The 288,358-nt window shown below is 41.8% G+C and overlaps 2 protein-coding genes across 5 annotated transcripts; both read left to right on the top strand.

The window, feature by feature from the left end:
• The first annotated feature begins 127,699 nt into the window (after positions 1 to 127,699).
• On the top strand, positions 127,700 to 205,692 carry hs6st1a (heparan sulfate 6-O-sulfotransferase 1a). The gene is made up of 4 exons (XM_033642617.2): positions 127,700 to 128,572; positions 195,296 to 195,518; positions 199,962 to 200,210; positions 204,686 to 205,692. The coding sequence occupies exons 1-4, from the start codon at positions 128,073 to 128,075 to the stop codon at positions 205,010 to 205,012; spliced, it is 1,299 nt and encodes a 432-aa protein (XP_033498508.1). The 5' UTR covers positions 127,700 to 128,072; the 3' UTR covers positions 205,013 to 205,692.
• Positions 205,693 to 219,346: 13,654 nt separating this feature from the next.
• Positions 219,347 to 283,347, top strand: uggt1 (UDP-glucose glycoprotein glucosyltransferase 1). 4 transcript variants are annotated; one of them, XM_078175164.1, is made up of 41 exons: positions 219,347 to 219,435; positions 227,323 to 227,455; positions 227,802 to 227,881; positions 228,210 to 228,340; positions 228,445 to 228,557; positions 228,641 to 228,815; positions 235,540 to 235,636; positions 235,738 to 235,816; positions 236,030 to 236,130; positions 245,702 to 245,801; positions 245,910 to 245,970; positions 249,164 to 249,255; positions 250,929 to 251,079; positions 252,287 to 252,406; positions 252,533 to 252,618; positions 253,083 to 253,218; positions 253,397 to 253,528; positions 255,485 to 255,649; positions 256,683 to 256,803; positions 258,807 to 258,905; positions 259,134 to 259,157; positions 259,689 to 259,783; positions 262,620 to 262,826; positions 263,006 to 263,137; positions 263,267 to 263,397; positions 263,499 to 263,594; positions 265,982 to 266,084; positions 266,226 to 266,305; positions 267,988 to 268,177; positions 269,588 to 269,746; positions 269,835 to 269,920; positions 270,023 to 270,107; positions 270,895 to 270,983; positions 272,612 to 272,716; positions 272,884 to 272,968; positions 274,826 to 275,008; positions 276,387 to 276,547; positions 276,693 to 276,807; positions 277,509 to 277,625; positions 280,846 to 280,996; positions 281,098 to 283,347. In XM_078175164.1, the coding sequence occupies exons 1-41, from the start codon at positions 219,405 to 219,407 to the stop codon at positions 281,115 to 281,117; spliced, it is 4,617 nt and encodes a 1,538-aa protein (XP_078031290.1). In that variant the 5' UTR covers positions 219,347 to 219,404; the 3' UTR covers positions 281,118 to 283,347. The 4 variants fall into 4 exon arrangements, with proteins under 4 accessions (XP_078031290.1, XP_078031289.1, XP_033498684.2 ...); XM_078175163.1 differs by having other exon boundaries at positions 280,846 to 281,002; XM_033642793.2 differs by having other exon boundaries at positions 280,846 to 281,008.
• Positions 283,348 to 288,358: the final 5,011 nt, after the last annotated feature.

Here is a 288,358-nt window from a genome sequence, read left to right as displayed (position 1 = left end):
TTCCAGCGGATGTCTGAGTTACAACATGATTGAGCTAACTGGAGTAGTTTCATGTCGTATCCGACAATGGGAGGCTTTTAACAGATGACGTCCTGATGTTAGCTTTGCTAACTGTCCCTGTCAGCTGCAGCCACTGATGCTTTCTAGACATCGTGATTTCCCATAACTGAATAAATACCACGCATAGCACCACAAAACTGCTTTGCTAGCTCAATCATGTTGTAACTAAGATATCCGCTGGAAAGAATATTTTATTCACAGACCGTTTATTGAGTTATTACCTTATTTTTATAAAGTCTGTGGTTATTACAGGCACGGCTAACGTTAACAGCTAATGATTAGCCCAGCTAATCTACGACAACCATGTTATTAATTACAAAACGTGCACACAGAAATAGTAACGTTTGTTCAATCATTGTGTTTATAGACTTTACAAACATCAGATTATCTACACGGTGATACAGTGACGTGAAAAATGTGATGTATAGCTAAACTCTGCTGGTTTTCTACCCAAAGTATTTGTAAACAACACAACAATAGTTAGTTGAAAAACTCTGGGCTGTGCCTCCAGAGGTAAAGGAAGAAAAAAAAAGTTGGTTGTTTTTTTTTTTTTACCGATGGATTTCCAGATTGTGTTGCTGCCTGTCTCGGCTGGGTCACTCTCAATTAAGAGATACTCAAGGTTTTTCTGGCTAAATCAAGGTCAGATAAATAAATAATAGTAAGTATTTGTTATCAGCATCATAGGTTAGGGGGCTATTATTTTGTCCCTACAGGGCAATTAGTTGCACAGCAAGTAACAACACAAGTAAAAGGACATGAGAGAACACAGAAGAGTAAATACTCAACAATCGGGGAGAGGTGGGGGAAAAAAATCCAGTGATCTGTAACAACAGTGACCATAAACAACATCCGACGATATCAACATTAACACCACCATCATCCATCACATGATCATAACAGAGTAACTACCAGCCAAAAGAGTAGCCTCAGTACTAAAGTATGACTCTTCCACCGTCTTGTGTTGGAAATGGCAGTAGGACTGAAGGAGCATTTGTATTTGTTACTCTTAACAGGGGTGAGCCGAAAGCCAGAAAACAAAAAGTGGAGCTCAGAGAATAAAGGGTGGGAGTTGTTGGAAAGGATGGCTTTAGCCCTCCTTACTATCAGCATTGTGTTGCTAAAAACAATCATGTTTGGGCAGGCTCTCACTGTTTGTACATATACCTATGCAAAGTAATGCACCTCAATTTGTAATTTGTATAACCCAAGTAATCTGGAAGGCTGCGATCCAGTGATGGGAGTAAAGAAGGAAGTAATCCATGTAAGAAAGCAGGGTGGAGTGGTTACAAAACACAGGACTTTTCCCAGGAGACTGGTGCTCTGAACCGTGTTAACCCAAGTTAAGTTCAGTTATTTCAAGGTACGTCCTCGCCCTGTTTCTAGTACCTTTACTTGCCTAAACCCAACCTAATTAACCTTAATATATGTACATAACTTAATTTGTTAGATATCATACGAACTGTTGCATGAGGATATGTTAGTTTAGGGGCATTAAACGCTGCCAGAAACTCCACAATGTGCCACTAATGAACAGCTGGTGTTGTTTGTTGGTCTTGAACACAGATCTGCAGCTGTCTCATCGAGACGTCACACCTTCCACCATCCCCTCCACCTCGTGATGACAAAATTAGCTCATGTACATATCACTGCATAACAACAAACAAGGCCATTTAATATATGATAATGTTATTCTAAACATGCTACTCAGAGTAGATGGAGCCTTCAAACCTACATCTTTAATGCTGATGATCACTACTAATGCCTGTTTAATAGTGATAACAATCGAACTGTGTGTTCTGTAACACAGTCCACCTACGACCATCTCCAAAACTCACTGATTAACATGCTACATCCTGTTTGTTTAATCTGTACAAAGACTAATTTGCCAGACTACTTCTTGGCTGGGAGCAGTTCCCAGGCTGTGTTTGTCGTTGTGAATTAAAAATCTTGGGATTTTAGACTGTCGGTGAGACAAACAAGCTATTTGAAGACATAACCTTGGGCTCTAAGAAACTGTAATGGCCATTTATTTTCACAGTTTTCTCATATTTTTTAAACCAGATGATAACAACAACAAGAGTTGTTAGCTGAAGCTTTATTATATTTCAAAGATGAGGTCATGAGTCTTTATTTCCTTTTGTTATAAACTTGCTGAATTGTGCTATATGAGACCCAAGATGGTCCAACTTCAACAAAAGGAATTTACTGGCTGATAAATCTACTCACCGGCTTTCCATTTGAAACTCAAACATCCATGTGTATTACGTCAGTGCCATATAATGGCTGTTGAAACCACTGGTGAGGACCAAATGCGTCTGAACAATCCGAGTGGATTCCCAGCTGAGCCTCTAAGTGCTACTTTTCAATTCTAACTCCACTTTCTTTCCACTTTTCCGCCACTTCCCTCTAAAATTACATTGACATGACATTGTGATAACCCGATACTACAATAGAAAAGGCTAATTATGAGTGTTTAAGCTCCTTTTGTAATTAGCTAACTTGGAGTTTCTTACATTTCATCCTCAGAAGTTTCTTTCTTACTCCCCTGACACGAGTGGCAGCAGCTGAACCCAGATGAACTTAAGATGATCATCACATGTTCCTTTCAGGCTTGGATCCCACAGTCTGTCTTTTGCACGGAGGCTGATTTAACTACTGAAAATGAGTGTTGAAATGGTTCTGATGGAGGAATCAAAGGATTTATTACAACCTGGCTCTTATTTACTTGTATAGCTTTGGATTTCTTTCCTATTGGTAATAAAAAAAAAAAGTTTGCATTTAGCTGGAAATTCAACAACAATACAAGATTTCCAATCAACAAAGGTTTATTTTATCATCAATAAGTCAGAAGTCTCATTGGGCAAAAATTATTTATTTTAAAAAAGAAAACAAAGCCAGACTGTCAAACTGTCCATTGCAAACATCCACAGACTGACTTACTGGTTAAAATTTGACCTGCCTAGTTATGCACAGGTTTCCAGTCCAGCATCCCTTGGAATTATTGAGTGCCTTTGGGTACAAAGCTGAAAAGTAAGGGTAGGGTGGTAAAAGGGTGTGTAGCATATCTGACTTTATGTCTCATCACAGACCAGAAATATAACATGGCCAAAAGGGCTCTTGGGATCGCAGTGCTGGCCTGTTGGTCATTCCACCACTTTGTTCCTTCAAGGGCTGCCCCCCTAATAGTCGATCACTCATTAGTCGACCAGAAAGGTCATTCGTTGATTTCATTGGTCACTTAGTCACAGAAAAAACCCCAAACAAACATGAAACTTTATTAGGAACTGTACCTTGTCAAGATAAATCAAAACCTATATGACTGGACCATGTGGGAATTTAATTTGAAAGGACAGACACAGGAAGTGGCCATGCTCAGCAGTCAGACAGGAGTCAGGTTAATTTGCAGGGCTGGTACCTGTGGTTATTCCACAGGCTAGTTAATAACATGTCGGGCAGGAAATCCAAAGTGTGGGATCATTTTGAGAAGGTGAAGGACGAACCCAAGCTGATATGTAAACTCATCTTCATTGGTCGACTACAAACATGACGTATCATCTGAAACATGGAAGTAGCTACATGCCCATTAGCCCACAGCGTCATTAACAGGCGGCTCGCTCAGTGTGTGACGTGCACTTGTAGATAAAATATAGGCCTATATTAATGAAGGTTCATTAGTACGGTTTTGTGTTTCTCTGTAATGTAGCACAGTGTTAACAATGTTACTGATACTATTCTTTCTCACACCTTCAACTCAAACCATTGTGTTGAAAATAAATCATTTAATAATCAAATTAATATCATAAACGTGCCGGCAACTAGTAGACTAATGGTCCTAAATGACGACTATTGGTCGACTAGGAAAATTCTTAGTCAGGGGCAGCCCTAGTTCAACGACAATCATTGAATAGATCGACATGACATTTTGCATGGACATTGATGGTTCCCAGAAGATGAATCCTACTGACCATGAGGTTAACATTTGTGGTTTTGAGTGAAATGTCATGAGAACGTCTGTATCATAAAAATTAGTACAGACATTTATGTTTCCCTCAAGAATAACTGTAATAACTTTGAAGGAATTTTGTGTTGCAGCCTTGGTCACTAAAGGAAATGGATGATAGTTATGCTAAAGGTAGCAGTCAGGTCAGCAAAAGCCCTAAAACAGGCCTCAAGATTGGACTACTTAACCTTTGTCATGAACGCTTTCCATGTATTGTCTCCCAATAGTGGCGGAGGGAGTACAGCTGCCTAGATAAGGGTACCTAGCCGGCTCAGCTGCCATAGCTCCCAAGATTAAGGGGAAGGGAGACTGCCCTGTTCTCCAGGCTCAACAGACGAGAGTCTCTTTTTAGATATGCTTATTTTGTAAGAAACAGTTGAGGTTAAAGTTAGTAACCAATAGAAACTTCACATAGCCATAGGTTGGGACAGAATAACCTTGTTTTGGAACATGAAGTAACTCGCAAGGGAGTAGTGTTCATCTGCACACACTGTGATGCCACACAGCTGGTTCAATATCAGCAAAATTTCCCTTTATATTCATTGTCTTGTGTGGTGATCAGCAGTGATGTGGTGGTTCACTTTTACACTGTGATCTGTAGCCTATAGTTCGGCTTTAGCTTCTAACTATCTTTGTCTTTTTAACCTGTTGTTGCTGCTGAGTCAGTTTGACATCCTGGATATATCCTTCAAACACAGACTGTAGACCCCTCTATCTGCTTCTCTCTGGAATCACTGTTTCTTTTTTCCAAAAATATCATAATATTTCTTCAGGGAGTGCAGTTAGTTACAGTGTGGGCTCCACGCTTACTCCAACAGCTTGTCGGACCGTCACAAAGGGGCGGGGCTTAGCAAGTGTATTACTTGGTTAAGCATAACCATATCTTGACTGTAGTTTATTTGCTACAGCCGAGTTTTGTTCTGCAAATGTTCCTTGCCCTGTCATACTTTGTTGTAGTGATGTCACCATTTTACCAGTCACTTTGGTGAGCAGAGCGTTTTCACAACAAACAGAAAAGACGGTCAAAACTATATAAACAAGTCGCAAGAAATCACAATTATCCTTGAAGGTATGCATCTGGTGCTGGTGGCATATAGTCACTTTATATGAACACCTTGCCTTTATTGTGGAGGTACACAGGTGCATATGTTTTATTATAATGACTCCATGCTTATATATATTCAACCTCCACAAGCTTCATGTGTAAACTGGGTCATTGCCTGCATTTCTCTGTGGTATTACATATCATTATAACACTGGGATTCATATAGCAAAGTTACCCTAATTAAACTTCAGTCGTATCCTTCAGCCACCCTGAGAAACTCTCTTTGACTCTGCTGGACTTTGATTATCATCATTTCCCATCCATCGACTCCTTTATCTACACCTCACTCACCCACTCCCTTTCTTTCATTTTCAGTCTTTCGCCAAGACTTTTTCTCTGTGAGCGCTGGCTTAATTGAACGCGGCAGTTGTCTCCTTTTAATTTCAGAGTTTGCGAACGTCATTAATAATGTATGGATATTCTAATTAGAATCTGCCCCAGTCGCTTTACAGTGTAAACACTATTGATCATCTGTTAATTAAGTTTTAAATATCATTGACGGGACCTGGAATTGGAGGCAAATATGAACATTCTCATCAAGCCTTTCCCATGCAAGCGTTCAATGCTCAAAATCTCACACTAATTAAAAAATACTGCTGATCCATTTTCTCTGTTCATTTCAGTCTTGCAGCGGTGTGCTCACACACAAGATCCAAGCACACACAACACTGTACACTTCACACACAGTGCATAACAACATAGTCCTGATCGGTTATTCAACTGTAAACACATATCGCCATACTGTATAATTTCCATGATAAAAAACATCCAGGCAAGTGTGCGCACTTAGCTGGGAGACATATGAAGCTTTTAAGATGAGCTCGCTTTCGTGCATAACAGCTGGTCTCCCAACACTGAAAGATTGGTCCCTGATGCTACAAGAAAGTCAGCGCCATACTTTAAGATCCATCTTAACAAAATACACACCCTGCAAAATACACGCCCACGCAGGAAAACATCAAGACACACGCAAACAAAAGCAAACAAGTGCACAGACAAAAGCGAAAATTATCCAACATACAGTATGTACAATTAAAGACAAACACATACGCTAACTGGAGGTAGGTAGAGTCACAAACAGCTAGGAGGGAATAGGCTTCACTGGGATTGGGGGGGCAGAGCCCACTGCATACCAAACAGGCAGGTACAGATGGCAACCTCAGGGCTAAACACACCCCAAGGGCCTGTCTGCATGTGTGTGTTTGTGTGTGTGCGCTGCTAAAGTGAGGTGGAGCAGCATATGGTGGAGAAAAAAACAAAACAAGGAAAAGGTCAAGTGCTTGTCCAATTGCTAACAGCCACTCCCTCCTCTCTGTCTCCCTGTCTTTATCTACATTCCTCTAACCGTTCTTGCCCTGCAGCTCACACTTTCTCTCTACGGAAGGAGTCCATGTGACAGACAGAGACGTCTATGTGTCCTGATGTGGCTGGAGCTCAGATTAGTACACAATGAACAGAAGTGGATCTTCAAGAAGTATATATTCTAAGTTGAGCTGCGAGGTCATTTGAGGTAGATAGGCACATGTTTTATCTTTAACAGCTCAAAGGGCAGTTTTGTGTAGTAAAATTAGATAAAGCGTATTCTCTGAAAGACGGAGCACGATGCCAAAATTCTAATGTAAGAGTTCAAATGTACTGCAAAGCATCACCTGAGTAGTTGGGCTCAAAAGTTCATTATCTACCTTTTGATATAGGAGCTTTGATGCTTATTTACTGTTTATAGACCTGTTTCCACTGAGCAGTTCGGTAGAAACTCTCTGTAATAGCTGACCAAACGTTAGTCGACCAAAAAGGTCATTAGTGGGCAAGATTTCATTGGTTGCTTAGTTGCAGAAAAAAAAACGAAAAAAAAGTGCGAAACTCTATTAGGAGCTGCACCTTGTCAAAATAAATCAAAACCTATATGACTGGACCATGTGGGAATTTAATTTGAAAGGACAGACACAGGAAGTGGCCACGCTCAGCAGTCAGACAGGAGTCAGGTTAATTTGCAGGGCTGGTACCTGCGGTTATTCCACAGGCTAGTTAATAACATGTCGGGCAGGAAATCCAAAGTGTGGGATCATTTTGAGAAGGTGAAGGACGAACCCAAGCTGATATGTAAACTCATCTTCATTGGTCGACTACAAACATGAGGTATCATCTGAAACATGGAAGTAGCTACATGCCCATTAGCCCACAGCGTCATTAACAGGCGGCTCGCTCAGTGTGTGACGTGCACTTGTAGATAAAATATAGGCCTATATTAATGAAGGTTCATTAGTACGGTTTTGTATTTCTCTGTAATGTAGCACAGTGTTAACAATGTTACTGATACTATTCTTTCTCACACCTTCAACTCAAATCACTGTGTTGCCCCGCTCAAAATAAATCATTTAATAATTAAATTAATATCGTAAACATGCGGGCGACTAGTCGACTAATGGTCCTAAATGACGACTATTGGTCGACTAGCAAAATTCTTAGTTGGGGGCAGCCCTAGTGAAAGCAGTGCTGATAATCCCCAGATCATCGAGGTCATTTTATATGCGGCAGTTGAACCTTTTCTGGCTTCATGCACCACTGAGCTACTTTCATAGAAATGAAAGGGGTCCTGCCTTCAATCTGTATCCAAGTCTCTTTACACATCTATGGTCTGCACAGGCTCCTGTTATACTTTATCATGCTGTTTAGTATCACAAGAATCCTAGCGTTACTGAAAGATGACTTTGGGTGATACTCACGTCAAAGAACACCTTCCCACAATAAGCACTTTTGTGAATGAACGACTTTGAGTAAGTAATGTTGGCATGAGGCTGCAGTTGAGACCAGTGTGTGTATTCCTTGTGATGATATGTGTTATACAGAGATAAAAGCTTACATATGCTGTTATTTTCTGGGTAGCAGGGAGGACCGTGGGTTTTCCTCAATCGTAAATAGACTTTGAGAGTATGCAGACATGATATGCAACTATCATCACTAAGGCACTAAAACACTACTATTACAGAGTCAGTTGACACCCGTAGCACCCAACAGAGTTCATGTGGGTAGAAGCTATTTAAACACTTCTGGCTACCGTACCTTCTTCTCTCTGTAAGACGAATCCAGTGTGTACTATGGGCATCAATAGATGTGCCTCAAATGACTTGATGGATCTGAGTGTTCCAGTTCTTCAGTAGTGGAACATCTGTTAGATAGATGCTGCTGCTGTGGTGACAGCTTGCAGATGTGGAACAGCACTTCCAGAGGAATGCTCTCATAACCTGCCATTGTGTTGCCAAATGCTGCCACTTCCTTTGTCTGATTAGCAGTGGAAGTCAGCGAGTATCACTCTTAACCCTACATAAGATGAAAATTCACTTCCACACAGACATCTCTTAATTTCTGTGTCATGACGATATGTCTCCTCTCAAGTTTGCATCTGAGGGAAGTGAGTTCAAAAACCTGTTTTCAGTTGCCAGGGAGACGGTACTTTGGCCAAGGGAACGGAAACAAATCGGTGCTACTTACTGTACAGTGACTGTTTGATTCAGAGTTCCTGCAGTTACTGTGCTCCTCGTGAGGCCTTGTTCCATTATTTCCATCAGGGTGGCATCTTTGATGGAGACGGGTTTATTGTCGTCTCTTGTCTGCTGGAGGCCTGTTCAGCACAATTGATCCTCTTCTGTTCAGCAGATAACGCTCACTTGAGATCAGTGCAAGAAGATGTGGTGAATAGATATGACTATGTCTTTCTCTTTAATGAAAGACATTTCAGCAGGGCTGAGCCATGGTAGAGTCTCCTTTTTCCAAGGTGAAAGTGTTCACAGTAAACACTTCTTTCTATAGAGGAGGTTGGTCCAGACTGCTCGTTTAGAAAGCACTGATGTCACAGCGGAGCAGCCAGCATTGTTCGGCACCCCCGTCAATGTATTATGTTCATTTTGTACAACAAGGCAGTTAAACGTCACTGATTATTCCTTTAAGAGAGCTGTGGCCTTGGGCGCTGAAGACATCAAAGGAGTGAGAAACAAGCCGCTGATCTGTTGAATGCTTTTTTCAGGACCACACAGACACTTAAGCTTCAGTTCCAGCATTTTGACCACAAAACTCTGCCAAAGGACAAATTTAATTTGTGCTGGATGTTGAAATGAAAACTTTCAACTCAATAGTCAGAACAAATACTGGCATTGTACTTTTCTGCAAACCACTGATATGTAACATTTTCACATTATGTAGCAGACATGTTAAAACTTGACATTTCTTTACATTTCAACAGTGCTGAGGTTCATGTGTGGTTATGTTCAGGCACAAAAACACTTGGTTATGGTAAAGAAAAGATCATGTTTTAGCTTAAAATACCTGGTTTTGGTGACATAAGCATGAATGGATATGCCATCCATCCATCCATGACTGGCTTAGCATAGTACTCCAGACGTCCCTCTCCCCAGCAATGTTTTTCAGCTCCTGAGGCGTCCCCAGACCAGATGAGATATATAATCCCTCTAGTGTGTTCTTGATCTTCCCCTGGGCCTCCTCCCAGTTGGAGGTGCCTGGAAAACCTCTCACCGGAGGCGCCCAGGAGGCATCCTGATCAGTTGCCCAAACCACCTCAGCTGACCCCTTTCGACGCGAAGCAGCAGCGGCACTACTCCGAGCTCCCTCCGGGTGTCCGAGCTCCTCACCCTATCTTTAAGACTGAGCCCAGCCACCCCACAGAGGAAACTCATTTCGGCTGCTTGTATCCGCAGTCTCATTCTTTCGGTCACTACCCAGAGCTCATGACCAAAGGTTAGCATCGGAACGTAGATGGACCAGTAAATCGAGAGAGTTGACTTCTGGCTCAGCTCCCTCTTCACCACAATGGTCCGGCACAGCATCTACATCACTGCTGATGCCAGGCTGACAGGAAGTGGGCCAGGCTTTGAGAGACATGTATGGCTGCAGACACATTTCATTTGTAGCGTACACCACAAACCGTGTTCAAGAAAAACCCATCATTGAAACAGTTGTCTGACTCTGAACCCTGCTACAACACAACACTATGGTAAATAAATATAAAGCCAAACACTTTATAATCCATTATACATAAAGATGTGATTCACTTTGTAAGTAACTAGATGTAACCCTTGCCATTACCCTTATTCTATGAATTTTAGTGTGTATTTTAAATTACTATGATCATTTTTTTATATAGCACTTATTGATTTATGTTGGATGAAGCTGCATTTTTATTTACAATGTATTGTTTATTTATTATATTTAATTATTTATTTTCTTAATTATTCTATTTACTTATTTATTTTTATTATTAACTCATTCATTTTATCTGTAGCATTACACCAGCTTTTTGCCCGCAGCCGGAGTCCCCACTACCTTTATTGTTTTAAAATAAACTTTCTTGAAAAATCTGGGGTGAGTTATGTTTTATTTATAAACCAGAGCAAGTTTTAGATTGGGGGTTGGAATTGTACATCATAATTCATTCGACATTAAAGAATTGCATGTTTTAAAATTACTTATTTATATTTTATGATTTTTATGAACTTTTGTGATTTCCCTTTAATTGTTTTTATTGTTCTATGTACTTTTATTGAGTTGTCATTCAGCACTTTTGCATGCCTTTATCTATTTATATATTTTAAAAGCACTTATTAATTTTTCTTCTTTTATGTCGGTTTTCTTAATCCAACCCTAGCACTTATTTTCATTTATTTTATACAAATTTTATCTTGCTCCCTTTTATCTACAGCTACCCTAAGATGTAAATTTGGAGACCCTGGGAAGCTGGAGGACTTTGTTTAAGACCTACTTCCCACTACCAAACTGCCCTGGGCCCAATCTACTTTGCATTTTTTTAAATAAAATTTAATAGGGCTTTTAAGGATCTATTTGGTTTTAAACACTAAAATTATTTTAAGTATCTTATGGATATATATAGCCTCCGAGGGCCTGTGCCCCCTGGAGTGCTCTCTTTAGAACACTGCGCTTTTACCCTAACCTAACCTTAACCTGCTCTTCTGAAAAACTAACACCTCATAGCTAGCTAATTTTCGTCGGGGCTTCCGCTCCTGGGCCAAGGGAAAAAGGGTATGGTAGGTAGGTAGGGTGGGTGGATCATGTTGCTGCTCCAGCTGCAGATGTTCCTACTCAGGCTTTAAAGCCAGTTTTCATAGTGGCCAAACAGTGGAATTACAACTTCCGAGTTTGTCAGGTGTTGCCATTGGGCCCAAAAAGACTTTTTCCCATTGACTTATATTGTAAAAGAGACGTCTGTAAATTAGTGGATACATTTTTTTGAGCGTCACAGCCACCACAAAATGACTCATTCATTATCAGGATTTAATCCATGTAGCTCAAAACATTTGAAAACTCCAGGAGATCTTAAGAGATTAAATCACTTTATCCCGATTCAAGTCAACAGCGTGAGTAAACCTAAAGCAGCCAGCTCAGCCAACAGAAGTCTCTAGTGTGCCTGCTTTGTGAGCCCCGTGATGCACAAGCAGCGTCAATCATCTGGGTAATTTTGCACACAACAGTTGAATCTTAGTCTTGATGGGCCACAGGAATGACTGGGGTCCTGCCTCCAACGCTGTATCCAGGTCTCTTTATACATCCAACCGCCTGTCCATACTATGCTCCATTTTACCCATACACGTGAACAAGCCCCTGAGATACTTGAGCTTCTTCTCGTCATCAACTTTTTTTATCCATCCAGCAGGAAGACCCCTGCAGACAGTTTGACCGCTTGCAGAGCCACAGAGCATCTGGGCCGTAATCGACTAGTTTATAATTGCCAGCCTGAGGAGAAGTCGAGTTAAGGAGAGAACGTCATGACCATTTAGAAACGGCTTATTCACTTTCTAAGATGCCATCAGGTCTGCAGTTATAAATAAGTCATTAATTAGAGGTTGTTTGGGGTTTCTCACGTCGTGATGATTAGTCAAAGTGAAATAAAGAGCGAGAAACTTGAGAGCTATAAGGGGATTTTTTTCACAACCTGGCAACTTAAATTTTGCTCTTAAGAATGTCTCAGGATCATAAATTAGTTTGTATTAATAGGCATTTTTCACAGAAGCCATTATATATGTCACAATATGAAAAGCACAGGTGGTAAATGGTGAAATTAATGATGACTGAATTTCTGGTTTGAATCGTGCGTACTGGCTCACCGTCATGCTGTTATGGCTTAGCGAGACACTTGAATACAATGGATCGTTAATGTAACACCTGTGCTTTTCCCACTGTGACAAGTCAACATGTCTGCCGTGAAAAAGCCCTGCTAGCTACAACTTATAAACCCTCTGCAGAGTCTCATAGCTGGTTCACAGACATGTTATATTTAATGCAAACTCCACTTGTTGTGAGAACACTTATGGATTGCAAGTGCCCATAAGAGGCTACTTTCCCCGTCTTGACTTACTTCCTGTTTTGACTCCAAGCAGATTGAAACTTTGCTCGTTCCTGAGTTCTGCTGGACGACAAAAATCAATACAGTGAAGGCAGGGGAATGAAACATATTGCCAGTTGTAGCGTGAGTGAAGAGATAACACCTCTTCCTCCCTCACAGTTTTCCATGATGGCTCATTGGACTCAGGTGTGAGTGTCTTATTGATTGGTGATGTCATTTAACCGCTGCTGCTTTTTCCCAGCGGGCTTGTTTTTATTTGTTATATATTTCCCACTGATGCTGAGGTCACGCTGACATTGGTGGCGTCTCGTCAGACTGGTGTGTGTCTTTACTTTTAATTCATTTTGAGCACTGTGTTCTTCCTCCAGTGGCTTTTTTTGTTTTATTTGTTCAACCTGAGATGAACTGAGATGTCTGGTTGGATTTTATGTCCTATGTTGATCATTTATTGAGGCTTCCCCTTCCAGAACTGTCTGTTATTAATCAAGTGAAGGTTGATTCTCCTGTAGTTAAATTGAAGTGGATAAAAATAACAGAAACACCTTTGAATTTAGTGCATTGCATCCAGGTTTTTGACACCACTAACAAGCTTGATGATTAAGTTATTAATAGTCTAATTATCATGTAAGTTATAATTAAATGGTTAATAATATAAAATGTTTCTGTCAACATTTTTGTAAAGTAAATAGCTCAATTTATTTATACTTTTTATCTAATATTCCTCAATATGAGACAAATATTTTAGATCTTAGTTTAGGAAAAATTTGGGGATTTCAGTTAACCTCTGCAGTATTTTCATGTGAAAAATAATTATATTTTAAGGGATTTGTATTTGGATCCATGTGCCTTAAATGTAATGTATAGCTTGTCCTGAAATGTACATTTTTATTTTTATTTTTTTACTTAAATATTTTTATTGTTTTCACTACATAAGTTATTATTGAATTTTTATCCTTTTATACATATTTTTTTAATAATAATTTTTCACTATGGTCGTTCAGCAAACTAAAGAGCACCACATTGCAATTATCCACACATACTGTTTGTATATGTGACAAATAAACCTTTAAATTCTTGAATCTTTTAAATTAACAGAGTGTAAAATATCAGTGTTTTTGTGGATTATATGCACAGTTTACGGCTAGTTTTAACCCCTATTACAAAATAACTTGTACCTTTTTCAATTCAGGTGTTAATTCAGATGCTCACCTCAGACATAACAGACTGTTTTATCACAGTTTAGGTATTTTAATGGATTATGTACATGGTTTAAGGTTAATTTGAACCCCTATTACAAAATAGATTGTACCCTTTTTCAATTCAGGTGCTAATTCAGGGGCTCATCTCAAACACAACAAATTGTTTTATCAAAATTAAGGTAATTTTAATCGATTATCTGCATGGTTTAAAGGATTTTCAAGGGATAAATTCCATCTTAATCTTTAGAAGGGGCTTAATTTCTTAATTAAATCGGATTCAGGGATGGTTTTCATCATTTGTATTTTTGTTGTTGCTGTTTGCTTTTAATCAGTTGTAAGGTTTTTCTTTATCCCTTAAACCATGCATATAATCCATAAAAATGTGTTTGTATATGTGATGTATAATGCAGGGTTGTCAGACTAATTTTAGTTCATGGGCCTTTTTTGAGCTGGACCAGTAAGACCCCCACATTTTTCATTTTCCTTTAGTCTAAAGATGTACAAGCACATTGTAAAAACTATCTATTTAAAAACAGATGATGTACAGCCAGAGAAATCTCAAGGAAAACGTGCAATTTCAACAATAGCTCTCAGTTTTTCCATATTCAGTCTCTGACTTGCTGTCATTATATTTTTCCATAGATTTCCACTCTTTTGCAGTAATGCTGGCATCACCAAACACCAAAAGTGGAAGCTATTGAGGAACCAGGTTAAGTTATCCCCTGCCTCATAAACCATTTACTTATCTTAAGTTTTGGCTGTACAAATTCTTTTGTACTGAAGCTGCTGGTTGACAATATTTTGCACAATGTTCAGTTTCTTTAAATATGACCACAGTGAGTATTCATTGTTTTTTTAAAGGAGCTGTATTCTGGCCAGGGTGGAAAAGCCTCTATAGCAGCAGTTTACATGAAGTAGGATGCTCATTTAACTTGCTCCTGAAAGCTGCACCTCTTAGCCCTCACAGCTGCTTCAGTATGAGGTGTGCAAAGTCATCTAGTGGGCTGAATTGGACACTTTGGCGGGCCGGTTTTGGCCCTTGGGTCGTATATTTGACACCCCTACTATAATATAATTCATTACCCATTAATCGTCCCCTGAAAAAAACCCTTTAGGAATACTTTAATTACCAGATAAAACAGTTCAAGTAACTATTTCTGATCCAGTCCTCTGCCTCATCACGACACAGCATCACACTCCTACACCTGCGGATTCACTTGAAGTCTTAACACAGCCACTTCATGTCCTGTCACGCCCAGTTAATCCAACCATTCACTCACCTGCTGTTTTGTTGCCCACCAGTAGGCGGGGCTGTTGTTGTGGTAATAATGAAATGCACCTGAGCTATCTGAGTATCCTTTTGCCCTGCTGCTGGATGTAATACAGGATAGTGAATGCTGATAAGGCCTTTCTCTGGAATCCACATACTCACATTCCCTCATGTTATCTGTCTGGTAAATCTTAATTTATTTGTTGTTCTCTCTCCTCTCCTCCCGGATCACAAACACTCGGCGTAAGCAATCACAACTTTTGGCTCTATCAGGTTTTTGTAGCTGCATGAGAAGTGTGTTGATTTGGGGGGAAAGTTGCTGGTGTTGCAGGTTTTGTCAGTTTGTGTGGGCACATGCGTGTGTTTGTCTGTCAGTGTGTGTCAAGCCTCTCAGTGAGTATTATCCTTTGTGTGAACAGGGTTGTTGATGGGGGCCAGGACGGCGCAGGTTGACATAGTGCTGAGTTGCATGGGAAAAAGAGAGTGGCATGCTGTGTTTGTGGACTCAGACAAGCGTGGGGCAAACTGGGTTGGACAGGAGACATCATAGACAGAAAAACAAGAAGATTAGGAATCACCCCCCTCCCGCTCTTTGCCCGCGCTCCCCCTCACACTTCATCAGCCAGCTGTCCATGAACTCATCTCTTTGCTTCAGCCTGTGCTTTCTTTTCAGTTCCCTTCACCTCCCTTCCTCTCCACCTTTGTTCTCTTATTCAACACCACCTCCCCTTTTTCTACCTCACAGACCAATTATCCGGCTAACTCGCCGTCCGCTCTGCTCTCAAAGACCTTTACTGAATTCAGTTCATTTTTCATCGTCACGTCCACTGTTTACCTAGCATTTATCTGGCGCTTTCTCAAACAGATGGTTTACTGGTTACGCAACCCATTTATCCATGTAAGCGTGAATATGTCAGAAGTGCTCTGCACATGTTGGGGCTGAATTCGGCATTCTCTCTCTCAAGGGAATCACACTGATCCTCTTTGTGGAGGAGGCGATGTAAAAGTTTTATCTGCAAGCAGAATCTGCCGCAGTTGACGTTCCAACGAGCCACGGGCATTTCATTCCATTTTCAACAAGGGTTTTTATTTGAGCGATGATACAGAACAAATATGTGATATCAGCCGCACCTAACTGTCTCTATAAATACCGAGGAGAAGGTGAATACAAATTAACCAAAAGTGTCACTTACACACATTTTCCCACCATAAACAATGATTGAAAGTGTCCTTGCGCCTCTCCCAGACAATATAAGCGTTTCCAGACACCTGTTTTTAATGCACATGTTCATTTTCGGCAAAACAAAACCTGAGTGGAAACTCCAAGAACATAAAAAGTTAAAATATCCAAAAAGATTTGAGTTGGAAAAGGTAGTGAAAACAAAATATATCTGAGTAAGTCTTCCACTGCAGTGGTTTAATGGCACTCTACTGAGGAATACAAGCCAACTACTGTTTATCTTGATGCACTTAAAAGACCTGTATGATTCATAGCTATGTTTTCAGTAGTGTATAATCACCAACTTAACAGTGTTGTGTTTTTATTGTTTTAGAATGAGCTGTTTATACATAACCGGTGGACTCTAGTGTTGTCTGCATTGTGATATGAAGAGGCCTAGACGGTGGATATCTTTGGAGGCGATTTCCGTTTATTCCGGACGACTCTGACAGCAAGAGGTAAAAAACAAAATCCTCTGTCAGTTACAACAATATAACTTGAGTCCCTCTCCCATGGAGCACAACAGCAAAAGGGCGGCCATGTTACATTCAATTTAGTACACAGAAAACATGCCTGACAGCAAGAGGCAAAAACAAAATCCTCCGTCAATTACGACCATATAACTCAAGCCCCGACACAAATGAAGTGACACATGAATAGTTAGCATATTATAAAATAAGTTTAGGCTGAAAAATGAACTTAAAAACACAGGTTAATAGTGCTAAAACATAAATTACCATGAGAGCAATGCCACTTACCTCTCCCATGGAGTACAACAGCAACAGCCTTTGTTATATCACTGCTGTATAACTGACCCTGTTACTTATCTACATAGGGAGCCGGTCCTCTTCCCTGGTGTCCGCCATGTTTCACTGCTATGTTTCTGTGGTAGCTCAGAAGGGACAAACTAAACACTGGCTCTTTGTTTTCACTTTACCTGTAGGCCACTGTAGGTTCTCCTGTATGCTTGGAAAGGGAGGGGAATTCATTTGATTGCAATCTGCAACCTCACCGTTGGATGCTGCTAAATCCTACACACTGCACCTTTAACTAATATTCAAATACTTAATAAATAATTTTCTGGAAATCCAGTGAAAACATGAGCTATAATTAGATGGAAACCTGACAAGTGTTGTGGCTCAGGCAACCTTACAGAATCACATCATCTCTTTTGTCTGCTTATATGTCCCTGCACTTGTCTTCGCTTGTTATCGTCGTATTACACACACACACACATACACACACACACACACACACACACACACACACAAAAGACAAACTTACAGAAACAGTTCATTTCAAATTAGCTCTTTTCCTCATATTATGTTGGTGTCAGACATCTTCTACACGGACAGCCTTTGGCCACCCATACATTTCTCAGAGATCAATTTAAAGGAAGACTTCAACCCACAGATGACCATTTGGGCTTTAATTATCCACCCCATATTTCATTGAAATTGAAAAGACAACTTAATTTTTCTTTACCACGTGCCACTGGTGAAAAAAGAATCCAAAAACTGAGAAAATTTGATATAAATTGGAGTAATAGGGGTCCACGTTTAAAAACAGCAAAACTATATAAAAATATTTGTTTACAAACTCTCACACAACTCATGCAGTATAATCCAAATCTCATTTATCCAGTCATATGCTCAGTACTTCTGGGACACATGCACTTTGGCATACAAGTGGCGTACCTGGGTAAGCAGTGCATTTGAACTGTGCCTGTGCATTTCATTGACCACAGTCCAAACACAGACATCCCAGACGTGCTACTCATCCATGCATGAGAGTCTTTAAATAATATGGTTTTAGGGAAAATGCATGTGTTCTGAAAGTACTGAGCAGAAGACTGAATAAATGAGACTTAGATTATACTGCATGAGTTGTGTGAGCATTTGTAAACGAATGCTTTGATATAGTTTTGCCATTTTTAAACGTGGACCCCTATTACTCCAATTAATAATGAATTTTCTCAATGTTTGGAGGCTTTGTTCACTGAATGCATGCGAGAAAATAAAAGGTTTTCTTCCCAAAATCGACGTAACACAGGGGGCTCTAGTTTCCTGGTGCGGCGCAGGGTGGCGCAGGGTGGCGAACCCCGCGCAGAGCTAGTTTCGAGCGGCGCAACCCGAGGCGCGCTCACTTTGGTAGTTTGGCAGACCGAGGTGCGCTGAGATGGGTGCGGCGGTGCAGCAGGGGGAGGTGTCGACAGATCCAGCTTGGCGCAGTGACAGTTTCATGCCAAAAGGCTTCGCCGAAGGTGCGCTAAAAGCTCGCCAACTGAAACCAGGTCTACTGTCAGCGCAGGCGGAGCGCAGCCGGTGTAAGTGGAAGTTTGGCTGACCGGCGGACAGTGCGCACACGTCACCAAAACCTCACAGGCAGGTTTCCAGAATATCAGGCACATTAACAATGCAATAAATAGCCAAAAACCACTATTCAATGCAACTATCTGCAATCAGCACATAAATGTATCTCTATATCAACTGTCCCGTCACATCTGATGTCAGATCAAAGGGGATTGGCATCGTTTGGCACGTTTGGCAGCGTAATGGAAACCCAACCTGATTTGATTAACACAGCTGCAAACTAATGAGTTCACATCCCTCTCAGCCAACCACAAACAGCCACAGCATCAGATAGGGAGTATATATTCAGCATCTGTCATCTTAGAAAAGTCAAAAGAAAAGAAACAGAGTGAGACTGCGAGAGAGAAAGAGAGAGCGCGCGCACGAGAGAAACCCAACATTGATTTACAATTGTGGTGACCTCCTCACAGGCTATACCTTTGCATCATCAGCCCGTGGAGGTCTGCTCACAGTTCTGTATATTTGGACACTGCGAGCTTGGACCTCCCGGACCAAAACATCAGTTTCCTCCTGGGAGAAGTTTGGCCGTCTGACGCTGCCGCTCTCTTCTGCCATGGCAAATTGAGTAAACTCTCATTACGCCTTCGCGCGGCGCATTTAAGGGCGAGGAGAGGGGCTCATTTGATTGGTGTGATGTGTGTAAAACCCACTCCACGCCTTCTCTCCTCCCTCTTTCCGACTTGCGCAGGTAGGAGGGACGGAGGTGGGAAGGAGGAGTAGCTGCGCCAGGCGCACGGTATGCCAAACTTGCAAAATCTGCCTGGCCACACCCAGTTGGCGAAGCGCAGGTGTGCTGCACCTCTGCCGCGCCTGGTCTGCGAAACTAGAGGCCAGGGTGAGCAATTAAAGCACAAATTGTCATTTGGGGGTTGAAGTCTTCCTTTAAAGTGATCAGAGGCTATCAGTGAGGAAGATGCCTGACACCAACATAATATGAGGAAGAGAGCTTTCTTAAAATGAACTGTTTCTGTAAGGTTGTCTGAGCCACAACACTTGCCAGGGTTCCATCTAATTCTGGATTTCTATAACATATCACCACTGGATTTGCAGAAAACCAGCAAAAGAAAATGCAAATGTATGTGGGTTTTCATCCACCAGTTATACAAATATAACTTTAACAGCGTGTAGGATTTAGCAGCATCCAGCAGTGAGGTTGCAGATTACAACCAACTGAATCCCCCTGCCTTCGGCCCTAACTTTCCAAGCGTGCAGGAGAACCTACAGCGGCCTTTAGGTTAAGTGAAAACAAGAAGCTAGTGTGTGGTACGGAAGAGGACCTGCTCCCTGTGTAGATATAAACAGCTCATTCTAAGCTAATGAAGACAGAATGATTCTAAGTTATGCTCAGTTATGCTCAGTACTTCCCAAGCACATGCATTTCCTCTGAAACCATAATATTTAAAGCAAGTAGTAGTAGTAGAGTAGTGAGTCTGGGCAAGCGCCTGCATTTGAACTCTGCTCAGTGGGATACACGTGCGGATTTCAAACGCACCTGCTTGACCAGAGATGCCACTTGTATGCCAAAGTGCATGTGTTCTGGAAGCACTGACCATATGGCTGGATAAATGAGACTTGGATGATACTGCATGGGTTGTGTGACAGTTGGGAAGCAGATCTTTTGATATAGTTTTGCTTCTGTTTGACGTGGTCCCAGTTTACTTTAATTCATCAAGCAACAAAGTTTTGGGATGCCCACTAGCTCATCTGGTGGAGCAGGCGGGAAAAAAAAAGACGTTTTCTTTGCAAATTCAGTGTAACATGGTGATTAATTAATATATAAATTATTATTTTGTGGGTGAAGTATTCCCTTAAGTACTTCCTGTCCATTGTGGCTTAAAGACAGAGGTTCACAGTTCATTCTTTTCCTTAGAAATTAGAGTTGAAAAATATCTCACCACATGGTCCATTTACCAAGCGCTCTGGAGCTCCCAGTGAGTATAATGATGCCACTGACAGAATTTATATTTAAAATTTTATATCTTGAGCCTCAAATTCAATTAACTTTACAACTTTTTCTTCATGATCTCAAATATAAAGTAATTTCTGAGAGACTGAGTGTATTATAGGAGTTGTATTATATTGATAAAAGCAATAAAGTACCTTTTAAAAGCTTATGTGTCTGGTCATTTTATAATTACCTTGAGGTGTCCTTCCTCCTGTCCTGCCCTCTCCCCCTCGCCGGCTAATGACCTTTCACTCTGACAGACAGACAGATGACTCCATTTTACCCCCTCTGTGCGAGTGTCAAAGGGATGATAAAAGAGAAGAAAGAAGGATGCGATGAAGAGATGAGGAGCTTAGCAGGATTTGACAGAACACTGTTGGAGAGGAGCGGAAGCCGAGAGGACGGATGGATCAGCAGAAAGTCGACAGGAAGGATAGCAGTGTTTGTTTGTCACTCTGAACCGGTCTCAATAGCCCCTTTCACACACAGGAAAAACAACCTTTGCCAGATTAACTTATTGCTTGCTCTCACCTCTGACACCTGCAGCTCAACTGGAGTGGTGGAGCTAAAAACAGGCATGCTGGACATCATTTTAAAAGAACTTTAAAGCGAGTTTTTTCAGTTTAATAAACTAAGATGTTTTTTCAGTTCATGCATGCACCAATGAGGCCAACTGAAAATGAACCGATCCTGCTAACAAGTGTTGCCTAAAGGCTGTAAACAGTTAATTCCTCTGTGCCATATTGTAGAGCTCTGCTGTTGTCTAAAGCCACATCACTGAGCCACACGGTTGTTATATAGTTCATCCCATGTACACATTAGCTGTTTTGAGAGATTGTTAATCAGTCTTAAAAATTAAAGTATATATATATATATATTTGTGATATTACACAATATGTAATTTCTGCACCAGGGTTCTCTCAATTGAGACCACGTATGTTTGAAGAGAACTGGATACAGTGTTGGAGGCGGGACCCGTTGCTCAGTGGTGCACGAGGCCAAAACAAGCTCAACCTCTCAGATATAAAATTACCTTGATCTTCCGCCCTGTGGGGCCCTTCACAGACCAAGCTGCCAACTTCCTGTTTAGCCCTCTGCTAACTTGAATGGGGAGAGTTACTGCCTCAAGCGAGGGCGTTCAAGTATCTCGGGGTCTTGTTCACGAGTGGAGGTAGAATGGAGCAGCACCGAATTGTTGTGGTGAAGAGGCGAAGCTTTTGATTTACTGGTCCATCTATGTCCCAATCCTCACCTATGGTCATGAGCTCTGGTAATGTAGCCCACAAGAACGACTCTCTAGAATGCTTTTTTCTTTTTGACTAAGTGAGGATTAGAATATATGCACTTCACATAATCCGGTTGAAATTAATTTCCAGATCCACTCATTACTAAACCTCTCTGTCATTCAAGGGAGAGAATAAAAACTAAAGTAATGGTCAAAGTTGTCACAGTGAAATTTAAGGTGCGCTGATGGATTCACGTTGTCAACTCATGCATTGAGTAACATTACAAGTAAAAGTTCCACCTTAAAAGTTGCCAACAGTCAGCCTAGTGAATTAAGTTATTTTTCTCAGACTCCAGCTGCTGCAAGAGGCAGCAAAACATCCTTTCATTTTATAGTTACAGTTTATACTAATGTATGTAAAACTCTCCACGGCCTTACACAGCTCAGCCCTGAGCAGAGTGACCGTCCTCTATCGACCAATCAACAGACTGCAGTGTTCACAGCTCCACCTTTTAGTACCAGATCTGTGTGCTAGGTACCCCAACAGAGGGGGGACCAAAAATGGGGATGGTACAGAACGGTTCCATTGGTACCATCCACAACTTTTCACAGTGGAAATGGAAAAAAAGCAAACTGAACTGAAGTGCACGGTACTGCTCGGTGGAAATGGGGCTAAATATGACACCACTGACAGGCAACCAAATGAAACATTACCATTAACTTGAATAAAATTACAGATTTCTCTGTTTGAACATTGCTGGAAACACTGGGGATGATGAAAGGACACAACTCAACAAAATATGTAACATAGTTTTAACCATTTTTGCAAGATTTATGTGTAAATATTACATTTTAGGCATCACCTTTTAAAGATCGCGGTAGGAACAAATTATCCAGACAGGCAGGGGAGGCTCCAAAGTGTTGATTGATTGACTCAACAATAATTCCAACTACTAAATAAATTCATTCATTTATTCATTTTCCATAACTGCTTATCCTGTTGGGTCTCGTGGGGGGGCTGGAGCCTATCCCAGCTGACATTGGGCGAGAGGCAGGGTACACCCTGGACAGGTCACCAGACTATCACAGGGCTGACACATAGAGACAAACAACCATTCACACCTACGGACAATTTGGAGTCACCAATTAACCTGCATGTCTTTGGACTGTGGGAGGAAGCTGGAGTACCTGGAGAAAACCCACACTGACACGGGGAGAACATGCAAACTCCGCACAGAAGAGCTCCCCCACCCTGGGTTTGAACCAGGAACCCTCTTGCTGTGAGACGCAATGCTAACCACTGCACCAATGTTTCGCCCGAATAAATGAAACTAAAATACAGAATATTTCCCTTTTTGGAAATATTTTTGATAGATAATAAACATTTCTAGATGCTGCTTTCTTCTCACATTTTTAAGTGCAAGGACATTTTCTTCACATTATGATCAATATTTTAACTTACTTTTTCCTTCCAGTTTTGTGGGGGCGCAGGAAAATAACACAGGAGGCAGAATGCACTTACTAGAAGTGCATACAAGACAGGATGTGCAGACATCTTTACGATATAGAAATTCTTAAAAGAAGTCGCCCACCTTATACTCTACGGCTGCAGAGAAGAACCCTACTCTAAGAAATACAGTTTAAAAAAGGATCAAATTGGGAGTATTATTGAATTATGTAAAGAAAAGAAGTATAAAGAAAAGGTACATCAATGCTAACAAGTGTTTTCTGGCACCAGTTTTTGGCTCTGTTTCACATTCAGACATGATGCTTTTACAGAGAATTTCCATAATATTTACAACAAAGGTTATAGGAGTAAAAGAGGTTATTGTTTGGCTGTCACTTAATCCAATATAAACTGAAAGGTGCCCTCTGTTTTAGATTGTAGAATCAATATCAACATCTCATTTTCTGGTTTTCCATTTCCCAAGATCCCCAGACCCTGATAAGGGCTGGAGCAACTTAATCAGCAGTTTAAGGAAAACACTTTTGCTCCTCTGGCTGACAATGAAGGACAATGAAGACAGCTGCTGTACCTTTCGCTGTGTGACTGGAGCCCAGTATGAGCCCGTATTTACATTTCAGTCAATAGAGTATTCACTCATCTGTTTGAATGACCTTGTAACGTCAGTAATCCCTGCTTCACAATGAATAAATACATAAACAATGAAATTTCATCTCCTTGCAGTCGCTCGTTTTGAAAGGAAGTGAGACAAGGGAAAAAAGAGAGAGGTGTGTGACTCGGATTTCGCAGTAATTCCCTGACTGATAAGTAATTGCACCCTCATATAGAGTGCAGATATTGTTGTTTGTTACTACAGGGTAGTGACTGTGGTGGTAATGGCCCGATCTATATTGTACTTGTGCAGCAAACAGCGAGGCAATCAATGCGTCTGACCAATTACTGTGTAGCTCCTTATTGCATGTAGTGTATGTTACATGTTCTTGACAGCGAGTTAACAGAAAGACTCGAAAGCACGAGCTGTGACTGCAATCTGTGCGAGCACTGTTTTTTCCTCTCCAGTATTAGTTCCAGCTCTCAGGAGTACAGAGGCAAAGGGTACAGCAAATTTCAAAGAACCCCTAAGAGAGAGAACTGCTTCCAGTGTGCTCTGTCTGCAACCTGATGTTTTATTCAGAGATGAGTTCAGTTCACTTCACTCTGCTATAGTGATTTATATAGGGCCTGCTTGAACAAATGAGGGTTTTTTTCCCTCCTCAACGCAAAGACAAAGACAGAAGGAGGAGAAAGCTATTTGCAATTTGGAGCATCAATAAAAATGCAAATAGTGGGAAACCATTTCTCAGCTGTGACAATGGAGGCGTTGTCATTGCGGCGCCCAAAGACAGCGAGACGGATGGACCCGCCCGAATCCACAACCCAGAATTCTTTATCTTGAAACTGAAACACTCACAGAGGAAGGGAGGGGGGGGATTTCTTTTTTTTCTTTCTGCAAGTACTGCTGGTTTGTAAAGATGATATGTTTCTGTACTCTGTCGGGGCAATGACTCTTGATGCACAGGAGCAGATGTTGGACTGACATTCGTGACGAAAGTGTCACTGTTGACGTGTGGAGCAAGCTAAGGTCTGTCAATCAATCAGTGCATACAAGATGTCCTTGAGGGAACGATCTCGAGGGACAGGTGTGTTGAAAAAGTTATCATCTGAAGCTCACAGCTTGGACATTTTATCACAGCTGGCAACATTTTAAAGAAAATATGACTTCATTGTTAATCTTGTCTGTGCGTGTTCTGGGTAGTGGTGAAAGTACATTTACTCAAGTACTGTACATAAGTACAATTCTGGGGTACTTGTACTTGAGTTTTATGCTCCTGTGTATTTCTAATTTGACAGAGCCAAATACTGTAATTTTTACGCCACTTTACTTGTAATACAGCCCGGTCACATAGAAATATGTGAAACCTCTCAACACTTTATTATGTGGTCGTGGTTAAAATTAAGTAACAACACCACAAAAGCTATGCTGATGGACAGTCAATGTGATCCATTGTCATGGTGGACACACAAGAAAGCCTGCATAGCTGCAGTCAGGGTGGTGGATGAGTCAATAAAACCAGCCTGGTCTCACTCCCAGGCATTGAAATACTCCACTCAGGTAGTAGGCGTTCAGACCAAAGTTTCACAGCGAGAAAAAAACATCTTAGAACGTTGCAGAGAAGAGTTGCAGCAGTGTGAACTGGTCGGTCTGAGCTCGACTCAACCCGGCTGATGGCGTTACCTTTAACTCAGCTGGTCATTTTGCCGGCGGCTGGTGTGAGAACGTAAAGCACATCACCTGTTTCTACAGCCAATCAGCTTGTAGTGAAGTCCGCTGGTCAAGTCAAAATGACTGCAGACGGCATGTTTGCTTGCTGCAGCAGGTGCTCCATCCCTGCTGAGCCCTCTGTTTCTGTCCTCATGCTGTGCCAGTGTTGGGTGGTATGTTGCTGCTACTCGCTGTATGTGCTATCTACCTATCTACCCATCCATCCATCTATCTATCTATGTCAGTCACCCAAGTTAGTCAACAATGACCTTTTCCTAACTCTCACCAAGTGGTTAGGTTGTCTGCACCTAACCATCGATCACATGATCACACTAGTCGACTGAGTAAGGCCGCAGAAGCCCCTGGCTTCACTGCAATGACACCAGGGTCTTCTACGCAAGCATTAAAATAAGACAAGTAGGGATGAGATCAAGTTGAGCAAACACAGGACTTTCCCCCAGGAGACTGCTGCTCAGGTCATGTGTGAAACCAAAAGTCAACATTGACTTATTTTAACTTTGCAAACTTAATTACATACTCTATGTTATTATGTCACATCACCATAATGTTGGTCTGGGGCGTAATTACGCGATGGTAGTAGTTGTAGTGATGAGTAATTGTTCTGATGGCTCATAATTCCGAAGCCCCGAAAGTAGTGTTGCACGGTATACCGGTACTAAAATAGTACCGCGGTACTAGAGTATTCCAGACAGTGCTATACTGCATTTGGAAAATACCGGTACTTTGAAATTGATTCAATTCATTAATTTAGTTAATTTATTTTACTCATTTATGCACACAAACGCCTTTCTTGTTCCTATTGGAGCACAGATTGCGCAAGTGGTGTGTATGACAACACCTGTATCAACATTCGCAGCTGGCACATGTGAAAAAAGACAAGAGAAAGTCTGCCTCGCAAAGGGAGACAACACGAGACAACACAAACTTGGTGGAACATTTGAGTTACCAAACCATGACATCCGTACCGAGGTACTTACCGAACCATGATTTTTTTGGTACCGTTACACCCCTACTATTTATTGTTCTAAAGGTTTGTATCCAAAAGGACTTTTCCTTAGGAAAAGTACCGAAGAGTATCGAAAAGTATCGAAATTCATATTGGTATTGGTACCGAAACAAAGATTTTGGTATCGTGACAACACTACCCGAAAGTGCACTATTGGACTGAGAGTCCATTTGTCCAACAGACGAGTACTCAAAAACAAACATGGATTGCTCCAGAAGGATGTTTCTCCGGAGAATTTGGTCAAATATTATGCAGAATGATGTCATTGCACTGTGACTGGCTAGTACTCGTTGCCTTTGTTGGGTTGGTTTAGGCATAAGGAGCGTGATCGGTTAGGGTTAGGCTAAGAATATCCGAGGTAGAGTGGGGTGGATCATGTCTTCTAGTAGGAGGGTCCACTGACGCCTTCATGCATAATAATTAGCCATGCACTTTCGTTTGGCAGACTGTATAGCCTATTTTTTGGAGAAAGGGCCCTTCAGATCAATGCGCTACTGGGGCTTCAAAATAACGAGCCGTGGGAAAAATGGCATGGCACCAACATACTAACGTCCTGTCCTTAACAAATGTACTTATTGTAACAGAAACAACAATTTTTCATTAACATAATCAAACTGTGACCATTCCACAACACTAAACATTTGTTGGGGCGGCTATGGCTCCGAAGGTGGAGTGGGTCGTCCACCAATCAGAAGATAGGTGATTCGATCCCTGGCTCCTCCAGTCCACATGTCGAAGTATCCTTGAGCAAGATACTGAACCACAAATTGCTTCTGATGGCTGTTCCATCAGTGTGTGAGTGAAACTGAAACTACCATACCCTGTATGGTAACCTCGACCACCAATGTATGAATGTGTGTGTGAATGGGTGAAAAGGTGCTTTGAGTCTTCAGAAGGTCTATTTACCATTGAAAATAATAGCGCCCATTCATAATTGACTTTCTTTTGGTATTGTTACCTTGGTGCTGCCATGTGACACATCAAATGCCACTACTATGTCATGTAGTGCTGCGAGGTCATGGTCATTTCACATTTCACAGAGATCAGGTTGTTATAATACTAGGACAAACTATTGCTACGCTGCTACGATGTCTTTATGTCCATGTCTGCTACACAGAGTAGATCATCAACTGGTGAGGATGCTGACATTTCGCCTGGGATGTGCAACTCAGGCTTCCATTTATGTGAACATTAGGTGCATTATTAAGACGCCCAGGGTTATCGCTTTAAAAAATGCATCTGGAAACATTTCCATGAGACTGTGTTTTTAACTAGCTTGTGAAAAATGTGAGCTTACTTGGCGTATATTAGCTTTAATACTTTATATTATCTATAGCTGATATATCAGCTACTGACAGCTGTCATTTAAACTGGAAAAATCAATGGTTGTCGGCTGAAAATAATGAGTCAGTCTTATGGAAATAGCCCAACACTGAACATTTTTCACCAAGAGGCTTTATGCAATTTATACAGCTAAGACACCCTCTGTCTTTAGACCCTTGACTGCAACACATTCTCACTACGACCTCGTCACATATTGATGTTTGGTCATAGACTTTCCATGTCCAGATACAACGTGAAACGTAACCTGGGTGTGTTGGTTGTTGATGTTCTGGGACGCCATGTCAAGTTCTGCCTGTTACAAACATTGTCTTCTTTTAAAATACACTTCCATTTTCACAGGAAATTTAACATTTACATTGTCTTTCAAAATAAACGCACTATGTCGATACAACACTGCAAACTGATGCGTTTTTTTCCTCCAACAACTAACGCACGTGGTTGGGTTTAGGAAAAAGAACATTTGGCTTTGTAATCTCGCTCCCCGAGTGAAAGTCAGTGTTTGTTGGACCCATCCACCACCCCTCCCATCTGCCCCATCGGACTTATGCTGCCTTAACTTTTTATTCTTGTCCGTTAAACTATAATGGCAACCGGCTACATATCATGCCGACATTAAAGGATGGCTTTTTTCATGGTGTCTGACACTGCCAATCACTGCCCAAGCCCTGGATTTCGATGACATCGGAGTGAGACTGGGTTGTTGACGAGGAAAACTTAATTTATTAGGGAAAAATGCTGGGGAACTTACTTTTGTCTAGCTCTGCCTTAAATCAAGAACCCATTTGTAAATTTGTAAAGATCTTAAATGGTAACTGTGCCCCTCCTATCACTGTAAACTGCCCATGTGCTGTGTAAGACTGGCCTTAGTCTTTGAGACAAGCAGTCGACTGGCATCAGTCAGACAATCCATCAGTCAGCGAGCTCTTGCAGGCCTTTTATTCAGACCTTTTTTTTTGAGAACAACACAAGTCCAGGAGCAAGCGCTCACATGAGCAGTGACCTGTGGCACATACGGAGAAAAACAAACCCATTACTTCACAGTACAGTCACTGTATCGGCTTCTGACGGCAGCGGGGACATATAGCGAGCAGCTGGTTGAGAACAGCAGGACCTTGAGGCAGACACATTAAGAAGCATGTGAAGTCAATGAGAGTTTTTCTTTTCCCTGACTTGGTGTTTCCATGCTCGCTGATTCTCCCTCTGAGTGGAGTAAGTGCACAGGTAAGCTTCCAGCTTATTGGTCCAGACTGAGATGGAAGAAATTCTTGATCGGCCCTGACGTGCAGCCCAATGATTTTTTTTTTTCTTTTTTTTTTTTCTGTGACTGTGCAAGAAGCAAACGTGGTTGTTTTTTGAGCAAGCGTGCAGACACACACTCAGGTGTGTGTCGCCTCTTGCTGAGATCAAAAGGTAAATTCCATCCTTGGGGTGCAAAAGTTCTCCACTTATCCTGTTATTGTAAACCGCCTACCTGCAAAGTTTTGAGTATTTCTCTGAATATTATATAGCTAAGGAGCTTATCAGACATTAACAACAACAGAGTCACAACTCCTACATCACCTCTGAAATATCACGCCGTTCTATACAGTGAAACCTAAAAGACACACTGGAGCACTCTCGACCCCCAAGGGAATTTAGGGATTAAACCTAATCTCTTTCATTTCCAGCACCTTTCTGTCTCTTTCTTATATTTCTTGTAATTTCCTTCCTCCACTCATCACTTTCTGCTCTCCGATCTGTGTGAATGCATTTATGCACATACAATTTGTTCATGCATACACAATGCAAACATCCCAAACGTGCAGAGACTGCAAACTCTGTAAATCCTACATTTCTGTTGTCACAACTGCATGAGTGTGTGCATGTGTGAGAAAGTGTGTGTCCTCACTGGCTGGCAGTAATGCAGTAGAGTTTAGGCAGAGTGAATGATCACTCTGTTTATAGGGATTTGATTGCAACCCAGAAACCAGCCCACATTCTCCGTCTGTCAGCTGCCAGCGAGCAGCCTGGCGTCAACATTTTACTCCCTGAAACTCTGCCTTCCTTTTCCCTTTTCCTCCTCACTGCCTCTCCCTCCTCTCTCCTAATTCTTTTTCCCGCTCCCCTCCCTTTCTCAACAAATTTATTTATTTGTATCCCCCCCCACCCCTTCCCTCCACACCCACCCTTCCTCTTTCTCTTTCTGTATGTGCTCTGATTTCCCAGGGAACTCAGCAGCATGCAGCAGCAGACATATGCCTTCTCCTCTGCAAAAAAACCCAAACAGGCACACTCACTTGAGCGCACATGACTACGTATATTTATGCAGGCACATGATTATTCCGTGGTGATTACCTGGGAATGACGACGTCTGGATGTAATAATTTAAATATTTGTTTACCCTGAGCTCCCAGTCCCCCAGTATGTGGTAACAGAAGTTTATGAAACCAAATTAATTGTCTGTGCCAGTTCCCACAGGACCAGCAAAACACACTGCTCATCACAAATTTGAACAGGAGATTGAAATGTTTGTCCCCTCTGACCTGAAACAACGTTGTGTGTCTGCAACTGTGTATGTGTGTGTCTTTCCCTGGTACAAATGTATGTTGCATGGAGGCACTTGGTGTGAGTGTGTTTTAAATGTCTTTGCCAAAAAGATTCTCAAGTATCTACTCAGTAAGCTTCACTGTTAAATAAACAGCAATTGTGTCAGCGTCCTCTCAAAACATCCGGTAATTGTGAAACAGCTCCATAATTGAAAGTTGAACTGCTGCACTGGACATGACCTGACTGGCGCTGGCGACCTCCCAGCGAGATCAACATATGACATACGTGATCATAATTACAGAATGAGTCGCTGTTGGAAATAGTTAGTTAAACAAAGATTAAAAAAGATGGGACGCCTCGGAGGCCCAGGGGTTTAATGATGAGCATCAACATGGCTTGTATCCAGCTGTGGACCATTGTTGTGCGTCATTCTTGAACTTTCTCACTCTCATCTCATTTCCTGTCATCTCTCTGCTCTAATAGACATCAAATTCCCAATGAAATACTTTAAAATAATCATATAAAGATGATCCACAAACAAGGCAGTGTGCCTTTAATGGCTGTAAGATACAAACCGCAACGGACGTAGTAAAAAGAGCACAAATATTTGCTTATGGTGGGTGGGAGATGAGGTGGATGGGTCCAACAAGCACAGGACAAAATGTTCACAGGGTTATTTTGTTGACTCAATTCAGTCATTACTCACATGAGTAAAGCGGGATTTATACTTGTGCGCCGTAGCCTACGCATGTGGCCTACACCGCTGTAAGCATTTATACTTGTGCGGTGGTGTGTCTGCGTCACTCTGCAGTTACACCTCCAAAACACTAGTCTGTGGCAGAGTTTCTGTTAAGTGCTGAAGTGCACACCCAAAGAACACAAACACACATTAAACATGGCTTAATAGAGACAATTTCAAACACAAGTACACAAATCAGCTTCACTATAACTCGCAGCATTCACAGACAAAAACTTGTCTTTATCTGGACACATTTTCCCCACAAAGACAACATGCTAATGTTATTAGCACAAGTCTATGGCATTTTACACTGTTTAAATTAGCCTAACAGCTAGCAAACTTTCCTCTTCTCATATGAAGCCAGGGACAACAGCAACATTTAAAGGAAATGGCCACTTTAGAATGAAAATACAGACGGTACTTACTCACCCTCATGCCGACAAGAAGTCCAGTGTAGTTTTTCAATCCACAAAACTCGTTCGGGGTATCGGAGGATAACAGCTAGCCAGCTACTTGAAGTGCATGAAACCCACATTTTGAAAATGTAATAAAACTCCATTAATGCATTTAAAAAACGTCAGAACGGCTCGTCCGTCTTAATCCAAGTGCCCTGAAGCCGTGGCATGCAAAATTGACCTGAAAAGACGTAATTTACTCCACTTTCATAGCATCATTTCTCACCGTGGTCAGTTAGCCTGCCCTGCAGGCGTGCTGTGTTTACATGGCAACTCGTGCGAGACTCAAGAACTAGCACCACCACAAGCCATCAGCTATTCTCGTGCACTTCAAGTAGCTGGCTAGCTGTTATCCTCCGATACCCCGAACGAGTTTTGTGGATTAGAAAACTACGCTGGACTTCTTGTCGACATGAGGGTCAGTAAGTACTGTCTGAATTTTCATTCTGAAGTGGCCATTTCATTTAACAAAGGTAACGGTACAAAATTCGGCTCCATTACATCTCACAAGGTTCACCGACCAAACAACTGTCTTATACTAAAGATGTTTTCTAAACAAATATAACATGCTAATGTAACGACGAGCAGAGATTTCCTCTACTCATATGAAGCCAGGAGGCTCTACTTCAAAGCAGAGCCTATACCGTACTAACCCTCATCAACATCCCTGCGTTGGATCCAGCTGTGGGCCATTGTTGCGTGTCATTCTCAAACTTTCTTACTCTCATTTCATTTCCTGTCATCTCTCTTCTCTCTCTGCTCTAATAAAGACATAAAATGCCTTATTAAATACTTTTAAAAAATCATATAAAGATGATCAGCAAAGAAGCAATACACTTTGCTTCCAGCTCATCTAATAAATGAAGATTAATCTCAGTCTTAATAGTTTTACATTTGATGCTTTTGGCTCCAGCCTCCAGTGAGGAGGTGCAGTTACAATCCTCCTTTTGACCTCTGTTAATAAAACTGAGGCTCTAAATGGTGCCATACTGTGTGCTTCAAACAAACTAGCTGGTACAAAGTGTATCTCAGCCACCTAAAGGTAAAAGTCAAAAGGTGGAGTAAAAAGCCTGCAGTCATAAAGAGAGGCGAGACACAATGAATTGTATGAAAGGGGATAATGGCGCACGCATTCTCTCTCTCTCTGACTCCTCAAAGGCATTCATGGTGCTGCAGTCATGTAACAGTGATGGAAGTAGTTTGTAAGGAATGAAAGCTTCAGAGAGGAGTTCAGATCCAGCATTTCTCACCTCTGCACAACTGGCCAATCACTCGGAGATGTAGGTGTGATTGTCGTATTTTTGATTGAGATGCTGTTTGACCATCTGACAAGCCCTCTGAAACATATGGATGCCTCCAAATGACTGACATTTTCATCACTGACCGGGCTTATATGAAAGGAATCCCCTGAAATAAACTCACTCCACAGCACCTCTTCCTCTGAATACCTGTCCTCTTGTTCTTGCATTTAAGGGTGCTTTCACACCTGCCCTGTTTGGTTTGGTCCAGTCATACTCAAGTTCGTTTGCCCTCTAAGTGAGGTTTGTTTGGGCAGGTGTAAACACAGCAATCACACTCGGGTGTGCACCAAAACAACCGGACCAAGACCTTCTTGAAGAGGTGGTCTCGGTCTGGTTACAAATGAACCCAACTGCAGTCACATGACACATTGTTTGGGTTAAACATAAGCATGTTACAGTCCTGGAGGATTATTAATGTGCACCTCCTGCTGTACTGCCTTAATATGCACATTCAGCACATCCAATGCATCAAAACATTGTTTTCTAGTTGGAGCCGCGCCTCGTTTTCAAACTGTATGGTTTGACTAAAATGAACAATGACAGCAATATAGTCCACGATGAGCAGCGCTAAAATCAACCTGCGTAGTTGTCCCTCCATTGTGACATTAGAAAGTGTCAGATTCATCTTGCAAGTGTACTCTTCTTCAACGTTTTGTTTACTTCCTGGATTTTTCCCTCATGGAAATTCTGACCAATCAAGAGCAGCTTTCTCACACAAGAAGCCCGTTTCCACTGAAGAAGTTCCTGGTACTATTTGGGGGGCAGGAACTACTACAGGAACGTCCTCTCGCTCGGCCCTCTCAACCGCCGTGTCTCCACTGAGAGAGCGGAGTAGGAGGAAGGTTCCTGTAAAGTTACGGGCTCTGGATGTGACGTAATCATTGCGCGACCATTTACCACGGCGACGTAGGGACGCCGTTAGCTGATAGCCCTTAGCGGTGTCTGTAATAACTTACTAAATGGCCCATGAAAAAAAAAAATTCCAGCGGATGTCTTAGTTACAACATGATTGAGCTAACTGGAGTAGTTTCATGTTGTATCCGACAACGAGAGGCTTTTAACAGATGATGTCCTGATGTTAGCTTTGCTGCTGCTGTTAGCTGTCCCTGTCAGCGGCAGCCACTGATGCTTTCTAGACATAGTGATTTCCCAAAACTGAATAAATACCACACATAGCAACACAAAACTGCTTTGCTAGCTCAATCATGTTGTAACTAAGATATCCGCTGGAAAGAATATTTTTTTCACGGGCCATTTAGTGAGTTTTTTTTACATGGCGGAGGAAGCTATATGAACGAGCTAATCCTCGTCTGCTGAGTTTTAAAAATGCCGGCTATTTTGTTGCTTTCTGTTGACGTCACATCCCTCCTTGAGTATATCCAATCAGCACCAAGTAATCCCCAAGCCCCAGCCAGGAGTCTTTCGGGGCCGTTCTGAGTACCTACTCTGAGGCAGGGACTTGTTTAGCCCCTGTAAAAGTTCCGGAACTCTGTCCTTCGGGGGTGGTTCCTGCGGTGGAAACACGCACCAACGGCCCCGGCCCTGTAAAATTACCCCGAAGTTCCTGCAGTGGAAACGGGCCTAAGGCATTTGATCTGGTCCGCTTGTAAACGCTGCCGCGAGAACACGAACCAACTCTCGGCAATTATACAACTTTGTAACAAAATTAGTCCCTGATTCAGACCAAAGCAATCTATCAGCACCTGCGAATAACATTATGTGTATTAAGGGTTATCATGTCCACCTAATCAGACATTGGGGTGTATTAAGGGGTCTTAAGAGGAATACTGGATTTTTCTGTAAAGCTAACTTTTTAGCACATTAGCTAACTTTAGCTTCGATAGCAAAACAAACTGGAGGAAATCGTCTCGTCCTCCTTTGTAAGATTAGCATAGTAATCAACCTCAAAGCCGGCCATCCCACCTTCAGCAGTCCTGTCAAATCATCCATCCACTGAGGGAGAGCATACGGATCGGCCAGTCTGGTCCCGTTGGTCAGTGTTTACTTGTTAAAGTAACACTCATGGTCTGCGTTCGTGAATTCAGGCTGAGACTAAAATGAGAGCCCTGTAAGTTGAAGACACAGAGCATAACGCCAGGGCGACATTGCCAGCGAAGTGCTGCGATGTGCAGTGCACTGAAATTCTCGCGCGAGCCCATTCACACCAGACGCACATTTCTCCATGCTGGTCGACAAGCGCTTCTGCTCTCAGCTGTTGTCTCCGTCACATTTGGGGCTGTTTTTCCATCATGGGTATCTCTCTCTGTTTGCGTGTGTGTGCCCCAACCCCCACCCCCTATAGCCGGCCCACACTCCCTCTCTCCCTCTCTCTCTCTCTCTCTCTCTCTCTCTTTCTTGTGTGTGTGTGTGTGTGTTAGTGGGTGCGTGTGTGTTCATCTCTCTCGTGCTCTGTTTAGATACCACTGACTAATATGCATAGCCTATATTCCTGCCCGGCTTGACACATTCGCTCGCGGCTCGCGGAGAAAATAGACCAGACGCCGAAACAATCGCTGCAGCGCCGGCCACGGAGCTGCGTGGCGCGGCCGGTGTGGATGACATTCGGTTAACATGGGCGCCGAAAGGAAACTGGCTTCGCTTCTCAGCACTTCAAGGCTATTCACAGCGCTTCCGCGTCCGATGTGGCCCTGGCGCAATATTTCTACATGAATTAACAAATGGTTAGGATAATCACACATTCACTGCACTTGGCGCTCTGCTGCTCCGTCTTCCCAGTGCCCAGAGTGTGCTCTGCCACTCTGAAAGCGCAGCGCTCTGGATAACCGCACCATACATTCCAACAGTGCTCCAAATTTATGAACAGTCCAGTTTGTACCAGAGTGTGCTCTGGCACTCAAAATGAGTATTTCTGAATACATCACTCATATCACCTTCCTCCATGTTCTAAAACAAGCCAACAGAACTTGCTAGCTAGTGTTAGCTAACATCTGTGGAGAGCTGTTTTGCCTCCAGCTCAGCCCCACCCAACAAAAACGTCATACTGTACAGTAAAAGGGTCTGTTGACCATCTATGTTCACAGATCCTTGTTCCCGTTTTGTTTTCCCGACATAAAACAAATTACACAGACATTGTAACAGGTGACATGTGATTCTTCCTTTAACCCTGATGTGAAGCCCAGACTAAGGAAGAGTGAACTGTTTACCCTTGATCTTAGCATAGCAGCAAAAACAAATATGACAAGGAAAACTCCCACCGGGGCTTTGAGTCAGAAAATGAGTGGGTATCTTAGGTACATCTGACTTCATTAAGTAATTACGTAAATTTGAAGACCGAGGCAAAATCTGAGGGTCACTTTTCAAAATATGCCAACATCTACCACTGTTTGTCTCATTGATTTAGATATAGGACTGTAAGTTGATGCAAAGACAAGACCCAAGAATAACCACGTAACATAAATACAGATAAAAGTAACAAGTATGTGGGGGGGAGACAATGGTCATTATATAAACCAGAAGTCTTGTAGCATTATTATAACTGTCAGGTGTGTCTGTTTCCATACACGTGCTGTCATGTGACTCAGTGTCAGAGACCTGAATATACAGACAGCTCTTCCACAATGCTCATGACATACACCTCCATCAAGTTCAACAATATCTCACTCACACACACACACACACACACACACACACACACACAAAGCGGCCATCATCCACTCCTACTGAGCCAGAAATAGGCACGTATCCCTTCTCCACTGTCTCAACACAACATTGATATACGAGTTAGCTGTGATGTGTGAGGTTAAGTACAAAGACAGTTGATGCTGACGGCGGCTCTCGGTGGGCGGGGTGGGGGGTTGCAGGTAGGTAGAGAGGGAGAGGTTATGAGAGTGGGTGTCCTGAATGATTCATACAAGCTACTCCCAGAACTGCTGCTGCTGTACTCAACACCGGCAGCGGGATATGATAGCGTCTATTGATGTAAAGAGTTTCAAGAGTTTCTCTCTGCTCCCATGTTGGAAAGTTCAAAGTTATTGATTTGGTCAGAGAACTCACTCAGAGTAGGTGTTCCAGATACCTGGCCCACCATCTAATTTTATTTTTACGCAACAAAGCAGGACCATCACTCTGCCCGCGTGGTGGGAAATCACAAAGAAACTCTTCCTCCCCGGATCTCCTGCTTCGTTTCTATTCATCTACATCATTCCCCGCCTCTGCTGGCCTTTCTTGCTCTCGCTCTCCCCGCTCCCTCCTTCCAAGGCCGTGTATAGTATGAGATAAAGAGTCGGGTACAGAGGGTAGGCTGGCAAGATCACTGTTTATGGACGTTTGAGCCCAGTCTCTGAGAAAGGTAATTTCACGCTTGGTGGCTCTGACTCCAGTCCCAACATTGTCCCTGTGATTAATTAGGCTTTTTAACCGAACAAACCAGGAGCCAGGTGAAGATGTTAATTATCCCACCGTTATGCAGATAGAATAAAGTCACGGCCCTGCAGCGCTGGTTAACACGTACGTACCCATAACACATACTCAGAGGCTGACATACATCTACTCGCACTCAAAAAAATCAACATATGAAAGACGGTGTGATGTGAGACAAACAGAGAGGAAAACAGTCCTCAAAACCTCACTGCCTGCAATCTTATACCATTAGGCAATAGAGGCGACGCTGCACAGACTTAAACAGTATCAGTAATGATCCAAACACACACCAGAGAGAGCAATATCTGAGCCGTCCAAGGAAACAAACAAGCATACAAGTGTTCTTTTGTAACAGACTAGAAACCTGAATCATCCACTCACAGTCATCCTCATTATATAACAACCATAAAATACATCCGTCTGCGTTGTTGGACTAAATGGGAATCATGGATCCTGTAGATGGCCTTGTAATTCTCTCTTGGAAAAGAAAGACTAGTTAGTTTTGTGCGCCATTTTCATCTTTTATTTTTGCTTCCACTTGTTGTATTTGTTTAGCTACTCAATTTCATTTTCTATAATATATTTACAAATCATCTCAAATACACAAAAGTGATGACTGAGCAAACTCCATCCACTGCTGTGATAAATCTCTGGAAAAAACGAGTAAAGAATTGAGATTTGATTGTTTTACCAAACTACTGTTTCCAAGGACATTAACAAAGTTTGATGGTTAAAGGGACACATCACCCAAAAATCAAAAATACATATTTTTCCTTTTACCTTAAGTGCTATTTATCAGTCTAGGTTGTTTTGGTGTGAGTTGCCAAGTGTTGGAGATATCGGCTGTAGAGATGTCTGCCTTCTCTTGAATATAATGAAACCAGATGGCGCTTGGCTTGTGGTGCTCAAAGTGCCAAAAAAATACATTTGAAAAACTCAACAGCAATGTCTCTTTCCAGAAATCATGACCCAGTTACTCAAGATATCCACAGACCTTGTTGTGAGCAGTTTCATGTAGGAACTATTTTCTTTCTACCAATCTAGACCCACCAACTGTATCACCAGTGGGTGATTTCAGGCGGGATAAGGGGGGTCACCATCCTCCTTGTAAGCAACATGACTACAATGTGTCCCCCTTGTTAACCTTCTCCATCCGGATCAACCAGGTCTCGCTATGAAGTCATCGAAATCCAGTCGGTAAATTCCAGCGTCAGACACTGCCGAAAAGAGCCATCTTTTCACTTTGGAATGATACACAGCCAGTCGCCGTTATTGTTTAAAGGTGCTTGGCGGCGTCAGAGGGAAACTCAGCAGGACTACAACGAAAGTTAAGGTGGCGGAAGTCCGACGAGGGCAGGTGGGAGGGGTGGTGGATGGGTCAACCAACCACCAACTTTCACCCGGAAGGCTGGTGTTTGCTTCCTGTATGATTGTAAAGCCAAACTTTCTTTGTTCCTAAACCCAACCACATTCATGTGTTGGCACATGTAACCATGTGCGTTTTTTAGTTGAAGGAAAATAAACGTCAATTTGCGGTGTTGTGTCGACATAGTGCATTTATTTTGAAAGACACTGTAAATGTTAAATTTCCTGTGAAATTGGAAGTGTATTTTGAAAGAAGACAATGCATGCAACAGGCAGAACTTGACACGGCATCCCAGAACATCAACAGCCAACACACTCAGGGTACCTTGCACATATCTGGTTGTGACGAGTCCATGAGCAAATGTCGATTTTAGTCATTTTGCTTACAAGGACGATGGCGCCCCCCTCAAATCGTCCACTGGTGATACAGTTGGTGGGTGTAGTTTGGTAGAAAGAAAATAGTTCCTACATGAAACTGCTCACAACAAGGTCTGTGGATTATCTTGAGTAACCGGGTCATGATTTCTGGATAGAGACATTGCTGTTGAGTTTTTTTAAAGGACTTTTTGGCGCTTTCAGCACCACAAGCCGAGTGCCATCTAGTTCCATTATATTCAAGAGAAGACAAACATCTCTCTTTGCAACTCACACCAAAACAATCTAGACTGATAAATAGCACTATAGGTGAGATTTTAGGGTGAACTGTCCCTTTAAAGTTCTTTAGTTTTAATTACAACTGACAGTGCTGGTGAATGATCATAACTACAAATCATTAGGCCCTCACAATGCAGCAAGCTTAACACAATTCCAACAATAAAGTCCTTAAGGGAAGCAGTTGTGAAAGTTAAAATAGTATTGGACAACAAACTGAATGACAGAGATTACAAATAAGCAAAAGATGAGACACTATAAACAAGAGTTAAACCACAGGTGCTGTAAAGATGATTTAGAACTGGGTTCACACTAACTGTCAAATTACTCACCCTGTCCCGGATGGTTGCCTGAAACAAATTGCTAAATCAATATTAAAGCTTCCCTGTGGAGATTTTGACCTCTATTAGTGAGTCCCCGTTGGTTTGACACTGTTTCACTAATCTGCCCGTGGTTACTAACATGCCAAGATATGCTGCAGTGCACCAGCTCTGGTGATGTGTTTTGTCCCTGACTGCAGTGACGAAGCATTTTGAATTTGTTATTGCTCTGAATCACACCTCTGACTGGATCCTTCTCAGTAACAACAAAGCTCATGGGAGTTGTAGTATTGAGACTTGTCCACTGTGCACTGACAAAAGAAAAAACATTAGATCGTTATCCTTCATTTGAAATCCCACAATGCAACGTATCAAGTTTTATCACAGGTGGGGGACTCCCATTATATGACTTAATCGAGTTAGACTTGGGTCACAAATTTAAAGACTTGAGACTTGCTTGACCAACATTGATAAAAGACTCGACTGTGATTGACTTTGAACTTGAAACAAATTACTTGAAAGAACTTTTATAATTAAATATTTGCATTTATCCAGATATTAAGAAATTACGTTTTGTTTTTGAGTGAGTGATTTCTCATGCAATGCGCACAAACCTGGCAACTATTGGATGCAGCAGAGGCCAATGCATGAGGCAGCTATCATGGAGACTAGTCCAAAAAATAATAAAATATGGATTCAAGGATTACGCAGCCGGTCCTCATTACCAGGTCATCATATACCTTTGCTTTGTCCCACCCCCTCAGCATGTCATACCGACGGCAAAGACACCCACTGGCATCTCTGAGACGCATCAGGCTTTCAACTATTGTCAATGTAAACCCATCCTTGGCAATACTTGACACTAAGAGCAACCGATATAGTATATAGAGTGAGAAACTCCACATAGGGTGATGGAAGGGGGGATGGATGGCTAATAAATACAGATTTTAACCCACAAGGCCACTGTTCATGTCCATCCGTTTCCAAACTGAGCAAAGAACTCAAGACATACCACTCTCCAATGCTTCCCAGCTCCTCTTGGGGGACCCCAAGATGTTCCTACGCCAGATGAGATATATAATCCTACCAGCGTGTTCTGGGTCTGCCCCAGGGCCTCCTAACAGTTGGACGATCAGGACGCTTCTTGATCACGAGCCCAAACCACCTCAACTGACACCTTTCCACTCAAGGCAGCAGAGGCTCACTCTGAGCTTCTACCATATGTCCGAGCTCCTTACCCTATCTCTAAGATTGAGCCCAGCCACCCCACGGAGGAAACTAATTTCAGCCACTTCTATCTGCGATCTCATTCGTGCGGTCACTACCGAGAGCTCATGACCATAGGTGAGAGTTGGGACGTAGATGGACCAGTAAATCAGAAGCTTTGCCTTCTGGCTCAGCTCCCTCTTTAACCTGGCAGTCCAGCACAGTACACTCATCACTGCAGACGCAGATCCATCTCACGCTCCATTCTACCCTCACTCAATCCTGAGATACTTGAACTCCTTTGCTTTAGGCAGTAACTCTCTACCAACCCAGAGGGGGCAATCCATCATTATCCAGCAGAATTCCATGGCCTTTTAACTTGGAGGTGCTGACTCTCATCCTGTCCCAAAACCAGACCCCTTCTTCCCCCCAGTTGCACCTTGAGATCGTGTCTATTAATATATCACAACCAGAATCAATGACGAGGGACAACCCTAACGGAGGCCAACACCCACCAGGGAAGTGGGTGTCTGGTGGGTGTTCGTGTCTCATGTGAAACCAAGAGTCAGTGTTGTTTAAACGCTACGTCCCTCATGTGACATTTTTACATCATGTACTTATTTTAACCCAGACATGGTGTTTTTTCTAAACCTAACTGCAACCATTTGACAACATTAACCATGTGTTACAATGTGTTTCACCAAGGAGACAGCTGCTTGTCACATGCAGACACTAGAGCTTTCTTCACTAATGCTGCTAAGTTTAAGTACCAAATTATAACTAGCCCTCTGCAGAGTAGCTACTTTGTTGTCAATCATATTATAAATGCTCATTTAAGCAGGATTTACATTTGTGCAGCAGACCCTATACCATTGCGAGCATTTATACTTGTGTGGTGGTGTCACTACCTCGAAAACACTGGTCAGCGGTGGTGTTTCTGTGCTGTAAAGATTAGTTGATTCAAAACACACATTAATCATGGCTTAATAGAGACAATTTCAAACTCAAGCACACAAATCAGCTTCACTATAACTCGCAGCATTCACAGACAAAGCACTTGTCTTTATCTGGACACATTTTCCCCACAAATACAACATGCTAATGTTTTTAGCACAAGCCTATGGCATTTTACATTGTATAAATTAGCTTAGCAGCTAGTGGACTTTTCTTCTACTCATATGAAGCCAGGGACAACAGCAACATTTAACAAAGGTAATGTTACAAAATTCAGCTCCATTACAACTCACAAGGTTCACTGACAAAACAACTGTCTTATACTAAACACGTTTTCCAAATAAATACAACATGCAAACATTATTAGCACAAGCCTATGGCATTTTACATTGTATAAATTAGCTTAGCAGCTAGCGGACTTTTCTTTTATTCATATGAAGCCAGGGACAACAGCAACATTTATCAAAGGTAACGTTACAAAATTAGGCTCCATTACAACTCACAAGGTTCACTGACAAAACAACTGTCTTATACTAAACACGTTTTCCAAACAAACACAACATGCTAACAGTATTAGCACAAGCCTATGGCATGTGTGTCAACGTGGAGCGGCGTGGCAAAGTGTTGGTATTTGACAAATGAGAATGGGTTGGGATTATGTTGTCCAGGGCCACCCCTCCCTAAACGCAGAACACATGCTGTGCGTAGGGCCTCATCTTCCATGGGGGGCCACATTTTGCGCGAGGGGACGCATTTGCGCATATGCGCAATGGATGCGCACACGCGCTACCGTGAGGCGCGCGTAGAATCAGCTCGAGGAAGGAGAGAAGAGACCTGACCGCCCATGCGTCACTGCAATGATTGACAGCACTTGACATCTGAACAATAAGAGGGGTGCGCTGGCAGGCACTTGCAGAGCTGCAGCAGGTGAAGAGTTGTCGACATGTCCAAAAGAGCCTCAGGAGTATGTGCGGGGACGGGAGGGCGGGCGGGCTCCACGGAGGGGGAGACCCGAGCCTCAGGGGTATGTGCGGGGCCGGGAGGTCGGATGCTCCCAGAGAGGGGAGAGGGAGAAATATAGCTAAATAAGATGAAAATAGAAAAGAATGTCTCTGTATTTTATTTCTGTTTTTAGTGTTTAATTAAGGTGGGAGAGGCGAAGGGCTTAGGGAGATCGGACGCCTCCAGAGAGGGGAGAGGGAGAAATATAACAAAATAAGATTAAACAGGAAAAACCTGTCTCCCTCTTTTATTTTATTTTCAGTGTTTAATCAAGGGTGGGGGATTGAGGTGGTGGAAGTTACTTTCTTTTGATGAGTAATTGATGACTATTTGTGACTCAGATTTGTTTATTTATTTATTTCAGTTTGAAGTTATTTTTATTTAATATTTATTTATTTATTTCAGGTTGAATTTTTTATTTTATTTGACTCAAAAGCCAAACTACTCTATCTACAGTACATTTGTTATTGCCAGTAAAGTTTGTCAAGTTAAATGGCAAGTTGTTGTACGGTCATTTTGTATTTATGATACATTTGGGATGGGGGCCTCCAAATAAAATTTTGCTTAGGGCCCAAATTTGGTCAGGGGCAGCCCTGATGTTGTCAATAATGGTAGTAGGTGTAGAAACCAGTGGTATTCAGGGTCTGCAGCTTAAAAATCAGTGACACAGCCACCATAACATCCAATTTCAACCATCACTACAAAACCCACAAAGAAAAGTATGTTAATGTGTCTTTTTAGCCCTCAGCTCAACATCACAAATTCATAAGACTTTACCTGAGCAATGACTTGACTTGACTGTCTTGATTCTCACCACAGTAACTTGGGGCTTGAGACTTGAATGTTGAGAGTTTAGACTTGCTTGTGACCTGCACCTGTGCACTCCCACCTGCATTTTATAGATAAGAAATGTACCATTGTGCAAAACTATGGTGTGTTGCATAGTGAGAAGTGAATGAGAAAACGAAGAAGTGATTTTGGACACAGACAAAATGTAACCCATTTTCCTGGAGCTCAAGTTCACTTAAAACTTTAAATACTCACTTAATATTCTCTCATGTCAGCACTAGTTTTTCTCCGAGTAGGCTTTAGTTTTTATTCTAAAACAAAAGTTTCATTTTGAGATTAAACTATTATAATGACTGTACAGTATTTATAACTTCTCCTTCTAACTTTGTCTTTGTCAAGGCGATCACATGGGAGTAAAATTTAAATCAATACACTCAAACATAAGTGAATGAAAGCAGCTTTAATGAGCCGGTTCTCCGATGTATTCTCAATCACTTTCACTGGGAATCTCTGAGAAAAAGGGAATGTAGACCTTTTATATAGCAAAGTGGAAAGTTTACCGCAACATTTTTCTATAGCCGATTAAAGACAGGGAACCCTTTTTGGTGCATTTAATTAACAAACAACTTGTTAATGCGGTTGATCCAGCCACATGGAGTGACCTTTCAAGACGAGTCCAGCTGGTGGTGGTGTGTTGTTTGAAGTGTGACTCTGTCTCGCTGTCTCTCTCAGTGTGAGCTAGCAGCAAGCAGACATCAGACAACCTATTAAAGACTCAATTAGACGGCCTGCGTATTGGATTCCTGTGGCTATCTGTCCTATTGAAATACCATTACAGAGAGACGGAGAGGAGGAAAACGAGAGATAAAGAGCTGAAGATAGAGACAAACACGCAGAGGCAAAGAGAGGAAGAGAGAGACAGAGAGGAGAGAGACAGATAAAGACACAGAGGGGGAGGCTGAATGAAGCGCCTCTGGCATCAAAGAATGATTAGAGCTCGGCCAACATAATGTGATCTCTCACACACATAAGTTATGGCCTCGATTTTTCTCATGTCACAGTACAAAAGCTGACATTACAGATAGCTGGCTGGTAATCCAGTAATGCACTGTAAGAACGATACAGTCTTTCAATTCAATAAAAGCCTCACTGATGCATTTTGATGACTTATAACAAATGACTTTTATGAGAGAACGCTGGTAGATGCGCAGCACACTCTGTCGCAGTGGGAGAAATGGTGAATTTGATATTAACAATAATAGGAATATTTATTTTCAGAGCTCCTTTTTTTTCGCACAGCTGAGGTGTCTGTCTTTGTCGCTCTGTCTCACTGTTTTCCTCCCGCTCATTTTGTGAGTCTATTTCTGCCCCCTAATTACCAGCTGTCTATCACTCGCTCCCAACTCTGTTGTGTTGAACTGCGACTTTCACTCCCCTGTGGACTTGCTCTTGTTTTATTGTTTTACAACACTGAATCACAGTGGAGGTCTGAAAATAAATATCCACTATTTGATTTGAATTAAGTGCAATTGTAAAACACCAAACAATGAATATTCACTCTACCCACATCAACATTTAGTCACTCCACTGACACTGTGACTGATTTTTTTTAATCCGGTTAATTCTGGATCAGACTGAGGCGGGGACTTTGACTTGACCAGGACATTAAAGGTAGAATATGTTGCATTATCAGTGTTTCTAAACATGCTCAACAGCAAAAGTGAAAATAAAAGGCAACCCCAGATTCACTTGCTATATTGGCATCTTTCTGGTGCTGTGTTTACGGTCTGGCACTTGGTCGCTACCATTTCTAAATAGCCCCACCCTCACCTGATGCCCATAAACGTTCTGAACACAGAAAATAATTTTAAAAAAGGCAGTGGGCAGAGTCTCTACAGAAAAATGCACCACCACACACTTTTAGTGGGTTATAAGTGATGACTGAGAGGGAAAATACAACCTGGTCTCACTCCAAAGTTGTCGAAATCCAGCGCTTGAGCAATGACTTGCAGAATCAGACACTGACAACAAAAGCTGCCCTCTAACGTCGGCATGATTCGCAGCCGGTCGCCCACATAGTTTAACGGAGGCTGGCAGCGGCAGGGAGAAACGAGGTGGGATGAGAACAAAAGTTAAGGTGGCTAAAGTCTGAGTAGGGTGGGTGGGAAGGGTGGTGGATGGGTCCAACAACCATAGACAAACACCGACATTCATGCGGTGGTCACATCCCGTAAGATTATAAAGCCAAACCCTGTTCTTTGTTCCTAAACCCAACCACATGCATTAGTTAATGTGAAGGAAAAAAAATGGCAATTTGTGTTGTTGTACCAAAGTAGTGCATTTATTTTGAAAGAGACTGTATGACTGTATTCCAACAAATACTAACTGTCATCCAGGAGGGCAGCATTCATGTCCCATATGATGATATAGCCAAACCTTGTTCTTTTTTCCTAAACACAACCATGTGCATTAGTTATTGAAGAAAAAAAAAGGTCAATTTGCAGTGTTGTACTGACGTAGTGTGTTTATTTTGAAAGAGACTGTATGTCAACAGTAAATTTCCTGTGAAAACAGAGGTGTATCTTGAAAGAAGACAATGCATGTAACAGGCAGAACTTGACACAGTGTCCCAGAACGTCAACAACCAACACACCCAGGGAAGAATGTGTCGGAAAATACAGTGTTTTGTGGAAAATCCAGCGTTTTACATCTTTAACAGTTTTGATTGTACGTGTAGTTTTGACTTTATGTGGGCTTTATTTTTGGTGGCTTCTCCCAGCCCTGTCTCCTCCAAATTATGTTTATAAACAGCTAATTTAAAACAGCAAATGTGTTTTTGATGGAAATGTAATGCCAAGCAAATTACATTTTCTACGGACCCTTTGAAACCTGAGCAAATTGGCTTGATTTCTTTTTAAAAAATGGGAAGAGGGCAATGAGCGACAAAAGAAGGAATGACCCAAAGAATTAGCAAGAAATTAGTGAAAAAAAAGAAAATTAAAAAAAACAGGAAAATTTGTAAAAAGAAATTTAAAAAAAAGAAAGAAACAAGGAAATGACATGGAAAGGGTGCTTAAAATGATAATAATTAGTAAAAAATAATTATGTTTTTTACTTGGCTTTTTCCATTTTCCCCCTATTTTTTTTTAAATAATTTTCAAAATCTTTTTTTTTTTCTGCAGTTTGTGGGACATTCCTTACCAAGTTGCTCATTGCCCTTTTTCCCCATGTTTTTGAAATAAATTGCACCAATTTGCTCAGGGTTCAAAGGTTTGAATACTTGCAAAAGGCATCTGAAAGCATCACAAGAAAAGTGATGTCGCTCCAGTTTTTAAAAGGTTAAAGTAATGAGGAAATGTTGCTAAGTTACATGTGTGGCAAGCTGTAAAAATGCTGATACTGAATATATGAGAAAATGTTCACTGACACTGTATTTTTATTTGTTTTCCGCCAGAATAGGCAGTCCTGTCATACACTATCCACTCATAGTGACCACAGCGTTATTTTTGTACAAGTATCATCACTTTTGTTGTTAACATCCAACCAAAATCACAACCTTTCCCTAAACATAACCAAAGTGCTCTTATTGCCTAAACCCTTCCCTGAGTCTGGACGTGACTCTGGGATTCTGGTGTCACAGTCCTGCACTGTGTATACCCACACCCATTTACAGTGAGGTACATAAATGTAGTGTTTCATTAACTGAAAGAAACATTGTTTGTGAACATAATCCAGGCGGAGATTACACTGTCATCACAACATAATTATGAAAGCAATTTAGTAATATACAAACATAAATTTGAGGAGACAGTGTTTCTTTTCCTTGATCCACTGGGACTTGGATTGTACCTCAACTGTATGTCCAAAGCATCTGCCAAATAATTAAATGTCAATGAATAAATGTTTATGTCTTGCTGGAAAATCCTCTGCCAAGTCAGTTCTTGTGTAGACAGCAGTAGGATTTATTCTGCTCTGCACTCTGTTGGAGTTGCACAGAAGACCACCAAGTTGTCCGTGCCGTCATGAAACATCATGGTTTGGTTTACTTCGTTAAGGTTACGCAACCTTCTTCATCATGATTACAATAATATACACGTGGTTAAAGTAAATGGGACGATCTGTGGTCATGCTTTAAAACCAAACAACAAAGTTTAGTTGACCCTTCATTCACCCTGCCCTCCTTTCTGCGTGGACTTTGTCGCCCTGTAACGTCACCTGACTTTGTTGAAACAAGTTTTTCTGTCGTCTTCTTGAACCTCTGTGTTTAGCTTTCATCAGATCAGGAAGTCTGCATCATTTGATACAGATCACTAAAGTCACGCTTGCATTAGCTGATTGGCATCATCTGCTTCCTTTATGCACACTGGCTCGCTCAGCAGCTGTTTGGCTACCAAGGGACTAGTAATGTCTCTCTGGAGCTCAGGCTGACACTGTGGCCTTCTCATTGGTTTTAGAAAGACGTTCAGCTGGAAATCGACCTCTCCTATACATGAACCCTGGCTGACCCTGTTCCTAGACTACCTTGAAAATGTCTATACTACAAGAAATGTGTGACTGATAACCACAAGTTTGCACAATCATTTTACGATCACTTTTTTTCTGCTTTTACTTTCTAATTATTTTGATGTCCAGATGATTATAGGATAGCTCTGAGATACTGGGTTTGTTTTGTTCTGATTGTGAGTGTGAGTGTATAGACCCTTTCGCTGTTTGGGCGGGGCTTAGCTGGAGGCAAAACAATTCTCCACAGACATGAGCAAGCACTAGCTAGCAAGTTCTGTTGGCTTGTGTTAGACAATGGAGGAAGATGATACAAGTGGTGCATTCAGAAATACTCATTCCCAGAGCGCACTCTGGCACAAACTGGACCGTTCGTAAATTTGGAGCGCTGTCTGAATGTACTGTTCGGTTATCCAGAGCATCGCAGTCTCTGAATGGCAAAGCACACTCTGGCCACTCTGTCTGGGGTGACGGAGCAGCAGAGCACCGAGCGGAGTCAATGTGTGATTCACTCAACTGCTCGTTAATATGTATGGAAATATAATGCTCCGTTTCTTCAACCAACAGGACTCTCATTTTAGGGTAAAGCGTCTGAATTTACGAACGCACCATGTAAGGTCACTCACTCTCTGTGACCGCTAGTGTTACTTGAATAAGTAAACGCTGACCAATGGGACCAGACTAGCCGACCCGTATGCTCTCACTCAGTGGATGGATGATGTCACAAGAAGCTTTGTGGTTGATTATTATGTCAGTCTTACAAAGGATGAAAACACTTGAACAGTTTCCTCCAGTTTGATTGCTATCGAAGCTAACATTAGCTAATGTGCTAAAAAGTTAGCGTTACAGAGAAATCCAATATCCCTCTTAATACCTCTTCAATTCCTGATGAGGTGGACACGATAACCCCTAATACACATAACGTTATTCATCCCTACAACAGGACAAACCTTTTCCCTAACCTGATATGAAGTGTGCGCTGCACATGTGAGCATTTCTGATGATCGCCTCTGTCCAGTCCTTTCATCTTATCACATTTAACCATAGCTGTCTCCATTTTTGTTGACTGACAGTGGCAGCTGGTATGTGTTCAAATTTAAGTTTTGAGCCACGACTCCTTCTATTCTGGCTCCCAATAACACAACAAGATGACATTTTATGTAGCCCACAGCCCTGTGGTGGAGAGTCGTGTTTTGCCTCCAGCTAACAAACTGACGTCATTGTGATGTCGGCCCTAAAAGGGTCTGTAGCTTTTCTTCTGATGTGAACTCCTAATAATGCCTAGAGAATTAGGTCTGGGCTTTGTCTTGAGTTTCCCTTTCACACACGTAGCACACAACAGGAGATTGTCAGAAATGTTCTAACCTACTGGAAATACTCCGTTTGGTTTAGGCGAGAGGTGCTGCCTGGGTGGCAGGAGGCAGGATATGCAGAAGCAGCCGGTTTGTACTTTGGTCATGAACAACAGATTGTTTTGCCATTCTTTAAAGTTGTCTGGCGATTTCAGCATCTGCCTTTACTGACAGTTGTTCCCAAATCTTGTTTTCTCTTCAGGTTTGTTGCAGTCTTCTTGTTGAAGATGCCTCGTCTTCACCCTCAGATGTTTGTATGCTTCTTATTCATGCCAATCACATGATAGAAACATCGTCACGCCCACTCGCTTGCTGTGAAGTCTCCGGACAATTATCTGCTCTCTTCACACATGGGCTCAGTCTGACATTGTTCAGACTCTGTATTAGGGAGCCGGCAGGGTAAAGTCTGTTTAGTATCTGATTCAACTGATTTGGACTTCTGCGTTCTCGCATACAGCTCCTCCTGGTAATATCTCGATAAGTTCAGGGTTGCAGTGAATGTGCATGAGGGACTTTTGTTTGTGTGTTTGCCGGTCCTCCAGGAGATGGAGTGGGTGGGATGCTGGAATTTAAACTAGGCTATATCATAACTTGAATTATATGCAAATGTTTGAAAACACAATAAAAGTTTTGAGTGTATTTCATATTGATGCAGGTGCTCCTTGTGGGTATTATGACCTGACACTGTTCACAATTTCTCTGCTGATTCACTTGACTCAGTTTACTCAAATGTGATGTTTGTATATGTTTGTTTATTAAGGGGGGATCTGCAGAGTAATTATTGCTGCTAAGAGGACTCCCTCAAAGAGCTGAGCCTTTTCCACTGAATCCAGCGTTACATCATTTGCTATAAATGTTCAGGTCCTTAACATAAGTGTCTCTGCCTGGAGTAGCATTAAATGTAATGGCCAGGGCGTTTCTGAGTCTCTGGCATGCTTTCTGGCACTACATTAGCCACAATAACTATTGACCTGACTCGCTGTGCTCTAGGGGATATTCATCCCCTTGGAATTTTTCATGTATCCTTCATCTCTCTGGTACTTTTCGCTTACAGTGTCTTGGATCTTTTGGGGATGTTCTTTTGCTCTAATGATCAATTTTTTGGCAGGAAACTTGCTACCTAAGTGTTGGAGCCTCCTGACACTGGTGTGCTGAGCTTAAACTCAACTGTTAGAGTTTTATTAGACATGGTTGGTCTTCAGTTAACGTATTATGCAGCAGGAAGGTGCAGAGGGGGAGGCTGAGGGGGCTGGAGCACCTGCCTCTTTGTCCCTCTTTTCTCACATTTGATAAAACAATATAATATTGCACATTCTTTGAAATCCATTCATTCATTCATTTTTTGTAACCACTTATCCTGTTGGGCTGACACATAGAGACAGACAACCATTCACACTCACATTCACACCCACTGCCAATTTAGAGTCACCAATTAACCTGCATGTCTTTGGACTGTGGGAGGAAGCCAGAGTACCCGGAGAAAACCCACACTGACACAGGGAGAACATACAAACTCTGCACAGAGGGCGGCACAGTGGTACAGTGGTTAGCATTGTTGCCCTTACAGCAAGAGGGCTCCTGGTTTGAATCTAGGGTGGAGGTCTCAAACCCCAGGGTGGGGGATCCCTTTTGTGTGGAGCATCTGAAGTCCAATTATAATAAAAGTTGAAGTTATTCTACAGTTATTTAACAGTTACTTCAGTTATTCTGGGGGTTTTTTCTATTATCTATCTATTTTTCAGGACATATGTGATCTTCTCTAGAGACATACAAATCATCATATCTGATGTCCACTTTGATATAGAGAGGTGGGAATCTGTATTTAAAATCTGTGTTTTTCAGATGCTGTTTGTCCTGGAGGAGCTGCTACAGTGGCCGACACGAAAACGGGAATGGCCCTACCTGGAGCCAGTGTTTGGTTTGTCCATTCTGGGCTACTGTAGAAACATGGCGGTACAACATGGTGATCTCTGTGGTGATCTTTATTTTGATATAAATGGCTCATTCTAAGGGAACAAAAACACTACAGTTTTTACTTTCAGGTGATTATACACTAAAGAAAACATACCTGTTCAAGTGAATTCAATTCAATTTAACTGAATCAAAATTCAAATTACAGTAAAGCTAAGTACAGTAACCACAATTTTAACGATTCACACCCAGTAACAACCAGACAACAGTGGGTTCCCTGTGTCAGGGTCACTCACTGAGCCCAGTTTTAGAAACAATAGAGTATTAAATACCTGGCAAAATATATACAAATGTACATGATAGAAATATTTTCAAGGAGCAGAAGCATAAACCAGTGCCAAATATACAGCCGTGGCCAAAAGTTTTGAGAATCACACAAATATTAATTTTCATAAAGTGTACTGCCTCATTTTTTATGATGGCAATTTGCATGTACTCCAGAATGTTATGAAGAGTGATCAGATGAATTGCAATTAATTGCAAAGTCCCTCTTTGCCATGAAAATGAACTTAATCCCCCCAAAAACATTTCCAATGCATTTCAGTCCTGCCACAGAAGGACCAGCTGACATCATGTCAGTGATTCTCTCGTTAACACAGGTGAGAGTGCTGATGAGGACAAGGTGGAGATCACTTTGTCATGCTGATTGAGTTAGAATAACAGACTGGAAGCTTTAAAAGAGGGTGGTGCTTGAAATCATTGTTCTTCCTCTGTTAACCATGGTTACCTGCAAGGAAATACGTGCAGCCATCATTGCTTTGTACAAAAAGGGCTTTACAGGCAAGGATATTGCTGATACTAAGATTGCACCTAAATCAACCATTTATCGGATCATCAAGAACTTCAAGGAGAAAGGTTCAATTGTTGTGAAGAAGGCTTCAGGGCGCCCAAGAAAGTCCAGCAAATGCCAGGACCGTCTCCTAAAGTTGATTCAGCTGCGGGATCGGGGCACCACCAGTGCAGAGCTTGCTCAGGAATGGCAGCAGGCAGGTGTGAGTGCATCTGCACGCACAGTGAGGTGGAGACTTTTGGAGGATGGCCTGGTGTCAAGAAGGGCAGCAAAGAAGCCACTTCTCTCCAGGAAAAACATCAGGGACAGACTGATATTCTGCAAAAAGTACAGGGATTGGACTGCTGAGGACTGGGGTAAAGTCATTTTCTCTGATGAATCCCCTTTCCGATTGTTTGGGGCTTCTGGAAAAAAGCTTGTCCGGAGAAGAAAAGGTAAGCGCTACCATCAGTCCTGTGTCATGCCAACAGTAAAGCATCCTGAGACCATCCATGTGTGGGGTTGCTTTTCAGCCAAGGGACTGGGCTCACTCATAATTTTGCCTAAGAACACAGCCATGAATAAAGAATGGTACCAAAACATCCTCCGAGAGCAACTTCTCCCAACCATCCAAGAACAGTTTGGTGACGAACAATACCTTTTCCAGCATGATGGAGTGCCTTGCCATAAGGCAAAAGTGATAACTACGTGGCTCGGGGAACAAAACATCGAAATTTTGGGTCCATGGCCAGGAAACTCCCCAGACCTTAATCCCATTGAGAACTTGTGGTCAATCCTCAAGAGGCAGGTGGACAAACAAAAACCCACAAATTCTGACAAACTCCAAGCATTGATTATGCAAGAATGGGCTACCATCAGTCAGGATGTGGCCCAGAAGTTAATTGACAGCATGCCAGGGCGAATTGCAGAGGTCTTGAAAAAGAAGGGTCAACATTGCAAATATTGACTCTTTGCATAAACTTACTGTAATTAGCAATAAAAGCCTTTGACCCTTATGAAATGCTTGTAATTATACTTCAGTATATTATAGTAACATCTGACAAAAAGATCTAAAAACACTGAAGCAGCAAACTTTGTAAAAACCAATACTAGTGTAATTCTCAAAACTTTTGGCCATGGCTGTAGTAACAATATGAGTATGATAAGTACAAGAGTTACTAAAAATGAACTAAAAATTTGGAAAAACTGTTAATCAATGATATATTGAATATGATACAACAGTGAGAAGTAGTATCATTACTTCTTTTTTAAACAAGATATTTTTATTGATAATTCAATAAGATGCACAAAGCATCAATGAACAAACACATAACCATCAAGGACAGAAAACAATCCAACCCACCTACCAACCCAGAAACAAACAGAGAAAGCCACACTGGCAAAAGGAAATAAAAGACAAAAATAAAACATGAATAAATGAAAAAAAGAATTTTAAAAATACATATACATAAAGGTAAAAAAAGAAAGAAAAATTATTTTTAAAGACAATATATTAAAAAATAAGAAATAATAATTAAAAAAATAATTTAATTAATTTTAGAAAAGGACGACAAAAGTTAAAAATGGTTGCCAGGTGGCAAAGAAACGTGCAGTTGATCCTTTAATAAAACAATGGGTTTTTGCCAGTTGTAAATAATAATAACCTCCCTAATACAGTGTCCATATGTTGGAGGTGAGGAGTCTTTCCATTTTCACAGGATGAGCCTTCTGGCCAGATGTGAGCACAAAGAAACAATGTCCGCTTGTGCTCTACTGAAGTTAACATCCAGAGGAGTTACTCCAAATATTGCCATGGACAAAGATGGGGCAACCAGCCGTCCAAATATTGTGAAAAAAATGTAGTATGATCACTTCTGCTAATACTATATTATATTCAATTTCTGCCAGTATGTTCCCCCAAATCCTACACACTGGACCTTTAAAATATTGTTCCATATGCCCCTAATATAGCCTCTGAAAACTACTGGCTGCTGCACCAGCAACAATTAAAGTTTTTCCACAGTAAATGCAGTAAATACTGATTCAATCACTCATTTCCTGCCTTATTATTGTACTTAATTTAGTATAAATTGCAAAGATTTGTTTTCACTTTAACATTAAATAATCCTCCCTGTTGATCACTTTGAAAGCAGCCTAATTTCATCCACAGTGATTCACCGCTGCAGAAGAATGAAACATAAAAAAGTTCAAAAGGGGACACACACCAGTTTCTGCAGTTCGCAGTCCTTCAGGACTGTCAACCTTTCCGCCTCACTCCCCTGCCCCCTTGCATTACCACATTAAGGCTTCCTTGTTCCTATAGCAACCCGTCCTCATCTCTCTATCACGGTGTATATACATAGCCAGTCTCCGGGGTATTCGTTCTCCAGCTCAGCAAAGATATTAGCAATTATGTGCTTGTTAGGAGTGAGCCAGAGATAAGAAAGATGTGTCTTGTGTCTGATTACTTTTGCTCTGTGTTCCTGGGAGAAGCCTGGGAGTCCTCAGGGGGACAGCGCCAAACCCCCTCTGCTAATCTAGCCGGGGCCCTAGTGGAAATATTGCACTTTTGCTTGTATTGGATTATTCATGCATGAAACATTGAGTAAATGGGAATGTGGGAGAGCTCTTATGTGAGGTAATAGTCGCAAACATCAGGCACCTCCCGTCCTCTTAATGTCTTTTTTCTTCCCTCTTTGGGCAGTTTGAATGGGCGTTTATGGGCACGGATACCTCACATGCTCCGTTGTGCAGCAAATGCTCAACCAGAGAAGAGTTTCGGTGCGAATCAATGCTCGATACGGGTAAGGGGTTTTGGATTTTGGTGAGAATTTCAAGGTCAAAACCTCACTTTGAGTGCTCACAGCAATCACCCACACACACACATGCACATAAACCATCTCAGCCTGTGCTATGTGTTGATGAGACAAGAGCATGAGGGCTGTATGTGCATCGCTAATGTAATTCCATCTCACCAGATGGCCTGGGTTTTTGCAAAAACACAGTTTTTTTTTTTTTACTCTTCCCCCATCTCCGCTCATCCTCTCCCTCATTCCTCCTCCTCCTGCACCTCTTGTTCTCTTCCTCTCTTCCGCTCCATCCTTCACATCCTTCTTTTTTTTCACCCACCAACTCAATTTTACTCGTATATTACATCTGTGGCTTCACCTCTCGTTTTCATTCCTCTCTGTCGTTCTTCTTCTCTGCTCATTTTTCAGCTCGTCCCCCCTCTGTCTTTCGCTTCCTCTCCCTCTCTCACCCCATCATGTGATCTTAAGCAGGACTCATTATCATCAATCAATGGCTGAAGTTCTTACACAGCAACTCTGGCTCCAGTCAAGTATTCTGCAATGCTGATCCGCTCGCTCGCTCACTCACTCACTCACACACACACGCGCAGAAACTGAAGCCACCACTCAGTCGCTATCTCTGCTGCTGTTTGATCAGTCAGATAGAGTGTGTGTCAGACATTAGGCTGACATGTTGCCTATGCTCAGGGCTTTCCTCCAGAGGCATGGCCATCACAAAAGCTCATCTGATTGAATTGATGCTGCGGGTTCATAGCGCAGGGCCCGGCTGAGTGACGGCTGGGCTGATTATAATGCACTGCAGCATGTGTCAAACATGCCAGTGACACACTAGGCTGCAGTCCAAAACCAAGGATAGTATACACTCCCCCCCTGTCCACTTTAACTGCTGCTGCCCTTGAGCAAACACCCATGTCAGAACTCATCATCAAAGAGCCAGTCAGGAGAATTGACTGTTAGGGTGTTTTCTGTTCCCTGCCTCGTCATCGAAAAGGACCATTAGGGTTGTAGCGTCAAGGGTACAGTGAAGGAGGTTTTTGTTTTGGATCACAGCCATGCAGCAGAGTATTCAGGGGAGCCTGGGATTTGAATCACATTCCATTACAGAGCACAGCAAGGCAGGTGATAAACCCAGGTCTGCCTCTTTTGTTGTTTCTCATTTTCTATGCCTGAGCGTTATGACTCCAAAATGTGTTGTGGTTGCATTTAACTGTTAAAACCAAAAAACAAAAGTAAGAAAAAGGAGACACTGGTGTGCTTTCCTTTTTTATGTAACTCAGGAGGTTTCCAAAATAAATGTGCTGCTGTCATGTTAAGTTTTGAATGTGCGCTCCTTTCCTCCATATCCCCGCCAAATTTATTCTTATGAGCTACCACCAAATGCACAAGTGCTGATTTATTCCAGTGTTTTCCTTTTCCCCCGGCAAAACACCTAAAGCATAAAAAGCAAGAAATCAGATGTAAAATGTCTGCAGATTTCATATTTCTCATAAAGAGCTTCAATCTTGACTGTCACTCAAAGTTTAATGCATTTTTCTCCTAACAACTAAACAGCTCTCGTCAGAGTCTGAAAATGTTATTCCTGACACCTGGCTCTCATCGCCTGTACTTTGTCATTTCTCCTCAGTGTTTTTTTTGTTTGTCTACCTTCATTATAAATGCACATGAACCTAGAAAAACAACAGTTCATTAAACAGGAGCAGAGGCGTGAACACAAGGTGTTTAAAAGTGGAAGCAGACAACTTTTCCCTCCTGACATTTCCAAGTGATATTATCGTCTGTGCCACTGTTGCAGAGACAACCAGATTGCTTTCCAACTTCTTCAGAGCCGAGCTACAACCAGCAACACAGGAGACACTGCATTTTGTTTGACTGTCCACCATTTTTTCTAACTGCACAGAACTCACAGTCAGTACGTTTACATGGACAGTTTAATTCCACTTTTAATCGAAATGAAAGGCCATTCTGATTGAAAAACGGTCATTCCGATTGAAAATTAAATCCGATTAAAGGGGGTGGTTTATTCCGTTTGTCATTCCGAATGAAAGAATTTTGTGTGCATGTATACACTCATTCCTCTTTAAGTTCATTCCGGTCTTTCTGCGCATGCTCGTTTCCTTGCCCTTCTGGCGCGATGACGTATATAGCGCGCACAGCAATGGGCTGCATGGCAACGGGCTGCATAGCAACGGGCTGAGATAGAGCAGTCGGACTTGTTGCACTCACCGGTTTCCATTCCCCACAGCACGGTCTTCTATCTCCCTTCTTCGACCTTCTACCTCCCTTCTCCTCCTCAACAGATGAAGCATTAGCAGAACAAGGTTGTTGTCGTACTGCTGCTTCAAGAATATAAGCAAAACACGCCCGAAAAAGGCACTAAGAACGGCGTTGTCAAGCATCTTGTTATCCGAAGCGAGGACTACAATGTTTTCTTCCGGTAAACGTAAACACGTAACATCCGCCCCGCCCCCTATCCAATCAGAAACCTTCCCTGCTCCAAACCTTGCGCAGACCTGAATAAAGGCGATTAAACCAATCTCCCATATAAACCCTCATTCGGCATGAATATTTCCCACGTAAACTACCTGGAAAAACTTTAATTCTGAATGATTTCATTAAGATTTAGATAGATATTAAGATTTTAAGATTAAGCCATCATGTAACCGTAGCCACTGGTACTCTTTGGTATCTGGGGATAGCTGCTGATAGCTAGCTGTGAGCATTTATACTTGTGTAGTGGTGTGTCTGTGTCACTCTGTAGTTACACCTCCAAGACACTAGTTGGCGGCGATGTTTCTGTGAAGTGCTGTAAAGTTTAGTTGATTCAAAACACACATTAAACACACATTAAACATGGCTTAATAGAGATAATTTCACAGCATTCACAGACAAACACTTGTCTTTATCTGGACACATTTTCCCCACAACTGTATCATGCTAATGTTTTTAGCACAAACCTGAGGCATTTTACATACTCATCTACTCATATGAAGCCAGGGACAACAGCAACATTTAACAAAGGTAACGTTAAAAAATTTGGCTCCATTACAACTCACAAGGTTCACTGACAAAACAACTGTCAAATACTAAACACATTTTCCAAACAAATACAACATGCTAACGTTATTAGCACAAGCCTATGGCATTTTACATTGTATAAATTAACCTAGTGACTAGCTGAGATTTCCTCTGCTCATATGAAGCCAGGAGAAATCACACACAAGACTTAAAATGTGGAGGCTTTACTGTCTTCACAATGTATTGTTTCTTATCTGTGAAATTAAAGTAGTTTCCACTGAGAGAAATTGTTTAAGTTTACAAAAATAGACAAGAGGTCTGCATGATTTCATTAATAATAATAATAATAATAATAATAATAATAATAATAATTTTTATTATAATGATAAAGAGATTAGTGCAGCTTTAACTTTTTCAATATTTAACCAAAAAAGGATCTTAGCCCAAACCTTCATCAGGTTTTTAAATGTAAAATGCCAGTCAACCTCCACCTTATGTGTTCTCTGCAGTATAACAATACAACACTTCCTGGACTAAAAATAATGTTGCTAGTATTCATCTAAACAGGACCTTCGTTTTCTCCCAGATGTATTTGGCAAAGCAAATTATTAGTACATGAACGTATTTTATAGTAGACCAGTTGCTCTACAGAGTGTAAATTCCAGCAATAATGTGTGAGGAGTGTCTAACGGTTGTGCACAGTGTATGAAATGAGCTCAAATCTCCCAGGAAGCAATTGGAGGCGAATAAAACCAACAAAAGAGAATGAGAAGAGGTGAGGAAGAGGTCTGGTGAAGGTCTAGATTGCATTAAATTTTAAGCAATAAATCTGATTTATGGAGGGAGTATTGTGCCAAGCTTTTACAGCTGACCTTAAAGGGGAAATATACCTTTTTTTTTTTTTTTTACTTTAACTTCATAATGAAGTAAATGTTGATTGCACAATGTAATGGCTATAGAGTAATGACACCATCTGTGTTTAGATTGGTTCCCTATAAACCTTACTTTCACGACGCAATTCTGTTTGCCAATGGGTGCCAGTGGGGCGGCAGTAGCTCAGTCCATAGGGACTTGGGTTGGGAACCGGAGGGTCGCCTGTTCAAGTCCCCATCCGGACCAAAAACTATGGAGCGTGGACTGGTAGCTGGAGAAGTGCCAGTTCACCGAACCCCCCAACTGCTCAGAGCGCCTGTCATGGGCAGCCCACTCTGACATCTCTCCACTTAGTGCATGTATAGGTCCAGTTTGTGCATGTGTGTGTTCGGACCTGTGTGTAATTGACAACAGAGTGAAAAATTGAATTTCCCCTCAGGGATTAATAAAGTATATAAAATTTAAAAAAAAATTAAATTAAAAGTACAATCTCCCGGGAAAATGAAGGCTTGATTTAGCTCATCTGGCCACCAACGTGGTTAGACGTTGATATTTGGTTGAATTTGATTGTGACATCGGGTGACTAAAATTCAATGTCAGGACAAAAATGCCAGCATCAATTATACGTAGAATACTGACAACAAATGATGTTGTTATGTTGTTGGTTTTAAATTGTGTTGTTAAGTAACCAAATTCCAACATCTTCCAAACGTGTCATGCCAACATCACCTTGATGTAGAATAACAACATTTAAGCCCCTTTTAGATAGGAATTGTGCAAATATGCAGGAAAGCCCAATCAGTCTTTTTTCAGCATTGGCAGTATAAAAACAAAATCGGGGAGTGCGGCAAAATGCCGCCTACCTACTTTTGTTTATACAGAATGCGCCTTTTTCGGGGCAATGGGGGGTGTGAGCAAGTAACAAAACGTGTAGCTCAGTGTGTGACGTAAACAGTGACGTGGGAAGGAAGCCGTGGCTGGTCAGTCCTTCGGTGATTTTCTCGTAAGTCGGCCCGTTCTTCACCGTTCCCGTCATATGTTGGTTAATGGCCTCTTTGTTTGCGAGGACAAGGAGGGCGCACAGTTCCTTGTCTCCCCAGTTGCTCATCTTTACAGTGTCTGTCAGGTTTGCGTTTTCCTCTTGCTACTAGCTGCTAATTCCTGCTATCAGCTGTTTCCTGTTTATCCACCGCCAGTGGCTCGCACGTGTGGTGTCATCAACAGCTCCTCCCACAAGTCTTTAACAGCTCCTCCTGTTGTGGAGGGCCGCCTCTGTCTGTTTAAACTAAAAGGGTTCCGCTAATATGACTACCCTGCGAGGCGGAAAATTGGGCACCTCAGATCAACTCGCCAGTCTGGCTCTGTGTCTAAACACTCGCAGCTTACAAAACGGCCCAACAGCTTTAGTCATGAGGTATGGAAACCAAAACCCAACGTCTGTAAAACATTTGAATGTTAACGTCCGCACAATGTGAAATTCTAAAATTGTTCAACATTTAAAATATCATCAACCCCATTTTTACTCCAGCCAAAATTTAACGACTATTGGATATAATGTGGGATGTATGCCTCTGCATCGAATCAATGCCGTATCTACGTCATAGGCTCTGTGTCGAAGTAGAGCCTACGCCGTACACCCCCACACACATGTGAGGCAGACTGCAGTCTGACCAGTGAGGTCAGAATGCCTCAACAAAAATCAGGGACAGCTGAAGGGAAAGTCAGGTTACAGAGAGAACAGTACAGTGAAAGAAGCAGAGAGACAATGGACAAATATCTGGCAAAAAAAATGTGAAGAAGCAGCAGGTATGACAGGCAGAGAAGGTGAGAAGTGAGGCAGACTAAAGGTAGCGAATAAAACCTGCTGTATTGGGCTCAGTGTTAAAGCTGCAGTGAAGACACTGGTATCATATCAAACTAGAGGATCTGAGGACCTAAAGCATCCATTGGTACCAACCATGTTGTGCTATCTTGTTGGAAACAGGATCAAATAATGCTCCAAATTACGCTAAAATTTGGCAAGGGAAAAACAGCCATTTTTCAAAATAGTGTGTTTAAATATTTCTGCATACTGAACAGTCTTGGCATTGCATAAATTGGGTATAACTGTAAAACTGAGTTTTGACAGCCTTATACTCTTCACACTATTTCAGTTCAGCACACAATCTGACCAATGTATGATTTAATAGCCTAAAAATTTAATGAATACATGAAGAAAAACACCTTGCAGTAATTTCTTCAATCAAGGTTTGATTTGACTTTTCTGTTATCATCAATTGGAGGACATTTTTTCTGGCCCAGGACACACCTGATTACCACTGCTTTTCAAAATAGGAATATATTTTTAAAATCATTTAAATTTGGCAGGGTGGTTAGTGACACATTTTTCTGTGGGGTGACACACTCATAACACATATTTATTCTTGCTTTACCTTGACTCTAAATATGAAGATGGCGCAGGAGATGGTTAGCTTAGCTTAGCATAAAGACTGGGAACAGAGGGAAAGAGCTAGCCTGGCTCTGTTTCATGGTAAAAATAAATAAATAAATAAATAAATAAGTAAATAAATAAATAAAATAATCTCCGCCACCCTCTTTAAAGCCCACTAAGTATTAGTGTCTATCTCATTTGTTTAATTAATACATTCTCTGGACATTTTTAGAAGACAGGGTTGCTTTGCTGTCTTAGAGAAAAAGAACTACAGATAAAGCCACTATACATCAGTGCCAGATTTCTGCACATACATCACCTGTAAACTGGTGCATGGCGGCACATACACAAAGCATTGAATAAAGCCAATCAGTGGAGTCTGTCGCGGCTGACAGTGAAGTAGAGAGCCAGTCTCCCTGAGGCCAGATGAAAATATATGAGATGTACACTCAAAGTTCACTCCAAAATCCCCCTCTCTTACTGTCACTCTACATGACTCATCCAATCTCTCTCTTTTTCTCAGACACACCTTCACACACACACACACACACAACACACGCGCACACACACACCTGTTCCTGAGGTAGAATTTCTGAGTAGCCACAGAGGAATCCATTGTATTTCCTCCACATCCTTCTTACTGTACCTGGAGACGCTCCCACATGCCTGAGCCTTTTTAATATTCTCTTTCCTGCTCGTCTCTCCTCTCCTTCGCCATCTCCTTTATTTTATCTAATATAATAGGATAATCGTGTCAGTGACCCTGACTGCTCAGAGCCCTCAGGCGATCATGAAGATGAAACAAAGCGGTTTACATAATTCTGTTGACCTGTCAACTTATGTGTGCGTGCATGTGCGTCGTCTGTGCATGGACTACACATACCTGTATTTGCTTTATAATGCCATATAATGTGTGACCTTTTGTCAAGGAGTTATCAGCGTTTCCCTGCTTAAGCCAACTTACCTGAATACAAAAGAGGTCTGTTGGACTTGAGAATACAAGCGCAGGATTTCTCCCCTTCCCCCCTCTCGCTCTCATTCACTCCCCCTCCTCCTCCTCCTCCGTTTCTCTCCACGGGTCTCTCCCTCATGGTGTGTGTGAGAATTAGCAAGGTTGTTTTTCAGTGCTGCATAGTTGCAGGCTATTATAGAAGCAATACCACCCAGGGGATGGAGGCATTATGAGTGTTGGAACAGCTAAGAGCCAAGGAACAGATGAGTTCTCCCCTGGCTGTGTCTCGATCCATGCTTCACACTGCTCCTGTGGGCATTCAGCCTCCATAAACACACACATACTGTATGAGGCTATTCTAAGATTTGCCCTATTCTTCCACCCGGCACCTCCAAGACTAATGCTGTTTAATAAATCCTCTGGCTCGGTCGTACATGTGTGTTTTTTTTAACTAGAGAATGGCCATGTGAGTGTTTACCTCGTGTTTCAGTTGCATTGATTATCAGGTGGGTTCAGGATTCCAGTGGCGCCATGCAGATAGTTCTGTTTTGAGATAAAACCTTCTGAGATGGTCAGATAGTCGGATCTCCAAGAGAACGGAAACAAAACAAAAAAACACTGCAAAAAAAGAAAGTTAGAGCAGAGCATACAAAGTCTGATGAAGAAAATGTTCTCACTCTTAAATAGGCAGCTTGGTCAGTAGCCCTACGGTTCAGACTACAACACCCTAGGCAGTGGTTGCATTAGGCACTCTCGTTGTCCGTTATTTTGACAGACAGTGTTAAAAAAATCCTGTCATAATCTGATTTTACCTGTCATTCATTCATTCATTCATTCATCTTCTAACCGCTTCATCCTCTTGAGGGTCGCGGGGGGGCTGGAGCCTATCCCAGCTGACATCGGGCGAGAGGCAGGGTACACCCTGGACAGGTCACCAGACTATCACAGGGCTGACACATAGAGACAGACAACCATTCACGCTCACATTCACACCTACGGACAATTTGGAGTTATCAATTAACCTAGTCCCCAATCTGCATGTCTTTGGACTGAGGAAGCCGGAGTGCCTGGAGAGAACCCACGCTGACACGGGGAGAACATGCAAACTCCGCACAGAAGGGCTCCCACGCCCGGGATTGAACCGGCAACCCTCTTGCTGTCAGGTGAGAGTGCTAACCACCACACCACCGTGCCGCCCCTAATTTTCTTTTTTCTTAAAGATAATAATAATAAGAAGAATAATGATGTTTATTTATAAAGTGCTTTTCAAAACAGAGTTACAGAGTGCTTCACATGTCAGTAATTAAAACAGACAAGACATGAAAACTTTTAAAAGAACTGATTAAAAGTATTTTAGTGTATAAAAACTGAGGAAATAACAGTCTAAATGAACTTAAAACTCAAGTAAAACCAGGAAAGGCTCTCCGATAAAAGTGTGTTTTAAGAAGGGACTTAAAACAGATCACTGACTTGGCCGACCTGATTTCCTCGGGTAGACTGTCCCAGAGCCTCGGGGCCCTGACAGCAAACGCTCTGTCCCCTTTAGTGTTCAGCCGAGACTCTGGAATAGACAAAAGACCTCTGCCCGAGGACTTCAAAGTACATCCTGGTGTATACAGCACTAAGAGGTCGGAGATATGCTGGGAAAGAGACCATGAAGAGCCTTAACAGTAATCAGTGAAATCTTAAAATCATATTTTCTTACTATACTCTTACTATACTATACTTACTATACTATACTTACTATACTCTTCTTACTATATAATGACGAAAACTCTGTGTGTGTGTGTGTGTTCCATGTTTTTCTCCTCACTGACTTGGTCCACGTGAAATTTGGCACAGTGGTAGAGGGTCATGGGAGGATGCGAATGAAGCAATATTACATCAATTGGCCAAAGGAGGGCGCTATAGCAACCGATTGAAATCACAAACTTTGAATGGCCATATCTCATGCCCCGTATGTCGTAGAGACATGAAACTTTGCACAGAGATACCTCTCCTCATGAGGAGCAAATTTGCCTGAACAACCCATAACTTCCGGTTATATAGATTTTAAGCCATTTTGAAATGGGGGGGGGGGGGGGGGGGGCATTTTTTGCGTATATTTGACAGGACAGTGAAGCATGGGATGGGAAGGATGGGAGAGAGAAAGAGCAAGGAAGACATGCAGCACAGAACAAAGGCCGGATTCCAACCCCCACCGCTGCAACAAGGGCTAGCCGCACCTTTCCCTTGTGAACTACCAGTGCGCCCCACTTTTAAGTCAATATAGCATATAAACACTTTAACTATCTGCTTTTCAAGGTGCTACCTCAACTACTATGTACAGTTTTAGCCCACTAACTATCCCACTATTGGCAATGGTACTGGTGTACTCTTCATAAAGCAATCGTACTATCAAATTCACAAAAACTCTCACTGCTCTTCTTAATGACTATTTAATCTGCAATTTCCTATGACCTGTATCCCAGACACACACCATGTGAAACTGTACACGGGGAACTGTGCACTCAATGGGTATGGACTAGGACTAGTATTATATATTATCATAATCATATAAATATATTAATAGGACATATTTAATATTATTTAATTTTCATTCATTCATTTTCATTTTTTTCAATAATACACAGAAAAAATTTATGGATTATGCATTCATACAGGGGAGGGCTATTTCAGTACTGCAGCGCATGGAAAGGCTGTGGCTTGTTTCGAGGGTTACGTAACCCCTGTTCTACGGTGGCAAGTTTACGTACATCAGTAAACTATAACTTTAAATTGATAAGATGTTTTTCATTTGTATTTTCATCTTGACTAATTAATAGTTAGCAGCTATAGACTAATAAAGTATAAAGTATAGATTGTGCTGCTCAAAAGCTACTGCCGACAGCTACAGACAATTTTTAAGGTGGAATGCTTTCTTGCATATTACTCAAGCTGACACTGTGACTCAATCAATACATCTTAAATGTCAACATGACAGCTTTGATGCTAAACGATACCCCTGCCCAAGTGTTATATTAGTTTTGTGGTTTTATTGCTTTTTACTTCTTGTTGCCACTTTTATGTAAGTTTCTCTTTGGTTTTTCTGTGCCAGTGTGCTTTTATTTAATATTGTTTCACTTGGCTACTTGTCATATGTACATACAAGTCTCTACTTCAATGTATTTCTGAGTTAGAAAAAATAATAAAATAAAAGAAAATAAGATGAAATACAATAAAATGAAATAAAATAAAGGTCGAATAATTCCCACCGGATTTCTCTATAAGCTCTGATTTATCAGATTTGGCGTTTTAAAATACTGAAATGCTTGAAAACCAAGAAACCCTGGATGCCTTATGTCACTCATGGTTTGTCATTCAAGATAATAAAACCACAAATATAATGGGTATAGCTCTACATTGCCAATATACAGTGTTTTTTAACCAACTTGACAATATTATTATATTGCATGTACTGAGTTGTCAAATTTGAACTCTCACAAGTCGCATGGGAATCTTTCACATCTCTACCACTACATGAACTCTACAGTAGAACACAGCCGTCTGTGAGCACAACATCAGACCAGTCTGAATCTCTGACAAAGACGTGGGTGTTGATTTAGAGGTCAGGAAACTGGCCAAGATTTTACCATTGAGTTTTTGAATATAATTTATCAATGCTGTGGGCACAACATTAAATAGTGTTTGGACAGAGACAGATATCCCCAAACCTAAGAAAAAAAACAAAGTATAAAGACCAGTAGAAGAAAGAGAGGGTGTTTTTTTTAAGTAATTTGTGTGAGCCGACCTTTATACCGGACTGTGATTGTTGGCCTTTTTCATTAAAGGTTTGATTCACTTGAAAGCTGCGAGGACAAATTCGATTGTCAGATCTACCCACCCTGTAAATGACCCACGGTTTTACCACCCACAGCTTCAAACACTGTGCAGATGTAACCACACGACGCACCAACACCTCCTCATGTTTCCATATTTTGTCATGTTTCATTTGTTTGCTCGTAGCATCAAATACAAACGACAGCTGTAAACAAGTGGCTCTCCCTCTCCCTCTCCCTAACCTCTGTAGGCTATGAACTGGAGAGGGTATAATTTATCATGAACATGACAAATTACTTTTGGTGGTGTTGAGGAGTGGATTGGTCGGCCGTGTGTGTGTGTGTGTGTGTGTGTGTGTGTGTGTGTGTATGAAGTGGCACAGGTCCTATTAAATGATATGCAGCATCTTGGCTCTGCAGGGTGGAAGGTGGGAACAGATTTGAATTACTGCTTTGTTCTTGTTGTGCTGGTGTGTTAAGAACCACTCTAACCCACTCTAAGTCAGCCCTTATACTGTACACACGTGTGTGTTTGCCCGTTTGTGTTTAAGTGCCTGAATGTTGTGTGATTTACATCTTGAGTGTGCTCACTGCGAGCACCTGCATGCATGTATGTATAATGTATTGTTTTTGCATTACTGTGTTCACACATTTTGTTGCTGTGCAGTAAAAACCACGTGCCAGTGTCATGGAACTAGGTTTACCAGGTGTCCCGCACAGCATTTTTATCCCTCGCCACGCATCCCACATATTGAGATGATGTCCCTCATTTTGATTGGCTCTAGTTTTCAAAAGTCGCACCACTGCAGACAGAGACCTTTATAAAATCTGGCTGTTATCCAATGGCTGTGAAGAAAGCAGGCTGTCATCACACGGCTGTGTTTGATGTCAGTCAAACTGTGCACAGGTGGGTCAAGTGCAGGTGAACCTGTCACTGTCTCTGCTATGCTACGCCCAGTGGGGGAAAAAATTGCGAGTCACCACAAAGTCACAAGTTATAGAACAAAGACGGGGAAACTACTTATAGCTGGGTGAAGCCAGCGGAGGGTGATTCTCAGGGAGTTTGTTGAAAAATTGCCAGTTATTTTTTTAGTTTCACTCAGCCCAGTTGCAAGAAGAAAATGTTGGCGTTGTACTTTTCTGCAAACCACAGACATGTAACATTTTTACATTTCATACGTATAAAATTAACGTTCCTAAAGTGATGTGGTGTATAAGCAGACTTTGACATCAGGAGGTAGAGTAGATAGTGGATGGCAAGACACCTACCAAGCTGCAGCGGATCACTGTTTGACACCAACAAAACAAAACTGGTTGTTTTCCTAGCAAGTCATTCCTGCATTTCCAGCAGCTTTTTAGCCACCAAACATTGGTGTTTTTTGGCGACCTGTCACTGTTTCCAGACGGGATTGTTACACCAAATGCACGTATTTTAAGCTATGATCTTTTCCCAACCATAACCAAGTGGTTTTTGAGCCTTAACCTAACCACACGTTAACCACAGCACTGTTGAAACGTAGGGAAACATAAAGTTTCTATGTATCTGCTCCATATTAACATACACGTTTAACATGTCCATGGTTTGCAGAAACAATGCCAAGAATTTGTTTGGCGATTGCATTGTGAAATGACACAGTACATGAGTCTCACAAGAGACCTGCAGCTTAAACAGAGATGTACTGATTTATGGATGCATTAAACCCAAAGACAATTGCCTGACAAATAAAGTAACAGCAGCTGAAATAATTAGCATTTACTCCACTGTGCAGTACAAAGGGCAGAATAAAAATGTTTATAAGCTAGATAGACAGTAGGCTCGTTTGAGATGAACTGCGCCTCGCCTGGAAAGTAGACGAGAGCAGGCAGCCGCAGCGGGGGGGCAGTGACAAAAAGCTGCGGTGAAGTCGGACAGTTTCCTGACAGTTTCCAGCAGCCTTCAGTCTGTACAGGAAGTCACAGACACACTTACATCCTGTCTGGAATGATGTCAATTCATTAAAAAAGTGATCAGACCCATATATCAGTTTGTTTTCACCATCAGTCACACTACATGTTTTCTGTTCACAGAATAAACCTTCAGATCAGACAAATACAATCTTAATCTCTAAAATTCAACAAAAATGAATAGTTTATCTAAAACGTCATATTGCTGAGTCGGCATCTAAACCAATCAGCTGTTAGATCAGGTGAGAGCCAGGCGGTGCAGTCGGTGGAGAGCAACTGCAGCGCCTGGCTCTAAAAACTGGGGCCGCCTCGCTCTCGCGGCTTTATCGCCGTCCACTTTTGTAATACGTCAGAGCAAGTCGGGATGAAGTCGGACACAAAACTAACCGGCATGCATTGTGCGCCGATCGCCGGTGATCGAATCTGCGCAGGCCTGGCTCATCTCGAACGAACCTATTATATCCATATCATTATATCATTGTACCACACAAACATACTCTTTCTCCTTCATTTGGTTTGTTAGGATCTGTTCGTCCTACATGTAATAGAATTAGAGGTCGACTGTAAAACTTCAATTAAAAGCCTAGTCCCATTTAAACACCCAGTCTCTTTTACCTGCTCGGTGTGGCTACACATTTTGACAAATATTATAGATGTTTAGATCACACATACAAATATAAACATTTAAACTTTTGTTACTATGCTACAAATTGTTAGTTTGGTAAGATTCTCTACAATCAAGCATTCAGTTCATTTTACTGAAGCTACAGAAGCGCCAGAGAAAACAGAAATTCATTGAGATTTACTGGTAACTCTGGTAACGGACTCCCTGCCCCTGAAGCTGTCATATAGTCAGAATATGCATCAATTCTTTGATTACCCAATAAGTTACTCATACGCCTTCATATTCCATTAAAAAGTCAAAAGGATTTTCATAAAAACTAATCCAAGCTGTGAGTATCTCTTTAACAGGATAAAGTGGTGTTGTGTCAATATGCTAGGTGCCGTAATCTTCAGGTGTCATAAAACGAGTGTCATAAATCTCTCTCTCTCTCTCTCTCTCTCTCTCTCGGAGTGAGATCAAATGAATGATTCATAATTGATATGTTATTCAAAGCCTAATTTTTATACAAGTAATATTCATACTGGTTTGAATAAAAAAAATCCCTGTATTGTGTATTTGTGTAGAAGGAATTAAAAGCCTATCTCATTCTTCATCATTGTCAAAACCTGGTGTCTTCATTACCCACATTGCAACTCAGTGGCTGACAGTCCAAGCAGTGATTTGGATGTGTTTTGCTAGTAGGCTAATGTAAGCTCAATTATTTCGAACTCTGCAACCCCAGATTTTTGTCCTTTTCAAACTTGTAGTCTTAAGGCCCTGACACAACAAGCCGAGGGTTGGCCATCAGTCAATTCTGGGCTGTTGTTGAGCGTCCATGGCCCTCACTGCTGCGGTGTGTCCCGCACTGTTGGCCCTCGTCAGCGGTAGTTGGCTTCATTTCCACTAATTCAGCATGTTGAATTAGTGTTGGAGTTTGCAGAGCCCATTGGTGAATGGAATCACCCTGATTGGATTGATTCAGTTAGGCGCTCACGAAGTGAGGAAAGTAAACAAACAGCTAAAGTCAAGAGGTAGTGAGACCAAAACAAACTTGTTACATAAGGTAAGATAATTTTTCTGTAGCCTTTGAGCTCTTTAGCAGAAATGTTTCCTGGTGGTTTGTGTTGTTGTTCACTAGTGCATGGTAAATATGATTTGTTCTTTCAACATCAGGTTGTGTTGTTAATGTGCTAACTGACTAACTAGCGTCAAGACAGTCTTCCAGTTTCCCTTTTTTAATAAGGCCTCCACAATCTGCTGGTGTGGAGAGTTATTTCCACTCACGTAAGCACAGCACACACACGCTGGTTGGCCGTCAGTTGAGATCTTTGTGGTGCTTTCATGTGCAACTGTATGGCCAACACACAGCAACTGAGGCGATGCAGCAGGGGGCCTTCGATGCTGCTAGTTCTCTGAAATCAGTTTGGTGTATCTGGGCCTGTAAGCCCCCGGTAATGCTGCTTTACAGCGCTTATTTCACATATTCTGCAGTACTCCTCAAGACCTGTGAGCAGACTTTGATGCCTAAAATCAGTAGACTTCCCCTTTAAGCTAAATGAAGCATTAAAAATCTCTCTGAGTTATCTCAAAAAGGCTTTGGCACAAAGCTAAAAACAACTCATGCAAAGCTTGCATTTTGGGAGATACATGTTTTACAAGGGAAAACAAAGATTTACTGTACGTGTGTATCCATGTGTTTGTTGAATATGCATGTGCTTCCATGTGCCCGGTTTCGCCTGTTTGTTTTAGTTTTCATGCAGACGTTTATCACCTCTTCTCACCCTTCACGTGTTGATCTTTATCGACAGCAGGTGTGTTTTTGTTTTGCAGATGTCTCTTTCCATATGGGTGTGTTGAGCTCCATAACAACCAGGAGTCACTTAGCAGGAACTGGCTCTCTTCGCTGCCAAAGTAAGCAGCGCTGACCAGATAGGAACAGAACAACAGAGGCCGGGCCAAAAGGATAATAGGGGCTCTGTGATGACACACAACAACTGGCTTTTATCACCCACCCAGTCATGCTTTTGTAATGGGAGTTAGATAAGAAATTTTCCACCAATAAATCCACCAGACAAAGAAGAGCACTTGTATATGATTATAGCAGAGGAACATTTCTCTTGTAATAGTACAGGCCGTGGCATACACAACAATGGCAGTAAAGTATTAAACTGAAATGTTTTTGTCGTGTTCTCGTTTTAAGCACTAATAGCTGAGATCTTACAGTAGTTTGTTGCACAGAGAGGAATTAAAACGAGAGGGTAACAGCTTACGTTTGGTGGCAGTGTTAATTTTGCTGATGAAAACTATGACGAAAACCTTTTTTTTCCATGATGAAAACAAGACAATGACGAGCTAAAGATAGATCTTGACAATAGAAACTAAGATGAAATCTATGTTTCGCTATCAATGACGAGATGAGACGTGCCGAAAATGTTCGTGCTGAACTATTGGACATTGAAACTATCGCACATTCAAATCCAAGAACGGCCATGCTTACAAAATATCTTCAAATGCCCCATGAGCGACAAGCTGGTAAACTCCAGTAAATAGTCTGCACCACAATGTTTTGCTAGCCAGCAAAAACACCCACACCAATGCAGCTGTAATTCAGCAGTAGATAATCAGTCGTGAGTGTCGGACTGTGGATGGTGGAAGTGTTGAATGGGTTTGTGGAGTTTGTTAGTTGCAGCAGTGGCTGTTAGCAGCTAGCCCCACTTGTTAGCTGCTGAATGGCAGTGGAGCAAGCGGCCACTGGCTGCCAGACTATACATCTGTTGATCCCCACAGAATTCCACTCAGTACGGACTATCTCAGAAAGGTGTATGGGTTGATTGCTGTTTGACAGGCAGGTAGGCTCAGTTATCTGTGAGTGTAGCTCTGCTGTAAGTTTACAGTCTGAACTCTGTGACACGCAAGTTTAAAAGTTTTTTTTCTGCTTCTTAACATTCAGTCAGAGTTTACAGTGGACCTGGGTACATATCCAAGTTGTCTTGGACGAGTTATTTGTGGTGTCAAAGTTTTTGAGACCAAAAGTAGAGATGTTGAACTTTTCAAATGATGATCAGTAAGTGTGTGCTCATAAATCACCCTTTAAACCTGTCAAACACTGCTGGAGAAATGACAGCTTGTAAGTGTTCAGAAATTATTTGTCGCAGTAGAAAAAGCATGTCTAAATGAAATGTCTATACAACCTGTCACCTTGATTCTAATTTGTGATACATGAATTAGCCTACTTGGATTAGTTTAAAGATTAAAAAAACATATAGAAAACATACTGACTAAATGTCATGAAATTTCGTCGACTAACACATTTTGAATTTTTGTCGACTACTACAACTAGACTAAAACTAAAAAGGATAAAAATGACTAAAATGCGATTAAAACTAAAAAGCATTTTTGTCTCAAGACTAAGACTAAATTTAAAATAGCTGTCAAAATTAACACTGTTTGGTGGGTGGGACAAATAATGTATAATTTCTTTGATTCTGTGGAGGAAGAGTTGCGAGAGTAAGACACGGCCAGTACCAGCCAAGACAGCTGAAAGGAAAGATGCTTCCAGTGTGGGTTTTGGGAAAACAGCTGCAATATTTACCTCCATTTTCATACACGTTAAGAATCAGTGATGGTATCCAGGTGACAAAATGATTAGAACATTTCTATGATAACTGCACTGAACCGTGCGGTTCAATCACAAGTTCATCAAGTTTTTGATTATTTCCTTTGTTCTTTTGAGGAAACGTTGCCAGGTTGTAATAAAGTGTTTGTGTATGCACGAGGGTCTACCCACCTCAAACAGATTTTTTGGTAATACACAAACATTACAAAAGAAAAGTTTGCAGATAGTGAAGATTTAACACAAGTTAGAAAATGTATTGCTATTTTCCAATTTGAGCCACTGAAGTCAAAACAAAAAAAAATCAGAATGAACTTTATTAGTATATATATATTTGTGAAGCAGGTTTGGCCAGAGAAGAATTTGAAAGCACATTTTTCGGGCATTTGTGCCATTCGAGCAACTTTCATTGGAACAACCAAAGGAAATTTTGGGTTTATTGCAACTTAATTTCATTTACTTTGGCCATCATCCTTGTAAGTTATGATGACACTGTACTCATCAAAGTAACTGCTGAGATCTGAGAGGGATCATTTGTAAAACAAGGTAGCAGTTTGTCCACATTATCTAAACCACTTTATTTTGGGGTAGGACCAATTATGTTTTTCCTATTTTCTGTCATCTATATAACGTTACAGTGTCGGACATTCATATTTAACACGGGCAATGTTTCGATTAAGGAGGTAAAAGTATGTAAAAGTTGTAAAAGTGTGGAATGGCCATGACTATCCGCAGTGGTGTGAACCAGCAGGTTTTTGGAAAGCTGCAGAATGGCACATCGCAAGTAGTTGCCTGTTTCAACTCACCTCGACATGAGTCTTTGGTCTGAAGTGGGCATTAAACAACTCAGTGCAGGACGTTAGCCGCTGCTGCTGTGTTAGCTTGTGTTACCAGGGAGAGACTGAACTGACTCTGGGAAGCTTGGGAGACGGTCCTTTAGTGCTGCGTCTAACCTATGTAACGTTAACAGCAACTACAGAAAGATGGCTGATTTTTCTCATGTTAACTTTCAGTTTGTAGTTTAATAGTCTAACTGAACCCTGGTCGTTCAGTAAATGAATTTCAGATTGCACTTGTTTTTTGCTGTTGGCCAACTTACATTCCTATTCTCACGTTAGATTTATTTTTTTGCAAGTAATTTGTAATTTTACAATAATTTAATGCGAGTACTCGAATATGGAGGTTAAAATGCTCATTCCTTACAAAAACTTCACATTTCTTTTTCTACTTTCGAGACCAGCTGACGCTTATGGCGAATTTTTTTTTTTGGTCATCTGCTCTAGGCACGCTATTGCAATGTTTACATTACATGGCCAGCACTGTTAAATGACGCTACATGCTAACCTCAGTGAAACATGTAATCTTGGTTGCCATTGTTGTCAATTTTTCCCTGATTTCAGATCATATTCCTGCTGGAACATGTTCAGTTGTAAAGATTTTGTTTAGATCAATGATTCCCGGATCTATTCTCAGAGGGCCGCAAGCGACTCGAGAATGTGTCAGCTTTGTAAAAAACACACTTTATATTAAGGTACAGTGAATTCTTGGCACAGAGCTTTTAATTTGAAGTGCTGTATCCTGCTGTAGAGAGCAACAAAAGGGCAGCCACTTAACAGAGACAGAAAACTAGCTCAACGACATGGCCAAACGCAAGTTTGACGCTGAATATATTAAACTGTGTGGACCTTAAACTAATGACTAAAGAGAAGTCTGGACTCCGAGGCTGGACCAGTTGGGAACCACTGGCTTAGAGGCCTTTATTGGGGATTTTTCCACCTAGTCTGTTACAGTCATTCCCCAGCTGCAATAACAGTGCAGGGACAACACGATGCGTAAGAAATGCCATCCAATCAGAGCAGATTGAGCTTTTCCAGGGGTTGCAGCACTGATGGTATGAAACAATAGTGTTCTTTGACCATGAAAGCATGTAAACATGTTCTAGTAGAAACCAAAAATACAAACCTGAAAATAACCATAATAGGTCCCTTGATGAGTACACTTTTATTAGGGTAGAAATTGTGTCTTAATTGAAATAATATCCAAGTTGTAATAAACCAGAATCATCCTGTCATTGGTATTTATTCTACTTTGGCAAGTCATTTATTTCAGTCCAGTTGTTGTCATCATTATTTGTGAGAATAAAACTAACTATGACTGAATTATCAGCAAGTTTGATACTGTAAAGTTCATCTGACTGACTTGCACAGTCATTAGTGTACAGTGTAAACAAACACTGCAGGGAATAAACTGGCTATAAATGGTGAGAGAGCAGAGTTAACTGAAACATGAACACTCCCATACAGCCACAAACAACTCTCTGCTGCAAATAAATTGCTCTCTCTCTCTCTCGCACACACTCACAGACACACACATACACACACACACACACACACATAAACGTACACAAAAGGTATGAGAAACAATGTATGGAGCCAAATCCCATCAGCACCAGTCGCTTTATCACACAGGCAGGGGGAAAAAAAAACTCCAGCAGGAGGACAGGGAGAGCGGAGGAGGATCGATATTCCAATACTCCCCTGTCTGCTCCACTGGCCCCCGACGTTATCCCACATCATCGCAGCAGACACAGGAAGACAAATGACTCCCATGTCAGGAACATGGGACTGGTGGTGTGGGGGAGGGTGTGATGAAGGGTAGTTGTGGGCTGATGGGACAAGAGATGTACTGTACGTCCCTAACATCAGCACTGACAGTGACGATGTCTTTCCAGACTTGGCAGCACAAGTGTGTCTGCGAAAATCAAAGTGACAGGAAAGAGCTGTGTGTGCTAAAATAATGGGGGAAGAAGATTGCCTGCGAGACGCAACTAAAAGCATACAACCCAGAAATGAGAAAGCAAATAGACAAACAGAATATACTGCATGTCTTTATCAGCTCTGTACCAACGAGGAGACTGCGCAAATTGCACCGCCTGCCATGAAACTCTCAAGGGGAGCATATATATATATATATACATAGACACACACACACACACAGTCAGATGTCTTCCCTGCGGTAGGTAGAGGGGGATAGTGCAGGTGGGTGAGGCAGGTTGGAGGCCTGTACGCAATATGTGACAGTTCACAGAGTGACAGACTGGTTGCGAAGAAAAGGTGCAGGAACGAGGGAAGATGGATGAAGGGGAGAAATGCTCCCTTTGTACCACAAAGAGCCCTCTGTTGTTTTTGATCTGCTCTGACTTCAAAGTGCAAAAGTCTGTTTTTATTCCCGGCAGAACTCCCTCTGTTGCCTTATCACACATCTCATTTGTGGGGCTCCAGACAAACAGACAGCCGCACGGGGTTGAGGGCCCTGCTAGATTGAGGTTTGACAAATTAGATTTCGCAGTGATTGATGCTGAATCAACAGCTGAAACAAAGTTGAGACAGAAGGGTGGGTTGAGAGAGAGGAGGACAGGATGATGTGAAGAGGAAGGAAGGGAGGAAAGAACTAAAGAAATAAAGCCGAAAAGAGTGACAAAAAAGGGCATCAAAAAAAGTCTCACAGTATTTATTTGCATCTTTCATTTCACAAGAACTCAGCCGGGCAGAATGGCACCCGTATTTATTGACAATGTCAGATTGCTGTTGTAATTTGTGGGCCGGGACTCAGGGGCGTTATGACTGGAACTTGCAATTAGATTTATCGAAGCTTGTGTGTTTGTGTGAGTGTGTGCGTGTAATTAGAAGTTATTGAAATGTGGGGTCCCTGTAGCCCAACTATTACAGCTAAATCAATATTAATCAAAAACACAACTGAAGGAGCAACGCATAAAAAATGCAAAGAAAGTCAGGGAGACAGAAAGAGAAAGAGACAGAAAGTTGGAGTGAAAGTGAGAAAGATGCAGAGAGGGACGGAGAGGAAAAGATGACAAAAAGGCAGAAATAGATGACAGCGTCGTAAAATGGTAGAGACAGAAATGAAACAATAAAGAAAAAAAAACTGCCTGACAGGTCCATTTTGTCTTCTGCTGCAGATACAATCTGATTGGACTATAGTGCATTTAAAATGGAGAAATTTTGCAGCAAAATCAATTTCCAACTTTTGTGAACTTTGATATACAAACTTGCACCACTGAACAACAGCAAAGTGTCTCAACAGTGCTGACCTTTGAGGGAAAAGAGAGCACCAAATGGAGGACGCTTTTGTAGCTTATTAGCGATGTTGCACCTTCTAGTCTATTAAACCTCCTACAGACTGCTCCACAGAGGAGGAATGATTTGCAGTAAGTCAGAAAAGACAAATGTACCTTTTGAATAAACTGTGAGCGTCCTGTTACATCCATTTCCCACGAGAATTAGTGTGTATATGTCAGTTTTTTAAATGTGGAAAACCCTCTATAGCACTCCTTTCCCATTGCCAGTAGATCAATGTGCCTGTCTGTTTGTTTGTCTATTTTACTTAAGTGTCATGTTCAACGTGCCTGAAAACAGGCTAGTAAACAGTAGAAAGCAGCGTGGAGGGCAGTAAAATGTTAGTGTTTGCTGCTTTTTTTTTATATATACCTGTTGCTTATTCAGTGTCTCTTTCAAATTCGGTGATGACTAATTTGGAACAATATTCGAGCCTTGCTTGGATGGAGACGAGTTACTGATGGTCGAGTCGGAAAAGGGTAGCTGCTCCAGCTGTGCAGCGGTGCAGCTCCGCCAGACAGCGGGAGTCATGAGGACCCACGAGATCTCACAAATTCATGCATAATCACGCGACGTAACAAGATGTAGTTTCTATTAACAGAACCACAAAACCAGAGGAGTAGTAGGAAGACATCTCGGTGCACCTCCATGATTGATCTCCTCGTCCATGGTGTCAACAGGGTGAAATGACGTCTGGAAACCTCTACCTGTTGACTTCAGGCCTGCCTCTGCCCATTATGACATTTTCAAGGTGTAGTGCAGGGAAATATGATCCACCGTGAACACAGTGGGCCGAATTCACAAAAGGATTGCATGGCTTTTGCGGCAGCTAAACCGGTAAAAATGGAGCAAACAGATACCTTCTAATTCACAAAGCACGCACAGAGGGTGAAATGCTCCACTAACTGCGCTGCCAAGCAGATTGCGTCTCGGTGCTCCGGTGTTATTTGCACGTATTTGAATGAGGTAATATGCATATATTTGGCACAAAAATTGCACCTTTCTATGCAAATTAGCCTCATTGATAAACAACGTCTAATTCACTAACACCAGCGCTAATAGCCACACGCAGTTTGAGTGAAGTAAATAACATCTTTAGAAAGCTGGTGCAAACTAGGCGCTCCTCTGTGGAAGCCTCTCGCCCAGACTTTCCAGTGATCGTGGCAGCAGTGATCGTCTGTTAAATCAGTCTGTAAATAATATTTTTATTATTATAATCATTATTACTTTAATGGAATCCGAAGATATTGATGGTCTGTGGTCGTTCTCAAAACACACTTCTGTCATGCACTTCAAAAGCAACTTTCAATAATTTATTTTACGAAACGGGGGAAACAAACGTGAAGAAAAACGGTTCCATAATTCATATTAAATTCAAAAGATGATGAAAAAACAGCTACAGGTGAGAGGGAATAGTGATAAGTGGTTAGTGCTAGCATGTTCCCAGCTAGCTAACGTGTTAGCGGTTAGCTCACCAGTTTACAGTACTTCAACAACAAGCTGTGGAAATCTCGACATCAAAAAAAATTCTGGAATCACATATTTTGCAAAGATGTGCAGAAAAGTTTGTCACTTTTTGTTTTGACGGAGCATTTAAAGCAGAATTTATACTTTACAGACTTGACACCATACCTATGTAGTAAGCTCCTGTCTATATTAGCAAGCTAACCACCATTCCCCTAAATGGAAATTAAGCTCTTATTTACCTTTATTTTGCAGAAAAACACAAAAAATAATTACTTAATTTTAATTTCTAGACTTAATTTTAAGTCTGTGATTTCTCCTGGCTTCATATGAGTAGAGGAAAAGTCCGTTAGCCATTGGGCTAATTTATACAATGTAAAAAGCCATAGGCTTGTACTAATAACGTTAGCATGTTGTATTTGTTTGGAAAACGTGTTCAGTATAAGACAGTTGTTTTGTCAGTGAACCTTGTGAGTTGTAATGGAGCCAAATTTTGTAACGTTACCTTTGATAAATGTTGCTGTTGCCCCTGGCTTCATATGAGTAGAGGAAAAGTCCGCTAGCCACTAGGCTAATTTATACAATGTAAAATGCCATATGCTTGTGCTAATAACGTTAGCATGTTGTGTTTGTGGGGAAAATGTGTCCAGATAAAGACAAGTGCTTTGTCTGTGAATGCTGCGAGTTATAGTGAAACTGATTTGTGTAGTTGTGTTTGAAATTGTCTCTATTACGCCATGTTTAATGTGTGTTTAATGTGTTTTGAATCAACTAAACTTTACAGCACCTCACAGAAACCCCACTGCTGAGGTGTAACTGCAGAGTGACACAGACACACTACTGCACAAGTAGAAATGCTCACGACGGCGTAGAAATGCTCACGACGGCATAGGGTATGGCGTAGGCTTTTTATAGAGCTGACACACAGGTATAAATCCATCTTAGGTCTCCACTTTTTTACAGAACTCTTTCTCTTCCTACCTTCCTTCCTTAACAACAGTGTAGGTTTTTTTTTCCAACATTTGGGGGGGCACATATTATGCAAGGAGTCTGGGGTTCCTCCCCCAAGAAATTTTGCATGTCAAACACTTCATTTCCTGCATTCTGGTGAATTTTTATGCACCAATTTTTGCCTTTTCTGCATCAATTCATGGTCAGTGGCGTGCACAGACTTTTGAAGGGCAGGGGCGAAAAGAAAAAGAAGGGCACATACAGCGCGTTCTCGCCACTGAAGAGGGCACTAAGTTCCGCGTGTTTTCGAGGGCACTTAAGACATGTTTATATGTTATACAACTGGCACATCATTATATAGCCTTAAAACAGACTAACTACACAGACTACTCAAGTTAGTTTGTAGTTAGGATCAGCATCCACGAGAACTGTGTAGATTCAATGTTGGACTGTGAAGAGCACACAGAGACATGGATGTATGAAAGAAATAAATCCCTGGGGGGGTCTGTGGGGTCCTCCCCCAGAAAATTTTCAATTAAGTATATGCCATTTCCTGTATTCTAGTGCATTTCAACACCATATTAGCACCAGATAATCCAAACTGGTTCTGTGAGATATAGTTCTTGCTCAATATAGATCAAAAAAGGGCCCAACATAAAAGTCATTGCAACAGTAATGTTTCATAGTATTTCTTGGTCCTAATAGTCTTCTGGAGTTTAATGTGTTTTTCCACCCAACAGAGCAGTTGTGTACTTACGCATGCGTTTTTACCAGCCAAGAGGGCAGTTTATCATGTTTTAACCATCCAAGAGGGCAGTTTAGTGTGTTTTTTCCACCCAAGAAGGCAGTTTAGTGTATTTTGCCAACCAGGAGGGCACTTTAGCATGCGCTTTGGCTCCCAGGAGGGCACTTTAGCGCACGTTTTGGCTCCCAGGAGGGCACTTTAGCAAGGGTTTTTCAACAACTGGGCCACAAGGGGGGGCGACCCCCCCCGTGCACACCACTGTTCATGGTGGACATAATCTCATTGTACTTCCTGCTTCACGGTGCATAGCTGCATCTTGTTTTGGTTTTATGGCAGATTGCAACTGCTGCTTTGATGTGCAGGGACAAAAGAATGTGTTCTAAATATTGAGGGGGACGAGTCCCCGGCACCCCCCCCCCCCCCCCCCCAAAATCTATGCCCATGTCCCTTCTTCTCTTCGTACTTTACCTGCTCTTAACGCTCCCATATACACTCCCAACACTTGCTTGTAAGTGTGTGTGTGTGTGTGTGTGTGTGTGTGTGTTGTGTTGCATTTGTGACAGGGCCAACATTACAGCCTGTTTTATAGGGTGGCGGACAGAGTCTCTTTGCCAAGGTCAGGCTGACAGAGTGCATTATGGGAAAGTAATTCACGAGTTTACAATAGAGTGCATTTACACACTCAGTGCAGTCTGCAGGCTGAGAGTGGCTCAGTCATATTTAAAGGGTGGTGGTTGTTGTTGTTGTTGTTTTTACATCACAGCTATTGAGTTATTTCCACGCAGCACAAGAACACCTGCTCTGTGTGCGCGCACATGTAGATGTAGTGACATTTGCCGCAACATGTGATTAATTATCTCATACAGCTTGGATGGATCGTGACAGGTGTTAGTCATTTCCCTGGGATTAGGAATGTGGAAGGGAGACAGGAAAAGAGGGCGGAGGGGGAGGGCGGCAGAGGTGTGTGAGAGACGGGGATGAACATGACCGAGTCTCAAGAATATCATATGACCCTAAGTGTGTGTGTGTGTTTGTGCATGCGTGCGTGTGTGTGTGTGTGTGTGTGTGTGTGTGTGTGTGAGAGAGAGAGATAGATAGAGAGAGACTTCCTTCCATCTTGTTTGGAGCAATTATCTCTCTATTCCAATCAGTGTTGATGTCTGAGTATAATCGTCTGTAAACACTAAGTGCGCCTAGACCTTGTTTAATGAGACTGCCACACACACACACATGCACACACATGCACACACACACACACAAGCCATTAATTTTGTCTGATGGCAGTTAGCAGCATTGCCACCCTCTCTTCCCCCTGCCGCTTTGTGCAAAGGAAGGAGAGTAAAGGGGAAGTCTGCACAGATTGGAGTAAAGCGCTCCTAATAAGTCCCGAAAGTATCGGCAGTGTGTGATGTAAACACACCTGGAGCTTCTCTCGGAAAGTTAAATAGCCAGTTTTAAATAAAAAGGTGCTTCTCTCTCTCTGCAGAGTTTTTGCCAGAATTAATTCTTAAAGATTTAAAGGTGTCATATGTGGGGACGGGAAATAACTTGGTATGTAAATGAGACCTTATTTCAGCAGTATGGATGAACAACACAACACAATTTATTATCTTTATTATTGAATGGACTTTGATGACTTTGCATGGGGACTGTGTCATCATTATCTCATGATTTATATTTGTAAGGTGGTCAGTTATTGAAACCCTTGTCTTAAAGATCAAGTAAGTGGACATTGTGATGTGTGAATGAACCTTTAAACTCAGATTAATCAGTAATTTAGTCTGTCACAAAACGTCTCCCATCTTGTTTCCTCTGTCTTGAGCACCTGTCCCAACCCCAAATTTATACAGTGAGGCTATTATTAACTTTACAAAATAGAATATAGCAGCAAATCCTCATTCAAGAACATTTTTGTGCCATTATCCTAAATCCCTTTTACTTTCTTTTCTCTGCTTTTTTCCGGAGCATTGCAATTCAAATTCACCAGAGTGTAGCGCATTTGTTCATGAGATTTGATTATTAACATAACCAGAAAAATACAAGTTTTTAAAAAGATGGCCTGATGAACAGAATATTGATTTTGTATTAAGTTTCTTTTAGTGATATATTTTATTCATTATCACATTCAGATTAAAGGAACACTTTAACCCAAAATCAAATACTAAATATTTTTCTTAATACCTGTAGTTTATTCATCCATTTTACATACCCGCTTGCGACGATGCTAAACATTGCACCACCGCTCCGCCCTCTTACCTGTAGTGCTATTTATCAGTCTCGATAGTTTCAGTGTGAGTTGGCGAGTAGTAATGGAACTAGATGGCACTTGGCTTGTGGTGCTCAAAGCGCCAAAAATTACATTTTAAAAAACCCAACAGCAATGTCTCTTTCCAGAAATCATGACCTGGTTACTCAAGATAATCCACAGACGTTGTTGTGAGCAGTTTCATGTAGGAACTATTTTCTTTCTACCGAACTACACCCGCCAACAGCTGGTGTCACTGCACAGATGGAAGCGTGCATCTACAACTAGCTTACCTAGCATCTAACGTTACAGCTCAGCTGAGGAGAATGCGTTTACATTTTACATCTCATACTGTCATGAAAACGATCCATGAGTTGATGCACGCGTCCTTCGTCTGGCATCATGACATGAAACAGCGGTTTGTCTTTTGAGAAAGCAATTGATTCAGTGAGCACTGCTGGGGGCCAATAAAGCATTGTCAACATCTTACCTTATTTTTATTTTGCTCCACTCCACTTTTAAAACTCCGGCTAAACAGGTATGTCTACATGGCTATGCGTCAGTGTTGACTTAAAATGGCGTCAGATTCAGACAGGTTGGTTTCTATGGATTGGTTGGTTAAAGAAATGGAATTCCCCTCACCCACAGAAAGTGGAAGCCATGTCAGACTGAAGATGGAAACGGAGTGTAATGAGTTGACAGTTCTGTCTGACATTATACGAGGAGAAAATTAATGAGTTCCCCAAGGTCTTTAATCACTCGTATGTGCCACTCTCATAAGAGAGGCCCATTGTTTGGCATCTTTTGTTTGATAAATGGTAATGGTCTAATTATGTAATTAGCTACTGTTTCAGCACAAATTGAAAAGATTTTTTAAAAGTCTTTTGTCCTAATAAGTCACATCGATATCATTATGTAACGTCTTAGGGTGCTTTCAGACCTAGAGTTGTCTTGCTTTGGTTCGAATCAGGGACGAATGTTGTCACAAAGTTGCATAATTACCAAGAGTCGGTTCGTGTTCTCACGGCAGCATTTACAAGCGGACCAGATCAAATGCCTTGCGCAAGATTTGTCAGAATTTCCGTGTAGGAAAAATCCAGGAAGTAAACAAAGCGTTGAAGAAGAGTACACTTGCAAGATAAATGTGACACTTTCTAATGTCACAATGGAGGGACAACTACGCAGGTTGATTTTAGCGCTGCTCATCGTGGACTATATTGCTGTCATTGTTCATTTTAGTCAAACCATACAGTTTGAAAACGAGGCGCGGCTCCAACTAGAAAACAATGTTTTGATGCACTGGATGTGCTGAATGTGCATATTAAGGCAGTACAGGAGGAGGTGCACATTAATAATCCTCCAGGACTGTAACAAGCTCATGTTTAACCCAAACAATGTGTCATGTGACTGCAGTTGGTTCAGATCCAGGTCGGAACACGTTTTCACCACAAACGAACCGCAACCGACCAAGACCACCTCTTCAAGAAGGTCTCAGTCTGGTTGTTTTGGTGTGCACCTGAGTGTGATTGCTGTGTTTACACGTGCCCAAACGAACCGCACTTAGGGGGCAAACGAACTTGAGTTTGATTGAACCGAACCAAACAGGGCAGGTGTGAAAGCACCCTAAAGCTCCCTTGTGACCACTGTAGCTAAATGCTACATGAACAGATTCCCATGTTCTTTATACCTCGTGTTAGTCCAAGGACGCACATGCACACCACACGCCGCATGTCTGCCACCTGCATAGCATGGCAACCACTGAGCTGCTAATGTGCGAATAATGACGGTGAAGAAGACGAACACAGAGATGATGTTAACGATGCAGGATCCAAAACACTCAAGAAAGGCTTTGCAGATGTTTTATAAAGTAGGAAATACATTCAGCGTGTTCGTTAAGTCTTAAACATTAAACGTGATGTTTTCAGGTAAGAGACATTAAATATAAACAAACCCATAACTGTTTACAACAAGACTCTACAGGTACCTCAGAATAGAGGTAATTAACCTTCATTTCATTCAGTGAAAACAGACGCTTGGAAACATTGTCACTTCGCAGTAAATCAGGGCAGGAAATGAAAAAAGAAAATTATTCATCTACATTCATCATCTTTCTATTTGCAGTGTTATTTGAAAATACTGCGAACTGCAGTTCAGCTGGTGTCTTATAAGCCACATGACACAAAAATAAAAAATAACTTCAGACTCTCTCTCTCTCTCTCACACACACACACACACACACACACACACACACACACACAAAAGAAAAAAACACCCCAGTATTAAGCCATCATTATGAATGTCATCAGGTGAGACGCTGAGCCTTACAATGAATAATATCTACATCAGTGGCTGGTGATGAGAAGTCATCATCAGCTTGGACGGGGATCTGCTCCATGACGCATTATTCACCTGTTTAGAATGCAGTGTTATCGGCTGGTTAACCACCCACTGACAACCTTCTCCTCCCGTCCCTCTCAGCTCTTCTCTCTATCTTTAGACATGCCTAGCAAACTGTTTCACGCTCTGTCTCTTCAACGAAACCCTCCCGCTCTCCTGTAGACAGACATGCCTGACTCTCCCCACCACCTTCTCCCTAATAGAAACCTGTTTTTCTACCAAACGCTAAAAAACCTCCATTTCAGCAAATCTGTGTCTTCCTTACCATTATCATCTCTGGGCTCCAACACCTCTAAAAGCCTAACCACTTTATCTTTGTGTGTTCAGCACATTTGCAGGTCGTATTCAGGTGGAATTGTGTTTTGATGAAAACTAATTTAGCACTGTTTGTGGCACCGCCGGCATGTATTTGGACCAATTAGACGGGAACGAAGGAGACGGATAGAGGGGGGGGAGTGATGTGAGGGGAGGCAAAAGAAAAGGATAAGAATATTTTAAAGTCCAATGGAAGTCATTTCCTCATTTTGGAGTCATTGAAGCTGTGAGTGCATGTGTGTGTGCGCGTGTGATTGGCTTTGCATGATGATGAGTGTACGGGGGTGGCGGAGTGTTGACATGCAGAGCACAATGCCTCCATAAGCAACAGGATAATGAATGCATTTGGGCTCCCACGTTCAAACACAACTAGCAAGGCTGTTTACTCTTTTAACAGACAATGTTGCTCTCTGATTTTCTAATTTCCCTCCGTAAGTGGCTGACCAGGTGTACGCACGGGTGAGAGCAGGTGCAGAGTGTGTGTGTATGTGTGTGTGTGTGCGCAGACCAGCAGCGTGTAACAGTGTCGAGTTTTACTGAGCTGCCAGGCACAGAAACTCATTTAGGCTGCAGCTTCAGTTCAGGAGAGGCCCGAGGCAGCGGTTCCTTCAGGCTGACGCCGCGGATGGCTCACATTTTTACCTCGTTATCAGAGCTCCTCTCCGGGCTGAGCCTGGCGGGAGGACTGGCTGCCTCGCCGTTCCTCCAGGCAAGACAGATAGCAACCAATCACTGGCACCAAAGAGGCTACCCCACGGCTCTCGCTGCAGACTCACATTAGCATATGCAGGTGTGTGTTTGTGTGTGCTAATCAAAATGCAGCACGGCTGCTCAGTGTGCAAAGTGTGTGGGCTTAGCCTGAGCTTAATTCCCGGTCAAACCGTAGTGTTTGATCATATTCTGTTTACTTTTGTCACCTTTATCATCTGAAAACTACACACAAACATGCCTACGCACACAAACAGACAAAGCTTAATCACAGCACTGCATGTGTGCACTGCATTCCCTGCTCCTTCTCATCTATCTCATAGCACATGACTTATGTGAAAATTATTTGCAGCCACAAACACACACTCACCGGGATTGCACACACACTAACGCACACAGTCCGTCATCGTATTTATGACAGCAGGACCGCTGTGCCAAGGGGATATTGGACTTTCTCTTCAGTTATCAATGTTTCGCTTTTGATTGATGACCTTTATTGTAATTATTTATTGAAAGGCAGGAACAGGATAATTAGAAAAGGTCTGGAGGGGAGGAAAGTGCTGATCCAGTGGGAATTCTGAGGAGGAAACCGGAACGCTGAAGGTGATAAAGTTCACGGATCTCCTCAGAATTCCGTGTCAGCGAACGGGGAGGCGGGGGGGGGAGATCTGCAGGAGGAATCAGTGATCAGAGCTAATGGCATACTAATGATGTAACTACTCATCTATACAGCACAGACAGCGGGAGGAAGAGGGGACGGAGGGAAGGAGGGAGGGAGCAAGAAGGTGATGGAAAGAAAGAAAGAAAGAGGAAGAACATTTATTCATAGAGACACCGAGGTCATCAATTGACCACTTATCCAAACAAGTCACAGATTCGTCGCAGCAGACATTGCCACATAAACACGGTTATCAAAGTCAAATGCTTAAGTTGTTTCGCTGAAGTCGAATGATATTCTATCTTTCATGTTCCGACACTGTCATTATTTCACTGTAATCATCTTGTCGTGTGCTTTACTTTCAAGGAAATTGAAACTGCAACAAATAACACACCAGAACTGAATCACATGATCATTAATAGTGGAAACATAAAATCAAAGTAATGCAGTTGTCACGGCTGCTCCCAGCAATCAGTGACTGAGGTCCTGACTCTCATGCTGGTCCTTTTCCTTCCATTCGTCATGCCAAATTGGAGCAGTGATATACACGTTAAAATGTCGCCTGGTGAGACTATCCTGATGACGTTGGCTCAACATTTTGTTTCGCTCTCTGTATCAGTCTGGATTTGGTGCCGCCCAAAACACTTTCCAGGAATTAAAATCTAATCAGGGCCAATCAGGGATCCACTCTAGTTGACAATGTAACAGCCAATCAGGGGCTGCATTGGAGATGATGACATAAAATGCATGCCGCAGCTTGCAGAACAGTGATGACGGCTCCTGAAGCAACAAGCGCTAACTCTAACATTAGCAAACACAGCAATACGTGAAGTTATTGCAGTAAAAGAGTCAATAACAACAATTAAACAAGAACAAGAGTGTTGTTACCTCTCTCAGTGACACCTTACCGGCTCCGAATCGTAGTTGGGAACACGGCTTATTAACATTAATTTAGCTTAGCTTGTTATTAGCTGCTGTCTAGCTTCTAGTGGTCTGGACCACTTTGCAGAAGGAAGGATGGCGAGGAGAGTGATGATAGTCAGCAGAATTAAGTATCTAGGTAAGCTCAGGGCTACTGGTAAACCTCAGGAGAAGGCCATGTTTGTTGTGGGGAAGACTGCAATAAAGCCAGATGGTAAGCTGTCACTGAGAGAGGTAACACTGGGGGGAAAAAGGGTGAGCCGGTTACAGTATGCACTTGAAGGAAAAAGACACTTTAGTCGTTCTTTCGACAGGATTTGGCAAAAGCTTGATTCAGCAACTGGCTCCATTGGTGATGAAGAAGATGTTCCCTGGTGTTTTGTTACCCCAATTGGCCTGAGGAGTTTGTCTTTCAAGGTGAGTACTCCCGCACTCTGAAAGTGTTTGGGGCAGCACCGAGTCCAGACTGATACAAAAAGCGAAACAGAATGTTGAGCTAATGTCATCAACATGGTCTTACCTGGCTAATTAAAATGCAGCTCTGCCCCCAAACTGACTCATACATTACACTTTGTCAAACTTATTTTGGTGCAGTGACCACTCTAAGGAGCAGCTATTAAGTAACACCAAGGGTGTTTTCATATTAGGTTTGATTGTATCACTGTGCGATTGCTTTGCACCCTATCAGAGTACAATGTCCCTTCCTCCTGCTCAGCTTTCACATTAGGAGGCTTTCACATCAGCCGGGCCTGGATTCGAATATTCTCGACCTTTTTGTTTGATTAGTGTGAAAACTGTATACCGCAACCAAGCACAGTACGGTGATCTGAGTCCACAGGAAATGTTGGTCTCAAGTACCATTCATGTGTCCTTATTTAGGGTTTGCATCAAGTGTGAAAACTAGCTTTAGCAAAACACCGAAGTGGACTGCTATTTAACGTAAGTAGCAGTTGCTGAGTCTTGCTGAGAGATGTAAAGGCATTTCTCAGTGCCACGAGTGCATGCAGCACACGCCGATCTCATCTTTGGCTTGGTTTCTTGTAATTGGCGTTCTTTTCTACCCTGGAAATCCAGAGTTCTCGCGAGAGCACAATTTGAATTTGCTCAGCGAGTCACTCTGGCAATCAGTAATGATGCTCATTACCCATGCCGTTGGAGCCGAGCTGCACCAATCACATCGGTGTATCTGATTTAGGCGGGCCAGAGGCGAGCTAAACAGATGACGACAGCGCTGCGACGACGAAGTCCGGAATCAGTCAGTAAACATTGCAAGATGGCTACAGATGAACACCAGTTGTTTAAAACGACTTTGGCCGTTACAATGACCGAGTTAGACTTGGCTTTTTCTCTAAAAGAGGAACAGAAGATGGTGCTCAAATCTTTCCTTTGCAAGAAGGACGTTTTTGCTGTTTTGCCGACCGGATACGGCAAGAGTCTAATCTATCAGTTAGCTCTGCTGGTAGCTAACTGGTATTGTTCTGATTGGTCGTAGTGTTATCCAATTGCGTGCAGTGATATTTTCAAATGCATGCTTGATGCCGCCCCTCGAGTTGGACCATTTTCATTACTCATGGCCAGACCCTAAATCTTTCCAGATTTGGGTCTGGATTTCCAGGCTAGTTCTTTTCTACACTGTTGGGACAAACAAATGTCACGTAGATGATGACACAAGCATACTTCGTTTCAGAACAGCATACTTATGTGAAAGCTGAGCTGATCCCAAATTTCAGATAAAATTTTATCCCAGGCTGTGGGACTGTGACAACGACCATCCTTGAACCTCTCTTACTGTGCAATGTAAGACCACCATTTTAGATCCATGACCAAAGATATTGCTTTGTTTCTTTCATGGTGGTCACCTTTTGTCTGGGACAGCCCAAAATCGTATACTGTATACCGGGCTTAAGAGTCTACAGCTCTTTGAGACTGAGCTAAATGCTAAAGTTAGCATGCTGATGTATAGCAGGGTTAATATTGAGCATGTTCACCATCTTAGTTTAGCATATTTGAATGCTATCATTTGCTAATTTACACTGAACATAGCCATGTAGCAGAAGCTGATAACAATCATTACAGTAGTTTTGCAGGTATTTGGTCATGAACCAAAGCATTAAACAAACAGAAATTTTGAACATATGGTAGCCCTTGAGGGAAAAGTCAAGGGATCACCAAAGTCAGACAGATTCATCTTCTCAAGACCATGAACATCTGTACAAAATTACATTAAAATCCATCTAATACTCATTGAAATATTTCACTGTGAAACAAAGCAATGGACCCACCAGCCACCCAGCATGACCGTCTATAGAAAAAGACACAGAAGCTTTTAAAAAACAAGGGCCAAGTTTGTTCATCATTATTTATCAGTGAACATGTTTCAGCTGTTGCCTTTTTCATGATCATTCTGTGTCATCGTTATGTTCGCATGGAGCAACTGGCAGTTAACAAGCAATCATAATTCAGCCTAATTAGATGGACACCAAATTGCATCAGAATATTTTCTGTGTAAAATCATTTCTTTATCTTTATCTGTGAGGACGACAGGCGTTATTTAGGAACTCTGCAGAAAGTGTCGGTGTTAGTGAGGCTGTTGACTTTCAGCTGCAGTCCTGTGGCATCGCTCTACAGCAAGGCAAGTGACAGGTTGAGAAAAAAAATAAAAATACAGCAGGACAGTGAGATGCAGAGATTATAGAAGGAACACAATCAGCATTCTGGAGACAATAGACAGGCAGAGCAGCACAACGTTGATGCAATATAACGGTAACATCCACTGTTCAGTCTGGGCAAACATATTCCAGCATTACATTAGTGGATATTAAAAGCGGATATTGACTTGTTTGGATAAAGATTTCTTGAGAAACCAGGTTACAGCAGTAATCGGACAATGTGTTTCCATGCGCTGATATAACCTGGTTACAGTGAAAGCTGTGTTTGCATGCAGCTGGTCAGTAATCACATTCTCCTCCTAACATGAACAAAGCATTTGTTGGTGATAGGAGGGCTGGCACTGTGAGCGGACAGGCTCTGCAGAGCACCATTTTACTTTCTGTTTGATGTATCTGAATTTGACGAATAAGCTTCCGCTCAGCTCACTGTAGATATATTTGCTCTTATTCAGTTTTAGGCAGACTGTGGTTTGAATTAATCTGGATACAGCTACGACTAATATAGTTCCCCATATGAGGTATTTTTCTCACGCGTGTGCACATGTTAAAAGCCACTTAGAAACCCAGTCAAGCATACAGTATACATTACCATAAAATTTGATTTCCTCAGCAGAAATGTAGCTGTGGGTTACCCAATTAAGGAAATCAGGTTATTCATTTTCTTAACATCGAAGAAATCATGTCACAACAGACAGCTCACAATAACCAAGTTAGCCGCTTACTTGGTTTATAATTAGCCCGGTCGTCAGGGGAAAATGTTGGCATTGTATGTTTCTGCCAACCACAGATTTTTTTGCACATTTCTTCCATAGTATATAAACATTTCCACAGTAATTAATATGAGCTAACTATGAACTGTCATCAAGTAAGTGAAAGGGGACGGTGGATGTTGGATGGTGTGAAACAGAGGTGAGACAGCTTCCAAGCAGCAGACTTCTGTTTGAGACCAACAAACAACAAAACACACATTTTTTTATTGAGATATTGCAGCATTTCCAGCCACAATCGTGCCACCAATACCACGTGTTATTTGGCAAGACATTGGTGAATTTCCAGTTGCAATTGTGCCACCACAACGGTGTGTTTTTCAGTGAGGCTGTGGCATTTCCAGCTGCAATTGTGGCACCAAAACCAACTGTTATTCAGTGAAACATTGGGGAATTTGCAGTTGCAATTATGCCATAAAAACTGGGTGTTTATTTGCGAGATACTGGGCCATTTCCAGTCACCATTGTGGCACCAAAACAGTGTTTTTAGTGAGACATTACAGAATTTTCAGTTCGAATTGTGGCACTAAAACTGTGTTTTTAAGTGAGACTGTGGCATTTCCAACTGCAATTGTTGCACCAAAACCATGTCTTTTGGCAAGACCTCATGGCATTTCCAGCTACCAAAAAGTGCTGTTTTTTGTCAAACATCAAGGTATTTCTAACCGCACTTGTGTCACCAAAACAAAGTGGGGTTTTTTTGCAAGACATTGGTGCATTTTCAGCCTAGATTGTGGCACCAAAACTGTGTGGTTTTTAGTGAGACTGCAGCATTTCCAGCTGCAGCTGTGGTATAAAAACCACGTGTCCCTTGGCTAGACATCGTGGCACTTCCGGCCACAATTGTTGCACCAAAGATTGCTGTTTTTGTCAAGACATTAGGGCATTTCCAATCACAACTGTGGCACAAAAAGCGAGTGTTTGTAGCCCAACATTGGGGCATGTCAAGCTTCAATTGTGCCACCAAAACCAGGTATTTGTCCAGTGAAACATCAGTGAATTTCCAGTCACAATTGTGCAACCAAACCTGGGTGTATTTTAGCAAGACATTGGTGCATTTGCAGTCACAATTGTGGCACCAAAGCAGGTTGTTTTTTAGCCAGACATTGTGGCATTTTTGGCCAAGATTGTGGCACCAAAACTGTGTGTTTTTAGTGGCATTTCCAGCTGCAATTGTGGCACCAACCAGGTGTTTTTTAGTAAGACATTGGTGCATTTCCAGTCACTATTATGGCGCCAAAACATTGTTTTTTGGTGAGACATTACAGCATTTTCAGCCACAACTGTGGCACCAAAACAGGTTGTTTTTTGGCATTTTCAGCCAAGATTGTGGCACTGTGTGTTTTTTTAGTGTGTCTGCAGCATTTCCAACTGCAATGGTGGCAGCAAAACCATGTCCTACCAAGACATCGTGGCATTTCTGGCCACAATTTTTGTCAAGAAATCAGGACATTTCCAGCTGCAATTGTACCACAAAAAACAGGCATTTTCTAGCAAGATGTCGTGGCCTTTTTAGCCAAGAATGTGCCACCAAAAAAATTTCTAGCTGCAATTGTGGCAGCAAAACCATGTCTTTTAGCAAAAACAGGTGTTTTTTGTTGAGACATCAAGGCATTTCCATCAGCAAAAAACTGTGTTGGTTTTTTTTTTAGCAAGATATTGAGCATTTCCAGCGACAATTGTGGCACCAAGCGGGCATTTCCTTCTGTGGTTTTGGTGACAAAACTGGCTATTTTATGCCAAAACATGATCTTTTCCTAACCCTAACCAAGTGTTTTTTGTGCCTCATCATAACTACACATTAACAAATGCATTGCTGAAATGTAAAGATATGTAAAGGTTTATTATATCTGCCACATATGAAACATACAAATGTTACATGTCTGTGATTTACAGAAATATAAAATGCCAACATTTATTCTGGTGATTGGGTTGTTTATTATCCTCTGATTTCCTCTGAGAAGTTGATGGATTAAGCGAAACATAGTTACCCAATGTAAATTTCTCCAGGAGAGGCCTGATAATGGGCCAAGCACACACACAACCCCATGCTTTTTAAAGAGACTGTAAGTGTGTGCCACAGTTTCGCTGTAGCAACAACGTGGTGGGATGAAAGGGAGAGTGAGTACTTGTAGCTGTGCACTGTTGCATCCCAAATAATTCAATCTAAATGCCAGCTGAGACCAAACGAAACTTGTGTTGAATTTACTGTTGGAAACTGTCAGGTTGAACCACTAAATGAGTCGATTTCCGCAGCTGAACAGTAGGCTTTATAAAACTCAAACACATGTGCACAGTAATGAAAAAGCTCTCCCACTGCAGAGCCTGTCCTCTCATCCTCTCACTGCACCATCAGTCCGAATAAATCTCTTAAAGCAGCAGCCTCATCACACATAACGGATATACTTCAAACACTTGCAATATGCCAATACTGCTTCAAAAAATGTAACATTTATATGTCTGGCTCAATGACTGAACAGAGCTGCTTATTCCTTGTCTGGTCGATCAGTGTTTAACTGTCATTTGATTGCTACCATGCTTCATATTGACAAAGGGACATCCATCAATGCTAATTAACTCTCTGGCTGAACTTAATGGAAGGATGAGCCTCAACATATGGAAGGACAGACCATGAAGCAAGGTGGCGCTGGTTATGGTCCTCTTTGCTCATTATTATTTTTCCCTAAATTTATCAAAAACAAACTGTAAAAAATACGAACTCTTTATCTGATTGAAGGAATGAAAGAAGGACACAGTTATAATTTGGAGCAGTGGACTGCTGGACCCAGGAAGTCACTGGTGCAGTTATTGCGACTAAAATTGCACATGTGTGAAGAAGATAAAGGATGAGGTTTGATTTAAAAACCAGGGACCAAAAAACATCTGTCGGCTGCCAGGTGTAGCATCCTGCCCACAGTGGGGAGACAGGATGTTCCCAAACAAGTGAAATGGATGAGCGGAGTGGGTCTGGTGTGTTGAAGCGATCTAAATTGTTTCTGCAGTTTGCTCGGGAGTCATGTAGTGGACAAAAGTGATGACTTATCTTACGTCATGCACCTTCAAATTACCAAAAAATCACCAACAGTTTGCCCTGAGCTGAACTGTTATTTTTTCCATTCAGATGTAGAGCAACAACACAGTCTCCTGCTGCGTTAACATCAGCAGATGGCAAATCAGATATCATGTTTGTGGGTGAGAGCAGGACATTAAAATTAGGAGAGGCCAGCAAAGAATAGATGGCTTTGCCATTCAGAGTTAAAATATAAGTTTTTGCCATCCTCTGTGATGGAATTTACAACCGAATGTCACGTGGCCCCCTAACACATCGGCATCTGGACTATAAGTGGACACTACTAGAAAAAATACATAAAATAATTAACATGAAATGATTTTATTTAGGGCAGCACAGTGGTGTGGTGGTTAGCACTGTCACCTCACAGCAAGAGGGTTGCCGGTTCGATCCCGGGTGTGGGAGCCCTTCTGTGTGGAGTTTGCATGTTCTCCTCATATGTCAGCATGGGTTCTCTCCGGGCACTCCGGCTTCCTCCCACAGTCCAAAGACATGCAGGTTAATTGGTGACTCTAAACTGTCCGTAGGTGTGAATGTGAGTGTGAATGGTTGTTTGTCTCTATGTGTCAGCCCTGTGATAGTCTGGCGACCTGTCCAGGGTGTACCCTGCCTCTCGCCCGATGTCAGCTGGGATAGGCTCCAGCCCCCCCGCGACCCTCAAGAGGATGAAGCAGTTAGAAGATGAATGAATGAATGAATGAATGAATGAATTCATGAATGAATGAATGAATGAATGAATGAATGAATTCATGAATGAATGAATGAATGAATGAATGAACATTTTTATTTAACATGTTTCATTCCATTCTTTGTACATAAAAGGGGTACCACCCTTGCAGCATTTCATCTTGTATGTTTTCTTTTACCATCCTGCCTGATTTCATGTGAACGCAACATCACTCCCAACTAGTCTAGTATCACGATTGGTCAGTGGCGTTCGTCGTCATATACCGATGCACCAGGACACCCTTTAACGGTAACTGGAGGCACTGGAGGCGGAATTTTGTGACACTTCAGCAACTGTTGTAGTAAAAGAGTGTGAAAGTCCTGGGGACGGGTAGGATGGGAGGTAGACGGGTCAAACATGCTTCGGACTTTGACCCAGGAGTCCACTGTTCGTGTCTCGTGTGAGACAAAAAGTCAGTTGAGTTATTTTAATACAACACAATCTCACTATGACCTTGTCACATATTAATAATTTGGTCATAGACTTTTCACGTCACAATACAATGTGCAAGGTACCCTGGGTGCGTTGGTTGTTGACATTCGTGGAACGCCGTGTCAAGTTCTGCCTGTTACATGCATTGTCTTCTTTCAAGATACACTTCTGTTTTCTCAGGGAATTTACTGTTTACATACAGTCTCTTTCAAAATAAATGCACTACGTCGGTACAATGCTGCAAATTGATGTTTTTCTTACTTCAACAACTTACGCACATGGTTGGGTTTCGGAAAAAAGAACAGGGTTTGGCTTTAGAATCTTACAGGAAGCAAACACTGGCCTGCCGAGTGAAAGTTGTTTGACCCATCCACCACCCTTCCTGCCCACCTTACTTGGACTCATACAACCTTAACTTGTTGTTGTCCCGCCAAGTTTTCCCTGACTTCACCGGTCACTGTTAAACAGTAACAATGAGAAGCCAACATGAAAGGACACCTTTTTGTCAGTGCCTCACGTCTGAAGTCACTGACCAAGCACCAGATTTCGACAACTTCGGAACGATACCAGGTTGTTTAATAACAATGTAGTGTGCTAGTGACATATGTCAAGTGACATAACAGTATATGAGTAGCAGTTGGACTTACAGTACAGGCCAAAAGTTTGGACACACCTTCTCATTCAATGCGTTTTCTTTATTTTCATGACTATTTACATTGTAGATTCTCACTGAAGGCATCAAAACTATGAATGAACACATGTGGAGTTATGTACTTAACAAAAAAAGGTGAAATAACTGAAAACATGTTTTATATTCTAGTTTCTTCAAAATAGCCACCCTTTGCTCTGATTACTGCTTTGCACACTCTTGGCATTCTCTCCATGAGCTTCAAGAGGTAGTCACCTGAAATGGTTTTCCAACAGTCTTGAAGGAGTTCCCAGAGGTATTTAGCACTTGTTGGCCCCTTTGCCTTCACTCTGCGGTCCAGCTCACCCCAAACCATCTCGATTGGGTTCAGGTCCGGTGACTGTGGAGGCCAGGTCATCTGCCGCAGCACTCCATCACTCTCCTTCTTGGTCAAATAGCCCTTACACAGCCTGGAGGTGTGTTTGGGGTCATTGTCCTGTTGAAAAATAAATGATCATCCAACTAAACGCAAACCGGATGGGATGGCATGTCGCTGCAGGATGCTGTGGTAGCCATGCTGGTTCAGTGTGCCTTCAATTTTGAATAAATCCCCAACAGTGTCACCAGCAAAACACCCCCACACCATCACACCTCCTCCTCCATGCTTCACAGTGGGAACCAGGCATGTGGAATCCATCCGTTCACCTTTTCTGCGTCTCACAAAGACACGGCGGTTGGAACCAAAGATCTCAAATTTGGACTCATCAGACCAAAGCCCAGATTTCCACTGGTCTAATGTCCATTCCTTGTGTTTCTTGGCCCAAACAAATCTCTTCTGCTTGTTGCCTCTCCTTAGCAGTGGTTTCCTAGCAGCTATTTGACCATGAAGGCCTGATTGGCGCAGTCTCCTCTTAACAGTTGTTCTAGAGATGGGTCTGCTGCTAGAACTCTGTGTGGCATTCATCTGGTCTCTGATCTGAGCTGCTGTTAACTTGCCATTTCTGAGGCTGGTGACTCGGATGAACTTATCCTCAGAAGCAGAGGTGACTCTTGGTCTTCCTTTCCTGGGTCGGTCCTCATGTGTGCCAGTTTCGTTGTAGCGCTTGATGGTTTTTGCGACTCCACTTGGGGACACATTTAAAGTTTTTGCAATTTTCCGGACTGACTGACCTTCATTTCTTAAAGTAATGATGGCCACTCGTTTTTCTTTAGTTAGCTGATTGGTTCTTGCCATAATATGAATTTTAACAGTTGTCCAATAGGGCTGTCGGCTGTGTATTAACCTGACTTCTGCACAACACAACTGATGGTCCCAACCCCATTGATAAAGCAAGAAATTCCACTAATTAACCCTGATAAGGCACACCTGTGAAGTGGAAACCATTTCAGGTGACTACCTCTTGAAGCTCATGGAGAGAATGCCAAGAGTGTGCAAAGCAGTAATCAGAGCAAAGGGTGGCTATTTTGAAGAAACTAGAATATAAAACATGTTTTCAGTTATTTCACCTTTTTTTGTTAAGTACATAACTCCACATGTGTTCATTCATAGTTTTAATGCCTTCAGTGAGAATCTACAATGTAAATAGTCATGAAAATAAAGAAAACGCATTGAATGAGAAGGTGTGTCCAAACTTTTGGCCTGTACTGTATTTAAAGCCAAACCATGATATTTTTTCTAAACTTAACCACAGACTATTATTGCCTAAATTTATGGACTTAAGCCTCAAACCTTTCCAAGGTTCTACATAAACGTTCTACCAGGAACTGTACATTTCCTGAGAAAACAGAAGTTTATTTTGAAAAACTGTGTGTAACCAGCATAAATTTACATGCCGTCACTGAATGTGCAAAACCAAGGCAGGACGAGTACCAACAGTGTCATAAGCTCCGCTTCCAACAAACACTTCCGGTATGGTACCTTTGGAGCCAAAAGTGACCCTTCAGACGTGGTACCTAGACCCTAGAGTTTCCATCAGAAACAGTACCCTTAAATGTGGGCGGAATTGTTGTCACTCACTGCTCTGTCCAGCACTCACTGTATTTCCTCCTTTATCAGTCCGCACCTTGTTGCTTTTTTTCCCCCTCAAAGTTGTCACATTGAAATTTGAGGTGTGTTGATGGATCCACGTTGTCAAATCATCCATTGAGTAACATAACAAATAAATGTTTTCCAAAGATGGGGACGGTCTGGTACAGTTCCATTGGTACCATCCACAACTTTTCACAGTGAGAACAGAAAAAAGCATACCGAACTGTGAACTGTACTGTACCATACTGCTCGGTGGAAATGGGGCTATACAGGACATGTAAGGTCACTGGCCAAGTGTTGGTATTTGAGGTGTTTGGAGTTAGAATGTGTTGACAGCTACATGTCTTGAAAATGTTGAAATTAGCTCCAGTGAAAAAAAGTAATGCATATTTGTGCATAGTTTGAGTTTACCAATGTTACCAACTACACACAGCTTGTATTTTCACCAAAGAATATTCCAAAATTAAGACAATATAAACAAATCCCACGACAGATGTGTGTAGAAATAAAAACAACCATTAGATGAATCGGGCCCCTGGCCTTTGACCATGTATTTCATCCTGTACCAGAGTAAACAGAAGCCTAATCTAGTCTAAATGAAGTCTACCTCTTGGCAATAAAGAGCTTCATTTAGTTTATCTACAGGGGAACCACACTTCTGATTATTTCCTTATTGCTTTCATAATGAAAAAGTGTAGCTACATGCTGTTTTATGCACCAGGACATTATTTTTTAATAATGACTTTAGACAGAAAACCTGTTGCAAAAACACAAAATTTATGCATGATTCGGGCACCTTCCCTTGCCACCCTTTTTTAAATAAACAAAAAAAAAACATGGACACGTTGAAAATCATCAATTTCCTCTGTAACATATTTATCTCCTCTGGAGTAGGAAGAGATAAGGCGAAGACTGCAGCAAAAGGAAACCACACAGGTACACCAAAGAGAAATACTGCAGAGACAAAACCATGCACCACAATTTCCTCAAATTTTCTGTCTGAAAACTTACCTCCTGTTTCTACGCTTCCTTTCTCTAAAACAACTTTTTCCTCTTTTTTTTGCTCCCCCCGGCTTTTATCTGACTGGCTGTTGAGGAGAGGCGCATGTGACTGCCTCAGTAATGTGACATTTAGACAAATTCACTCGGCATACCGGCGGGATGCTGCCTCCACTGTACACCAATGTGTGCAAATACGCCTCTGTGAGAGTGTGCGAGCTTTTCGTACATGTGTGCTTAAAAATTGGGTTGACAATCTGCCTAACTGTGAGGGGTGCGCGCTCTGCTTTAGGTGCACACACACATACACACACACATGCTGTTTTGGCGTCTGGCAGACAAGCTGCAGCCCTTTTGATGTCTGTGTTCTCGGTGATCTTCCACAGTCATAAGGCAGCGCGGGAGGCCTCAGATGCTGCTGAAACAGAGCGTTTCTTTTTGAAAATGTACATCACCAGCCATTATCTCTGTGCTGGAATATCACTACTCTTTTTCCTGCGTTTCCCTCCATCTTACAGCCATGTTTCACTCTACTCTCACTTCTCTCTGTCACCACAAAACTCCATCATCAGATCTGTCTGGCTGTGAACCTTGAGCAGCCCGAGACAGACGGTCATGGCAAATTGGTAATATGAGTCAGAGCAGATATTTGGAGACATGACAGCCTTCAATTTTTTCCGCACGAAGATTTCGAGAACTTCGAAAATGTAGGAATACACACCGAGAGAGCAGAGATACTCGCACAGATACTCATGAACACAACCACAATGAAGTGTAATATCCAGGCTGAGAGGATGTAAAGTGGGCAGACGCTGAGCAGATGGAAATTAATTCAGGTATATCGACAGAGGAAAGAAGCGATGCAATGAAATTAGGATCAAGAGACGACTAAAGAGGGCACCTTAACCCCGAGCGAGAAGAGGGAGGAACTCAACGAGGGAAAATTGAGAGGAAAAGCGTGCGTGCACGTGCGCAAGGGGCATGTGTGCAAAATCAAAGTGCTCACACCTCAATCAGCGAGAGTTCAGACGGAAGGTGACAGAGAGTGTAGCAAAGGGGAGGATGAAGAGAGCGTTTTAAAAGAGGAGGAAAGGAAATTAGGCAAATCAGCGGAGGCGTCTCTCGGGTTATTTTTTTATCTTTCGGGGTCAGTTCTGTTCCATTACTGTTTGTCCTCAGTCACACAGGTTTTGCATCATAGCTACCAAAGCAGAAGGAAAATCATGGGGGTGAATTTAATTTCTCAATCTCCAAACTGATTTAGTGGAACCTACTGGAGGCTACAGGCCGACCTCTGAATTTGGCTTATTGTGCTTCTGCTGAGCGCTGTCAAACAGACGGGATTTCAGATCAGCGCAGAGTTATGACCTGACTACGCTAAGATGATAAGATGATTAAATATCTAATTCACTTTAGATCATTAACTTTAATCTGCTTATACTTAGGAGGCAGAGGAGGCGGCGGGGGAGGAGAGGGAAAGGGAGGGGGAGGAGAGGGGGAGGAGCTCAGTGCTCTGGCTTCCATCTTTCAATATCCCATCACGGGTTTTAAACCTCTGTGTCCATCTGAAACAAATAAAATATTACAGGGGGCATGTATGCTATGTTTTTTTTTTTTTTTTTTTTAATCACAAGCTCCATCTGCTGCTGTGTTTCCTGTCAGATCCAGATCACGTCACCGGGCTAATTTTCAACAAAACAAAAAGGGCTGAGCCGCCGTCATTGTCTTAAAGAGACACACCAGTGTTTTTGGCCGTTTACTACAAATCATGTATTTCATATCACTACCACCAGTAAACAACATGAATGCATGAAATAAAAGAAACATGACCTAAGAAACTTGAGCTGTGGCATTGATTCCTGAACAGAAAGAGGTGTCTGTTAACAAAATATTAAGGTTTTTGGAGCCTAACCCAGGGGTCTGCAACCTTTACTATCAAAAGAGCAATTTTTGGCCAAAAAAAAAAAAAATCTGTTTTATTAATTACAACTGCATAACTATTATGGTTGAAGAAAAATAACAAAAGAGCCCAAAAAAAAAAAAATCTAAAATGCTTTCGATTTCAAAACCATGAATAAAATTTAAGGAATAGTCACAAAGTCCCCACTTTGAGGCTGTCAGTGAAGAGGGTGAGGCTGGGTATGAGCATGATGAATGACACAGGCATAGTTGCTTTCTAATTGGCTAGAAAAAAGGCACTGCCCCCCCCGTCCTAACTGACCCCGCTCTCCCCTACTCATTAAGTCAAAATTTCCTTGTGATAATTCAATTCAAAAGACATACATTCTTTTAAAATCATATTTCCTGTGCTCATATGCTGACGAGAAGCTCAAACATCCAAGACTTTAGGGAATACTTTGACATTTTGGAAAAAAAATCAATACCACTCTGATGTCTGTCCATTAAACATGAAGCTACAGCCATTACACGACGAGCTTATCTAACTACTCGTAAAACCACAATGTTTTGTTTTCACAGTTTGATATTTGAATGGATTAAACAAACAAGATATAATGTGCTGATTAGCAGTACAGTATGGTTCAGTCTCCATTGTGAAAAGTTGTGGATGGTACCAATAGAACCGTTCCGTACTGTCCTCATTTTTGGTCCCCCCTCTGTTGGGGTACCTAGCACACAGATCTGGTACTAAAAGGTGGAGCTGTGAACACTGCAGTCTGATTGGTCAATAGAGGACGGTCACTCTGCTCAGCTGTGGCTGGTTTTGAGACTCATGTAACCACTGCTCATACTGTGGAGAGTTTTATTAGTAAACTGTAACTATAAAATGAAAGGATGTTTTGCTGCCTCTCACAGCAGCTGTAGTCTGAGAAAAAATAATTTAAGTCACTGGTCCGACTGCCGGCGACTTTTAAGGTGGAATGTTAACTTGTAATGTTACTCAATGCATGAGTTGACAACATGAATCCATCAGCACACCTAAAATGCCCATGCTTGCTTATCATTTGATTTTTTTTATCTTTGATTATCCATAAACATAGGTCCAGATGTCTGAATAATTTCATTTCGTTTGGGTTATTTGACCATTTCGAACCAGGACATCTTATTTCGCTGTTCTCAGATAAGCATAATAGTTATGGGTTAGTTGGGGCCTGCCACACTTACTCACTATTATGCCATGTTGAAACTGGACGCAGAAGCTCCGTGATATGTTGGGAAGCTGCACATCAGCAGTTGCCTGGCCGTTCGCACCAGAAGACCATTTCTCTTTACCGGTCATCAAGTGATTCGGCTCCTCTGCTCTTTTCTAATCACATGCAGAGCTCTGTCTCTGTCTGCTTGTGTGTGTGTGTCCGCTCCTCTCTTTCTCCTCCTCCTCTCTGTTTAGACTCAACTGAAAAATCATTGTATCATAATCAGATCAATAATGTCATATCTAATATATCTTTTATATTGTTCAGACTAGATTATCAGTATGTGTTCTTACCAGATTCGCTCATGGAAGAAAAGACCAGACACCAATACCATCACTGCAGATTTGCGGCGCATCCTGTGTGGGCAGCCCAGTTGGTTAACATGAGCAATGAAGGGACATGGGCAGTGCTCAATGGAAAATTGGTGTGCTCTGCAGTGGCTGTTAGGTTAGTTATTGGTTTCACATTGGACTCGCACGCATGTGAAACCAATACCCAGGCCCAGACATGATCTTTTTCTAAACCTAACCACATCATTTCGGCACCTGAACCTGAAAGTGAAACCTCATAAACTGATAACAGCCTCCAAATGGGTTGATAACGGCCCTCTGAACCCCAGCAGGTGGAGCAGGCCCCTTCTGACCCATATCTATGAGGCTTATACCCACAGATAACGACCATTTAATGGGCTGATAACATCCAGATCAGGATGACCAGGAAGCACCTTTAGATATAAATCTCTCCTCTGAGGGAGACCTTGCCAAGAAAGCACACTAGTTACATTTTAAGTAGAAATGAAACACAACAGACAGGCTCAGAAAGGCAGTTTAATTTCTCAGTTATATAGATATGATTTTTTAAGATAGTTTTAAATTTTTCCAAGAGGACGAGATTATTAAAATGTAGTGTGCTCTGCAGATTATTCCAAGTCCAGGGAGCAAACTAGGAGAAGGCTTTTTTTCCCATTTCAGTACAAACTCTTGGAACCTGGTGAGAAAACCACCTGGTGGAACGAAGCTGAAAACTGCTGGAGGTCTGCGTCAGGAGATTACATATATATGAGGAGAGTTTGCCCAGCATGGCCTTGGACAAAAAAATATACAATGAGGATGCCTACATAGACTCAGTGATGGCAGTCTACCAAATCATAAAGTCTACAATGATGAGTTCAGGAACCAGAGATGGTTATAAATCACTGTGGTGGACACAATCTAAAAGTTTGGTGTGTAGAAGAAGCAGCATGCATGTAGACAACATCACCACAGTCCAAAACACCTAACAAAGGTAGCCTGCACCTTTTTTTCCCTCTGGCTTTCAAAACAAGCCTTATCCCAAAAATAAAAGCTTATCCATGATTTCAGCTTCTTCATAACATTTTCAGTGGGTTTGTGTGTTTAGTGGACGACCCTCAAATGTCAGATGTCAGAGCCTCACCCGAGACCCTGAAACACCCACTGATAGATCATCATTCTTTAAAAAATGTTCAAGTCTGGATTTTAACTCAACTCACAGACATGCAGTAATGGAAGATGCACTCAGATTTTTTAGTTAAGTAAAAATAGCAATATCAGAGTGTACAATAACTGCTGTGAATAAAAGTCCTGCATTCAAACTTATGCTATCTGAACTTACAATAATACATCATAACTTATTTGTTGAATATATTTTTCTGATTAGGGGATTATAAATGTTTCTCCACTTCCCCTAAATTCAATATGCCATGAACACTTTGGAAACACACCCAAATTAAAGGTCCAGTGTGTAAGATTTAGGATCATCAATGGGCAGAAATGGTATTTATATTCACTAGTCCATACCCATTGATAGCTTTGTCAACTTCTACCTATGCCAATCCTTAATGCCTATGTGCAGCTTCACATAGATTGACCACGTCAGTGAGTAGAAAAACGTGGGACAGACAGAATGACACACTGACAGTTTCCGTGATTATGTACAGCGTACATACCATGACTTAGTCATACCAAAAATTAGAGAAAAAAAAAACATTCAGCCACAGGGGGAGCCACAGCGATCGGTCACATTTTAGCCATTTTTAAGCATTTTTCTGTTGTTATAGCGCCACCCAGTTGCCAATTAGAGTTAAATTTCTCAGTGACCTTGAGGCGTCCTGTTCTACATATCTACCAAGTTTAGTAAAAATCAATATGGCGGTTAGGCCTAGATAAGAAATTAGCTCTCTAGCGCCCCCATTTTGTCTGATCAGGTCAATAATGGAGGGGTCCCCTCAGATTATGTGTGGTCATATGCCTACAAAGTTGCGTGGTGATGGGTGAAACCCTTGAGATGTTATACACCTTTATGTGATGAGCCACACCCTCCGCAATATTCATTGCCTTATAGAAGCTCAGTTTTAGTAAGTTTTCCAACTTTTGCCAAGAGGGAACTTTAGATATTGGTCCCTAGATTATGTTCACCCAGTTTCATGCAGATCGGTCAAACTTCCTAGGAAGAGATCGATTTTAAGTGTTTTTCAAAAAAATCAAAATGGTGGAAAATCTATATAACCGGAAGTTATGGGTTCTTGAGGCAAATTTGCTCCTCATGAGGAGAGGCATCTCTGTGCAAAGTTTCATGTCTCTATGACATGCGGGGCATGAGATATGCCCATTCATAGTTTGCAATTTCAATCGGTTGCTATAGCGCCCTCCTTTGGCCAACTGATGTAATATTGCTTCATTCGCATCCTCCCATGACCCTCTACCACTGTGCCAAATTTCACATGGATTGACCGAGTCAGTGAGGAGAAAAACGTGGAACAGACACACACACAGACAGTGTTTTTGTCATTATATAGTAAGATTCTGACTCCTGGAACCTTGTCCCAACAATCAGCAATCATGGGCTCCTCTAAACGGCTGCCTAGCACTTTGAAAACTAAAATTATTTATGCCCAGAAAGCAGAAGAAGGCTACAAGATGATAGCAACGTGTTTTCAGGTAGCTTTTTCCTCAGTTTGAAATGTAATCAAGAACTGGCAGTTTACTGGAACTGTAGAGGTCAAGTTGAGGTCTAGAAGACCAATAAAACTTTCCAAGAGAGCTGATCATAGGATTGCTAAAAAGGCAAGGTGTACATATTTAAAAGTGATCTCTGCGAGCAAAAACCTCAGGTTACAGACTGTTCTGAATACCCTGTTTCCAATATTTTTTTCTTCTTTTGCTACAAGCTGATGTGACAAATTTCTGTATATCTGTTTCATGCAGGCTACTGCAAGTGTTAACATTACTGCTACTGTACATGAAGCCACATGCTAATGTCAGGGAAACATGTAATCTTGGTTGCCAGTGTTGTTAATTTCTGGTTGAGAGGATTTTGGTTAAGAAGGTTTTATTGGTGATTTTACATGATAGAAACTGATGTTAAACTGTTACAATCATTCCAGTTCGAGAGGTTCTGCCAACAGTTTTTCAGATATCTCTTTTACAATGGTGGTCTATGGGGAAAATGTTTTTTGGGGCCGTAGGGGATTTCTTTAGCCACTGGGAAAAAAAAATTGGCTCCAAGGCTGAGCACCATTCCTGCGGGCCAGGTGCAGATACAGAAGACCCAGAAACACTGGCCAATCAGAGCAGACTGAGCTTTTTTGGGAGGGGGGGGCTTAAAGAGACAGGTGCTAATACAGAGCATCTCAGACAGAGGGTGAATAAAAGTGTCCCAGAACAGGCAATATGAGGCAAATTAAAGTGTCTGTTGAACATTAGAGCATGTAAACATGCTCTGGTAAAAACCCAAAATACAAGTATGAACCTGAGCATAATAAGTCTCCTTTAAGGTACTGCATCTTGGCAGCGATCACAGCTGACCCCAATCAACCAGAGCCACACCAAGAGGCCGACATTTGTTTTCATGCCCAGAGAAGACACCTTGGAAGGTCTGCTGCCGAATCGAAACAGAGCTTTGGTTACAATCTGCTCGTGGCAGGGAGACTAAACTGAAGCCAGACTCTGCAGCTATATTTGGAATAATATTATATTTGCCAATCAGTCATGCCAATAACGTGTAATTGACATGAGGCGGAAGTTGAGTCAGAGGGCAGAGGGTGGCTCAGGCTCGGCTGAAACAGACTCTCAAGTGAAAACCACCGACAACCCAAGTAATTACGGTCCGTTTATTTGAAAGGAGATAAGCAGTGTGACAGAGGATGGTGTAGATTTCTGTGTGAGAACCTTATGTGGCTTACAATGAAAGGAAGGAAGGACGCGGTGAGGAGAAAGAGAGAGTGGTAGGAGAGAAAGGAGGGGGGAGTAAGGAGGAAAGAGAGTGAGACAGTGTGAGGTTACGCAGCGTCCATTAGCCATCCGTTGTCTTCCAAGAACTGGAGCAGCAGCTAGATCAGATTGCACTCCACTCAAACAAAGAGCTTTGGTTATTCGAGTCCTCTTCCATTGTACCAGCTAAATTTCCCAAGGCAAATGTTGACAGAGAAAATTGATATTGAGCGCAATATTATTCTTCACCGATCACAAGGCATTTCCTTCACTAGAGTTGGGATCTATGATGTCTGCGCTGCGTTCATCTGCATTCACATTAGACTGAGCCTCTGTCTGCTGCGGCGGTGGAAGCACTCATATCTTTTACTTAAGATAGTAAGACAGTATTTAAGTCAGAGAGGGATACAGGTGGAGAGCTGAAAATCTAAACTCAAACTCAAACTCAATTTTTTTTAATGAATTAGAGGTTTAATGACTCTTAAAGTAACAGACAACTTGCTACAAGACAAGTTAATGTTATTATCCAAACAAAAAAGGTTATACGTTAACTAGCTAACTACATTTTTACCTGCTGTATGTGTTACTAACTTCAGTGTGCTTGTGGGGGTTAGAAGAAGAGTGGAGATCTCAGTGTTTTTCAAGAGGAACAGCAAACGTTTCATCATTTAACTGTTGTCTTTTTAGATTTTGGTACACCTAGTGTGGACAGATGTGGTCGGGGATTGTTGCTAGAAGCTGCCTCTTGTTCTGGGTTTGATCTCAAAAGACAGGTGGTGTTTCCTTTTCTTCCAGGCATCTGATAACTTGGCATCTGCAGTGGATTTGCTCCTCCCTACACTAAATCCCCTCATTTAGGGCAGACTTGTTGGAACAAAGGCATAAATGGCAAATGTAGTAAAGTAAAAAGTTGAATATTGGCTCAAATAAATGCTTGAGTAAAGAGCAAAGGAACAGTTTTTAAAAAAAAGAACATGACAAGTACAAGTTCCTCAAAAAAAATCATTGTTACTTGTAATGCATTACTGCTAGGGATGCATGGTAATAGCGGCACGTCATTGGTATCGGCCGATATCGGCTTTAAAATGAACTATTAGAATTGGACAAAATGCTTAATTTTAAAATTACATACATTGAAAAATATTGTATTTCATGTCTCCATCTGCTGGTGGGCCATCATGATAAGAGTATGCATGCATAATATGATGTTAACTCCACTACAGAAGAGACTTGATCACTAAAATTAGGTGTGAAAAATATGTCATTATCAGGATTAGTAATAGGTCAAATGAACTACATGTCGGCATATCGGATATTGGCAAAAAATCCAACATCATGCATACCTAGTTACTCCCCACCCATGGATATCATTATTGTAAGGAAGATGTCAGGAGGATGTGTAAGCTGGTGCAGGTGGAGCACATTTTAACTACTTGATATACTTTTGGATACTTTATAGGATAACTTCAGTATTTTTCAACCTGGGCCTGGGCAAATGATATCCATGGGTGGGGAGTAACTAGGTATGCATGATGTTGGATTTTTTGCCAATATCCGATATGCCGACATGTAGTTCATTTGACCTATTACTAATACTGATAATGACATATTTTTCACACCTAATTTTAGTGATCAAGTCTCTTCTGTAGTGGAGTTAACATCATATTATGCATGCATACTCTTATCATGATGGCCCACCAGCAGATGGAGACATGAAATACAATATTTTTCAATGTATGTATGGCAGGTTGAAAAATACTGAAGTTATCTTTTAATCTAGCACAGTGTTATATTTAAATAAATTCATGATGTGTTTTGTTTGTAAAATCTCAATCTGTAAAGTCACTCGTGACTCCAGCTGTTAGACGGGCTAAATGTAGTCAGCGCCCCTGCTGAGGGCACACACTGTGCATCGGGCACCAGTGCCAGAGGGGACACCAAAACAGCCCAATATGATCATCATCAATCATAATTTAAGGTTGTCTACAGATATAACCAAGTTAAATTTAGGACTTTTTAAGACCTTTTTAATACCACCTTATATGAAACTTCCGACCAAACCTGGAATGGAAATGCACATACATACGTGTCTGTGTGAATGTGTGTGAGACACATGTGTAAGTACTCCACTGATGTCAGCTCAAAATGAACAATAAGGGAAAATGACAACAATTGGGTGAGTTTAAGTTTAATGTGTTTAATGTAAAAAGAAAACAAAATCTCATCGCTGTCATAAATGCTATTTGCTACTCCAACTCTCCGATCTGTCCAATGATTGTAGACAGTCATTGGGTCTGTCCAGCTGGAGACATTTTCGCTGTAATGCGACCGAAAGTATTTAAGACCCATTGAATCTGACTTTAAGACAATTTAAGACTTTTAAAAGAGCTGTAGACACCTAACCTTGAAATCCAGATGCCCCACCTCTAGCAAATTAGAATTTGCTCTGCACAGGGATGTGGCTCCGACGAGTAGAGCCCGCTGAATCGCCTATCGGACCACTCAGATCAGTCTATCTGACAGAGGCGGGCTCTGGGCGGGCGTAACATGATGACAACAGCGCTGCACCGTAGGAGTCTAAAAGTAAACAGCCAAGATGGCAGCTGCCGAGGGACCGCGTCCATTCAATTTAGCTTTGGAAGAAACGCTAAGCCAACTACACTTATCTTTTTCCTTGAGAGAGGAACAGAAGACTGCCCTAGAAGCCTTTGTTTCCAGGAAGGACATTTTTGCCGGTTTGCCGACTGGATACAGCAAAAGCATAATATATCAGTTAGCCCCATTGGTTGGAAAACCAATGGGGCTTAGTGCAATGAATACATCACCTTGTTTTTTGCTCTGATTGGCCACTGTGCTATCCAGTTGTGTGCAGCAGCATTTGAAATGCTTAGTTGGTGCCGCCCCTTGTGTAGGAAGGGTGTAGCGGTGAGGACCAGATCAAAATCTTTCTAGATTTGAGTCTGGATTTCCAGGCTAATAGACACCCTGAATTATACGTATTGCATTAACTCTCCCAGTGAAGGCTGTCTGAGGCACAATGCAGTTTGTAGCTGCTGTGATGTCACCAAACGCTGCTCTCGTGCTTATAGGTTTCTATTAGAGTAATTAATACAGTCAGTTGCCTCTGTTGAGTGAATATTTTTGCAACTTAAAATAGACCTGCATTCAAAAATGGAACAGGAACATCTAGTGGTCTTCAGTCATCAGCATTGATGCAGAACTCGCTCAGTTGGGTTTAGTTAGTTTTGCTTTGTATTTAGTTGTAGTTGCCGTCCATTTTGGTTACCCTTTGAATTTTATGTGGTTTCTCCAAGCCACTATATAAGCTCCTATATGTGTCATTTTGACAGGTCAGTTTGTTCAGTTAAGACTTTGTTTATTTGTTATATTGACTATAGTTATGTTACGTTGACCTCTTTTGTAGGAACAGTTGTTCAGTTCTTGGTTTGTAGTGTGTTATGCGATTTTTGGGTAAATAAAAGCTAAGGTTTTTGTCTGTATTGCCTCACTGATTGGTCCCTAACACTCAAGTGAGGTAAAAGTACCTCAAAGTTCTTCAGTAAATGGACTTTCCACTACTATTCTAGTGTAAGAGTGTATAAAAAAGGACATTATTTTAAAGATTAAAAGCCCATTTGCACAAAATTAAGCCTGCTTTAACAATAAAACTATGTAAGAATATTTGCACACACAGGTACATGTTTTAAATGCCAAATTTCTTGCTTTGCTGATGTTGTTTACCTGATATATATGTATGTTTTTACAAAATATCTGAATTTGTGAGCCCTCAGCTATTAGGCTCAGGTGAGCTCCACAAATCAATACGCACTCAGTGGCCAGTAACCAGTAGACAGTGGTTATGCGCAGCATTCTAAATACAACCTTAATCATTAACAACTGCCTTGAAACGTGAGATAATCCAATTCCCTATAGACACACACGCCTATGGACTTTAATCCTTCATGTCTGCCAGAGAGAATTAAGTGTTAAACCTGACACACCCATTGAAAACATATGTCCTCTGGCAAAAATGTCCAAGGGTCAACTTGTCACAACCCTGAAGACAAAACGCACATGCACGAGTGCACACACGCACAGAGGAATGTTTAAGCAGTGTTAGATGGATGACATGAGGAAGCTGCTCATTTGCAGGTTCATAATTGTTTTTTGAGTTTCTACTATAATATGTTTACAACTGTAATGTCAATCACACTGTCTGTACTGGAACACCTGTTTTCACCTTCTCGCTGAAATGCTCCATTTTAGCACCCGTCACTTAGCCCATTTCAGACCAAAGATTTGTGACGAGATGAAACCGTTTAAGAACGCTGCAAAGAAAAGTTGCAGCGGTGTGAACTGGCCAGTCTGAACTCGACTCAAGCCAGCTGATGGTGTCACCTGCAACTTTGCTGGTCAAATCACCGGCTTGTTTTAGAATGTTAAGGCACGTCACCTGTTTCTATAGCCAACCAGCTTGTAGTGAAGTCCGCTGGTCAAGACAAAATGACCGCAGACGGTGTGTTCGCTTGCTGCGGCAGGTGCAACTGTAGCAAGTATAGGGTGACCATATTTTGATTTCCAAAAAAGAGGACACTCGGCCCAGCCACGAGATAGCCTACTTAAATGATACCCAGAATTTACTCAAAGATGCCTTATAATTTTAATATATTTAAAGTTTATATGTATGGATAGAAAATTCAGTTATATTACAAAATAATATCTCTCAAAGACAGAAATTCAGATAGGCCCCTAGAGGGGACACATAGGCTACACACACTAGAGTGTGGCGATCCGAGCCCGACGGGTCCCGACGGTAGGCCTACTCGACGGGTCGCGCCGGGTTTGGTCAAAAATGTATAAATTGTATTCGGGCTCGGGTCGGATTCGGTCAGCTTTCAGTGAAAATGTAGTGTAAAAATAAATAAAATCCTATTGTCTGTCCTGTTTATTGCTTGGGGACTGTTATTTACGTGACAACACCTGAACACAACACACACACACACACACACACACACACACATTGCCTGTTTGTTTCTACCTCTCCCCTCGCTGGAAGCCTCAGACCTTCCGCCGCCAGGTCCCGTCTCAAACACGGAGGTCTCCCTCTCCGCTGAGCGGACATTATCATCAATTTATAAACACCCCCCCGGACGCCCCGGACAGGACGTGAAAAGTGGACATGTCCGGACAAAAGAGGACGTTTGGTCAGCCTAAGCAAGTATCTCACTATCACTATCCTCATCCACATTTTAAGAAGCTACAATTTATATTCAGTCACAAAATCAGCCTGAAAAGCTGAAACAGAAGCTGTACAGAGAGTTGTTGCATAGCGATGATACTCCATCTCATCTAGTTGCACTGGTGTGAACCGGCAGGTTTTTAGAGCGTTGCAGAATGGTGCGTTGCAAAAAGTTGCTTGTTTCAACTTGTCTCGTCACAAATCTTTGGTCTGAACTGGACTTAGGACCCCTTCCCAAAAAAGCCAAGTCTGCTCTGATTGGTCAGTGTTTCCAGGTCTTTTGCATCTCTGCACCTTCACTGCAGTCTGGGAATGACCCTAACAGAGTGGAGCAGCACTTCCTACGGTGAAAAATCACCAATAACAGCAAACTCTTCATAACTAGACATGTTCCAGCAGGAATATGATCCGAAATCAGGGAGAAATTAAAAACATTAGCAACAAGATTACATGTTTTCCTGACGTAAGCTTGTGTATGTAATGTGAACACTTGCAGTAGCGTGCCTGGGGAAGATGATCATGTGAAGAAATTTGTCACAAGCTGACTTCAGCTTAAGAACAACCTAAGGCCTGGGTTTTTTTTATCACAGCAATTACTTTTACATACTTCTACCTCATTATTTTAAAATTTTAATACATTTAACATGAACATCCAACGTTGTAAGATTATATGTGTGATAGATAATACAAAAAGCAAACCCCTTTGAGACAGGAGTATGCCTGAAATGAAGTAGTGTCGTCAAACCATGTCTAAAAGAAACAGTATTTGTTAATATTCTGAATAGCCACACTCTAAGGTGTGAGTGATGGCAGCAGTTATGTGAAGAATATAAAGAGTTCAAAAGCTACTGTCTCCCCTGTGCAGATCTGAACGATCACTGTATGAAGCAGTCATGCTTGTCAGATCATTGGTTTTCAAAAGTTACAAACATTTGTTGGACACATTCCCCCACATCCAGACGTAGAGATCTGAGGGGCAGGGTTTTAGACAAGCACTTTGTTTGAGGCATGCTGATGCTTTCAGTGAGGTGAAAAAGGTCTCTGCTTGAATGAAGAAAGCTAAAGTTCAAGTAAGGTCTACTCCCTGTCAAGTTGTTGACAACTAAAGGCATTCAGAGTATGTTGCTGGTGATAAGACCTAATTTCCCTACCTACCTAGACAAAGATGTTTTTATGTCTATATTGCAGCACTTAACAGCGCTTGAAAAAGGTTAGAGAAAGATCATGTGTGGGTTAAATACTGAGAGAGTTTATCAGTCAATAAAGTCAAAACAACTTTCTTTCCTGACCTTGAAGGGATTCTTCAACCACAAAATGGCCATTTGTTTACGAATTACTCACCATGTTACCTTGAATCCATTAAGAAAACTTTGTTTCTCTCGAATGCTTCCACAGCAAACGGAGAATCCAAAAAATGTGAACATCCCTCATTTATTATAGTAAACAATAGGGCTGCCCCCTGATAGTTGACCAAATGTTAGTCGACCAGGAATGTCATTAGTTGGCAAGATTTCATTGGTTGCTTAGTTGCAGAAAGAAAAAAAAAACAGAACAAACACACATAGGAAGAGGCCACGCTCAGCAGTCAGACATGAGTCACGTTACAAAGAAATCACAGCCGACAGATATCTTTCCCTTCTTCTGTAAATATTCAGTGGATCATGTTAGTGCAGGGCTACCCAGAGCTTTACATCTGGCCCACGGACGATAGAAGATCAGCTCTGCACTCAGGATTTCAGGTAAATAGGCTATACCATGCTTGTTGAGGTTGCTTGGCAATCTCAGACGCAACCTGCCGCTGCACTCTTGAAAGCTGGCACCCACCTGACTTCGCGTTTTCCAGGCGGTTAAAGACATAGCATGTGTTCGGCCCCTAATTTCCAGGGCTGGTACCTGCGGTTATTCCACAGGCTAGTTAATAACATGTCGGGCAGGAAATCCAAAGTGTGGGATCATTTTGAGAAGGTGAAGGACGAACTCAAGGTGATATGTAAACTCATCTTCATTGGTCGACTACAAACATGACATATCATCTGAAACATGGAAGTAGCTACATGCCCATTAGCCCACAGCGTCATTAACAGGCGGCTCGCTCAGTGTGTGACGTGCACTTGTAGATAAAATATAGGCCTATATTAATGAAGGTTCATTAGGACGGTTTTGTATTTCTCTGTAATGTAGCACAGTGTTAACAATATTACTGATACTAGTCTTTCTCACACCTTCAACTCAAACCATTGTGTTGCCCCGCCCAAAATATGAACTCAGTGAGTCGTCGACTAATGGCCCTAAATGATAACTATTGGTCAACTAGGAAAAGTCTTAGTCAGGGGCAGCCCTAGAGGCACGTGAGAAAAATTCACACAAATGGAAACTCATGTGTTTGCACAGACAACATGCTGACATGAAAAGTCCAAACACCTGTATGCACAGTTACATCCGTACGGCGTACAAACACATGGGTTACTCAAATCTAGCATCATGTATAAACACACACACTCTCAAACTTCCTCAGTGTGTGCTCCTCTTCAAACACACACACTCAACACTAACAGACTCTGGAATGTAGGAAATAGATGGCGCCCAGTTTTGTTTTCTTTCTACAGTGTGCACTTCCCCCTTAGGCACATCCAAAGAAAATATTTGTGTCTGAAACACTCCGAAGGTTCAGGGAATAATTCATTTCAGCGCTCCGTGATGAAAACAGATTGGTAATTCTTTTGACTTAATTTTTGCTTGTTTATTTATAAAGAACAAACAAATACGCTGCTGCACTTGCAAAAAAATGTTAAGTTGGGGGAAAATGGGTTTTTGTGTGTTTTAGTTCTAATACCCCATCGCCTTTTTGTTTTTGTGTTGTTTTGCCTCAGTGGAATTCGGTCCTGGCCGCTGGCTGACTGAAAAATAAAGCACAAACAGACGGGGCATGTCTGAGCATGATGCGTGTGTGTGTGTGTGTGAGCAGGGCGGACATTAGGAGGCGAGAGCAGATTCCCTAAAAATCAAGATGTAAGCACCATAAATGAACCCTGTTTAGCTTGTGTCAACACGAGTACCAGCTATAATCCACTGACCACCTGTTTATTTATTAATACACACAGCATTTTAATTGGGGGCATTTCATGGGCCTCATACATATGTAAATATTTGTACGCATGTGTGTCCGTGCACTTGTTTCCTGTTTTTTTTCCCTGCTCATAAACATATGGGACTCTTATTTTGTTATCAAAAGACAAATGTCATTGATAAAACTGTGCCCTGAAATACATTGTAAGCATAAAAGGAACAAAGAGACGCGATGTGTGTGAGTGTGTGTGTGTGACACGCTGAGGCAGGACATAATACACAGCTCAAAGCCTCTGGAAACAGTGTGAAAATATCCATCTAAACAGGATCATTATGCAAAAGCAACAATAAACTGGTTCTGATGATAAACAGACTGTCATATCTCTATACCCGAGCCAGAGGGCAACACACTCTGTGACATCCATCTTCTTTAAGTAACGCCGCTCATAATGACACTGCGCATGGTGAGAGCAAAACACACATGCCAACGTCTCGTCATAAACACACACAAGTTAACACTCACAAACACACTGTATTAATATTCTCAGTCGCTTTCTCTCTGTCTTGCAAACACAGCGAGACGCACTCTCACACACACACACACATACACTCTCACCCAAAAAATCTCCCAGTATTTAATACAACCGGGTAATGCCAGGGGCGAGGCAGAAGTCATAATCATGAGTGTGTTTAACAGCAGTGTGACAGGCGGATGCTGCTTCAGTGTAAGTAAAGAACATGTAAATAAGCAGGGCTGAATTATTCAAGACTGAGACCGGCTCACACATGCTGGTTGCCCTCACCCGCTCAGCTCCAGTCGTGCTGGGATAATCTCAGGGAGGGAAAGGACAGAGGGGAAAAGAAAAAAAAAAAAAAAAAAACGTCTTCTGCCATCAAGGTGCAAAACATTCCAAACACGAGATGGAGCCAAGCTGGGGTTTTGTTATTTGACAAATGTAGTTAACTCATGATTGTAAATTCAGGCTTTGGGGAAGTCATGGTGATGCACATGTGGTGGCCACAGGGCTGTGGTAAGCTCAGAGGAGATGTGGCGAGTGTGGGTGGGAGGACAGAGGAATTCAGTGTCTGATGTGAAGGAAAGCAAAGCTGAAACAATATGTCAATTAGTTGATTGGTTAATTGATAGAAAATTGGCCAGCACACCTTATTATCATCTTCTCAAATGTGCTTTTCTTTGTCTTATAGTTAACAAAACATCCATTGGTTTAAAATATGTTGGTTGAATGAAACTAATAATCTGAAGACGTCACCCTGCACTCTGGGAAATTGTGTGAGTGGCATTAGTCACCATTTCCAGGAACATTTAATGGAGCAAAGAGCCCCAGTATCTCTCTCTCCCACCATATTTCCTGTCTATATCTCCACTGTACGCACGGCTAGATTAACCTCCTATGGGGCCGTGGTGCAAAAGCGATGCAATCATCCAAATAAATCTTGGCAGTGTATATTTCTGTAAACTATGGATATTTTACATTTGTATGTTTTATATGCAGCAAATATGTTGAAACATTACTATTCTTTATGTTTCAGTTTTCAATCTTAAATTTGTGAATATGCTGTGGTTAATGTGGGGTTAGATGAAGGCACAAAAAACACTTGGTTAGGAACAGATCGTGTTTTGGCATTTAAAAAAATGGTACTGTTGATACAACCACCACTTGAAATGTGTCGCAGTTGCCTTAAAAAGTACCTGGCTGTTGTCCCAACTAACAGCACTGGAAATGTGCCACCGTCCCCTTAAATAATACCCAGTTGTTGATGCTATGACCACCACTGGATTTGTGCCACCAACATCTTAAAAATACCTGGTTGTTGTCCCAACTAACACCACTGGAAATGTGCCACCACCGCCTAAAAAACACCTGGTTGTTGTCCCAACTACCACCACTGGAAATGTGCCACAGTCACCTTAAAAATATCTGGTTGTTGGGACATTGGTGGCTTAGTGGTGGAGCAGGCGCCGCATGTACAAGGCTGTGGCCCGGGTTCGACTCCAGCCTGTGGTCCTTTGCTGCATGTCACTCCCTCTCTTTCTCCCCCTTTCACGCTTGTCTGTCCTATCAATTAAATGCCAAAATGCCCCAAAAAATATCTTTTAAAAAAATATATATATATATACCTGGTTATTGTCCCAACTAACACCACTGGAAATGTGCCACCGTTGCCTAAAAAATACCCGGTTGTTGTCCCAACTACCACCACTGGAAATGTGCCACAGTCACCTTAAAAATACCTGGTTGTTGTCCCAACTATCACCACTGGAAATGTGCCACCGTCGCCTAAAAAATACCTGGTTGTTGTCCCAACTACCACCACTGGAAATGTGCCACAGTCACCTTAAAAATACCTGGTTGTTGTCCCAACTATCACCACTGGAAATGTGCCACAGTCACCTTAAAAATACCTGGTTGTTGTCCCAACTACCACCACTGGAAATGTGCCACAGTCACCTTAAAAATACCTGGTTGTTGTCCCAACTATCACCACTGGAAATGTGCCACCGTCGCCTAAAAAATACCCGGTTGTTGTCCCAACTATCACCACTGGAAATGTGCCACAGTCACTTAATAAATACCTGGTTGTTGTTGTCCCAACTACCATCACTAGAAATTTGCCGCCATCTCCTTAAGTAATACCTGCTTGTTGCAATAACCAGCGCTAGAAATGTGCCACTGTCACTTTGAAAAATACCTGGTTGTTGTCACAATAACCACCACTGGAAATGTGCTGCCAGCGCCTTAAGCAATACCTGCTTGTTGCTGCAACAAGTGACACTGAATATGTGCCGCTGTCACCTTGAAAAATACCCAATCGTTGTCGCCACAACCACCACTGGAAATGTGTCACTGTCACAATATTACCCGGTTGTTGTTGCTGAATATGTGTTGCCCACTCCTTAAAGAATACCCAGTTGTTGTTGCCACAATCAGCGCTGGAAATGTCACAACAGAAAACACAGCTGGTATTGACCGGTGGTCGCTGCGTGGCAACCGTCTCGCATATCATCCTCTCCTCCTCTTTATAAGAAACTCATCTCATGTACATGTAATCCAAACTGTGGCACTGTAGTGATGTGGTCTAAACTGAAATTTTGCATTTTTTTTTTTTATTGGCAACATATAATATAAAAAGTACAGCATATATACATATAAATAAATATTATATGCACAGCCTCCTCAGGAGGAATCACATCCTTATATCACAGGATAAAACATAATAAAGCCCAAGAGCTTATTTCCATTGTGGGCCTTAGAGTGCAGGTGTGTGTTTATCTGTTAATGTTTGAGCATGTTTGTGCCTATATGTAGAGAGAGGGAAACAGAGCAGCAGAGAATGTAACAGTAAAATCCATATTCAGTAAAAGTCACCCAATTCAGTCCTTATGCTCTGATATGATTCATATGAAGCGTACAAATGTAACATATCTGTGGTGTGCAGAAAGTACAACAACATTTCCAACATTTTCCTCTGGTGACTGACAGTTGGCTGCAGGGTCCCTGTCAGCCTGCCAACTACCTGTTCCAGATTTGATGTCTATGCTTTTAATTAAATGAATTAATTTAGGAATACACAACATATAATCTGAAAACTACACTTTTAACAGATGGATCCTCTTTATGAGCCGCCTTCACGTCGTCATTGTGTCAGTTAATATTGATTTTAGTGGTGTATATTCCCAGTACACACCAGTTGACCCACTGTAAACCTGGATCTTATTTGGATGCCAATCCAGCCTTCACTGTAAACTGTCCAATAAATGCAAAATACCAAAAACATAATCTTTAAAAATTGTTTGTTTCAGCCTGCGTGGAAGAGACATTTTCATTATTGATCCTTTTGTTTTTCCAATTTTGCATCTTAAAATTACTTGTTTTGTCTGATAAACACACTAAGCCCCAAATATATTCTACTTACAACAATAAACAACAGAGAAAAGCAGTTAATCTTCATGTTTTAGAAGCTGGAGTGGAGGGCATAAGGCAGAGAGGCTAAAGAGCATGCACACATCACACGTAGACGAAAGGCTTTTGGAAAATGCCATCACTGAAAAGAGGAACTTCTTCACATGATCCAAACCAAATATTTATTAAAAATAGAGAACTTTTAGATCTTAGTCAGATTTGTCATTCCCTAAAAAGAGGAATATTTCTTCAAACATCTGTTTAAAAAAACATCTGGTTTGGAGTCCATGTTGATGTGTTCCTCTTTTTGAAGAAGGCTGACATCAACAAAAGTTTGGCTTTGCTCAGCAAATGACTTTCTACAGATAATCAAAATATGGTACCACTTTCTGGTAAGTCAGCCTTCATACATTGTACTGAAGTGTAAACTAATGGCTTTAATAAACCCAGTCATCAAAAAAAATGTTGGCATTGTACATTTCTGCAAACCAGAGATAGGTTACATTGCTACATTAGTGCAAAAATCACTTAGTTATAAGGAAAAGATCAGGTTTTGGCTTTAAATACCCTGTTCAGGGGACACAATCCCCACTGGAAAAAACAACTGCTTGTCTTGCAACTATCCTGGCAGGAAACACAACAATGTCTCTGTAAAAAAAACAACAGCTTTTTGTGGCATTATTACCACTGGAAAAACAGCCACAGGTCACTAAAAAAAAACCATGTATGGGGGTTAAATAGCTGCAAAAAATACAGGCCCTAAAAACAACCACATTTGGGGGCTGAGAAGCTGCAGGAAATACAGTGAGGGGTCCCTTAAAACACTCACATATAGGGGCTGTAAAACACTGATTTTTGGGGGGGTTTAAAAACTGCTGGAAAAAGAGTAACAGGTTGCTTTAAAAACAACCACATCTGGGGGGAAACGGCGGCAGGTCACTACAAACCACCCATGTATAGGGGCTAAGCAGCTGCAGGAAACACAGCGACCAGTCCCTAAAACACCCATATTTGGGAGCTGAAAAGCTGCAGGAAATACAGTGACAGGTCCCTAAAAACACCCATGTTTGGGGGCTGGAAAGTTGCTGGAAAAACAGTGGCAGGTCACTGAAAAACACCCACATTTGGGGGCGAAAAAGCTGCAGGTAAAGCAGAGACAAGTACCTAAAAAACACCCATGTCTGGGAACAAAAAAGCTGCAGGAAATACAGCGACAAGTCCCTAAAAACACCCATGTTTGGAAGTTGAAAAGCTGCAAGAAATACAGTGATGGGTCCTTAAAAATACCCCTGTTTCTGGGTTGAAAAGCTGCTGTAAAAACAGCAACCTGTCACTAAAAAACAACCACATTTGGGGGTGAAAAAGCCACATGCAATGCTTAGACAAGTCCCTAATAAACACCCACATTTGGGGGCTGAGAAGCCGCAGTAAAAACAGCAACAGGTCGCTAAAAAACACCCATGTTTGGGGGCTGAAAAGCTGCAGGAAATACGGCAACAGGTCTCTAAATACACCCACATTTAGGGTCTGAAATGCTGCAGGAAACACAGCCACAGGTCCTTAAAAACACCCATGTTTTAAGGCTGAAAAGCTGCTGGAAAAGCAGCGACAGGCTGCTAAAAAAAACAACCACCTCTGGGGGTGAAAAAGCCACAGGTAAAGCAGAGACGAGTCCCTAAAAAACACCCACATTTGGGGGCTGAAAAACTGCTGGAAAAACAGCGATGGGACACTGAAAAACAACCACTTTTGGGGGTGAAAAAGCCGCAGGCAAAGCAGAGACGAGTCCCTAAAAGACACCTGCATTTGGGGGCTGAGAAGCTCTAGGAAATACAGCGATGGGTCTGTAAAAACACCCATCTTTGGGGGCTGAAAATTTGCTAGAAAAACAGCAACAGGTCGCTACAAAACAACCGCATTTGAGGGTGCAAAAGATGCAGGCAAAGCAGAGACGAGTGCCTGAAAAACACCTACATTTGGGAGCTGAAAAGCTGTTGGACAAACAGCGATGGGTCCCTATAAAACCACCATGTTTGGGGGTGAAAAAGCCACAAGAAAAGCTTAGACAAGTCCTGAAAAGAACCCACCCACTTGGGGGCTGAAAAGCTGCTGGAAATACAGCAACGGGTCACTTAAAACAACTATATCTGGGGGCTGAAAAGCCGCTGGAAATACAGCGACAGGTCCCTAAAATCACCCAAATTTGGAGGTTGAAAAGCTGCTGGAAAAACAGCAATGGGTTGCTCAAAAACAACCACATTTGGGGGTGAAAAAGCAGCTGGTAAAGCAGCACCAGGTCACTAAAAACACCCACATTTGGGGGTGAAAAAGCAGCTGGTAAAGCAGCACCAGGTCACTAAAAACACCCACATTTGGAGGCTGAAAAGCTGCTGGAAAAACAGAGACAGGTCGCTAAAAACAACCACATTTAGGGCCTGAAAATCCGCTGGAAAAACAGTGATGGGTCACTAAAAAACACCCATGTATGGGGGCTAAACAGCTGCAAAAAAAATCAGCAACAGGTCCCTAAAAACACCCACATGTCGGGGCTGAAAAGCTGCTGGAAAAACAGCTATGGGTCCCTAAAAATCACTCACATTTGGGGGTGAAAAAAGCCGCAGGTAAAGCTTGGACAACTCCCTAAACAACACCCACGTTTGGTGTTTAAAAAGCTGCAAGAAACACAGCAGTGTTCGCTTAAAAAGCAGCCGGCCAACCACCATCCCCTCCACCTCCTGATGACAAAGTCAGCTGATACACCATGTCACTTTAGAAACGCTGATATGATACACATGAACAGCGCACATGTAAAGTATCTGTGGTGTGCAGAAACATACATATATATAGAGTTTATAAATCATTTACTAAAGCTTCATATATCAGCAACAAGTCATTAATAAGAATCTTTGGGTTGCCAGGTTGTGAAAAATCCCTTTAATAAGCCTCCTACCTAACACTAACCCTAACATTTTAAGCTCCTTAACTCATCAGTAAGAGCCTCTGTAAAACTGTAGATTTGTGTGGACCATCATTAGAAAGTGTGAAACCCATTACCAGCATTTATAACTATTATTTCTGAGTGAGGACAATAAACACTGATCTATAATGCATTAGTAAATGTATATATGTATATGTATGTGGTATCTTATCAGAAAGAGGAACCCAGGATGGTTGTTGATCCTTCTCTTGTAAATCAGTTGAATACTTTCGGTTTTAAAAGGACCAGAAGGGAAATGTGAGCTATTTTTAAACACCGAAACTGTTTCTAAAGTGCAGCTGAAGTATCCGTGTATCTGAAATTGTGAACACCTGGTCCTCCTCAAAAAAACTACCTGAGATAAATTATAAGTTATGGCAGGTTTTCAGGAAGAGGTTGAGCTCAGGCCTTTAGAGATCCACATCCAACTGGGAAATCATGGAAGCTGAAACTGTGGATAAGCACACGGGCAATTACAGCCTGACTGAACACACATCACATCATCAACCCAAACCACTCCAAGTGAAAATATACCCTCATCTCTTACCAACCTCATTTGCCATCAGCCACAACCAACTGCTGCTTTCACACCCCTGGGCCTGCTGATTGGGCTGATCTTACTGATTGAGCTTCATTTAAGAAACATGTGGGAATCAGGCCTGGTAGCTTTCCAAGATTACACGCAGCCAGTCATCTCGCTCTGCCCTATTACCACAATAAACATCTGCAATAACAAATGCCTGAGAAATTGCAGCTAAACCTCAGGGGCACTGGTGGTGGTGGAAATAATAATAAAAAAAACAGTCAGCTTTAGTAGAGTCAGTCTTATCTGAACAACATCCAGCAGTTGAAACATGTCTCTGTCGTCCACTCGTAGATGTGATTAGTCAAAACATGTTGGAGTCGACAGTAATCATCCCTGGGAATCACATAAATATCCCTGACAAGTTGTTCAGCTGTGGTAAAGCAGCAGCAGCAGCAGCAGCAGCAGCAGGGCTCAGTGCTGACCACCAGCGGCAGCAACGCAAAAGGCAGCGTGAACCAACAGGGACTGGTTGATCTCATGGTTGTCTGGCATTGCAGCCCTCCAGTCAATGAATCAGGTTGGAGCTTTGGATCACTGTTTGTGTTACTTCTTATTTTGCTGTTTCTTGTGATATAAGGAAGGAAGTTGCACTCAAAGGAGATAATTCACTGATTTTACAATAGCTAAAAATAAGCTTTTCTTACTTCTCCTGTTTTCAGCAGAAATCCAGCAAGTTCCCATGCTAGACTGCTTTTATTTCCACATTTCACTGAGAACGAGAACTTTTTTTTCTGGATTCAAATTACTTTATATAAACTGAAAGAGGTGTGTTTGCTTTAACTGTTACTGTTTGTTCTCCATCCAGTCTTAAGCAATTTATTTTGACTTTTATTTGTACTGTCTTTCTGTAGGCGGTGTCTGTACTGTCTGGGAAGAAACTTCCTTCATCATCTTATTGAAATGATCTGTACAGTTTTCCAGGCTTGCTTTAATTGTATATAGAAAGAAATGGTTCACTGTGTACAGGAAGGAATGGATGGTGAATATAGACTGCACAAAAATGCATGTAATGCAAAGTAAAAATATATTTTGCATCATAATGTACCTTTTGCGGGAGCCAGAATGTGTATTTAACCTCTGTTGTTTATTATTTGTTTAGTTAAGACATGTTCTTTTGGTCACTTTCACTTCTGGTAGTTGTCGCTGGCACAGGGTGGGTGTGGTTTCACGTTATTTTACCTGGTTATTCACTGGCGTGGCGGCTTTTAGACAAAGAGGGTGAGTTTTTGGAGCAGTAGGAATTGAACATTGTGTTTTGATATGAAAAATGTATTTTTGTAGCCTAAACTAAAACCTCAAAATAGTTTTTAATTGCATAAGTCTTATTATGATGTAGAGCAAGGGTATCACATATACGGCCTGTGTGCCAGAACCAGCCCACCAAAGGGTCCAATCCGGCCCACTAGATGACTGGACTAAGAGGTGTCAGGTTTCAGGAGCAAGTTAAACAATGTGTTGTCTACTTCATGTACAATTCAGCTTCAGAGGCTTTTCCACCCTCACCTGAATACAGTTCTCTGATCTCAGGCTCTTTATCTATTTTGTACAAAGATGAGCGTCTACAGAATGTACTTGTAATTCTTCACACAAAAAAAGGGGATAATATTGAAGGTGATGATATTTACGGGTTGTTGTACGATGGTTTAATTGGTCCGGATCATCTGAGATCAAATTAGGCTGTATGTGGCCCAAGAATGAAAATGAGTTTGACACCCCTGATGTAGAGGTTGATGGTGTGATGTAGAGCTAACCAAAATAGAAAAAAAAAGGGTTGTGGGATAGACGGATTGGGCCTATGTGCTGCCCTTAATCAGCCTAGTCAGGGCCACGTTAAGCTGATGATTACGTATCATATGTTTTTATGAATATTTCCTTTCATTACTCTTGCAATCATTATAACTATTGATATTATAATTTCTTTTCCTAAACTTTATGCCATTACTGGTTTTTGCCTACTCACCCACCTCTGTACATACTCCTATTTAGAGCGCATTTGTGTGTATGTGCATTCTCCTCAGATCCGAACTTTTATTTGGTGTGCATTTTTAATTTTTCCTAGCTATTTGGGATCAATAGGACCTGATAAGTATAAAAAAACTAAACATTGTCAACAATAACAAAGTCCCAGTGTCCTCAAACGAGATGATAATTAAGTCCCAAGGTCTTCAGTGTCTTATCTTGTTACTATTGCTAAAATTGGTCAAATTTGTTGCCATATCAAACTACAAACATTATTAATCATAAATAAACAAGTTTCAACTATAAAACGTGATCAGGTTTTGAACCTTGTCCACTGTTGTGTCGGGATCGACTGCAGACTGACTTGGCAGAGATGGCTGCCATCTTGTTTTTACATAGATTAGTCTATGGTGCTCTAGTCTCGCTCACCGGACCTTTCTCAAGAAAAGAAAGGTCTGGCTGGGCCGACTCTCACTGTGAGATTGGAGAAAAAAACGCCCCGGCTGCTTGTAATTCTTTCAACCAATCACAATTGTTCTGGGTGGTGCCAAAGCAACGGTGCGCTTGCAAAAATATTGCCGGGGGGAAACAGGTTTTGGTGTAACACGCCCACAAAAATATCGCCTACAGGATGCGAACCGTGGCAGAAAAATGGCTACATCCCCGCAAGATCAAACACCGCAAAAGTTAGTAGTGGTAGGGCGGGACTTCAGCGGGTGGCTCGTTCCGCCCAATGAGAGGCTGATCTCTGCAGCAAACTTCCACCCACTCAGACTAATGGTGCTCCTACTGCCACTAGATGGGACAAAATAGTGTCCACGAATGAGGACAACAGGTCTGAGTTAAGTAGAAGGAAGTGTAAGGTCAAGTAAACCCAAAACGTGATGTCCTCATATGAGGACACAGGGTCTCAGGAGGTGTTTGCCTATTTTATGTATTACATCATTTGTGGAGATGTGTGTGGGTGTGTGTGTGTGTATGTATTGTATATGTGTATATGTTATGGTACTTGTTAAAGGGAAGAAGTTAACATGCTAATAGAAAGTTGGTGGCCAGAGGGAGGCTTAGCCATGACTACATGCCCCCCAGATATGTATATGTGCACTGTGCTGTGTGTTGCTATATGCTGTGTATGTTGTCTGTCTTAATAAAAAAAAAGTTTTTTAAAGGGTCAAATGTGACCTCCAGTGTGTCATATTAAAAACCCCAATACAAAACATGAAAGCAGTAATTTGCCATTTAAATATGCATCTCTTTTGAAACTTGGCCCCTTTATGATATCAGACAGGGACTCAAGTTTCGTATTAAAATGCAGGAGCCACTTCGGAGCCCTATCATTTCAGTTTTTGTTGTACTTTAGTGGTGCATATTACCAAAGTAATTCATGAATACTAATCAAGCCTTCAAACCATCGGCACCACAAAGGACCTGAGGCTGCAGGGTAATCCAGCCTTGCCTACAGCAATGCCTTGTATTTTTTAAGCTTATCATAGGTTTTGTATTGCCTCTAACTTGATTTGTGCTGTAATTAGCAACTACAGCTGTTAATAACTGTGATGGAGGAAACAAGTATGATATTTCCTAATGCATAAAACAGCAGTAGAATTAGTAGAAAATTGCACCTAAAGCGAGACTGTGTAATTTGCTAAACTGTGGCCACGAGTGGCAACTGCAGGATAAAAGATAAAACCAATTAAATGAGAATCTAAATGGGCATTCAACACTGAGAGGAGCATACATATGAAGCGGAGGGGTTTGGGGGTCATCCACCTGAAAATTTGGGGAGACAAAATTTTAGTTTCCTGCATTCTGGCAAACTTTTCTGCACCAATGTGTGCCTTTTCTGCATTAATTTGTGGTGGAAATGTATTTATTTTCATTATTTGCATCCCCTGAATTGCCAACAGTAATTTGTCGCACTACTCATTATATTACTTTTACATTACACCCCATAAAAATGGTAATTGCGTATCCCCCCAAAATTCAGATGTGTGAATGGGTGACTGCGGGTAAGTGTAGCTAAGGCTAGATAGCTAGCTTTTTTTTTACCTGGGGGTCTTCAGTTGCCCGTGATCAGTATTTTCCCAAAGATCTGCCTTGAAGATGGAGAGTCACTCGTGGACCAACAGTTCATCCACCACATATCCAGCCACAAACTTCATTACTTCTTTGAGACTGCAGCTGTCCACTATTAAAATCCAGTTTGGCCAGTGTAGCGCTACAGCTGACGTCCACGGCCGAGGAGGACTCAACTTTGGTGGGGTGTATTTCCTGGAACTTCACATTGTTATGCTGTCGGTCATAGTAGCTGAGGTGTTTCATTTTTCGCAGTGGAAAGAGTTTTAGTATGACTACCTGCTGCAACAGTGTTGTTGTCATCTTTGCACCCATCAAAATGGAAGTAATGGGAATATTTCCAGCCGCTAAGCTAAATGTCTACAACTTCCTAATTAGCTTACTGCCTTTTTTTTTTTTTTTTTTTTTTTTTATACAATCAAAGCACATGTAAGGAAATGAGAAAAAAATGTAAATGTGAAATTGATTTTGTACTTGAAAATGACATTTTTTGACAAATGCTTTTTTTCTCAGCTTTTTGTCTGAAATGTTGCATTTTTTAAATGAAAATGCACAAATTCAAGTGTTTATAAAAGTGTAATGAATAAGATAGAATAAAAATGTTTATTGTGTTTAAAAACAGAGGGCATCTTCTTTAGTTTCATGTGTAAACTGTTTAAATATTCATAGAAAAAAAATATTTTGTGGGTGGGTCTTGAAAGATTAGTGAATATGATCAAAAATGCTGACAGTGGCTGGCAACTTGATGATACTCTGGCAGGGAAAGTGTTAAAAACAGTGTGTTCATGTGTTCCCTGTACCCCACACTGTGTACTGTCATGATTGCTCTCTTTTTAAAAATGTGTAATGGTCTCATGGGTCGAGAGAGGAGGGGCGGAGGGCCCAGAGAGACTGCTTATGCACAGGGCCCCAAATTTTTGTGCTACGCCCCTGCTTAGTAATATTATTAATGCAGGACTTTGACAGTGTCGTATCTATCTATCTATCTATCTATCTATCTATCTATCTATCTATCATGGGTGCAGATCCTGGGGGGGATGGGGGGGACAAATTCTGAAAAACACAAATTAAATAAATAGCTTAAATGATTGAAATTGAACAAATGTATACAGTAGTCCTATATACTGGGAGAAAGGGAAGATGATGAGGAGAAATGGGAATCCGTGAGAGGCGAGAGATGAGAACGTGAGTGGACATAACATGCCTGAGACCCTGAAACTAGAAGTAGCATTAACTAACAGCGAAGCAGTGAAAAGGAGGGTGATGGCTGGCTCCATGTACTACTGGCTGTTTAAGAGAAATAAACAGTAAAGGTAAGCATATGATTCTCTTTGTACTGCTTTTTGAATGACTTGGTGATGGTGATGAGCCTCTATGAAATCGTGAAATATGCTGGCAATGTCAAGCGCTCTGTGGGCATGATTTGCACGCGTGCAATTAAAAAAAAATCACAACTGATTGTGTCCCCCCCAAACTTGTCATCAGATCTGCACCCATGCTATCTATCTATCTATTACAGAAGCATATTGCATTCACTTGACAAATAAAAAAGCCCTGTTTTTCTGAGTAATTTTTTTCTTTTTTTTTTTGGAGTAATTTATTTATTTTTCTGTTTTTTTTGGTGTAATTTTTTTCTGTTTTTCTGAGTAATGTTTTCTGTTTTTCGGAGTATTTTTTTCCCTGTTTTTTGTGGTAATTTTTTTCTGTTTTTTGGGGTATTTTTTTTTTTCCTGAACGAGGAGACGAGATACTTAAAAATCTCGCGAGAAGCTCCCACCTCGCACCTGCAAGTGATCCCTGCATCCATGGTGACTCCTGCTCATGGATGTATTTTGCATCCGTGCTCCTGCTCCTAGACACTTTCAACTACGGGATCAATAAGGGTAAGGCACGTAATTAGTTACACACAGGGTATGATAATGTAGCTATGCTTTCCACTGCATCCTTCTAGTGTAGGCCTATCGCTCAATGTAACAGGTTAGGTTAGTAACAGGTTGGAACAACGTTACCTGACAAACGTGTATGGGCATGATTTCAGTTGTCAGGTAACGTTAAGCTAACAGTTTTTTTCCATCATGCTGGACATTGTTACTCAAAACAAATTTGCCAGCTAACGTTGACAAGCGAAAAACAGAAAAAATTACCACGAAAAACAGAAAAAATTACACCAAAAAACAAAAATAAATAAATTACTCCGAAAAACAGAAAAAAATACTCAGAAAAACAGTTTTTTTTTAATTTGTCAAGTGAATGCAATAAGCTTCCGTAATCTATCTATCTATCTATCTATCTATCTGTGAGGCCACTTGCTATTGGCTGGCAGCGGATGACGCGGTCGTTACGTGTGAACCAATAAATTAAAGCGCCTGTGCTCCTCGCTGTGTTTTTCGGAGAGATAGAGCGAGCGAGAGACGTTGAAAAGGTAGGAGTCGCGCTGCATCCTGGGTACATAACTCCATGGTGATGCAGTGAGCCTGTTGTGTAGACTGGAAACCAAAGTAAAGTAAACGGGGGAGGGTCGGCTACTGGGGGGGCTTCCAGCGAGTTACAATGCGTCTTTCACGGTGTTGAACGGTCTCGGTGAACGATGAGCCAACTTCGCCGGTCGCCTCGACGCGGAATGAGCCACTCTTGAGCCCCGAAAACGAGTCGTTGTTGGCGGGGGGGAGAGAGCGAGAATGCCGAAGCCGAGCGCCCTGCTCCCTGTTGTCGGCTTGACTGGGAAATGGTAGCGTACTGTGGGACCCGCACTTGGAAGGAACATGGTCGAGAGGAGCAGCAAATTCTTGTTGATCGTCGTCGGATCCGTGTGTTTTATGCTGATTCTCTATCAGTACGTGGCTCCCGGGGTGATCAATTTCGGCTCCCCGCACGGTTATTTCACGGAGGAAGACGAGGGGGACATCTTCCCCACTCCGGACCCCCACTACGTTAAGAAATACTACTTCCCCGTGAGGGACCTGGAGAGGACGATTGATTTCCAAATCAAAGGGGAGGACGTGATCGTGTTTTTGCACATCCAGAAGACCGGGGGGACTACCTTCGGCCGGCACCTGGTCCAGAATGTCCGTCTGGAGGTCCCCTGCGACTGCAGACCGGGCCAGAAGAAGTGTACCTGCTATCGGCCGAACCGCAAGGAGACCTGGCTCTTCTCCCGGTTCTCCACCGGCTGGAGCTGCGGCTTGCACGCCGACTGGACCGAGCTCACCAACTGTGTGCCGGGGGTCCTCAACAAGAAGGAGAACAAGCAGAAGAATCAGAGGTAAAGCTGGGAGATGTTTGCTTTCTTGTGTGAGGAATTTCAAGTGTGAGGTGTGTGTCAAAAATTGGGGATCTATGTATTTAAAAATCATGTGTGTGCAACTTTTAAAGTAGGTTACTCTTATTATATATCAATTTAAAGTGCATTGCAGTGATGCCACAGCTGAGACACAAAGGTACAATGAGGTCACTGTACACTCACAAAGCTGTACACAGTGTTTCTTTTTTAAAATTGAAATCAAATGAATATAAAATGACAGTCCCACTTCTTACACATCTTTATCTGCTCCACAAAACTGCCTTTAATGCAGCTTTATTCCCCTGGAGAGACAATTATAATCATCTAATGGTACATTTTAAAGCATTTCCTCACACAACATATCAAAACTTTGCAGCTATTTTTGGTTCCATTCACACTAAAGAAATGCAGTAGTGATACCAGAGGAGATGAAACACAACACGAGGTGATATACTGGTGCTAAAACCCCATATCTGTAAACCACAGACACATTAGAGTTGCCACAAGATGTTATCCTGAGTCAAAGGTCTTCTTCTGCGCTGGGTGGGACGGTGTGACGCTGAGGTTTTGAATAAAAGACGAATGTCAAGGATGGTGTGCATCTTCCCGAGGTAGGACGCAGGGAGACAAATGCTGATCGACATTTCCACATTGTGCTGTCACAGATGCCACAGGAGCTCAACAGTGCCTCTGACAATTGTTGATAGGCACCAATATCTGGGTGCCCTCCTACAGAATCGCACAGAGATTCAGGTGAATTTATTTCAGGCATCGCGAGTGCAATACATCTAGGTAACATTTCCACTCCGTAATAATCCCTTGCATTGACTGCGAGGCATCCAGACACGACGTGCATTCTTATTAAGTTATAACCCATTTTCTTCTCCGCGCCTTCCCATTGTTGTTGCCAACATATTGCATCCCTTACCCAGACATATTGATGGCTGTATCAACTTCCATTTCACTGCACCCTTGTGGTTAAAGGGTATGCTTGTTGAATGGGTTATGTGTCTTTGTATTGCCTGAGCTTGTTCAGTATTTTTATTTTGGCTATGGGTGATCAATAGGACAAAAAAGGTGGGGAGGGGGAAGAGGGGGTTGGGATACATGGAGATTTCAAGAAAGAAAGAAGTGTTATTCGCCTCTCGGCCTTTCTGTCTGGCAGCCAGGCGCGCTGGAGATGTCAGGCCGGCTGCTCTGCTTCCCATGGCTGCTCAAACTGGGGATCAGAGCTGCAGGCTGGGCAGGGCTGGGCTGGGTCGGTAGGAGGGGGTAGAAGAGGGGGGACCCTGCGGGGGTTTGGCTCCGCTCTAATCCGGGTGATTATTACTGCTGGGACACACACACATACACACACACTAGCGCTGGTATTTGCTCCTGGCGTCGGTCCTGACTCCCGTGGTTTCCCTTGGTCAGAGGTGATAACGTGTCCGGCCATTCTGCATGGCGAGCCGAGATATCACAGTGGAAGCAGGATAAACGGCCTTTCATCACTTTTGTGAGCACTGCTTCGGAGCCCTGAACTCGTGTGGGTGTGTGTTTGTGTGCGTGTCTGTGTTTGTGTACACCTGAGGAGGCCATGGGAACAGAAAGAGAGACGGAGGCAGCGTAGATGAGAGGTCTAGGTATGCATGCATGGAGAGGATCTCTTGCCTCTGGTATAATCGACTATCCTATCACTCCTGGCACCCTGAAGAAAAACAATGCTGCTCCATACACGCACCTCCACTGCCACAGGAAAGTGAAGTGAATCGCTGCAATGAGGAGCTTTGAAGAGAAGCTGGAATCACACTCTCTCTATTTTCCTTCCTGTTTTTGTGCCTTTTTCTGTCTCATTGCGTGCTTCTGTCTGTGTATGTTTGAATTCTTGTGTCCCTCATTGTTTGGTTCTCTTGTTGGCTCTCATTGCATCACTGTGGTAATGCTTGTTTAGGGACATTTGTCTTGAGGGCAGTAGCAGTGTGGTGAAGAGGCCAGGGAGAGTGTGAAAAAGATCATCTGTGTTTACAGAGCGATGGTGAGGGATTTTCTCGGCGCAGCGTCGTACACAGAGCTTTAAAGTCAGCTGTGCGTACTGTCACTGCCAATGATTTAACGCATCTGGCACACCTCATACCTGCCCGCTTTGTGGAGGAAGTGGTTTTGGAGCTGCGTTGTTAACTGTGAGAAACCGAGAAGAGAAAACGGCCTATCTAGAGAATCTCTGACCGCACGAGCAGCAGCAGCAGCAACAGCTCCAGCGTCGAGAGATCCAGCCTCGCTCTGCAGCTGTGTTCTCATCCAGCTGTCAAGTGAATTTTACACAAACGTTTCAAATGCTGCAAAAATAAAATCTGAATTAGGAACATTTCCATCAGCTGGATTCAGGCACATAAATACGCCTCCTGAATGTCAGAGAACACATCCATGAGAAAACATGGTGAAATTCGACTAAGATTCAAGAACATTATTAGGAAAGTTTTAATTCACATTTACTCATATATTGGCTTTCATTTGGTGCTGAAAAGAAATATATGGGCTAATGTTTAGTCCTGAAACAAACAGTTATTTTCATTTTTGGTTAACCATAGCAGCAAATAGTAAAAGTTCACATCACAAGTTTTCAGAGCCTGGGTTGACATATTTAAATAGCATGTTTCATCTGATTAACATGCCAAAAGATAGCCATATATTCAAACATATTCAGTTTTAAGGCTGCAACTAACAATTATTTTCATTAACGATTAATCTGCAGATTATTTTTCTCAATTAATTCTTCTATAAAATGTCAGAAAATGCAGAAAAACATCATCCGAGTCTCTCAAAGTCCAAGTTGAAATCTGTAAATGTTTTGTTTATCAGTCCTAATCCTAAAGATGATCAGTTTAGTGTGATATGAAATACAGAAAAGCAGGAAATCTCAGCATTTTCTGCCATTTTTGTATGAAAAATATTAACAGTTAATCAGTTATCAAAATAGTTGTCGATTATTTTTTCTATCAATCGATTGCTTGATTAGTCAACTAATCATTGCAGCTCTATTTTCACATTTGAAAACATGACATCAAAAGATGCCAGAATAAATGACTTGAATTGATCGATTCTCGAAGATTCTGCAAATTAATATTTGAAGATCAGTTGATCAATGAATCTACCTAATGTTTCAGCTCTACTTATACTGTATATTCTATATACTTGTATTTAAACGGTGTAGTCTTATGATGTTTTAGGGCTGCAACTAATGAGTATTTTCATTAGCGATTAATCTGCAGATTGTTTTTTCTCAATTAATTCTTCTATAAAATGTTCAAAAATAAGGAAAATTGCCTTCTCAGTTTCTCAAAGTCCAAGGTGAAGTCTTTAAATGTTGTGTTTTATCAGTCCAAAACCCAAAGATGTTCAGTTTAGTATGATATGAAACAGAAAAGCAGGAAATTTTATATTTGAGAGGCTGAAAACGGCATTTTCTGCCATCTTTGTATGAAATATGATGTTAACATTATCTTCTGTCAATCGACTACTTGATTAGTCGACTTATCACCGCAGCTCTGTATTTACATTTGAAAACATAAAACCAAAAGATGCCAAAATAAATGACTGTAATTGATTGATTATTAAGATTCTGCAAATTGATCAATGAATCCACTCAGTCTTTAAATGTTGTGTTTTATCAGTACAAAACCCAAAGATGTTGAATTTGATATGATATGAAATAAAGAAAAGCAGGAAATATCCATATTTAAGAGACTCTACCATTTTTGTATGAAAAATTACTTAAACGATTAATCAGTTATAAAAAATAGTTGGCAGATATTTCTGTCAGACCACTACTTGATTAGTTGACTTTATTATTGCAGCTCTATATTCACATTTGAATACATGAAACCAAAAATAAATGACTTAAATTAATCGATTATGAAGATTCTGCAATTTAATAATCGAAGATTCAGTTCAGTTCAATCTCATTAATTTGCTTCAGAGGGCTTTACAGCATACAACATCTCTCTGTGCTTGGACCCTCACAGCAGATAAGGAAAACTCCCCCAAACCCTTTAATGGGAAAAAAATAGATGATAATAGATCAAAATAGTAAATTTGCAGTAATCTTTATGACCAAATATACATAAAGAGAGACAGAGACAGGTGCAGGGCAGACACTAATGACTGTAGCTACGGTAACATTGATTTAAGTAGTGATAAAATATTAATAATGATAGTATTTTGGGAGCATATATGTTATAAGACAGTATATGTATGTGACAATAATAATCATATGTGACCAATAATTGCAGAAGTATGATCAACTGATCAATTAATCCACGAAATGTTCCAGCTTTACTTATATACACTGTATATTTGTATAGTAAAGCAGAGAGTATAATGACTGTGTAAGCTCACCAGTTGCCATTTACACAACAGAGAGACAGCCAGTCTGACATTTATGTGATTTTCTTTAAAGAACATTTCTTGTCCAAAGCCACTATTGAGCTGTTTTGTATTGATAACGTAGCATTTTCCAGGCCCTGTTGTCATGGCTGTATTATTTATCGATTCTACAGATGGCTTTGTATCACTGTGTGTTGCACTGTGCTTCTTCAAAAAATGTTTCTACTTCAAGAGAGCATAAGAACGTTTTCGAGACATTGAGGAAATTGGATTGAATATGCTGGTTTTTCACATTCAGTAAATCATAAATTGTGGGTAGGGGAGGAAAAAAAAGAACCTGCTACGATGGATTAGGCTCAGTTTGGTCCGGTGACAAATGTGTCAGCTTTGGAGGGAGGCGCATTAAGCAGGAGCGAGCGGCGGCGAGATGAATGGTGGGTAATAGGAGAGACAGGTCTGCCTTTGATCGGTGATGAGATCGAGATGAACAGTGGCATTGTGGGAGAAAAGAACTCACATACTCGGCAGCTCGCCACTCAGAGTGGATTTGTCATTTTCCACCTCTTATATCAGTTTTAATGTTCCTCAGTGATCCCACGGGACACGCTAATACAAACACACACGTGCACATAGTAGTACACACACTAATGAGTGTGTGAGACAAACAGATACAGCCCTAATGCGAGGCCTTAGATATGGGGCCTCTAATTGGTTAAGGAGGTATCTACCACTTTACTCAAATTAGAGCCACACTTTCAGATGGGGGATACCATCTGTCCTTGTGCACGTGTGTTTGCGCACACATCTCATAACTCTGTGTGTGTGCGTGTCTGTTTTAATCCTTGTGTGTCATAGAGCGTCTTAGTAAGCAAAGTGATGGGGCTAATTTTACTGCCTCTATCTGGGCCCTCTGAAATCACTCCCTGTTTTCTCTCTCCATCTCTTTCTCTTCCGCCTCCTCTTCATCCCCTCTGCTTGCCTCTCAAACACTTTCCCTCCCTCTCCTTCCGTCCTTTCCTCCCTCCTTCCCTCCATGATGGTGTCACTCTCTAATCAAACAGCAGGCTTGCTTTCCGCTTGGTGGCTTTATGGCCGGGGGGCTCACTCTCTATCTCTCTCCTTCACTTTTTCCTCCCTCTCCTCCTCTTTTTTTTCTCCTCTCTCCATCTCTGCCCACTCGTCTTTCTTTCTCTCCCTTTTTGCCATCTCCCTCTCCCTCTCCCTCTCCCTCCGAGCGTGACTACCGCATTAGAGGAAATGTCTTTTCATGGAAGATTTGCTGCAATTTCCAAAATGGCTGCTTTGCCTAATGGACAACTGCCTTGGTTCTAATGAATGATTACATGTATGAGTATGGGGGGGTGGGTGGTGGGGAAGGACAGCGGGAGCAGGGAGAGAGGCGGAGATGGAGATGGAGGTGATGAAGAGTGATATGAGGAAGAGGATGGGATGAGTGTGGGACAAGAGGAGAGCTGTCAGGGAATGATTGAAAAGATAAAAGACGGAGGGGTGAAAACGTTTAGTTTCATTGCTGGGGAGGGGGCTAGTCAATTAGCACGGTTGTCAAGTGCTGGGCATTAGTCTTCTTTCAATAGGTCTGTTTCAGATTCACAGCACAAATCACTGCACTCTAAGATGGCTCTGTGTGTGAATTGAGAATGTGTGTGTGCATGGCGTGAGAGCGGTTGCGTGTGCATGTGGGTAGCTCAGCATGGTGCCATCAGCCAGCCAGCCAGCACAACCCAGAATCCAGATGAACTCCAGGAAGCTGCAGAGGCAGCCCCGGCTGATTGGCATATAGTACAAATGTGTGCATGCGCGCGCTCATGTGGAGCCGGGCAGGTTGGTGTTAATCCAATCAGATTAGCCGGGTTTAAGCGCTGGCGGCCAGGCGCTCCAAAGCCGGTTACGTCCGCTCATCCCGCGACTGCGAGTGCACCACGTTCCAGCATTCCCAACAAACGTTCCCACATCCCTCCAGCCAGTTATTCCCTGCCTGTTTACTCAGCTCAAATCACCTTCACTTATGGGACCAGCCTGCCTGTCTCAGTGGAAGCCAGACTCTAATTGGGTTTACCAGTGGTGACTTGATACTGCGCTGTACCTGATGATTTATGTAATATTAAATGTGTGAGGAATGGGCATACAGACAGGGGCATTAAAAACATTTTTGTGATGATAAGTTGCTTTTCCGAATTAATTAGTGTTCACATTTGGTGTTAGAATCATTAGTAGATTAATGGCCTCTTCAGATGACAAATATATTTTGTGTTTTCTAATGTAAAAATACCAAATATATGCTGGTGCTGTAATATCATTAAAGGTAATTTGTTTTGGGTTTTTCGACTGGTCAGACATAGATGTCATTTGCGTTTTGATTATTTGTAAGAAGCTTTTTTTTTATTTTATTTTTTAAAGATATTTTTTTTTTTACTTTTGCCTTTATTTGATAGGACAGTTCAAATGTACCAGAGGGAGAGAAAGAAGGGATAACATGCAGCAAAGGGCAGCAAATGGGCTGGAATTGAACCCGCAACCGCTGCACATAGCTTTTGTACATGGGACACCCGTTCTTCCGTCTGAGCTTATGGGCGCCCTTTTGACGTTTTAAACTTCAAAGCAAATGTTTCCAACCTTTTTTGGATTGTGATCCCTAAAGCAAAGCCATGTCTATCAGGGACGTAACAATACATCATTCTAAATTAATATATTGATTCAATGATCCAGTATAATTGATGCAAGGTGAGAACATTGATACATATTGTCTTTTTTAAGGTAAGCCTTTATTTTGAAATTCCTATAGCACGTCTCGGTCACCATTTCCATCCAAGGGCACCACCTTCCTAAACATTCAGACAGTGCTAGCGGTCTAGCTTGAGGCAAACAATGGCAACCATTCAAGAAAAGGACAATGAAGATATTTACTTATATTGTTTCATATCAATTGCAGGCCCCTGAATAAAATCAAATGCCCCGTTTCCACCAAGTGGTACAATTCATTTCAGTACGCTTTTTTCCCGTTTACCCTGTGAAAAGTTGTGGATGGTACCAATGGAAATGTTCTGTACCATCCCCATTTTAGGTCCCCCCTCTGTTGGGGTACCTAGCACACAGATCTGGTACTAAAAGGTGGAGCTGTGAGCACCACAGTCCATTGATTGGTCAATAGCGGACGGTCACTCTGCTCAGAGCTGAGTTGTGGCTGGTTTCGAGGCTCAACAAGCGTTTATTAATTTCGACCGGGTTATGTGGACTGCATATAATCTAATCCTAACTTGGAGAGAAAAAAAGAGTTGTGCAGCGTAGTTCCTGTGGGCTGCGGCAACACTAAACCCCTGAGCTTGCCTGAGAAGAACTGTATGTACAAACCCACTATTATAAAATATCCCATGGAGAGAGACTCACTACAGTCTGAATTATTTTGTCAGTGTGCAGCCTCGTTCTGTGGACGATAAATGAAGCGTTGACTTCCATCTGTGTCTCCAGTAATGAGGAAATACAGTGAATGTTGGATGGAGCAGTGAGTGACAACAGCCCCGCCCATATTTTAGAGTACTGTTTGCGGTAAAAACACTAGGGTCTAGGCACCACGTCTGAATGGTTACTTTTGTTTCCGAAGGTACCATACCGAAAGTGTTTGGTGGAAACGGGGCTTTAGGTATCAAAGTGTTGTGGTTTACATTTGTAGTTTGTTTGTAGTCTGAGTAGTATTGAACAATCACATTTGAAGGGCAGGTGAACAGTCCATGTGGAGAGGTGGATCGCTTTGGCTGAAATGCAGTCTCAGAACCTATCAGCTATCGTATGATGATGAGTTAGCTTTATATAATCTATCAGCATTCATATGCAGATATGTTTATATAGATGTGCTGAAATCACCAGCCCATGGAAGAGGAAGTCTTGGATTTCCACTGACTACACCAGAACAGCCCGAAACATCATCATTTTTATCATCATCAGACTGAAAGTCGATGGGTTGCGAAATTGCACCCCTAATGTCAGTTTTACCCCTTGTCTTAGGTCTGTATGTGGTCAAGTTGTCATCAGTTCAACCCATGTGTAGTTCTTCCATCTCATACGTTGTATTTGAATACTTTTTTGAGGCCATAAGTTGTAAAAATTATTGAGCAGTTAAGAAAAAAGCAAGTCCTTGAAGACAGAATGAGAAACATTTTCTTATTTCCAGTCTTTTTAATCATCCTGCAGCCCTTTAGATTTGGTCCCTTTTGTTGTAGATGAAGTGTTTTTTGTCTTCTATATAAATGTCGTTATTATCACCACATTTCTAGGTTACTCACTCCAACTATATTCTTACTCTGTTCGTCTTAAATTCAGCACTAAATCAGCCGACCAGCTGCAGATAATGCAGTCAAGCAAGCAAGTCTAAAAGTTCTGTACTCTGCCCTTGACAATATAGTGAGGGGATGGTGGACTCTCACACAATCTCACACATAAAAGAGTGAGATATGGCCCCTATGTGTTTTCCCCTGCAGTAGCTTGAGGCGAGTGTTGACAGGCCTCTCTCAGCTACACCGCTGCCTCCCCTCGAATACAAGAGTTCAACTCAGGTTCAGCCTCAGGTCGCCGTAACGTATAGCATCACAATTCAGAGTTGAGAGACTTTAGCTCAAGAGGACATGCGAATACCTCTGTTGGGCCCCTGGCTACACACACAGGGCTTTTAGTTTGACTTCCTGCCACGCCGTCCGTCTGCAGCCATTTTGCAGTGGATAACTGTTTGGCTGCAGCTAATCAGGGATGCAAAATGGCCCGATAAAGGTTGGACTGATGGTGTTGAAAAATGCTGATTATCAGAGTAAGGTATGGATTCTTGTATTGTTGAGGAGGATCATAGAATGAAAGTGTCCGTGGTGCAAACCTGTACGGTCAAGTTGAGTTAAGGCTGCTGCCACCATTGATTTGCCCCAGCTGTTTCACCTCGCTGCATAGTAAAGACAGGACAAGGAGAGGGATCCGCTTGATCGCTGATGACCGTCTCTATCGGTGGTCTGCGAGAGGTTATCTTTGCTCTGCCTGCAAGCCTTCACTATTGATTAGCCATTATGGATCGCAGAGGGTTTTTCATTGATTGATAAAACCTGAATGACGCCGACATTGAGCAGAGCCTCTCCAGATCTGATCTGGCTGTATGCTCAACACAGAGGGCAGCTGGGCAGAGGGAGCGGGGAAAGAAAAGCAAGAGTGATGTGTTTCTTAATCATTACACAGCCTCTGTGACTCTGTGTATCACTCTGTCTCTTCCACCCTCTGCCGCCGACTGTCAAATGTCAAACTCCCTCCTCTTCCCCAACCACCACCACCACCAAAGTGATTCCGCCCTGTGGACAAATAACCATGCGGCGAATGATTAGCAGACATTTCTATGGCCGGTAATGAGGGGCGCTACGCTACAGCAGCTCCGCCAACAGGATTACTCCCTATTGATTAGCCTAGCCTAGCATTAGCCTTGCTAGCTAAAAGCGACTGAGTGATTAGTGGGTATTTCTATAGCGGTTAATGAGTGCTGCAGAGGAATGCTATGGTATGCTATCCATGAGAATGGGATTACAGGCTATTAATCAGACAAGAGGCTAGCTGAAGTCATTAGCCGGCCCCGCGGCAAAGTCATTGCATCTGTGGCTCATCCTAGTTCCTGGTTTCTAAATCCGGTTTGGCCTTGTCTGTATCGTGTGGTCTCTCGCTACATATTGACCCTGAGTGTCTGTCTTTCCTCTAACACCCCCGTCCCGTGGTGCCTTATTCTTTGATGGCACTCCCTTACTTTTCCCTGCTTCCCTTCTTCTCAGACGGAGGACAGAGAGAAAGAGAAAGACATCCCCAGGGGCTGCTCGCTGCATCCATTAACAGCAGTGTCTTTTCATGTCCCTGAATGTGACAAGTCCAGACAGGATGTGACCCGGGAGCTTCTCCTCGTCTCTCAGTCTTCTCATTTGTTTGCAAACAAACAAATAAACGCATCAATTTCTCTGCGTTCTTCGTGTTTATGCATAAATGCATCTATTCATGACGCTGATGTGTGTCTGCCGGAGCATGTTTGTATGTGTGTGAGTGCGAGATGGCCAGCGGAGGCATGTGAACGGAGAGGAGAGGCTGACAGGCGTGTTAATTGAATTGTGGGAAAAATGCAAATCCCGCACTGCCTCTTTGAGTTAGAGGGAGGAGTTTTAACTGATTGGGACTGTCTCCTCTTTGGGAACACACATACACACACACACACACACACACACACACACACAGAGTGGAATAACTTTTACCAAATCCTTAAAAAAGGGAATGAATGATAGCGTTGTGTCTGCATCCTTCCACGCCTCACCCTGTCTTTTTCCCATCATTCCTCTCCATTTCTCTGCCCATCGTGCAATCCCAGCACTTGAGTGTCCTTTGTCCGTGTGCATGTGTGTGTGCCTGTGCATGTGAGCGTCCCACCAGAAGAGCTAAAGTGCTGATGCCATTCGTGGAAAGACAGAGCAAAGGGGAAAAACAGAGATTCTTCGTTCTGCTACACTTGGTTTGTCTGCTTTGCTCTAGGGCAGAGCTTTAGATCACCAGAGTTGCTGAGTGTGTGTGTGTGTGTGTGTGTGTGTGTGTGTGTGTGTGTCCATCCTCTGCCTTCATTTGTGCATTCAAGCAGGAGTTGCATGTGTCCGGGTGTTCGCCCTGTGTGAATGTGTGGCCTGTGTGATCTGTGTCTGTGTCTGTGTCAAGTCTGTATGGTGATTTAATGTGTGTGTGTGTGTGTGTGTGTGTGTGTGTATGTTTGTGCAGATGAAATGTGTCACAGTTGCTTACATAGCTGTTCTGTTACGTCTCCTGGGGCTGATTGATTTGAGAAATACAATTGAAAAATTTCAATACCATCTTCGATACTATGGGGGAAAATTGACATAAAGGGAGTAAAGCTTTAAAGTTTTTATTAAAAGATAAATATAACAAGTCTATAACATGGCAACAAAGTCTTTTCTTTTTACTTTCTTTTCTGGTTAGCAGCAGATTACAACAGAATCACTGCAGTAGACATTACCAGTAAGACAGATTGAGAAAGCGCAGTTGGTACCAGTGTATCAATACTTCAGAAAATGAGTACTGAATAGTTTCAGATATTCAGAATCAATAAGTGTCAGTAAATCAATATTTTTGACAACACTACATAATTGCCCTATCAATGGTAGTAATGACGTCTCATCTGAGCTAGTCTCTGTTCTAACAGGTACTATAACTCAGTGCAATCATTCAATCAGCTTTTTTTTTTTTGAGAACTTGAAATGTGTTCCCCAGCTCAGCTTTCCATACTCAAAGACAAATTGCCATCCATTAAGCCCAGTTCAGACCAAAGATGCATGACAAGATGAATCCTGCTTAGAATGTTGCAGAGAAAGTTGCAGAGGTGTGAACTGGCCATCTGAGCTTGGCAGAAGCACGGCTGATGGTGTCACCTGCAACTCTGCTGGTCAAATTGCTGGTGGCTGGTTATAGAACATAAAGAATGTCGCCTGTTTCTATAGCCAGTCGGCCTGTAGTGAAGTCTGATGGTCATGTCAAAATTCTTGCAGACAGCCTGTTCATCTGCTGTGGCAGGTGCTCCATCCCTGCCTAGCCCTCTGTTCAGTCCTCACGTGTACCATGTCGGACAGAGGGTCGCTGCTGGTGTTTGCTTTATGTGCTTATGCCCCCACTACATAATTACAACACAGTCCATCTGATGCTTGTTTTGTTTGTTTTTCGCCGTTTCATCACTACTACAAATACAACTGTAACCAGTATCTCACTATCACTATCCTCATTCATATTTTAAGAAGCTACAAATTATATTCAGGCACAGAATAAGCATGAAAAGCTGGAAATCAGAATGAAAGTACAGAGAGTTGTTACATAGAGATGATACACCATCTCATCTAATTGCATTGGTGTGAACCAGCAGGTTTATAGAACGTTGCTGCACATTGCAAGTAGTCACCTGTTTCAACTCGTCTCGTCGCAAATCTTTGGTCTGGACCGGGCCTTACTCCTGTTGCTAATATAAGTTGAAACCTTTGTAACATAAAAAATTATTACTAGAGCTGGTTGATATGGAGAAGATCAAATATCACAATATTTTTGAACAAATCCCTCAATATGGATATTGTGACGATATAGTAGGTTTGACTATTCGAGGCTTTTGATAAATAATTACCAGTTATGTGAATATAATGACTCAGTGGGTAAAGACAACAGTTACAATATTAAGATATCCAAAATCTAAGGCGATATCTAGTCTCATGTCAGAAATCAATATTTTTCCCAGCTCTAATTATTACACTTTGAGCAAAGAGTAAACTACAGCTCCTCTGAAAATGTACCAGCTCAGCAGCGTGGGTACACACATCATCATATAACTTGGTTTCCATCCTTATGTGAACATATGGAGTGAACAATATGCCATACTGTTAAGAATGGCTCTGTTCCAAGGCTGGATGTTGTGTTTTTAGCGTTGTTACAAATGTGATTCTCGCATGAGGATCTTCTTACTTCTGGAACAGACCCATGAAGTTTCAGCTTTACTTTGGCTCTCTGTGATAACACAGTGCTTCTTCTTTCTCGAGGGTAACCATCTTAATCTGAGCATAAATGGTAGAGACTTGAGCGTGCAGAGAGCGTATTAACCAGACAGCTGCCATGCGTTTTCATTTTGTTGTTTGGCCAGTTCATGGAATTAATGATAATTAACTTCAGCTGGCCAAACTCACTGCAGACAGTTGTCTTTAGAGCTGGCAAAGTTGCTGCCAACTGTGCTTTCACTGAACTTTCATGACATCTTGTTAAGGCGTCGTTGGTTATGTAATTAAACTGCCTGACGTTGTGATTTCAGATCATGATTGTGATATGAAAATAAATGTATTGCACGCAGCAACCCTTTACATATACACACATAAGCAATAGATCTGGTTAGATAAGGGTTAAATTAATCTGTCACCTGAGCTGGATCTCACCATGGTCCATTGTTGTGTCAAAGTTAACAGTAAAAGTAGGACAGGCCTCTCCTGTAACAGCAGTAAAGAGCGATTGATGGAGCAAGGGAGTGCCACCCTGCTGAATGAAGGTCAGTGTTAAAGCTAATCCAGTTATACTATTCTTAGTGTCTCTTCACCTCTTTGTCTCTCTCCGCTCAACCACCTCCTCTTCACCCCACATGACACTGTGGATCTGGGCCACGAGCATGTCGTTTTCACCTTTTTCTCCCCATATACTTTAATATTTTTTTACTCCACCTCTGTTTTCCCCGCTTCTCTGACAAAAAAAGTTCCACTTCTTCATCCTCCCCGCCACCACCTTGTCGTTTTGGGTTCCCAGCGCGTGTCAGCTTCCTCCAGAGAGAGGAAGTGATGTGTCAGGAAGTGCTTTTATCTGCCAGTGATCTGATCTGATGTGAGATTGAGATAAACACGGGAGGAGTGTAGTGTTCTCTTTCTCATCCTAGAGAACTGTACAACGGAGAAACCCTGTTTTTTTTTGCCTGCGCTTGCAGGCAAGCGTGTGTACAGACAGAAAAATCTGGTGGTCTTGGGGTGATTGCTAAAGTACAAAGGGAATACTTAAAAAGTGGGTGTTTCAACCTCGTTCAGCCCCTCAACTCCTTCAAGTAATCTGCAGTGAAACCTGATAGTAGAGGTTTTAGGAAGTAGTCTAGCGATAGATTGATCCCTCACTATATGTCATATGTCTGCTAACAGCTTTGTGTTGTCTGTCAACGAGTCTTTGAGGAAGAAACTCAACCTTCACCTGCTTTCATTATTTTATACTTTACCTTACACTGTCAAATACACGCAGAGAAATCTATTAGATCACTATCAGGAGCCCCTGCGCATGCAAAGTACTCTGTTGTGACATTTAAAAGACTGGTACATGAAGAAGTACACAAAGTATATCAATATTTTAGATTTCGCCTAAGGTTGTCCTAACAAGCACATAGATTGGCTGTTTGGAGTTTAATAAGAAGGGAAAACCCAATCCCACTGAGGCTAGACTATTTTCAGGAGTCGGTGCAGCGTCTTACATTTAAAAAGCCTCTGTGTGTTAAACTTGATACACATGGAGAGGCAAGGCTAATACACATTTATCAACCACTCATAAATGTCAAACCAAGCCAGATATTTTTAGATAATCCGTCAACTTGATCTAAACATCTTATTTTCCGGTTTACTTTTGTATGTGGTCAACAAGGAACACAATTAGCGAGGAGGCCGATCTTCAGCGAGGGGATGCTCTTTCTTTATTATGCTGAAGTGCTCTTGAGCAATCCGGCCTGACACCCGTTCACCCACACAGACTTCCCTTGAGAATCTGAAGAGCACTTGTTTTCTGCCTCATTGTCTTGGCTTCCCAATTCACGGTGATGTAACTTTAACAAGCTAACAGGACTTGAATAAGAAAAGCCACGTCCACTTGAGGATTGTACTTCTTTGCAGTGCAGCAGAGAGAGTTAGCTTAGTGTTACCCAGTGTTCTTACATTACTTGCCTACCGCCCTCTGTGCAGCAGCAGGAGTGTAGCAGGAGTCAGGTATCGCTTATCACGTGACAAGAGTGAGGAGAGTCGACCGACAACACGATGGCGAGGGATCTGGTCTCAAAGCAAAAAGTAGGGCTGGGCGAAATGACCTCAAATCAGCATCACGATTAATTGAAGGTTTTACCTCAATTATGATTAATGAACGATTATTTTGTATTTGTTCGTGCTGTATATATTCAGCTATTGAAACTGTCGAATGAAAGAGTGCATATCTTAACTTTTGTGATTTTAAAATAATTGAAGAAAACACACAGATGAACTGGTTATTTATTGAACATTTTGGTCGCTGAAAAGGTTTTTCCACAGTGTTTACATTTGATTTCTTTCTGTGCTGTGTCGTCTTCACGAAAGCCAAAATGTGTCCAAACGACGGACACATTTCTCTTTGGGACAAGCTGCTCAAGTTGCTCGGTTGAATTGGTGTTTGGGTTCAGGCTGTCAGTAAGCGTCCTTTGCCCTAGCTTTGTTGGTATGACCCATACTGTTCGCACTAGTTGGCCCTTGCCTCCTGTTTTCTGACCGATTTAGCGTGTTGACTCGGCATTGAAGCTGGCGGAGCCCATCGTTGAGAGAAATAACTGTGATGAAATTACAGAAATTACTGCCCCCTGAGCAGCTTAGTGCACAAGAAGAGAAACAGAAGTGAGGAAAGGAAACAAAAGGCTAAAGTCAAGAGTGAGTGAGATCAAAATAAACTTGTTACATTAGTTAAGATTATGTTTTTAGCAATTGAGCTAGTTAGCTGAAATGGCTCATAATTGTTTGTTATTGTTTGGTAAACATCTTTATTTTTTCAGGTTGTGTTGTTAATATGCTAACTAGCTAGCTAGCATCTTGAATCCGTCCTTTCAATCTTTTTTGGTTACCCTTTATGAATGACAAATACGGACTACCGCTGCTTGCTTGGTGTGGTGAGTTATTTCCTCTCACACAGGTGCACAGCATATGCACGTTCGCCATTGGTTGTAGTCCCTGTGGTGTGTTAAAGTACAACTTTTTTTAGCTAAGACACAAGTGACGCAAAAGTTGGTCTTCATTGCCACTAGTTCCTCAATGTTGGTTTGTTGTGTCTGGGCCTTAAGAGCTCACTGTGGCTGCTCCTTCTTGTTCCATTACTCCCTGCAATATTTCAAACTGATCTGCTGTCAGAATAATGCCGAAAATGACAACTATCTTGTACTGGAGATGCATTTTTGATGACTTACTGACAAACACATCACATTTCTTGAGACTACCTCATAATAAAAGTCAACTTGTGTTTCACCAGTTGAATGTTTTTAATGTGAAGCTGCAGCAGTGGGAAATGTTCACTTTGCATTAGCAGTAACCTAATACAGCGGTCTATAGATATTGAGCAACATCAGCGAATATCTTTTCCTGTAAAACGTCCATTGTGATCAGAAACACTTGTGCTGTCACGAGTTATTAACCAGCGGAAACATTTGCTCACCAAGGCATCCCTGTGCTAACGCGCCCCTTAGCTTCAGGCTCATGAGAGGCAGGAGAGAGGCTGATGTGAGGGGCTGGTGTGAGTTGTTTCAAGTACTGGCGAGACATAAAATATGATCCAGGAAGTCCACTTTGTGTAATAGATCCATGAGTTTGATGTCTTATCACAGGCCAATGTGCAGCAGTTTATAATACTCAGACAGAATTTCACAACTTTGTAACAGCAGTAATCATTTTATCTCTGGTTGCACTGATTGCGAGGTAAACAGTAGAAACTTGGCATTCACATCACAAAAAATATACCACTTGCCTGACGACCCATCTTTTTCCACTGTGATGTCTTTTTCCTGTGATGGAAGGCAGACCGCTTCCAAAATTCCCACCTCCCAAAGCGCCCAAATGCTGATAACATGTGTCTTTGTGGATAAATAAGTGAGCATCAGCGACCACACTCAGTGGCTCCTAGCAGTCTGACATATTTGAATCATTTAGTCTTTTGCTTGTTGTCGAAATTCGACTTGGCTGGGTATCTCGCTTTCTAATTACTGGACAAATGAAACCAAAACAATGACTATCAAACAGCCTTCTGTATAGCTGCCTGTCACACTGTTGCCATCTAAATTTCATATTCTCTGCAGCAAGCAGGCAGAGAGGCTGGTAACATTCCCAGATAGCAGAGAGAGAGAGAGAGAGAGAAAGTTTCCAAGAAATGTTAACCCATCAACAAGGAGCCTTAAAGCACTGAGAAGCTTTCAGAGGTGAATGTGATGTTGTGAAAAAAGGTGTATGCCCTGACAATGTTTCCTGAATAAATTGTAGTCAATTTTTGTTTGATTCAAGCTTTTTTTCAACCAGGGAAGTCAGTTAAAAACAAATTCTTATGTACGCTGACATCAAAGGCAAAATCCATACTCCTTACTTAAAGCTAAAATCAGTACAAACAACACACACACTACAAGATCTTTAACCAAGAGGAATCCCTGATGTGCATGTCATCTGATGCACAAGTCGACCCACAAGCTCAAGTTGGGGGGTTTTGGATGAGCTTACCAGAAACTATCAAAGCTTTTTATTGTTGCCAGGCAACCATGGACTCACCTCCTTATTGTAACCTTCCCGTAATTAGTATCTAGTTCCTAAAATGTTGAGGCAGAGGGTACTTGCTGTAGCTCTGGTTGAGGGTGAGAGGCTGTCAGTAAATAGTTTGTTGGGCACAGGGTACATAAGACCCTAAACAAGAGGGTGGATCATGGGGAGTACCACCAGTTGGTCCAGCAGCTTCGCCTCGATGATGGCCGTTTCCAGGCATATTTTGGGGTGACTCGGGGGCAGTTTGGCAACCTGTCTGTTGTCCGGCCTTATATCTCTGGGTATCCAGCAACCGCTACCACCAGTTTCTCCATTGTTTACCAACTGTAAACTTGTTGTCGTTACCACCACAGAAGGCCCGCCTCTTAAACCAGTTGACTGGACAATGGGAAACAAGAGATGACATGGGTTTGACTTTCAGTTGAAGTTTTTTCAACTTGAGGAGTTCAGAGTGCTCCAGCAAAAATGCCAGGTGCCTTGAGTGCAGAAACGCCAGGTGCTTTACAATGCAAAAACTGCAAGCAAAAAAGCTTCATTCTCATTAAAAACAGTTACACAAAGGTGCCTCCAGCTGCTAAAACGCTTTCTGTGTGATCAGGGCCTTAGCCTGTTAGATGCCTAGGGAGCTACTGTAATGCATCAGCGAGCCTCTCAGCTTGCGTCTTTGAACAGTTCACACAAAGTGCTTGGCCAGGCCAACACCGATTTGCCTCTGATTTTGGGCTTTTGTTGGGAGCTCCAAAAACTGTCGGCAAGTTGAAAATCAGGGCTGAACTTGTGTTATGTGAGCTTTTGCTGTACCCAACTCAGAGTTATGTCAGTTGAAGTAAGTTTTCAGCTATTTGTTCCTTATTTTAATCATGTAAAGTTTGGGAGTTTGAACAGGGTTTTGTGGGACGTTCAGGGTGACGGCTACATTCATGTAATATAGTAAACAAGGCAAGTTAGCCCCCTGAGCTAATTCATGCTGACTATGCTAACACTAACCCACTGACACTGGAACTCAAACAAAAGCCAAAATTCACCACTTCTGAGCAGAAGGCAGAGGATAATGTTAGGTCAGAGCCTGACCAGGCAAAGCCTCTCTTCCTCCGGGCAGCTGCCTCACCCTGGGTCTGGGTCTGCAGCTGCCTGTACCGGAGAGCAATGTGAAGGCAGGGAGCGCTCACTCTGCAGCTAAATCTGGGGACAAAAACATCCTCAGAAGTACACACTGCCAAAAAAGACTGCTCAACTTGAAGAATCTCAGTCAACAGGGGGATCTCCGACTGATGTTTTGAATCTTAAGCTCCAATAGGAACTGGAGGCATAAAGGGCAGCGAGGCCATGGGATTTAACTAAAAAAATATTTAGATTGGATGGTAAACACATATAAACAAAGACAAATACCAGGGTCATAAGACTAACAAGTTTATCATCTGCAGATGGCAACAGAAAACCAAAACAATGACTGTAATGCTGCAGAAGAAACACCAAGAAAACCACCAAAAGTAATTAAATGTGGTGGCACTGTCTTAAAAAATCCCTCCCTTATGCAATCTGTTGGCTGCTGTGTGTCCATAGCAATAAAAGAAGAAGAGTGGAGGCATTTGAGGCAGATAAAAACACAAAGACCTCCAGGCCGTCCCTGCAGTCCGGAAGGCCTGTTCCAGAAAGATGTCACTTCGTCATGACTTGCGTGATGCTGGCCTTTTGCATGTTGAGCCCAACAATGCAAATACTCCGAGGCACTCATGCAAAAATGCAGACCATGCTCTCTCTCACACTCCCTCTTTCTGCCACACACATTCAGCATCCGTCCCTCACTGACTTTATGGATGTTCACTGTTTGACGTTTTCCCTTGTTGAATATACACCCCCCTCCTCCTCCTGTTTTTTTCTTTCCTCCCTTCCTTCCTTTCTCCCTTCTCTCTCTGCCGTCTTTTGTCCGGCATCTCTTCACGCTTGACCAGCCTTGCTGTGACTCTTGACTTCAAAGAGCTACTTCATTCATCAGTCACTCATCAGAGAGAGGGGGCCATTCAGCGCCGCGCTAAAAGAGAGGGAGGGGACGAGGAGTGAGTGTATAAAAAAAGAGGGTGAACGAGTGTATGAAAAGAGGGCACGAGAGAGAAAGAGGATCCGCTCTTGACCGCAGGGAACCTCGGGAGTCACAAAAGCAAAAGAGGGACACACTCCCACACATCTACACACCCATACAGAATCACTCTAAACACTTACACACACTCTTTTTTTGTTTTTGTCCTGTTGGGTGTGTGCAGATGCAGCACACATGATCCCTTCCTTTTTTTCTGTCTGTCCTTCTTTCTATCCCGTCTTTCCGTCATTCTTTTCACTTGAGCCGACAGTACAAAGGGGTGTCGAGGCCTGTTCCTTCCCGTAATCCCTCACCGCACCTGGGTGTGTGTGTGTTTGTGTGTGTGTGTGAGGGTTTTTTTTGTAAATCTTTTCTACACGGCGGCCACTCTCCAGTATTTCTAAATCTCGCCCTCTGTATTTTCATCGCCCTCGTGCTCACTGACATTCTCCTTCTTTTTTTCCATTCCTCTGTATTTTGAGGTGGCTGGCAAGCTAGTTTTCAGGTCAGTGGGAATTGCTATTGCTTCCCCTCTCAGCTGGAGTCTGGCTCACACTCAACTGCACACAAACACACACACACACGCGGATATGCACACGTTTTTTTGTTCATCCCTCTCTCTTTGTGTGAGCGGTTTATACGGGGTGCATGCGGTTGTGTGGTCTTGTATATACGGTTGCCTAACTTGTAAAAATGCATTGCTTGTAGGTGTGCCAGGTTGCCTTTTCATCCGTCTTTCGTCTCTTCATTATTCTGTCGTTTATTTGTTTTTCTCCCTCAAGTAATAAGTCATAACTGAAAGTCTGTCACGCTCTGTGTGGCGCTCGCCTCAGTCTGTTTTCGTGGCTGTTCACTTTCTGTATATGAAGGAGAGGAGATTTCTTTTATGACTCACCTTGTTTGTGTGTGGGCATGTATGTATGTGAATCTTTTATCCAGGTTAACCGGTCCTGCTCAACAAGCAGGTTATGATCTTTATTGCCCAAAAGAAAATCTGGTTTTATGTAAGAACACTTGTCACGATGTATGGCTGGTTAAAGGGGACTTATTATGCTTATTTTTTAGGTTTGTACTTGTGTTTTAGGTTTCTACTGGAACATGTCTACATGCTTTAATGTTCAATAAACACTTTATTTCCTCACACCATCCGTGCTGAAACACCCTCTGTGAGGCTCGTTTTCAGTGCCTGTCTCTTAAAGCCCTCCTCCTGAAAAAGCCTAGTCTGCTGGGATTGGTCAGTTGTGGGTCCAATGCATCAAGTTCCCAGGGACAGCACCGGAAGCCAATTTGACATAGCAGCCAAACTGTTGAATCACAATTTCTGGGTCCTGTGGTGCCATTGGGCCCACGAAAGACTTTTCCCTATAGACTTACATTGTGAAAGAGACGTCTGTAAATAAGTGGATACATCACAATATGACGTGTTTCACTATCGGGATTTGATCCATTCTGTCCGATGACATTTCAGAGTCTAAGGGTGTTTTCAGATCTAGAGTTGCCTTGCTTTGGTCTGAATCAGGGACTAATTTTGTTACACAGTCGCATAATTGCCTAGAGTTGGTTTGTGTTCTCACGGCAGCATTTACAAGTGGACTAGATGAATTGCTTTGCATGAGAAAGCTGCTCTTGATTGGTCAGAATTTCCATGCAGGAAAAATCCAGGAAGTAAACAAAACGTTGAAGAAGAGTACACTTGCAAGATAAATGTGACACTTTCTAATGTCACAATGGAGGGACAACTACGCAGGTTGATTTTAGCGCTGGTCAACGTGGACTATATTGCTGTCATTGTTCATTTTAGTCAAACCATACAGTTTGAAAACGAGGCGCGGCTCCAACTAGAAAACAATGTTTTGATGCATTGGATGTGCTGAATGTGCATATTAAGGCAGTACAGGAGGAGGTGCACATTAATAATCCTCCAGGACTGTAACATGCTCATGTTTAACCCAAAAAATGTGTCATGTGACTGCAGTTGGTTCAGATCCAGGTCGGAACACGTTCTCACCACAAACAGACCGCACCAGAGTTCGTTTGTAACCGGACAGAGACCACCTCTTCAAGAAGGTCTCGGTCTGGTTGTTTTGGTGCGCACCGGAGTGAGATTGCTGTGTTCACACCTGCCCAAACGAACCGCACTTAGGGGGCAAACCAACTCGAGTTCAATTAAACCGAACCAAACAGGGCAGGTGTGAAAGCACCCTAAGAAAGCCGCACAATAGAATAATTTTATCTCCATTTAAGTTAGCAGCTTCACTACAGGCCCCATGATGCAGGAAATCTTCTTGGCTTCGGGTGCCACTGAGCAACTTTCATTGAAATTAATGGGGTCCTGCCTCCAACACACTTCTGCACCACCATTGCAGCCGGGGAATCACTGTAACACGATATTATGGCACTTTCTACCATGAAACATAACTGATAAAAGTTTCTAAACTAAATAACTACATAACCGGACATGTTCCAGAAGGAATAAGAGCAGAAATCGTGGAAAAATTATCAACGTCGGCGACCAAGATTACATGTTACCCTGACTACTTGACTAGCATGTTGCTACATGTAGCGGTGTACATAATGTAAACTCTTGCAGTAGCGTGCTTGGAGCAGATGACTATATAAAGAAATCTGTCATGAGATGACAGCAGCTTGTCATAAAAGTAGAAAAAACTGTTGGAAACGGTATTTAGAACAGTCTGAACCCTGAAAACTTTGCTTATAGTGATTCATGTTACATAGGTTCACCTAATTATTTGAAACTTTGGCCACATCTATTATGAACATCTGACATTGTAACATCATATACCTATGTATTTGACAGAAAATTAGAAAAAGTATAATAGATGCCCTGTAACCAGGAAGCTTGAATTTATCAGGTCATTCCTGTTCCCCAGTAGTTAATCACGTGGCTTTTGAAAATCTACTTTCATTTCAGCAACCAAGGACAGCTATCTTTTGAAAGGGAAAGTATAGTTACATGCTCTCAACCAGTACCTCCACCAATAATTTTTTTCCAGGTTTTTCTTCATTAATCATCTGAAAATTGTGAAAAATGCCCATCATGATCTCTTAAAGTCCAAGGCGACATCCTCACATTGCTTCTTTTTTCCCTTCAGCAACCCACAACCCAAAGAAATTAAGTTTTATAACACAGAGGACAAAGAAAAGCAACAAATCCTAACAACTAAGAAAATTTGGCAACACACACAAGATCTTTATTTATCTTTTATTAGACAACTTCACCATTGTGGACACACAAGCTGCCACGTGCCGGCGCACACCAGCGGCCACAAAAGGCCTTGAGAGTGCAGGTGTGGAAACGTCCATGAGTCACGGGTCTTAATAAAGCAGAGGAGGTGTTGAATAGTTAATGAAACACCTAGTCATTTTATGTTTTTTTTTTTGTTATTCTGATTGCCAGAACGAAAAAGTGCGTGTTTATATATCGCACATACATAGAAATAAATTAGTTCCCTAAGTGTTCATCAATGTAAATCAGCGTGTGAATTACACACTCAATCCAATGTGGTGAGTCAGTGGAGTTCTTGTAAGCCTGTGAGCTGAGTAACGGGGCCTGCCACGACATGCCTCGACAACATGTAGAAGCACAAGCACATTAACCTTAGTGCGGGGAGAAAAATGGAGACGGAGGTAGAAAGATGGAGAAAGAGCTTAATAAAAGTGCCACGGAGGAGGAAACTGGAAAGGAGGGATAATTGCGTACGAGTAGGCAAACAGAAAGAAAGGCTGGGAGATTGAGGGAACGGTTGGAGGTGAAGAGAGGGTGGAGAAAGCAGAGATGGAGGAAAAAAGGGAGGAAAACAAGAGGGCAAGAAGGTGAGGGAAAGTATCTCTTCGTCTCCCCCTCCTCCCCCGATGGAATGTTAATCAGCGTAAAGAGGTCAGCCCTTTTGGCGTTTCAGAGACTGTGTGTGTGTGTGTGTGTGTTTGTGTGTGTATGTGTGTGTATGTGTGTGTGTGTTGGGGTGAAAAGGTCGGACGTGGTGTTCTGGCCTTTTGGAGCCTTGTCTGAAGTGCTTCGAGTGAACAACTGCACACAGGGGTCCGCTACAATGCCCTTTACAACTTTCTTTACAACACACTCGCAGCCATAAACAGTTGTTTGATTCATCAGTTGTGACAACATTATCATGATAATGAAACCATGGTAAAGAATTTAATTCCATGACATCAAATATAAAAAAAAAGATGTGTTGTTGATGTTTTTCATCTATAAAACACTAATAAGAAACAGCCTTTTGTTTACAAGTTGTCACCGTCTGTCTGTATTTTGTGAGAGCAGCTGTCATCCTTTTAAAAGCGTAAATTCCTGACTTTAATATCCAAAGTCTCAACATCTATACCTGTCTTCTTTTTCTCCTCCACCCCCCACACACACACATCTCAAAGAGGGAATTCTGTTGCCAGCGGGTTAACCTTGGCAGGCATACTCAGTGGGTTGCGGATCACAAAGCAGCCAAAGGATCAAAATGTGTCATGCATGGCAATGGTTTAAAATGTATTGTAGATTTTTATATTTTTATTAAAGAGGTCTGTGAGGTTATATCAGGGCAGCGCTAGCCCGAGGGTGAGAGAAAGGGCCTGCGCAGTATTGACAAAAACATCATAGTTTTTTTTTTTTCTCTCTGCTGAATTGTGCACATTGGCACGAGTTTCCGGGCGTTTCGACACAGCTTTTTCCACACTGAAATTAAAAAAATTCTCTCCTTAAAAATAATGTGCACTGTTTAAATAGATGTGTGGTCCTTGAGACTGCGATGCTCTAGGATTTTCATGGCTCTAGCTGACATCTTTGTTTATTGGCCAGCAGATTCTTCACAGCACTAAATTAATTTGTGTAGGAAGCTGTCTGAAACATATATATATTTTGCTTTTAATAATAATAAAAAAAAAACCAGCCTCAGGTGATCTTGAAATTGCAGCAGTCAGTATTGACCTGCTTTTTCCATTGTATGATTCATCAGGCAGGTTTTAGACTTAAAGGTTGCAGTTGCAGAGAAATCATAAAATATACACTTTAGGTTATCTGTCCAGTCTGTGTTAAACACAGTGATTAAGTGTTAAAGAAAGGCAGTTTATCAAGCAACCGTTTATTAAAGTTGCTTCAATTAATGTTTTTCTGCTAAAGATATATGCAGGATTGTCCATATAAACACTCACCAGCAAAACTGAAAGTAAAGGCCAACCCCAAATTCACTCTTGTTTGGCGTATCACCTTGCTATATTTGCATTTTTTTGGCACTGTGTCTTGGATGCCTGCTGCTTATGGTCTGGCAACTGGTCGCTGCCTTTTTACAAAGCCCTGACTTCACCTGAATGCCCATAAATGTCCCAAACATAGAAATAAGAAGAAAATCCAGGCAGAGGGCAGAGTCTCTGCAGATAAATACATCGCCACACACTTTTAATGGGTCATAGGTGATGACTGAGAGAGATTACGTCTGTTTGAGTCTATGCTAGGGCTGCCCCCTAATAATCGACCAAACGTTAGTCGACCAGAAGGGTCATTGGTCGCTTAGTCACAGAAAAAAAAACACAAAAAAAACATAAAACTCCATTAGGAGCTGCGCCTTGTCAAAATAAATCAAAACCCATAGAACGCAGCATGTGAGAATTTAATTTGAGAGGACAGATACAGGAAGAGGCACGTTACAAACCAATCACAGTCGACAGATATCTTTCCCTTCTTCTGTAAATACTCAGTCTGATAAATACAGAAAAGTTGATAATGTTAGTGCAGGGCTACCCAGAGCTTTACATCTGTCCCACGGATGATAGGCCTACACACTTATAAACAGCACCTGGAAGAAGATCAGCTCTGCACTGCCGGCACCAAAAAGGCGCAAGAGTAGTGCCTAGCACCTGACCTCGCGTTTTCCAGGTGGTTAAAGACGCGGCATGTGTACGGCCCCTAATTTCCAGGGCTGGTACCTGCGGTTATTCCACAGGCTGGTTAATAACATGTCGGGCAGGAAATCCAAAGTGTGGGATCATTTTGAGAAGGTGAAGGACGAACTCAAGGTGATATGTAAACTCATCTTCATTGGTCGACTACAAACATGACGTATCATCTGAAACATGGAAGTAGCTACATCCCCATTAGCCCACAGCGTCATTAACAGGCGGCTCGCTCAGTGTGTGATGTGCACTTGTAGATAAAATATAGGCCTATATTAATGAAGGTTCATTAGTACGGTTTTGTATTTCTCTGTAATGTAGCACAGTGTTAACAATGTTACGGATACTATTCTCAAACCATTGTATTGCCCCGCCCAAAATATATAATTTAATCATTAGATTAATATCGTAAACATGCGGGTGACTAGTCGCCTAATGGTCCTAAATGATGACTACTGGTCGACTTGGAATATTCTCAGTCAGAGGCAGCCCTAGCCTATACATTGTTTGTATTTTAAAAAAAATTAGAAAGAAATGTGTGGTGGTGTATTGTCTTCTTTTCTTTTTATTTTGCTGTGTTTGGGAGGTTTGTGGGTGTGTAGCCCCCAGCCAATAATAGCGCACAGGTGAGGTCAGGACTCTATAAAAAGGTAGTGACCAGGCGCCAGACCATAAGCAGCACGCATCAAAGAGGAAGCTATAAAAATCATGAACACAGTGCAGAAGAAATGTCAATACAGTGGGGCGAAACACCAGGCAGTCAGAGCTCTTTGGGTTTGTCTTTCACTTTATTTTTGCTGGCGATATGGTTTACAAACAGTAATGGACAATTCCTGCACAGTATACCTTTTAAAATGTGGTACCAGCCCACAAGAATGAGTATGTTATCCCCTCTTTACACACACACAGTGTTTAACACTCTCTTCCATTCCTATTGTTATGCAGAGTGGATCTCAGTAGTTGAGAAGTGAAGCGCTGGAAGTGGTTTTGCCACATCAAAAAGAGCTACTTTGTCCTGCTTTTTATTTTGGAGGCTGGATTTACTTGGTCAGTCTTCTCTCACCAACTTATTTTACACATTTCACACTGATTGCCGCATTTCTTGGATCGCTAGTCTGATGTGAGGACTGCCAGTTTGTATCGGTCTCCTTAGCTGAGGTCATTTTTACAGCCAAATCACTTGAAGCAGCTTTTTCAAACTCCAAGTGTTTTCCCCTTATTTCAGTTTATTGGGCCGTATAAGAAATTGGGCCGTGTAATTTCACTTGGGACCAAAACAATCAGACCAGGACCTTGTCGAGGGGGCAGGCTCAGTACGTCTCACTGCACCTCTGAAGTGAGAGTCGGTTGCAGTGTGAGGATGAGATCCGACCGCCATCCGTCAGAGCCGCAGTATGTATGAAGCAGAGACGCTTTAAGATAATAGTCACGGTGGTTCAATTAGCATTCCAAGTAACCGTATTGTAAACCCCAGAAATTAAATAAAAAGGGCTGTTAATTAGTATTCTGAATCTCATTTCATAAATAGCGGGATAATCCTTTGTTGTACATTAGGACGACAACAGGCCCAATTTCTGAGGGGAGTGTGGTAATCAGTGCAGTGATCCACATCCACAGCAGATGCTGATGCTTCATGTTTGTTTAGCTGTTAAGGAAGTCCTCTCCAGCTACAAAAATCTGACTAACAAAGAAACCAGGATCAAAGGGGTCAAATCTGTTTCCTTCAGTCATCAGAAAAGTTTAAATAAATATGACAAAGTACCTTAATCAGTTTAAAGTTGATATTAAAAACAGAAACAGCTTATTCACACGAATACATTGTGCTCAGCTGTGGCACACCGGTGTCTGTATTTAGTTGCTGTACTTCTGCTTTTGTTTACAGTAAAACACACTGTGGTAAATACCAGAGCTATATTTAATCACACTGTTCAGACACTGTTCTGTTTCATTTCACTCTGACCCTCTGGTTTAATATGTAAAATATGGGATTATTGCAAACATTTAAGGTGGTACTCACTTTTAGTTTTACCTCCAAAGATCTTAGATACATGCAGATAATACCTAAACCTTTAATCTGTCTTCCGTTTCCACTGCAGACAGTACTCTTAAATATTGGCATGGTTGTTACTCATTGGTTCATCCAACTCTTGCTGTATTTCCTCTTTACTGAGAAAACAGAGAAACATCTGCACCTTGATGATCATCCAATAGCTCGCCCGCGATTTTCAGCACAAGAGAGAACAAGGTGCAGTGTTAAGAGCAGGGACACACAACTTCCTTTGTCTTGGACTTTTGCTGGAGCCTATCCCAGCTGACATTGGGCAAGAGGCAGGGTACACCCTGGATCATTCACACCTACGGACAATTTAGAGTCACTAATTAACCTGCATGTCTTTGGACTGTGGGAGGAAGCTGGAGTACCTGGAGAAAACCCACGCTGACATGGGGAGAACATGCAAACTCTGTATAGAAGGGCTCCCGAACCCTCTTGTTGTGAGGCACCAATGCGGACCACTGCACCACTGTGCCACCCTGATTTATTTTCATTGTAATAGTAAAAAAAAAGGTCAGCGGGCCACCCAGCACCCTATGGTGGGTGAGATCCGGCCCACGGGCTGCCAGTGGAGAAGAATCAGTGGTTTGGAGACTCTGTTGCAATCAGTTGATGCTTCCCTAAGTCCCACCCCTGGACGTAGACCCTGGCCAGCTCAGACCAGGGTCTGACAACAACACAGCTGTGCTCCAAATGTTGTGCCTGGGGCACGTCGTGTATTAATGATACTTGTTGCCTGGAGAGGTTAGAAAAAGATACACGTTTCTTCCCTGTTCCAAAACCAAAATCAAACCCTGAAAAGTGTAGGGTTAGCTAGCTAGCTACTGAAGATATAGCCTACTGAATGTATACACATGCTGCTTTTGCTTTTTAATGATTGTAACAGTGAAACAAAGACCGGTCCTGCTGTACAGGAACCAGTGAAGGGAAGCAGGGAAACTTTGCTGATATTCAACCAGCTCTGTGTCATCACAGCGTGTGCAGATGAATGCTGTTTGACTTCCCCCGGAGATCCCCGCCTGTCCGGCGGCAGAGCAGGGCGAAGCCAAACACTGTTCATCTGCACACACTGCGATGCCACACAGCTGGTTCAATATCAGCAAAGTTTCCCTTTATATTCATTGTCTTGTGTGGCGATCAGCAGTGATGTGGTGGTTCACTTTTACACTGTGATCTGTAGCCTATAGTTCGGCTGTAGCTTCTAACTATCTTTGTCTTTTTAACCTGTTGTTGCTGCTGAGTCAGTTTGACATCCTGGATATATCCTTCAAACACAGACTGTAGACCCCTCTGTCTGCCGTGTTTCTGCTGGTACCATCCACAATGTTTGACAATGTAAACACTAATATAGCTGTTCTTATGTTTTATAAACTGAACTGAACTGGACTGCTTGGTGGAAATGAGGGTTTAGATAATCCGGTTACAACCTGTGTGATTGTTTGACCTATGGTTTCTTGACCCGTTCGACAGTTGTTGCTTTACAGATGTGGAAAAATGTGGGCAAAAATATGACCCAAATTCCAATAAAACCGGAACGTAAAATAAATGATTGACAGCAGCTTTCAAACTCTCACACTGTCTTCTCCCTGTGTCTCCAGTGTGTGTCTTTGAATCGAGGTTGTTCCCGACTCTTGTATCCACTGATCCGTGTGTTAGCTTGATAGTAACGTTGCATTTTAATGCATTAATACATATGTATGACCACACACACGTTAGCTGTCAGATTTGCCACGTCTCCCTTTTGATTAATTTAACTTTGAGATGAAAGTAATGTGACTCCATCGCGTGCTCACCTACACACACACACACGTACACCCCCGCATATGGTTCCTGACAGTGTTGACTGCTGTGGAGATCTAGAATGGGACGCGGCCCCTGTGGAATAAGAGATGCTATCTCTGCCTCCTCTCGTATCTCACTCTGTCCCTGCCTCAGTGTTTCTCTGCGTCTCTTCCCCTGTCTCTCTGACTCTTACCTGTGCTCTCTCTGTCATCTCTTCATCTGTCTCCATCCCTCTCTCTCTCCTGCTCTTCCTCTCCCCTCCATCAGATAGGAGCTGACAGCTGCCATCAGGCTTATTTCAGGCACTGGCACACACACACCCACCCTCTCTTTTCTCGCTTTCTCTGGTGTTTGTCACCTTCTCCTGTAATGTCTCCATCCTTCTGTTTGACTCTGTCTGAACATACCTGCTTGTGAGTGAGTGTGTGTCCAACTTGGATGGGTTTCTGCGGCTTGTCCCTTACTAGCAGAAGATCTGGAGGCAGAAGACAAAAGCAAACTGGGAATCACTCCTCTGCCGCCACTGCGTCGTCTCCCTTTCTCCCCTGTCTCTACCTGTCCATATGGTCGCCCACTCCAGAGAGGGGATTTCTCACTTTGTGTTTCTCCCCGGAGCTTCAGCCTCTTTGAGCACACATCTCTCATTCATTTATAATTAGGTGTCAGGCATTCCTGTCCCCGCCGTTGCACAAATTCCCTGCTTTTGACATGCTGTCTTTGTCTGTGCCAACATGTCCGTTATGTCTGCTTGTCCATCTCTTCCTCTCTCTTTTCCCCCATCTGTCTACCTGTCTGTTTGCTGGCCCGCCTTTCACTCCTATTGTCAAAATAAATAGGTCATCCACCTATCAATTTGTCCTCCTGACTGGCCTTCCTCGCTGTCTGTCTTCCTGCCCATCTCCGTGCCAGTCGGCCCGTCTCGCTGTTCATTTTTTCCCACTTGTCAGTCTGTCAAATTAATTCTTCTGCATCCCTTAAATGAGCCAAGGAGTGGCATTTTGAGCTATTGATCTCTGACGGTGCAATTGCTTTGGGATTTTATGTGGTTATCTAATGTGTACATGGCGTCACTCCGTTGTTAGGACACGCTGTGCCGCCTCCATGCCAATGCAACTCATTATTTACCCTGTCTTCTTCTCTCTCTTTTTTTTTCATGACCGTCCCGTGCTCCTCCTTGACGTGGCCTCCTCTGCAACAGGTAAGAGCATTTTTTTCTGTCTGACCTGTTTGGTGTGTTTGTCTAAATCAGTTCTGTCATCACAAGGCTTGAAGTTATGTCATGCAGGTTTGTTAATCAAACAAATGGCACTGTCTTTGTGGCTCTGTACACACATACACAACACACACACACACACACTGTTTGTCTCACATGCACTTGAAATCTCAGGTCACACACACAAGCTCCATGTGTGTTGATTTACTATGCCGGTGTTGATTTACTAAAGTAGTTAAATGTTAACTCGACTTTGAGGGTCTGAAGGTCTTTGTGTCTCTGTTTGTTGTCCTTCACACTAATTGCTTGAGCCTGTGTGTGTACATGTGTGTGTGCATGTGTGTGTGTTATCCCCCTGTTGGGACATTTCTGCTATCCCAGATGGGATTGGCCTCTTCCCTTCCTTCCATTCATGCAGCCTGTGGGACGAGTTTGTATTTTGTGGGATTTCTTTGTAAGTGTGAACATTGTGCAGTCCCCCCGTGCGTGTGCGCGCGTACAAGATCACCTGCAGGATGTTGTTTTCCCTGAGCTGTCTTTTGTGATCTCTCTCGCCTCTGAGGCACTTCTTCTCCAATTTCCCATCATTCTGTATTCACTCCATCCCTTCCTTCTCCTGTTTTTTTCCCACCATCCTCTCCCTCCAGTCTCTTATCTCATTCTTGCAGCGGAGCCAAGCCCAGAAACAGCACCTGTACAGACCTGTGTGTGTGTGTGTGTGTGTGTGTGTAAGTGTATATGAGTGTGTGTGTTGGCTCCATGGTGCACTCCGGTGCAGTCAGGAAAGGTGTTTCTCCACGTTCCGACGCCCACCCGTCTGTTTTCTCCAGTTCATTTTTTCCTATCTTCCGTTCTTTTTGTCTCCGTCTCTCTCCTGAGTGGTCTTCAGTTTTACAATCTGTTGAAAATCTGTGTTTCCAGCCCAGCGCCTTGCACATCTCAGTGTGTGTATATTCATCTGCGTGAGTACAGTGTGGGTGTGCACACTTTTTTGTGAATCTCTCCCTGCTCTCCGGTGCATCGGGCCCCACTGCGATTTGTTCTTGTTCAGTCCACTGATGTCGACATGAAAGCATCAAGTCCGTTTCTTCTCTTTTATCGTCTTTGTATTCCGTTTCTTCAGCTTTTTTTTTTTCTTAAACTAACCAGAAGGCCAACAACAACAACAACAACAGCCAAAACAATCTAGCTTCCACCACCACTCTGCCAGCCAGAGTCTGCTGCTCTGCTCCTCAGGCGGGCAACCAGAACACAGACACACTGATATATAATTGTCTCGGCATGTGGAGTTGGTAAAAGAACTGTCAGTGATGGGAGCCGTGGAGACCTTTTGTCAAAAGCTGCCTTCCCCCCCTCCCTCGTTTTTTTCTTAATTTTTTTTCCTCCTCGCCTTGTTCTGTACCTGCTGCACACCGGTAGGGAAACAGAAGAAAGGATGACCCAGATAGAAAGAACGAACGAGGAGGAACAGAGGGGGGCGCCGAGGTAGAAAAGCGCGGAAAAGTGGGATTGAGAGAAAGTGAGGTGGAGCGACGGCGGACGAGAAATTTGCTGGCGACACCTGCTTCGTGTCAGCGCTCCATCGAAACAGACACATTCTTTCCTTTCCTCAGTGTTTCGTTTCCTCTGTGCTTCCCTCCTTTCCTTTTTTCCTGCGAAAACGTCCGGACGAGGGAATATGAGGGGACAGATGAGAACATGTCATGCAGGGAGGGGGCGAGGCAGTGTCCCATGTGAGCCTGTGTGTGTGTGCGTGGTGTGTGAGAGTGAGAGGACGCGCTTGTCTGTCTGAGAACGCGTGTGTGTTTGAAGAGGGATTCTCAAACAGCATTATTAACTCATCTGGGTTTTGCATGAGTCGCCTCCCATCCTCAGACAATGCACACACACACACACACACACACACACACACACACACTTTAACACACTTGCACACTCACACACAAAAAGCAGTGCAGTGCGTCTTGACAGCTCCCCAGGCTCCTATCCTGGAAAGGCGAGACAGGAGAGCAGCGGAGCATGCTGGGATAGTAGAGGACCCGGACGTTCATCTCCGAGCCCCCCAGCTCAGTTAATACTTAATGTCCCGGCACACACACGCTCACACACACTCGCAGTGCAGCAGTTGCGGCGTGCGGACATGCACAGTCATAAACACACGTGTGCGCACCCATACACAAAGTCAGGAAGACACACACACACACACACACACACACACACACACACACACACACAGTATATAAAATATTCAGGACTCCATGAAATAATGATGAACATTGATGGAATGAAACTTGCTAATTTAACTGGGACCCTCTCTTTCCTTTGTTAGAGAAAGACAACAGACAATGGAGACTTGGTTGCAGAAGAAACACACACAGACACACACACTGTCACAGAATTAATCGCAGCAGGAGAACAGAAGTGACAGCTTATGGGCGCCACTGGGACAGGATCTGAACCAAAGTGTGTTTTTATTTTTTCCCTCAGCATCTGTCCCATCAGACTGGGAGCGCGCTGATGTGTGGCGTGTGTGGGCGTGCACACGTTCACTTAGTACATATCATAGTAGGTGCATTTGAATGTTACAGCGGTTTGATTGTAAGTATATATGTGGTGTGTAAGTAGGGCAGCTGTCCTGTTTCCTTCAGCGCAACAGCCTCGGCAGTGAGTGGGAAGTGCGGCAGTGTTGCTATAAAGATTAATAATGCTGGCTGCCGTTTGTAGCATTGAGATAGAAGTTTGGTAATCAGTTAATTAAATCAGCTAATTAAATCAGTGTTTGGAGGCGAGAGTGTTTTTCACATTTTGCTTTTCTGAATGGTGGCAAACAGTGGGAGGGAGATAGAGAGAAAGCACAAGGAGCTGAAGAGAGCGAAAGAGAAGACGGAGGGAGAATATGAGGACCTGTTGAAAGCTGGACATCTTAAACGATAAGGGCGCAGGACATTAACGAATCTGTGTCTGGGACAGTCCGTGTCTGCACATGTCTGTGCATGTGCAAGTGGAGTTCATGATTGTGTGTGTGTGGTCAGGAGTGTTTGTGTGCACACGTGTGTATTTTCAAAGAGCATTATTAACTCATCTGGATTTCGTTCCCCCTGCTCGCTCTCGCTCCTGTGTGTGTTTAACTTAAACAGTTTCCAGCAGCAACAACCTCCCATTCCCCAAGTGGCACATCGTAAGTGTGTGTAGTGCACATTTTCCACTGATGTCAGCGTTTGGACACAGAATCACCTTATAGCGAAAGTTGTTTCACTGAAATGCTTTCCCCCTATAACAACTGGCATTAATGCTGTGTCATCCGGCACTGATTGTGCTCTTTGCTGCGCTAAGCTGTCAGATAGCGAGCAGAGGCGAAATAAAATGTTTCCCCTTATATTCATGAATTCCAATTTAGACAATTACTTGAGCAGCAAGACTTCAATTACAGTAAACTTCACATTTATAGCAGTTTTCAAAACACATTTAAAGAGCTTTACAAAACAGTGAGGAAGGAAAGCCATTAAGATTAATAGCATAATGAGATGCAACTGCTAGACACGAATTAAAAGCATGACTGCAGGAGAATAATATGCGGGAACACAGCCTGAATCAAACTAAAGCTACGTAGCTCGCCTGTGAAAGTATGTTTTAACAAGTGGATCCAAAGGTGGCACTAATTTCCCCAGCCTAAGCTCCTCAGGCAGTGTGTTCAAAAGCCTCACAGGCAAGGCACCACATCCCGGCCCCAAGGCTTATTACTCGCCGCTGTGCCTTCAAACTGCAGCGCATTAAAGCTAAGATGGCAAAGTTTGTATCAGCATTACTCGGTGATTCTATTCGGCATGACTCAGGGCTGTTTGGTGAGGTAACAGGCTTGGACGTTACCGAGAGGAAGGGTTCAAATTAAATTACACGTCTGCGTGGAGTAATGAAGGCATCTGCCCGTTTGTGACCGCTCATGCCAGCGTGTGTGTGCGCGAGCGTCGTTTCATGTGTGTGCATCTGACATCGATCAGCTCTAAAAGTGGGGGATCCCCCGCTGCTTGGCAGATTGGCACTCCAGATCTCTGTTTGTGTCGCCCTTTAATCTCTCCCCCTGTGTCGCGCCATAATCCCTCCCCTGCCAACCTCCGCTGACAGGTGGAGGTTGCACTGGGGTGTCCTTGACCTCCACTGCACGGTGGGCTGGCGTGGGACTGGATCAGACCGGATCAGACCCGACTCACTCTGTGCTCGCCTGTGCCTTGGAGCCGGAAAGAGCTACAGGTATCAGAGAGAGGCTTTTTGGGGATTTTAATTTTTCCGACAGCGAGCGCGATGATTCTCACCACTTTCTACTTGATGTCTAAACATTTCCGAGCACATAGGTTTCAATTGATTCAAGTACATTTAGCTGTAGGAAACTGGAACACTGTTTGAAAATAAAAGCTGGGCCGAATTTTGTGTTTGTGTTCCAGGTGCAAAAGTACAAATTTGACTTTAGTTTCAACACTGGCTCAAAATATAGACTTCATGGTGTATAATTCAGTGCTGTCCTGGGAAACATACATCCAGGAAAAACAGAAAGAAAACATGGATTTAAAGGCGCTGTCGTGTTTTTGCAGGACTCTTTCCTGGCACTGACTTGTGTCCTCCTGCGAGTGTCAGCTGACTGACAGTAAGCAGAGTTACGTAATGCAGCTGAAAACAGTCAGCCCAGGCACGGTGAAGCAACAATAACACAGCAACAGCGGCAAAACCAAATTAAGGCTTCATGTTTACTCTCACAGACCTGTCTGTGGAAGCCATTTTTCATACTGCAGGAACATGAATGGCAGCTAATGGTTTCCCCTTAAGGAAGGGAAATGAGCCCAGATATTTTCATTTATGCTGACTGTGCTGAGATACCAGCAGGAGTAGTAGAAAAGGAGCAGAGGGAACATAGAGGTTTGGCGCAAACTTAGAAAACACAAACAGTGCCCTGTAGGGTAGAACAGATCACTCTGTTTGTCTAAGATTTTATATATTTAGCCATAAGACATACTCGTATTGAGTGTTCCAAGTGCAATGCCAAATGGCAGAGAGAAAACAAGAATAGCTGGAGTAATATTGTACAAACAAATGCTATGTTTCAAAATTGTGTTGACTGATCAACTTCTCATAAAATAACACCTGGGGTTTCAGCCCAACGTTGGCACAACATGAAATGTGATTACCCTCTTTGTTTGCTCCCAAATATGCCCAGAGAAGCACTCAAAGGAAGCCAAGAACACTCTCATATACACAGGGGGGTGTAGCGTCAGGGTGGGACGCAGCCAAAATAATAAACAACAGAATTACATCATCTTATACTTATCTGTCAACTTAAACAGAAATTACCACTCTCGTCAGGACTTCAGAGTTGGCTTAATAATGTTCTCAAAGTTTTATGTCACATAGTCTTGTCTTGCTCATGTTACTGAAGTACCTAGCAACAATAATCAATGTACGTATTGAAGTAACTCGGTGTTAGACCCAGAGTACACTCCACACTCTTGGAGTGTGGTGCTCTGAATAACCGAATGGTATATTTATTTCTACAGGGCTACTAATGAAAGGTTCAGCTCTAACAATAGAAAATCAATGTGGCGGCAAATGCTGATATTGTGGTGGGCAGCCACAAATAAATGAATGTGTGGGAAACCCTGCAGCTGCTTCCAACAAACTTGACCTTAGTGTGAAATAGCCTGTAACTAATTAGCTAGATAGCTTCGTAGCCAGTATTAATTTTGACAGCTATTTTCGATTTAGTCTTACTTTTATCCACATTTTAGGCATTTTTATCCTTCATAGTTTTAGTCTAGTTTTAGTAGACGAAAATTCAAAACGATAATGACTTTAGTTGTTCTTTTATCTCAGACATGTGTTAGGATGTTACATATCTTGTCATGTTTCGGCGGAAACTTCTGCCTTCCTCAGAAGTGTCACTTGGTGGTGGTTGTGACGCGTCTCTATCAGCTGATCAGTCAAGGTATGTAACATCCTAACACATGTCTGTGATAAAAGAACAACCAAAGTCATTATCAGAAACTGAAGACATAATGAACAATTCAAAAAGTTTTAGTCACTAGAAACTCAACTAAATGACATTTGAGTCATTACATTTACTCAACGTGTTTTCTAAATGTTTTTCTCTTTAAACCAATCCAGTTATTCCATGTTAGTCTGGAGGTTTAAAGTCATGTCTCCCAGAGTCTGTCATTAAAACTCAATTTTATCTCGCACCAACGGCTGACACTCCTCCACTGTGAGTGTTTTTGCTGACTAGTGAAACACCCTGGCACAGACTATTCACTGGACTTTACCAGCATGTCACTTATGCGGCATTTGAAGATAACTGTAAGCATGGCCGCTTTCAGCTTTCAATGTCCCATAGTCCACCACGAACATTTTTGTCACGTCTCGTTTCGTCAACGAAAATGAAGCATAGATTTCATCGTAATTTTTATTATCAAGATCTTGTTTTTTCATGGAACAAAAGGCTGTTGATGATCAATTTTCATCCTAGTTTTCATCAATGAAATTAACACTGTCGGCAGCTAACAGCTATGATCATTATCAATGATCCACCAAATATTCTCTCAATAAACAATTGCATAAATATTAGAAAACGGGTTAAAACAAAAGTGTCCATAAAAGTGCCCATAATAGTTTCTTAATGCTCAAGGTAGTCTTTAAATTGCTTCATTAGCCACCAATAGGACACACCTGAATTTGTCACCCACGTGTTGCATTCTGGGAAATATAGGCGGCCGGTTTTGACAAGGAAGAAGAATGTGTGATACATAAAAGACAATATCTCTGGCTTTGCTTGATTTAGATTTTCTTTTAACCGTCTATTGTGAGCCTTACAGTGTTATTGAAGTGCAATGCTAAATCGATGAAGTACTCTTTCAACTTTCTATCGACTGTGTAATCAATGAATCAACTAACAGCTTCAGCTTTTAGTACTGATCAAATCGGGTATTGGCTACATCTTTATAAAAAGACTGACTCGTATTTGTCAGCCTGTGTATACACTAAATTTGAATTGTGACATATTAAAAGGTTAAATAAATCCAAGAATGTCAAATACAAAAGGTATCCAATAGAGTATAAATGCCTACAGTAATAATAAATGTGAAGACTGTCCTTCTACTGGAAGACCTGTGGTCGTATTTCCTCAGGAAAGCAAGTATCCCCCTGGCTGAGCTGTCCTTATAGAAGGCACCCTCAGACCCCGAGATAGGTATCACACATTATAAAAATCTTATCCAAGGGCCTTGGGCCATACCTGGTAGCCTTGGAGACAGACCTTCGACTATCCCCGGAGAACTGTGAATATCCTCATAATCACATAATGGATGCCAGCGGCTCAAAAGCTTCAGGCAGCATGATAGTTTAGAGCATTTTAAATGTCTCCTGCAGGGGTGATTAGTAATGTGGTCATCAAGTGAGCCTGAATTCTCCGACTAAATGTCTGCTGCTATGGCTGAGGTGTCCTTGTAGCGTAACAATGTTCAAATTTGAATAATGTTGCTCCCCTCCATTCCCTAACTGAATCCTTTGCTGACCCTCTCAGCTGTACTCTAATAAAGCAAAAATATCCTGACAAAATTAATCTTTGAACAGATATTTCTTAATTTCCCCACACCAGACTGCATTTTTCTACTTTAATACTCTTCACTGACTTTTCTGAAGACAAGATAAGAATTCAATTTATTTTGTTTTATTTAAATTAAGGGGATTTTTTGGCTTATCCTTTTAGTTAAACGTAGTAATATATGAGCTGAAAAGAGCAGAGGTGGGGAATGTGTAGACTTGAGTCACCCTGACACAAGCGGTACTCTCTTATCTGTTATGGTCTTAGCATTTATTATGTCCTCCTTGGTTTTATTGTTGGGTTTCTCAATGTTCTCTTTCTACACACACCGGGAAACACTTGCTCTTTGGCCTCTATGCCCGACACTGTGCAGTCACAACCCTGAACCCTGCCTTTAAGCTGAATTTGGGACTTCTGCTCTGTGTCGCCACAGTCAGTGTGGGAAACCCTGTAAAATCCATTATGATCATCATCATCACCGAAGCTCCCTGGCGCCTAAAGGATGCCGTATATCACAATCCGCCATCTATTTTTCCAGCTGGCCTTTTTCCCCCTGCAGGCCTGTTACAGTCCGATGGCTATGGATCTGCAGAGCTGTAGTCAATAGCATCCTGTAGTTTTGTGTCTGTGGTCACTTCTTTTTAACCCTGTGGTCAGATCATCCACAGTATAGACCTCCAGCTATCACATCAGTGATGGTTAGAGGTGGAATCAATCCCATCACTGGAGGATTTTTCTCTGTGAATGTGTAGAAGAGGAAAAGTCACAGACTGTACGTCAGAGCATCACAATGCGAGCAATAATTTGAGATGAATTCCAACGACTGCGGCACAGTCTGTTTTGGACTTGATGGGAAATCCATGCCTTTTGTTTTTGAAGACTACAGATCATATAATATGATAAAAAACTTCAAGACAACTTACACAACTATTTCACTACTGGAAATATGGTCTTTTCATAAAACTGGGCTGTCTACGCAGTAGAAGCAGGCAGATACTTTGGTACTTGGTGCTATATGAGCAGAGAAAACAGGGAAAGGTTTGTGGTGTTTGCTTTTGCTCAAGAGGTAGAAAACCTGCAAGTACCAGAATGCTCTGCGTCTCTACGGACTAATAAAAGCCTCGGCTGGTGGGTGACGCAATGTGAGCTTGGCCATTTTTCCACAAGAAACAACATGGTAACAAACGATCCTGAATTACAGTTAAACAGTAAGTTACATAAATGAAAACATTTATGTTGAGAAAATGCAACACAGCAACAGAATCTTGGTTCATATTTGATCAGCACTGCCCAGTTTGACCTCTGTTTTTTCAGCCTCCGTTTTCACAATACAGGAAATGGTGTGGTGCCCACTTATTGGTCACAAATTCTCATATTACAACCAAACAGTACACTAAAATATGTTTCTGAGCAGGCTTTGATCAGCACTGCCCAGTTTTACCGTTTTATCCGAGTTTTGTTTGAATTTTAGAGAGTATAAGAGATGGGGGGACTCTTTCTTGGCCTGTTTTTATACTCTCTGTGTCTGTGATGGCCGGTGTATGAAAATGCTGATGCACAATCTGTAGTTCAAGCACTGCCCTAGAGCCAGCCAAAATTTGAGTTGTGAGAGGAGCAGGGAGATCTGGGTGCTGGCAAGATAGAGGGAAGTTTACCACAGTCCATTTACACATACTGCCCATGTAGTTATGATACAAAGCTAGTTTAAAGTCAGCAAAGAACCCCTTTAAGGTGACATTGCTTTGTCAAGTGCTGTTTCCAAGAGCAAGAATGAACTTTGAACCTCAACTAAAATGTTAGCTAGAGAAACTAAATATCATATTCCCACAGGTGTCATTGCATCAGGCTTCAGAGTAATACTGTGTGACATGACAAAGTATGGTGCGATATTTGATACAACTCAGCTAGAGTTTGTTCATGTATGGCTCTGATGTATCTGTCTAACTTCTTTATAGATTTCATGTGTTTTCTTTATTCTGTTGCCAAGCGCTGATTGAACATGGGAGCAGAACGCAATGGAACAGATTAGAAATCTACAGTAGAATTCTAATTCTCTTCCTCTAATGGCCTACAGTAGAGTCAGAGTAATGTGAAAAGGATTAACACTGGGATGAATGCACGAGAGGAGGGAAAGAACCCGAGATTACAATGAGAGCTTTGTTTCTCCAACTATCGAGCTGAGGTTTCTGCAAGGATCCATTATTCTTGCTTTGATGCTGCTGTCTCAATGAAAAGTGGTTGGCGGCGATGCATTGTTTCAGCAGCAAAGGGGGATATCACTGCAGTGCTATTCAGCATAATTTAGCCTACCCACCTCCCCCCCTGCTGCCGCCTTCCCATCCCACACCCCTAACTCACCTCCCGCCTGCTTCGTTGTGACTCCGTGCAATTACCTGCGGTGCTAAATCAGAGTTTGACAGCAGTGGCTAAATATGGAGCGTCGTGCCCACCTCCACCTTATCAAACTTTCAGGGATTTGCCAAGCAGAAACCACTCCAAAAAGGGATGGAGGCCCCTGATAAGATAAACGCCGCGGTTACCCAGGACGACGGTTGTCGAGGGCACCGTTTGTCAGTTATATGGGCTGGTTGTCAAGGAGCAGATTGTCAGAGACCAGGGAAGTCGGGGACAATTAGAAGATGGGTGATTTATGGCGTGTGATAAAAAACCAGAGCCGCTGCCGCTTTCGGTGGGTGTCACCGTGTCTGAGCACCGCCAGCCACTGCCGTGCGTGCTTGTGTGCGCATGCAGTCGGACGCGTTGATATGTCAGAGTGTGACAGATATTCCTGGCTTGGCGCTTGCAACATCATTTCCCATCGCTCCTCTCAGCACAGATGTTCGCCTGCGCACGCCCGATCACACACCCAGCCGCACACATATACACACATAATGGGCAGTGCTCTGCACGCATTCCCAGCTCCAGCTGTTCCAGCAGTTAGTGGGACATGGTAGATGCCTCTATTAAAGAGCTGCAAATCCCCGCAGAGGTAGAGAAAAGAGATGGAGTGAACGATGGATGAGGAATGAACAAAGAAGGATGAACAATGACCCCTGTGCTGAAGGGAGGGAGGGAGGGATCGCACTCTGGCTCTGGCAAGTCTCACAGCAGGCATTCTGGACATTTCTGGATCTGGCTTCAGAGATTCTTAGTGGAAGTGGAGGGGGGAGAGGTGCACGCAGCAGGGATGTGTGGGGGTTTTAAGGAGGGGGTCTTGGGGCGGGTGATGAATGCTGGCGGAATGCTCCAGGAATGTCGGACGGGGCTTTTTAGAGGCGGCCTGCTCAACGAGGGCAGATGTGGCCTCGGGGGAAATCACAGGATCATCATTCCACTACTGCTTACCTTTTCCTTTCCAACGCACACACACAGATCCACACACACACATTCCAGTGGAACATTCTCCGCTATACGACCATCAAGGGGGGGAAAGTTTAAGGGGGAATTTAACCCCCAGCTGGGTAGTGGTGGCTACCTCCAACCTTTACAGATGGTTTTATTTACTTTTTACAAGGATTTATGTTTGCGAGTTTGAAGCTCCTGCCAGCTGCTGGTAGCACGCTGGAGGTTAAACGCTACAAAATAAAGTACAGGTTTGGTAAAATCCCTCTGTTACAGCAGCATCTCTTTGGTACATGTTCTCAGCGCCGCACCATGTCTGACCTCTATAGAAGTCTATATTTTACTCCTCGAATCCCTCCTATTTCTTCCATATCCCTCTTGTCCCGCCATCGCTCCCCCGGGGACGGGTTGTGAACTCCTGAGGTCTCTGTCCAAAGCATTGTGTAGGTAGACCGGGCCCCACTGTCAGGCGAGACGACACGGCGTGGGCTAGATGAACAGACTTGTCCTGCAGGCTTTTGGGCGATTAGCTTTCCCTACGAGTCTCGAGGTCTATCTTTTTTCAGCCGTTAATAATGTTTCCTGTTACACTGGGATGAACCAGTGTGGGTGGATTAACAGATAATAGGCAGTGGGAAGACATGGGAAAAAGACACAGTGAGCTCTCAGCACGGTGACCCAGTGTGGGAGGTATGCAGGCAGGCTCTGATAAGGGCCCGACTGCTAACTGTTTCCTCTAGTTCCTACTGAATGCTAATCAGGAGGAGCAGAAGACAGTATTGGCTGGTTTCTCTTATTTCCTCTATTGAGCGTCTGCCTCTTCCCACCCTATCCATCTCCTGTCCTCTCCTCTCATTCTGTTTTCCTCTCGTCTCTTTGCCTTTTTTTTCTCCTCCATTGCAGTCTGAGCGGATAGCTATTACAAGGCTTTGCAGATTTAGCATGAAAATGAGGGAAAGCACTTGGCTCTTCAATGTAGACATGTTTCTGTGCGTGTGTGGAGCGCTCCGTTGACTCTCACCATATGGAGGAGCTTCATTTGCATAGAGTATTGTTCCCCTGGCACATGGTCTCTTGTGAGTTTTAGCCATAATATACTCAGTCTCTCTCTGGTGGCCAGCCCATGAACGTACACACTCCAACTCTGACCCTTAGACACAATCCCTCACACACAGTCTACCCTCTTTTTATTTCCCCTCCAGCACCCCCTACCACAGCATCTGATCCCGGGATTTGTTTGGGATTCACTCGGATTCACCCTGATTCTCCCCTTTATCAGTGTGTTTGTGCGGGTGTGTGCCTCCATGCGCACGTGTGCTCGTCAGTACGTGTTTCTTCTGGCTGGGCACATGAATTTAATTACATATCAGCCTCCACCCAAACAGTCTTTTATTTCTTCCAAGGAGACATAATCTGGTATTGTTTGCCTTGTTGAGGGTAGGATGTGCTGCAACACATTCACACACACACTCACACTGTTACTGTTATGAAGATATTCCATTGACTAACATACGCTTCAAGACTTTGCTATGATAAGTACATGCCCAACCCTGTGTAATACAATACAAAGTGGGTATAATTTGCATAGTTTTGGCCATTGTTTCTGCTGTTATGATAACACTGTACTGATCAAAGTAAGTGCGGAGTCCTGAGTGCATGCAGGCTGAAACAAAGTCTGACATAGGAAGAGACAAGGGGATGTCATTTGAGATCAAACTGAAAGGAAGTATACCCAAAATGTCATTATGAAAGATTTAGGGGGATTTAGTGACATCTAGTGTAGAGGACTGCAGATTGCAACCAGCTCCCAGTTAGAATACCTTCGGTGTTAATTGTTTAAGAGGTTTTAACTGGGAGCCGAATTATCTGGAGAAGTCTCTTCCTCTCTAAAACAATCGGACCAGGGTAAAAAAAACTAAATAAAGCAGTTTCAAGTTATGAATCAGTATTTCTCCTATGCTGTTTGGAACATGTCGGACGGGCTGCTAGCCAAGCACCTGCTAATGTGTGCTTACATATTTCTATTATAACTTAAGATCCAGATGTTCAGGAGGTTTTTATTGGAAGTTTATTATCCACAGAGGTCATTTTGCTCTCCAAAACAAAACACAAAACAAAACGCCAAACAGTGTGTGTGATTTAGGGGGATTTAGTGACATCTAGTGGTGAGGATTGCAGATTGCAACCAGCTGAAACTTCTCCTGGTTAGAATTTCTTCAGTGTTCATTGTTTAAGAGGTTTTTACTGGGAGCCAAATTATCCGCAGAGGTCTCCTCCTCTCCAAAACAAGTGGACCTGCTGATTTTAACTGGCAAAAATACTAAATAAAGCACTTCCAAGTTGTGAATCAGTTTTTCCTATGCTGTTTGGAACGTGTGAGGCGGGCTGCTAGCCCAGCACCTGCTTCTGTGTGCTCACGTATTTCTGTTATAACTTAAGATCCAGATGTTCAGGGGGTTGAATTATCCACAGAGGTCTCTTCCTCTCCAAAACAAACGGACCAGGTGATTAAAACTTGTTAAAGCCCTGAGTAAAGCAGTTCCACTTTACAAATCAGTGTTCCTCCTACGCTGTTTGGCACGTAGCAGAGAGGCTGCTAGCCCAGCACTTGCTAATGTGTGCTCACCTTTTTCTCTGATAACTTAGTTTGTGTTCACCGTATTTCTGACCCAGAAGTTCCTAAAGTTTTAGTGGGAGCTGAATTATGTGCAGAGGTCTCTTCCTCTCCAAATCAAATGGACCTGGTGAATTAAACTGGTAAAAACACTGAATAATCAGTTTTACGTTAAAAAAAATCAGTGTTTTTCGAATGCTCTTTCGCGCTCCCTATGTAGATTTATATGGCTCATTCTAAGGTAACGAAAACTCAACACATCTTATTTTCAGGTGATTATACACTAAAGAATACATACTTACTATATTATTTATTATATATTATTATTTCTGCCAATATATCCCTCTAAATCCTGCACACTGGTCCTTTAAATTCTCATTACAAACTACAGCAGAAACAGTAGGTTAGAGTAGAACCAGTAAGTCTGTGCTCAATTGACTGTGCGAGGCAAGGGCAGGAAACTTGCTGTAATGGAGTGCATGCAGACGGAGCACAGGTATGACGTTGAATCTCTAAACTTTTTTGCAGCTGACATCTTGGCTTGTCATAACAGGAAAATCACAGGTATAATTAATGACATTAAAAACAACTGCATTCCATTTGGGTGAGCCAGTTCCTGATATTGTGCATGTACGTTCATCATCATGGCTTACTAGAACATGTGGTGGAACTGAGCCATCATTGGCACTTGTTTCACTTGTGCCATCAGGAAGAGTCAAAATCTCTGCCGGTCTAATAGAACATTGGTTCCCAACTGACGGGTCGCGGTCCAATGAAGTTCCTGCACAGAGCTTTTATTTTGAAGTGCTGTCTCTTGCTGTAGAGCGAGTGACTAAGGGACAGCTACTTGACAGAGACAGCAAACTAGCTTGAGGACATGGCCAAACACAAGTATGACGCTGAATGTGTTTAACTGTGTGGACCTTGAACTCATGACAAGGAAGAATCTGGACCCTGTGGCTGGACCAGTTGGGATAGAAAATAATCAAACAGCACCATGTAGCAAAAATGCTGTGATTAACTTTTTAAAAATCATGTCACATCTTTTAGGTATTGACAAAGACGATGAAGTGACAAGTGACATGACAAGTCATCTTAATAGCAGGTAGCAGGTATTGCTTCAGGCCAAATAACTTTTAACCTAAATACTGAACGTCATGCACTTCTAGAAGTCATCGTCAAAGTTTGTATGTGTGCACTATCACCCAGTTACACAGCCAAGAGAGCTGGCACAGCAGGAATCTAAGTTATGCAATACATTCTGTTTGCCCGAATTCCTTTTTGTACCTGATTAAGGGATTTTGGCTACCTGCAATGAAAGGCAACACAAAGTGTGTAGGCAGGTAATGTCTAACCGTTCTTACACAGGAATAAGCTTAAATAACAGCCAGTTTCCATCTTAATTTCTTCCATTTCCTGGTCTCTATTGTCGACGATGCTGTCGGTGCACATATTTTTGTTTGTTTGTCGGAGTGTGCCGCCGATTCAAGTTGGCACAAGCAGCACGTTATGTTTTGCCAAATAGAAAATAGGAACCACTCCTACCCGGTTCAAACCGGAGTGCACGCTCTGTAAAATGTGTCACGGATGGTTTAGAAAGTTGTAAAAAAAAGTTTACTATATGCCTGCATTTGTTCTTCCAAATAAAGTTGGACAACCTGTGGGTTTGCCCCATCTGACACCTTTTTGGAGATATTACCCCAGGTCTCAGGAGTTTATTTTAGTGTTGTTATATTACCAGTGGGAAGGATGACTTTTCATTGAACCCGTACAATAAACCAGAAGGATTCATTTTTGTCAAATGTTCCTACAAGTCTGCGCTAATTTTAAAGACTTCCATTACCTCAGACAAACACCACTACACCCTTTTCCAGTCCCTTACATCCACCTGATCTTGTTCCTACCTTCAAAACAACCTTTTCTCTGCTCTGAGGCCTAGTCTATTATACATGACCATTAAAGGGAATATTTATTGACTTTATTTTGATATTTCTTGCCTCTCCCGAAGGAGTGCTCTGGCTCTGACCCCTGGCCTCTGTTTACTTTCTTTTAAGTGGATAAGATAAACATGTCAGCCGTGATGTATATTTTTTTCCGTCAGCCTTCCGCTTGTTATTTTTCCATTTCGTTCGTCTTCCATTGCGAGAAAATCCCAGAGCTCGGGCTCAGTTTGTGCTGGAGGAACAGCAGCCGTATGCCAGTTTCGTTCTATAAGGCAAAACGGGGAGATTTCATGCCAAATCCAACCAGGTGGCACAAATTGTGAGAGAGCACTGTGGATGCCGATAGAGGCTGCCAGGCTGGAAATTAATTTAGCGCTGATTTATTGATGTTAAAATGCTCCAAATGCCTACATTTACATTTATCCTGCTTTTGGATTCTGACTAAATCATCCTGGGTGGGGTCTTCAGCTAAATGCCTCATAGTTAGTGACAATGTGAACGGTTATTGAGGCTGACACACACTCTCACACACCCTGCATGCACCCTGTCCTCTGCTGTGTTGAATGTCGGGGTGTTGATGCTTGGTAAGTTTCTATCCCGCTTGGTTGGCGCAGAGCGTTGCCAGGCCGACAGCTGCTCCGACTTCACATTCCCCGGCATGTGATCCGGGATTGGAAACTCAGGGGAGAGTCCGCCTGGGATGGACACATACATCCACATCCACATACACTCACACAGTGAAAAACACATGTACTTAGAGGCACACATGCACCACCTTACACACACACACAGACACACACACACACAGACACACACACACACACACATATATATATATATATATATATATATATATATATATATATATATATATATATATATGTATGTATGTATGTATGTATGTATGTGTGTGTATATATATATATATATATATATATGTATGTATATGTATGTATGTATATATGTATATGTATGTATGTATGTATGTATATATATGTATACATACATAAATTATATATATATATATATATATATATATATATATTACGGGATGGGGGCTGAAGAGCTGGAGAGGCTAGATGTCACAGGCCTTATAATAGAGGGATGCCCTCTTAAGCTGCTTCACACCACAGCCCAGAAAATCAAATTGTCATATCAATGAGCAGCTCACCCCTCCAAAAAAAAAAATAAAAATCTCCCTCTCCTCCTCACTTTTCTTTTTCAGCCTCCTCTTCTATCTCTCTCCCTCCTCTTTCCCATGCCTTTCTTGAAAAGCAGGTTTGAAGTTTTGTGGAGGACTGAGCAGGCTTTTCAATTATTTTCGGTGTCATTCGTGATGGTTTAAGAAGGAGAGAAGAGGGAGAGATGAGAGAAAAGGGGGGAATAGAGAGCTGGGAGTAGATGAGAACATGGGCGCAGTCGGAGCAGAGCTGTTTGTGGCGGGCTAAATGGAGATCTAATTCAATTTCGGCTACAACCAAAGGCCAGGTTCTGTAACTAAAAAGCCTGCTTGCATCAAATGCAAACACAACATCTGTTTTTTTTTTTTTTAATCCCTTTTCTTCTTTTCAGCCAGATAGAGATCAGAAAGGGCAGGGACTTTGCTTCCATCCCCAGTCAAACATCTCCTCTAATTTTTGTTAAAAGGTTATTTGATAAGAGCATTCCTCTGTCTTCTCCTCCGCCCTCTATGTTGGATTTTGTGTGGAATTAATGGCCTTTTGAATCTCTGAATGCACAGCAGTCAATATGCACCCAACAGATGGTGCGTGGCTCCACCGCTTTTCTTCTTCCTATGTTTTTTTTTTTTTCACCTCTTGTTTTTTCCTCTCCACTAGCCAGTGACAATTCGCTGCCCAGTGCACGTTAGCTGCATGTTACTCCACGTTTGTTGTAGAGTTTGTTCTGCTCTCTTTCTCTCTCTGTCACAGATGTAGCCTGAAATCACGTCTGTCACACTGGCCTTAATCTCGGGGTTAGCAGCTGACGGTTGATTGTGTGCATGTGTGTTTATGTGCGTGCATGTGTGTGTGGACTGCTGGAGTATGTGTGTTTAATTGATGTAATGTGAAAAAATCAAATAAGCAATTAAGTTTGTCTCTCTGCTTTGGTCACCTGATTGTATAAATGTTAGTTTGTTTGAAGGTGAAGCAGCTGATAATTAAAGGAACTTTTGGACATGTTGGGGAGTATGATTATTGGCTCTCTTGCCAAAAGTTACACGAGACGATTGATAACACTCTCATATCCGTACGCCAAGGGCTGGGCAATATATCGATATTATATCAATATTGTGATACCAGACTAGATATTGTCTTAGATTTTGGTATCATCATATTCTAAATGTTGTCTTTTCCTGATTTTAAAGGGAGCCTTTTGAAGACAGACTGTTCTAGCTGTTCTATTATTTACCTTTACCCACTCAGTCATTATATCAACATTACTGATGATTATTTATCAAAAATCTTGTTGTGTAAATATTTTGTGAAAGCACCAATGGTCAACTACATAATATTGTCGCAGTGTTATTATAACATATCATCACACAGTGCCGAGCACCGATTATTTTAATTCTATAAATGTTAGAGTTGTACCGATACAGTATCGGAAATGCCTCCGATACTACCTAAAATGCGGTATCGGGTATCGACAAGTACAGCCTACGACCAATCCGATACCACGCAATGCCTCACGTCATTATGCATACGTACGCTACAGGCAAATGAAACGGAAACGGAGCAGAGTTTAAAAAGCATTCTACTCTACATAGTACATAGAGTTTTAGAAGTGGAGACATACAACAATTCATATCCATTTTTATTTTACGTGCTGGTATCGGATTGGTACTCGGTATCGGCAGATACCTAAGGTTCAGGGATCGGAATCGGTATCGGGAAGGAAAAAGTGGTATCGGGACATCTCTAATAAATGATTAATATGATGAATACAAATTAAACTTAAGGTAGCCTACTAGAATAATATTATCAATAAACCCTTTTAGGTCCGACGTCACAATGACGCCAGTTTGTTAGCTGGAGCAAAACACGACTTGCCACCACAGTGCTGTAGGCTACATAGGAGTCTTAAAATGTCTTCTTGTTTTGTTTTTGGGAGCCAACTATGGTTAAATGTGATGAGATGAAAGGACTGGATGGAGGTGATCAACAAAAATGCTGAACGTAACGGTACATTCCAGCAGCGTTACGAATTTATGAACAGTCCAGTCTGTGTGAGTATTTCTGAATGCACCACTTGTATCATTTTCCTTCATTGTCTAAAACAAGCCAAAAGAACTAGCAAGCTAGCACCAGCTAATGTCTGTGGAGATTTTTTTTGCCTCCAGCTAAGTCTAACCCACTAAAAAATGTCATACTATATACAAACAGTGAAAGGGTCTGTTACTTTTTCAGTTCACTAGATAAATTTTGCTGCAAAAAAAAAAAAAAAATGGCTGACGTGAGATGATCAGACTGAAAACTTACATATCTTGTTAGGTAAAACAGATGTTGACAAGTTTTCCTTCGGGTACATCATTTAGAGTTGAGAAAAGGTAATATATTGCAATATATTTTATCACAATACTCAGCATATCGCTACATATTTAAAATCGCAAAATATTGTATCGTGACTTAAGTATCGTGATTCCCACGCCTAGGTATTGCGTCAAAATATTGTGATTTTTTTTTCTCCATGTCGCCCAGCCCCTAGGCTCATCTGTGCTCAACTTTAGATTCACATACAGACAGAGATGTATCTAACCTTCTGCCTGTACTCCCTTTATGTCGTCCATATTTGTTCAGGTTTTCTGAAAGCGTACGAATACGGACGAAATGTACCAACAAAAAGCGTGGGGACAGTGTAGCGCATTTCAAGTGGAATATGACCCTAGGACATGACGAAGACATTTTAAAAACGGAGGAACAAAATGAATCAGTAATTAAGTGAGAAAAATTCCCCGTACACATGTCACGATGTACATAATGTCCTCATAGACCATCCATAGACCACAGTTAAAAGGGTACAATATTACGACCTCCTTCACGGTCGCTTTGTTTGTTGTTGTCAGAAACTTTTGACCCTAGCTAGTTCTCTGGTGGCAGTATCTATGCCAACATAAAGGACCCATGGAATTATGTAGGCAGTGACGACTGAATGTACGAAATCTAGTTTTATACATAAATGAGCTTTAAGACCATATCCAGCGGCTGGTTATCTTAGCCTTACATAAAGCCTGTAAACAAGGGTGAACAGCTGGCCTGACTCTGTCCAAAGGTAATAATCAGTCAACCAGAACTCCTAAAGGTCACTAATTAATACACTTTATCTTGTTTGTTTAATCTGTGAATAACGAACGATGTAAAAACTACAAGATGCAGATTTACGGGAGGTTATGTTCTAGACTGTTTCTTCGCTGGGAGCAATAACTCCCTGAGGTCCTTCCTGGTTGACTAGAAACCTCACGGGGACACCCAAGACATAACCCCCCCATAAAAGCACAACTTATCCTTTATGTGCTTCGGTTTTATGGATTAGACAAATGAGATAAAACGTGTTAATTAGTGAGTTTTAGAGGTGCAGATATCGTGATCTTTGGACAGAGCCGGGCGAGCTTCTCTCCCTGTTTTCAGCCTTGATGCTAAGCTAAGCTAACTGGCCCTGGCTGTATATTTAGCTAACAGACACGAGAGTGGTGTAAACTGTTTGAGCGGAATTATTCCTTTCAGAGGAAATTGAGTCTGGTTGAACGGAGCGGAGTAAATGAGGACTGAAGGAAGGATGCCACAGCCTCGCAGCTTATTCGAGGCAAAGCTGGGGCTGTGAGCTTGAGTTACACCGCTAGACAATGGGCTTCTTTCACCCAAACTCACACACACTTAACACAGAGACACACACACACACACACAACACAGAGGCGTCCTGTCTCGAAAAAACTGTTGTTGCTCCTGTTGCACAATATTTGGCTCCTATTATTTCATTATGCCCCCTTCTTCCTGCTCCCCTGCCTCTCCACCCGTTTCTGGTTTTAATTTGCTCGGCTGCTTGTTTGTGTCTGACTGATTGGAGGCTCCGCGTGTGTGTGTGTACGTGTGCGCCGCCCTGTCACATGTATCCAGCCCGCACCGTATGATTGCGTATGATAACAAAGGCTAATTTTAGCTGTGAAATCCCTCCGACATTGTGTGTCTGAGTTGCGGCTGCATAATGAGAGACGAGGCAGGGGGACAAAATCTGGGGAATGTCATCGTTATTCCTTAATTCCCTGGAATTTTCTTTCCCATTTTTTTTTCTTCCCCTCTCTTGCGCTCTCATGCCATTCCTCCCTCCAGGCAGTGCTCATTAGCCCCTTGGCCCTCTCTAAACAGGTGGGGCATGTTTGGCACAGCCCTCCGACATGCAGTCAGGCTTAATTGGGCTTGGAGGACCCCTTACTCACACACACACACACACACACACACACACACACATACATACATGCATCACTCATATGCACCCCCCCTCCCCTCCTCCCCTCCTCTGCCTTCACACTTTTCCCTCCATTCTTAAAGAGCCAATTGTCCGCTTCCTATTCCCCAGGGTGAGGTTGCAGTTCCCGGACCGGAGCGTGTAAATCCAGCCCCAGGCTTGTCTCCAGGACTGACTGACTGACTGGCCTCCTGGCCGCCCCCCCCCCCCCCCTCATCTGCCATCGATAGATAATAACCACCACTCCCCATACAAGCCCCATTGATATGCAGACGTATCCCCCAAATGGCAGTGGGCTTTTTTTGCTTCTTCCACCTCGCCTTTACCTCTCCACCACCTCGCTGTCTTCCTTTCTTGTTGTTCCTCTCCCTCCCTGGCGCTCTCCCAACTCCACTCTTTGTGCTTCTCTGTGTCTTGGTTTGCTTGAGAATTTTTCTAACCTACCTCGGGGATTTTTCCGTCTTTTCTTTTTCAAGGATACCCAGAGATTGAGTGTTATCCTCATGTGACTCCGCTGTTTTGTGTTTGTTTGTGCATCTGCTGAACTTTCTGGGTAAAACCTGAAGCATCACCATACCTAGCCATGTTTGTGTAATTACGGCCACATCATTTCTTTCCCCTTTCCTGGGCAAACACTTGACACCACGTTGAAAGAAAAAAAACCCTTGCCTTGCTTATGCATCCTGTCTTTTTCTCTGCCTCTGTCACACACACACACACACACACACACACACACACACACACACACACACATATACTGTTCTCTGCCGCTACTGGCTCAGCAAAATCTCATTATCCTGTTTATTCATACAAACAAATGCAGACTTTTTTTTTTTTGCACACATATACAGACGTAGCACCGGCGAGAGCGGAGTGAAAGAAACAAGCACAAGTGTGTGTATGTGTGCGTTGTCGGGGTTGCACAGGGCAGGTGGGGAGGTTTGAATGTTAACTGCCTTATCACTCCAATTTCACACTCTCGCCTCCAGTCACACACACACACAAACACAATGCACACGCACAGAAACACCCTGTTGCCTCCAGTCTCGTATGTGACGACTGATTAACGGGGGAAACGGGGGGGGGGGGTCTCGCACACACACACAGACACACACATACACACACTTGCGCTTGCACTAATCCCAGCCAGAGGGGAGGTTTGAGTGTGTTAATGAGTGTGTGCGGCTGCTTCTGTAATGGGGCCACCTGTCTGCTCATTAGCCTCGTTACCCAGCCTTTTAATTGCCCCCAAACTCTGCATCATGTCTCCTCCACCTCCTCCTTCTCTTCTTCTTCCTCCTCCTTCCTCACACTTGGTGATTTCTCCTCATCGTGTTAAGTGAACTGTTGGGACATATCAATAATCTGACATCATCATACAGCAAGGGTTATGTCATACCATGCAGGTGTGTGTGACTGTGTGTGTGTGCGTGTGTGTGTGTGTGTGCGTGGTGGGATTGGGTGGAGTAATGCGAGTGCAGCATGTCCATATGTCAGCGTATTAGCAAAGTGATTGCTTTGACCTCGGTATCAGGAGGGATATGAATATGACGCAGGGTGGAGGGGAATTTGTACATGCACACACACTTTCAGGGGACACACTCACACACAGGGCTATCAGGTTGATTTGTGTTACCTTGAACAACCCGAAGCTCCACCTCCCATTTCTCTCATTCCCTGGCTCACATTCCCGCTCCTTTACGGCTGCATGATTATGAAAAAGGAGTGTGATTACTGTATTTTTCTTACTACTGTGTTCACACTTCTAATCACGATTATTTGTCTCAGCTTCAGGAAGCTATAGCAGATTGTTTTATTGGATTTTTTTTGCATACATTATCACTTTATTTGTCTCAGCGCAGTTTGTTAAAGTTGCTGGGAGCACTTCTTTTTTTTCACACTCCCAGTCTTAGCACTCCTACTGTGGTCCTTATGTACAAAAAATCAGTTAATAATCACTTCTTTATTACTTTGGGCCGTGGCTACAACCCAAAGGCAAACTTGGCAAAGAGGGTGATGAAATTTCTTCTCTATTGTTGAGCCAATCTATTCTGCTGCTCAAACTTTAACCTTTGTTTCGGTCACATGATGGGAATTAAATATAGCAAGAGATTAGGAGGATCAAATTGTCTGTCAGTTTATGTAATCTTCCACAGTGAAATGGATCAGAATCATGCAGTATTTGACAGGAGTGTCTGATTTTGCTCAATCCAGCAAACCAGTACCTGACAGACACATTTATAGGTGTGTTTACATGGACACTAATATTCTACTAATAGTTGGAATAATAGTCCAATCAGAATAAGGGTGCTTTCAGACCTAGAGTCCGCTAGAGTCTGCTAGAGTCCTCTTGCTTCAATGTGTAATGTGACTGCAGTTGGTTCGGATCGAGGTCGGAACATGTTCTCACCACAAACAAATCGCACCAGACTTCGTTTGTAACCAGACCGAGACCACCTCTTCAAGAAGGTCTTGGCATATCAGACTTTTAGGGCAGTGGTTCCCAATTGGTTGGTTGCGGGTCCATTCAGAATGCCCCACAAGTGACTCGCGAATGTGTCAGTTTTGCAAAAAACAAACTTTTATTTGAAGTACAGTGAATTTCTTGCACAGAGCTTTTTTCTTAAGTGCTGTTTCCTGCTGTAGAGTGAGAAAGTAACAGATAGCTACTTGACAGAGACAGCAACTAGCTCGACAACATGGCCAAACACAAGGATGATGCTGAATGTATTGAATTGTGAGAACCTTGAACCAGTGACTATGGAGAAATCTGGACCCTGTGGCTGGACCAGTTGGGTACCACTGATTTAGGGGACATTGAAAAATTCTAACTTCTACCAATAGTCTGCATGTGAGGTGTTACAGAAAACAACCTGGGTTACACTTAAATTACTTACCATTAAATTGTATTAACAGGTGGAGGCATTTCTTCTCCTTCTGCTGAATGAATGGAATTCTCTCAATAAGGTTGTAAAAAATGTCTTCATCTTCCTCTGTCTTATTTCTGGCAGATTAGATGCTTTACAGCTGGTGGACCTACTTTGCAAAAGTCAAAAAAGTTATATTCTGATAAAAAGCTTCAAGGCATGTAAACGCGCATCTTATCAGATCACTTTATTTAGCGTCCATGTGAACGGTTCAGCTGGTGATTTCAGTCAAATTAAAGAAATATTCTACATGTAACTGTGGCTAATGTTGTTTATCATACTAATACAAACATCAGAAATGAAAAGCAAACTATTAGTGAACGCTATTTCTATTGGAACTAGAAGAATCAACTACAAATGAATCAGCACATACCTTCAGTATCATTTAAGTCATTTTACCAAGAAAAAAATACCAAACACACTCACGATTTGATGCTTTTCTTGATCATATATGATTGTAAAGTGAAAATTTTGGATATCGGACTGTTGGACAGATAAAACAGGCAATTTGGAGAATTTAACTGTGGGTTTGTACAATATTCTAATATTTTACAGCCAAAACAATTAATCGATTAATCAAGAAAACAAACAGCAGAGTAATCGATAATGAAAGTAATAAAAATTGCAGCCCTAGAGAAAATATTATACAGGAGTGTCTGTTTTTCTCCACATCTAGCAAATTTAATAACTGCCAAATTAAAGTACTTAATCACATCCATGCAGAAATTGAAATAGAAATTCAATAAAAATCCAATAAAGCAGTCATGTTCATTAATTTGAGCACATTCAGAGACGTTACCGGAGCAGGAACCTTGGTATGAATGTTATTGCGAAACTCTCAGTTGACAGTTGGAAAAATGTCAATGGCAGTGTCGTCATATCACCCAATACTCTCAGGGAAACATAACTTTAAATTGTGAAAACATGAAAAATGATGTGTGATTACTTGTGCAGTGCTTCCTGTCCCCCACCCATCTTGCCAAATCCATCTTATTTTCTACACATGTCTTCCTTCCCCCCTCTCCGTCTGTGTCAGACAGCTCTCTGGGCTGTTGCCAGTCAAGTTACATGAGAGAACAGGCGGCAGTACATTCCTGCTGAACATAGCTTTGCACTCAGGGGATTCCCTCCCCTGTTTCTCTCTCTCTCTGCCCTCTTTTTGTTTTTGTCCATTCCTGTACTGTAACGTCCAACTTGAGCCGTCAGCTACACTTTCATCCGAGGCATTCTTCTCCTTGTTTGTGTCTTTTCTTTGTTGGGTAATCACGGAAGGGATGCAAGGTTTTGTTTTTTGCTTTTTTTGTGTGTGTGCTGAAATGCAGCAAGCCATGCGTTATTTTGCACTCATGGCATAAGCTAAGTGTTCACACGCTCCTTTAGTTACGGTCGCACGGCAACTCTCATTTGCATTGCCAACTTGCTTTTTTTGTAAAGAGCACCTTGCATGCTGAGAGCAGCTCGCCTGAATACTCTGACATTATCTGCACGGGGCCTGAAACATTCTCAGTGTCTCTCTGGGACGGCTCTGGAAGGCTGAAGAGATCGTCCTGTACACAGCCACCCTAAGAGGCCTCCACTTTTGGTCCTAACTAGAATTTACAAACAGTCAACTGGATGCTTTTTAAATCCAAACCTGGCGCTATTAGTTTCCAAACAATCTTTGGTTTCAGCTTCTCAAATGTGAGAAGTTTCATAGTCTTATACAACAATCAGCCAAAACATTCAAACCACTGACAGATGAATGAATAACATTGATCATGTCATTACAATGCAAAGTTCTGCTGCAACACCTTTGGTCCTGGCATTCATGTGGATTCCTCTTTATGCACTCCACCCATGTAAACGTTGTTATAGATGAAGTACCCCGACTGATTTCAACAGTACCCCCAATGGCAGTAGCCCCTCAGCATGGCAATGCACCATGCCACACCACAAAAACTACTCAGGAATTGTCCAAGGAACATGACAAAGAGCTTAAGGCATCGACCTAGCTTTCAAATTCCCCAGATCCCAATCTGATCGAGCATCTGTGGGACAAACCGGTACCCCAGAGGTCTTTTGTCCAGGCCTCAACAGGTCAGAGCCAAGTCCGATTTACGGTGGAGCCTCTGACCTGGTGAGTCATGGAGACAGGACCTCTGGGGTCCTTTGTTGTCTGGCACCAAGGCGTTGTCGACGGATCCTTTGAATCCTGTGGGTTGTGAGGAAAGGTACCGGCATGCCCAGTGGATGTTCGATCACATTGGAATCTGGGGAATTTGGAGGCCACCAGAGAAAGACCTTTTTCATACAGCCACATATTTTTACGTCTGACTGGGTGAATTAATCTTTCGTTGCAACCAAACCAGAGTTGGTGGTTGTTGGAGCTTTGAAAAGACGAACTGAGACAGGTTTTGTGAGTTTTATTTTATTTCTGTTGACTTTGAAGGAAGTGTGTTTTACGATGGTAAAATTACCGTTACCTAAAATGGAGTTTGGCAGCTTTGGCAACTGCGATTTCTGAGCTGTGTTTGGTTAAACAAAAAGGAACTTGCTATTTAAACAGAGGGGTCTGCCTCTGTAGAGATTCTTTCCATAAATTGTCAGACACTTGTCAGAATAGCACTTTCAGTGGATGTGACTGATGGTGCGAACATGCCTCGAATGTCCACACTGCAGCTTGTTTGGCTGCTGCCGCCTGCTGCGCTCTCGCTTAACACTGGACCAAATTTAAAAATTGTTGTCTCCATTAGTTACTCAGACACAAAAACAAAGGAAGGTTGAAAAATACCGAACTTACCCTTTATGGTCTTGACTGTTCATTAAACAAAACAAGACCTTTACCCACAGGAGGATGAGCTTTGAGCAATGGTGATAGCTTTTTCACTATTTTCTGGTGTTTCATAAGCAATTATTCGATTAATCAAGACAATAATCTGCAGATTAATAGATAAATGAAAATGTTATTTGCAGCGGTATCTTAATCATAATCACACACAACGCTGTTTGAGCCCATTAAAAAAGGATTTCTACATTAAGATAGACTGGAACAGCCTTCATCCAGGCATACATTATTAATGGTTGTAACATTTCACATCTTGTATGTTGGCAGTTGCTTTTTATAAGTTGTATCTGCTGACTTGTTGGAATGACTGGCAGCAACTATTTATTCTTTTCATCCTTGATTAATATGCCTCTTTTTTTTAATTAATAATTGATTAATCATTTTCAATGTCAAGAAACAAAAACTGAATCTTCTCTGAAACCAGGGGGAAGTCTTCAAAGTTAGTTAACAAAGTTGTTGCATGCTTTGTGATTAGAGCTGAAACAATTCTTTCAACAGGAAAAATATTCAGTAACCACTTTGATCTTTTATTAATGGTTTCAGTCAACATTCCCAGACTCCAGTTTCTTTAAAGGGATGATTTGCTGCTTTTAAATATCTTTGAATTTTGAACTTTAAGTCGGACAAAACAAGCATTTTGAAGATATGACTTTTATTTCAGGGAAACTGTGATGAGTTTGATAGATAAATAGATAATAAAATAATAATTATTCGTAGCCCTAGTTATGATCACTGTATATGATTTTATGAAAAGTACACTAACTTGTACCAGTCCCATTTCTGGGCCACATCAGCACACAGCGTATCAAATTGCATCCAAAAGTCTGCAAATCTGAGTCAGGATGTTATGATATATAGAAAATGTGAACACTTGCGATGGAAAATACTCAGAAACCATAACTTCTTGGCACTGTCTTGCTTCTCTTTGCCGAGAGAGAACAAAGAATTTCCACAAGTTCCCTCATATTGAACCACAATCTCCTGGATGTCTACTTCACTCCAGCGTGGCCCCTCCGTGTCCCCTCTTTCCAACACTGTCGCCACTGTCTCCTCTGTTACTCTCTGTTTTTTCACTCCGTCTCTCGTACGTCTTCTGTGTTTAAAGTCCAAACTACCAAGGCAGCCTGTCTGAATCCTGAGGCTGTTATTGATCGACTAACAAAGAGGGAGAGAAAGAGACAGAGGAGCGGTACGGGGAGGGGAGAGTGAGCCAGGGCAGGCATAGAAGACGCCTCGAGAGCTTGTCTGAACCAGAGGGTCTATTTCTGTCTGTCTCAATGCGTCATTATTGGACAGAAGACACCCAGGACACACGGGATGAGATGACGAATGGCGAGCGGAGGAGAGGAGAACAGGAGTAGGAGGGAGGGCGAAGGGGTGAAGTTTAGTCTCGAGAGGTCACCGTTGATTCGGTGCGGCAGACAGAGGGATTGAGATGGAGACGAGGCATTTCCAGTCCATAGCCTGAAGCCTGTCAGCTCACAACCGTGTCTGATTGTTGACCGTCTAATACATCTCCTACATGACAATTGTTTTAGGGCAGAGTGTGTGTGTGTGTGCGTGCGTGTGTGAGCGAGCAATCAAGTGTCCAAATGATGACGCATCCTACCGCTAAAAGGGAACAGAAGGAATCAGGAAAAGTCTATTGAGATTCAAGTCCTGACATGTCGCTTCTCACTCTCCCTTCTCTAACACACACACACACACACACACACACACGCACACACAAACACTCTGACATGGTTGATATCATCTGTATTTACAGCCAGCACATTCCATGGGACCATTCCTTTGAAAGCTAAGGGAGTGGAGGCACAGGCCGGGGTTTCCAGGGTTTTCCCTGGAAGTTAAACTACACTAACAGCAACACACACAGATATACTCTCAAGAGAAGGGTTGGGTCAGGAATAGATGTCATCAAATCTGATTCAGATTCTACAAATCGATTCTGGTATGTATAAAATCTCAGGTTTTGACTGACACCTTATTATTTAAGAAAAGAAAACCACTGAAAAAACAGCATGTTTTAGGGAGGTGGACATCAGAAACCCTGCAGCTGCTGTAGCCTGATAGTCAGACTAAATTGCTGTTTCGTCTCACTTCATGTATTCAGTCTGACATTGTGTTCATAGTTCATAGCCTTTCTCTTTTTTGCCCCAACCAACCAGGAGCGAGTATCCTTTCCGTCCCACCAATGCCATTTCCATTTTCACGTTGACACGGCTACAAGGTCCAGTTAACTTAATGTTTTTCACACTGATTTAACAAACTATAGATTTAGGAGAAAGTTGGCTCACAGCAACTTCTACAGCTGTGTCAGTTAGAGGTGGGCGATATGGCCACAATCTTGTAATTTAATGGTAATGGTATGCACCATAATACAGTACTTGTTCTGTTAATTCAATTAGCAATTGGCTTAAAATAACCAAACCAAACAATACTTCATCACATTTCATTCTTTTCTTCTTTTATTTGGAACTCCCATGCAAACAGCTGTCTCACATAAAACAACACCTGAGTTAAAAATAAAAGTGTGACAGATCTCTGTATTTACAACTTCACTCTCATCCTTCATGTCTGCACCAATCACTATTGCGAAGCTGCTGGGTTGGTGAGAATCATTAAAATCTTGCGACAGTCACACAAGAATCCAGGCCCGACTAGCCCCATGGGAAAATTTTCTTTTCCTAGGAAAGCAAAGGTATGACCTGCCCTACTCTCGCTCTGACTGGCAGGTATTTGTTGCCTTTGTCGGCTGGGTTGGTTAGGTTTAGGCGAGGGAGGTTGGACTGGTTAGGGTGAGAATGTCAGGGTGAGTCAATGAGTCATGCCTTCTTTAGAAAAAAAAATCCACCTCCTGCAGTAGAAATGATATTACCAAATCTCCATCATATTGCCCAACCTTTACCTTAGTCACTTCCTGTCTCCATTTTTTTCCTCTATTTTTGGGTGTGTTCTGCTATTTGTCACCACCAAACACTTTAAGTATGGTACCTTTGGAACCAAAAGTACCCTTCAGACATGGCACCTAGACCCTAGCGTTTCCAATGCAAACAGTACTCTTAAATATGGGCGGGGTTGTTGTCACTCACTGCTTCGTTCAGCACTCACTGTATTTCCTTCTTTATCAGTCTGCACCTCGTTTATCGTCCACAGAGTGAGGTTGCACGCCGGCATTTTCAGAACAGTTTTGAGTGAGAGTCTTTCTCCATGGGTAGTTAAAAATAGCAGGTTTCATTTTATAGTTACAGTTCACAGTGGTTACATGAGCCTCAAAACCAGCCACAACTCAGCCCTGAGCAGAGTGACCGTCCTCTATTGACCTATCAGACTGCAGTTTTCACAGCTCCACCTTTTAGTACCAGATCTGTGTGCTAGGTACCCCAACAGAGGGGGGACCAAAAATGGGGATGGTACAGAACATTTCCATTGGTACCATCCACAACTTTTCACAGTGGAAACGTAAAAAAAAAGCTTATGAACTGAACCGTACTGTTTGGTGGAAACGGGGCGAAAAACTAAGTAGGTGACATACCCATTCCTCCTCACACTCTGACTGGTCAACTGTTTCTTTAAATGGTGAAAACAGCCATTGACGGGCTTAGTCACTGAACAAATCAGAGACTAAACATGCTGCAGTTGAGTGCCTTGACTACAGCTACACTTTCACTGCTCCCTCTCTGTCTTTTGTGAAGCCAGACACTACTTTTGTTTATTGTGATAAACAGCATATATGTGTGTTCACAGCAATGTAGACGAAAGTACAAAAGGCTAAACTTTGTTTTCAAGAGTCAGTAAGTTAAATCAAGGATAAAAATTCTGACAAACAAGTCAAAACCGACAGATGTTTACTCTATTATGATGTCAATCAGAGGGAGGCCACAGATCATGACATTTAAGATAAAATGAATGTTAAATTTTTGACAATCCTCTCGTCTTAGGAATTTATACCAATTCAGAGCTGGTTCTCGATGCCAAACACTAGACCCCATCAGAAACAGTGTGAAATATCACTGGTGATGGATTGCTGGCATCCGACAGTGATTTATTAAACCAGGCCATGACACACACAGACATCCCGCCACTGATCTTAAATCTTATTCTCTCTATCTGTGTTTGAATCCAGTTATCTGTTCTGCCAAACGCTTTTTAATTCCGGAGCTCTTTGTTAGCTCTTTGCATCAGTGTGTGTTTGAACTTTCACTTCTTCAGGTCTCCGTACGTCTGTGGCGTGACATTTTTTCCTTCTCCTTTTTACTCTTAAGCTGTTTGAGTTCAGGTTCATTTTTAGAGGCGGCAAAGAGCAGTGTTGTTGAGCGGATCTGGTTTCAACAAACATCCGTGAACTATTAATAAATCATGGCTGCTCTACGCAGTGGGATACTGTTGGCGTCACCATGTTTGTGTGTCTGGGTGCGTAAATCATACTATGAGCCATAACCTTATATTTAAACAAGGCTTCTTAACTTTTTCTCACTCCCTTGAGAGAAAAAAGGATAAAAGACTTTGTGTCTCCTGTGTATTGCAGCCACAAACCACCTCCAGTATTTCTTCTGCTCCTGTTGCTCTTGTTGCATCCCTGTCATACAGAGAAAGCTTTCAGAGACACTCTTAATCTGCGTGAAACCCTAACTATAAAAGATAACCCAAGCATGTGAAATTGTAGACCTAACCCCTAGTTAATCATTCTCCTGTTTTTTCATCTCTCAACAACAACTCTAAAAAAGCGATTCAAATCTCAGCATTCCTCAATTTGTGGTGCACCCTCCAGGACGTTACTCAAGGGCTCTGCTTTGAGAGTTTAACAAAACCAACTCCTAGAAGGAAGAACACATTGTAATCAGGCAGAGACACACCTTCGGGGGGAGGTGAGAATAAGAGATGGGCTGAAAGAGGAGAAGCGACAGAAGGGGAAAGATTTAAACAGAAAGGGAAGGGGAGGTTAAACAGAGAAGGTGGAGGATGTACAAGTGGTGATTTGTGACCCACAGGAAACAGGCAAAGGGCTCATTTTCCCCGGGCTCTGAGGGCCCATAACAGGCCCAGGCACTGTGTGTTTCCTCCTGATAACGCTCACATGTTCTCACTTGTGTACTTAACCAATATGGATTTTTTTGAGGGCCAAAACTGGTCAATTTGGGGGTTGAAGCTGCTGATGTTTAAGTATATTTTCCTTTGTGTATAATCATCTGAAAATAAGAATCATAGTGTTTTTGTTACCTTAGAATGAGCCGTTCATATCTACATAGGGAGTGGGTCCTCGTCAACACAGATCACATGTTTCTACTTTGGCCTAGAACAGACAAACTAAATGCTGGCTCCAGACGGGGCCATTGCCGTTTTTACATTTTGGGTCGTCCATCGTACTTAGCAGCCCCTGCATGACTTGAAACTGCTTTATGCACTTTAAATCACCGGGCCCATTTGTTTTGGAGAGAAGAGACCTCTGCGGATGATTCAGCTCCTGGTAAAAACCTACTGAACGTCTGGATCAGAAATAAGGCGAGCACACTTTTGCGGGTGTTAGGTTAATGACCTGTCTGCGACATGCCAAACAACACTGATTTGTAACGTGAAGCTGCTTTTTTCAGTATTTTTATGGGTTTAAATCACCAGTTCCATTTGTTTTAAAAGAGGAAGAGACCTCTGCGGATAATTTGGCTCCTGGTAAAAATTTCCTGAACATCTGGATCACAAGTTATTAAAGAAAAAAGGTGAGCACAGCTTAGCAGGTGCAGGGTTAGCAAGCCTGTCTTTATTCAGTGTTTTAACCAGTTTAAATCATCATGTCTGTGTGTTTTGGTGAGGCAAGAGACCTCAGCTCCCGGTTAAAACTTCCTGAACGTGGATCAGAAATAAGGCGAGCACACATTTGCAGGTGCTAGGTTAGTGGCCCATCTCTAGCATGCCAAACAGCATTGGAGAAGCAGCTTTATTCAGTGTTTTCACAGGTTTTAAACACGAGGTCCTTTTGTTTTGGAGAGTAAGAGACCTCTGTGGATCATTCAGCTCCTGGTAAAAACCTCCTGAAAAATGAACACAGAGGGAATTCTAACCAGGAGACATTGCAGCTGGTTTTAATCTGCAATCCTTGCTGCTAGATGCCACTAAATCTCCCTAAATCTAAATGGCACACTGAACCTTTAAATGTGACCATTGTTACACCAAATATGGTGAAGATTTCTAAATATTCAGTGTTTCCTTTGATAACTGCATTTTGGCAACGTGGAAAACCCTTACAGGTGAACACAGATGTGCGTACATGGTAGAGATGGTGAGAAAAGATGGGTAGAAAGTCAAAGTCTTGTAAAAGATGTGATCCAAATAGAGAATGAATGATAGCATGATGTGTTTTCCTTTTGTCTCCGTGCTTTCTTTGCCTTTAGTCAGCCAGACAGGTACTGCTCTCCATCCTGCTCTCACAGCCTCAGTTTTGAATTCAGCTACAGTGATGGGGATAAAAAAGAAGTGAGAGATAAAAGACAAAACTGTCCTTGTTCAGTCCGAATCCCACAGCGGTTCAGATAATAGCTTCATCACACCTCTCCCTGCCAAACGCTCGCTTTTTTATCAGCCTACTCTAAACACCATCGATCTGATAGGATAAATCTCGCAGATTAGTTGACATGTTTGACACCTGATAAATGCAGTTTAGAGTGTTTTTTTTTTTTTTGTGCGAGGGCGTTGGGGGTTTCCTTCCATTTGATAACAAAAATCAAAGGCGTACAGGGGGGAAAGTTTGTGAAAAATGTATCACACGTAAATGCAGTCTGCAAGAGGGGCCCCGTCAGACTGCCGCTGCCTGACTGCAAATACCTGCACTCAGCCGGAGGATGATGGGCTAAAATCTCGACGGTGAGAAATTGAGCACCGCGTATTAGCTTTGAACTTAATTTGACAAGCGCACGTATGCCTCAACTATAAGCAATATCACCTGTGAGGGGAGGGGAGGAAAAAAAGTGCTGTCGCCTCAGAGGCCCAGGGAGCGCGTGTGAGAAAGTGTGTTAAAGGGAGTGGACTTGCTGGTGAGGGAGTAAATGTGTGTGTGTGTGGGTTGAAACATCATTACCTAGGGATCTGAGCACACGGCCAGACATCATTAGACTTTAAGGCGAGAAAGTCTCCATGGCACCAGTTTTGCAGTCTGCCTGACCCAGCAGACACGACAGGCAGGCATGCCGTTTAAGATCATTTATTTGGGTTTGCATGTATGCCCGTGAATGTGTGTGTGAATGTGTGTGTTACTGTGTGTGTGTTTGCGTGCATGTTATTTATTTATTTTCCCTGGTAATATGCCTGAGCCTTCATTATAGCTGGAGCCATAACTTTGATAAATCACTTGGGCTCGGGGCCCTCACTGCTTTCACAGTATTAGAAAACTAATTGAAATTCTCTTCCGCCCCCTCCTTTCTCTCTCTTTCTCTCTCCTTCTCTTTCTTTCTCCCCCTTTCTTTTTTCTCTCTTTCTGTTTTTCGCCCTCTCCCTCGATCTCTCCTCCAGTCTCTGTTGCGAGGGCCAAACAGTGCCGTGTTTTTTCAGTAGAATAGAAGCCAAGAGGGGGAAAATGTCATCACTGATTTAATAGGCATAGTCTTACTCAGAAACACACACAGCAGGCTCACACACACTTGCACACAAACACACACTGCACTCTAGGGAGTGTTAGGAATCCTGATAATGTCATCATAGGAATCTCCATAATGCACCCCGGTCTCCTGCAGGCTCCAGTTCGACTGTGCGCCTCTCCTCTCCTCTGCTTTTGATTAGATCGGGGGGGATGAGATTTTCGGTTTAGGTTGATGGGATTTAGAGTTTAGATACTTGTTTCTATGGCCGTGATCCCCCCACTGTCCCGGGATTGAGGGTCTGTTTGGTTCGTTGCCTGGGATCTGCCAGCTGCCACTGGATTTAGGGTTTAGTCGTTTTCATTGTCCGTGATCCCCCTGCTGCTACTTGATTTGTTTCATTTGTGGGGATCTCTCCGTGCTGCAGCTAAATTCAGGGTGTGGTTGTTTTGTTGCGCAGGATCTCCCCCGATGAAATTTGTTTTGGGGTCGGTTTGTTTTATTGTCCAGGATGTGCTTGGCGCTGCTGGATTTAGAGTTTTTCATTGTGCATCTTTCAGCTGTTGCTAGATTTAGGAGGGTTTAGTTGTTTTGTTGTCCGGGATCTCCCTGTTGCCACCGGCTGAATTTCCAGGGAGGGGGTTTTAGCTACTTCTTTTTAATATCCAGACACTGCTGCTGTTTGTGTGACACTTGGGGCTTTGTGTCCACCCAGCAACCTCCTCCTCTCTCACTGGGTGAGCTTTGTAGTGTGGAGCCAAAGATTTAGCGATGGAAGCACAGAGTCTGTGTGGATATGTGAGGCGGCTTGTGTGTGGACCGGCGATTTTTCGTGGAGTCCTGTCAGCACACAAAATTCTCTCTGCAAACATTCCTCTGACGTGATGCAAGCCCAGGAGAGGAGGGCAGCGTGTGTGCCTGTGTGTATTTTCGACCGGCAGCGTGTGCGTCTGTTGCCCAGACAAATCCATACCATCGCTGCCAGACACACTGCAGGCAGGCGCATAGCCACTCACAGACGCACGCACACAAGTTGCATGTGTGCGTGGTTAATGAGGATGTGTTGATTGATTAGTCTGCAGTAATTAGCTGGAGTGTGAAGGCCTGGAAAGGTCTCCGCTCTGGTGGGAGTGTCCCCTCTGGAGAGACATTGAACTGTGCTATGCACCATTACATTACACACACACACACCACAAAAACAGTCCCATCCATATCTCAGATGCGGGATGAGTCATCTCTCGGAGGCAGACCTAATACTTGTGCGAGAGGAAGGATGTATGTGTGTGTGTGTGTGTTGGAGTCTGAGACATAAGGATGTTTGCAGCGCCGAGATGTGCGTCGCAGAGTGAGATGTGCTTGTGCCAGCAGTTTCTTTTCCTGCACTGTGTGGCCCAAACGCCGACCTGATCCACTCGCCTGACAAATTGACTCCCTCCCTCACCTCCTCCGCCCCCTCATTTGTACTTTGACTTCCTATCAGCTGACCAGATTCTCTTTTGTGCATCACAGCGCTGCTTCTAGTAAATGCAAATAATATGGTATTAAGTGTGGCAACCTCAGTCCGTAGCCTTCCTCCTGCTTCCTCAGACTTCTGTGGATGCAGTGCAAGCGTTGTAAACAGTGCCACCACATGGGCGACTGGAGAATTACACATGGTGTCTTTGAATGAATTATCAACACACTTTTTGCTTCTAACTCCTCTTATCTGCTTCATCTAAACAATCAGGAAATGACTCAGTCCCAAAGGAAAACAAATTAAAAAGGCAATGAAATTAACTAACACATTAGCTTGTTTTTACAGGTTGTTTTGCTGCTGCTTTTATTGATTGATCAAGCTTATGTCAAAGGGAGAATTCTGTGTAAGTGAGGCAATCATTTGTTAATGTAAATCCTCTCTTTCTCCTCTTTCTTCTGCTCCTTTTTTCCCTCCTAACAGGAAGTTCTACTACATCACCCTGCTGAGGGACCCGGTGTCTCGATATCTCAGCGAGTGGCGGCACGTGCAGCGGGGAGCCACGTGGAAAACCTCCCTGCACATGTGCGATGGACGGACCCCAACGCCCGAGGAGCTGCCCTCCTGCTACGAGGGCTCTGACTGGTCGGGGTGCACCCTGCAGCAGTTCATGGACTGTCCTTACAACCTGGCCAACAACAGACAGGTAGGACAGAAAACGACCACACCAGCAACTGTGATACAGAACAATAAAAACTCCATACTATGAGTCTGAACAGTTGGGATGTGTTGCAGGGTTGTCACGTTTATAGTCCTCAGAGCTGAAGCCGTTGCAGTCGTGTAAAACAATGTGACAGAGAAGGCCACAAATCCTCAGTCATTCCACTTTGCTGTTGGGCTTCTCTGGGCCCTTTGTGCACAGACTCTGTTTTACTGCAAACACTGTAAAGAGCAGCTGATTTCAGTCTTGATGCTGCCATTTATCACCGCTGCCTAGCTAACCTGCATCTCTGCACCTGACCCCACTTCCCTCCTCTCTGCTGGGCTGTTTTGTTCATCTAAATGATTATAGCACCGACATTTTCAGCTAGTGTCATAAATCCAAGACCACCCAGCATTGTTGCCTCACAGCAAGAGGGTGGGGGGTTCGAACCCAGGGTGGGGGAGCCCTTCTGTGTGGTGTTGGCATGTTCTCCCTGTGTCAGTGTTTGTTTTCTCAGGGTACTCCAGCTTCCTCCCACAGTCCAAAGACATGCAAGTTAACTGGTGACTCTAAATTGTCCGTAGGTGTGAATGTGAGTGTGAATGGTTGTCTGTCTCTATGTGTCAGCCCTGTAATAGTCTGGTGACCTGTCCAGGGTGCACCCCGCCTCTCACCCAATGTCAGCTGGGATAGGCTCCAGCTCCAGTTAAGGAATATGAATGAATGAATGAATGAATGAACAAGCGGTGAATTTGCACACCAGAAACCAAAATAAAGTGTATATGTAGATGCTGATTCTTAAAAGGAAAGTCACGTACCAACACCTTGTCGACTGCCATTGGTCTGTTGGCAAATAAGACGACATTTACTGGACATTTACTGATGGCAGTGGTCAATGTTTGGCTCGAGATTAGTGGGCCACAAACTTAAAGTAATGAGCAGGTACAAGAAGAAGACAATGACTGTTGGGCAAATGGGCTCTGTGATCTCACTGTTAGCTGACAAGATGGCAGGTTAGCAGCCGGCGTCCTGAATCGAAAACATGTTTAGGAGAAACAGAGATCTTCGGAGGGGCGCCATCAGAACAAAGGACGCAGTAAACTCATTATGGTTGTGTCAGAGAACACACCCTATTGTTTCCCTGATAATGCCACATTGTGTTAGGCCATGTTAAAATCAGCAGAGCTGGTTAACGTTAGCTGTTAGCAGCCGGTGGCCGCAACTGACAGCTCTGATGACCGATTCACCGCAATTCCAACATATATGAGTGGCACACACGTCAGCGCGCTCTCTCTGTCTCTCGCTCACACACACTGACACACACACACACACCACACACACACAGTCTGGAGTTCACCTGCTGGTCATAAACACCTCAAATTCACACCTTCTTTTCTGATGGCTTTTTCAGTCTCCCACCTAAACGTGTTGGCCAGCTTATCTCACCTGAGCCGCAGGCTGTTATTACTCAGGATCCCATGACTTATAAATGTGGCGCGCACACACACACACACACACACACACACACAGATACAAATACACACACACACTTGAGACATCCTAGTGTACTCTTGTGAATCCACATCAGTATGCAGTCCCTGCTCCTGTACTGTAACACAGCAGCTCCAGAATGCACTCAGTGATAAAGTGATGTCTCAGTTTGGAACAAATTCCCCCAAATCGAAGCTGCTTTAGTTTATTAGGTTCAGTGCTGGATCAAGGGATCTGAAGGAAAGTGGTTCATGATACTGAGATATGAAAAGGTACTCACATAATGTAAGGATTTTAATCTATGAATTGTAAAAGTAAGAAGACAAACATCCGTGAGGGCATTTACATGGACATGAGGAACCTGTTTCTAGTTGGGTTCTTGGAGTATCCTGTTTATGTGTTTGAGCATGTAAACACTTTATTCAGTTTATGATAAACCCAAATATGTTAGCTGGAGTGTTTGTACAGAAACCAGGATGTCTAGGGGGAATATGAATAACCCAATCTCTCTGTGCTCATGTAAAAGCCATATCATGAATATGATCATAACTGGGATCAGCCTCATAAACGGGATATTTACACCCATGTAATCACGCTCAATAATCCCTTCCCAAACCTCAAAGTGATGAAACATTTACTTCTTACTATTTGAACAGTCTACTCTTGCAGGGTGTCTGCAGGTCCTTAAAGTCTTAAAATGTCTTAAATCAAGTTTTCTTAATATAAGGCCTAAAAAGGCCTGAAGTTGTCTTAAATTCAGATTTGATGGGTCTTAAATATTTTCAGTCACATTACAGCGGAAATGTCTCCAGCCTGACAGACCCAATGACTGTTTACAATCATTGGACAGACCGAAAAATTGCTATAATAAATTGCATTTATGACAGAGCTGAGATTTTCTTTTCTTTTTACATTAAACACATCAAACTTAGGGCCAATCCCAATGCTCTTCCCTTGACCTTACCCCTTGGTTTCAAGTGCACCCGCCAGATAGATTCCCCTCACCGACGAGGGGGTAGTGTTGAGGGGTAGGGAATTTTACCTACGAATTGGGACGCCACTTCATGCAAATTAGCATAACAGACGTGTTCACTTACGTCACACATATCGTAGACATAGGCTTCTTACACAGATATTCATGTCGGCTACATCACAAATTAGCGATTTTCAAGCATTCATATTCTAACTCAACGCTTACAGATAATGCATATGTAGAAACATAACACATTCAGGCATATTTTGGAATTTTTGCATGCTTATTTGCGAAAATAGTCCTTAAATTGTGCGATGGCTTTCTCATGGAGGCTGCCATCTTCCTGGAAAACTTGCCTGGCTGGATAGTTTCGCAATGCATCCTGGGAAATTCAATCTTCCCCTCAGTTGAGATGGGTTCCTAAGTGTGTATCGCACAGCCCTTCAAATTAAGTGTGGATTTTAAGGGCTGAAAAGCACTTCCCTAAAGTTTGGTTGAGACGGACCCTTAGACTCAACCAGTCATTGTCATTTTTCCTTACTGTTCATTTTGAGCTGACATCAGTGTGTTTACTTGGAAAGAGTACGTACACGTGTGTCTCACACACACACACACACACACACACACACACACTCATATATGTATAGTGTGTATTTCCATTGCAGGTTTCATCTAAAATGTCATATAATGTGGTATTAAAAAGGTCTCCAAAAGTCTTAAATTTAACTTGGTTTATATCTGAAGACATTGTCTTGATTTTGCTGTTGATCCTCACTATAATGTACTGCACTGTGAACTGCATTTTGTGTATGAAAGATGATTTATGAGTAAGTAAATTATGAGTTAAAGTGCCATTTTCTAATTATTCTGTCTGCCAAAAACAAATAAAGTTACATAAAATAAGGGAGAAGCAGTATTTTAACGTACTATTTTATTTGATAAGTAATTTGTGGAGAGCTGCAATTCTTAATCAATCGGTTATTTAGTCTATGGACAGAAAATTAATCTGCAACTAGTTCTGATAATTTATCAGTCCTTTTAGTCATACTTGACTTTTTGGTTCCAGCTTCTCAAATGTGACTTAATTTCAGACTTTAGATGTAATTTTTGAGAGTGGATGGAATACCTTAAGGTTTTAAACTGTGTAACAATATTGATCTGACTCAATATATCAATTCAGTGATCAACAATCAGTGCATTAATATATATCGTCATCTTTAAGATTCACCTTTATTTTAAAATTCCCATGGCACATCTTTATCTTTCCTAAACATTTGAACAGTGGTAGCAGCCCAGAGCCAGGTAGACCGTGCCAAGCTGCCAAGAAAAGCAGACAATTAGAATATTACTGATATGGTCTTGTATCAATCACGGACCCCTGGACTGAATCAAATTGTAATCATATAGTGGCAGACTTTGTGATATCAGCAAATATATTGTTTTCAAAGACTTGATTTTATATTGTATCAAGATTAAACTTGTGATTTACTCCTCTATTAATCAGACAAAACAAGCAAATTGAGGACATAACCGTGGTCTCTGAGAATATGTAAATGCATTTATTTTATTTTTTTTTTGCTATTATTTAACGTTTCATAGACAAAACAACAAATCAAGAAAACAATCAGCAAAATAATTTATAATGACTAGTTGCAGCACTGGTGAAATGATTAATTAGTCATCACTTCATTTTCTGTTCTTTTGTCAAGTAGTCAACAAACAATGTCAACTTAATTCAGCTTCAGTGTCACAGACACAAATGTTTATTCATAAATTATACTTAATATATTTGTGAAAACTGTCTCTCTTGACTGTACAACTAAAGCAGAAAGGGAAGCAGAAACTCACCGAACTGATTTTGACATTGAGTTTTAAACACAAATCCTTAAATTAAAGGCAGATTCTTTATCACTATTGTCCACACAAACATCCACCAATTTCTCTAACTTTCTCTCCTTCACTTCTTGTTCCTCTGGCTACAGGTTCGTATGTTGGCAGACCTGAGCCTCGTCGGCTGCTACAACATGTCCACGGTTCCAGAGAAGAAGAGGGCCCAGCTCCTCCTGGAGTCGGCCAAGAAGAACCTACGAGACATGGCCTTCTTCGGTCTGACGGAGTACCAGAGGAAAACCCAGTTCCTGTTTGAGCGAACCTTCAGGTTGCGCTTCATCAGACCTTTCATGCAGTACAACAGCACCCGAGCTGCAGGGGTGGACCTGGACAATGCTACGGTTAGTGCTGCTGCTCGGTTATATTTAGAAATCTAGTTCTGTAGAGGGGCAGGAAACATCGATCAGGAAATGACAGATTAGAAGAGACATAAAAGGAAGTTAGTTGAGGAAATTAACTAAGTACAATTATGAGGTACTTTTACTTTACTTGAGATTTACCTTTTTATGCTACTTTGTATTATTCAGGGGGAAATATTGTACTTTGTAGTCCACTATATTTATTTACTAGAAAGTGTACATAGTTAGTAAACCAGCAGTTCCAGTTCTTTCCAGCTCCTGGCCTCTTACAAAAAAGGTTGAGCACCAGGTACTTTTGTCCTAGACTGGGAACCAGTAGGACTGTCTCGCCCCGTTTCCACTGAACACTTTTGGTATGGTACCTTTGGATCCAAAAGTAACCCTTCAGACATGGTACCTAGACCCTAGCATTTCTACTGCAAACAGTACTCTCAAATGTGGGCTGGGTTGTTGTCACTCACTGCTCCGTCCAGCACTCACTGTATTTCCTTATAGAAGGAACATCTGCACCTAATTTATCGTCCACAGAACGAGGCTGCTCGCCGACATATTCTGAACAAAACAGAACAGGCTGCAGTGAGAGTCTCTCTCCATGGGATATTTAAAAATAGCAGGTTTGTGCATTTAGTCCTTCTGAGGCAAGCTCAGGGGTTTAGTGTTGCTGGAGTCCACAGGAACTACGCTCCATGACACTTTTTTTTCCCTCCCAGTGGGGATTAGAATATATGCCGACCACATAATCCAGTCATAAAAAGTTTGAAGATCCACTCATCACTAAGTGTAGATCAGAACAGAGCCATCTGCTGTGCCGAGAGTTATTTAGACTACGTCAACGTCTGGGGTTTAGAGTCCACCTGAAACAACGGTTTTGGATCAGACTCGGCCGAACTAGCAGATGGTGAGACAATTTGAAGAGTGGGCTTGTTGTTGAGGAGGATTCCCAGAACATCACTGGTATTGTTGAGTGAGCTCCTTCATCCCGAGGGGAATCAACGATGATGAAAAGGTAGCCTGTACACTTTACTACCTTTGTGGCGAGGGAGACTGAGGAAGACAGCGTTTGGTGTTGTTTTTGCGTTCTAGTGTGGACAGAGATATTTTGTACAACGAAGGTAGTGTGGACAGATTTTTCTTTTAGCAAACGGGTAAAAATTTGTTTTAAAAATATCTTTATACATCTAAAGGGGACCTAAATTATGCACAAGTACTTCTGTTATGACCAGCATCTCTCTCAAGCATGGCAGTTGTAGCACAGTCACCTGCAGACAGAAAAACAAACCAAATATTTGGGAAAGAAGTGAGAAGAATCTGAGAAAAGAAATGGAAGAATAGAAAATGAGACAAAAGAAAAGAACAGAGAGGAAACACAGTGGTCTTATATTGCTGTGAAATGAGTTGGGAAGACTGTCACCGTTAAAAGAAACCGCAGCTTCAAACACGTTCTTCACACTTTGATTGGTCCAGTATGGGAGGCTCAATTCCACCTCTCCCACCAAAAACCCCTCCAGTACACAGCAGACTGATTCATATATCAAAACCAGTTGAAAGGGTAGAAAATAAAATATGCCCCTCTGACAGCGGCTGTGGAAAGGTGGGCTGATGATTATTATCAGAGAAAGGAGAAAATGCCATGTGGTGGAAGTCTGACAGGTGGGGGGGAGGCTGTGTGTGGCATTCTGAGTGAAAATTTGTTTTTAAAAGCAGCTTACAAATTAAATACTTCCAGAGGCACTGCGTGAAATTGTGACAGGATTTAATTATTTTTTTAAAAAGTCAAATAATTACATCAGCGGGTGAGTATTTACTTTACACTCTCCTAAAAAGCTGCCGAAAGCCCACTTAGATCCCAGTGAGTCATGATTGAAACTGGGTTCTAAATTACGGGACGGCTGCTCTCTGATACACCAAGTCTTTGTTTTGACGACTTGAGCTCCGCGCCGTCTTCCTGGCTTTGTGCCGGTGTCCCCCTGCGCCGCCGATCAAACATCTCTAATTTTTCGAACACTGATGCAGCACGTCGCTTCCCTCTGTTGTCGCACATATTGCTCACAAATGATATCCAGCACTCCATCACAGATTTCAAAGGGATTCTCTTAATTAAACACATTTCCCCCTTCCATGTTGGATCCACACAGAACAGATGATACGCGCCAATAAAGCCAGCTGCATAGCACAACCAAACATCAAACACATTTCTGTTATCTTGCTCCACATATTGCCAGCTCACTTTTTTCCCTCTGTTCTGTCTCTCATGTTAGAAGTCCTATAAAGCCTTTGTACAAATGTCATGTAATGGGCAATTCCACCGCAGGAAAATTCTCCAGGAGCCAAGACCCTTTTGCTATGAGGTTACTGTTCCAAAATGCCCACACACACCACCACACACCGAGCAACATCAAAGGCCAACTGTTGCGTTACCTCATGTCGCCTGTGTCTCAGCTCAAAAGTTGCACATGAACACACTGCAAAGACTACAGCCAGCAGCCAACTAACAAGTACGTTAAAGGAAATAACTCTTCATAGCAGCAGGCTGTGGTAGTCTGTGATCATGGTTCAAAAAGGGAAGGACTGACTGTATTGATTCAAGACGTTAGTTAGCCAGTTAGCGCTTTAACAACACAACCCCATGTTGAGAGCAAAATGACATTTACCTTGCGCTAGTGAACAAGTTTGTTTTGACTTCATGCCCTCTTGACCTCAGCCATTTCCTGGATCTCCTCACTTCCGTTTCTCTTCTCATGCACTGAGCTGAATTGCCAATCATTCACCGACAAGCTCTGCCGTCTCCAACGCAGATTCAACATGCTGAATCAGCTAAAAAACAGCCAGCAAGGGCCTACTAGAGCCAACGCTGGAGGACAAACAGGTTTAGAAATTAGCACCAGCCAACAGCCAAATGCTGGTTAAATATTTAAGTGGCTGCAAGATTTGCTTCACTCACCAGCCAATAAAAACAATGGTTATCTATTAAGTGGCTGGTAGAATTTGTAATCCACCAACCACAGTGGCAGGTGGACAGAAAAGTTAATTTCCAACCCTGGAGACACACCACAAAACTAGGGCGACAGACGCTCACCAACGGCCTGGCACTGACCAACCTAAGGCATAACTAAGGCAAAGGGCAAATCAACAATCAAAGATGGTTACTTGCTAACTCCTCTTCATCCCCATAAGGCTTCAATGAGCTCTTTTCCATTGCATTCAATCCTTGGCAGCATGTTGCGCCTCTCCCCATGACAGGTTTGTCTCTTCCAACTCCAGTTGTCACAGTTCTGCACCAGGTGGTTTGAGCCTTCTGCGTTCTTCTTTGCCTGGTGGTCTCCATCTTAAGGCAACTCTCATGATCCGGCCCTGTTCCATTCTTAGCACATAGCCTAGCCATCTCAAACGTCAGGGTTTTGGCATTCTCCAGCTACGCCATGTGTGTGGGTATTGTCATGGCCTGAATGGCGGATGACGGATCCATCATGCAGCACTTGGCGTGCGGAGACAGTCCAGTGACTTTCACTTATCCCCAGTATGCCCAGGTGTTTATCTCTTCATCTCACTGAGGACTTGTGCTGTCTTGGTGGTCTCATACGAGGTTGGTCTCGGATTTTGGCTCTAGTAGACCCTCGCACTCCTGATTGCCTTTCGGCTTTCATCAGGAGTGGTCATCCTGCATCTGTTTTCGTTGCTGGGGTCTACTTAGTGCCTGATGTCAGTAGTTTAGCCCAGTGTAGTTTCTGTATCAGTGTGTTTTTTATGGGGATGTTAGCACCATGCCCACCCCCCAAACCTGAAACTGTGCTGACTAGCCTGGCTCCTCACCTGAGACCAATCTGGTGTGATTGAGCCTACTAGGAGCCACATCCCCCCCCCCCCCCCCCCCCCCCCCCCCCCCCCTCAAGTCTAGCTTTCAGGATCTTGGAAGCAAACAAGCCTCTCCACCACAACAAGGTAACAGCACAGGGAGAGGAATGAAAGATGGAGCTGCATCAAAATGGTTACCTTGAGCATTTGTTTGGTGGCTAGCATGAGCTGCTTGGCATTGTAGCACATTATATTAAGCCAGATCTATACTGAAATACCATATCAATAAATTAGGACTCTTACTGGATTACTGTGTTGCAAATCACATGAAAAAAGTGATGCTGTGAGGTAGAAAAGCTGCTGTTTTACCATCAGTGAGTGTAATTCTGTGAGGTTTTATGATTTACACCTACCCAGGGGAATGTGTAACTATGTCCTTGTTACCTAGAGTTATATTGAAACTTGTCTCCATGGTGAAACTGCTTTTATTTTAGTGGTGCATAAATCAAACCTTAGTAATAATTTACCTTACAACCAGGCAAATGTTTGAACTTACACACACCTGGTGCAACAGGCTGTTTTCCATCTCTTCTCCTCCATGCTTTTCTGCCTCTGAGCTACCTTCAAAAAAATGTTAAACATTCAATCTGCTCCCTCCTCATCAGGTCCAGCGCATTGAGGAGCTGAACGAGCTGGACATGGAGCTCTACGACTACGCCAGGGACCTGTTCCAGCAGCGCTACCAGTACACCAGGCAGCAGGAGAGGCGGCAGCAGCGCATCAAGAACCACATGCAGCAGAGCCACCAGGGCCTGGGCCTGGGCGTCAGCCTGTGGCCGTCCCACGGGCGGCAGAGCTCAGTGTCGACACTGGAGGACGGAGAGGGGGAGCGGGAGGAGCGGGAGGAGGGCGAGGAGGGCGGCAGAACGGAGGAGGCGGGCAGCAGGCTCCCTACTGAGGACTACATGAACCAGATCATCAATCGCTGGTAGCAGCAGAACGAGAACAAACACACAGACACGCATATGTAATGTGAAACACACACACACACACACACACACACACACACACACAGACACATACACACACATACACAGAAAGTGGCGCCTGCATCAAAGGCCCAAATGACTGACAAACAGACTTTACTGAGGAGTTGGGCTGCGGGAATGAGAGTCGCAGTGGTTGCTATGGAGACCTGGGCTTGGTCGATTGCATCAGCTCACATTATTGAGGTTTGCCCAGTTGTTATTAGCACCCGCCCCCCCCCCCCCCCCTGAGTTTCTCTGTCTCTCCTATCATCATTACTGACTGAGCAGAGAAGAGATATTTTTAAGAGTTGCTGACAACCGAGTATCTCATCCATCTCTCCCTCCTCCTCCTCCTCCTCCTCCTCCTGTATTCCTCTTGTTCTCTGTGGCCTAATATGGAGCATGAGAAAATAAAATTAAGTCTGTGAATTCCCACTAACTCTTGCTAAAGGACCAGTCTACTTCCCGGATGCTCCGATTTCAAAGGGACCGGGGAAGCTATAAAAGTATGCTAATGGCTGAGCTGAACAAAGAAATCGGTGGGAGTACATAAGAGAGACTGAACCTGAAAGGAGAGAAAGAAGCGAAGAAAAAGTTGGACTGAGTTGTGTAATAAAGCTTTCTGCTTCAAAAAAAAAAAAAAATCAGCCATCTCACCCATGAACACGCTTTGGTCATGAAATAATGACTCATTCTCATTTTAGGATGATTTCATTTGTATTTTTCCTTTTTGTTTTTTTGTTTTTTTGTTTATGCTTTTTTTAAAGCAGAATTGTAATAACACTGAGACCAATATTGCTGCCTAAAGAAAAGTGATTCCTTTATTTCTTTATTTTTATCGGTTTTATAAGTCAAAGCTAACGGATCGGATTGATGTACAATGGACCATAGCCATTACTGAAGCCTTGCATTTTTGGGAGGGGGGGTAAAAAAAAAGTGGCCTGTTTCTCTGTTAAAGGTTCCCAAAGTTCCTGTTGCTTTAACGAGTTCATTATTTCTCCTTTCCTCTCCGTATTTGTGTGTGTGTGTGTGTGTCTCAGTCCTGCGGAGAATGACAGCCAATTACAGAGTCGAATCTCACATAGGTGTGAAGAAATCAAAGGCAGGCAGAGGAGAGAGAGGAGTGTGTCTGCCGCAGGTTGTTGCCAGGAACCGCGCTGTGTGAGCGGCAAGCGCTTTGGAAACCTTAACTCAGACAAATGCTCGAGATGGGAGTTGTGGAACTACTGGTCACCATGGCGATGTGAGCCCTTAATGCAGTGGGTGGCATTTTCAATTTTTTTTTTTCTTTCTTCTTCTTTCTTTTCTTTGACCTAGCGCTGTCTTGTAAAAGCGGCGGTCTCAAACAAGCCTCCTTCCCACCTGCTGAAAGGGCGCACACGGCGGTGGTGACCTGTGGTTCATTAGTGTAACCGGTATTTTACTGGGTTTTACCCTGAGGAACGCACGGGGCGAGGTAGCAGTGCCTCTATGTACTGGGATCATACTCAACATAATTATTGCCAGATATTATTATGTCTGCATTATACTACAGTAATTTCTCTGACTACTCGTGTGTCTGCGTAGATGAGTGTGTTTCTGTGTGTGTGTGTGTGTGTGTGTAAATAGTATGTACAGTATGCCTCTGATTGGCGTATGTGTATGCCTTTGTAAATAGTGTGTGTGACTGAGAGAGGATGCCTGGTGAGTTTTGTGAATGACTGGTTCCATGACCAATTACCTTGCCATTTTTTGTTTGTTTGTTTGTTTTGTTTGTTTGTTTTGGGGGGGTGGTGGAGGGGCGGGGCAATAGAGTCCCTCCAACAGCAGTCGTGGTGATGCAAGCCAATAATACTCCCCTCCTTTGCCCTTCAACATTTTCCTTTCCCCCTTTTCTTAACGTAGTTACTCATCAGGACTGTATCACTATAATAGTCTAAAATCCTAATTTATATTTTTAAAAATCTGCCCATGTGACACGTCTTTACCTAAGGTTGGGTTACAACAGCCATCTCTACCAGTGACACCAAATTGTTTGCCCCAAGCAGGAATTTTAACACCTGTATTTTTAATTTGTCGTGTGCTTGTGGTTCAAGCTTTTTCATACGATAGGTTACAGAATTTGGTGGTTCTGGTTCTCGTTTGCCATAGAATCCGCTCTGATCCTGATGAATCTCTTACTGAAAACTCTCCTCCTGCACTGGAGAAAAAAAATATATGTAGCTTTCACCTGTTTAACCAAAAACATCACCATAAGTAGACCCATTTGTGCTCCCAGCACTCGGTACGTTATTCCATGATTCGGTAGCTGTTCCTTACGCAAACCGTCAATGCAGCCACATTTTCCTCAAACACCGTGTCCAAACTGAATGCAACACAAGCGTCAGCGACAAAATAAGTTGCATTGCATTGCATTGTTTTCTACTTGAATGTCTTAATTTACCGACCACAAGCGACACAGCTGATTATTCCTGACGCTTGTTTTGAAAGAGAAGCAATGGACGAGGAAGGGCTGATTTGAAAGTAGACCCACTCTTAATGAGAGCTGCAAGAACAAATCGATTAGTTGTCAACTAATAAAGTAATCGCCAAATAATTTGGTAATTGGGTTGCTTAATCAGGTTGTGTAATTCTTTATGACAGTAAACTGAACATCTTTGGGTTGTAGTTAAAACAAGACATCTTCGGCTTTGGCAAACACTAATCGACATTTGTCACCATTTTCTGACATTTTAAAGACCCAATAACTAATCGATTAATCAAGAAAATAACTGACAATGAATATAATCATTAGCAGCCCTGTTTGTGATCGTAGCACTCAGTCTCAGTGTTCCCCACGCAGACCTCAGAGAGAAATCAAGACTATTTTCTTTACTAGTTATCCAGCAACTGGTTGAATCATCAGAGAGAATTTTGTGACCCCACAGTCATCAGCTCAGGGCAAATTTAACCTTTACATCCTGCTTTTCCATAGATTGCGATGGCTACGTACTGGCATGACCTGGGGTCTGATTTATAAACACTGCGTACGCACAAAACAAGTCCCGAAAGAGGCGTACGCTACTTCCCACACAAAAGATGTTGGATATCTATAAAAGCAGACTTGATGGGAGGAACCTTGACCCATGAGACAGGGAATTGGCGATGAAGATGGTGAGGTGGAAGCCTAATTGTCGAAATTGCTGAATTTTTTTGGCTCCTGCCGTTTTCGCTTTTGTCGGTATGTACATTTTCAGCATGGATCCCACGCACTGCTTTATAAATGAGATCCCAGAGCAGCTGACTTAGCGTAGTACATTCCAGCATTGAGAATGTCTGTGGAAATGTCAGATTTAAACACTGGTTTCACCCCGGGTAAACATTTTATCAGTCCGAAAATAACTTCAGAGGTGCAACCTCCCACTGGATAACTTGGAAAGAAAAGCCTTCTGACTTTTACCCTTAGAGTTACATATGGAATATGATGTGAATAAATCTCAAAGTAACATACAGAGTGCTTAGTTTTCGAAATATAGATCATATCTGCCGTATCCGACAAATATTAATTCCTTAACGGCTAAAATGAAACTTTGATGGTGTCTGTATTCGGCCAGAGATGGTTCGTTGGGGAATAGAAGCACAACTCATGTGAACTTGTGGTTCAACAAAACCAGCAGTGGTCATTCTTAACTGGAAAATCTAGCTGATTGAATCATGTTAATTTTAACCTTTTCATATTAATAATTCAAGATGATCATGTTAACAGTTTTGCATCAGGACTTGCGAAACAAAAGTAAACATAAGTAAGCTACGCATGTTATTCCAGTGTGTCCAATACATCATCAACATGTTATTTAGAATCCTCTTCATCTGATTTTAAGGTTGTAAAGAGTTTCTGCCACCTCAGCCACCAAAAAGTCACAATAGATCTTTGAGTTAATTATAACTAAAGCTGATGAGGTTCAATAAGAGATTCAAAAAGGATTCAGACGACTCATATCTTTCATGAAATGTTCTTGAACCCCAGCTCTGTCTACAAGCAAAGAAATCAAGCAATAAGAGGGAAGACCAGTGAGGCCGTGGAGAGGAGAATGTGAAAGTGTGAAAAAGACGTGTCACAACATGATTTAATTAAAGTGAATGTAGTCTAAGTTTGGTCTCATCCGGTGGGGGGGGCAACAGGAGAACGCATGCTTCCTTGGTATAAGATAAATAACATGTTGCATCGTGTTAACAATAGATTTTTTTCTTTAAACGTCTGAAGGCAAGAGAAACCAACAATTTAGCCGCCCACCACCCTCCTTGTTAAATTTCAACTAATCACCCTGGATCCTTCAGTGTCTCTCCTTTTGATCAGCTCCTTTTAAATCAGGGATGATTCATGAAGGAGAGAAGAACAAGGGAGAGGGGGAGGGGGGATGATGAAAGGTATTGGGATGCATCCAGCGTCAATATGCTGCTTTTTGTGTAGCCTTCAAAGTAACGCAAATGGATATGGGAAGAGAGATCTCCCTTTTTTTGTTTCGTATTAACTTCCCCTTCATTGTATTCTTGAAACTGGAGACTTGAAAACACTGCAGCTCCAGGCACTTTGCCCACAACCTCTTTTTCAAAATCAGACTTGCGTTTGGGCTCCGAACCAATATCTGGCTCCGCGTTAGAGGTTGAAGGCAGAATACAAAACTGATTCTGTACCTTCAGAGTGTTTTATTTTCAGCGCTCCAGTTTCAAGTGACCATCGGACCCTTGTACCTGAGCAGTGTGTGAAAGACAAACTAAATCCTTTCACTGAAATGATTCCAGGAATTGACGCCGTGAAGCTATACTCAAATATTTTATGTCTCATCACTATGTATATCTGATGTCTTAACAGCGTTTCCTTTGTGTCAATGAAGCAACCCAGGTGTCGCTAACATCCTCAATTTTTTTCTTTTTGGTATTTTTATTTTTTTTTAAAGATGTGTTAAAAAGAGTGTGATAGAGACTTTTTTTTTTGGGATTGGTGTGCAGTCTGTCTCTGGCTCCTTCTGTATGCATCATTCTGGGTTTGTTTCTTATGATTGCAAAAATGAATCATCAAGCCACCAATTAAAATATTTCATTTTTACAGACCTGACTGTGTTTTGGTTGTCACTGCATATCATTTATGATGCTTCCCGCTCTGTCGCTGCATTATCAGGCATGAAAAACATCTCGCCTTTTTTTTTTTTTTTTCTTCATAAGATGGAAAATACATCCAAGGTACTGAACTTGAAGCGCGGCCACATTTTCCTGTACTCTCTGATTTTTTTTGACGTCCTGTGTGGGAACTTTGCCCTCCAGGTTTCTCCTCTTCCATCCACAGGCCGATCTATAACTAGAGGACGTTTCTACCGCTCGCCTACACTAACCACAAGACCGTGACCCCATAAAGCAGCCTATCCCCCCCCCTCCTTCCCCTAATGACAGCCTCAGCCCTGTCAACAGTGATCTACAGCCTAATTCAATCTCCAGACACTCAGGGCCTGCCTAACACACGTATATGCACACAAATACGCTTCTTTCCTGTGCTGTGGCAGGTAGGCGTTTGGCGAGGAGGGGATGTGGAGACTGCGAGCTGGTATAAATATCATTCCCCGTCCTTGGCTGAGCATGCAAAGGAGAGGGAGCAGAGCACGGGCCTGTCTCATCAAGAGTCCGGTGAGCTTCAACTTTGACCCCCTCGAGGCTGGGCAGAAAAATAATTTGCCTGGACAGCGACAGGCTGAGGCAATTGGCTAGAGGAAGATGAGAGCGGGCAGACAGCGCCGACGAGAGCAAGGGTGTAAAGGAGACGAGGAATCAGAGAGGGCCTTTATGTAAGACAGGAGGAAAGAGAGGATGTTTTTGTGCCTGACATATGAAGAGAGAATGAGGGGGAGAGGGAGAGAAAGGGAAGGCTGTGCAGCCTCTCTGGCAGCTGGTACATGTTGTATTGGACTGAACGCAGTCTTTAATCCTCCCCATAGCTCTGGGTCGCTGTCATTTCAAGTGCAGCTGGACTAAACAAACAATAATGGCTCTGCTACTGCAGAGGGCTGGACGGCTTTTGTTCGGGTGAACATGTGCATGTGAGTGTTTGAGAGGAAAAAGTGCCCGCTCTCTCCTGCGGAGGGAATCCGGCTCTGAGTGATTGTATGGGCTCTGGCCACCGTCCATTATTAGGAGGTCAAACTGGCTGCAGCTCCTCATTGCCAGTCCCATGCTTCTTTCACGCAAACAAAGAAGCTCTGGCATTATTATCGCTTATTTTTCAGCATGGAATTCTGCAGATAAGTTCATATTTAGTGCCTCGCTCGCATGCTCCGGAGCCAGGCTATTGTAGTTCTGGAGGATTGCCCTTTTGGCGCCAACAGCGGTCACCACGGAGTTTGGTCCTCTTTCTCCGGTTGAGTCCTTTCCAGCGGGCGCCATGGCTTAGGCCTTCATCATCAAATATACAATGTGGATAAATCTCTATACACAAACAATTTGCAGTGTTTCAATACCCTTTTTTTTGTCAAAAAGCAAACGCTCAGGGTGACTGGAGAGTGCAATCCAGTGTGGGAGTACACATATTTCCTTCAGCAATAAAATAAACATGATTAGATCGGACATCTGGGGCTGTTATCTGACCTTCCACTGTGGGTTTGGCTAATCTCTCAGGTCAACACCAAATCATCATCTCTCATGATATTAAAGGATTGAGCAGAAGAATCCAACCTCCTAGGCAGCGCTCGGCTCTGGAGCCCGTACAGACTGACACCAGTGGGAGTCCAGTCTGAGGAATTCCACAATCCCATTATGGTGTGTTTATTATGTTTGTGTGCGTGTGTGTGTGTGTAGCTGTGGCCCAGGAGCTCATAAAGAGCTGATCTGCTGCAAACTTATTAACCTCTACATAAGAAGTCTTATAAATGTTGATGTTGGAGAAATGTAGCAGGATGCAAACACTCAGTCAGGGCCAAACATGGTCCGTAAGGCTGTTAGTATATTCCCTTTATACACACGCACACACAAGAGAGCGTAGAAATGAAAACCGTAAATGTTACTAATAAAAAAAAAAAGTGACTGATCCTAATTAAAAAGCCGTCTTTTTGCTGAATAAGTGTGTATGTTTAGTCGTTGCAAACACCAAAGTAAGCAAGACTGCCCTCCTCTCCCTCTGTATTTATGATGTGAGACCGGCCCAGTGTTTGGTGGCTGTAATGTGGTGAATTAGCTTCATGCAGGCGACCCCGGCTGACCCCCATTATACAGTCAGGGACACATTTAATTAGTAGCAACTCACGTGAAACGACAAAATGTATTAATATTAATGGAGGTTTAATTGAGGTCGTTTTGGTCCCCCGTCGAGGCTTTCAACCTCTAAAATGGCTGACGTGTGATAGTGTGAGGAGAGGGAGCCCACAGCCCGGGTTCGCCATTTCGTATGTGACCCCGGAGAAGATGACAACCATCTCCCATAATTCATCTGAAGATGTCACCTCCTTGACAGATGAACAGGCCCCGTGGGCAGGCGTGTGCGTGTGAGGCTGCCACACTCGCAAGGACTGTCTTGCGAGGACGCTTCGGCCCGTCCTCACAGGGGATGCAGCTGTGTGTTTGCACGCATCTACATGTGTGAGGTGTCATGAGCGCGTGCACGTGGAAGTGAAGGTCAAATCCAGCAGGATAATTAATGTCGCTGCTTTTTATATAATGTTAAATCAAACCCTGGAACTGCTCCCTCTGGAGGATCAGCTGTCCAATTTAATTTAGGCTGCAGAGCGAGTAAATGAAAAAAGCAAGACCCATGTCTCCACACCCTAGGACAGTGTCTCTTGTACCTTTCATCTTCTTTTTATCAGGACCACACAACAGGTAGACACTTTTACCAATCTGCCCCGGAGGAAAGAAGATACAGCCTCTCACACGGACTCAGGGTAGAGCTTTACAAAATGGACCTCAGGATTCCCAGGTGCCTTTCGCAAAAAAATAAGAGGGATTTCAGTTTCTCTGCTTTTTCATCAGCACATAACAAACACTGTAAACCAAAGGGACAGCTTTGGCTTATGCTAAATACAGGATTTATTTCTCGTGGCTATCACGCCACGCATACAGCAAGCCTCATTTCCATTTTTCAAATTAATACACGCTGTTTCCTTAAATCAAGTCCCAAATATATATGGATCACCTTAATAAGTGTGGGAGCCTTAAACCTATCTGCATGCACACAGGTGGACAGATACAACCCACCATCTGTTATCTCACTCCTTCTAAATGACAGATCTCTTTTAAAAAAAAAAAAAAATTAAAGATATTTTTTAGGGCATTTTTGCCTTTAATTGATAGGACAGTCAAGTGTGAAAGGGGTAGAGAGAGAGGGAGTGACATGTAGCAAAGGACCACAGGCTGGAGTCAAGCCGGGCTGCTGTGGCAACAGCCTTGTACATGGGGCGCCTGCTCTACCACTAAGCCACCGACGCCCCAGATCTCTTTAAAATTGTATTCATATAATTATTTACAGTACAGGCCAAAAGTTTGGACACACCTTCTCATTCAATGCGTTTTCTTTATTTTCATGACTATTTACATTGTAGATTCTCACTGAAGGCATCAAAACTATGAATGAACACATGTGGAGTTATGTACTTAACAAAAAAAGGTGAAATAACTGAAAACATGTTTTATATTCTAGTTTCTTCAAAATAGCCACCCTTTGCTCTGATTACTGCTTTGCACACTCTTGGCATTCTCTCCATGAGCTTCAAGAGGTAGTCACCTGAAATGGTTTCCACTTCACAGGTGTGCCTTATCAGGGATAATTAGTGGAATTTCTTGCTTTATCAATGGGGTTGGGACCATCAGTTGTGTTGTGCAGAAGTCAGGTTAATACACAGCCGACAGCCCTATTGGACAACTGTTAAAATTCATATTATGGCAAGAACCAATCAGCTAACTAAAGAAAAACGAGTGGCCATCATTACTTTAAGAAATGAAGGTCAGTCAGTCCGGAAAATTGCAAAAACTTTAAATGTGTCCCCAAGTGGAGTCGCAAAAACCATCAAGCGCTACAACGAAACTGGCACACATGAGGACCGACCCAGGAAAGGAAGACCAAGAGTCACCTCTGCTTCTGAGGATAAGTTCATCCGAGTCACCAGCCTCAGAAATCGCAAGTTAACAGCAGCTCAGATCAGAGACCAGATGAATGCCACACAGAGTTCTAGCAGCAGACCCATCTCTAGAACAACTGTTAAGAGGAGACTGCGCCAATCAGGCCTTCATGGTCAAATAGCTGCTAGGAAACCACTGCTAAGGAGAGGCAACAAGCAGAAGAGATTTGTTTGGGCCAAGAAACACAAGGAATGGACATTAGACCAGTGGAAATCTGTGCTTTGGTCTGATGAGTCCAAATTTGAGATCTTTGGTTCCAACCGCCGTGTCTTTGTGAGACGCAGAAAAGGTGAACGGATGGATTCCACATGCCTGGTTCCCACTGTGAAGCATGGAGGAGGAGGTGTGATGGTGTGGGGGTGTTTTGCTGGTGACACTGTTGGGGATTTATTCAAAATTGAAGGCACACTGAACCAGCATGGCTACCACAGCATCCTGCAGCGACATGCCATCCCATCCGGTTTGCGTTTAGTTGGACCATCATTTATTTTTCAACAGAACAATGACCCCAAACACACCTCCAGGCTGTGTAAGGGCTATTTGACCAAGAAGGAGAGTGATGGAGTGCTGCGGCAGATGACCTGGCCTCCACAGTCACCGGACCTGAACCCAATCCAGATGGTTTGGGGTGAGCTGGACCGCAGAGTGAAGGCAAAGGGGCCAACAAGTGCTAAACACCTCTGGGAACTCCTTCAAGACTGTTGACCATTTCAGGTGACTACCTCTTGAAGCTCATGGAGAGAATGCCAAGAGTGTGCAAAGCAGTAATCAGAGCAAAGGGTGGCTATTTTGAAGAAACTAGAATATAAAACATGTTTTCAGTTATTTCACCTTTTTTTGTTAAGTACATAACTCCACATGTGTTCATTCATAGTTTTGATGCCTTCAGTGAGAATCTACAATGTAAATAGTCATGAAAATAAAGAAAATGCATTGAATGAGAAGGTGTGTCCAAACTTTTGGCCTGTACTGTACATAATATGAGGCAGCTCAGCTTCAATATCAGAGTTTTAATTATATGTACTGTATTGATTTTGTTATAATGAAATACAAAAAAATGTAATTAACAAGTTCACTGTTAAATGTAAAAAAAGAAAGACCTACTTGAGCATACTAATGTATGCACGCACATACACATGCAAATACATGCCTGCTTATTTGTATATCATAATATGTGAGTTCTGACAAGTAAATGGATGGAATGGACCTGCACTTGTATGGTGCCTTTCTAGTCAACCACTCAAAGCACTTTCACACTACTTGTCACATTCACACACACATTCATACACTGGTGGCCGAGGCTACCATACAAGGTGCCACCTGCTTAACCATTCAGTGCACTCACACACTGATGACACAGCCATGGGAAGCAATTTGGGGTTCAGTTTCTTGCCCAAGGATACTTTGATATGAACCGACCTTCCGATAAGTGGGCGACCCGCTCTACATCACGCCACAGCCGCCCCAAGTAGACTGATAAATAACACTACAGGTAACAGGTACAGGTTGGGATGAGCTGTCCCTTTAAGACCTGCTTTCAGATCAACTCTTTTGGATGCAATAACTCAAACAAAGGAACCCATGGACGCTGCCACTAATGAAGTGTCAATGGACCGACTCCATAAAAGTGACACCTGCTGCGATTTACAGCTGGATACAATTGTATATGTTAGTAAATATTGATTTTACTGTCCAGAATCACTGGAACAGCACAAAATAGATTATGTTTAGAATGGGGTTTTCATTCAAGGGACACAAATAACCACTGACCACTGCTCAGCATTTTGTATATTGGATGTATAACGATCCAATAATGAGCTCTGTTCTAAACGCTTGTGAGTGACACTCACATTTATATTGTTAAATACAGTGACAGTAAAATATTGGGCAGTGAAATCACAGTTTTACACAGTTCAACCACTTTTAAGAATACATATTATTGTACTTATTTATTTTTATTATATTTATGGACACTTTCAGGTACATTACCAAGAAAAATAGGCTAAAACTCTGAATGCTATCCTAAGGGTTACCTTTAGAACCAGTTATGGTTTTCTGCTGTTTTCTATAAATAAAATATGTTGCCAAGTAAAATAATTTAGAAACTTTGGACCTTCAAACACAACAAGAACCCCCACCTCACTCTGATGACATATTCAGGTAAAATGAGACAGTCATATTTGTTTGTTTTCTAAATAGTTAAATTAATTTCTCTGTTCAGTCATTAATTCATTCTTACACAATACATCATGTGGATGCTCTGGGATGCATCGTCAGTCATGTACCCTGGAATCATTGGGTGTTTCAGGTCTTTTCAAACATCATTCTCACCCAGGGCAACCCAGCCGGGTGTGATCAGTCCCCGGCTTGCGTCCCAGCAGCAGTAGACCACGGGGCCTCCCTCCTCAGCCAGAGTGACCTAGTGGCTCTCTCTGCGGCATTGATGATACTCTTGATGGCCCTCTTCATAGCCAGCCCCGCTATCCCCAGCTTTGTGAGGACCCTGCAGAGTGACTGGCCTGCAAAGCCCCATAACACAACTTTTCTGTCATGTTATCCCTGTTTTCATTTGCTGCCTGTTTTCTTGGTGCCATATTGTCTATAATGGACATGTTTGTGTGTCTGTGTGTGTGCAACAATTACTGCTAATTCTGGACTACTGCAGCTGACATGGACTCACTGCATCATTTTTAATGTGACAAAAAATACTAAAAATGTCTGTAATATTACAGGATGGCACACAATCGCATACCTGATTATTAATGGCACGTGGTAGCCAAAAACAGTTTTGAAAAATGTCCAATTTTGGGTTATTTTTGGTCACATTTTACCTGAATGGATTCAGTACTCGCACAAAACCATTTTTCATAAAAAGTAAAGTACAGTGTGAAAATATTTTGATTATAAATCAAACATTTAAAATGCAACATCCTACAACCATTTTTGTAGTTATACCCTAATTGTTTTTAGCTGCAGCACTCTTATTACCAAAATGAAAAAATCAACATGCCACATGATTTTCCTTTCAAGTTCTGGGACCAGTGATTTTCACTGCACTAGTTTTCTCAGACCTATTTAAATGATTGTTTCATGTAAAGCACATTTGTAGCAACAACTCAATAGCATGTCAGTGACTGGCTGCTAATATTTAAAGAGCCCAAGATGTACTAAGGCATCATATTTGTCTAGTAGTGTACAGTAGTTGGGATTGGCCCCAGTGCACACCATTATAACGGGCGTTAGTACCAGATTTAGCTTTAAAACAGCTACTGTATAGTCATAGCATTGTCACATGATCATATACAGACTTGACATTGGATAACATCAACATACATATTATCAGTCATCCCTGCAAATCTATATATGACAAAAATACCATATAAAAATAAGAAATTATTAATTAAATGGATTTTAAAATAGTTTATTTATAGTTTATGTAAAATTAGCATATAATTTTGTTCGAGATTGCTACTGACTATTTCCCAAAAGTAAAAGAAACATTGACGGAGATGGTTTTGCCTTCTCAAGGACATATAAAGCAGATGATAGCGTTTGTATTTTAACGTGTTCTTTGAATACAAGCGTATTTCTGAGGCGACAAGTTGAGTCACCCGCAAGGGCCCATCCTCTGCTCTAGAGAGACCCAACCCGGTCTTACTCCGAAGTCTTCAAAATCTGGAGCTTGGGCAGTGACTTACAGCGTCAGACACTGACGAAAAAAGCCATCCTTTAACATCGGCTTTATATGCGGCAGGTTGCTGTTATAGTTTAACAACGTGCAGTGGCATCAGGGAGAAAGTCCAAATAGGAAGGGCAGGAGAGGTGGTGGATGGGTCAAACAAACTCCAATTTTCCAGGAGAGCGGTGTTCATGTCTTAAAAGATTACAAATCCAAACCCTGTTCTTTATTCCTTAACCCAACCGCTGCTAAGTTGTTGGTGAAAAACAAACGTCAATTTGCAGTGTTGTACCGATGTAGTGCCTTTATTTTGAAAGAGACTGTATGTAAATGGTAAATTTCCTGTGAAAACAGAAGTGTATTTTGAAAGAAGACAATGCATGTAACAGGCAGAACTTGACACAGCGTCCCAGAACGTCAACAACCAACGCACCCAGCTATAGCCTGGTTCCAGACCATAGACCCCGCCCACTCAACTGAGTAGGCTTGCATCTCTGGTCTGGCATACTTCAATGAATTTGCGATTTATCTCGTCCAAATGCTGGACGGACCAATGAACGCCGGGGGTCTAGCGATTAGCCAATCAGCGCCACGCTGACATCAAGCTGTACGCCGGTGGGTAACTGGTGAGGATAGCAACAATGGCGACCGCTACAGATCCTACAGACCACATTGACGATACTATCGAGGTATTTCGCCACTACTCGCGTTAATGGAGGACCAAATTAAGGAAGCTGCTAAACTGGATTTAACGGCAATGCAGCTGGGCGTGCACGACGACGGAGACATTTTAAACGGGCAATGCTCGCTTGTTTTCGGCACCCCCGAGGCATGGATACTAATGACGTCAGATTCTGGGTGAGTCGTTGATCTCTACTGATTTGTTAGGGAAAAAATCAAATTCCCTCCCCCTTGTAAATCGCCTTCAATGGAAGCCATGTCAGACTGAAGGTTCTGGGAGCTTCAGTCTGACACTCAGGCTACACCCAGGGTACCTTTCACGTCATATCTGGATGTGGAAAGTCCGTGACCAAATGTTGATATGTGATGAGGTCTGAGTGAGAGGCAACGTGAGAGTGGGCAATCCAACCACCCCAGGGGCCCCAGTTCAACCACACTGCCTGCACTGTCTGTATTTACGCCCCTGTATTTGTCCCATGTTACCTGGCTTCACCCTGTTATATGGAGCAAAAACAGTGGCTGCAAACCTGTTCCCTTTTGTCCAAATGCTCTCAGCTGCTATCATTATTCTACTGGAAAAATAAAATTATAAAAGTTTTTGTTAATTGAGTAAAAAATAAAATAAGATATTATGTTTAATTATGTTTCTTTTTTTCAGTGTGGGAGGCAGGGGTGAGGCAGTAAAGTTAATTGCCAGATTAAGTTCAGCTTCCTCATACTTCAGTTTTTAATTATCTTTCAGTGAAATTGCCTGTTTTGTGTTCCAGTCACGTTTCAATGTTGTGAAATAGTTTAATGCTCGGAGGAGCTCAGTCATTTTGAACAGGCACGGCTGTGACTACCTAATCTGTCAGGAAGGACCCTCCTACTCCCCAGCGGATCATGAATGCAGGAAGCTACGGAGCCGGCTTCGGTGAGCATATATCATTCATTTTTTATGTGATGAAATTATAATTCACTGTATCCTGGGCTGTCTCTTGCTGCTTTTATAGACACTGTGACATTAGCGGACTGTGATTTAACCGAAATAAGCTCAGTGTAGCAGCAGAGAGCTAGCTTACTGCTACTGCCTTTTTGGCTAACGTTCATTTCCAGGTACTGTTAGCATTAGCTCGCTGTGAGTTTACCAACTTTTAACGGGCTCTGGGTGTAAACGTGACGGACGTTAAAGCTGTTTAGACAACTTAAACATATTTCAAACACATTAATGTTTCCGTACATCTCTGATTGTCATTGAAACAATACCGGATGTACAAACCGGGCGTTCATTGGATGGAGGAGACACGCTGAAGTTCCTCATTGGACAGACATCACGGAGCTTTCTGTTTACTAGAGACAAACCGCGATGAGAGCGCACTTAACATAGTATTTGGATTTAGGATACAGAAAACTGTCAGAGCATGATGATGATGATGATGATGATGATGATGATGATGAGGAGGAGGAGGGGTTCTTCCTCCTGCCATCACTTTCACTTTATATCTTTATATCTGACATTTTACCATGATGCTGTCACTTTACAGTTAAGATAAGAGACAACATAGGAGAGACTTTAGTGAAGTTTCTCATTTCATTTCATTTATTTGACTCACGACCACATTCAATTCAGTTTTATTTATAAAGCCCAATATCACAAATCACAATTTGCCTCAGAGGGCTTTACAGCATGCAACATCCCTCTGTCCTTAGGACCTTCGCAGCTGATAAGGAAAAACTCCCCCCAAAAAAACCCTTTAACAGGGGAAAAAATTACCCTGGAAATCCAGAGTTCTCGCGAGAGCACAATTTGAATTTGCTCAGCGAGTCACTCTGGCAATCAGTAATGATGCTCATTACCCATGCTGTTGGAGCCAAAATGCACCAATCACATCGGTGTATCTGATATAGGCGGGCCAGAGGCGAGCTAAACAGATGACGACAGCACTGCGACGACAAAGTCCAGAATCAGTCAGTAAACATTGCAAGATGGCTACAGATTTCACATTCACAAAACAAAATGGGCAAAGAAAAAACCAAATGAAAAATATTTTGAAAATGAACTCAAACAATACTTTAATACAATAACAACATCATCAAACAACAAAGCCATAAAAATATCAGACTTGTTTATCAAATACTTAAAATTCCCTGATTTAATATAAAATGTGTTTATATTATTTAATTTCACCCTCTTCTGCTCACAATATGGATGAATATGGTTTGTTACTTTATATATATGTTTGTAATACTGCCTTTACATCACTCTATGTGTTTACACTGTAATTTGATTAAGTTGATGTTTGCATTTTGTGTTATTTCCTATGATCACTTTCAGTTAACACTCTGTATAACCTCCTTTTGTTGATTAAATAAAAAAAGAAAAAGAAAAAAAAAAGATGGCTACAGATGAACATCAGTTGTTTGAAACGGCTTTGGCCGCTACCTGAACGAGTTAGACTTGGCTTTTTCTCTAAAAGAGGAACAGAAGATGGCACTCAAGTCTTTCCCTTGCAAGAAGGACGTTTTTGCTATTTTGCTGACCGGATACGGCAAGAGTCTAATCTATCAGTTAGCTCCGCTGGTAGCTAAGTGTATACGTCACCCCGTGTATTGTTCTGATTGGTCGTAGTGTTATCCAATTGCGTGCAGTGATATTTTCAAATGCATGCTTGGTGCCGCCCCTCGAGTTGGGCCATTTTTATTACTCATGGCCAGACCCTAAATCTTTCTAGATTTGGGTCTGGATTTCCAGGCTAGGAAAAAAATGGTAGAAACCTCAAGAAGAGCAACTGAGGAGGGATCCCTCCTCCAGGACAGACAGATGTGCAGTAGATGTCGTACAGAACAGATCAACATGATAAATTAACAGTAATCCGTATGACACAATGAGACAGAGAGAGAGACAGAGACAGAGAGAGATGCAGGGCAGACAGTAATGACAGTAGCCTGCAACAACATTAATTTTAGTAATATTATTATGATGATAATAACAGTAATTGTGGTACAATATGTTGTAGGTATATATTAACATATGATAGTATATGTGTGTTACAATAATAGTAGAAGTGTGACTAATAATAACAGCAGCAGTAGGAGGCATCAGGCAGGACCACGGCAGCAGCACAACCACGACAGCTGTGATACAAGTTAACCTGCGAGACAGTGGAGCACAAAGGCTCTAGAGAAAAAGCCGAATTATAGACATGCAGTAATAGGACGTAAATGTTAGCAAATGAAGAAGAATCAACTTTTCAGAAACTAAGGAGAAAGAGGGAGAGAAGGAGAGAAGGTGCTCGTGTATAATAGAAGGTCCACCGGCAGACTAAGCCTATGTCAGCCTAACTAAGGGCTGGTACAAGACATGTCTGAGCCAGCCCTAACTATAAGAGCCAGCCCTTACTATAAGCTTTATCAAAAGGAAAGTCTTAAGTCTAGTCTCAAATGTGCAGACAGTGTCTGCCTCCCGGACAGAAACAGGAATATCGTTCCACAGTAGAGGAGCCTGACCACATGTTATGGAGCCCAAACATTACATACAATAACAAAATAATGGCACACAGTGTGGCTAAAGTACAACCAATGTTACTTAAACAGAGGAAGGACATTCTTCAAGAAGCACCCAGTTTACAAATTCCTTTTGGCTCATCTGATTGTAATAACTAAATTAATTTAAACATAGATGGACGGTTTAAATAATACTTTGGCAAATACCTTTGTCTTTAAGTCATTAAGCTTACATTCTGACATTCAATCAAAATATGATACTCACCTCCCACATGATCATCACCACGGAGGTTGGAGATCCTCTGGTTTCTGTCCAGCGCTTAATATCTTCCAGTGACTTTAGGAATTCATCTGTACTTTTGGTTTTCATGCAACAGATACTTCTCCAGTTTAAACTCTTGTTTATATTGGCATATATATATCACATGATGTCATACTTGTGATCTCAATTTGCCACTTCTGTATAAGCTGATCTTTTAGCCTCTGTTCAACAGTTAGTTTGAACCAGTTGATGTTGTTACACTTTTGTGTGAGCAAGAGGTAAGACAAGCCACATTCATCCAGTATCTGCTTAACCTGCAGGACCCATGGTGACACATATACACGTGAATTATGCAGGCTGAGCAAATAGTTGCACAGTATTTGACTGAGCTTAGTTTCTTTACTCTCTATCAGCCTCCCTCAGTAGCCAGTAGTTACTCTTCATAGACCATATTATTGCACATTGTCAGTTTAACACAGTACATAGAGGAACAACTATTATAGTGTCATTTTACCTTTATATACACATTCTGGCAACAATTAAATCGTAGGCAACTGGACTTTGATTTTGTCTAGAAGACGTTTTGCCTCTTATCCAAGCGGCTTCAGCAGTTCTCAACGCATCAGTCTGACTAGTCCTCACTAGTCTGACTAGTTCTCAACGCATCAGTCTGACTAGTCCTCACTAGTCTGACTAGTTCTCAACGCATCAGTCTGACTAGTCCTCACTAGTCTGACTAGTGAGGACTAGTCAGACTGATGCGTCTGACTAGGACTTTGCTATCTGACTAGTCCTCACTAGTCTGACTAGTGAGGACTAGTCAGACTGATGCGTTGAGAACTGATGGAGCCGCTTGGATAAGAGGCGAAACGTCTTCTAGACAAAATCAAAGTCCAGTTGCCTACGATTTAATTGTTGCCAGAATGGAATTGACCTGGATAAATGAGAATATCCACAGACTTTATATACACAACTCACTGTTTTATAAACCATTTATACCTCTATCAATACAGTATATATTTATTACTCTTGCTATGTATATACATTTACTACATTCCTGTTTACATTCCATTTATTCACTTGGTATGCTGTCCACACAATTTATAACACTTTATATAATTATGTTTACATCTTAGCCCTATTTTTATAACAAAGGAATAACTTCACACATCTATTTCCGATCAGGTGCGTAGGAGAGGGACGAGCAGAACACAACTTGTAGGAAAACTCCCATACACTGTCTAATTTGCAAAAATAATGATTTCAATGCTGCGACGTTTCAGCAACTAGACCTTCATCATTCAAAAACCTGCTGCTTTACCTGAACAGATCTAATTACAGAAACATTGCAGCATTAAAATCATTATTTTTGCAAGTCAGACAGTGTGCAGGAGTTTCTCTACAAGTTGTGTTGAGCCCTATTTTTATGCCTCTGTGCTGGCGATGGCCATGGCCAGAGGCATTATGTTTTGGGGCTGCCCATTGGTCCGTCTGCGTACGTCTTTCTCTCCCATTCTCGTGAATGCAGTATCTCAAAAACGGCTTGAAGTGTCCACTTGGACTCAACGATGAACTGATTTTGGTGGCCATAGGTCAAAGGTCAAGGCCACTGTGACCTCCTCTGTTTCATTCTTGTGAAAGCAATATCTCTAGAACATTGTGAGGGAGTTTCTTCAAATTTGGCAAAAATGTTTACTTGGACTTAACAGTGAACTGATTAGTTTTTGCTTGTCAAAGGTCAAGGTCACTGTGACCTTGTGTCTGTCTCATTTTTCGTGAACACGATATATCTAGAAGGCCTTGAGGGAATTGGCACAAACGTCCACTTGGACTTGGGCTAAACAATTAACTGATTAACATTTGGTGGTTGAAGATAAAAGGTCAAGGTCACTGTGACCTCACCAAATTTGTTTTTGGCCATAGCTCAATAATTCATACACAAACTATGGCAAAATTTCACACAAATGTCTGACAGTATATAATGATGAAGTGATGACATTTTATATGCAAAAGGTCAAAGGTCACCATCACTGTGACATAATGTTTTGCAAAAACACTTTTCTTGCCATTATTCAACGCCCTGTCTCAGGAACAGAAGGGGAGACATTTGGTCAGATACTGAATTGGTGACTAATCTTTGGTGTTCACCTTGAAACTGTGCTGATTGTATAGATCTTCTGTGTTGCCAAGGGGAAGATGTGTGAGAAACATCTATGTTTTCGCAGACATGGATTTAAACTCTAACTACAACTTGACCGCTTCATGGAGGCTAACTGTGCATTCACACCAAAAGCGGTCGCTCAGGTCGCTGGCATCGCGCTGCCTGGCAGCTCTGGCAGGGAAGAAGGCTGAAGGCTGCCAAGGGGCGGGGCTTTCAAGCTGCACTGCAGAAGATCTCTTTCTTTTCACTGTCCCGCCTTGAGAATATTCACGGACTGCAATTGGCTGCTGCTCACTGCTGCTTCGGCGGCGGCGTTGCTCATTTGCATAAAGTTGAGCTTCTCTCAACTTCACAGTGACGCTATGGTCGCTGGCATTGCACTGCTCACTGCCGCCGACACTCCAGACGCCCTTCGTAGCAAGCGTACATTGAAAATGAATGGCTCCCGGCCACTTATGACGCTCATGATGCTTTTGGTGTGAATGCAGTTACAACCATGAGGCAGCAGTTCTAGTTTTGTTAACTTTGTTAACTGAGATTCAGAATTTATTTTAACTTGTGGTATTTTCTTCTTTTTAGAATACATATTTATAATAAGCATTGTTGGAGGGACCCTGAGGCCTTAGATTTAACCTGGAAGGGGGCCAAATATTTGCTGTTGGGCCTCTGTTGACCTTTGACCTCCCATCCTCTCTGTATGCATATTGCAGACTAAAGAACTGTAAAGATTAGTTTATGAATTGATTGACAAATGTGACAATTTGCAGCTTCTCCTTGTCAAAACATTATCTTAGACATTAATTTTGAACTGTTTGACGGATAAAATGAGAAATTTAAAAGTCCAGTGTGCAGGTAAAGGGGCATCTATTGGCAGAAATGTTACATGATATTCATAACTATATTTTCATTGGTTTATAATCACCTGAATTGTTTTTTAGTGACTTTAGTATGAGCGGTTTGTACTTAGGGGGTCCTCTTCTACTGAGTTAGCCTTGCTGTTCTATAGTAGCTCAGAATATAGTTATGATATGGGCCATTAATGTTTTCGCATAGCTTTTGTACATGCTTAGCACATGGGAGAATTTACTGCTAGATTCCACTAAATCTTACACACTGACTGGACCTATAATGTCGTCACTTTGGGCTCTAGAGATTTGTGTCAGTCATTTTTAATTTTTTCTAATGTTTTAGTAGAGACATTAATCAACAAACTAATTAGCAGGTTGTGAAAATAATCATTAATTGCTCTAGGGCTGCCCAAAAAATCCTGGAGGAAACCCTGAGTAGTATCAGTAACATTGTTAACACTGTGCTACATTACAGAGAAATACAAAACCGTACTAATGAACCTTCATTAATATAGGCCTATATTTTATCTACAAGTGCACATCACACACTGAGCGAGCTGCCTGTTAATGACGCTGTGGGCTAATGGGCATGTAGCTACTTCCATGTTTCAGATGATACCTCATGTTTGTAGTCGACCAATGAAGATGAGTTTACATATCACCTTGGGTTCGTCCTTCACCTTCTCAAAATGATCCCACACTTTGGATTTCCTGCCCGACATGTTATTAACCAGCCTGTGGAATAACCGCAGGTACCAGCCCTGGAAATTAACCTGACTCCTGTCTGACTGCTGAGTGTGGCCACTTCCTGTGTCTGTCCTTTCAAATTAAGCTCCCATATGGTCCAGTCATACAGGTTTTGATTAATTTGACAAGGTGCAGCTCCTAATAGAGTTTTACGTTGTTGTTGTTTTTTCTGCGATTAAGCAACCAATGAAATCTTGCCGACTAATGACTTTCTGGTCGGCTTACATTTGGCCAACTATTAGTTGCAGCCATAATAGGTGATACGTTGCTCCAGGTTCATGTTGCATCAGATAGTTTGCAGTGATTTGATCTAATCTTCATATAGAAATATGCACAATGTGAGCCCAACATAGATTTAGAAGAAATTTGAGCCTTAAACTTGAATCAGACTAAGGATGACAGCACGATGAAGCACTGTAGGTGTAGGACACATATATTACTTTATCAGTGTAAATTTTCTTACCGCTTTCCAATTAATCAAATCACCACTAAAACTGAATGACACATTGAACCTTGGGTTCATGGTGCGCCGGTGAAATTGTCCTCTTTTCCCAGTTGGTGGTTCAGCCTTGTTTACAGCAAAATGAGATGGGTTGTACTTTGTACCTTGCATCATAAAACATGCTGAAAGCATCTCCAGGCAACACTGATGACCAGTTGTTGCCTCCCTCTGATAACAGGATTGCAGTGCTGAGTATAAAGGACATGGCATTCAGACAGACAGCGCACAAACAGCCCATATTGAAGTTGTTTAGCAAAGGCACATCTGTGGCATCCTGCTGTGTCTGGCAGTGTGGCTGAAATCAGTATCACAGTGTTAATGATATGATATCAGTATCACAATATGGCAGATGTATGCAGTATCACAGATTAAATAATCCCACTGATGTTTGAGGAGGGAAATGTGACCCACTGTTATGCATCATGTGGCTCCAGACAGGGCAAACATATGTCAAAAACAAAAATTTAAATCATTATTTTAGTCTTTTTTTTTATATTATATTGATATTATCCAATTGTTGCCCCGCCCAGTTATCCACACACCTCAAAGCTGAATAGTTGATCTCTCTAGTTGTAAGTGGATTGATTGACTGTGTTCTCTCAGTGTGCTTTGGGTGCACTCACACCTTTATTTTAGAAGTCCATATGTCACCCAAAATGCTTTTAGGTGCCATAAATAAACAGGGCTGAGCTCGCTCTCTCGTCTCTGTCTCCGTAACACACATTGTTGTTGTGATTGTTTGTCACTCCTGTGAATCACCAACTCATTTGCTGCCACTCCCTCCACTCTTCTCTCAGGCTTGAGGATGTGGCTTCTGTCTGCCCTGCTGCTGTCGCTGCTTTCTGCAGTATCCGGGGGTGCGGACTCCAAGGCTGTCACCACCACCCTCACAACCAAATGGGCAGATACCCCTCTGCTGCTGGAGGCCAGGTACGACACTGCAGCAGCAGCAGCCATTTGGCCGCATTACATCTGATGTTACATTTAGGAAGCAGATAATAGATAAATCAATGTCCTGAGGGCTTGTAGGGTCATTACCGAGGATGTCCTCTAAATGTGTTCAAACTTCTGTCTCTCTGATGCGTCCTTGAGCATGATGCTGAATACTTAAAGGCTTCAGATGCAGCACTGTGTGACCCCGTGCTCTGACTTTGGCAACCTTTTTTTTCAAGTTCATTTTTCATCCAAATGTAGCTGTCTACACAAAGTGTGTCATACATACTGTACATTACACAGCTTATGTAACTGCCACCTTCATCTTCTTCTTCCTCCTCAGTGAGTTCCTGGCAGAGGAGAGCCAGGAGAAGTTCTGGGACTTTGTGGAGGCTAATCGGAACATAAAAGGAGAGCATGATGGTAAAGTGAAGCTGCTTCAGCCGCTCTAGACCAGTTTTCACTTTTAGTCTCTGTGCTGGGAGCAGCTGAATTTATGATGTGCATGAAAGCCCCTTAGAAACAATTGCAGTGTCAGTGTTTTGGCCAAACACTTATGTAAGCAATAACATGATAGAACAGAGCTGTGTGCTGTTTTTTTTTTTATTCTGCTCATTTGTGGCTCTGCCAGTGTTAAAACAGTTAGACCACAACTCCTGTGACAGAGTTAGACAATGTTAAATAGAGCAAGAGGAAGCATGTCAAGGAACACAATGTTGATGAATTACCTATGCTCATTGCCCTCATTCAGACACAGATCAGGCCTACTATGACCTGATTGTGAAGAAAGCCAGTGCCTTGCTCAGCTCCGTCCAGGTGAACATGCTCAAGTTCGCCCTCTCCCTGAGAGCCTACTCTGCAACAGTGTACTCCTTCCAACAGGTACCAGGAGAATGATTTTGTGTTTTCTGATGTTATGTACATGCATGTGAGGATGGTCATAGTCTCATGAATGTGTGTGAAAGACCCTGCTGTTCTTTTTTTAGATAGCGTCCAATGAGCCTCCTCCCTCTGGCTGCTCAGCTTTTTTCAGCGTCCACGGAGAAAAGACGTGTAATGAAGAAAGTTTAGAAGCACTGCTGAAAACAGCAGCTGAGAGGTAATTAAAGGTACATACAGTTCAGACGTGAAGTTGATGAACCAGTTATATAACTTATAGTGACTACACTGTCTCTCTTTCAGGCCGAAGCCATACCTTTTCAAAGGCGATCACAAATACCCAGGATCAAATCCAGATGCTCCTGTTGTCATCCTGTACGCCGAGTTTGGGAAACCGGATTTCGACAGGCTCCACCAAGTCATATCATCCAAAGTCTACGATGGCCTGGCGACTTACGTGCTCCGCCATTATGTGGCGGTAGGTGTTTCTCACACACTTATAACAAGATTAAATATGAGTTGTGAATGCAGTGATACAGTTCACGTTACATAATGACACATCTAGATAAAGACTACAAGGTTTCACAAGCTGTTAGAAGCTAGCAGGTGGCAGCATATATAAATATATTCATGACACCTTGTGCATTTTTTGGATATTGTTGCACAATGAAATGTTAAAAACGTGATCTGTATCTGGATGATCAAACAAAAGAAGTGGCATTCAACTCAAATGCTTTTAAAGTATAATGGCACCGAAATTCACAAAATTAGCAAGCAAAGTTGTCAGCACTCGCAACACTTTTAATGATGCACAGCAGCAGAAGGAACCTCACACGTTTTCTTTTTAATAGGGAACAAATCCTATTAAGCAACAGCTAGGAGCCTGCTGTTGATTAACAACCAGCTGACAAAACAACATCATCAGAAACTAAATACTAGTATAAAAAGAAGTTTGCAACAACCAGATAAGTGACCAGTTGGCTTAAACACTAACAGAAAATGCATGCATGTACATATGTAAACTCATTGGGTCTCATTCATGAAACATGAGCAGAACGAATTTAAGTGTACTGTAGGCAGAAGGAAATTTAGGTGTATTTCGGCATTCATCAATATATAAGTAGCTCCGATCTTTTTGTAGGTACTAACAAAATCTACACCTGCTTCTGACTGCTCGTAGTGCTTGTAATAAGATATTGCACAGAAATGTTGCTTGTCATTATGAGAAATTAGAGTTTTAATTCTTATTGTGCTTAGAAAGAGATTAGAAATATAACACATTTAGTTAGATTATGTGGCAGTTAGCAGATTTAAGTTTCAGATTAGGGATCTTAAAACTGAGTTATTTAAATCAACTTAATACACAGTGTTCTCTGAATGAATAAAATAAACCAGCGCGCTCCTCTTCTGCCATCTTTACGCACCATAGTAAAAAGTGCAGAGGAATGCATTCATAGGCGCGAATGTATGCTAATTGCTGACTTGCAGGAGCATGCTACCAATTTACAATTGATTGGCATTCATGAACATACACATGAGCTTTCGATTAAATCTGAGTTTTCCGCAGCGTTCATGAATCCAGTGTAGGTTTTTAGCACCATGGATTTTTATGTGCAAATCTACTCACAGATTTACCAACATTTCCTCCATAGAAAATACAAATACATATACAATATAAACAACACCATCAAAAGATAAATACTACTAAGTACAATAGTAGTAAGGGGAAAAAAAATCACATTGTTTTATTGCAACTCCTCGATAAGTGACCATTGATTTGCGCGCTAACAATATAAAAATGAATGCATGTAGATAGGTAAACCATACACTATAAAAATAATAGTGATGTCTTTGTGATGTCACCCATTGGTTTGTGGACCCCCGTTTTGAAGCCTTGAGTTCGGCACTCTGACACTATGACCATATTTGGATGAGAGGCTGGTGCTGTTTAGGGGTGAGGGGTGAATCTGACTAAGAAGCTGAAGATACTATCGGCAGACATCCCAGCAATCAAAGTGGCCCGCCCTTAATTATGCGTAACTTTAAGCCTTAATAAAATATAAAAAGCATGAGTTATGAAAAAGGTCCCCCCCCCCCCCCCCCCCCCCCGACCCCGGACAGTTGTTGAGCTGTTAGAGGCCTGTAGAGAGAGTAGTTGAAAGGCCTGCTGTGAGCCAATCGAGGTGGGCTGCAGGGGTTTCCCACGGCAGTGTGTGTACCGCGCGGTCAGGCTCCTTGGCATCAGAGGGTTACAGGAGAAGAAATTCACCAGAAACATCAGTGAGGCTGCAGAAAGAGCCTCAAGATGGCTGTGGATCAAGAGGGCAGATCCATGGTGTTGTGTCGCTGCTTGGACACAAGCCGGGGACTGATCACCCCTGTCTGGGTAGCCCAGATGCGGATGTCTAGTGATCTAATACCTGAAACACCCTTTGACCCTGGGTTCATCATTGATGACGTGTTCAGGCCACACCATTTAGGTATTAGACAATAAATACCTGTCATGAAAGACGAAATTAGCTATAGAGACCAAAACCATTTTTAGCGATTTTTAGCTCTTCAGTGTGGGCTTCATTTTTCAACCCTGGATGCTGCTGCCTGGTGTAAACTCAACAAGTGCAGAACCTCCATAGAAAATGCAAATACATACACACCAATAACACTCATCTGTATTCGTAATAAACAAGACAACAGCAGTTCATCATTTAAGCTCCCTGGATACTCTGTAAGTGGTGTATCCAGTGGCCGTCTCAAGGACTTCTGTATAGGTGACTACATGTGTGGTCCTACATGTGATTCTACCTCAGACTTTAATGTCTTTTGCCTGTGTGAGGATGTAAAAAATGGTCCCCCTCGATCACAGCATTCACACAGTTCAAACAAGGAACGTTTCTGGTGGAAAGAGAGCTTAAAGATGTGTACGCCAAACCAAGAGATCTGTCAATACCAGACCTAATATGCTAATCCTGTATCTGGATAACGACATCCAGTCCATTGGTTTTTGCATTTACACCTGGTGTTAATAAGCGTTCTCGTTATCTCTGTGTTGCCGGCATTGTGATTGGCTCTTAATATGCAAAACAGTTATGCAGGGCTGGCAGACTTTGTAAGCAGATGTGTGGGATCTGTGTGTGCAGGCAGAATTGCATTTAATTTTGGTTTAAGAGGTAGAAACGTTCAAGGACCAGTGTTGCTTTTGTCCAGTGTAAGATGTGGAGGTTAAACTAGATACAGTTTATAACATGTAATAAAGAGTAGTGCAACACACCCGCTGACCACTTTATTAGGTACACCTTACCAGTACCAGGTTGGACCCCTTTTGCCTTCAGAACTGCCTTAATTCTTGATGACATAGATTCAACAAGGTGCTGGAAACGTTTCTCAGAGATTTTGGTCCATATTGACATGATAGCATCACACAGTTGCTGCAGATTTGTCAGCTGCACATCCATGATGAGAATCTCCCGTTCCACCACATCCCAAAGGTGCTCTATTGGATTGAGATCTGGTGACTGTGGAGGCCATTGGAGTACAGTGAACTCATTGTCATGTTCAAGAAACCAGTTTGAGATGATTTGAGCTTTGTGACATGGTGTGTTATCCTGCTGGAAGTAGCCATCAGAAGATGGGTACACTGTGGTCATAAAGGGATGGACACGGTCAGCAACAATACTCAGGTAGGCTGTGGTGTTTAAACCATGCTCAGTTGGTACTAAGGGGCCCAAAGTGTGCCAAGAAAATCTCCCCCACACCATTACACCACCACCACCAGCCTGAACCGTTGATACAAGGCAGGATGGATCCATGACACCAAATTCTGACCCTACCATCTGAATGTCGCAGCAGAAATCCAGACTCATTAAGACCAGGCAACATTTTTCCAGTCTTCTATTGTCCAGTTTTGGTGAGCCTGTGTGAACTGTAGCCTCAGTTTCCTGTTGTTAGCTGACAGGAGTGGCACCTGGTGTGGTCTTCTGCTGCTGTAGTCCATCTGCTTCAAGGTTGGACGTGTTGTTGGTTCAGAGATGGTCTTCTGCAGACCTTGGTTGTAACCAGTGGTTATTTGACTTCCTGTTGCCTTTCTATCATCTTGAACCAGTCTGGCCATTCTCCTCTGACCTCTGGCATCAACAAGGCATTTTCACCCAGAGAACTGCTCCTCACTTTCCGACCATCCTCTGTAAACCCTGGAGATGGTTGTGCGTGAAAATCCCAGTAGATCAGCAGTTTCTGAAATAGTCAGACCAGCCCTCCTGACACCATCAACTATGCCACATTCAGAGTCACTTAAAATCACCCTTCTTCCCCATTCTGATGCTCGGTTTGAACCACCATGTTGCTGTCATGTGATTAACTGGTTTGCTATTTGTTCCATGCAGTTGAACAGGTGTACCTAATAAAGTGGCTGATGAGTGTAAATGAATCTCTACACATTCACAAATACATTAGATTAACACTTTTCTGATTACACATTATATGTAGATATATTTGATGTTTTATGTCATTTGCACATAGTCTTGGAAATACCAACACAACCTAAAGGTACAAATGGATGTATCACTACTGTGTGTAAATTACTTACTAAATTATATTCTAGTTCAGAGATAAGCCAGAGAATGTAAATGTCTCTCCCCTGCTTTCACAGCTGTTGTCAGGGTGTGTGGTAGTACTGCAAGTACACAAGTGAACACAGTGTGGGTACCTGTCAGTGAACATGAAGCAAGGTGTTGATTAAAAAGCACCTGTCTTTTCAGTAATCTTAAAAAAAACTCTGCGGTTTAATTGGGCTCCTCACTTTCACCTGGAATGAAAAGTGCTTCTCCAGTTTATCATGTCAGGTTGAAGTTGGATTGCTTCTTGTTTCACATGCAAATACAGTTGAGAAGTTTTTCCCTGCAATTATGCTAAATTATTCTCACCATCTGTCTGTTAGGCACGGCGTCCTGGGCACCAGAGAGGTTGTAACACTTAACGCTTTCTCTTGTTACTTCTAAGCTCTGGGGCCAATCAGGGTACACTTAATGTCTTCAGCACTTAGAAAGCAACAGCTGGTTGTCTGTACTTGAAAGCTGTCAAAGTAGTCGGCAATCACATATGTTTTTGATGCAAGTGAGTCTTTTTTTTTTTTTTTTTTTTTTTTACAACAGAGTTGAAGATGAATACAAGGAAGTTAACAGAGCCTTTTACAACAGCAGACGCCACTCGGGCAAACACTTCTTCTGCTTACTTACTTGTATATGGATTGGAAACATCAGGTTAGCTGTCAGTGCATCTGCAATCAAATGAGGTGGACAGCTTGATTGCTGACTTAAAGAGGACCTGTTACGCCCATTTAGACATGCGTACTTGTATTTTGTTTTTCTACCTGAACATGTTTACATGCTTTAGTATTTAAAAAGCATGTTATGTTCCTCATACTGTCTCTCCTGGAACACCTGTATTCACCCTCTGTCTGAAATACCTGTGTGTTTCCGGATTTTCCGGATTTTCCACATTTCCACGTCTTCCGCGTCTGCGCCCTCGGCATCTCTCTACTTTCATTTCATATAGTGGGACTTATTACTGTGAAAATCACCAATAAAAGCCTCTGAACAAACAAACAAACAAAAAATCTACAACAAAAATCACAGAGCCTATTTAAGGGATCATTAGCACATAGTCTAAATTGAATTGTGCGACACAAGTGCATTTAAGGCGTGTCCAATTCCACTTTGGTAGTTAAACAGCACATTATCTGTGTTGAAAGTAAGGCGCAAGGGGCACTGGAATTAATTATGGGTGTGTTTTCGGTGTAACATGAATTAAAAAAATTTGAGTGTCATCTCCGTTACCTTTGAAAGACAGGAGCGCCTGCACCTGGCGTTCTGCTGTTTACATGGTGGTCCTGCAAATAGGATAAGCGAGTAGTTTCTTGATGGGAGTGATGCAGTCAGAGCAGTAAGGTCAGTGTAGCAAATATTTTGGGACATTTAAGCAGCAAAACTAAAAACTGTTATGTTTATGTCATAAACCAAAGAGAGAATACTAAACTAAACATTAAGCTGTGCAGCTCTACTCTGCTCTCTGCTACTTTCACATTTTAGAGAGTCTGTAGGCAAACCCCGGAGATCTTGCCTCCGGAGGAAGAGCGGAAGAGCCCTGGTTTCCAGTTGTAGGCTGTTAGTAGTCTGCGTGATATTGATCAGTCACATTTGAGCCGGCTGCAGTTGTTGCCAGGTTAAACGGTCCGTGCGGTGAACTAACGAGGCAGAACATAATTTGTGTCACTGCAAACTCTGAATCCATCGCAATGGTTCAGCATATTTACTTATATATAAACGGTAGTCAGAAACGGAAATTCACCTCCTCCGCCAAATCAAACCGGAATGTCAAAAAATCGGGGGTCTGCCCCCAGAGGCTGTATCGCCGTCTGCCGGAAGTCAGATACCGAATACAGCCGATGGTTTCCGAGAATGCTGTGTATGTAACAACCAAAGTGTTCGCGAGTTGTGCTCCCACCAGTGAAGGTGCATCTCACTATCTGAAAAATGCCCCAGGAAAATACTGCACCATTCTGACTTTAGGCCAGGCTTCTGTTGGTTGATGGTGCAATCGCAACAATGGCAATACAGCAACAATGCGCCTGACTACACCTCAATTACGACCTTCATGCTCAGTCGGCGCACAGATGGGTCCTAGTTCATTTGCTACTTGCACAACGTAGCAGCTGGGCGTGAAAATGTCAACTGCATTGGTCTAAAACTAGCAGTGACAGTTTGCACTGGATGTTTTCCTGCTGTAGCATGTAGCTACATGTAGCAGTGTATGTAATGTAAACACTTAGAGTAGTATGCCTGGAGTAGACGACCATACAAAAAAATCTGTATTGTATGTACTGTATTTAAAACAGTCTGAGGCTTCAGGTTTCTGCTCACAGGGATTACTTTTACTTACGTTTACGTTATTATTTGAAACTTTGGCTGTGTTTAATATGAACATCCAACATTGTAATAATATATGTATATGATAGAAAACAACGGGGAAGCATAACAGCTCCCCTCAAACCGCTGTCGGTGCCTTTTGAATTCATTTACACATGCGTTCCTCTCTCACTGAATATATCCTCGAGTGTTGTGTCAAGGGACGTAATGGAAACCTGTGATAGAGATAAAGATGACTTCACCCTTTTGTCTTATTTTCAAATCCTCCTCTTTTCCTCCCAGGATCCAAGTGGAAAGAAAGTCTATCTGTCGGGTTATGGAGTGGAGCTGGCCATCAAAAGCCAGGAGTACAAGGCAAAGGACGACACACAAGTCCAAGGTGCACACGCACACACACTCTATCGATACACACATGCCCACGATGGTGTAATCCCAGAGGACTCCTCATGCGAATAACGAGTTAATTGATTGTGGTTTCAGGGGCGGAGGTGAACGCTACAGTGATCGGGGAGAACGATCCAGTGGACGAGGTCCAGGGATTCCTTTTTGGCAAACTGAAGTGAGTGACTCTGCGTCAGTCCATGATTAAAAACTCAAAGCTAGGATCCGTTCCAGGAACTGGGCTGCACTCACACACCTGCCTTTTTCCTCCACAGTTTGTTCCCTCAAAGCACTGACCATAAGCCTTTATGTCTAAAAAAGAAACAAATCAATAGCAACTGCACTTACTCTCTTCTTTCTCTGTCTGCTTTGTCTGACCTTCTTTCACCAGGGCCGTCTACCCAGAGCTGAAAGAGCAGTTACAGGAGTTAAGGAAACATTTGGTAGAAAGCACCAATGAAATGGCCCCTCTGAAAGTCTGGCAAATGCAAGGTGGGTCTCTTCTCCAGATTTTATTCTTAGGGCTGTAACAGTACACAAAAGTCTCAGTTCAATGTGAGTTCTGTACAGCAGAAAAAACAACCGAAATGCAGGAGGATCTGTTTCTTTTCACTTATTGTAAAGAGGCAGTGGTACAAGTGTCAAAGAAAGGCAGTCCTGCTGGGTACTGAGGTAGCATTTTGTCCTCTGGCAACTTTGGTGAACTATTTCCTAGGCAACAGGTCATGACAGGCTATAAAACTGAAAAACTTATCTTATGCTATGACATCGGAAATACCAAAATAGATAAAATAATGATGAAAAAAGCTTGTGCATTAAGAGGAGTGTTTTAATCCGTTCCACCATGGCTATATTTAAACATTCAAAGCACCCAAACTATCATCTCTGATCAGCACATCTGGGTAATGCTGTCAGATGTGCGTTAGCATGTCGGATATATTTCCAACATGCTCCAGTGGTGGAGCAATACAGACGCACTGCCCTCAGCTTAGGTCCAGTATACACGGGGCACAGACGCGGTGGGCATAACGTAATTTTGCCAAGTTGGTCATTGGCAAGCTGACTTCTCAGCATAGCCTACCTAGTAACAAGCTAACTCACTAACCCTGCAGTAGCTTTGAAGGTTTTTGTTCAGTGTAACTGTGAATTTTGTTCAATCGTATTAACTTCAATTTGGAAAACTACTTTAGCTCTGAAGAGGCACAAAGGAATTTTGAAAGAAGCACAGGAGCAGCACACTGATGATGTCAGAGGGCTGTGATTGGTTGATTGCAGTGTTGGTCTAGGAAAGCAATGTGGGATGTTGATCCAGGATCATGTCCTACTTGGCAAAATCACATTGTGCGACGCAGTGGGTTGGTCAGGTGGAGTGGAGCAGGGTTTTTTACCTGCTACACAGACACCATCTTTGCAGCGTGTGGTTGCTGCCAGCTTCACTGTGTGCACATTGGGTTTTGCCAAGTGATTATGCAGTTGGTTATGCAGCATTTGGAAGTGTATGCTATAATAACTGGTATTGAATTAATTAACTGGATCATTTTAACAACAGGATGCATTGATGTAATTGCATTAATTTAATGTGAAATGTAAAAACACCCAGAAGGTTGCTCTGCTGCTTTACATTACCTCTGGTACAATAAGATATTCATTATAATCATGTTTAAACAGATGGTACTCTATTGTTACACAGCTCTTTATAGTTTTCACCTGTTGGAGGCTGCGCTGCCGCATGTGAAGAAAAAACAATAGACCAGCTGTGTAAGAACAGAGAAAAGCTGTGCGATGCCTTTATGGACAAACGTGGCTTCCATGGTCAGTGATGCAGCTTCAGTTGATTATAATGGATGCACTCTGCAGACGTATCGCACTGCATCTGTGTCCTATGTATTTAGGCCATTATACACAGCTCTCTGTCTCTCTCTGCTGCAGTTGTAAATGACCAAGAACCCAAAGCTGGTTGTTCCAGCTCTAGCATTTTGCTTGCACTCGCTATAGTGTGACTAACTCACACACCAATCTGCTTGTTGCACTAAAGGCCTTTAGAAATTTGTTCTCTCTCGCAGGGCTGCAAGAAAAGAATGATGCCATTTTATTCTTGCAGCCCTGGTTTGGGAGTTCTTGCAGCTTGTTCTCGACACATCATCTGGGCAGAACTTTTTTCTTGTGTGGTGTCCAAGAACTGTTGTGTGATGGTCAGAAATTTGAAGTGGGTGGGGTTAATGCCCAAAAGCGCGAGTTACATATGCGGCAGTGGGAGGGGCCTATGAGGACTTCCCAGGAGTTCTGCACTTGAGTTTCTCGTGAAGTATGAAATGTCCTGGCCAGAAAGAACTTGTTCTTGTTCTTTCTTTGTTCTTGCGGAGTATGTACAGGGCTTAACCCGTAGACTGTATAAAATAATGCACGTAGCTACCGTGACGTCACCCATTTTATTGTGGACTGCTGTTCTGAAGCCACGAGTTTGGTATTTTCGCCATTGTCATCCTGGTTTTTGGAGCCAGAAGTGACCATAATTAGACAAGAGGGTGGAGCTGTGGAGGAGTAAGGGGTGGATCTGACTGCGAAGCCGAGGCGCACGTTGCAGACAGCCTGTCACTCAAAGTGTCCACGCCCTTAATGATGCATAAATCTAAGCCTTAGTAAAATGTAAAAAGGGTGAGTTCTAAAAAGATTAACCCCCGTACAGTTGTCATGAATTTTGAAATTAGCCGTAGAGACCAAAACTGCTTTTGTACCAGGCTGTTAACATGTTAATTTCTGCTGTAAATTTAGGGCATTTTAACATGGGGATCAATCAGGACTGACTGGTTTCTGAAGTCAGCCTCAGGTTGCTATTTCGAGGAACTATAGTTTTTGGCACTTTTGCAATGGTTTCATTTTTCAGCCTAGGAAATTGCCTTCTGTTCCAACCTCAGCACATGTTGCTAGAAGTGTCTGAGCAAAACTTGCACTTGTTAATTTCGTTCAATTTTGCGTGCCTCAGTTGACATATTGTGTATCCTGCATGCAGCTATGTGAACCAGACTGTGACCCCCATCTTGCCGTACATATTCTACCACAAAGTTTCAGTTTCTCTTTTCACTTCCTGCTCCAACACAAGAGGATATCTAGATACAAACAGTCCAGGTGAGAAATATGGGTTTGTGGCTTTTGGTAACAAATATGAAAACCTGACAGACCCAGCATTTTCACAGGCTAACGAAAATAAACTGTGAGGCCCTCTGAGCACCAAAGCTAAACACTCCACAGCTTACTGTCAGCACCTGCAGGCATTAGTCCTGTCACTTAAATTTTGAGGGAATCGATTTTATGATCCTGTAAATACGCCCCCAGGACTCCGCCTGAGCTCTGTGTCCATTAGTTTCATAGCCACAGTTGACAAAAGATAATTATCTAATGGCAGAAATCCCAGATCTTCATCCCCATCGAAATGTGATCAATTGTTTCTTGACCCAGAAAGGTCTGTCACTCCCCGCAATTTCATAGAATCTGGTGGAACGTTTTGACACATTCCCTGTTTAAAACCTCTAAACCTCACTCATTATGAAGTCAGACAGTGCAGCCAGACTTTGTTTAAACCCACAGAACTTTACTTTAAAAACAGCTCCACCTTGACAGACTATTCTTAAATTTCACTACTCAATATTCCAATACCCTAATATGTAATATAACCATATTTATTTAAGAACATTTTGCTGATAATGCTTCTGCACTGCTACTTGAGTGGGTTAAAGACTGCAGCATGGAACTGTGCAAGGGTGTGTTTCATAAATTATGAATTAAAGTTTTTATTTGTAAGAGAAAAGTTACGTTGCCTCGCCTGAAGTAAAAACTTTGAATGTGCCAACATGTATAGTCTGTTTAAAAAGATGCACAAGACATTGATTACTTCAATCAGTATAAACATCACATAGCTTCAATAAAGAGCTGCAACAAGTTTATGCAGAATGCATCTATAATTCTGTCAGACAGTCTGGAATAACTGGACTTTAACATCCTTAAAAGAAGGACTAAGTAAAAAGAAAACATGATCCCCTTGGTGTAAAATATTTAGGACAAAATTAGATTTAGTTTTCTGTTGATTTTGAAATAGCAATTTGATTTCTCTTTGTATGGTCTTGAAACACTTTCTCATAATCCCTCCCTGACACACACAAAGTATTGGAAGTTAAAGGTTAAGTTTGGTGTTTTTCAACCTGTACACCCTGCATCCTTTTTGCCATGTTTTTGTGTCTAAGTGATTAATGAGAACAACAGTTTTTGAAACTGGTCCAGTATTGAGAGAGTGATGTGGCTGGCAACAGCAAAACAGGCTGCAGTGTACAGACCCAGGGCATGTTCACACTGTCAGTGTACATCCACAAACAAATGCTTGGTTATTTGCCACTGACAGACTCAGATTGTTATTGTGTCTTACTACATTATGGAAAGGATCCCTACAGAAATAGACCTTTTTAGCCCCATTTCCACCAAGCAGTACGGTGTGGTTCAGTTCAGAGCACATTTTTTCCATTTCCACTGTGAAAAGTTGTGGGTGGTACCAATGGAACCGTTCTGTACCATCCCCATTTTTGGTCCCCCCTCTGTTGGGGTACCTAGCACACACATCTGGTACTAAAACGTGGAGCTGTGAACACTATAGTCTGTTGATTGGTCAGTAGAGGATGGCAGATGTTTTGCTGGCTCTTGCAGCAACTGTAGTCTGAGAAAACATTGTAAATTGTAGTGTCACTCAATGCATGGGTTGATGACCTTTATCCATCAGCACACCTTAAATTTCAATGTGACAATTTTACTTTAGTTTTTATTGTCTCTCCTTGATGACATACACTTTTATTAATGATTGGATCCTCAAGCATTTAATTATATACATTAATTTCGACCGGGTTATGTGAACTGTATATATCCCAATCCTCAGTGATAAAAAGCGTTGTGGAGTATCGTTCCTGTGGACTCCGGCAACACTAAACCCCTGAGCTTGCCTGACAAGAACTAATTGCACAAACCTGCTGTTTTTAAGGATCCCATTGAGACAGACTCTCACTGCAGCCTGTTGTGTTTTGTCCTGAAAATGTCGGCATGCAGCGTCGTTCTGTGGACAGTAAACGAGGTGCAGACTGATAAAGGAGGAAATATAGTGAGTGAGTGTCAAGGTACCATGCCTGAAGGGTTACTTTTGGTTCCAAAGGTACCATACTGAAAGTGTTTGTTGGAAATGGGGCTTTAGTTGAGGAGTAAGATCTTGTGTGTTTAACTAGAAACAGCCCCAAAATCTCTGTCAGAAATCACCCAAACTCCATTCAAATAAAAAGTAAGTTTAGCGTGTATCTGGCCAGCATATTTTTTACTGTCTGACTGGGTGAATTGATTCAAACCAGAGTTGGTGGTTGTTGGGACAGTGGAAAGACAAAGGAAGATGTTTTTTGTCAGTTTTATTTCGTTTCTGTTAACTCTATTCAGTGATAAAATTACAGTTTTAAACTAAACTAACTAAAAGGATTGTACTCTTTAACCAAAAGGTCTATCTCTATAGGGATCCATAATGTTGTCTGACACTCAGAATAACAATCTGAGTCTGTCAGTGTAAAAAATAAGCACTTTTGGTGGTCGTAAATTGACGATGTGAACATACCCTGAGTGTTTACATAGCGGCCCTTTTCACGGCTCCCAGCTGCAGCGTTCTCTCTCAATACTCCATACTAATTTTAAAAAGACATGAGAAACACATGGGAAAAGAGAATCCAGGTTGAACAATACCAGATTACCCTTTAACTAATTCCAGTGAGAGAATTTGCATCCCTGGGGTAGATGTGCCGTCGACGCAGTTGTTTCATTAGTTTGATTTATTCCTCTTATGCGCTCATCATAAATAAATAAACAGAAATTAATATTGTCTTCTGTTGCTTTAACAGTGAGATCATGCCATCAGTGAATCAAACCTGCAGCAGAAAATTTATCTGTCTACTTCTGTAATCAATGGCGGCGGTCGATCAGTGTCCTCTTGATACATTTGAGCCATAATATCTTGAAGATATGAGAGCATTGTCTGCTGCATCATAAAAGCTTTATTGATCAGGGTTACGTCATTTATTGGATTAGGTATTTGAGCACATTTTCTCAGGTGTAATTATGTCCACTTTGAGTCCACCTCATACATATTTCAAACTTTTTTTTCTCCACCATTCCTGGTTTATATGTGTTTTTTATAAACACACTTGCATGCAAATGTTGGCAGGATGTGGGTCTGATGAGGCTGCTTTGATTGTGGTGAATAAAGGATGTGAAGGGATGAGAGAGTCGGTCTAGCCCGACTGTCAGCCATGTCATGTGGGCGTCTGTCTTTATCTCCTACCCCACTGGGGCTCATTAGCTCAGCCTGTTTACAAAGAGAGGGAGACCTCCAGGGGCTAATAATCACACAGGCTACAACACCATTACAGAGATGCTCACTGCATTGAAATAGTCTTCACTACGCTCTCCGTCTCAGCAGGCTAAATCTCTACAGTATATGCTCCTATACTGTGTCTTCTCACTTCTTAACATATATGTCTGTATATTCTGGTCTGTATTCTTGATCCTGCTTTAAATGAGATAGTTTTAATGAATACCTCAGATGTGAAGCCAAGCATGTTAACATGGGATTATTTGCTTATTAATAAGTTAATTAGCTTAACTGATGACTTTTTAACCACGCTAGCAATGTAGCTCCAGGGATGGTAACGTCTGTCAGTTGGTAGATCTTCAACTTTTGGTCCAGATGGATTGCCATGAAATTTTGTCTGCACATTCATGGTGCCGAGGGCCATTGATTTTTAATTATGTGGATCACAATTATCTGGATTTTGAAATGCGAATGTTTTGCTATCAAAGATCAGCTTTCATGTTGGTTTTTCAAAGCAACATCGGATTGGATCACCTTGACCCAGATACATACCCTTTAGGATTATCAAATCCATATTACCTGTGCTCTAAATGGGACTATAGATCAGAATGTAGGCTAGAATAGAATAAACAGCATGGGGTCACTTTGTTTTTATTTGAGGAGACCGAAAACAGCATGGGGTATGCAATTGTTAAAAACTACCTCTGACTTTCACTATGCATCCGTGTCCCATATTTCAGCCAGTATACACAACTCTCTCTCTCTCTCTCTCTCTCTGTTGCTGTTGTAGCTGACCAAGAACACCGTAGTGTGACTGACTCACACACCAGTCTGCTTGTTGCATTGACCCACAGTCTGTATAAAATAATGCAAGTAGCTACCATGAGCATTGGTTTGTGTGCTGCAGTTCTAAAAAAAAAATTAATTTGGATCACACGGTTCTGGATTTTGAAACCCCATGTTTTGCTTTCCAAGATCAGCTAATCCATTTTACTTTCTTGTTGGTTTTCAAGATTGGACATTGGATTGGATCACCTTGACCCAGATACAGACTTTTTAGAATGATCAAATCCAGATAACCCGTGCTCTAAATGTATATAGATCTATAGATCAGGACGTAGGCTACTAACGATGTAAAGAACAACAGGTAGAATAGCCATCATGGGGTCACTTTAAGCGCTTTAATTTGGTGAAACAGAAAACAGCATGAGGGTTTCAGTTGATAGAAACTACTTCTGATAAAATTGATAATGACCGTTAAAATAAAAGAAATAATCTGAAAAACTGTATAGTTATGCTGCCGCTCACTCACAGCACATCTGATGATGGGTTGCACATTCAAACACGCAGGACCCAGGGAGCCGTTTCAACATTTTATTGCAGACGCACGGTACTTGAACAGTTCTATGGTGGTTGTCAGATGATTTTTTAAAAATTTTTTATAACAAGGTATATTAAAAGAAAATATTACTGCTCTGTTTAATGTTGAACAATAATAATTATGAAAATAGTAATTAGTATATTAGGTATCATTTAACTTACCTTAATGCATCCGCTTTGGTATTACTTTTTTCTTCTGTTAACATCAGTTTAAACTCAGGAATCTCAGTGTAATAGACATAAAACAATCTGTTAACTCAAAATAATACATACAGGATTAACAAAGTAAAACATTATAAAAGTGAAAAGTCCATTTGGACTCACGTCAGTCCTTTCTTTGTTCTACCTGGCATGTTTAGAGGAAATAGAGTCACAGGCCTGAAGGGTGGACTTTTATAGTCCAGGGGGAGTGGTCTAGTCAGGAGTGCAGGTGATGCAGGGGTGGAGACTTGTGATTTAACAAAGATTTTAATTTGAATAAATGTATGTTACGTCACTATCAATGGCCACTAATGAAAGCTATTGAACTGAGGATCTGTGGCGACATTATTGAGAAAATATCGGGAAAAATCCTCAATGAGTCATTAGTAATTTGCTCTCGCGCTATCTGCGCTGTTGTAACCCTTTTATCTCGCCAGCTGCCGAGCTCATGAAACAAGCTGATATAAAAAATTTACCTGGTTTGAAGTCGCAAGGCCAGTGAACAGCAAGTCCGAATTTTTCGTCTGAAATTGTCACACATTTAAATGTAAATACAACCTCACGTTGTATCAATCACGCTTACATGCTAACTCTGCACCTTTCCTCTGTCATTAAAGCTCTTGGAGCAGATTCAGTTTTCTGCATTTTATCGCATCTGTCAAAAGTCTAGAGAGAGGGTGTGAAGAAAGAAAAAGGAGTCCTTTAGTCTGCCAACAAACACACTTAAATACCACTTACTGACAGAGGTGCCGCCAACTTTCTGTATGTTACAATCCCCATACTATCACACCATACATATGCCAGGAAAAGGTTTAGTATGTCCCAGTACATAGTATGTCAAATGCAGTATAGCAATAGGATGTTCTACTACATCCGGTCCGATATTGCAGTATACAAGCCAGCATGCTTATCCTCTGCGCAACAGACAATTTGCATTACACTGACTGTCAGAAGTCGAAGTGATGGATGACGGCACATTTAGGTGACTGATGACCAGTCGATTAGTGATAATAGGAATATTAATTGTTTGATTGAATAAAATAATCATAAATATAACCGACAACAAAAGGGCATCAGTCTCAAAATATAATGTTAGAATCCTCAATGTATGCAGTTATTGCTTAGTGCAAAATAACAACATCAGAGTTGTCCAGGTTGACCTCCGTTTCTAGTGAGCTCGGTGTACGGCATTGTGCCTTATCCCCATGGTAACGGATATATGAATAAGAGGGTCAAGGTTCAGGGCGTAATGTTATAAGGAAGTAGTATGTCCCAATTGTGTGCATACTGCATTCAACAGTAGGGTCTCTTTAAGGGCATCTGCTGTGACTACTAAGAGTAAAAAGAAAAATTATGTGATTCGGAACACACCTTATAAATACATTTTGTTAGATTTTGACAGCTATTAAGGGAATTTATTTATAGGGATAAGACCCTTCATATTTTACTTTAGGTTACTGAAAGGGTTCATTAACTTTATCAGCTCCATTAAAACTAACTTAAAATAAAACTTAAAAATAAAAATAAAGTTACATATATTTGACCGTTTAAAAGTTTCATTACATTTTCTTCCTGAAATCCCTGAATCCACCCTTCTGCTGGGATCAGGATAATCCTAATCCTGAATTTTGAACAACACATACTGAGGGTTTGATAGAAATAAAACAAAAACTTGATTATGCATCTAGTCTGATATCACAGTGCTGGTTTTCTCTTGAATAACCCATTTTTAGTATTTAATCCAATCCAAAAGCCGACATCTGATGAGATTACTTATGAACGACTGGGCCCTGATGTGCTCCAATGACTGGTGATCCACTGAAATCCTCTAGCGCCACCATGAGGTTGACATTTGCAGGGTCTCAAACAGCCCTTGGATATACATTTTGGTACATACATTCAAACTTTATGTTTCTTAAGCTTGAGCCTTCAGAGTACAGATCAACAATTGCTCATACCGCTTTTATTTTGTCGAAACTTTCTCTGTACCCTCTTGTGTGTTTCCTCATCTCCCCTCTGCTTTTGTCCACTCACCTCTCTCCCTATTTTTTTTTCGCCCTCCTTGCCTACCTTCCCGTCCACCCACCTTTTCTTTTATAGATCTGAGTTTCCAGACAGCAGCTCGCATTCTTGCTGCTCCCGCTGTTGATGCCCTCAACGTTATGAAAGACCTCAGTCAGAACTTCCCCACCAAAGCCAGGTAAAGATGAAACGCTCACAAACAGCAGCTACAGTAAGAAGTTTTGGTTTACACAGATATTGACCAGTCTGCAGTTTTACAGTTCTGCCTGCCCTTTTCCCCTCACAGGTCCATCACTAAAACTGTGGTCAACTCTGAGATCCGCAAAGAGATCGGAGAGAACCAAAAGGTACATGTTTTATTTGTTCGTCCATTCATGTAAGTTTTCGCCTATTTATCCTCTTTAGCCCTTCTTCTATTATTTTTTAATGCAATGAAAAAATATTTCTTATTGCCAGTTAATCCACAGAAATATTAAAAACCCCTTATACAGATGTGCACTGTAGTTAAATCAGAAATCACTCAAACAAGAATAAGAGTGCATTTGTTGGGACTATTTTCAGCTGCAAATTTATACACATTTGGTGGTCTGGTGAGTATTTAGAGCAGCAGGACAGTGTTTTTGGGATTGACTCAAAATAAATTACAGTGTCCACAGTAATAAAGGAACAACAGTGTGGCTCATTGATGTGTTTTCAATAGTTTCTGGACAACAATGGAGCTCAGAAACAGCTCAATAAGATGTGTAAAGCTTTGCCACCTGCCACCATTTATGTGGATGTCCGTCAGTCGGTGTTGTAGCTATTACTTTGTTGGCCAAAATATAACATTAGGTGACAAAAATACTCATTCAACGGTCATCTGCCCTCTCTGCCCTGCTGGTCTTGCTTGTCTTTTCCAGTTTATCTTCAAGATAGAAAGAATGTCTCCAGAACACCAACCAAGTGAGGAGTAAAGCTTAAATGCAAAGCAACTCACACAGGCTCTGTCGGAGTTTTGATTAAAGTAAAGGCTTTTAGGAGGCCACCTGCTGTTTTTATGCATTCGATGCATTCAGCTTAGAGTCACCAGTTAATACGGCCGCTCGTTAAACCAAACACTGGCTATATTCTCTTGCACGGCAGCCTCACCCTCTCCCTGCTGCATTTTGTCGTCCGTATACTCTGGCTCAAATAAATACAGTTAAATATCCAAATCAGCCAACACACTGTAAAATGTATCCTCGTCTATAACATAACCTGCGCACATATAGCTCATTTGTAATATGAGAATTGAGAACAACCCCTGACTACCCACAGGCGAAATCTAGCTTGGAGTTTTTCCTGCCTCCAACTACGTCATGGTTTTCAGATGAAGGTGCTAGATGCAGGAAGTCAAGACAGATTTTGCAGCTGCAAACTAGGCTTTAGTGGTATCAGGTTCTTTTTTATGCCTTCATACCTTCCTGACATTTCACCAGGGTATACTGAATATGATGGTATTTGTGTTTAAAAAAACAAACATTAAAGCTAAGCTGCTGATGATATAACACATTGTAACATGCAGCTTGGCTCACTCAGACAACTCTTGCTGGGTTGAAATACTTGTGGCCCATAGAATAATGAATAGATGGGAAATGACACTTGCTGTCGCTGCGGACACCCACACGAGTGGGCTGAACAGAGATGATGTGTTGAATAAAATCAAATGGCTAACAAACTTATTTTGTAGTTGGAAGAAGTCTTCTCAAGATAAACTGTATGTGGCCGAACTCCCAAACAGGGCCCAAGGCATTTTTGTTTTTCACTAGTCCTGTAACATTATCCCCACCACTCACGGCTGCCATCTTTGCACGTTCTGTGCACTACCTCGTCTCAATACGGCATCTCTGTATCCGTTTAGCAGAAAGAGGAGCATCTGTATTTTTGATGGTATTGAAAATCATACATTCGGGATTTCTAGATACCCCAGTATATTGAAACACCTTGATAACGCCCAAGCCTTCTGCGAGCTCAGCTTTCTTGGCCAATAAAGCATGCACTGAAGACATGTCGGTGAAGATTCTCAATTGTCCAGGTCGTGGAGATCATAAGTGCTATGTCGTAGGCAACTGGCTTGTAGAACTGAAGAAGCCTTTTGGATGAGAGGTGAAATTCAAAGCAAGTCCAGTTGCCTACGACATAGCACTTAAGACATGCACTGAGGAATTTATTACTTTGATTGTTTATATTTACCATCAACATTGCTTGTTTGATGGACATCTACATTAAATATGGTGAATTTCCCTTTAAAAGGATCAATATATTGTTGATTGTTGCATAGTCTTTTGTTGATATTCTGTAAATATGTTAAAAATTGACGCTACATTTCAGTGGAATCCTGGCTAGTGACTTGATGTCTTCATCCTCTTTCATTCCTTTGTCTTGTCTTTACCCAGCATGCTGCTTCTTTTCTCCTCCCGCTGACTGTGTTGTCCGGTAGTCAGGGATAATTGAGGTTTAGCTGTTTACCAATCTAATCCAATAAAGGAGGAAAATAAAGGAAAACACAAGATAGCATTATTGCATCCAGCAACAACCACAACCTCCACCGCCTCTTAGCCTTAAGTCTTTAGGGAAATATCTCGAAATGAGAACTGCCCTCCCTGTTTTTCCTTTGTTCCTCTCACCTTTTTATTATGTGATAAATTGTAAACAACATCTGACGTGAAAAGCATTCAGTTTCTGACGGTGTGTTTGGCTTCGGCCTGCTAATGGACTAGGTAATCACTCCTTTTTCTTGTCAAATATTTTTTCACTCCCCCCCATCTCCTGCCTCCTGCCTCCTCAGCCCCCCCACTCCTCAAGCTGTGCTCACATTATCTTGGTGCACAGACAGGAGTTTGGGTGGGTGGTGGGGGTGAGCGGCAAACGTCCTAATTACTGAATCGGTGATTCATTCGGTCCTGCAGCGAGAAATGATTATTGATTGAAGTAGTTTGGACACATGCACTTGCACGCAGACATTTCTCTCTGTCTCTCTCTCTCTCTCACACACACACACACACACACACACACACACACACGCATATACACACAGTGTTTAAATGGGATGAACAATATTTGTGTTAATCATGTCTTGTTGTAATTGCAGTGTCTGGAGTATGATTAATCTGATGTCTTTGTCTTTCTGTAATGAGATTTGACTGCGCCAGAACGACTTTCAGCTTTCCTTTTGCATGTGCAGACACACAAACATTTGCACAACTTCTCACGATCGTACACACACACACACACACACACCCTTTCTCTAATAATTAGATTTGTTTAGTGTGGGGTTTGATTGCTCTAAACAGACTGACTTTAAACAGAGCTGTCAGTGCTTGTTTGGAGCTGCAGGCGTTCCTTGTTACAGCTTTGTGTTGACTGTTGCCTCCAGTTTTATAATATAATTGACTACGCAATGGCCGGCTTTGACGTTACGTGCTGCACGGCCTGGAGATCAGCTCAACTGGAGTTGAATGGGGAGTTTAGGGTTTGATGTGAACAGGGTGTTTAGTCATGTTGACGTTTCTTCCTCCGTAGTTTTTCAAAGGAACTCTGGGCCTGCAGCCCGGGGATTCAGCCCTGTTCATCAACGGGCTGCATATAGATCTGGACACACAAGACATCTTCAGGTACACACACACACACACACACACACACACATACACATACATCCATAGTCATATATTAAAGGTTAGCTTTGGTATTTTTCAACCTGGATCCTATTGTAATGGGAAGAACACGTTTTCAGTTGGTCCAGTACTGGCTGTAATGGAACCACTCAGGGCATTTGGCATCAATTTACGTCCACTAAAAGTGCTTGTTTTTGCCACTGACAGGCTCAGATTGTTATTTTAAGTACCTGGCAACATCATCTCCATAATGTTGCCAGGCTCAGATTGTTATTTTAAGTACCTGGCAACATTATGGAGATGATCCCTACAGAGATAAACCTTTTGTTAAAGAGTAAGATCTTTTATGTTTAACCAGAAACAGCCCCAAAGTTGGTATCACCAATCCCACCAGACTCCATTTAAAAAAACCGGTAATTTTAGCGTGTATAGAGCCAGCATATTTTCACATCTGACTGTGTGAATTGAGGGTTTATTTTAGCCAAACCAAAGCTAGTGATTGTTGACACAGTGGAGAGACAAAGCAAAACTGTTTTGTTTGCTTTCTTTTGGTTGTGTTGACGTTGAATGAAGTGTGTTTTACAGGGATAAAATTACTGTGTTTTTTTTTTTTTAAATGGAGTCTGGTGAGTTTGGCAGTAGCAAATTTGGGGCGGTTTCTGGTCAAACAATGACTTTACCCTTTACCAAAAATGTCTGTGTCTGTAGGGGTCCTTGTAATAATGTTGTCAGACAGTTAAGATAGTAATTTGAGTCTGTCTGTGGCAAACGCAAGCACTTTTAATGGATGTAAGTTGAATGTGCCAAATGCCCTGAAAGGTTACATTGCAGCCTGTTTTGCGGCTGCCAGCTGCAGTGCTCTTAGTCAGTGCTGGACCAATTTGAAAAACTGTCACTTAGACACAAAACATGGCAAAATAGGTTTAATCAACTGTGTGATATTTCTTTTAATCTATTTCCAACTGAAACTCATTTGCATTTCACTTATGAAATTAAATACTACATTCAGTCACATGAGTACTACAGTATTCTCATGCAGATATACTCACTACTGTATTTCTGGTCAAAATTAAATACTTATATTTAATACACATGCTTGTAGACACACCAACAGCCCATTATTATACAATACATGTACACAAGTCTTTTCTACTGACTTTTAACAAAGAAAAAATACCTGCATGTGATGTTTCTGTTGTTAGTCGAGTTTTCTTGCTGCAAGAAGATGCTGACACAGTTTACAGGAAATAAAAATTGCAGAGTCTTGCAAGCTGCTTGGCTCAGAAATGTTCAGGAGAAATGCAAAATGAGCTGCTGATTATGAACTGGAAATTTACAATAATCTGTTAAGAACTAGTGATAGTCATTTAATTGGTTCATGCATTATTCAGTTAAATGTTTCAGCTCTAAAAAGTGTTAAACTACAAATATAATCTGATTTCAACTGTATTTTTCCCCCATCTTTTTATTAATATAAAATTTTCAGAATGACACAGTATGACAAAAAACATTTTTATGAAAAATGAAAATAATGAGTCCTTGGTGTGTATCTCTTTTACACATTGTCAGATGGCGGGAGTGGTGTTGACGCTGTCATGCTCATGTCCACACACACACACACACACCCACACACCCACTATAGATGACCTCACTCTGACTTCTGTCCCCTGCAGTGTGTTTGAGGTGCTGCGCAGTGAGGCGAGGGTGATGGAGGGCCTGCGCTCCCTGCATATCGACACGCCCTACATCCACGACATCCTGAAACTCAACGTCCAGCCATCTGACTCTGACTACGCTGTCGACATCCGCAACCCTGCAATCAGTGTAAGAAATCACACAACCAAAATCCCCTTCTACAGAAAATTTGCACGCACAGATAAGAACCAATGCTAGGAACAAAAAAATGCAGTTGTGTTGTACTGTGTCAGTTCTTTTTCCCACCTGTCTCTGAAAACCTGGAGGTGCTGAATTTCAGTAATACAGCCTTTTTTTTAGCTATGGAAATGGAGAAGTGCCATAAATGTCACTGGAAAAAAAATAGGTTGCTCCAAGGAAGATTTTTACTGTGCAACCAACAGTGGAGCCATTTCAAGCCCTCCTGATTTATATCTTATTTATGTCTTGAACATCTGACCACTAAAATAACAGCTCTGGTTAGTGATAAAGTCTGAATAGGTTTCTTTTTGTGAGTTTTAATAGCACTCAATGATTAGCTGAAAAATAGATCAGTTGATCGACAGAATAGATTAGACTTTATTGTCATTGCACAAGAAGTACAGCCAAATTTGCTGTGCCATGCCTGCATATAAGAAAATAGAAAAATAGACAGTAAGAAATACACAACACATATGCATAACCAATTATCCACAATCGATAAATCTAAAATATAACTTTAAAAGCAGTATTGCATCAGTACTGCTCAAGTTGACCCATTATTGCATGTTTGAGTTGAGCTGAATGAATTTCAATTTAGTTCATGAGACACTGGAAATTGTTCAACAACAGTTTTTATTACCGCAGTGGTGGAAGTACTCAGAACAGTGAAGAGATACTCTGTTACAAGGGAAAGTCCTGTTACGTACAAGATTTTTAGCATCAAAAGTAAAAGCACAAAACAAGCAAGCAGATCATTGATGTAAAATAACGACCTGTGTCAGGGTCCTGCATCACTCTGTTGGGCGTTACCTCTCAATAATGATGTTTGCTGCAAATTAACTTACTTATTTAAGTCATTCATGGGGCAAAAATACCAAATATTCCCTGGTTCCAGTCTTTTATTTTAACACCTTTGGGTTTTGGGTGGTAAGTTGAAGACAGAAGTTTGGGCTTCACTGTTTTCTGACAGGGACGGAACAATTAAATGCTTGGCTAAAAAAGATAAAAGAAAGATTAATAGACAATGAAAATAATCGTTAGCTGCAGCCCGGGTTTTTAGCCACAAGCAGTAAAATGTAATTTCTTATTGGCACTGATCTGCTGTTGAGCTCCGGCTTCTGCTCTCAAACATTTCCTCTTAAATTTTCTTTTTTAGTGGATTAACAACTTGGAGACGGACCACAGGTACAGCTCATGGCCTTACAACGTGCAGGAGCTGCTCAGGCCGACCTTCCCCGGAGTCATCAGGCAGATCCGCAAGAACTTCCACAATCTGGTTCGTCTGTACTTGATTAGTCAGTCGTGAATACAAATGGATCTGAATCCTTGTAGAAAATACCAACATGTATGTGTATATGTTTGTGTGTGTGTGTGTGTGTGTGTGTGTGTGTGTGTGTTGCAGGTGATCATTCTGGACCCGACTCAGGAACACGCCACTGAGCTGCTGAGTGTTGCAGAGATGTTTTACGCTAACAACATCCCACTCAGGTTGGTGTTTGCTGGTGTCACCGGGGATGTATTGGACCGTAAACTCACCAAAACCCTTCAGGAGAATACACAAGGATATTTTAGTTGCTGTTAAAATAGATTCCTTAAATATTGGACACTTTAATGTGTTTTCTTGTAAATGTGAGTTACATCAGCATACCGATAATTCAGGGAAACACAGTTTTTATTGCTCCACAGTTACTGCAAAAAAAACAGAAAAATCATTAAAAAAGACGCCGCAGAGCCGTTGCAGTCAACTGGGGCGTGTAGTTAAAATCCATTTTAATTTAGGAGTTTTGTCAGGCAGGTTTTGGGGAGACCTTTGATACCTCTCTGCATGTGGCATCTTGGGATGGTCAGCTTGTTTGAATACTGATGAAGCAGGCAGCACGTGCTCTGCATTTTAACTGTCCAGTAAACACATGAGAGTCTGTTTCAGAAACTTTATTCTATGTGTGTTTTAGGATAGGGCTGGTGTTTGTGGTGTCAGATGAAGATGACATAGATGGCATGCAGGATGCAGGTGTGGCGCTGGTCCGAGCGTACAACTACATCAGCGACGAGGTGGACAGTCAGAGCGCGTTTGAAGCTGTTATCTTGGTGAGTCGACTACTCAGAAATGCTCGTGAAAGACTTCTTACAACCCCTATTATCTTAATGAGAACACTAAGTTTGACACCAGTGACTCTAACATATGGTGAAGTTGTGTTACTTTTGTCTACTGTTCCCCTAAAATGTTCTTCACCTTCACCTTTACCTTTCCTTATTTTTCTTCAAGATGTTCAACAGGGTGCCCATTGGTGGGAAGCTGAGTGTTGGTGACGTGGTGAAGGTGCTAGAGAAGAGGTTCCCCTATGTAGAGGTCAGCAGCGTCCTAGGAGCCGACTCCAGCTACGACAGCAACAGGAAGGTGAGAGGGGCTGAACGCCACCATCAGTTTGTGGGTATTATCAGTAGAACAACAGCTGAGGCCGGAGGCATCATATTTTCAAGTTGTCCATCCGTTCATTCTCATGAATGTGATATCTCAACAAGGTTTCCCCCACATTAGTTTATTTGTGGCAGCCTGCCGAAGTATCGTCATTTGCTGCCACGCATTGATTTTACATTGTTGAGGCTGCACCGTTAATTAGGAGCGCTGTCTGAATGTATATACGTTTGGTTATTCAGAGCACCACACTCTTAGAGTGCAGAGCATACTCTGGACATAGACGAAGAAGCAGAACATCAGACACTCTAAAAGTGAAAGTTAACCATTTATTCATTTATATAGTAAGAGAACACTGTGTTTCTGAGAACAACAGCGCTCTCGTTATAGTGTTGTCCATCATTTTCGGAACTTGTGTTGCCATGGAAACCATGCACCTGTGATCCAGCGCTGGGTGTAAAACTGTGCTTTCACTCGCCTTTGCAGCTGCAGCTCCCCTAATCTTATCCATAGATCTGATCTGATCAGTCCTGATTGATCCAACCACAAACTAACTGACACATTAATTCCTCTCTTTGCAACTCAAACTCAACAAACTGCGGCTGAGGGGGAAAAAATGATGAGGAGTTTCGCCTGTGCCTCCGCTACTTTTGATGAGTGCCTCTAAACAATTTTTAGTGTTGCTTGAAAAAAATTCATGTCCGCACCTGGAGAATTTTGTAATGTTGCAGACACTGTCATGTTTTGTCACGCAATGTGATTGGGTCGTGTCACTAACATCACCATGGAGATAGTACTTTTCAATCCACATCGACTCCGACCTGCATTCAGCGTCACTGTCCACAGGAGCAGCTCCTGCAGAGTTCAGAGGGCAGCAGTCAGTCAGACTGCCTTCACCAGGCTGACTGACCGCAGACATTTACTCAACCAAAAGAGTTTTCATGTCCGCACCACACGAGAACAGAAATAGCGTTTCTATTTATTGATAAGCTTATTTTATTTCCCGGCCCGCCATAGCGAGGGAGGGGAATCTGCTGCTCTCCGACTGGGAGAGAGTTAAAAGGAAAATATACAGTGTTATACTGTATATGTGTGATTTAGAGCTGGAACACATACAGCATCTTTAACCACCTGTAAAATATGCGGTTGGGTGCTTGGTGCTACCTGTGCCAACTTCAGAGGGTGTGGAGGCAGGTTGCGTCTGAAGTTACTAAGTGACCATAACAAGCACTACATCATAGTCTACTTATCAGAAATCATGAGTGCACAGCTGATCTTCCTTCAGGTATTTGTTTTGTAAGCGTGTATTAGGCCTAAAATGTTGTGCATGGGACGGCTATAGAGCTGAACTGATCAACTTCTCCTCCATATTTACCACCGACTAATATTTACACATGACATGCGAACCATGTTTATCTCGGGGCGCAGTCATGACTTCCTGAAAAACAGGTGCTTGGGAACGCTTGTGTGCCACAATGGCATCGCTTTTGCTTTTGAACACGCCTTTCAACCAAATACACTGAAAACAATAGATTTGAGGGCACAACAAACACAGCATTTATGCATGTGTACAGGACTTTAAACAGCTGTCTGTGCAGATTACACTTCACTAGACGTGACAGAAATAAACTTGGAGAGTAAAAAATGCTGAAGCATTCATTTCTGTCCAGCAGCCTTCTATAATTCAGGTTTAATAAGACTATTTAGCTGTGTTATCTTACAATCAGTGTGTTGTAAATGTAAGTTAAGGTGTATCACTGTCTTAAGGAAAGGGTCTTAAAAGTGGTCCCAAAGTTTATTAAGTTTAACTTCAGGATCCCTACATATACATTGATAAGTTTAAGCATCGATCAGATTTTTCTTCTCTATTTTAGCATTGTGTTTGAGATGGTAAAAGGTAGATACAAATAAAAGTAACATCTCTTTCTCCTCTTTCAGGAAGGGCGAGCGTACTATCAGCAGACGGGGGTCGGCCCGCTGCCTGTGGTCATGTACAACGGCATACCTTACCAGCGTGAGCAGCTGGACCCGGACGAACTGGAAACGGTCACCATGCAGAAGATCCTGGAGACCACCACCTTCTACCAGAGAGCCGTCTACCTGGTCAGTTAGAGCACACACACCCCCCCACACACACTTTGATATACAGTCGCAGTGAGCCAGTGGGGGTTTCATTTTCACGTCACGATTTAGAACTATTGTTTCATGAAGGTTTAATTTTGAAAAAAAGGTAATAAAGATGTGTATTTGATCATCTTCTGTACAAAATCAGTTTTCATTGCAGTCAAGTCACTGCACGAATTTCTGTGAGGACACACTTTACACCTTAGTGATGGGTCTTTTATTTGCTTTGCACAGATGCTGTAATGCATTCTCCATGTGCTCTTATGTACAAACAGCCTGTAAAGATTAGCTTCCCGATTATGCACATTTAACAACAAAAATGTCTTTAAACTAATTAAATAAGAAGAAAGGAACAAGTAACATATTCTCTGAGAGTTGGCCGATACCAGTGGGTGTATTTATTTGTGCTGTTGTGCGTATTTGTTTTTTAATTTTCTACAAAAAAAGAGTTTAATTAAAAGAGAAATGAAACGAGTAGAGGAGCTCCAGATGATTTCTTTGGGGAAGAGAGTTCATTTTTACAAGTACACTGCCTTGGATTGTAGTGAGTAATCATTTTTCTGTTGAGCTAGATCTTTGTGAGCATGCCATCTGCCGTGCTTTCCTGTTTTAATGTCGTTCCAGCACTCTGAGGAGCCAAATGTTTGAATTGTTTTTTGTTTTGTTTTTTTCTAAAGGCCTCTGCTTTTTGAGCCTTAAGCACAGATACAGCAGCACTGTTTTATTTAGATGCTATACCAGTTCTAGTTGTGAACACTGTGCTAGTCATAAGTCTTGTTTTTTCCTCTGTTTTTTAATGTTTAATCCAAACTTGTTGGAGGAAAAGTTTTCAGTCGATACACAACAACAACTATTCATTCGTAAAGTGGCTGTTGTAACTGTGACTGTAAGGATGAAAAGCGCGCAGACAATAAAGCCTCTGCATCACTTTTGGGTCTGCAGTGAACAGTTACGAATATCCTCTCTGAGTTATTCTTTTAAAATCCTGACTCTGTGCTCGTGTGGCTCGCAGGGTGAGCTGGCCACGGATCACGACGTCGTGGACTTCATCATGAATCAGCCCAACGTTGTTCCTCGCATCAACCCCAGAGTGCTGTCCACCAGCAGAACATACCTGGATCTGTCTGATACCAGTGAGTACACATCAGGGATATGAACGGCACTGATTGGCAAGCTGTTGTTTTTACCTAATGATCTGATATTGAAGCCTTTATGATGTGACAGTAGACCAGAAACTGATGAGCTGAAATGAGTTTGCCATCTATTGGACCACTTTGGCAACTGTTTGACAACAGTATTAAAGCTACAGTAGTAACTTTTTTGAAAATAACTGCGTTATATTTGCTGAAACTGTCCTTATATTCTTAGAGGGAAACATGAGACAAATAGTTCATGAACAAAATCATGTCCCTCCTCTTCTTCCTACTGCCTCTAATGACATTTGTTAGAATCAGACTGTAGCGTGGTCGGCAACAACCAATCAGAGCCGAGACTATAACGCACCTGTCAGTCTCGTCAATCGCTGCTTGTGAACTACGGTCAAACTGATCAAATATGAATCAAGATTCTGTGACTGCATTGCCTGTTTCTCGCCTCAGATGTTTTCAGAAACATATTTTAGTATACTGTTTAGCTGTAAAATGAGAATGTTAATCTGGCTAATGGGCTTGGTACTCTGTTTAACTGTTGCCTTATCACATGAAAAATATATATTGTGCTATTCTGCGATATTTTGGCTTGTTGACATATTGACGTCATACAACAAGACATCAACAACAGCAAGCATGGCTGAAAGCGAAATTATTACAGACTGGTGGTGGTTCCAAAAAGAGTAGCAGCTTCAGCAGTGTGGAATAAACCGTGGCGTCCTGAATGTTTTATGAACAGCCCCGGACGTCTCAGACTCTTTTAGTGACTTACTGCTCAGAGGGAACTTATTCAGCGGCTCCTCTGGCAGCAGCACAGCGTCTCTGCCTCTCCTCTCTCGCTGTGCACACACAGGAGTCAGTGTCAACTCCATATACGTGAATGTGTGATAGTTATGGTATCATAGCAGCCTGTCACAGGTTACGGCGTGATGATTAGTGGAGAAATGGCAGAGCATAAATGTCCAGGTGGAAAAAAAACAACTCAGTCATTTAGGAATTCACTAAAAGAAGGAAATCACCTGTTGATTTATATATATAGATCCCAGTGGACACCTTTTGTATTTGGGAGCTGTTTAAATTTGTAATTTGTGGTAGATTTTATTTTGTTGAACTATTAATATTGTATACAGAATCTGAATCTCACTCTGAGTTACTGTTGTTGTTTACAAACTAAAGAAATTAGATCATTTTTGTTTAGTTTTTACTGAATATTTGAAGGCAAACTGTAAAACTATATCACTTATTTTGTTGCAATTCTATGTTCATAAGTTAATTATATATATTTCTTTAACTAATTTGTCATATTGTCAGGAATATCATTATTGCAAAACTACCCTGAAATATCATGATATTATTTTATGGTCATATCACCCAGCGCTACCACTGGGGATTGGTACTGAAGTCCAGGTGTTGGCACTGGTTCAAACATAACCCCTACCTCACCCTACAACCACAACCTTAATTATTTAAAAAAAAAAAGAGAGAGCTTTTATGGTTCGTGTTTCGTTGTTGACTTTCTAATTTTTTAAACTCTAGTCATAATCACTTAAAGACCAACAACACGATATGCAACATGGCTACACAGCATTTTTTTAAGACTCAGTTAGGGCTTACTTTTACTTTCCTTTAAAGGGAAGTTTTAATTGCAAATCATATCATTGTGTTATTTCATTAATTTCGGTATATGCCTAAAATATTTATGCACTTTATTTGCTTTGTATATTTTGCTGGCAGCTGAACTTCTACTTAAACTGTATGAGGAGAATAAATGGCAGTAAGATAAATTTAACACAGAGCTGGAAGACATTTTGAAGCTTTCTAACAACTTATGCTTTAAATCCTGTTACAGATATTTTTGTGACATAAACAGATGGTAGCTTTGTTGCATCCTGGTACACATTGACACTAGCATTTTGGCAGTTTGAAAAATAATCTTTGCCGTTTGCTACATGAGCTACACTTCACTATATTTTCTTTTCTTCATGCAGACAACTTCTTTATTGATGATTACGCTCGCTTCTCGACTCTTGACACCAAAGAGAAGAGCACCGCTGTGGCCAACAGTATCAACTACATGACGAAGAAAGGTAAGAGTGTCCAAGACAGCCTTGTTTGATAGCTGTTCATATAAAAACAAAAACTGAATGGGAGAGAAAGCTTGTGGAGTTTTTTTGTTGTCTCTAGTGAAGATGATTTAGTCACCTTCAAGCTTAAACTCTCTCTTCATGTATTCTCCTTCTGTCCTCTCCTCCTCCTCCTCCTCCTCCTCCTTCTTTTCCTCCTATTCATGTGATTTAAAAATGCCCCTGCATCAGGGATGACCTCCACCAACAGGCATGGTAATCACCCTTTTCCTCCACATTATTTCCTTTCCAACTCACTTGCTCTTTTTTTCTGTTCTCTGTGAACTGCATTGCTGGCAGTGTTTAGATGTGTTTGTGAATTCACCACCACTCTTCCATCTGTGTTGCTTTTCTCAGAGGAAACAAATTACTAATTACACACGTGATGATTGTGTATTAAGGTCTGAAATACGAATACTAAAAATAACTGCTCACCAAGTTCTAACATTAATTCTTCCATTTTTAGGAGAGCATGTGTCATTTGTCGTAGCTGCATGGAGAAGTTTGATTGATTGTTTGGAAATGAGAAACAGTCTTTGCAGTAGATAACACTAAGAACATAGTTTATTTTGCATCTTGTTTTCTTGCAGCCCAGTATGCCACTCACATAGATATTTGCCTAATTACCAAACTTTTATCTTCACTGAAAACAGTATGGCTCGCCTCCTTTGCCTCATAAGTTCGTTGTGTCACATCACCTCAGTGACTTATTCTGACAGTCTCTGTTTCTTTGTTTGTGGTTGTCAGATGATGGCTACATCCGTCCAGTGACCTTCTGGGTGGTCGGAGACTTTGACAAGCCCTCAGGACGTCAGCTTCTTTATGATGCCATCAGGCACATGGTAAAGAAATCTTTCTATACTGTCTCTTTGGGCCAGACCTTGATTCAGTATTACTGTTTTATTGTTGATAATGTTGTGATGATATGAACATATATCACTATAAAACATTCACATCCAAATTGTATTTTTAATCAAATAAGAACAGGTCTTTTATGGAAATAATTCAATATTTCAGAAATACACATATCAGATTTTTAAGAATAGGAATCATATGTGAAGATTTATGCTTTCATGTTTGTACGATAAACATAAATTAAGGAGATAGCTAGTGTAGCATATATAGGAAACAGTAGGCCCAGCTTGGTTCTTTCGTAGGATACTTTCACACCTGCCCTGTTTGGTTCGGTTCAGTTGACCTCAAGTTTGTTTGCCCTCTAAGTGAGGTTCGTTTGCGCAGGTGTGAACACAGGAATCACACTCGGGTGCGCACCAAAACAACCGGACGGAGACCTTCTTGAAGAGGTGGTCTGGGTCTGGTTACAAACAAACTCTGGTGCAGTTTGTTTGTGGTGAGAATGTGTTCTGACCTCGATCAGAACCTACTGCAGTCACATGACACATTGTGTGGGTTAAACATGAGCATGTTACAGTCCTGGAGGATTATTAATGTGCACCTCCCCCTGTGCTGCCTTAATATGCACATTCAGCACATCCAATGCATCAAAACATTGTTTTCTAGTTGGAGCCGCGCCTCGTTTTCAAACTGTATGGTTTGACTAAAATGAACAATGACAGCAATATAGTCCACGATGAGCAGCGCTAAAATCAACCTGCATAGTTGTCCGTCCATTGTGACATTAGAAAGTGTCACATTTATCTTGCAAGTGTACTCTTCTTCAACGTGTTGTTTACTCCCTGGATTTTTCCCGCATGGAAATTCTGACCAATCAAGAGCAGCTTTCTCTCACAAGGCATTTGATCTGGTCCGCTTGTAAATGCTGCCGTGAGAACACGAACCGACTCTAGGCAATTATGCAGCTTTGTAACAGAATTAGTCCCTGATTCAGACCAAAGCAAGACAACTCTAGGTCTGAAAGCACCGTTGAGGTAACAAAATCTGCCTATCATCACCTCCATGCTAATGGATTAACATGTAACGTCTTGTTTGTCAGTTAAAGACGTTAAAAACATCAAACCGTGGTTCTTTAAGTCTCCACTAGTTGCCAGGCAAACTTACTGTGACAGCAAGACTTGAGGAATATACTTCGATTGGTTACTGTTTGCAAACAAAACATTCAACCTTGGCCCCTCCTGCATACACTACTTTTATGTATACTGCGAGCTAATATTGTAGAAACGTTACATTTGTTGTAATGGAAAAGCCGAGACGTTAGCAAGCTAACTAAGCAAATTCCCAGCACTTACCTGTCTAACAGAAAACAGGTCACAAGTCTGTGTCATTCTTTATCTGCATCCTCTTCCTCATGGCTCATCAGCAAAGTGAGAGTGAAAACGAACCCCAGATTCACTCTGGTTTTGTAACAAGCTTTGTCCACTTGGCTTTCGCCTTGCTATATTTTCATGTTTTTGGTGCTGGGTCTGCGAATCTCGTTTCCTCTTGGATTTCCGCTGCCACTACCTGGATGGTACCTTTAAATAAGGTCCCAACACACGACTCAACACAGCAAAATAAGAGGAAAATAAGAAAATACAGGCAGAAGGCAGAGAAGAATTACTTATGCATGAGTCCATACATTTTGTTAAAGAAAAATCCTGCATACTATAGGCTACCTTTTAAACAAACAAAATATAACACAATAGTTAGGGAGCTTTTGAGGTGCAGAGATGCTGGTAATTTAGTTTGTTGTCTTCGTACACAGCCAGGCTAGCCATTGCCATATTTTGTGCTAAGCTAAGCTAACCAGCTGCTGGATCAACTTCTCCTCTAACTCTCAGCAAGAGAACAAATTTGCCAAAACACTGGACTGTTTGGCAAAGTTTTTGCTCAACACATGAGGAGTTTTGTCTAATGTAAAACGATGCAACTGAAGAACTGAATTTTAAACACGTTAATAAAATCTACACCTAAAATTTGTAGAGTGCGTAACCGATATGTCAGTGTAACAGAGGACATCTGTGATAGAGGAGCACAACATGCAAGCTTGTCCTAATCGGCCCTAGTCCCCCACTAGCCCCATCTACAAACCGGAGTTTAATATATGAAACAGGAAGGGGCTGTAAGTAGAGTTTCATATTTTGAAAAGAAACAGATGAGAAATGGGCAGGGAAGGGGGGTTTATAAACTGATAAACTTGCACAGATTGTTTCACTGACAGAGATCAGCAGAAAGACAATACGATAATTGGTCTCAGCTTGACAGAAGGTCCTGAAAGTACTTCAGGAAACGTCTCCACGCGTTTTGGAACTTTTAGTTTGAGTTGCAAACTGAGTAGCGGATTTTTTCAAGGTTTAGACAGGATACAATATCCCTCAGACACTGTGTGTGGGCAGGACAGCATCTTTCTGTCTTAGTCATACTGCATGTCTGGCCCAAAGAGAGACGAAGGACAGCGTGCAGAGATTAATCATTAGTTTGAGTATTTTATATGTACATTTGCCTTTATATTGATGATGGAAATAGGTTTTTATTGTTATTGTGGTATTGATTTTAAGAACATCTCCTACCCCTACTGTCTCGAAGACTGTAGATTACAAGTAAGACTTTGACAGTGAAGGTGAATAGTTGGGATCATTGAAAAAGTTACACAACACCCTGACCAGGGTAAAATTCTGAAGGGCTGTTATCTGTTCATTTTATTTTTGTCTCCATGTGTTTTGAAACATCTGCTGTTTTGTTACTCTGCTCTGAAAGCGACACTCACTATATCCACAACAGAAAACCAGCAACAATGTCCGACTGGGGATGATCAACAACCCAACGGCCACTCCCTCTGCCGAGACAAGCCGCGTGGCCAGAGCGATCTGGGCCGCTATGCAGACGCAATCTGCCAACAACGCCAAGAACTTCATCACCAAGATGGCTAAAGAGGAGACAGCCGCGGCCCTGGAGAAGGGAGTCGACATCGGGGATTTTGCTGTTGGGGTGAGGCAGCGACGGAAAGCTTCCCTTATCGTGATTGAAAATGATCATGTTTCCTTTTGTTGTTACTGCTGAAACATTTCACCCTTGTCAGGCTTTGTCACTTAATTAACAACATTTACCCTCATCATCTTAATGTTCCCTTTTATCAGCTGCCTACATGGTATCTTTATTCCCTCCAGGGTATGGATGTGTCATTGTTCAAGGATGCATACGATGGTCCCAAATTTGACTTCCTGCTCTCCCACGCTGCCTACTGCCGAGACGTGCTCAAACTGAAGAAAGGACAGAAAGCAGTCATCAGCAACGGAAGGGTGAGTCACAGTCTTGTTCCTTATTGTTCAGAGAACCTGCACTGAAAATACAGGTACAGGTTCATGAACAAATATAGTTTGTATTTATGGATAAAATCCACCAGTTACTGCATCAATTCTTATTTACAGATCATAGGTCCACTGGAGGAGGATGAGGTGTTTAACCAGGATGACTTCCTGCTGTTGGAGAGCATCATCCTGAAAACGTCTGGAGAGCGAATCAAAAGCAAAGTCCAACAGTTTGGGATTGAGGAGGACAGGTATATTATTTCCAATATTGGGTAGATTTTCACAAGGTTAAAATAAATATATTTTTAGGCTGTGTTGAGTTTTGTAAAATTGAATGCAGGATTTCTCTCAGGGCTAGCGACCTTGTGATGAAGGTGGACGCTCTGCTCTCCTCTCAGCCCAAGGGAGAGGCCCGGGTAGAATATGACTTTGCAGATGACCGCTACAGGTAAGGTTGTAATACATGCACATAATTTGTACAGGCAAGCCTCCTCCACTCCCTGAGGGGAAGCCCTGTGTAGCTCAGGGTCAAATGATTTTTGTAAAGTATTTAGCTGTATTGTTTTTAGAATTTTTGGGCTTATTAAAAATGTAGCACCAATTTGAAAAATCTGGTTTCCGTGCCCCTCACAGCACAGAAACTGCCCTCCTGAAGGTGAGCTCTTGTTGGCAGCCAATTTAGGTAGCTGCTCAATCCTGGTCATCCTGAACTTGAGCTGTGCCTTTGTCGCGCTGTCCTTGTAAACTGGTGTTGCCCTAAAGTGGTTCACCTCCTGTCTTACTGGTAGACAGTGTGAGTGATTTTGTCATCCCCGGCTCCTACCTGCTATGGCATTCCTCAGGGCTCAAATTTAGGTCCCATTTTTTTCTCCCTTAACATGCTCCCACTTGGTGACATCATACGAAACCATAACATTCAGTTCCATTTCTACGCCGATGACACACAACTCTACCTGCAAATGAAATGTAATTACAAAACCATCCTACAAACATTTCATAATTGACTCTTTGCTAACTAACTGCACTCCCTGTAAAAATGGTATCATATTTTTGGAAAAATGAAAAAGCCATTGCAGAGAAGCAGACAGAGGGGTCTACAGTCTGTGTTTGAAGGATATGTCCACAAAAGGTTAAAAAGACAAAGATAGTTAGAAGCTAAAGCCGAACTATAGGCTACAGATCACAGTGTAAAAGTGAACCACCACATCACTGCTGATCGCCACAGAAGACAGTGAATATAAAGGGAAACTTGACTGATATTGAACCAGCTGTGTGGCATCACAGTGTGTGCAGATCAGTGGTGTTTGGTGCTGCTGCTAGCACCCAGACCTATGCTGTTGGACGGGCAGGGATCTACAGGGGGAGTCAAACAACATTCATCTGCGTACAATGCGATGACACACAGCTGGTTGAATATCAGCAAAGTTTCCCTGCTTCCCTTCACTAGTTCCTGTACAGCAGGGTCGGTCTTTGTTTCACTGTTAAAATCATTAAAAGCAAAAGCAGCATGTGTATACATTCAGTAGGCTATATCTTCAGTAGCTAGCTAGCTAACCCTACACTTTTCAGGGTCTGATTTTGGTTTTGGAACAGGGAAGAAACATATATCTTTTTCCAACCTCTCCAGGTAACGAGTATCATTAATACACGACGTGCCCCAGGCACAACATTTGCACAACATTCCAAATCCACAAAACCATCCTAAAAATGAAGGAAATCTGAAACGATTGCATTAGAGTCAATGGAGCACAGCTGTGTTGTTGTTGTTTGACCCTGGTCTGAGCCGGCCTGATGCTACATTATGATTGGCCGGTCTGTGTCCAGGGGCGGGACTTAGCAAAGGGTCAATTGCTTAGCAGAAATTAAAAATTGGATGTCTGACGACTTCCTCCAGCTTAATGATACCAAATCTGACATCATCCTTTTTTTCTGCTCCCCATGTTGGGATTCAGATTGATAACCTTGATCCACAATTTAAAGTTCACTACCAGCAATCTCTGTAAATATTTAACCTTAAACTAGACCTTCACATAAAAAAGTTGTCCAATCATGTTTTTATCAGTTACGGAATATCTTCAAAATCAAATTGTTTGTCATTCTCTGATCTAGTGACGGTTGTTCACGTGTTTATCTCATCATGTCTCGATTATTGCAAATACCTGTACACGCGTCTCTCCCATAAATCACTTTATAGCCTCAAACTCATACAAAATGCTCAGCTCTTAACTACCTTTAATAATGTGACAATACACCTATCTTAGCTTCTTTAAATCGGCTGCCCATGACTTTTAGAGTCAATTTTAAAATACTTTGAATCATTTTTAAGGCCCTGCCTGGTTTGGCAGCTCCTTATGTCTCTGAGCTGCTCTCCTCTTATGACCAAACGGGCTGCCTGAGGCAAATCTCTGTTATCCGTTCCAAAGTCACAGCTAAAAAAATAAAGACTGTGACTTTGCTGTCAGAGCCTCCAGACTTTGGAGTGCCCTGCCTGAAGAGATCAGGCGTGTTGAATCAGTGCCCTATTTCAAATCACTCCTTAAAACACACTTGAATAAAGCTGCCTGTATTCTTGATTCCATTTTGGTTTTTGTCTGCCTACTTATTTGTCTCTTTTAATTCATTATTTGGTTTTTACTTTGTGCCGTTTAAATAAAGTTACTGTTAGGCAAATACAGTATCAAAAGGTTTTAAATTCTGTAATCTGTACCTTCAAATTTATTGTAAATACAGAATAAATAGTTGAAGTCAGTACATACTCTGCACCCCAGCAACAACACTGGAAATCTTAAGTCTGTGTTTACTTTGCTTAATTATTGATTTGCTGATTTTTGGCAGTGCTGTGAAGATCCGCCCGAAGGAGGGAGATGTGTACTTTGATGTTGTTGCGGTGGTGGATCCTGTAACCAGGGACGCACAGAAACTAGCTCCTCTCCTGCTGGTGGGTTGAATGTGCTCTCTCATTGAACTGCTTCTTTCTCACTGATCCGTCCAGTTGATATATTTGACCTCACTTTGATCTGGTCGTCATGTTATTTCTCACCTGTCTGTCTCGTCCTCTTGAACATGTCTCCACCTGCAGGTTCTGAAGCAGCTGGTAAACGTCAACTTACGGGTCTTCATGAACTGCCAATCCAAACTGTCAGAAATGCCTCTCAAGAGGTGAGAACTCTTTCTGTACTCTGTGAACACTCAGACCTTCTGTTTGGAGTTTTATCAGACTTTCTGCTCTCTCTGGCCAAAAGTTTACATTCACCTTCCCAATGTCCTTATTTTACTTTAAATAAGGCACTGAATCCCTAAAATATCATAACCCTGTGTACTGTATATCACTGTATCTGTAGAGCTTCAGTTCCTTCTGGAAAAGCCAAGAAATTATTTATAATCCGAGTAACTTTTGATTTAAAAAATATATTGACAGCGCAAACTGTGTGGACTGTATTGCATAGTTAGAGGCTCATCTTTTAGGGTGGTAGCATGTCCTTAAAAAGTCTTAAAATGTCTTAAATCCACATTTACTAATAAGAAGTCTTAAATAGTCTTACAGTGTCTTAAGACACATTTATTAATAAGAGGCCTTAAATAGTCTTCAATGTCTTAAATACACATTTACTAATTAGAGGCCTTGAATAGTCTCATAATGTCTTAAATATATACTTACAAATAAGAGGTCTTAAAAAGTCTTTTAATGTCTTAAATACAAATTTACTAACAAAAGAAATTAAATGGTCTTAAATTATCTTAAATATACAATCACTCATAAGAGGTGTTAAATAGTCTTAAAATGTCTTTAATACATATTTTCGAAAAGGAGGCCCTTAATAGTCTTAAATACACATTTACTAATTAGAGGCCTTAAATAGTCTCATAATGTCTTAAATAAACATTTACTCATAAGAGGCCTTAAATAGACTTAAGATGTTTTAAATACAAATTTACTAACAAAAGGCATTAAATGGTCTTAAATTATCTTAAATACATAATCACTCATAAGAGGCGTTAAGTAGTCTTAAGATGTCTTAAATACACATTTGCCTGTAAGAGGCATTAAATAGTCCTAAATACACACCTCTACTCATAAGAAGTCTGAAATAGTCTTAAATGGTTCAGATAAACATTTACTAACAAGAGGCCTAAAGTAGTCTCAAATGTCTTAAATACACATTTATTAACAAAAGCCCCTAAATAGTCTTAAGATGTCTTAAATTCACATTTACTAACAAGAGGCCTTAAATAGTCTTAAAATGTCTGGACTAGACACCTACTCATAAAAAGTCTTAAATAAATTAAATACACATTTACTCATAAAAGGCCTTAAATAATGTGAAAATGTCTTAAGTACACATTTCCTAATAAGAGGCCTTAAAATGTCTTAAATTCAGATTGGATGGGTCTTGGGCATGTTGGATGTTTTTAGTCACATCACTGCGAAAAGTTCCAGCACTATGAGAAACATCATTTTCACAAGAGAGAGACACTGTTTGACAAGGAAACAGACACAACACCTGTATGCATGCAGTGCCCCTATCTTAGCTCCTCCATTCAGATCAAGCAATGAGTCTTCATTGTTAAACTGAGGCTTTGTGAGCCAGCATGCCCATTAATGTTTTATTCTTTGTGCACAGAGCACAGAATGTCATCAGAGTCATTTTGAACAGACATCAGTGTCTTTACTTGGAAAGATTATTAGTCACTTTTGGTGTGTATTTCCATCGCAAGTTTGGTCTTAGATTTAAAGTAAAAAACCTTTCATGTTTGCTGCTATACTAAAGGCATCCAGCAAAGGCAGATCATGGCATGATGACTCCTCCACCTGTTATTAAAGTCCCTGTGTTTTCCTCCAGTTTTTACCGTCACGTGTTGGAGCCAGAGGTGGCATTTCAGGCTGACGGTAGTTTTGCTCCAGGCCCCATGGCCAAGTTCCTTGACATGCCTCAGTCTCCACTCTTCACCCTGAACCTCAACACTCCTGAGAGCTGGATGGTGGAGTCTGTGCACACCCGCTATGACCTGGACAACATTTACCTGGAGGAGGTAAAGTAATAAGTCTGTCTGAGTTCGATCAGCATCTACAGTTGTGAAATATTTAGAGGTGCTTCTCGCAGTAAACTCTGAAGTGTGTAAAGTCTTAAGTTATCGCCCCACTCTGTCCTGCTCTCTGAGCACATTTTTTAATCAGTAATTGTTTAAACACTGCCGGTCCCCCTAAAACTCAAACCAAACTGATAGTGTACGACTGAAATTTGGGGTTTATTTTTCATCTATTTATCTAAGGGGCTGTAGAAAGACGCTTTTTTTCTTTCATCCAAAATTTATGTTTTATGTCAGCTCACCTTGAGCAAATAGTTGCATCAAAATGAAAACTTTCACCGACACCATGGGTCATATGAGGACAACAGCTGTGTCTCTATGTCAAGGTTTTATGAATGTGTGTGCTAAGATGGTAAAGTTTAAACAGGGGTACACGATTAAACAAGTTGTACCAATTTAACACTGTTGTTCCGTGTGGACATGTAGCGGAGAGGATTTTGGCTTTTTATAAGGTGAAACATAAAGTTCATCACCCTAATAATGTTCATATTTTTTCTCTAATCATAATCCTGTCGTATTATATCTATTTCTGTCACTTGTTAAATTTTCTTTTTAAGAGTTACACCCTCACTTGTCCAAAAAATGGTTGTTTTCTTTGAATTCTCCCTGCTGAGATTTCTTCCATTTTTGCTGAGATGCTGAGGATTTTTAGAGACCTTGGATTTATTTGGGAACCATTACTAATGTGCGTCTGTAACGCTCCTGGACTTCAGCTGCAAAAAAAAAAAAGGACTTCAGTCAGGAACACTTTCAGGAGCAAAGAAAACTTTATTTCCAGTTGCAGTATTATACTTGATGGTATGGCTCTGTTTTGGGGCCGCTCTGCCTTTCTTAGGCCTATACAGAAAGCCTCTTCCACTCGCCTCAGGGAAAGCCTTAAGGCAGAGAGAGCACACCTCTCTGCCCCTCCATGCGCAAACAAGGAAAGCCTGAAGCAGGGAGAGCACACCTCTCTGCCCTTCCACGTGCAAACAAGGAAAGCCTGAAGCAAGGAGAGCACACCTCTCTGCCCTTCCACTTGCAAACAAGGAAAGCCTGAAGCAGAAGGAGCACACTTCTCTGCCCTTCCATGTGCTTACGTGGAAAGCGTAAGGCAGGATAAAGCAAAGCAAAGACCCTCCAGGAACAGAACAGAGCAGCATCAATGACAAACAGAAATGACATTGATAAGTCAGACACAGCATGAAAAGAAGGAGCTAGGGTGGAGGCGGGTTGCAAAGCAGCTTGCAGAGGAAGCAGCAACAGTAGGAGGTAGAAAGGAATCATGTGATCTATCAGCTGACTCCCTTCCATCAATCCGCTGTCCTGCGTGAACTAATGCTATGCTCAATTTTTCTTGTCTGACATCTTCAGGTGGAGAATATTGTAGCAGCAGAGTACGAGTTGGAGCACCTTTTGTTGGAAGGCCATTGTTTTGACGTCAGTTCAGGCCAGCCACCACGTGGCCTCCAGTTCACCCTGGGAACCGCCTCTGACCCTGTCATTGTGGACACAATCGTCATGGCTAACCTGGTGAGTAACAGATGAGCCTCCCATCTTGTTGTCCTCATATATTATTATTGTCATTAACAATGTGAATCTCTTGTGTTCTGCTCTGTAGGGTTACTTCCAGCTGAAGGCAAACCCAGGCGCCTGGATCCTGAAGATGAGGAAAGGACGCTCCGATGACATCTACAAGATTTACAGGTAAGAGCACGGATAACTGTCAAGTTGAAATGTGGCGTTGTGTCTCTTGGATCAACAAACTCAACCTTCTGTTTTCCCGATCCTTTCTTTCTTCTGTTGCAGCCATGACGGCACAGACTCTCCAGCAGACTCTGATGACATCATCGTCGTGCTGAACAACTTCAAGAGCAGGATCATTAAAGTCAAGGTCAGTTTATCTGTGATGAAGTCATGCGTGTCTGAAACAATAGCTTGGAAACAGTTTTTCGGAATCTGCCTGTCACAGCTAGATTTAAGTTTTGTCCCCAAATAAATGAAACAAATCCAGGACTGTTAGAGGCAACATTGTCAGTTCTGCGGCATTCTCATAAATTTCAAAGAGCAGGAGAAACTGTAGTGTAAGCCAAGTATTTTGAGTTATGCAGAACATTTACAGTATGAACATAAATCATGGGTAAAATTAAACATCTCATTCGGACATTAACATTTAACCAAAACCAAGAATCACGTCCACATCACACCAGTTTCAGCCTCTTAACATTGGCTCCCTGTTTGTTTTAGACTTTTAAACTTATTGATTACTTTTAAGGCTCTTCATGGCCTTGCTCCAGATTACATTTCAGACCTGTTAGTCCCTTATGAACCTCTACGTAGTTTGAGATCCTCGGGCAGAGTCTAGACTGAAGTACAAAGGGGACAGAGCTTTGCAATCAGGGCCCCGAGGCACTGGAGCAACCTGCCTGAGGATATAAGGCTGTCTGAGCCACTGGCTTCGTTTAAGTCTCCCCTAAAAACATACTTCTGTCAGAAAGCATACCCTGACTGAGCTGTCTGACTATTTTATTGCTATCTTACTGATGTTATTTCCCATTTATTATCTTGATTTTAGTTTTGCCCTTCCTTATTTTATTAAAAGTTTTGATTGCCATGTCAAATAGATGATATTTTTAACAGGGGTTGTTCAACTAATGAGGTTGAAATTTCATGTCACTCAGGTCCAGAAGAAACCAGACAAGTTCAACGAGGAGCTGCTGAGTGACGGGACCGAGGAAAACGACACTGGCTTCTGGAACTCTCTGACCAGGTACAGCTTTGATTCAACATTAGTAGTTGCTGCTTTTAAAATAAATGGAGCTGAGAAATAAGTTGAATAATCAATTAGTCGATCAACAGATTTTATTTTAGGAATATTTTATTGCAAATAATTGTAGGATACACATGGATAAATTCAAGCAGTGTCATTTTTCCACTTTGCATTCAATAACAACACTAGAGTGCCATAAATAGAGCATACAATTATAGTTACATGGTAGATTTTATACACAACAATTTAAAAATAATCTGCAAAAATTTCAGTAATTGTTTGAGTTGTTTATTAAGCAAAAATGCCAAATATTCTCTGGTTCTAGCTTCTCAAATGTGAGGATTTGCTGCTTTTTCTGTTTTACATTAATGACTATGTTTACATGCACAAAATATTCCAGTTTTTGCCCTTCTTCCAAAAAAGACAATATTCCTACAAAGCTGTTAACACGGCTGATGAAAATTAATATTCCACCAGTTTTTCAATTTACATGCAGCCTTGCAGACTCTGATTAGCGTGCTCTAACATGTAGTTTGTCACGTCAAAATAAGGAGGGTGGAACAGCTGAAGCAGCTTGTGTCATTTTGCCAAAGAATGCTCCTAAAACCAGGATAATCAGAAAATGCTTCATTAGAAAAAGGCCTAATTGGGAATATTCAGACTGAATATGCTGTTTACATGACCTTTATCAAATTCAGAATATTGTCATATTGAAAAAATTATTCCCGGTTCTCTGCTGGAAACCAGTGGATTGCCCCCTCCGGGTTGGGAGAGTTATTTCCTCAAGCAACGGAGTTGAAGTATGTCGGGGTCTTGTTCACGAGTGAGGGTAGAGTGGAGCATGAGATGGATCTGCGGTTCGGTGCGGTTTCTCCAGTGATGCAAGTGCTGCGCTCGACCATCATGGTGAAGAGGGAGCTGAGCCAGAAGGTGAAGCTTTCGATTTAATGGTTCATCCAAGTCCCAACTCTCACGGTCATGAGCTCTGGGTAGAGACCGAAAAAATGAGATCACAGATACAAGCGGCCGAAATGAGCTTCCTCCGTGGGGTGGCTGGGCTCAGCCTTACAGATATGGTGAGGAGCTCTGACATCTGGAGGGAGCTCGGAGTAGAGCCGCTGCTCTCTCGTGTCGAAAGGGGTTAGTTGAGGTGGTTCGGGCATCTGATCAGGATGCCTCCTGGGCACCTCTTGTTAGAGGCGTTCTGGGCACGTCCCACTGGGGCAGACCCAGAACAGGCCGGAGGGATTACATATCTCATCTGGCCTGGGAACACCTTGGGGTCCCCTAGGAGGACGTAGAGGGAAGTCTGGGGTGCTTTGCTTGGCCTGCTGCCTTCGTGACCCAGCCCAGAATAAGCAGATGAAATGGATGAAAAAGCAGTTAATGGATAATGACCATTATCGTTAGCTGCAGCCCTAACAATAGTTTTGCATCAAAGATTGACATCATCAGTATCCTGTATCCTGCAAGTACCTGACAGACTGTTTAACAAAACATTAACGCTGACGCCCTCTGGTCAAAGAGGTCTTTTGATTTAATGATCATATCTGTTTTATGTGTATTTTTCTTCTTAAGTTTAATTTTTAAACTTTCAAAAAAAAAAGAGCTTGTCTTTTATCTTTCAGAGGATTCACAGGTGGAGGAAAGGCCGAAGAGCCAAAGCAGGAGAAGGACGACGTGATCAACATCTTCTCTGTGGCCTCGGGGCATCTGTATGAGCGGTTCCTCAGGTGAGCATCAGAGATATGACCAGGCAGGGAAAAGGGATTGCTCTATCACCCAAAATCCTTAAAAACTAACATCTCGTCTTCTCATGTGTACAAAGACTGTTGATTTAAGCACCTTTGTTCTCCCAGCTCTGTTGCCACTAGTCTTTTCATTCTCCCTTCCCTCTCAGGATTATGATGCTGTCAGTTCTGAAAAACACAAAAACTCCTGTCAAGTTCTGGTTCCTCAAGAACTACCTGTCCCCGACGTTCAAGGTAGGATTTTTTACTTTTAAAAAATCAGCCGGCCACTCATCATTGATGTGGAGATTTTCTCTGACGGCTGCAGCTTTTTTCTCCGTCTGTCAGTGATGTGAGCTTCAAACAGGCGCTCTGAAAAATCAAGGTGAAACATGCAGCTGGGAAAAGATTCTCACTGCGGAGGAAAATCGCTGGAAGAATGAGAAAGACTTCTGTGCTTTTCTCGGCCCATTCATCATTATCAGCGCTGTTTTTATGATTGTTTTCACTCTGGTTTTTAGTTGTTATGCCTCATTATGCTGCAACACACTGTGTTTTCTTTGTATTTGTAAAAGTAAGATTGTTTTGTTACCACTCAACCTGTTTCCATAGTTAACTCCATAGAGGCCCAGTCTTGCAGTATAAAGGATTGATCTTTATTTTGACATTTACAATATGTCAGGACAAAGTCTACAGACAGCTGTGCTTTCTGTTATCTGTCCAAAAATATTATATTGATTCAGGATTATTTCTACTGTAGATTGTGGTGTTTTCAGATTTATGAAACTTTTTATATGGATGATGACAAATCGATAAGCTCAAACTTTTCTTTTTAGCACCTGTATCTTTACGGACATTGTCGCAGACTACCTCTCCATCAGGGTTTCCACATTCATGAAATTCCAGGAAAAGTTATGAGAGTAGAAAAACTGTTTTCCAGGCCTGGAAATGTTTTGGAATTAACAGAATGTTTTGGAGAAGTTTTGAAGGTACATTGTTTTGGCTGTCATTTAAAATATGATTGACCAATAGTCTTCATTTAGGGTCATTAGTCGACTAGTCACCCGCATGTTTATGATTTTAATTTCAGTATTAAATGATATATTTTGGGCGGGGCAACATAATGGTTTGAGTTGAAGGTGTGAGAAAGAATAGTTTCAGTAACATTGTTAACACTGTGCTACATTACAGAGAAATACAAAACCGTACTAATGAACCTTCATTAATATAGGCCTATATTTTATCTACAAGTGCACGTCACACACTGAGCGAGCCGCCTGTTAATGACGCTGTGGGCTAATGGGCATGTAGCTACTTCCATGTTTCAGATGATACGTCATGTTTGTAGTCGACCAATGAAGATGAGTTTACGTATCACCTTGGGTTCGTCCTGTATACACAGAGCAACCAGCCGTCTCTTTTTCTACTTGAAGAAAGTCATAGAAATGGTGGTAAAATATTATGGAAAGCTTTTGAAAAGTCATTGGTAAAGTGTGTGAGAACCCTGTTTCGTGCATGTCAGTATCGAAGTTTTGATACTTATTCTGGTTTTCAACAGATGGCCTGTTTATTGATCAGTGTATTTTAGACAGTTACAGTATGCATGATTTCACTGTAGAGCTGCAACAATAAGTTGAGTGTCAATTAGTCGATTTCCTAATTTTCTTCTGTTCTATGTCATTTTACACTGAATATTTTAGGGATGTGGATTGGGATGCACAATCATATCAGGACACACTTGGTATCGGTCGATATCGGCCTTTAAAATGAACTATCAGAATCAGCCAACATGCTTTTTTAATCAAGAATATTGACTGAGTTGCTACAAATCAGCATATCGGATATTGCCCAAAAATCCAATATTGTGCATCCCTAGTTGTAGACTGACAAAACAAGGCATTTGAAGACACCATCATGGACTTTGAGAAACTGGGATAGATGTTTTTCACTGCTCTCTGACATTTTATTGACCAAACAATTGATGGATTAATCTAGAAAAAATAAATGGATACTAAAAATAACCATTAGTTGCAGCCCTGCTCCATTGCACATTGCCTCTAGCATCCTTTTATAAATGCTGACCGGCCTGTTCTGTGCATGACCATCTTGCAGGAGTTCATCCCCCACATGGCAAAGCAATATGGTTTCCAGTACGAGCTGGTCCAGTACAAGTGGCCTCGCTGGTTACACCAACAGACCGAGAAGCAGCGGATCATCTGGGGCTACAAGATCCTGTTCCTGGACGTCCTGTTTCCTCTCGCTGTCGACAAGATCCTGTTTGTGGACGCTGACCAGGTGAGCTCACACGTGGCTGTGCAAACACTGTAATTCGTCCCGCCTGTGTCCAAATATTTGTTCTTAATACTGTTCAAATCGTAAGCTGATGATATGAAAGGAACTAGATGAATTAACAAACAGCTGATGCTAAAATTACGGTTTATTTAAATAGAGTCTGGTTTGGTGACTGCGATCTTGTGTTAAACATAAAGGATCATACTCTTGAACGAAAATGTCTATCTTTATAGGGATCCTTTCCGTAACCTTGTCAGACACTCACAGTTCTTTCGCACCGGCCCAGTTTGGTTGCAAGCAATATAGTCCACGATGAGCAGCGCTAAAATCAATCTGCGTAGTTGTCCCTCCATTGTGACATTAGAGTGTCACATTTATCTTGCAAGTGTACTCTTCTTCAACGTTTTGTTTACTTCCTGGATTTTTCCCACATGGAAATTCTGACCAATCAAGAGCAGCTTTCTTGCGCAAGGCATTTAATCTGGTCTGCTTGTAAATGTTGCTGTGAGAACACGAACCAACTCTAGACAATTATACAACTTTGAAACAACATTAGTCCCTGATTCAGACCAAAGCAAGACAACTCTAGGTCTAAAAGCACCCTGAGAATAACAACCTAAACCCGTCAGTGGCAAAAACAAGCAATTTAGTGTAAGTAAATTGATGGTGTACAACTGCCCATTAAAGTTAACAGTCTGTTTCTCAGCTGCCAGCTGCAGCGCCCACTCTCAAAACTGGACCAATTTGAAAAATCGTTGTCTCCATTTGTCACTGAAACACAAAAACATGACAGTCAGTTGATGGACCAGAAACATTGCAACAATTCTGATTCAGTTTATGAGCAACAATAACAAAAATTCACTGGTACCAACACCTCAGATGGTTTTAAAATTGCATATTTTATCTGTCTTTTGGTCCAAAATCAAGCAAATATTCACAGCAGCTTTTGCTCTTTTCTGAACTATAATCAGGAAAATAATAATGAATATTAATAATAAGCTTTATTTGTAAAAACACAGTGACAAAGTGCTTTATGAGACAAATATAACAGTATATGACGTCAGGATAAAAACAGCAATAAACAGTGAACATCAGAGTGTAATAAGAATGAATAAATAATGAAATTGATAAAAGAAGGATAGAGACTAGACACACAACAGATTTACTGTAAAAGCCTTCCTGTAAAAGTATGTTTTAAGGAGTGCTGTAAACGAAGACACTGAGTTTGCTAACTCCACTTCCTCAGCTGAGCAGTTTCACAGCTCTTACAGAAAATGCCTGGTTTCCTTTTGTAACGAGGTCGCTGCAGCTGCTTTATTAATTAATATTTAAAACAAGTGTGACACTCTGACGTGATCCATCTGTATTGTCTCTGCTTCAGATCGTGCGAACAGACCTAAAGGAGCTGCGTGACTTCGACCTGGAGGGAGCTCCGTACGGTTACACGCCGTTCTGCGAGAGCCGGAGGGAGATGGACGGCTATCGCTTCTGGAAATCCGGCTACTGGGCGAGTCACCTCGCCGGGCGCAAATACCACATCAGGTATACGCACTCTGACAGCTCGGCTGAGTCGTTGCTGTCCCTCTCGAACACACTCACACACACAGACACGCTCTCACTCTCTGTTTGTAATACATATTTCACTTTCATGCATATTTCATGTGTTACTGTCATTTATCCCCCGCAGCGCCCTGTATGTGGTCGACCTGAAGAAGTTCAGGAAAATAGCTGCAGGAGATCGACTCAGAGGACAATACCAGGGGCTCAGCCAAGACCCCAACAGCCTTTCAAACCTCGACCAGGTCTGTCTTTTCACCAGCTGTCCATATTTGTCATTTTAATGCGCCTTTGGAATCTGATTTTAAACACTGACACAGTTTTAAAGGACTGTTTGGAGTATCTCTACACAGCTTACATCATCACCCTCAACCTTTTCCCCAAATTACATGTTTTTAGATGTTAATTTCCATTTCATTTCACTGCTTTATGAAACCTAAAAACACTATCTGTGAACATTTTGTTGCCTTCAATTAATTTTTTGTGGTTGTGAGAAAGCACTGTAGTGAAAACGTACCCTGTTGTGTTCAAGGAACCTCTGAAATCTGAGATTTGAGAGTTTTTTGTTGAACAGCTGCAGTTTAATGTGAGAAATGACACATTTCACATTTCAGACTCTCCAATGAACTTTACGCAGCAACAAGGAGAGCCTTTAAAACAGCCTCATAATATTATTGTATTACCACACACACACAGAGTGGTGCATGTTAATTAACAAATGCTTGTCTTCACATTGTAGATCCACCTTTATATCATGATTTTAATGGTTTGAAAAAGCTGATTTAAATGAATCGAAAGCTTTAACATACAGTGTCCACGTTTGATTTAAACAAAGAGGTAACTATAACAACTGTTCCCGTTAAATTCTCTTTGCAAAAATCTCTGTGAGACTTCCCGTCCCCACCTCCATCACTGTTCTCACTGTCTGTCTTTTTCTTTCCTCCAGGATCTGCCCAACAACATGATCCATCAGGTGCCCATCAAGTCTCTGCCTCAGGAGTGGCTGTGGTGCGAGACCTGGTGTGACGACACCTCCAAAAGGAGCGCCAAGACGATAGACCTGGTAACAATAGTTTGTCTGTGTGTGTGTGTGTGTGTGTGTGTGTGTGTGTGTTGATGTCAGGGACAGGATCAGGAACAAAATGCTCAAAAAATAACAGAGGGCGATTTCACAAGGCATTGATTGCAGCTGCTGAAAGCACCATGAGTTGCACATTACTCCATCTCAAGGTCTGATTCATAAAAGATATTGTGTTGATGATATTACGGCGCAAACACGGCCGTAAAGTTTTGCAGCTGAGTCCAATTTTCCCTTTTATTGTCTTATTCCAATTATGCATGTGGCACAGTAAAAATGTCACCTTTGTGCCAGAACAATGGCAGAGAGAAAAAGAAATGGAGATGCAGAGGCGCTGCAGACGAGGACTTTAAACGTGACAGAGGATGGCATGATTTGCACTTCAGTTAACACCAACTCTCTCAAGACGCAAATAATGTCTCTGTAACTGTGTGGCGACCAGCGCTGATCTCTGTGAACTCAACTGGACTGTTTTTGCAATGAGGCTCATTTGCATAGAAAGGAGTCACCAAATGTATTCTTATTACCTTATTTAAATACTTGCAAACAGCACAGGAGCACCGAGACGTTATTCACCCTGCAGCACAGTTAAAGGTAACTTAAGCCCATATTTTTTGTGTCCAAGTGACGAATGAGAGCAACAGTTTTTGGAATTGGCCCAGCAGTGAGCAAGGTGAGAAAGGCTGAAATGTGATGCCTGAGGCCAATCGACCTCCGTCAATTTTTGTTCACTAAAAGTGGCTATTTTGCTGCTGACAGGCTCAGGTTATTATCGGAAGTGTCTGACAGCATTATGGAACCAGCCCTGAAATCAGCATTTTCAAACCCACCAGACTTCATTACATTAACAGTTAGTTTAGCGTGTATAGAGTCAGCATATTTTCACATCTGACTAGGTGAATGAAGAGTTTATTTTAACCAAACCACAGTTGGTGATTGTTGGAACAGGAGAAAGACAAACCAGGACAGTTTGTGAGTTTTATTAATTATTAGTATTATTTATTCTGGTGAGTTTGACTATGGCGATTTCAAGGCTTTTACTGGTTAAACAAAAAACGTACTCTTTACCAACAAGGTCTGTCTCTATGGGGTTACATTACAGGTTGTTTTGTGGCGGCTGGCCGCTGGGCATCGCAGCTAAAGTGAGAAATACCTTTGATTAATGGCAGCTTTGTCTGCAGGGGCAGGACGGGGTGATGCAAAACAAGGATATTTTTTCTAAGCATCACCTAAAGTAATGTGACAGTTAATCCTTTGTTAGCACTCAGGTCGCAGGAACATTTACCATTATAGCTAGAAAAAACAATACTTAAGAGTTTTGAGGTGATTTGCTAAGTTGGCAGTAGACGTGTGATCTGCCAATTTCCTTTGGCACATCTGGAACTCGAATCTTTGGGGGTCATCTTCACAAATTTCATATTATTTCAAACGCTTGCCTTTTTTAACATCACGCTATAGCGTATCTCTAACCCTGTCTCAAGTGGTCAAACTGTCACAAATGATGCCTGTCACTGAGTTTAGATGTTCTTGTCTGAGAAACTAATAATTAATGTTGATGCATAATGAATTATGTTGGATCACTGTTTTTTAATTTATGAGCTGTTTGAGATTTTTTAGGGTAATGGTTTAGAAAATTGGGTACTCAAATAGTGATTTGGACCTTGATTACAATGTCAACAGTCGAAGCTTTGAAGCACTTGTGTCAGCTGTGGACAATAGGGTCCAGGTTGAAAAATAACTTACCCTTTAAGGGTGCATTTCACCCATTAAAGGGTTTATTTTTGCCTTATTTGTGAAGGGTTAGTAACCAAAAAAGCCGCACAATCCTTTTGTGAAGTCGCCCAACAGTGTCGTCAGTGTCAGTGTAGCACCCTGCACAGTTCAGCAGTGGAGTTTTCTAAAGACTGCCATGCCTCTTAACAGCCACTAGAGGGCAGACAGGCCAACTGAGAGAAGTAACTGACTGAATATAGAGCACTAAGTTAGTGAACGAGTTTGTTCCTGGATAAATTAAGTGATTCTCATAGAAAAGCAACAAACACTAAGATGAAACATAATTCCATATTTAGGTTCACAATTTTATTCACAAAAACAGATATTAAAAAAAATATATAAGTACAATTCATAAGAAATAATGGAGATGTAAAATGGGACACCCTGATAAGCTTTTGAAAGCTTGATGATAGGCCCAGACATGAAGCAAATCGTATTTTAAAATGCATTTACTAACACTTTGTCTAGATTTAAGAAAAGGAAGTGCTTGTGATATACAGTAACATTTATAACCTACAAAACTCCCAAGACTAACCAAAAACCCAGAGACTAAACTGCCCTACTTTTAACGACTAAATGGTCCTAAGACATTTTTCCATAATAATCATAAAGCGTTTAGATTTGGGTTTAAACTGTTTATAATCTGTGTTACGTTTTCAGTTAAACGCTAATAATTGGAACAGTAGAGTTATTTTTGATAGAATCTTAAAAAGACAAAGTGGGGCTGTAAGAGAGGAACGTTACCGCCACACATGCACACACACACACACACTTACACACACACTTACACAAAAAGTACTTACCCTCATGATTCTGCCACGAACACACACTCTGACTTGTCAGCACAGGAAGTAACAAATCAACACTTCACACTGAAATAAAAGTGAGCTCTCTGTCCAGATAACAGCTCGACTCCCTCATTATTGTGGTGTTTTGTTTGTGTCCGCTCACAGAATTTGTGACTTAAACGTTCCAAATCATTTCCACAGATTAAATAGATATATTTTAATAGATATATATAGAATTATCTTATCTCAAAACTTTGATTTAATACATTAAAGATATGTAAAACAAATACTAAAATTCAACCGCACACAGTCACATAATCACAGTACATTAAGGGACAGCATAAAATAAAGTAGTATATTTAAAGAGTACACCCTGATACCATCATCGAATTCGATCATCTATGTTGGAAGACTCCTCATGAGTCAGTTGAACAGTTTGATGTTACAGTGGTGGTGAGACTCTCGTGATCTGAGTCTGTGTCCCGAGGGGAGCAGCTCAAACTTGAGCCTCTGAAATTTTTCCCTCATGGAAAATGTGACGCAGATGAATAAATGACCACTTTAACAAGATGCAGCCTGTTCTCTTCACCTGCTGAGAGACCACCAAAGCAAGTAGTGACACGGCTCATTTTTTCTGATCTCAGTGTAACAACCCCATGACCAAGGAGCCCAAGCTGCAGGCTGCGGTGAGGATCGTGGCCGAGTGGACTGACTATGACCAGGAGATAAAACGTCTGCAGACCAGAGTCCAGGCGGGAGTAAACAACACAAAGAAACAGAAAGGCACAGGCACAGGCACAGGCACAGGTACTGGTACTGAACACTCACAACCAACTGCACTCAAATCTGCTCCCACATTCATCAACATGACTGATGTTTCTTTGTGTCTGTGTCAGATGTTCACATAGAGCTGTGAGGATCCTGAAGCAGCTGTGACGAGGCGGTGAACTGGACTCTGTTTAAAGAGTCTGCTTCATGAAGAGAGGCTCCTCTCCTGCCTTCGGGGACTGCTGGCACACTGACCACAAACCAGTGCGACATGGTTTTGTTTCTGTTCTTTTTATAACGTGTGAAGGGGAGTCAAAGCGAGGGAGTCAAACGTGAGCGTGTGTGCAAGTGGTGAGAATGTGTTTTGTGAAGCGATTCGTGGATATACTGTTTTTTTCTCTCCGGTATAGTTTTATTTCCCCTGTAATAGATGTCAGTCTGTACGTTTGCACTGATGGGATTCTGGTTCGGGCTGTGGTCGGACCACAAAGGGAGGAGGACCTTAGAAATCGTGCTGCTGGTTAACTTGGGTTTTAATCTGACAAACTGAACATTTGGTGTTGGGAGGGGTTTCAGCTCACTGACGGGAAGAAGGGCACGGTCACGCATGAGCATAATTAACTTTAGCGAATATTTGCCCCCGTTCACTTCCATTCAATACGAGTGAAGGCACGAATAAAAGATACGCTCCTGGTATCTTTGCGCTGCATGGAGTTCAACTTTAGTGAAGTCGCAGCCTCAACCAACAGCAAACAAGTACGGGTGGAAGAGACGTTGACTGTTGCCATGTTTATCCAGCTGTTGTTGTATGGTAATGGACATGAAAAATACAAACTGCCCCACATGAGGTGCTACCTGGCTGACAGAGAGTTAGGAGACACACGGAATGTAAGAAAAAGAATGTACCACTAACATCATATTAATAGCAAGCCTGCTAACATTAGCTAGCTAGCTTGCTTTTCATGTGCCTCACACCCAGAACACAATTATGGCCTCAGCAGGCGATTGCTCATATGTGACCGTACCCTGAGGTTTTTGGGCCTTCCTTTAAATTTATAATGGGTACAGGTGGATTTACACTTGTATTTTACAGAGTTCATATGGTGAACAGTCATTGATCATTTGCCAATTTTCACGCCTTAACACAAGAGCTGGGCAACATGTTGGAAATCAGTATCATGACATCAGTAAGGTTTTTTAAATCGATAGAGCAAGTTAAAGCAAAATAACACTGGTGTTAAGGGAAGTGATGGACCCACGATGCATATCTTTTTAATCTCAAACTATAGTGCCCAACTTAACTTAGAAGCACTTAAAGGGATTGTCTTGATTGTTTTTTTTTTTGTTTGTTTTGGAAGTGGAGTTATATGAGGAACTTATCCAGAGTGTCATTATGGAAGCTAAGCAATGTACTGCTGTTGATGGAGACAGCAGCAAAACATATTTTAACCACCTTAAAAAGAAAAAAAAAAAATAACAGTTGAAGTGCACGCTATATTTAGAATATTTTCTCAGCTTTCCTCAGCTCTACCTTGTGGCTGAAAGGGAACAGAAACAGTTATCTAGGCTCTCTTCAAAGCCACAAGACGCTTTTGACAAATCAGTAATTTTACCTCACTAAACACAGGAGCTGCTGGTCTACCACTGTCTCAGTTGGTTCGCTTGTTTGTGTTATTTTGAGTGCAAACTAACCCTTTAAAACACAGAAGTCACACAATAAAACAAACAAACAAACAAACCAATCGAGGTAGTAGTAGACCAGCAACTCCCGTGGTCTGCAAGGTGAAATTGCTGTTTTTGTCAAAGGAGTTTTGTGGCTTTGAAGGGAGCATAGAAAACTGTCAGAAAGTGCTGTCTTAAAGCGGGGAAAATATTCTAAATATAGCGAACACTTCAACTGATATCGCATAGCTTTCTGTCTTCTTCTCCACACTGCAGGTGTGCCGACCTCCCTTACCTGTAGGTAACACACTGACTATGGATACGTTCCTCATACAACCCCACTTCAAAAGATCCAAACTATCCCTTTAAACAGATTGTGTATGGAGTTTAGAAATGAATGGCAACACTGTTAATGATGTTTACACTCATCATTATGAATTTGACATGAAAATTGAGCACAAAATCAGCAGGCTTGAATGACTCCCCTGTTTCTGTGGAATATAAATGTCACTGTGACTCTCAGGGAAAGGTGTTTGAAGCTTGTGTGGGTTGCAGCATAAAATCAAAGAGGGGCGAGAGTTTGTGGTACTGTAAGGGAAGAGCAGCCATGACATTAGAGTTTAGCTGAATTTCTGTTTCTTGGTAACATCCATGGATTTGTCATTATCATCCTGTTTTGGCTGTTGGTTTTTGTTAAATAAAAATCCCCAATTAAAGTGGTCCAGTGTATTTTTACTGCTTTATATATGTTTTCGGGTATTTGTCTAGATACTATTTGGTTTAAGATTTTAAGTTACTTAATGTGTATACATGTGCCGACAAGGCTGACAAACTTACACCAAGTGGTATTTCTGCAGTGCCAGAGGGTACGTGGTAAACAACTGGTGATGAAGTCATAGTATAGTATGCCCATAATGTCATAGTATGGTATGTCAAAAAAATGCCCCAGTATATTATGCCGAGAATGTCTTAGTGCAGTACATCTAAAACACGTTAGAGTAAAAAAAGCCTACTATATACAATGTCAAAAAAACATCATAGTATACCATGTCGAAAAAAGTGCAAAAAAAAATCATAGTATAGTATGTTGAAAAAAGTGCAAAACAATCATAATGTAAAATGTCATAAAAAGTCATAGGATATTACGTAGAAAAAAAGTGCAAAAACGATCATCGTATAGTATATCAAAAAAAGTCACAATATAGTATGTGATAAAAAGGTGCAAAAAACTAATAGTATAGTATATAAAAAAACCTGGGAAAAAAGTCATAGTATAGTATGTCGAACAAACTCATGATATAGTATGGTGAAAAAACTGCTAAAAAACGTCATAGTATAGTATATCAAAAAAAGTCACAATATAGTATGTGATAAAAAGGTGCAAAAAACTAATAGTATAGTATATAAAAAAAACTGGAAAAAAGTCATAGTATAGTATGTCGAGAAAACTCATAGTATAGTATGTTGAAAAAACTACTAAAAACGTCATAGTATAGTATGTTGAAAACAGACATAGTATAGTGTCAAAAAAAGTGCTAAAAAAGTCATTGTATAGTAAGTCTAAAAAAAATCATAGTATAGCTTGTCAAAAAAAAAGTCATAGTATATCGAAAAAAAGGATAGTATAGTATGTTAAAAAAGTGCAAAAAAGTCAGTATGTCGAAAAAAGTCAGTATAGTATTTAAAAAAAAGTCACAGTATAACTTGCAGAAAAAAATGCAAAAAAAGTCACCGTATAGTATGTCGAAAAAAACTCACTAAAAAGTGACAAAAAGGTGCAAAAAACTCATAGTATAGTATATAAAAAACTGATTTAAAAAAAAGTCAGTATAGTATGTTGAAAAAAGTGCAATTAAAGACATAGTATAGTATGTAAAAAATGCAAAGTCATAGTATAGTATGTCCAAAAACCTCACGGTATAAGATGTTGAAAAAACTGCAAAAAAAGTCATAGTATAGTATGTTGAAAAAAGTGCAAAAAATTCATAATATAAAATGTCATAAAAAGTCATAGTATATTATGTAGAAAAAAAGTGCAAAAGAGGTCATTGTATAGTATGTCAAAAAACAGCAAAAGATGTCATAGTATAGTATGTCAAAAAAGTGCAATTAAAGTCATAGTATAGTATGTTAAAAAAACTGCTAAAAAAGTCATAGTATGGCTTGTCAAAAAAAGTGCAAAAAAGTCATAGTATAGTATATCGAGAAAAGTCATAGTATAGTATGTCGAGAAAAGTCAGTATGACTTGTCGAAAAAAGTGCAAAAAAGTCAGAGTATAGTATGTCAAAAAAGTCATAGTATAGTATGTTGAAAAAAGTGCTATAAAAGTCATAGTATAGTATGTCTAAAAAAATAGTATAGCTTGTCGAAAAAAAGTGTAAAAAAAAATGTCACAGTATAGTATGTTAAAAAAAAGTGCAAAAAAAATCATAGTATAATATGTCGACAACAACTCATAGTATAGTATGTCAAAAAAAGTGCAAAAAAGGGAAAAGTATAGTATGTTGAAAAAACAGCAAAAAATGTCATAGTATAGTATGTCAAAAGAAGTGCAATTTAAATCATAGTATAGTATGTAAAAAAAAAGTGCTAAAAAAGTCATAGTATAGTATGTGGGAAAGAGTGCTAAAAACGTCATAGTATTGTATGTTGAAATAAGTCATAGTATAGTGTGTCAAAAAAAGTGCAAACAAATTCATAGAGTAGTATGTCAAAAATAATCATAGTATAACTGATCGAAAAAAGTGCAAAAAACTCATAGTGTAGTATGTTGAAAAAAAAGTCATAGTATAGTATGTCAGCCCAAATCATGAAAAAGTCATAGTATACTATGTCGTCCAAAACCATGAAAAAAAAATCATAGTATATTAAGTCAGCCCAAATCATGAAAAAAAGTCATAGTGTAGTATGTCGTCCAAAACCATGAAAACAAAGTCATAGTATAGTATGTTGTCCAGAACCATGAAAAAAAGTCATAGTATAGTATGTTGTCCAAAACCATGAAAAAAAGTCATAGTATGTTGTCCAAAACCATGAAAAAAAGTCATAGTACAGTATGTTGTCCAAAACCATGAAAAAAAGTCATAGTATAGTATGTCATCGAAAACCATGAAAAAGTCATAGTATGTTGTCCAAAACCATGAAAAAAAGTCATAGTACAGTATGTTGTCCAAAACCATGAAAAAAAGTCATAGTATAGTATATCAGCCCAAATCATGAAAAAAAGTAATAGTATAGTATGTCATCGAAAACCATGAAAAAGTCATAGTATAGTATGTCGTCCAAAACCATGAAAAAATTCATAGTATAGTATGTCGTCCAAAACCATGAAAAAAAGTCATAGTATAGTATGCCGTCCCAAATCATGAAAAAAAAAGTCATAGTATAGTATGCCATCCCAAATCATGAAAAAAAGTCATAGTATAGTATGCCATCCCAAATCATGAAAAAAAAGTCATAGTATAGTATGTCGTCCAAAACCATGAAAAAAAGTCATAGTATGGTATGTTGTCCAAAACCATGAAAAAAAGTCATAGTATAGTATGTCGTCCAAAACCATGAAAAAATTCATATAGTATATCAGCCCAAATCATGAAAAAAGGCATAGTATACTATGTCGTCCAAAACCATGAAAAAAAGTCATAGTATAGTATGTCAGCCCAAATCATGAAAAAAAGTCATAGTATAGTATGTTGTCCAAAACCATGAAAAAAAGTCATAGTATGTTGTCCAAAACCATGAAAAAGTCATAGTATGTTGTCCAAAACCATGAAAAAAAGTCATAGTATAGTATGTCAGCCCAAATCATGAAAAAAAAGTCATAGTATAGTATGTTGTCCAAAACCATGAAAAAAAGTCATAGTATGTTGTCCAAAACCATGAAAAAAAGTCATAGTACAGTATGTTGTCCAAAACCATGAAAAAAAGTCATAGTATAGTATATCAGCCCAAATCATGAAAAAAAGTAATAGTATAGTATGTCATCGAAAACCATGAAAAAGTCATAGTATAGTATGTCGTCCAAAACCATGAAAAAAAGTCATAGTGTGTCGTCCAAAACCATGAAAAAAAGTCATAGTATAGTGTGTCATCCAAAACCATGAAAAAAAGTCATAGTATAGTATGCCATCCCAAATCATGAAAAAAAAAGTCATAGTATAGTATGCCGTCCCAAATCATGAAAAAAAAAGTCATAGTATAGTATGTCGTCCAAAACCATGAAAAAATTCATAGTATAGTATGTCGTCCAAAACCATGAAAAAAAGTCATAGTATAGTATGTCAGCCCAAATCATGAAAAAAAAGTCATAGTATAGTATGTCGTCCAAAACCATGAAAAAAAGTCATAGTATGGTATGTTGTCCAAAACCATGAAAAAAAGTCATAGTATAGTATGTCGTCCAAAACCATGAAAAAGTGTCATAGTATAGTATATCAGCCCAAATCATGAAAAAAGGCATAGTATACTATGTCGTCCAAAACCATGAAAAAAAGTCATAGTATAGTATGTCAGCCCAAATCATGAAAAAAAAGTCATAGTATAGTATGTTGTCCAAAACCATGAAAAAAAGTCATAGTATAGTATGTTGTCCAAAACCATGAAAAAAAGTCATAGTACAGTATGTTGTCCAAAACCATGAAAAAAAGTCATAGTATAGTATGTCAGCCCAAATCATGAAAAAAAAGTCATAGTATAGTATGTTGTCCAAAACCATGAAAAAAAGTCATAGTATAGTATGTTGTCCAAAACCATGAAAAAAAGTCATAGTACAGTATGTTGTCCAAAACCATGAAAAAAAGTCATAGTATAGTATGTCATCGAAAACCATGAAAAAGTCATAGTATAGTATATCAGCCCAAATCATGAAAAAAAGTAATAGTATAGTATGTCATCGAAAACCATGAAAAAGTCATAGTATAGTATATCAGCCCAAATCATGAAAAAAAGTAATCGTATAGTATGTCATCCAAAACCATGAAAAAAAGTCATAGTATAGTATGTGGTCCAAAACCATGAAAAAAAAAATCATAGTATAATGTGTCAAAAAAACTGCAAAAAAATTCATAGTATAGAATGTCAAAAAAAGTCATAGTATAATTTATCAAAAAAAGTGCAAAAAAGTCATAGTATAATTTATCAAAAAAAGTGCAAAAAAGTCATAGTACAGTATGTCCAAAAAAAGTCATAGTATAGTATGTCGAAAAAAGTGTAAAAAAAAAAAAGTCATAGTATAGTGTCAAAAAAGTGCAAAAAAATTCATAGTATATCTCGAAAAATGTCATAGTATAACTTGTTGAAAAAAATGTAAAAAAGGTCATACTATAGTATGTTGAAAAAAGTGCAAAAAAAATCATAGTATGTCGACAAAAAGTCATAGTATAGTATAGTATGTCAAAAAAAGTGCAAAAAAAGTCAGAATAGTTTGTCGAAAGAACTGCTATAAATGTCACAGTATAGTATGTTGAAAAAAGTCATGGTATAGTATGTCACAAAAGGTACAAAAAAGTCATACTAGAAAATGTCATAACATGTCACAGTATATTATGTAGAAAAAAAAGTGCAATAAAAGTCATAGTATAGTATGTCATATATCTGAAATATAAGATCGAAAACCACTGCTCTACTGCAAGTTACGCATCTATCTGTAAATCTATCGTGCGGACACTGAAGTGAATAGTCGCCTCCAGGAATTCAATTCTCCCCAAGTACAGATTCTGATACCCAAA

This window comes from Epinephelus lanceolatus, chromosome 15, assembly GCF_041903045.1.
Source record: "Epinephelus lanceolatus isolate andai-2023 chromosome 15, ASM4190304v1, whole genome shotgun sequence".
NCBI classification, from domain to species: Eukaryota; Metazoa; Chordata; class Actinopteri; order Perciformes; family Serranidae; genus Epinephelus; species Epinephelus lanceolatus.
The sequence above is the reverse complement of the archived record's forward strand: the minus strand, read 5'-3'. Positions and strand labels throughout refer to the sequence as shown.

Coding starts and splice junctions, on each gene's coding strand:
- hs6st1a (XM_033642617.2), top strand. CDS start 128,073: ATGGTCGAGAGGAGCAGCAAATTCTTGTTGATCGTCGTCGGATCCGTG. Junction 128,573..195,295: donor AACAAGCAGAAGAATCAGAG/GTAAAGCTGGGA, acceptor CCCTCCTAACAG/GAAGTTCTACTACATCACCC. Junction 195,519..199,961: donor ACCTGGCCAACAACAGACAG/GTAGGACAGAAA, acceptor CTCTGGCTACAG/GTTCGTATGTTGGCAGACCT.
- uggt1 (XM_033642793.2), top strand. CDS start 219,405: ATGAATGCAGGAAGCTACGGAGCCGGCTTCG. Junction 272,717..272,883: donor CTGTATGAGCGGTTCCTCAG/GTGAGCATCAGA, acceptor CTTCCCTCTCAG/GATTATGATGCTGTCAGTTC. Junction 276,548..276,692: donor GGGCGCAAATACCACATCAG/GTATACGCACTC, acceptor TATCCCCCGCAG/CGCCCTGTATGTGGTCGACC.